This window comes from Callorhinchus milii, unplaced genomic scaffold, assembly GCF_018977255.1.
Source record: "Callorhinchus milii isolate IMCB2004 unplaced genomic scaffold, IMCB_Cmil_1.0 Scaffold8, whole genome shotgun sequence".
Lineage (NCBI taxonomy): Eukaryota > Metazoa > Chordata > Chondrichthyes > Chimaeriformes > Callorhinchidae > Callorhinchus > Callorhinchus milii.
Window position 1 is genome coordinate 4,263,752 of NW_024704749.1, and position 285,388 is coordinate 4,549,139.

The 285,388-nt window shown below is 43.3% G+C and overlaps 6 protein-coding genes across 15 annotated transcripts in view; 4 read left to right on the top strand and 2 right to left on the bottom strand.

Moving 5' to 3' along the window:
* Positions 1-13,161, top strand: part of cabp1a (calcium binding protein 1a) — a 24,513-nt gene extending 11,352 nt beyond the window's left edge. The window contains exons 1-7 of one of the 3 annotated variants that reach the window (XM_042337573.1): positions 1,124-1,306; positions 2,267-2,512; positions 8,275-8,305; positions 10,208-10,351; positions 11,622-11,731; positions 12,264-12,411; positions 12,940-13,161. In XM_042337573.1, the coding sequence (XP_042193507.1) occupies positions 1,262-1,306; positions 2,267-2,512; positions 8,275-8,305; positions 10,208-10,351; positions 11,622-11,731; positions 12,264-12,411; positions 12,940-12,965 (750 nt within the window). In that variant the 5' untranslated portion in view covers positions 1,124-1,261 and the 3' untranslated portion in view covers positions 12,966-13,161. Of the gene's footprint in view, positions 1-1,123; positions 1,307-2,266; positions 2,513-8,274; positions 8,306-10,207; positions 10,352-11,621; positions 11,732-12,263; positions 12,412-12,939 lie in introns of those variants that run through there. The other 2 variants (XM_007899083.2, XM_007899084.2) reach the window with 2 other exon arrangements.
* Positions 13,162-31,157: 17,996 nt separating this feature from the next.
* Positions 31,158-56,849, bottom strand: mlec (malectin). 5 transcript variants are annotated; one of them, XM_042337468.1, is made up of 6 exons: positions 56,788-56,849; positions 55,710-55,938; positions 48,464-48,642; positions 39,859-40,038; positions 36,351-36,408; positions 31,158-33,868 (listed from the first exon to the last, which is right to left on the bottom strand). In XM_042337468.1, the coding sequence occupies exons 2-6, from the start codon at positions 55,915-55,917 to the stop codon at positions 33,642-33,644; spliced, it is 852 nt and encodes a 283-aa protein (XP_042193402.1). In that variant the 5' UTR covers positions 55,918-55,938; positions 56,788-56,849; the 3' UTR covers positions 31,158-33,641. The 5 variants fall into 5 exon arrangements, with proteins under 5 accessions (XP_042193402.1, XP_042193403.1, XP_042193404.1 ...); XM_042337469.1 differs by having other exon boundaries at positions 56,783-56,849; XM_042337470.1 differs by lacking the exon at positions 56,788-56,849 and adding an exon at positions 50,673-50,765 and having other exon boundaries at positions 55,710-55,763.
* A 4,722-nt stretch (positions 56,850-61,571) lies between these two features.
* Positions 61,572-78,331, top strand: unc119.1 (unc-119 homolog 1). The gene is made up of 5 exons (XM_042337621.1): positions 61,572-61,977; positions 69,628-69,741; positions 73,194-73,305; positions 74,584-74,756; positions 76,216-78,331. Exons 1-5 carry the CDS (start codon positions 61,629-61,631, stop codon positions 76,326-76,328), a joined length of 861 nt encoding a protein of 286 aa, XP_042193555.1. The 5' UTR covers positions 61,572-61,628; the 3' UTR covers positions 76,329-78,331.
* Positions 78,332-80,471: 2,140 nt separating this feature from the next.
* On the top strand, positions 80,472-127,940 carry acads (acyl-CoA dehydrogenase short chain). The gene is made up of 10 exons (XM_042337438.1): positions 80,472-80,572; positions 83,705-83,868; positions 86,312-86,461; positions 87,087-87,198; positions 89,071-89,222; positions 98,403-98,573; positions 118,652-118,789; positions 119,983-120,078; positions 124,178-124,234; positions 126,937-127,940. Exons 1-10 carry the CDS (start codon positions 80,536-80,538, stop codon positions 127,087-127,089), a joined length of 1,230 nt encoding a protein of 409 aa, XP_042193372.1. The 5' UTR covers positions 80,472-80,535; the 3' UTR covers positions 127,090-127,940.
* Positions 127,941-134,796: 6,856 nt separating this feature from the next.
* On the bottom strand, positions 134,797-207,190 carry sppl3 (signal peptide peptidase 3). The gene is made up of 11 exons (XM_042337299.1): positions 207,113-207,190; positions 176,358-176,435; positions 163,183-163,271; positions 161,686-161,805; positions 158,502-158,580; positions 154,398-154,510; positions 143,640-143,746; positions 140,277-140,440; positions 139,432-139,619; positions 138,922-139,031; positions 134,797-136,437 (listed from the first exon to the last, which is right to left on the bottom strand). The coding sequence occupies exons 1-11, from the start codon at positions 207,133-207,135 to the stop codon at positions 136,366-136,368; spliced, it is 1,143 nt and encodes a 380-aa protein (XP_042193233.1). The 5' UTR covers positions 207,136-207,190; the 3' UTR covers positions 134,797-136,365.
* Positions 207,191-230,266: 23,076 nt separating this feature from the next.
* LOC103182180 (HNF1 homeobox a) lies at positions 230,267-269,670 on the top strand. Of its 4 annotated transcripts, none has more exons than XM_007899073.2 (11): positions 230,267-230,671; positions 239,665-239,864; positions 242,146-242,398; positions 247,413-247,648; positions 250,535-250,692; positions 251,558-251,620; positions 255,724-255,925; positions 257,242-257,430; positions 262,595-262,713; positions 266,338-266,479; positions 269,447-269,670. In XM_007899073.2, the coding sequence occupies exons 1-11, from the start codon at positions 230,322-230,324 to the stop codon at positions 269,572-269,574; spliced, it is 2,040 nt and encodes a 679-aa protein (XP_007897264.1). In that variant the 5' UTR covers positions 230,267-230,321; the 3' UTR covers positions 269,575-269,670. The 4 variants fall into 4 exon arrangements, with proteins under 4 accessions (XP_007897264.1, XP_007897266.1, XP_007897265.1 ...); XM_007899075.2 differs by having other exon boundaries at positions 242,218-242,398; XM_007899074.2 differs by lacking the exon at positions 251,558-251,620.
* The last annotated feature ends 15,718 nt before the right edge of the window (positions 269,671-285,388 follow it).

Here is a 285,388-nt window from a genome sequence, read left to right on the forward strand (position 1 = left end):
CATATGAGTAAACAAAATATGAAACAAGTTTTTTAAAAAAATGAGTGACCAAAATAAGGCCGTTAGGAACTCTAAAACGTTGAGTATTCTGTGTTTAATTTGCGGATGGTCGCTGTTTGATAAACACTCAACTCAGAGTCTTGTTGGCTGTGAGGACGTCTGGGAAACAACAATAACAACTTGCATTTATATAGCAGCCTTCAGACAGGGCAGCGTCTCAGAGCGCTTGTGTGATAGTATAAACAGAGTTGGAAACAAACCCAGATTTTATATATTGGCACAAATATACTGAACCAGACGCTTAATAATTCTTGCATGAAACCTCTGATCATTTCAATCTGATCTGGTTCTTGCCTAGAACTTTGTTTTGCTGGTCCAAAATTATCAAAGGCTCCAAATCAAATGGTAATAGCGCAAAGATTACTTTTGATGGTTGTTAAGTGTATCAGTGTATGTGAGTGAGTTGGTGGGGGTTGGAGGAGAGTGTGTGCGTGTGTGTGTATGTGTGTAAAATTAAATATTGTATAACAGTCTGGAGACAGAGAGAGAAATAGAGAGAGAGTGTGTGTGTAAAACTAAATACTGTAAAGCAGTCAGACAGACAGAGAGAGGGAGAGAGAGTGTGTGTAAAGCTAAATACTGTAAAGCAGTCTGGAGACAGAGAAATAGAGAGAGAGTGTGTGTAACACTAAATACTGTAAGACAGTCTGTCAGGCTGGAGACAGAGAGAAATAGAGAGAGAGAATGTGCAAAGCTAAATACTGTAAAGCAGTCAGTGGAGACAGACAGACAGACAGAGAGAGAGAGAGACAGAGAGAGAGAGTGTGTGTGTGAGAGAGAGTGTGTGAGTGCAAACAGCCAGAATCCTTTTGAACGGTCCTTTAAAGAAAGGCACTTCATTCCCACTTTATAAATCCTGCTCAAAATCCTTCCTTCGTCACCACCACGACGATAAGTCATTAGTTTGCCTGGTGGGAGCTTTAATGCTGGGTGGATTAAGACATATTCAGTGTCTCAATCTCCATCCTCTCTCTCCATCCATCCCTCCCTCCACTCCCAAACCCCCCCCCCACAACATCAGGAGCCACACATTCCCCATCTTCTCTCTCCTGGACATGATTTCAACAACGTCTCGCTTTGCCTTTGGAGGAAAATAGATTTGATTTGATTTGATTTGATTTGATCTGATCTGAGGACCGGTTTGCAAAAGAAGAAATAAATAGACCCTGTTTTCTGCTTGTCACTGAGGACAGAGGAGAATATGGGAAACTGTGTGAAGTCACCTCTCAGGAATCTTTCCAAAAAGGTAGGTTTATTGGGGGGGGAATGGATTTACCCCTTTTACCAGAATTGTAGGTGTGTTGTAGGTGGCAGTGATTTGTAAGAGTAAATGCGAACGTTACTGTGTCTGTGTGTGTCTGTGTGTGTGTGTGAGAGTTTAACAAGGAGGGGGAGAGGATGGAAGGAAGGAAAGGTATTTAAAGACTGTGGGAAGATTTGCAACTTAACGCAGAGTGGGGAAAAAAAAACCCGAAATGCAGTGGATGCGTTCATTTCAGCGCAAACTGCTTAAAACTTAGCGAATAACGAAAACCCTGGGGTGCAAACTGGATTGATTGCGCCTGGTGCATGTTTTTTTGTGGGGTGGGGTGGGGGGGTTGCAAATTTGCGATTTGCATGCGTTAAATTGGCAGCAATTGATTAAATATATAACATATAATATATAATATATACATGGTGTGTGTGTGTGTGTGTGTGTGTATAAGGTTGGAACCTACCTGATATAGTTGGCTTTTGTACATGTTTGAGTCAGGTGCAAAGTGCATGGAAAAAAAGAGTGTGAAAATAGGGGGGGGGGCAGAAAAATAAAAGAGTCTTTATTATTATTTTTGCATGCGAGAAGTTTGGGTTAGCTTAATAATTCCCCCTCCCACCAGCCAAAAAAAAAAAGCTTTGAAGTTTTCCACCTCTTGTCTGGCGTTCAAATCAAACAACTGATTGTTGCAAAGAGGAATGGAAAGGGGTTCAAACCCAACGCTTTTTTTTTTAACCCTCTTCCCCCCCCCCCCCCCCCCCCACACCCCCCACCAATAAAAAGGGGGGGGGAGAAAGAGAGAGGGGGAGAAGGAGGGGAAGGAAGGAAGGAAATAAAAGAGAGAGAAAGAAAGAAAGAAAAGGGGAAAAAAAAGAAAGAAAAGAAAAGAAGACAAGTGAAAGCAAGGCAGGGCTGGATTCTAATGTGTTGTTTGTGTGCTGGTGGTTTTGGGTGGAAAAGATCCGAAATGAGGAGAAAAACACCTACAAAATAGTGAGGACCAGCGAGGATACAGTGGGAGCAGCATCAGCATCAGCATCAGCATCAGCATCATCAGCAGCAGCAGCGCCTCCTGCAGGCGGCGGCGGGGAGTTTCAAGACCCCCTCTTAGCCCTGGCTCACAACTGCGCTCTCATGCACAACCTCCTGGGGCCAGCCTGCATATTCCTCAGGAAAGGATTCGCTGAGAGGCAGGCTGTAAGTAAGTCTTTCACTGGGACATTGTGCACCCATTCAGAGGGAGAGAGGTGGGGAGGGATGGAGGGAGGGATGGAGGGAGGGATGGAGGGATGGAGGGATGGTGGGAGGGATGGTGGGATGGTGGGATGGAGGGATGGTGGGATGGTGGGATGGAGGGATGGTGGGATGGAGGGAGGGATGGTGGGATGGAGGGATGGTGGGATGGTGGTGGGAAGAGACATGAGAAATGAAAATCCATCTCTCCATCTCTTGTTTTTTTTTTCAACACACACCATTCATCTATTTTGCTCTCATCCTTTGTCATATCTGTCTCTCTCTCTCTCTGTCTCTCTCTCTTGGCTGCCAGGTTAAGGTCATAAGAACATTTTCCCCGGTGGGTGGGGGTTGGTGGGGTGGGGGTGGGGGTGGTGGTGGGGTGGGTGATAATCCCTTCCAAAGAAATGATTAAATTGAATTCAAAAATGTGTTTGGTCGCTCAATCCACCGCTGTTTTGTGGGCACAGCGCTGTGCCCAATTGGTTGCCGCCTTCCGCCCATGAAATACGCAGTCCATCCGCTTTACGGCGTGTTCTGTGAAGCGCTTTGAGACGTCTCGAAGACGTGATCAGGCGCTGTATCAAACGCAGGGATTATTATTATTGTTATTATTATTATTATTTATTATTATAAGAATTTGCTAGAAAAAAGAAGACTTTTTTCAAGGTCCATCGACTTCACCTTCCACCGTCCTGGCAGTCGCATGACGTGTCGTGTCCCAAACTATATGCCGTATTGTATCCCGAGATATTATTTCTGAACAGAAACCTATCTAGTTTGTTCTTGCTCTCACCGTTTGCCGAGGGCGCTTGTTCCATACGTTTACTACTCGCTGACTGACTTCGCACCAGATGCTGATTCGAGGAAGGCAGCAGTCGTATCTTTTTTTATTGCTTTTGGCGAATCTGTAATGCTAAATAATAATAATAATAATCCTTGCATTTGACATAACGCCTTATCACGACGTTGAGACGTCTTCCAAGAACATATTGTGAAGTGGATTGACTGTGTGTTTTTGAGGGCGAAACGGGGCAGCCAATCGCGCACAGCAGCGTCCCACAAGCAGTCATGGATTGAGCGACCGAATTATTATTGTTCATTTATTTAATGAAGGGATTCTTACCCCCAGAAAGCGATCCACCAATCGGCTAACAACCAGGTCATATTTACTGCTAGGTAAACAGAGGTGTGTGGAGTAAATTCATGAAATTAAGAAATCTTTCAGAGTCGTCCTTCCGTGTGAAGACGCTATATAAATGTAATTTGTTGTTGTTAATTCCCCTGTATCCCCATATTCCAATGGAGACATCACTTTTTTGCACCTATCCTCCCCATAAGACAGTAGATAAGGCTCTTTGCCTGCTGCCTGCAGTATTATCACTCTTCAAATAATCTTTCTTTTCTCTCTCCGGCTTTTAAGTATCACCGAATTAACTGCATCTTGTCCCTCAGGGGAGAAATCACCTCTGAAGGATGCAACCAATTAAACTTATAAACAAACACCCAGACTGAGAATAAAAGCCAAACAGACAAAAACCCAGACAGGTTTTGTAAGCAGATCATTATATTTTATATCTTTATTGGTATCAAACCTGCTCGTCTTAGGGTTAAGGAACAATAATCCTTGCGTTTTGTGCAGAAAATACAGTCGATTCACTTTGCAGTGTGAAGCGCTTTGAGACGTCTCAATGACTTGATGAGACTCTGTATCAAACGCAAGGATTATTATTATTACTATTATTTGATATTGTTATTAAGGAATAAGCAGTTGAAAGATTAGTGTGTGTTGCGACTGCAGTGAGTCCCTGGCCCTTTATGTCCATCTGTATTTTCTTCTGATAACCCTCCTCTCTTTAGCACCGCTTTGCCCTCGGTCTTGCCAAATGTGTGACAAAATTCATCCTCAGTCCGATGTGGATTCCTCCCGGGGGACTTGCTCGCTGCTCTCATCTCTTCTCCCTGGTCTTAAATTTCACTCCGACGTCTTTAAGCTTCACTGATCCCTGTAGGCGCATTTAATCTCTCTTGCATTCTCACAGTCAGTTCATGTGTTGCCAGCTGCGCTGTAAAGATAAGGGGAGATGAGAAATCGGACCCAAACTGTAAGACAATAACCTGGGCATGTCCATCCATCACCCATCCAACCATCCATCCACCTGTCTGTTGTTTTACCCCCACATTCACCCTCCTCCACCACCTGCTCATCCACTCTCCCCCCTCCCCTCCTCTCCCCCCGGCCATGTGAGTGACTCCGGATGAGATGAGATACTTTTTACATTGCATGTGTGTTTCTATCTTGGCCTCTCCTCCTACGCCCCTCTCGTTTCCAATGCAGTTCAAACGCAGGGCCTTGGTTCGGACGTCCTCCCAACGTGAGAGGTGCTCTACAAATACAGTTAGTTGTTGTTGTTGTCTCTTATGCTGTACTGTGACTCCTAAAAAAAACACAACACCGATTTAGGACATTATTTCTCAAGGCAAATGATACATATCAATAACCTCTCTGTCTGTACAAAGGTATTCCAGATGTGAGCAGGAATAGCGATGGATTCAATACGTTCCTATTCAGTTCTCGGGCCAGAATTTTATTGGCGTCAGACAGGTGCTTATTTGGAGCCCAGATGTTTTTACGCATTGGGACAAAGCCTTGCATTCGATCTAACACCTTATCATGTTCTTGAGTCATCTCAAAGCGCTTCACAGGGCCTTCTGCCAGACTGCACTGGCTGCCTGTCCCAGAGAGGCTTGATTTCAAAGTCCTCACTCTTGTCTTCAAATCCCTCCACTTCTCTGCACCTCCCGACCTCTCTGACCTCCTCTCTCCTCACAACAGTGCCCATTGCCTTCACTCCACCGGGTCTGGCCTCCTCCTTGTCCCCCGAATCCTCCGCTCCACCATCGGCGGCCGTGCCTTCAGTCACTGCTTCCTGAGGCTCTGGAACTCCCTTCCTCACTCCCTTCACCTCGCCCCCTCTCTTCCTATTTTCAGGTCTCGGCTGAAGACCTTTTCGACCGCGCCTTTGGTCACCTTCCTCCCCCTCCCCCCGGCTCAGCCCCGGGATCCGTTACCGTGAAGCGCCCTGAGACGCCGTCCGGCGTGGAGGGCGCTATATAAATCCAAGTTGTTGTTGTTGTTCTATAAAGCGATGTGGCTGAGCGTATTTTGTGAGCAAATATGCACAGACCAATGCCCCACAAACAGCCATGGTATGAGTGTCCAAAATAAACATTTTATTTGGGGGATCGCTCCCTCCTGCTCTATGTTTTTGGTGTAAACACACCTAACAATAATAATAATGATAATAATAATAATAATGATAATAATTTCTGCATTTGATATTAAAGGATTGTAGTAAAGAACATGCAAGTACTTATTTAAAAACTGTAGTTCTTTATAAATGACCTGAATGCCAGTTACTTCGCTGTAGGTGTGGCGTTAGCAAGTTTGCTTTTCAAGTACTGGTTAAACGTCACTTGATGCACATATCACAAGGATTTCTCAGCCACGTTCTGAGGTGCAAATTACCGCAGGGGTTTTGCCCAGACCAAAAAAAAAACAGTCTGGAGCCTGCCAGGCATTTGAGACCGGTTTGAGCGAACCAAAGAAGATGGAACGGATTCTCTCGCGCGGTTCGTCCCTGGGGACCGGCTGTCGCGGCGCTCGGTGCTGTATGGCCTGTTCCCGGGCCATCATAAACTCGGTTAAGGAGGCCCTTTGGCCACTCCCGAAACCAGGTGTTCTTCTGGCAGAACGAAAGGGGGGGACGGTGAGGGCCTGCCTCAGGCTCGGGCAGGCTAGGATCAGGGACCATACACTGAGGGACAAGCTGAAGCTCGGCTCAACTCAGGAGCCGCTCCAGCACAACCCGCTCAGGGGCAGCCCCTCGAGTGCACCCGAAACTGACTGAAATAAGGGTACAGAAGGACCCTTGAGATGTAACCAAAGAGCGCCCCCGGAAACTATGTAGGGTAAACATGTGCGCGGACGCTGCACATCGGGGTGCCTTTCCCTAAAGCGGCGAGCGCACCTTATCGGGGTGTGCGCGGACGCACGCGTGGGTGTGGTGCACGCAGGGACGAGTGACTCCCTACGGTATTAAAGGGAGCGTCTCTCCCCTCCCCTCTCAAAAAAAACGTGTGCACAGCCTGCGTGCGGGGAAGGAACGAACCGTAAACACCCGGGGGGGTTTTTTGTATCGGGAGAAAAAGGGAAAAAATTGTAACAGAAGATGTTGTGTTTGTCTTTGGATTTCTGTCGTGCTAAATATTGTATTGATAAATAAATGTATATTTTTCCCAAAACCAAGCAAATTACTTGCGGTACTTGCGTGCTTACGTGTTAGTCGTATAAACTCCGACCTCCACGTAACTTCGCACAAGTCACACATGGAAGTTTGCCATCACTCATACTTTGCGTAAGTCGTATTAAATGTTGCGCTCCCAATTGATACAACTTATACTGCGCTTTCCTCAAGTGCACAGTGTCGATCCAAAGCACTTTCTAATTCGAGAACAATACGCAAAGATGCCGCAAACTCCATTTAGTCTCTGAGTCACTTCTTCACACCTGCTACGCACAGGCTTGGCTACGACAGCTCTTGAAAAGGCCAGCTTGTATCTGCTAACTCTGGGCGCGCTCGCAACCACTCACCTGCCGTCCGTGAAGCGTCAAACATTTGCAAAACTTAGTGACTGTTCGTTCGTTGTCTGTGGATGTGCAGTGGGCGGGGGTGGCCAGGCTATAATTCTCTGGTATCCAGCACATCCTCCTCACGCGATAGGCGCTGTTTACAATTGTACTTTCTTGGTGGTTGTTCTTTCCTGATAAACATTTAATCTTGGATTTGCTGTTGTAATAAAATCCACTCGACTCAAGCAAGGCCGATGTCTGTACCGACGGGCAAGGGATGGCCAATGTGGTTTACAACAAGCACGCTGCAATCCGCCTTAACGCTAACTTAGACCACACGGGGAGATGTGTCGACAGACGTCACCTGAAAGCTTCACTGATCACCTTCTGGTTTAGTTGCTGCGAGGCCTTTTCTGACATACAAAATGCTGGGGAAAATCCCCACCCGCCCCTAGGAATCGCCCAGCAGTCACGTCAAAACTCCACACCAGTAAACTGCCCTTCCATAATAATAATAATAATAATAATAAATAATGTTCATGGCGATTTCGTCAGCAGACTCTAAGCGGTCACTGTTTAGGCAGTTTTTGCAGAATTCTAGATAGATTTTACAGAATGTTATTTGATAATGAAAGACGTTGTATGATTACTACTTATGAGGTTCCTGCTTTCATGGTATTGTCAACGTTCCTAAATCATTTGAAACAAACACATAAAGAATTTGCTGCTTCTGTAGAAATCTGTTTTTTAATATTTCTGGACGTGGGATAAAAGTTCTCACCAGTGACAATTCCTTAAAAAAATGACCTTGGCTGTTAGCTCCACTTGAAGGTGAATATATTGGAAACTTTTCAAGAGAAGTGATCAGAGAGAAATTGTCTTGGACCCTGGTAATAAAAGGAAGAGTGAATTAAGAAGGAAAGCCCATTTTGCTTGTCTTGTCTTGTCCCATCATGTCTCTAACGATAATTGAATGTGACTTTGAGTCACCATCCTCTCTTTGGACTTGAATTGTTGTTCCTTGATATTGAGGCAAATGTGCAAACAATAATACCATAATAAAACTCTAATACCAACCTGTGTTTATCACTAGGACAGAGAACTGAGACCAGAAGAAATTGAAGGTAAACTGCCACGTCTCCTGTTTATTGTTTGCTTGTACTGTATGTCTTGTCGACGTATTTGACTTGAAGGTTTCACTAAATATTTGATCAAAATTCGAGCCCAGAAACTGTAGATATCTCCGCTCCCCTCTTACATACTCACAGACACACACGCGCACACCTACATAAATGCACACACAGACATACACACACACCTACACAAATATACATGCAACACACAAACACATACATAAACATTGCATCCGGACACACGCACATACACACACTTGCATTTGTACAAACACATATACTGTATCGACACAGACAAACACAAACATTGACACAGACACAAACAGACACATACACATCCACACACACCACCACCACATAGACAGACAGACAGATAGAGAAAGAGAGACACACACACACGTTTAGTGGGATTTTTCTGAATGTTTTAGGCTCTATGCCACAAGACCTTTTTTGGTCGAATTGTGCCTTCATTTCGTAATATTTCTGTTAATTCACTGCCCACCCTAACGCAGACCCAGAATGTCCCAGGTCCAAAGCCTGGTGGTACAACTGTTACTGTGACTCCAGAGTGACACGTGCCTAACCCAGTAACTTCTGGTGCAAAATATATGTGTGTATGTGGTGGAGTAAACCTAGAAAGTATTAATGTTTGGTTAGCAGATCTCTAACTGACAGTAATTGGACTCCCTGGGGTTAGGATGAATCTTGTAGTCTGGGTCTGCTCACACAGCACAGACATTGGTGTGGCGGATAGGGTGGGGGTAAGGAAGCAGACATTGGTGTGGCGGATAGGGTGGGGGTAAGGAAGCAGAATGGTTGAAAGCTCGCCCACCATTGGTGTGGCGGATAGGGTGGGGGTAAGGAAGCAGGCCAGTGTCTGCTGAGCGAAGGGCGTGAAGCCCGCTGAATATAACCGCATGGAACTTCACAAGTGCAGAAACGGACATTACGCCTACACAAGCTCACAGTCGCACTGTCAGTGTGGCTCAGATCGCCAGTGCTCTCACATCTGGATCAGAAGGATGTGAGTTCACGTCGCTCACCAGGGACTTGGGTTCCTACTCAGGAACATAGGAACAGGAGGAGGCCATTCGGCCCCTCGAGCCTGTTCCACCATTCTGTTAGATCACGGCTGATCTGTACCTCAACTCCAATTACCCCCCTTTGCCCATATCCCTTGATAACCTGACCTCACAAAGGCATAGCCTTACTCTAAACTCCAGTGCAGCACTGAGAGAGAGCTGGATTGTTGGAAGCCTTGCTTTGTTGGGTGAGGTGTTGAAGGCCGACCTCACCTGAGTGTTCCGGTGGTTCAGATGGACATTAAAACTTCTAATGTGGCTTCTGTTTTGTAGACGATCAGGGAGTTCCAATGTTGTTTTGGCCAAGATTTCTCCCTTATTTCAGTTTACCCAAATTCCTGATTTAAACGTGATTATACGTCGCATTACTGTTCGGGGGAGTTTGCTGCCGCAGATTAGGTGCTGACGTAAAATGGTCGCTACACTTGAAAGCAACTCGTTGTTTGGAGCTCTCCGTATTCATTTCGACACGTTAAGACGCTGCTTCAAACACGAGTATTATTTACTGACCTCGATAATTCTCTTCCGCCGTGCGAAGCCCATTTTCGTAAGCGTAGAAAGTTCTCTAAAAAGCGTTCAAAGCCATGTATCTTCCCACCAAATGATGCAATTAGTCACGTTTGACTGGAATTCATACTTCTCTTAAGACATGCAGTGTGAAATGATCCTGACTGATACAAGTTGTACAAGTTTTACTGCATTGGGAAGTTCATTTCAACCACGGACTATTTACCCATTCTCACGATTGTGCAAACAACGGGAACTTGCTCTATTTGTTTCGAGGCTCTGACGAGTTATTCTTTCTCGGCAGAACTGAGGGAAGCATTTAAAGAGTTTGACAAGGACAGGGATGGCTTCATCAGCTGCAAGGATCTGGGGAACTGCATGCGAACAATGGGCTACATGCCAACGGAGATGGAGCTGATCGAACTCTCACAGCAAATCAACATGAACTGTAAGTCAAAGAGCGATGCAAAGCCTGTCCCCACCCAGGTAGTGGAGCCCTGTGGCGTAGTGGTCAGAGCACTCGCCTCGCAAGCGAGAGGACCTGGGTTCAATTGCCAGGTAAGTAGGAACCCGGTTGTTAGTCGATTGGTGCACCGTTTTTCCAGGAGAATTAATAATAATCCCTTCAAAAAAAAATTCATTAAGAAAAAAATAAGAATTTGGTCACTTCAATCCACGACTGTTTGCGGGGACTCTGCTGTGCGCAATTGGCTGCCGCGTTTCGCCCACAAAATATACAGTCAATTCCTTTACAATGTATTCTGTGAAGCGCTTTGAGACGTCTTGAAACGTGATAAGGCGCTGTATCAAATTCAGGGATAATTATTATTATATCAAATACAAAGATTATTATTATTATTATTGCTCAGTCGCATTGAACCCAGATATAATCTGATAAGGCATCTTAACGTGGCTCGGTGTTAGCGTTGGTCAATTGGTAGCTCTCTCTTCTGAGTCAGAAAATTGTGGATTCAAGCCCCACGTCAGGACCTTGAACTTCACAAAAAAAACTGCACTATGGTGCTGGGGTTAATTGCATGGTCAGAGAAAATAAGTGGGGTCTCCTTGGAGTTGAGTTGGATTCAAGGTGACCTGCTCGGCAATGGAAGTTTAGAATCGAATCAACCTTCTGCGGTGGGCTCGGTAGTCCGGTTCCAGGGCACTGCTGAAAATAACAGCCCAACCCAGCCTGGCTCATCGGTAGGACATGGAAGGGCAGGGCAGTCACTGGGGGCAAGGATTCTTAGCTCCTGTTAACCGTCCAACCCAAAGCCCTAACAGGTAGGGTGGTCCTAGGCTGACAAGCAGTGGGAAACCTGCCAAGGTGAAAGCCCCGGTAGCCACTATACATGTGTAAAGTGACACATGTAAAGAAAGCAGCAGGACACACGCGCGCAAGCCGGCAGTGAATGAAAAGTGCTGGGAGGGAAGATGAGTGAGCATTGCGAGTTATGTAAATGGCTTTGGGGAAGGACACATACTCAGAGATAGTTGGTTAAACTAAGAACCACGGGTACAGGAACATGTAACCCATGGAGTCCTGTAGCTCAGTGGTTAGAGCACCCGCCTCGCAAGCGAGAGACCTGGGTTTGATTCCCGGCGGGTCAGTGCGAAACGTTGGTACAGGCTGACACACTTCTTTAAAAGCAATCACAAAGTCACAGCATTTATGTTTTATTCGTCCACTTATTGGGCTTGGCTTTGCTTGCTTCCCGCAGTGGGCGGACACGTTGACTTCGATGACTTTGTGGAGCTCATGGGGCCGAAGCTCCTGGCAGAAACAGCAGACATGATCGGTGTCAAAGAGCTTCGAGACGCTTTCAAAGAGGTGAGCGGTTTTTAGTGACTGTAAAATACTTAGAAGAACATGGGAACAGGAGTAGGCCATTCAGCCCCTCGAGCCTGTTCCACCATTCTATTAGATCATGTTTGATCTGTACCTCAGATCCATTTACCCGCCATCCATTTGCTGCATATCCCTTGATACCCTGACCTACCAAAAATCTATCCACCTCAGTCTTGAATAATTCAATTGATCCAGCATCCACAGCCTTTTGGGGGAGAGAGTTCCAGATTTCCGCTACTCTTATCTAACAAAAATGTGTATCGACCTCAGTCTCGAAAATTTTAATTGTCTAGGAATCAAACCCAGGTCCTCTCGCTTACTCTAACCAACACGCCACAAGACTGCAAACTCCACTTGTTCTCTCTACTGGAATATTCCAGCCTTGATCTGTTACCGGCAGCGAAACCGTATTTCTCAATACTCGAGGGTATTGCTCGAGTTTCGTGAACAGACGTGTAATGTGTGTCCTAGACCGAGACCAGATGTTTATTTTTTTTTGCTCAAATACACACAGTTTGACACAAACGGAGATGGTGAAATCAGCACATCAGAACTTCGGGAAGCCATGAAGAAGCTACTCGGTCAACAGGTTGGGCACAGAGACATTGAAGAAATACTAAAAGATGTTGACTTGAATGGGGACGGTCGGGTTGACTTTGAAGGTAAAATGCTTCTTATCTCTTCTCAGCAGGAATGATACGATTCACACTTATATAGCCGTCTTTCACATCTGGCCATCATAAATTTTAAGACCGTTGTTTTAAGACACCGGGAGAAACCATCTTCTCTTTTGTCGTGGGATTTTTAACGTCCAACTGAACAGGCAGATAGGACCTTGGTTTAACGTCTCGTATAACCCCCCCCCCCTCCTCTGCCCACCGTCTTTGCTGAGTTAACGCCCTCCCAACCATCCCTGCCACCATCAGCGGCTGTGCCTTCAGCCACCATATGCCTAATATATTGGAACTCCCTGCCTCGATCGCTCCGCCTTCGCTTCTTCTTTAACTATCGTTAAATCCCACTTTTAAGACTTACATCTTCAACCACGCCTATGGTCGCCTCACCTCCTTCTTGCTCGGCGACCAAACCAGCCATTGCTCAGCGCTCCCCCCGAGACGCCATCTTGCTTGAAGGGCGCTGTCTAAATGCAAGTTGCTGCTGTTAACACTCGTTTCATCTCCACGTTGCAGAATTTGTCAGGATGATGTCTCGGTGAGCGTTCGCGAAGCGAGGAGTAAGTCCGCCGCTGGCAAAGACGTCAGATATCCACCAACTGGTCGCGACACTTTACCACCGCTCCCGAGACTTTATTTAACGGTTCGTAAAGCAAAGCCTCGTTCTATTTAGCTGTTCAAGAACATCCGAGTTTCCGAGCAAGGACCTGGGGCTTTGTGCTACGCCAGTTAAACGAACTGAAACAAAGGACCTGTATTTCCCGCTGTCTTACGCCTCCAGTAAATATCATGCCAGAATATGCATGATCTGCTGCTCCGAAGACTCAAGTATATCTTGTACATATGAGATGCGTCTATCTTCAAATGTGCCGTGTTCAAAATAAACTGATCCAAATCGAGGTTTGAGTGAGACGTTCCTCCTGCTGTTTCGGTCATTTTTATTCGTGCTGCTCCCACCCACCAGTACGTTCTCTATTGTACTGTTCATCATGAGACCCGTAGTGTAGTGGTTAGAGCGCTCGCCTCACAAGCGAGAGGACCCGGGTTTGATTCCCGAGCAGGGCGAAACCTCAAGCCAGTTTCATTACTCCACACGCCTGTTTATCCGGGAGGAAGTAAGGGCTCTGTTGCTCAACATGTTGCTGTGACGGCAGTAGAGACATAGCTTTCTAGGGGTAATAAATGCCTTCAAAATAAATAAATAAATAAAATAAAATAATAATAATAATCATTTTGTTGCTCAATCCACACCTGTTTGTGGGACGCCGCTGTGCGCAATTGGCTGCCGTGTTTCGCCCGCAAAATATACAGTCAAGTTACATTACAGTATATCCTGTGAAGCGCTTTGAGACGTCTCAAAAATAAGGGTGATAAGGCGCCATGTCAAATGCGAGGACTATGATTATGTTATTATATTATAACTTATTCACATTTCAAAGCAGATTTTTTGTTGTAACTTCAAACGCAGTGTCATGTCTCCTCGCTCTATAAAGCCCAGTAGAAAACACTGCTGTGATTAATTTCGACGCTGGTTCTGTGATTGCCTGAAGTGTAAATGTAATAACTTGACGAAATCCGCTTTTGCTTTTATGTCTCCGTGTGCTTTTGCCCTGCGAGGTCCCCGTCCACACTGTGTTCGAATGAATCATTCCAGTCCTGGCTACGAGGTGCCAGAAACATTCTGCTCTGAGTCAGTCTATTATATTCGCCCCCCCCCCCCACCTCCAACTCCTACCCCCTGCGGATGATGAACAAATAAGCCTGCTTTCACATACACTTCCAACACACACTCCATTGAAAATAAGAACAAAGCTGGCAGTTTTATGACAGACAAAGCCAATTGCGCACATCTGTAGAACATTTGCGTAGCTCAACATGTTGCTGTGACGACAGCAGAGACGTGTGACGGTAAGGGATGGAAGTTCAGGCTCCTGCTCGCTGATGCTGAATTGTCAGGTCGCTTTTTTTAAAAAGAAGGTGCAGTGTTTCCTCTTGACGTGAGTTGGCAGGAGGTGGGGTGGGAAGGGGCGCTTACTTCGACCTCAATGTACCGATTCCCCGGGCAGAAGAAACTAAACGGCTTTAGGGCTTGTTCAGCGAGGCTGTTCTTCACGAGTAAAATGTTGCTTTCGTGATATCGGTCTGTTCATCCCCGCTTACCTACTGGTTGACATTTTCCAGTGGATTGATGTATCTATTGTTTCTGTAAGGATTATTATATATTATTATTAATTCCAAATACCTCCCGCTAACTAACCTTGGTTAACTAACCTTTGACTTAAAAAATAAATGAAATGTCCTCGCCTAGTTTACTTCAATGAATTAACATCCATCTTGTGTTCCCTCTGTTCCACTGAATCGTCATTACGCACCTCTCCGGCTCCAACCAGGGAATCAATGAATAAAGTGGAACAGCAGTTAAAGATAATGGGAAGCCGCCAATACTATTTTGCACGAGGTGTGCGTCCAGTGGGATGTTTCTTGCTGCTTGAGATTTATTGACTGGGTTCATGAATAACCTATATTGGCTCAACACTGAGTGCTGTTAACTGTGCGTGCCTCCTTCGAGACCCGTCTCGAGACCCTCCACTTTGACCGTGTTTTCAGTCTCCTTCCTTCGCCCCCCCAACCCCCCCACCGCCCTCCACCCTCCCCGATCCTGCCCCCCAGCTCAAAACACTGATTGTCCAGTGCCTTGGGACGTCCTCCCGACGTGAAAGGCGCTATACACGTGTAATTTTGTTGTTGTTGATATGCCTGTGGCTTTGTCCTGCCCTAGAGATGCCTGTTCAACTTATAAAGAGCTTTTCTGGTCCTACCTCTGTCTCTGCTCTTTGTTATATTAAACGTCACCTCTTGCATTTTTTTATGTGTGAACCTCTCCCTAAGCTCGTTTAGAGCTACAAGTCTGTTCACAAGGCTCTGGGACACAACAAGAACAACTTGCATTTACAGAACGCCCTTCACGCAAGATAAAGCTTTACAAAGATGGTGTCAGACACTGAGAAAGGGAAAGGGAGAGGGGAAAGTGAGGTGCGGTTGAAGAGGTAGGTCGGGAGGATGTCCCAAACCGATGTGAAAGGCGCTCTACAAATGTAATTTTGTTGTATTTTGTTGTAGGTTTTAAGGTGAGATTTAAAGATAAATGGTGGGGGGAGGGGATGAGGTGGAGGGATAAAGGGAGGGAGCACCAGAGGTTAGGAACTTAGAGGCATCTGAAGGCTTGGCTACAAAAGGTGGCTCGTAGAACGGGGGAGGATGTGGGGCTGGGGAGGACCTTGCACAAGTTTCCTTACTCCACACGCCTCTGTTTACCCAGCAGTAAGTAGGAACCCGGTTGTTAGTCGATTGGTGGATCGCTTTCCAGGACTTAATAATCCCTCCCAAAAACATTTGTTCACTCAATCCATGACTGGATTGACTGGACTTTTTTCCCCCTTCCTCGCTCCCTCCCTTCCCTCCCCTCACCCTGACCATTTCCCCCCTGCTCGGGTCATGACCCAACTGTGCAGCGCCTTGGGACGTCCTCCTGACGTGAAAGGCGCTTTATAAATGGAATCTTGTTGTTGTTGTTGACTGTTTGCGAGATACCGCTGTGCACGATTGTCTGCCATGTTTCGCCCGCAAATGCACAGTCAATTCACTTTACAGTATATCCTGTGAAGCGCTTTGAGACGTCTCGAAGACGAGCTAAGGCGCTACTCCAAATGCAAGGATTATTATAGTATATTATTATTATTATATGATAAGGCCCTTTATCACCACCAACAACAATAGCATTATTATTGTCGTTATTCTATTATTATTATTATTAGACGTTTTACTAGTTTGTTTCATTTACAACGCACACCCAGACACAGTAACATAATTTCCCAATGACAGTCCGATCTCACGACCAAACTCTCCAGGAGATAGTGGATCCAGGCCCTGTGTGTGATTGCTTAGGGCACGGCTGAATGGAAAATGAATCTGATAAAAATCAAACACCCTGCCCTTGTTGCCTTCTGGAATAGAAATAGCCAATAATGATTTTTACTTGCTATCGCGGAACTCAGACCTCAAACTCCCCCTGAACCAGGCCCTGACCACATGTTCGTCGACTGTATAATTGCTTTCACCCTCTCTCTGTTCTCAAATTCGCTCAGTGCGAGAGAGAGAGAGAGAGAAATAACACCACCAGAGACAGAATGCTCTTAGATAATATCTTGGTTCAAGATTGTCTCGGTCTCCTCAAACCTTTAAACAAAGCGTTTAAAAAGAAGAAAAATCCCCTCCCCCCGCCCCCCCCACCCTCTCCCCCAGACCTAATCTCAAAAAATCTGAGAGCTGTTTTTTGATGTGCCCTATTAAATCGACCTCTGGCAAAAGTACACAGCAAAGTAAGATGCAGAGAGATTGAAACAAATTATTTTACTGATGATACAAGCAAGCCGTTGTTGCTTGGGACTGAACAGGGACGAATAATAATAATCCTTTCATTTGATCCAGCGCCAGTCACATCAGGAGCACATCTCAGAGCTGTTCGTACGATCTACTCGGACTTTGGAATGAGACCAGGACTTCGGGAGAAACTTCCTTCTCTTTTTGAGTACTGTTGTGGGATCTTTAACATCCGCCCGAACAGGCAGACGGGACCTCGGTTTAACGTTTCACCTACACAGCACCTTCAACAGTTCCGGCACTGAATTGGAAAATCAGCCGAGATAGTGTGAGATCAAAGTCCTGACGTGGAACTTGCACCCAGCACCTTCTGACTCAGAGACTCAGAGACGAGAGCGCTCCTGACTGAAGCAGGCTGACACCCGAGAAATGATTTATAATAATTATAACGATATTACGTATACTTGTATTTCGTAATCTGCATTTGCATAAAACCTTTCACGTCAAATAAACGTCTCGCATCGTTCGCTAATAAAAAAAAATTGATTAGAAATGCGAGATGGATTTTGCTCTAATCTGTGCCTATAAATAACATCGAGACGAACAGAAATTTATGTGGAATCCAGGAATAAAATTTGAATGAGGTTTTCATGGCTACCCAGAGCAGTGCTGATAGTTGAACGTGTTATTCTTAGTCTTGCTCGAAGCAGACAGGGCAAAAATACCAACCAGAATTAACAGGGCTATTAAAATAACGGATAGAGACCTGCCACCATAGCTGCTTTTCTGATAATTAAGGATTATTGGTTCCAGGCATTTGAATTCATTGCTCTGGTAAGATATCTGCACAGACTCTGCACAGATATCACAGCTAAACCCATTTACTCTTATGTCCCATCTGAACTTCAAATTTGCGTTCAAATCAACTGTCTCGGTGTTTGAATTGAGACTTATTCGACTCTCGATAAATTTAATTTCCTCTCTCCCCACGTCTGATTTTCTTCCTCCTTCCCTCGCCTAACAAGTGTCGGAGAGGACCCAGGTTCGATTCCCGGGCAGGACAAAACGTTAGGCAAGTTTCCTTACTCCACACGCCTCTGTTTACCTAGCAGTAAGTAGGAACTCGGTTGTTAGTTGACTGGTGGATCACTTTCCGGGGTAATAATCCCTTCAAAAAAACGATCACTTAATCCATGACTGTTTGTGGGCACAACAACAACAACCACAACAACACTGCTGTACGCAATTGGCTGCCATGTTTCACCCACAAAATACACAGTCAATTGACCTTACAATAAATTCTGTCCGATCCAAGGAGCTGACTGTAACTGAGGGATCCTTAACCAAACACGTTCAGTGCAAAAATGAACAGGAAAGTAGGCAATGCTTTGGGTCCTATGAGTTCTAAGGCTTACTGGCTTTCTGCATCCCATCTAAGGCAATCCTGCACCAGTGGACAGGTTTGCTAGAAAAATACCTTAGAAAAGACACACCAGCCCAGTGTAGATTCACCAAAATGATACCTGGATTGACGAGGCCTAGTTATGAGGACAGAATAATATAATGATAATAATAATTTGATACAGCTCCTTTCACTTCAGAAAAGGACGTCTCAAAGTGCTTCACTACGAACTCATGTAGTTTAAGCTGCATGTTCATGTGGACGTGAACTAAATTCCATGGAGCAACTCGAAAACAGAAGGGAGTTTCTCCCAAATAATAACGCAATCTTCCCCAAATAAAAATGGTCAATCACTTCATGGCGGTTTGTCGGTCATTGCTGTGAGCAAATTGATATTTACCTACAAATTCAGACGCTATACTTCACAGCAATATCTCGTGAAGCGCTTCAAAGGCATTTCGTTGACGTGATAAGGCACTATATCCGATGCAAGGATCGTTAATAAGGAAATAAGGACAAACTGTTACCGTGACAAATACTTCTGAAGACGACTATAAGGAAGGGTAAAGAGTTAGGATTTGTGAAATGAGCTACTTTGAGTATGTAGGCCAACAGGATTACAGCATGAATTTCTTGGGGGTTTATCTCTAAACCATCCTGGCAGTATTTCCTGTCCATTGTGGAAATAATGAGGTTTTTTTTGTGTGTGTGTGTGGAAAAGCTCAGATGGAATATCAGGGACGTCTTTGGATGGATTGACGCTGGCAATTCACAGCCAAACTAACGCCAGAGACCAGCCCGTTTAATAGAAGATGCAAAAAAGAGGCAGTCAAAATCCCTTTGGCAAATCCCACAAAGAATTGGTGACCTCAATTTAAAGGGGGTATCAGTGTGTTATCCTCCGGAGTGTTTAATTTTCTAATATGCACTTTTCATCGTTTGCAGACTTTGATCATCCTGGATTTACAGAACTCAGTGGTAAGTAATTATTCAACGAACTAATAATTCTTCCGCTGGCACTTTAATCCCTTGACTGTACGTTTTGAACTAACCTTGTTGCGCACTTTGGAACTTTCCTCTTGCTTGAACACCACAGGGTATACAGCACCGCTACCGTCCCGTAGCTCAAGTGGTTAGAGCACTCGCCTCGCAAGTGAGAGCCCTCAGGTTCGATTCCCAGACAAGGGAGAAAACCTTAGGCAACTTTCCTTACTCCACACGTCTCTGTTTACCAAGCAGTAAGTAAGAACCCGGTTGTCAGTCGATTGGCGGATTATTTTCCGGGAATAATATTCCCTCCCCCAAAAAATCTAGTCATTCAGTCTACGACTGTTTGTGGGACACTGCTGTGCGCAATTGGCTGCCACATTTTGCCCGCAAAATATACAGTCAAAACCACTTTACAGTATATCCTGTGAAGCGCTTTGAGACGTCTCAATGACGTGATAAGGCACTGTATCAAATGCAAGGATTATTATGATTATATGAAAAGTAGGGATTGTTATTATTATATCAAATGCAAGGATTATTATTACAACTGATCTGCATCAACGTAGATCAAACCACCAGGCTTAACATTTCACCTCCAGCTAATTTAATTTGGCTCGAGTGCACAATGATCATTTCTGTTACAATCTGTGTTTCTCCGCAGAAATAGTAACTGTTGAAAATGAACGTAAAATCTTCCACCCGTCACAGTTGGTGTGTAGACCGAGTATAAATCACGGCTAATCTCACAGTGCAGCTGCAGAGTATGTGACCTATACAACGAGACAGATTTTTTTTTTTTACAGAAGACTTTTTATAAATGCTTGTAATCTGTTGGGTAATGTGGGGATGAAATGTTAATGACCAATTTATTCTTGAGCTGCTGCAGTCTTATTTTTCTTCTGCATTCAACTTGATTGAACCTGATTTCAGTTTTCACTTCTGGAGCCTGATCTCCCACCCAGTCTTCATAGCCTTATAACACCAACGCCCCCCTTTGCCTTCAGACTTGAGAGGGTAGGGAATTGTGGCAAAAAATTGTCGTTTCTGTCCCTAATTCTGTTTTCCCGCAGTCCTTGAAAAAGGGACGACTTCCAAATTAAGGCTGAGATTAAGATCTCTTTTTTCTTCGTCGTTGGGCACGACACTGCACAGGCTTTACATTTCGGGACCAAATGGAGCCTGGCTGATCAGGACCCTGGCCCACCGAGACCACCGTGGCCGGTTGATTTGACGCCAACACTCTGTTGGGAGCTGAGCTCGAATGATCTTCTCGCAAATTCTTGTGAGGCGCCACTTAGCCACTTACATCTCGCCCACAAATACACAGTCAATTCACTTCGCAGTCTATTCTGTGAAGCGCTTTGAGACGTCGAGAAGACGTGAAAAGCGCTATCTCAAATGCAAGGATTGTTATTATTATTATTATTATTATTATTACCTCCACCCCAAGTCACTCAACCACTCACTCACTCACACGTTGGTCATTTTATACCAGCCAAGGATGGATTTGAGTCCTCACTGGGTGAGCAGCAGGACAGCCCTGTCTTGTCATTGTACCTCTGGTAAAATCATCAGCTTGGCGTTGATGCCCAGAGCTCTGCAAATCCGTGTGTTTGGTAATTTGTGTAATTCGATTGCGCTGATGAGAATTAATAGCTTGATGCGCCGCGTGGCTCTGCTCTGCGCTTGCTAAATCTGTCTGCTCACCAGTCCATCCCGGATGTCGTATTAATGTAATTAATTTATCCCAACTGCAATTTTTCAAATTAATTGTGTTGAAACCGAAACTGCATCGGCTTGCCGAGTCTTCCAATTTATCCTTTCGTTGGACACCTCTCTTTCGTCCTCTGCTCTTATCGCCCTCGCTCTCTACCCTGTTTCTCTTCTTCCTCGCTCTCACCTCCCTCACTCACTCCCTCGCGCTCCCCCCTCACTCTCTCCCCTCACATACTTTCCCCTCACTCTCACTCCCTCGCTCTCTCCCCACACTCTCACTCCCTCACTCTTTGCCCTCACTCCACTCCCTCATTATCTCCCCTAACTCTCAACTTACCCCCCAACCCCCAAACCTTACCATGGTCCTTCTCCCTGCTACAAACTCTCACCCCACCTCGCTCTCTCCGCGCTCACTCTCTCCGCGCTCACTCTCTCTGCACCTGCTCTTCCTTCCACAATGGACAGCGTTAACATTTTACACTGAGTGGTGCCCCCTGTAATCCGAAGAAAAGAAAATGCAAAGGAGAACTCTGAACGGTAGCTGGAGGACGTTCATTGAAACAATGCAACCTCAGTAATCTTTTAAGCTCTCCCACCCCAGCCTCCGGAACAGATAGAACAAGCAAACTGTCAGTCAGATGTCACCCCTGAAGAAATCAATAGCAATAAAACCAATCCCAATCCAGTCACGGCAACACAGCTATTTGCTGCCGGATCTTGTCAATTTAGGTCTTCTTCCAGCGATTCCAACTCAATGTTCTTTTCATTTGATAGAGGCTCTTATCACATCGTCAAAACAACAGCAACAACTTGCATTTACAAGTCAGACGCCCTTGGGTATGGTCTAAACAATGGTGCAGTTTGATGCAGAGCTGGAAAGAGAGGGGAGGTCACCAGTTGACGAGGAAAGTCTTCAGGTGTGATTTGAAGACAGGCAAAGGGGGAGGTGGGGATTGTGGGGAAAGATGGCAGGATTGAGGTGAGATGTCTCAAAGAGCTTCACAGGATTTAGCTGTATACAGTTATACGTCTTTGTGATAAGGAACAGCCGTTCGCCAATCGACTCACAACCGGGTTCCTACTTACTGCAGAGTAAGGCATGTAAACAGAGGAAGGAAACTGCCCAGGAATTGTACCCAGCTCCCCTCGCTTGTGAGGCGAATGCTCTAACAACTAATCTACAGGACTCCACTAACCTGGTGGGTTAGTTACGCAGTGGCAGGCAGCTCTAGCTGTAATGCTTTTTTTCTCTCTCTCTCTCTCTCTCTTTCACTCTCTGGAGATGGTTCCGCCCCATTTGCTTCAGGAAGGCAGCTTGTGGATTTGCTCTTTCTCCTTATCGATCATTAACTCCTGTAAAAGTGTCGGCTGCTTCTAAATAACTTGCGTCATTCAATTTTAGATTCTAAAGGTTGGTGCGGCACGAGTGGGTTCATTGATAGCTTATCGCTTGATTGCTTCTATTAATGCGTTATCTCCCTCTGTGTTCGGCTGTGATGAGGTCCTCAAACTTTCATATCTTTGCCTTTTAAGTTAGTCTTTTAAGTTCATTTTAAGTTTCGCCCACAAGATACAGTCAATTCACTTCACAGTATGTTCTGTGAAGCTCATTGAGATGTCTAGTAGATGTGTTAAGAAGCTATATCAAATGCAAGGATTATTATTATTATTGTTGTTGTTGTCTTGTACTGCACTGTAGAGCCAGAGGAGGGCCTGCGAACAAGGGCGGGTAAATTCAGAATAAATCTACGGAAACACTACTTCAGGGAGCGAGTAGTAAACATATGGAACAGGTTCCCTAGAAGCAGAAAGTGTAGATTCTTTCGAGAACAAATCAGATCAGATTTCTTTTAGGAAATAATATCTCGGGGACACGATGCAGCATAGCCTTCGGGACACGACATGTCAGGCGAATGCCAGGACGGTGGAAGGCGAACTGCATAGACCTGGGTGTCCTTTGGCCGAGAGAAGTCTTACGTTCTTATGCTCTCAAGAAATAAAATAAGGAATAAAGGAGTTTATTTTCAGTCCAAGAGTCTTTCCAGGGGATTGACACAGCACCGCCCTCCGGTGGTAGACTCTATATTATCACCTAAACTTCAGAGCCAGGCATTTGGGGCTGAAAGCCACCGCTGTGATAATGATCGTCTTTGTACCTGATACAGCACATCGTGACATCTTAAGGCTTTTCGCAGGCTCTTACTGTAAAGTGCAGTGACTGCGTATTTTGCAGGCGAAGGTTGGGCCATTTTGTGCGCTCTGATGTCCTACAAAACAGCTACGAAGTGAGTGGAGCGATTTTACTGGGAGACTGGGGAGGACAGCGTTGGCCAGGACAGTGATGGTGGTTAACTCCCGGGGAAATCTATTTTGGCGCTCTCCCTCTGTACCGCCTCGAGGACCTGTGAAGCTCCCTTGTGTCATGATGACCTGGAAAATACCCACTACTCCAGCTGTGACCCGCGAGGTCTTAATAATAATCCTTGCATTTCAACCTCAACTGATTTGGCAACGTAACAAAGGATTTTTCGTTGCTTGTTTATTGCAGTCCCACACGATTTGGATCTGGGAAGCAAAGAGGCAGCCTTCACCCCTACGTGAAGCTTATCCCACTGGCAGGTTATTAATCATATTAATAATAATAATAATAATAATCCTTGCATTTGATGTAGCACCTTATCACCGTGTTGAAAATGCTCATCCACAGGTTAGGTTCCAGCGTGGGACAAGCTAACTTCTCGTTAGTTTTCTCTTTCTCTCTCTCTCTTTTTCTTTCTTTCTTTCTTTCTTTCTCTCTCTTTCCCTCTTTACCAGCGGCCGGTGAATGGAATGACAGCTGCCGCCAACAGCAGCCATATCCAATTGTTTGTAACGTGTTGTGTGCTGCCTACTGGTTAGATGGTGCAACTGCAGGTGACACACCTGTGCCGTTTAAAAAGTTGTCCAGGGTTTCTTGGGCCTGCAAATGCATTTATTTTAATATATATTTTTTTAAAAAATCATTGTTTGAGCCATAATCTTGGAAGCACATCCCTAGGAGCCGGTATATATTTTGGAATTCCCTGTCTCTGGCTGTTTTTCTTTTGGTCAGGGGTGTCTGCCGCATGTGGAAACACATCAATCACCGTTGCTTAAGAGTCTCCAAACTCATCTGAGAATTCCACGCGTCCCACCTAAACATGAAAATTCCCGAGATAGATTGTCGAAATGGAATGCGCACTCTCTCTTTCTTTCTCTCTCTCTTTCTCCCTGGAGGGACGCTTCCTGCGCACCTAATTCCGGAAAGTATTAGGCGCAGGTTGGCAAGAGCCAAGGTTTTGGTGACCCCAGAGTGTGCGTTGGGATAACTGCTGGAGTCTTAACCAGCTAAAACTGTACAGCTGTGGAAAAGGAATGTGCGGAGAGGCTACAGAACCCTGCACACACCAGATTAAAACCCTACACAGAGCCCCTCCCTGGTCAAAATAGGATTATAATAATCCTTGCATTTTATAAAGCACCTTATCACGTCGTTGAGATGTCACAGGGTATACTGTAAAATGGATTGACTGTGTATTTTGTGGGCAAATTCATCACAGACCACCTCGGCTTTGCCTAGCCCCGGCCTCGCTCCTTGTTCTTACTGGCTTTGAGAGGGTGAAGGGTTCAGAGCGAGGTTTGAAGTGCTTTTGAGACTTCTCAACAACGTTATAAGGCGCTATATCAAATGCAAGGATTATTATTATTATTTTTATTGTCTTGTCACAAGGAAAATTAGATCGTAAGAGTGGCATGCTTCTGTTTGGAAAACAGCCAATGCCCTGCTCTAATTCATGTACAAGCCATGTTAACATAGTTTTAACACCTCAACTTTCCAGTTAATTGACCAAAATCCCATTTTCTAATTACCCTGAACTGGATATGTAAATGAGAACCCAACGAGGAGTCTGAAATAAGGTAACACCTCTCCTAAATCAGCTTTTCTGCTTCAAGCATAAGGAAAATTACAATTAAAATTAAACATATTGCATTGCTAATTCAGGTCTGCTTGGAATAAATTATGTATGTTATTAGGGTAGAACAATTAAGGCCACTGTTGAAGGAATTCTCCAGGTCACTGCAGGGCTGAGCATTAGAGAATCAGGGTGACTCCACAATAACTCAATGACACTGATCCATAGAGGGCAGGAAGGTCACAGGTACATCGCTGGCTCTGCGCTCAGTTATAATCATCATAAACAATTCACGACCATTTGTGGGACACTGCCGTGCGTAATTGAGAGTGATGTCGTTTTCCACTACACAGCATAATCCTGTGAAGCGCTTTGAGACGTCTCGCCAACGCGATGAGGCGCTGTATCCAATACAATGAGACGTGAAAAGCGCTATAATCATATGTTAAGACGTCTCAAAGCTCGTCACAGGATAAAGTGAATTGACTGTGTATTTTGTGGATGAAACGCAGCAGCCAATTGCGCACAGCAGTGTCCCACAAACAGTCATGGATTGAGTGATCAAATTATTATTATTTTTGTGGGGAAGGGATTATTACCCCTGGAAAACGATCCGCCAATCAACTAGCAACCGGGTTCCTACTTACTACTGGTAAACAGAGGCGTGTGGAGTAAGGAAACCCGCCTAAGATTTTGCCGCACCCAGGAATCAAATCTCAGATCCTCCTCTTGCTTGTGAATCAAGTGCTCTAACCACTATGCTACAGGACTCCACAATCTGGTACAGGCGTGTGGAGTAAGGAAACTTGCCTAAGGTTTCGCCCTGTTTTAATTTAAAATCAAATTAAGGTTTCAATTCGAGAGAAAATTATTTGAATTGGCTAGGAATCACAAGAGTGTTAATCCTGCTGGTTTCTCCACCCCCCCCGCCCCACACCCCACATCTATACTCTATCGTTCGTGGCGTGTTGAGTTGAACTTTAATGCCCTCCTCCCTTACAAACTACTGCCTTAGTTCGGATCACTGACTCACCACAACCCTGCGGTCGAACCTGCTGTCAACTGTGAAGGAAACCACCAGCAGATGGCACTTGTGTTTTCAGGACAGACAACACCACTGTCCACCCTCATGTTATTTCAACCCAGGGACATCACAGCAAGGGTTTTTGGGGGTGGGGGGGTGGGTCTGTCACTGGATAGAAATTTGAAACTCTTTCCCCCAAAAGGGTGCGAGTGCTGGATCCATTCATATTGGCTCCTGGGTTTTGCCCACAAAACATACTTTGCAATATATTCTTTAAGACAGTCTTGAAGACGTGACAAGGCGCTGGATCAAATGCAGGGATTATTATTATGTGCTGTTATTAAATTTTCAAGACTGAGGTGGATAGCTATTTGTTAGGTCAGGTGCAAGGCCGGGTAATTGGACTTGAGCTACAGATCAGCCATGATCGTATAGAATGGCGGAACAGGCTCGAGGGGCTGTTCCTATGTTCCTATGATTAAGAGCAGGAACGCTTACTAATTTCTCCCTTCCCTGCACAAAATGCAGTCACTGCACTTTACAGTATACGCTGTGAATCACCTACTTTCTCCTGGTGTCCTGGCCAACAATAAAATTGGTCACGCACTCCACGGCTGTTTATGGAACACTGCTGTGTGAAACTGGCTGCCGCGTTTCATCCCACAATAGCACAGTCAATCCACTTTACACTACATGGGGAGGACAGGTGTGCAGGGCTATGGGGAGAGTGTGGGGAGAGGGATTGATCTGGACAGCTCTTTTCAAAGAGCGGGCACAGACACAATGGGCCGAATGGCCTCCTTCCGTGCTGCATGATTCAATGATATCAGAAGCCAGGGTACCAGCACTGGGCCAGGCTGGCACAAGACAAGATAGAAAGGGACGAGACAAAGTGCCATCAATCGCTGGGACGATCAGACTTGCCTGCAACTTGTGCAACCGAGCAACAGAACGGATTGAAGCTCAGTGGGTTCGTTCGTTCCATCACAGAATGGTCAAACCAACCCTCTGTTCGGTCCTAAAGCTCTCACTCTCTCTATCTCCTGCTGTGACTATTTTTTTTTCAGGTCTGTGGAATAATTCGAGCGCTCTCCAGATGCAAAGCAGAGAATGTGTGGCTGTTGCTGATTCCCACAACGGACTAAGCAGCTGCAAGTTGGCCTGAGAGAAGCCGGGGAGAAAGAAATTCGCAAACAGCCAGCGCTCCTTGGCAGGATGTTGGCTGAAGGCATCGCTGAGCTGCAGCACTACACGAGTTTGCGGTCTGGGTTTGTGATCAGTGCCGCGCTGCGAAACGAGATGACTCAGGACTCCTTTCCCCCATAGAAATGGGGGACAAACATGGGGCAACTCTCAGCTCGCAGTCCAGCTTCAGCAACGCCGAGTTGTCAGAAGTGCCGGCCTTCGGAGGAGACGTTTACACCAAGGTTGTGTCTGTCTGCCTGCCCGACCTTAATAAAAGATCCCATGGCACTACTTGAAAAGAGAAGAGAGTTTCTCTCTCCTGATCGTCTGGTCAAACAATCCCCCCAAAATAAAATTGATTGTTCGTTTCACGGCTGTTTGCGAGGATGTCGCCGTGTGCAATTGGGCAGCCGGGCTTGCCTACAAACATACGAGACACTGCACTTTGCATTCAAATCCTGTGAAGCACTTCAGGACGTCCTGTTGATTTAAAAGCTGCTACACCAAACACAAGGATTGATTTTAAGGACCGTATACTGTGAACCCTTCCCACTCCCGCGACTCCTCCTTGCCCTCCACCCCTCCCCTGCTCAGATCAAAAAAAAATCCCTGACTGTCCAGTGCCTTGGGACGTCCTCCCGATGTGAAAGGCGCTTTACAAATGTAATTTGTTGCTGTTGAAGAGGCTGACTCCTGTGGGAGAATGATTTCACGTGTCTCCATTATATGAGACCGGGCGGTGAACATTGGCAGGTCTTAAGGAAAAGAGGGATGTGGGAGACAATAAGTTACATTGCTATACTCGCTCAATATCCAACCACACCCATTTGAGGTGGGTTTGGCTGAATGAGTCACTGGATAGTCATTGCCAGGAAAAACTAAATCCTGTCTGATCCGTTTTCCCTTCCCTGGCTTAAGATACACTGAGCCTTGATACAGGATCACCCTTGGCCGCAGCTGAGATCAGCAAAAAGCAGCGCAAACGGGAGATATGGCTGTTAAAATAGCTATTAGTCACAAATAGCCTGGCTCACTCTCGCCTCAGAGCCTGAAAGAAGGTTGTGGGTTCAGGCCCCATATTGGTCACCGTTTGCGGGGACGCTGCTGTACACGTTTGGCTGCCGTGTTTCACCCACACAATACACAGTCAAAACCACTTTACAGCAGATCCTGTGAAACGCTTTGAGACGTCTCGAAGACGTGATAAGGCGCTGTATCAAATGCAAGGAACATTTTTATTATTATTATTATTAAACTTTAACCCCCCACCCTCCCTGAACAAAAAAAATCGCCTCTTTTAAAATTGATTTAAAAACATGCCAGAAAATCCCATTGTCCCCGATTATAATTAGTGTCCAAGTCTGGTGTGTTTGTTTCACATTAACTCCCCACCACATAAATTACCTGGACTTAATAAACGACCCGTCTCGTTGCCTTTCTCCAGTGTTGTTCCTCTTCCTGGCCGCTGATCAAGTACAGCAGCTGCTGTGTGCAGATTAGAACCAGGGCCATTTAATATCCATTATCAGTTCAGCTGCAACATTCGTCAAATTTATGACCACTGAAACCTGATTTCTACCATCCCTCTTTCCCCCCCCCCCTCCAGGCACCAGAAACGCCCATTAATCTCAATGCTTGGCTTCATAGAGACTTTGCCACACTGTTTATTGTGACAATTACTGTCTCGGAGCAAGCCTTTAGCATTTATGTGATCGGAAGCCTGTAACTGATGCACAATACTCTGCTCGTCTCTCTCCGGAGTTGCTTGGACGACTCAAACAGGTCTCAGCCCGGCTCGGTTGGTAGCACTCTCGCATCTCGAGTCAGAAGGCTGTTGGGTTCAAGCTCCACCTTGGGACTTTCAATTCATTTCAGCGTTTGTTTACAAAGTCCTGTTACCCACCCCCATCACCCGCCAATTTTTGTTCCTACAATGGATTGTTATTTTCTGTTGCAGATGAGTCGAGTGTAAGTAACAATGCCCGATCCCAGTAACTTCCTCGTCACCAACTCCATCTATGTTACAAGAAGATGTCACACATGGCGATGGATCATTATCTGCTACGAAGATGACGGCGTGTGCACAAACACACACACCCCCATCGTCTGGTCGTCTAAATACAGTTAAATGCTTGCACTGAATACAATTGAGTGCTTCGAAATACAATGATCATCATTCTTCCACAAGTTTCAGTTGTTTGCTCAGTGCACTGTAGAAAAGAACACGGGGGTAAGAGGACTTTGTGAACACTCCTGTGCTGGGGACGTGCTCCATTTGAAGAGGTTCTAATCCTGGGCTGAGATGTTACACCAAGATCATCCTGGGACACCTACCTGGGCAGGTGGAGATTAAAGACCCCATGGCACTGTTCATAAAAGAGAAGGGAGTTTCTTTCTCCCGGTGACCTGGCCGACAATCTCCACCCCCCCACCCCCGATGAAATTGGGTCATTTGTTTCATGATTGTTTGTGGGCCATTGCTGTGTGCAAATTGGCTCCAGCATTCCACCTACAAAATACTCATTAAACTTCACCGTAAATCGTGCGATTTCAAATCAATATTTGAGACGTCCTCCTGAGACGAAAGGCGCTGTATCAAATGCAAGTTATTATCACAGTAATAAGTTGGTGGTGGTTCCGTTCAGACTCTGGGCATCAGAAGCGAAGCCAGGAAATTGACAGTGCTGTCAACCTACCTACGTGAACCTACAAGAAAATGAAGTACTCGTTTAGCAGGTGCATCCAAAATGTTTCAATAAATTTATTTTCAAACTGCAGAAAAAGTAATGGCAATAGAGTGGAATTCATTGCTATTTGGTGAGTGTCAAGGTTTTCAGACATTTCGTAACAGTTGCTCTAAAGCAGGTGGATTCAATACAATGCGTTCTCTGTGCAACAACCTTCAGCAGACATCGTACAAAGGAGAGGTTCATAGATCTCAATGAGTTCTGCGAAGAGCAATTCATTAACAGACATGAGGCCTTACCAGTAGGCCTAGACTTTATCAGTTCCAGGAGATAACACTGCCCTTCACCTCCCCGGCTCACGGCTAGTCAGTCACCTTCCACAAACAGGGTTAGTTGGAAGGCAGGATGGGATGGGATTTGATGGGGCCAGAAAGTTAAGGCTGATTGCATTGAATGTCAAACCGTACGTTCTGTTCTTACAATGAGAGGATTGTGGCTTGAGGAGTTAAACGCACTGATTTTTTTTTAACCAAACAAAAATAGCAAGGGAGTAAAACTTGGCTGAGTTTGAATCAGTTTATGCACATGTGGACACTGAGCTGGAAGGCATTGTTTGTCCAGCAATAAGCAAGACCTTGCCTATTCTGGAGCTCCACGTCTCCCTGTTAAAACCCACCCTCAATTCTCCATCGATGCGTGAAATAACGAAACGCGTCAACGGTGAAATTACTGATCGTGTCGACAGAATATTTCCAACCATACTGAATTTTTTTTTAATATACACACACCCTGAAGGTTTTTATCCCAGTAAACCTAACCAACCTCCTGGAAGCATAGCTGCACCCAGAGCTCGAGGCGAAGGGAGGCTGATCTAGCCACAAAATACAGTCACTACACTTTACAGTGTATCCTGTGAAGCACTTTGAGACGTCCTCCCAACCTGAAAGTTGCTCTATCGAATGCAAGGATTATTTATCTTTGTTTCTCCCTCTCCCTCCCTCCTTCACCACCACCACCAATCCTACTGGTAAGTCAATGCCAGGGACCATTGTTCCCACCTTTATAGTTTGCGTAGTAGAGATAAGTTTATCTGGTGAAGTTGGCAACTTGGTTGCTTGCTGCATTGGCACAAATACAGTTTGATCACAAAAAAACAGGAAGTTCGAATGTATGAGAGAGAAATTAAATCACACTGAAGTTGGTGCACAGCACACAAATATTTCTGACCAGAGGCAGAAAACCCTGCTTTGAAGGTTAAGTACTATATATGTACTGATATCCAGTGCAGTCCTTGCACACATCTGAATACACGCAACATAAAAATAGTTTCCTTCTTGTTCTAAAACCACCAGAGAGTGCAAATCAATACAAACATACCCTCAACCCAAGTTCCTGAGAGCTCAAATAAAAAGCCATGCTACAAATAAAAAGAAAATTTATACAAAAGGAAACAAAAAAAAATCAAGATTACACACCACAAGCAAAGTTCCTTACACCTTTTCGGATTCAAGTCAGCCCTCCTTCCCCTCTCCCACAAAACCCCCTGAATCCACAGAGAATCTCCAAAATTTTAAACAGCGGATTTCTGTTTGGGAAAAACAATTCCAAACTCTTTTCATGCCCCTCACCCCCCCCCCCCCACCTCTCTCACCCATCCTTTCCCTGGCTCCCAACCAAAAAGCTAGAATGGAAATATACAAAGCCCCTTTGTGAATGTACAAGGTCCACCCAGGTGCGAGCTAAGCAAGATGCTTGCAATAATTTAGGAAGAAATTCGGCATTTTTCATAGTTTAATTGTTATTCCAACTGACAAGGTCCAGCTTACGCTGCACTCTACCGTTCCATCCAATACTATGCATGGACATTGAATGCTATTTCGGAGTTCTTAGCTTTTTACACACTTTAAAAGGAACTTTTTGCAACTGCTCACAAACCAAAATGTTTTCTATTTATAGAAGGTACCACAGAACTCTATTTTAAAAAAATATTTGAAATGTAAAATATCAATAGTATCCCTCTTTTTTTTTTGAGTCTATCTGAAATGTAACCTAAACTTCTCGAAGCGGTGAAATGCATACAGCTTGGCAGATATAGCTGGTGTCCCTTTCATGTTAGGGACATGACATGTCAAGTGACTGCCAGGATGGTCGAAGGTGAACTGGATTGACCTTGGTCTTCTTTTGGTTAGCATGTTCCCCTGTTCTTACAGCTAGTCGGTTACAAACTTTAATTAATTCCCGAGAGGCACGTAGCTTGAAACTAGAATGATGAGCGAATGATTGCCCTGAGCCAACTAAAAGTGGATGGCAATATTGGTGGGAAAAGCAAAACAAAAGGAACAAGGAAAACTTTTTTTTGAAAAAACCGTATTTTGTAAATTATCCTCTTCTCCGGTCCACCTGGCCTGACACTTCTTCCGTAGCCAAGAGATGGACAATTCTCCCCACCCCCCCCACTCCTCCTGGCACGACCCTCTTGTAACTAGCTTGCAGAACAGTCCCACGTAAAGAGAAAGCTACTGCAGCCTTCACTCAGCAGAGAACAGATTGGGAACTAAGTTTGGAATTAAACTCAATTTCGCTCTGTTGGGTGACTCTTGAGCATTAGTGCTTTGATTCTCAGTGCTGCTTAGCCCGTGCAGGTGGACCTGGACACTAACTGCTTTGAGTGCACTCATCGATCCAAATATTTAGCTACAGCCGAGAGCAAGTAACACAAGTACCCCAGAGTTTTACTGCAGCAACGCCACCAGTACAGATGTGCAAAAGCAATGGGAGCTTTCTGTGTCCACCTGGTCACACAGCCATCGGCAATCTATCACTTACAGATGCCTTAGTGAAGCTACCGTGGTTTAATTAAAGTCAGGGTGAGTGGGTGGAATGAGCTCGGATAAACCTTTACAGCTTTTATCAGACAGGCAATTATGAATTCTTTTTAACTTAAGAAAGTTGGACATTTGCTGTTGTAATCCATTGGACCAACAAAAGGAATAAAGCAGTTTTTAAACCAGTGCAGACCTTGTAAACAGGAACAAATCACTGTAGCACCTTTTCTCCCTCCTCCTTAGAACATTGTATCACTGGGTGAAAACCTGACGACTCCTGTGAAACAAACATTGCTTCCCCCCACCCCGCTTCACAAAACCTTGAGCCCCTCCGCTGTTTAAACAGCCAAGTGCACACCAGCTCCATCCAATTTGTTTCAATACACCGCCTGTTCATTAATCCCCCTAAAAAAAATCATTCATATCAATGCCTAAGCGTAGACATGGCACAACAAAGGAAGGGCATGTTAGAAAGTAAGAGAGTATGTGGGTGAATCACCATTAATCTGCCTATAGTACCATTTTCGTTTAAGATTCTCCATTCAAGTTTTACCAGTGGACTCGTGGGCTTTCTAAAACACTGTTAATGGTAAACCATTAGCTACCATTTGTGTAGACTTCACATCGAGGCTGTTTTTGTTTGTCTTCCTCCCTCTACCCCTTTCCCTCCCTCCTCTTATCATCAAATAATTCTTCAAAGCATCCCTTAACCTGGGCTAAAAGGCAACAGAAACCACCTATATTTCTTTCAGCTGATGGCTTCGGGCTGTCAGCTACGTGGGCATTTGATTCTGTACGTCAGAATTATTGCAGGAGTTCTTTTTTAAAAAAAAGGAAACGTGCATCTTATTAACAAAAAAATCTTATTGCAATTTAAGCCTTTAAACTTCGGTAACCATTTCTCTTCCTTTCTGTTTTTTTTAATATACCCTCATCTCTCCCCCACCCCCCCTTCCCTCCCCCCCCCCCCATTTGTGAGAACACGGGGACCAGAAACAGACTGGTTTTGAACAGATCGCCCTCCATGCTGTGACATAGCTCCTCATCCACAAGCACTATACGTACAAAGTGTATCTCTCATAATCGACAGAGACAAAACAAGGTGGGAATGAAAACCCCAAAGGCAACTAAAATTGGAAACATTAGGCTGCTGTTGTCGGAAGCGTAAGGGTCTGGCGTGCGAGGTCCTGACTTCACCTTCTTTTTGCTGGGTGGCTTCTTCTCGCTACCTTCTTCATAATCCTCCTCTTCCTCTTCTTCCTCTTTTTTCTCTAGACCCGGGTGAGGCAGAAGTTTGGGAAACTCTGAAAGCAAATAACACAATTCCCCCGGATAAACGTGGGTCGTTCGCTTGATGTTGTGTGCAAATTCACTGCCGCGGCTCCTATAAAAATAGTCACTACACTTCACAGAGAAAATACTGTGAGATATTTCGACAGAGTGATAAGGGCTACATCAAATGCAACGATTATTTACTGTGAGATGCCCTCCTGACACAAAAGGCGCTATATCAAATGCAAGAATTTGGAGATTAGTAACAATAACGATCCAAGGCGAGGTAATCATTACCAGATAACTGGTTGCGATAGGAAATGTTTGTAACCTGCTATGTTAAAGACTTGGCTTCCACAGCGTTTATGGTGCTTTCATTTCCTCTGGGTCGGTCTGCAAAATGACATTTTAATCTAGGGGAATCCCGGATTTGAGACATCTCTCAGTTAAAATGCCAGCAATAGTTTTTGACACGGTCCATTAAAAAAATCCTAACCTTCTGCATGTGGGCTTGGTTCTCTAGTCCTTTTGTCCATACCGTTTTTACTAGTGCAGCGTTGAGTCAATGAAAAACAGGTGCAGTGCAACCCATTTCCATAAAGCTGCTAAGCATAAAGGGCACTCCTAATTATTACCAGTTGCTTGCATAACACTCACTGTTCCCAAACCATTATTTAGCTCTATCTCTCCCGAGTTTCTAGACGCCAACTCATTGAACCCAGCATTTTTGAATTGAACACTGAGGATATATTCCTCACCCACTTACAGGACTCTGCTAAAGTTCCTGTACCTCAGTGAATGATCATTGACCCTACACAATATGACTGAATGCACAAGCCAAACTGGAATTTACATCCATAAATCTTATGGATGGTGGGACAGCAGGTGGTCTAAGCTGTGAAGAAAGCTGGATTTTATAATACAATATAAAATTACATTTGTATAACGCCCTTCATGTCGGGAGGACAGACCCAAGGCACTGGATAGTCAGGGATTTGGACCCGAGGGTGTTTGGGATAGTGGGGGTTGGGATAAGGGAAAGTGGGGGGCAGGGAGGGTAGCCGAAGGCACAGTCGAAGAGGAGGGTCTCGAGATAAGTAGGAGCATGGAATATAAAACCAAAGAGGTGATGCAGAACTTAAGTTAAAGTATTTGTTAGACCTCAGTTACACCACTGTCAAGTTTTGGAAAGGATGGCAGGGCCATAGAGAGTATAGAGGAGATTAACTAGGATGACACCAGGGATGAGTGTGTTAGTTCACCCCTGAGTAAAGATGACAGGAAGAAGGTTGATAGAGATTCTTTAAAATAATGAGGGATCTTGAAAGAGTCGACGGGGAGAAATTATTTCACTGGTGGGCGAGTTGGTGACTAGAGGGCATCAATTTAAGATAATTAGCAAAGCACCAAAAGGGGGAACAGGATAGTGAGTAGGAGGAATAACTTGGATAAGCTTTTGCCGAACCTTTTAAAAATAACTTTTTTTTAAAATGGGAGACTTTAGGAAACCCGATTCGCCTTAAAACACCATCATTTTCCAAAAGGGCACTAAAGGCTTTAAAGCGTTAAAGCTTTTGCTCTGTTTAGTCTCTGACTAGATGCATACGTCAAGTCACCGCTCACGATATTGAGGAGGGAAGAAACACATCCGGCTTACAAAGCCAGTAGGCTGGAAACTTCTGGTGCAGAGAGCATCTGGACAATGAATTACTTGGGACTCGTCTATTACCACACAAAATTTGACTAGCTCCCAACCAGCTTCCTGTACGGCAATACACGAACAATACGACACTGGGGGAAAAAAAAGTTATACATGCCGGCTGAGCGGTCATAAGGGAGTGTTTATCCGAGCTCTAACCGTTTATGAGAATTTCACTGAATAATCCATTTGACTGGCGAAGGAGCCAGTTGCAAGTTTGAGACTCTGCCAACATACACAAAGGAAGCAGTTGAGTTTCAATGCCCCTCGGGATCACAAATAAGACTGTCGTTTTGGTTCATTGTGAAATGCAACCACTGAGCAGTTGTAATATTTAAGGCTTAGAAATCTGAACCATTTCTTCAAGATTGGGTTTCAGGAGATCAGAGGGTAATGAATGTAAATGAGGACCTCAGCTACTGTCTACTCAGCTACTAACAGTGAACTCCTCCACATCAAGTAAGTGACCTTGAGTCTAGCTTAAAAAAACGGTAAAGTAACTAGATTACCTGCCAGATAAAACTATGTTCTAGTGCAAAGTCTATGTCCAGTATTGCAAGGGATGGGTTATTTAATTATTAGCTAAACTTCTAGTATATCTCTTAACTGTAGCACAACAATCAATAATAAATGTGCCCCCAAGTAAGTAAATTAAGTGTAATGGATATTTGCTACCATTTCATTAAACATTGTCTCCTGACTGTGGTGTTAACGATCCAATATAATATTTCATCAGGCAGGTCCAATTGAAAATCTAATGTACATTATTAACAAAATGTGCCAACAAGTGGCATCGTTTCAAACAGTTAACTTACCATCCACTAATCCCTTCATGATGCACACAGCGCAGACTTTAGGGTTGTCATAGTAACCCTAGAAAGCAGAGAAACAAAGAGGAAAATGTTTAGTGTTTCAGATTGTCAATAAAACCTATTTGATTCCATCCCCCTATCTCGCTCATTTCTATTCCAAACCATTACTACATGACCAAGACAGAAAGGTAAATCATCTTGTTTGGAAATTACTCTAGGGAAGCCTTTCAAAATTTATACAACTTAGTTCCTGTATGATAATAATCCTTACATTTGATATAGCGCCTTTTCACATTGGGAGAACGTCCCACAGAATAAAGTGCTGTATTTTTTCTGTAGGCGAATGCAGCAGCCAATCTGCAGAATCCTGTCCCACAAACTGTCATGAAGTCAACCACTTTTTTTAAAAAAACTGGGGATCGATTGGCCAGGACCCAGAAGAATCACTCACTTCTCTTTTCGAACAGTGCCGCGACATCTTTAATATCTACCTGAACAAACAGGCAGGACCTCAGTTCAATATCTCATCTGAAGGACGACACCTCCCCGGTACTGCATTGGAATGTTGGCCTAGAATATGAGCTCGACATGAGGCTTAAACCCACAAGCTTCTGACTCAGAGCCAGGCTGACGACCAGGCCAGTTGACACGCGATACTTTGCGAATGCGATGGGTTTCCATATGCACCAGATACCCAGCTGACCCTTCCAAAAAAAACCTAATAATTTACAGTAGATCGTAAAGTACTCACTACTGGATCATAAACTATTACAGATGACATTAAAGTATATTATGCAGGGTATCTTTGCAAGTGCAATAATATTTAACGGAAGCTTTATTACCCAGCAATGTCTATTTAACCTTCAAAACGTGTACAAGACTTTGTCCTTTGGGCAGGTTTATCTTAACTCTATACAGATCAATTTTGTTACTCAATCCACGACTGTTTGTGGGACACCACTGTGTGCAATTGGCTGCTGCTTTTCGCCCACGAAATCTAAATAACTTTACAGTTTATTCTGTGAAACGCTTTGAGACGTCTCGACGACATGATAAGGCACTATATCAAATGCAGGGATTATTATTATGCCCATAAGGTTGGAGGTTCAATTAATTAAGCTCTTAAACTACCAAGTTCTCCGAGCAACAGAAAAATCAAGGACTGATACTCATACGGCAGTTCCGGATGTAACCGGCGATCTAAGTGGGGTCAGCATCATGGTCCTGAGAAAATAAGCAGCAGCCAGAAGGCACATGAGATGTAATCCGTTGGTAACATGGGGAAGTAGAGCTGCTGGATGCAGCTGGTTTTACATTAAAGCCAGTGTTTTGAGAAATATTAATTAATATTGCATTATTTTTAACCTAGTGACTGGTCGTGGGAATAGCAGTGATCCAAACAGAAGTGTTCGGAGTAGATTAATATAATAATAATAATGATTGCATATCGTCTTATCACGTCGTTCAGATGTCTCAAATTGCTTCACAGTATATACTGTAAAGTTGATTGACTGCGTATTTTGTTGGCGAACGTGGGAACCAAGTTTTGCGCACAGCCACGTTCCACAAAGAGGCATGGAATAAGTCACCAATTTTATTTTCCCCATAAAGTCACCAATTTTATTAGGGGAAAATAAAATTGGTGATAAACAGCGAAAGCTAAGAGACACTTAGGCTGAGAGAAATCCAGTGTATGGCACAGAGGCAGAGAATGGCGTAAAGGGCAGAACAGTCCAAACAACGGGAAAGCTTGCCAGGCAGTGATATCAATGGCAAGACTCCAGCAGTTACCCCAACCTACACTCTGGGGTCCCCAAGTCTTGGCCTTTGCCAACTTGCACCTAAATACTTTCCAGAATTAGGTAAGCAGGATGTATCTCTTCAGGGAGAGTGTGTGCATCCCATTTTCCAACAATCTATCTCTGAAATTTCCATATGTAGGTGGGATGCATGGAATTCTCAGTTTGGTTTGGAGACTCTTAAGCACGATGATGGGTTTCCTCATGTGTCAGACACCCGGATGACCAAAAATAAATAGTATCAGCGACACATGGAATAAAAAAAAATCCTAATCCATTTCAATAACAGAAGTTTATCATACATGATATGAATATTACGGGCAACATTAGTGACTTTGACCGAGAAGCTAATATGTTTTCTTAACAGTATAAAGGCCAAGTGTACGGAGTACTATTATTAATAAGTTACGAGGGCGAGGTGAATAAACAAGGTGCACGATCAAAAAACAAAAAACTTTGTTTTATAGTTAAAAAGATTCTGAAATATAACCAGTTTCCCTCCCCTCCCTTCCTGCCTGTCTCTGTCGTTGCCAGACATCAAAATGACCCACTATGCGTAAGATGCCAAATAACTATCAGCACCTGTGACACTGAATGCTAGGATGATTCACTCTGCTGTAGGGCGGGGAGGGGGGGTGGACAGTTAGAGTGTCGAAAGAAGGGGAACAGAGCAGAGCTAACGAGATTCCACAAACAAGTGTTGTGTAGCCCTCCTTTGAATTTACGGCAGTAAATCTCCGCATTTATTTTGCCAACTTAAAACAAATGCCATTTCGCTGAGGTACACAAGCCTATTTGTATCTCAAGTTCAAAGCAGTGTCAAAAATAACCACACTGTAATGAAAGGTCTATCTATGGCGAGAGCTGTTTACAGTATCGTGTTCACACGGAGCAGCTGGCCTTCGGTGAAAAAAAGCAAAAGGCTGGGAATACACAGAGCGAAAGCTATCTTCAAAGTCTCATCTCAGGGTTGGAATAAATGTTATAGGATCAAGGAGGTCAAGTGAGGCAGAAAACTAGATCTTAAGTTAGACCTTGAAATCCACTGACCCTTCCTGCAATACCGAGCTCTGGCTTATGAACAGATGGGCAGCTAGAAAGAAGATAATCCTAACTTGCCACTTCAACTCTTCCTCACTCTCCCACTTTTATCTTTACAGTGCAAGCTCAGCGCAAACAGAATATCTCATCTCCCTCACTATTTATCGCACTGGCTGGAACACTGAACATTTCGCCCACAAAATTGGGTCAATCCACTTTATAATGCATTCTGCGAAGCGCTTTGAGACGTCTCATAGGCCTGAAAAGGCACTATATCAAATGCTGGGATTATTATTATTAACTACTTCGAACCTTAGCTCTCTCACCTATTTCCCGCCCCAGGTTCATAAAGCAATTCTTTTTATACCCAAGGTAAATTTTAACGAGATTTGCATGCACTTTCTGCTCCCCTTCTCACTGCCTTAAAGCTTTAATTACCAACACCTGCATATCTAACCCAATCCATCCAGCAATCTATCGGAGTGACAGCCTCGACCATATGGGTTTAAATTCCCGACGTGGGGCTTGAACCCACAACCTTCCGACTCAGAATCGAGAGTGCAATGGACAGAGCCAGGCAGACACCAAATTTAGACCTGGTCCAAATAAAGAAGAGATCTTTACTGATCTGGCGGTCTGAAAGAATTCACTCAATTGTGAGGTCCGCTTACTTTGACAAATTCTACGAGTAGTTTCCCATTAAACGTCGACACTTCTCCTTGGACGCTCAGCTTCCCTTTTCTGACGATGAAGGGTACAAGTTCATCATGTGCTGTGCTGTGCCCCACTTTCTCAAAAATATCCAGATCTTTCACTACTACGTGCTGCCCGTTCAGTCTCACATCGAAGACCTAAGAGGAGGATGAGAGAGAGAGAGAAAAAAAAAAAGAGAAAAATATTAACCTGCACAGAACCAAAACCTCATTTCGAGTTACAACAACAATATCCATTTATTTCGCCCACAAAATGTACAGTTCAATTCACTTTACAGTCTATTCTGTGAAGCGCTTTGAGACGTCTCGAAGACGTGATAAGGTGTTATATCAAATGCAAGGATTATTATTATTATATAGCCCTCTTAATGCAGGCCAGCCTCTCGGAGCACTTAGCAGTCGCCTGAACCGAGCGGGGGGAGGTGACTATAAACCCGGTCGAAGGGAGAAAGGTGATCGTGGATCAATTAAACGGCAGATTTGCAACAGCGAGTAACTACAAAGTTCTTATTTGACAACAGTTTTGGCTGTGGACTCCTAGAATGGTAAGACTATAAAGCTGTTGGGGCTTTTGCTTAGCTTAACAATGTGGTTCTTTTGGGAGGAAGCAGATCAAGACTGGGCTCAGAGGATTCAGCTGGGGTCTCACTCCTTATCTGTACAGCACTTATGATTAAGATTCAGCTGCACAGCAACAAATAAATAAACGCATAAAACCCAATTTTACAGCTTGTCACACACCCATAAAAATTGGGCTGCTTCACATTGTGGTTGGAATCGACAGAAATGAAAATGTTAGACTTGGGTTAAGAATCGTAGCAGTTTACAGCGCAGAGGGAGGCTATTCGGCCCATTGAGTCTGCACTGACTCTCAGAGCAAGGTCAAACCCACTGCCAAATCCCATACCTCTTCAAGCCTCTATCTTTCATATTCCTGTCTACAACAACTTATATTAGTAAAACTCACATAAGTCTTATCTTTAGAAATCGTATAATCGCCTAAATGGTACATGTAGCCGAGTCTCATTCAGTTTCCTATCAAAACCACTTAGAGTTCCTTGCACTACTCGTATTAATAATCTCCTAACTTGTAACACCGCTTCCCTACCCTCCATTACTCTGCCACTTACCGGCTGCATTCATTCACGGAAACGTAGTCTTGACCCATCTCTGCATGCACACTTACCGGCTGCCTTGAATTACGCATGCGCAGTGTAGATTATTGTTTAAATCGGATTTTATATGAGTTACGCAAGTTTGCCTGCAACTCAGACTTTGCGTCAGTCATATTAAATGTTATTGTCCCAAGTGATACAACTTATGTGAGTTTTACTTACTTCCCTTTTAAAACCTCTGCCTTGCCACGTTACTTGCCAGGGAGTTCCATGTCCCAACAACTCTCTGTGTGTAAAGAATTTCTCCTGAACTCTCCTTCTAGTGACTATTTTATAATCTACGCCCTCTAATCACCAACAGCGGAAATAGCTTCTACTATTTACTCTATCAAAACCCCTCCTAATTGCGTACACTGTTTAAATGTTAACTGCCCATCAAATATCGTTATCTAACAAACTGTACTTTATGTATAGAGATTTATCACATGCACACACGCATACCAGTTAGTTTCCCCCAAAACTAGATAACTTGACATAAATTTATAGATTTCATCTTATCCAAACTAAATCTCCTTAATACCAGTGCTATCACTGGTATTATCAAATGCAAGGATTATTATTATCACTGGTTAGCAAATCTGTTATTTTTTTAATCACTATCATGTATGTAGAGTGTTAGGTCAAACCTCTTTTAAACCCTCGGATGCATACTCTTTTGGAACAAGATACATTCAACTGCATCTTAACAACTGTGTTCCATTCCAGATCTAGAAGCAGTTGTACCTCAGGGGCTCAGTTAGAGGAAGCTGTTTGGAAATGGTTGTGTATATTTATAGGATTACTGGGAGTTAGTCCGCTAGAACCAGCGGAGTTGCGAGTTTGTTTTTAAAGTTGGACTGACATTTTGAACCATTTTATTCCGATTACTTGATACTTGGAAGTGCCTGTTGAATGCAGACACAGTTGTGGTGTGGAAGTGAGCCACAGTTTGTGCTGAGTTGGTGGGTTTTCAGACGGGCTAGCAGCTGAGGCATTAGTATTGGCCTCCATTTCGCTGTACTGGGAGATTCAGGGCTCAGCCGCTACACCCCAAAACTCTGGAACACTCTTCCTCTATCCCTCTACCTTGCCCCTTCCTTCCCCATCTTCAGGTCATGCCTGAAGACCTTCCTATTCAGCTGTGCCTATGGTCACCAGCCCCCACTCCTCCTGGCTTGGTTTTGTGCTCCGCCACCATCAAGCCCTCTGGGACGCTGCCCTGCGAGAGTGGCGCTATATAAATGCAAGTTGTCGTTGCTATGTGGGGAAGAGGAAATCGGGATTTGAACCAGGCTCCAGCTCTATTCACACCACCATCAGGGCCTCCCTAATTTTGTCTCAGTATTGCTGAAGAGTTGGAGTGCAACCATCTTGTGATCATATGGAAAAAGCTGCAGCAAAACTGGATTGTCTGCTGCATGTCAACAGTCCGTTCAATTCTGAAGCTGACTTCAACAGGGCTCAGAATAGAATCAATACAATCGAAATTAGATAATAATAAGCCTTGCATTTGTGCATTTGATATGCGCCTTATCTTGTCTTCAAGATGTCTCAAAGCGCTTCTCAGAATATACTGTAAGGTGAATTGATTGTATACTTTGTGGGTAAAACGCGGCAGCCAATTGTGTACAGCAGTGTCCCACAAACAGTCATAATAATAATAATAATAATCCTGGCATTTGATATAGCGCTTTTCACGTCGGGAGGACGTCCCAAAGCGCTTCACAGAACACACTGTAAAGTGAATTGACTGTATATTTGTGGGCGAACGCGGCAGCCAATTGCGCACAGCAATGTCCCACAAACAGTCGTAGATTGAAAATGACCAATTTAATTATTGTTTTTGGTTTTTTGGAGGGATTATTATTAGGCTCTGTGTGGAGTAAGGAAACTTGCCCAAGGTTTCGCCCTCTGCCTGGAATTGAACTCAGGTCTCTCACTTGCAAAGCGAGTGCTCTAACCACTGAGCTACAGGACTCCAGCATATTTGGAACATATATTAGTTAGGACAATTTTTTGTACAGTATTTCTTGAGATTGATTGTAAAACGCAGATCAATGGAATATCTAGCGTTCTCAATCTATTATGTAGGTTTACACTCACTTAAAGAGATACAAAAATCGACTTCTCTGATGAACAATATCACTGGAGACTTTCACAAACCACGGATCATTTATTTGAAGATTCTTGGACTATTGGATAACCTAATATGAAATAGATACGATTGTAGTTTGGAAGCGAAACACTAGGAAATTCAGTGCTAATTATGTAGCAGCAATCAACATTGATAAAGTGTTTTTCAATGTATGGAGATCCATAGTTGAGGTTGATGTATAATATTATATTTTTAAGAGGTTATGAGGAGCAATCAGCATCCACTGATGTTGACTGGTAACATAACAGGCATTCAGCTCCTGGAAGGGAAGCATGCAATATATATTGAATACTGAAATAGACAAATGGAATCAATGGCGCAAAAAACAGGGCAGTGCATACAGCCTCATCATGTCGTCGAGACGTCTCAAAGTACTTCACAGGATGTATTTTAAAGTGCATGGACCGTGTAATTTTGTGATTTGAGCACAGCAATGTCCCACAAACAGCCATGGGAGTGAATGACCAATTTTATTTGGAGGATTTGTTGGCCAATATCACAGAATTCACTGTAAAGTGACTTGACTGTATATTTTCTGGGCAAGACAAAATTACACTAGATCATTTAGATGGGTGGGTTAAGTTTATAAAAATGTAGATATTTTAGTAAAATCTAACCATGATTGTGTTTTTTTTAAAACAAAGGTAGGTAGGGACATAATAATAATAATAATCCTTGCATTTGATATAGCGCTTTTCACGTCGGGAGGACGTCCCAAAGCGTTTCACAGAACACACTGTAAAGTGAATTGACTGTATATTTGTGGGCGAACGCGGCAGCCAATTGCGCACAACAATGTCCCACAAACAGCCGTAGATTGAAAATGACCAATTTATTATTGTTTTGGGTTTTGGAGGGATTATTATTAGGCTCTGTGTGGAGTAAGGAAACTTGCCCAAGGTTTCGCCCTCTGCCTGGAATTGAACTCAGGTCTCTCACTTGCAAAGCGAGTGCTCTAACCACTGAGCTACAGGACTCCACAACTCCAGGACACCAGGACATGTGAAAAGGGGAGGGCAAAATACATCTGAAAACGGGGGTAATAATCCCTCCTCCTCCAAAAACATTTTTTTGGTCACTCAATCCACGACTGTATGTGGCTGCTGCATTTCGCCCACAAAATAGTCAATCCAATTTACAGTATATTTGCTTTGAGACCACAACAATGTGATCAAGTGAAATCCAAAAACACAAGGTTTATTATTATGATTATTATCTCAAACCCCAAAGAACATTGGCGAAAAAAAAAGCAGGGCAGTGCAATGACACTGTGGAGGAGCCTCGATGTGCTAAAAAGAAAATTGGCGCTGAAAAAGAATGGATGCAGAGGAGCATTCTCAAATCGACTTAATAGACAAATCAATCTAAGAGCTAAAAATCCTAAGAATCCACAAAACAAAAAACAGGCAGATTGCATTCTAAATCCAGTAACAGCATTAATAAATGCAACATTCTGCTTGGCTTAACCACTCTGTCTTTTTTTAAAACTTCAAACCGCTCTAATTTTCCCCTGGTACAGTGCAGAGGGGGAGCTGCCCACGGTTGCTTAACTGCACCTCAATCATACACAGTGAATCAATATTTATTTAACATTGGACTTTGGGATCACACTGGAATATGTGAGACATCAACATTGAAAAATAGAGGTTTATTGTGCTCCTTTGATACTGTAGTGAACAATTAATTTGCACAAACACAACACATATAGTTACTGTACAAGGTGTGCATTCTATTCTTTAGCATCAGTGCACCTTTTGTATTATGACAATTTGCCGCCCAATTCCAATTTGAGGCAATTAGACACAGTTTCAGAAGGTAGGGGCTAGTAACTGTTTTCCAAGCTTTATTTTGAAAGTCACTGGAGGTATTACATAAAGTGGCAATGTCCTGATGGGCAAAGACCTCATGTTGGGCTGTTTAGGGGGAAACGGTTTGTAAAATTGAGCAAACGTGCAAAAGTGGAAACAGAAAGGACCCAGTTTTGTGCTCTTCTCTTACAAACTGCCTGCAAGGAATTAGCTCAGCATTTGTAAAAACATCTCCAAAATATCCCTCGCTTTCTCCTCAAACCTACAATTTGCAGTACAAACAGTGCAAGAACATCAGCCCTTGGGCTGCTTGCAGTCTCTGGACACATCTGTGTACTGCTAATAAACAAGAGGTTCCTGCAGAATTCTCTCATCAGTGCCTTTGCTGTCTGGGAAACACAAAGACATCCGCTATTTGTCCTACAGCCGACAGACTGCTTTAGACTGCAGAAATAGGAAAGGTTGGGGATGATTTCTCGCGCCTTGCGTAAGATACAGAACTGATAAGGGGAAGTAAAGTCAAGAGGAAGTAATTTTTGTTGAAAGTACTCCCCCATTTTATTTTACTACTCTTAATATTCTGAGCAAAACTCACTGTTGTGCACAATTGGCTGCTGCGTTTCACCCACAAAATATACGGTCAATTCAATTTACAATAATGTATATTGCGTGAAGAGCTTGGAGTCGTCTCAACGACATAAGGAGCTAAATTATATAATATTATTATTATTGTGAGATTTTATTAAAATGGTTATGTTTATATCACGGCTCTGCTTCCCGCTAGTCCACACTTGTGACAAGAATTAGATCTGTGACTTCCTGTGGAAAAATAACACTTTTAAAGGGATGAATTAAACACCAAATTATATTTGTATAGCACCTTTCACGTTGGGAGGACGTCCGGAGGTGTTGGAACAGTCAGGTACTTGGACCCGAGCTGTGGGTTGGGATCAGGAGGGGTGGAGGGCAGAGAGGATAGGGGTAGGAGGGGGACTGAAGGTGCAGTCGAAGAGGAGGGTCTTGAGACAGTTAGTCAAATTCATTAATGAATTACATGACTACCTGCTCTACTGTATCAAAAACAGATATCGCTGGGAACACTCAGCAGGTCAGGCAGTATCTATGGAGAAAGGAACGTTTCAGGTCGATGACTAATCTCAGAACATTTCAGGCCATCCACCCGAACTCACTTTCCTCGCTCCATAGATATTGCCTGACCTGCCAAGTGTTCCCAGCGACATCTGTTTTTATTTCAGATTTCCAGCATCTGCAGTATTTTGCCTTTTGCTTTACTGTATCGTTTATTCCAATCCAAGCCAAATCATAATCTACACAACGATTACCTGACCGCTAAGGTTAAAAATTCCAGGATGTTTACTCCCAGCTTCAAAATCTCTAACTGGATGCAGATTTGAATTTGGCTAAACCATTAATTACAGACCAAAACCCAAAGGAACAAACAAATCTTCAGCTACAACACAGGGTTCTTCTATATGGAAGTTTAACTTTGATTATGATACATTGGAAAACTAAGCCAAACTGACATTTCAAGTGACAGTATGTGTCAGCGATGCACTGTCTTTATTTTTAAGAGTTCACTTTTCCTTCCTGTTTGTTGTCGTCGGTTAGCATGTGAAAGCTACTTGACGCGAGCAAAATGTTTGCACTGACCATTCAATAGAGGAAATGTCAGTTGCTAAACAAAGAATTATTACAAGCCACAAGAAATCGTTGTGCAAAAAGGCATAAACACAAGTGTGAATAGATTTTTCAACATTACAATTGGTATACAGATAGCGCCTTTTACGGGTGGGATGGGGGGGGGGGGGGGGGCGAGATTACCGAAAGCACAGTCAAAGAGGCAAGTCTCGAGGTAGACTTTGAAAGTGGAGAGGGAGGCAGTACGGAGAGGCTCCGAGATAGAAGCAGCAGGGACAGAATGGCTGAAAGCTCACCCGCCAATGGTGAGGTGTATGGGGTAGTTTGGGGAAACATGAAGCAGGTTAGCGTTCGCTGAGCAAAGATACAGTTGGATTGATAGTACTGTAGAAGTCACAGAGGTAGGGCAGGGGCCATATGGTGAAGGGCTTTGAATGCAAGAACCAAGATTTTGCATTCAATCAACTGAGGGGCTGGAAGCCAGTGAAGCTGAACATGGATCAACTGAGGGGGAGGAAGCCAATGAAGCTGAACATGGATGGTTTTAGATTTGTAGATTGCAGATAGGTAGATTTTTGGAGTTGACTTTTAAGCAATGAGTCAAATGTACAATAGGGCTCAGCAGACAAAATGCTCTAAAAATGGCACGAAAGATGGTCAAAGATGCATCATAATATAAAGTTAGCCTTTTATCTACTTCGACAGTTACAATACACTTTGCCTTCTCCTAAATAGTTATAAAATACAGAGCTGTAATAAATAATAATAACCCTTGCATTTGATATAGCATCTTATCGCATCATCGAGAAGTCTCAAAGCACTTCACAATATTAATAATACTGTATTATATGTATATACTGTAGAACCATTGTGCGAAATAAAGTATCTTAAAAATATTCTAGTCTATATTCAGTAATGGAGCCTTAAAACGAGGCCCTTGGTGTCTCAGACAGTTTCTGTTCCTTCTTGCTAGTGTGTGCTGCTTTATTGGGCAACATGGTCAACGCATGTCACAAGCTAGTCTTTCACTCAAAGCATGAACGTCCACAAAAGGAAACTCCCACACGATAATAATAATAATCCTTGCATTTGATATAGCGCTTTTCACATTTTCTAGACATCTCAAAGCGTGGTATCAGTGACATATCCAAATTCCAGAGTGGGTGAGAAGTGATTTGGATTTCATGAAGTCCCATAGTGTAGTGGTTAGTGTGCTCGACTCGCAAGCGAGAGGACCCGTGTTTAATTCCTGGGTGGGATAAAACCTTAGGCAAGCTTGCTTACTCCACAAACCTCTGTTTACCTAGCAGTAAGTAGGAACCATCTTGTAAGTGGATTGGGGGATCGCTTTCTGGGGGTAATAATCTCAAAAAAAAATGAGTCAAGTCAATCCACAACTTCTCATTCTTAAAATGCAGCAATGGCCAGGGAATTGGAATGCTACTACTCATCTTCATACTCGTTTAAAAAATAGACAGTTTTCCACAGCCGGCAGACTCCCTCCCTATATAATCCTTACATTTGATATAGATCCTTATCACACCTTCGAGACGTCTGAAATTGCCTCACAAAATATATTATAAAGTGAATTGACTGTATATTTTGTGGGCGAAACACGGCAGCCAATTGCACACAGGTGTGTCCCATGAACAGTTGTGGATTGAGTGACCAAATTTTGCTTTTTTAAGGGATTATAAATATATATATATGTATCTATAATCCCTTACAAACGCAAAAATCTATGTATATAGACATAGGTAATCATTTATATAATACAGACAAACTACCTTCTGTTGAGATTGGGCAAAATATACTTCAGCAAACTTCAGAACCAGCACATAGTCGCCCTCTTCTTTGATTTGAACTTCGTATCCAAACGATTCTTCATTGTAGCGCTCTGTTTGATATAGAATTTGATCTTCTGGTGCTGATCGAAGGATGGGCAGCCTCATTCCATAGTCGGATGCTTGAGAAAGAAAAAGAAGCATAGAGGGTTAGATTCAGGTCAAATATTGGTCAGGCTTTCGATTGCTACCTGCTAACCAGCTGCTCCCAGTATATCTTTTCTTTCAGAACTATTTTCTAGCTCCCAACTAAATAATTATGAAGTTGTGATAGGAATAACACTATAAAGCCAAGTCTCCTCTCTCTCCCAACCCCCCACCCCTCAAAACACCAACAGCTAAATTACAGAGGCTTCCATCCCAGTCAAGATGAAACTACCAGCCACATTGCCGGGGGAAGATTACCTATCGCAGATGTGGTCTCGCAGTTACACCACTGGGTAAAACAGGAAGCAGCCACTAAGTTATCAAGTAAAATGAGTGCAACTTTTCCTTCTTTCAGTTTAAGAAAGAGGAAGGAAATTCAGAGTTTCAGAGAGAAAAACAAAGAGCTCCTGTGGTTAAATTAGCAGGTGACAGGGAGTAAGTAAAACCCTCTATGATTTACTTTCTCAAGTGCTGAGGGGCAGTAGACGTCAAAGCCCCCAGTTTCTGTGTGATGCACCAGAACAGTCCTTTACACAGTGAGGAACACACTTTTTGAAAGTCTTCAATATTATAAAAATGTGGGTTAACGCAGGAAGTAAAAGAGAGAACAAGCTAGGATGTGAAAGTTTTTTTCACATGTGGCGATATGTTCACATGTCATAGATTTCCTGCTCTATCGTATTCCAAACAGAATAGTTACGGGTGAAAATGTCACCAAGCACGAACAATAGCACAAATGCCATATACTTGAGGGCACTAAACTACGGTGCAAGTTCAAGAATATGACAATGGTAAGGAATATCGCAGGTAACCAGACATCTGATCATACACAGTTGAAATCAAAAACTTGTTCCAAAAACATCCACTGTACAACATCCCATACTCTGGAACCTTCCACTGCAAACTTCAGCCTTAAACTCTCAATCCAGACTCTTACAAAAGACCGTGTAATCAATACAGTGATGCAATCAGACCAAAAAGCGAAAAATAATCTAGTTTCTCCCCAATGCAATACACAACTGGTAAGAACCGAAGCATTAGAGACGAGCCTTTGGGCTATGGCGCTGGGTGTATACATGTGACAAAGACAACTAGGGCTCTGTTTCTCAATACCCAATGCACAAGTCTGTAACTGCAAATGGATGAAGCTAAGCTGTGATGCCCCTCCCCTCTCTGTCGCTTGCTGCTGCTCACTATCTCTGCTGCACACAATGAACTATTAATGCTTGTAATTACCATAACACTTTATTAAACCAAAGACCTCAAAGCATTCACCCAACGAGTTACTTTGCAATGTACTGAATGTCAAAATGTATATAAATCAAACATGGCGATGTCCCGCAAACAGCAATAAGAATGAACGAAAAAAATTTCGAGGAGCAAATTTGGATGAGGAAGGAATATTGGCTGGACATTGCGAGAACTATTTGCTCTTCAAAACAGTATTACAGGATCTCTAACATCTACCTCAACGGACTGAGGTTATTTCAGTTTTTCACTCGAAGAGCAACATCATGAGCAATACAGCGCTCTTTCATTCCTGCTCTGGAGTGTCAGCCTAGATTAGGAGCTCAAGTCCCAAAATAGGGTTTGGACCCATGTCCTACTGACCCAGAGCTGCGAGTCCTACTGATAATAATAATAATAATCCCTGCATTTGATATAGTGCCTTATCACGTCTTTGAAACATCTCAAAGCGCTTCACAGAATATATTGTAAAGTCAATTGACTGTATATTTTGTGGGCCAAACGGAGTCAAAATGATGCACCTGGCCAGCAAAGACTCAATGACTCCATAAGGCGGGAGAGAATTGGGGGGGTGGGAAAGAAACAAAAATACACAGCGTTTTCAGCCTACTGTAATCCACACAAAGCAGAGCGAGGGTTACAACACTAACACCCACTAGCCGTCTACATGTGTACAGTACATGGTACATAAACAGAATACACATTGGGGACAAGGTGGTTTACGGAACATAAACCACTCGTGTCTCAGCCGTCATACCTCAGTTGTGCCTGTGTAACCGGCGCCACTCGACTCTCCATAAAGCACTGGTCCCTGATGTGTATCCTCTATAGAATTTATATGGAGACGAGTCTGGATCAAAGCCAAGAGACAAAATATTCAGAGGCAATGTTATTTAAATACGGCCCGACACCAATGAATATTTGAAAAGTCAAATATTCATTGCAGCCCAAGTGAGAGACGCGACTGCAGCAATTAAAAAAGAAAGGAATAGCGTTTTTCTCACAAAAGGCAAACTGCACAATCGACCTCTTGAGAGTTTAAAAAATAGTATTGATCTGTACTCGCTCCACGATAACCCGAGTTTTGCTCTACTCGGCCTGGATTCTCGGTGCGCAAACGTACCAATATATACATTTTGTGTTAGTGGACGGCTTTTTTTTCCCCCCCCACCACAACACTCGGGGGTGTCCCAAGACACATCCGAAGTGCAATTGAAAGTGAATTTGTGGATATAGTTTGGAAGTTGCTTGCAACTACAAAAGAAGCCTTGTCTGGTACAGTCATGACATGTGTTTGCCGAGATCCAGGACTACATGTTAGAACAAACAAAAATGGAATTCTCTCTTGAGCAATGATCCGTCTCCTTGGAAGGGTTTTTATTACCAAAACTCTGCAGCTCGTGTACTCTCACGCACCAGGCTCCGTGACCCCATCACTCCCACCCTCGCCCGACTCCACTGGCTCCCCATCTCCCAGAGGATCGAGTTCAAGATCCTCGTCCTCACCTTTAAGGCCATCCATGGCCTTGCCCCCTCCTACCGCTCTGACCTGCTGACTCCCTACCAACCTGCCCGCTCCCTGTGTTCAGCGGGCTACGGCCTGCTCCATGTCTCCCGCCCGACCAGCTCTACTATCAGTGGCCGGGCTTTCAGCCTCTCTGCCCCCACACTAACTCCATCCCATGGTCCCTTCACCTCGCTTCCTCCCTTATATCCTTCAAGGCCGGTCTCAAGACCCTTCTCTTCGACTGTGCCTTTGGTCTCCCTCCCATCTCTCTGCCTTCCCTCAACCCCTCCCCCATGCTCAGGCCCCGACAGCTGACTGTTCATCGCTTTGGGACGTCCTCCCGATGTGAAAGGCGCTCTATAAATGTCATTTTGTTGTTGTTATATTAACCCTTTGAGAGTTGCCATGTCCAAAGTAATTTTGAGATCCAGCGCCTTGGGACGTCCTCACGACGTGAAAAGGCACAACACATATGTAATTTGTTGTTGAGATGTCACACAAGAATAAAAACTTACTGGAACTGCATTGTGGAAATCTACTTCTGTCGTTAAATAATAATAATAGTGTTTGATATAGCTCCTTATGCTATCAATGTTGTCTCTGAACATTTCACAGGATTTTTCTGTGAAGTGCAGCGACTGTATATTTTGTAGACAACTTGGCAGCCAATTTATGCACACAAATCTCCCATAAGCAGCCATGTAGTGAACAGAAAATTTTATCTAGGGGAGATTGTTGGTCAGTGCAAAGGCAGATACTCACTTCCCTTTTGAAACGGTAGCAATGGGAACTTTAAAGTCCACCTGAACAGGCAGTTAGGACCTTGGTTTAATGTTTTATCTGAAGGAAGGTAGAGGCAAGAGTGCTACGAACTGAGTCAGGCTGACAATTTCGGAGAGGGAGAGAAAAAAAACTAAACCTGCTTTAGTGCCTCAGGACTTCAGATTAATTTTGAACTGCATAACACATACAAACTTGTGGAGCAGGTTTTTAAGTCATTGTTGAGTAGATCCCAAACCAGACACCAGGAAGAATCTATTATGAAATTACCTTCTATTGTTTAATATGTGGTTTTAAGAAACTACATGGAAGAATGGAACATTTCCTTGTTCTGCAAATAAACAGCATGGCAGAATTAAACTGCAGTGCAGGCAGGTAACACACCAAACTGTGCCCCCTTATCAGATGATCAAGTTGAAGCACAAAACGGGTTTGACGAGTTACAGAGATATCTTGATAATGAAAGATTGCCTCAGCAATAGCACTCCTCATCGTGCTTAAAAGCAAAGAATGTGGCATTGTTAAGTGCTCGGAACTTTTACAGTATTTTCCACGTGTGATTTTATTATATTGATGTTAAGGTTGAAGTACTATATATTTCCCATTGAAGAGGCACAACCATTTTGGATATTTCCAAATTAATCGTGGGGATTATAATTTTTCTTGCGCAAAAGGTCAATTGAGGCCAAGTGACAAAGCAGTGTAACATATTCCATGGCCCCAATGGAAATGTACCTGCAGAATATTAACTTCAGGCTAAGCAGGCAATGTACAAACGGCTTTATATCAATTTACACATATAGTAGTATATGGAGGGAGAAGTATGAACCAGTGGATCCCCGCCTCACACACACACACCGCACATTATTTGACCTCGCCTTGGATTGATTAGGATTTACTTTATACTGTTAATTGCATAATTCTAATAACACCTTTGTTGCTTCACAAATTTAAGAAAAACGATCATCTTCATCAGAAATTACTTTCGCCAGAGATCGGATTTAAAACTTGCCAAAACCGCAGTATGAACAGATGTGATTGTTAATTACCCATCCTTTCCTTTTCACCTCAGCAAATGAAAAGACAATCAGTTATTCTCTCCGGAGGAGTTGTTTTCTTTTTTGCTGCGTGTTAGAACGCCGACAGAAAATAGCGTTCAATTTATAATCAGAAATGCTGCTACCAAAAGCAAATATCCTATTAACATTCTAACAGCGCAGTCTGAAACACAGCCCGTCTTTCCAGTACGGTCTCACCTCTGCACATTCCCTCCTCCTGGTACTCCTACTAAGACACGCTACAGTAACAGTAGATGTCTTGTTTTATGCATTGAATATGACTGAATTTACCAACCAGCTACATATGCACCAGAAATAGCTGAGGCTCTCATGCTATTTTCTTTTATGGGCTGTACTCTCTATAAATAATAATATAATCCTTGCATTTGACATAGCGCTTTTCAGGTCTTCTAGACGTCTCAAAGCGCTTCACAGAATATACTGTAAAGTGAATTGCCTGTATATTTGTGAGCGAAACGCGGCAGCCAATTGCACACAACAGTGTCCCACAAACAGTCATGGATCGAAGTGACTCAATTTATAATTTTTTTCCTGAGAGATTATTATCAGGTGCGTGAAGTAAGGAAACTGGCCCAAGGTTTTGCCCTACTGGGAATCAAACCCAGGTCTCTCGATGGCAAGGTGCATGATCTAACCACTCAGCTACATGACTCCACGACTCCTCTATATGTGTAGATTGCTGACACGTGTAACTTATTAACGTATCTTTACAGACATGAGCATCTTCTTGCGTTGACATACTTCCAAATTTCAAGATCAAACTCAACTAAGCAGATACGTCTATCGAACAAAACTGTAGATGTTCATCAATGTATGAACACTCTGTGAAGCAGTGCCACCCACAGGGCAAGTCCCCAATCATCTGCCCAAAGGAGATGCCAGTTCCCCACAGGGAGAAAGGGGTGGGGGAAAGAAAACAAAGTGGTTCCAAATTCCGCTCCTCAAACACACCTTTTAACAGACGGTGAGAAAGTGCTGGAAGGTCTGCAAGCTTGTCACACGTACGCATTTCACAAAGAGTGAAAAAAAGAGGAAATATAACCAGCAAGTTCCAGGAGTCTCCCAGACTTGATTCAAAACAAATGAACTTAGTGAGGCTCAACTTTAATGGCGGTTATACGTTTGATCATTAGCAGCTGTACTTGATAAGACTTTTTAGAAATGTGTGCACGTGGAACACATCTGCACTCCATGACAGCACCAAGCACTTCCAGGTCAGCAATAATACAGGTCAGAGGCAATCTTACGTTCCCTCTATATCACACGGACAACTAGTAGAACAGTACAAAGTGTCCATTCACATCGAACGTAGAAAGTCACACAGCACCTGAGCCGTTTAGAGTAGCTTTCCTCTCCCTCTTCTCGACCCTCCACATCACTTTGCAACTAGTGAACGTTACCTGCACTCAATGATGGGCAGGGTTTGCTAATGCATCCAGATCAATGTGACATTTCAGAAGCCCGTTCCCTTTTCCCCCCCAGACTACGTTAAACCAGTGAATTTCCAAAAATAAAAAACACGGTCCATGTCGACATCTCTTATTTTGACAGGGCACAAATAAACAGGTCCAACAATCTCTTCCACTCCCCTCCCAAATTGCCTCTCCCACACTCATCTAGCTACCAGACTTGTAGTTTCTCTTCTTTTCAGTGCACAATAATAAAACTGCACATAAATTAAACATGGATTTAAATGCTAATTACACATGTACCCTTTTCCCTACCTCTGAGAGCTTGCCACGTGTGGTTTTGGACCTTACCCCTTCTTCCCACTCCTCCACCTTCTCCCTCTCTTCTGACACTTCCCAAAGTTTCTGATCTCCTCTCCCCCCACTCCACTACCTCCGCTCAGCTGGCTCTGGCCTCCTGCTGGTTCCTCGTCCCCTTTGCTCCACCATCGGCAGGCATGCTTCCAGCTACTACGCCCCGAAGCTTCGAAACTCTCCGCACCAATCCCTCCACTTTTCCCTCTTTCAGATCAAGACCGAACACCTTCCCCTTCAACCATGCTTACGGTCACCTCCCTCCCTCCCTCCCTCCCTCCCCACGGCTCGGCGTCAGGCTCCGGCAGCGTTAAGCGCTCCAGGAAGCCACCCTGCACGAAGGGCGCTATGCAAATGCAAGCTGTTGCTGTTCTCCTTCCGCCCATCACCGCCCCCCATGCCATGCCATGCCCACCACCAACCCCCCCCCCAACCCCCAACCCCCTCGTCTTGGCGTCAGGCAGTGTTAAGCGCTCCGAGACGCTGCCCTACGTGAAAAGGGGTGCTATATAAATACAAGTCGCTGTTGTCCTCTTCTTCTCCTCCTCCTCCTCCTCCTCCTACACACCTCCACCCCCCTCCAATCTCGTTCTCCCCCCCCCCCCCACACACATACCCACCCAAAATACCCTCCTCATGCCCCCCCCTCCTCCTCCTCCTCTTACCTCTGCCGACCTTCCCCTCCAGCGGGTCCCTCCTGAAGTAGACGCCGTGGATGTCGGTGTGAGCCTCCCCGCCCGCGTTGATGGCCCATATCACTTTGTCGGCCAGGCCGGAGGCGCAGCACCAGCGCGCCGTCGCCAAGGCCGCCGCCAGTAGCAACCACAGGCTGTGCGCGCTCCGTGTGCGGGGGGGATGGCACCCTCTGCTCATCTCACACTAAAGGGGGTCCGACTGTGAGGGGAGGATGGGGGGGAGGGAGGGAGAGGGGAGGGGAGAGGGATGGAGGGGGGGGAGGAGAGGGGGGAGAGGGAGGGAGGAGAGAGGGGGGGAGAGGGAGGGGGAGAGGGGGGGAGAGGGAGGAAGGAGGCGGTGGGGAGAGGGATGGAGGAGAGGGGAGGAGGAGAGGGGGGGAGAGGGAGGGAGGAGAGGGGGGGAGTGGGAGGGAGGGAGAGGGAGGGACGGAAGGAGAAGGAGGAAGAGGAATGGAGGGAGAGGGAGGGAGGGAGAGGGGGGGAGGAGAGGGGGGGGAGAGGGAGGGAGGGAGAGGAGAGGGGGGGGAGAGGGAGGGAGGGAGGAGAGGGGTGGGAGGGAGATGGATGGAGGAGAGGGGGAGAGAGGGGGTGAGTGTGAGGGGAGGAGGGAAGGAGGGAAAAGAAGGGGAAATAAATATATATAGAGAGAGAGAGAGAAAGAGAGAGAGGGAGAAAGAGAGAAAGAGAGATGGCCTCGAATCTGACAAACCATCCAAACCGAAGCGAAAAAAAAATAAAATAACACGGAATGAAATAAAAAAAATAATAACACAATACAATCCACTGGTGGTGGTTTGAGGAGAGAGGGAGAAAGAGAGAGAGAGAGGGAGAGAGCAGTGAAACCCTCTCACAGTCCCCAGTGTCAGTGTCAGTGCCGGTGAGGGGGTTGAGGGGGAAAAATAAAACCCCGACACACACACACAAAAAAAAATCCCCCTCTTTCCTCCTCCTCCTCCTCTCTGTTGCACGTTAGAGGAGAAGAAGAAGAAGAAGAAAAAGAAGAGAGAGAGAGAGAGAGAGCGAGAGATAGAGAGGGTCACAACCTAACCTGACGCCCGGCGTCGTCGCCCGTCCGTCCCAGTCCCGTCCCGTCCGTCTGTCGTCGTCGTCGTGGCCGTGACGCGACTCCCGCTGCTGCTGCCGCTGCGGCGGGGGCGGGCTTCCGACTGACTGACTTGACTGACAACCGTCTGGACCAATCGGATCGCCGGCATCCGGTAGGCGTCGCCTGTCATTGACCCGGAGCCGACCAATCATCGCGTCTCTAAGGGGTGGGACTCCTGCTCCTCTCTCCCCCACCACCCGGACTGGTCGCGTTCGGTTGAGCGGCAGAGCGAGCGCCAAAGCGAGTGCGGAAGTGAAATGGGCGGAACAGTCCAACTCCGCCGGGTAGGTGGGGGGGGAGGGGGGAGTCTAACTTTTTACCGGGTTTTCCCCCGCCACCCGTTTGCTTCTCCGTTGCATCGAGATCGGTTGCCAGACAAGGAGAAAATCCCACGCGCGTGTCCGGCCACTCGGAGCCATCGAGCAAAATTCTTGGCCCCTTATGTCTCTTTGCTGAGGATTCTCCTCCCCCCCCTCCCTCCCCCCCCGCGCGCAGGCGCGCGCGCGCGGTCATGTAAAGTCGGCGGCGACTGACCAATCGGAGCGGTCCAGCGCACACTTGTCGCGGTGCAGTGTGGGAGAGGCTGAGTGAGTGAGTGAGTGAATGAATGAATGAATGAAACGTAACGTTACGTCACGCTCTGGTCTGAAAGCGTGGAGTAGTAGTGTCTGGTGTGCAAATGTGTGCCCCTCTCTTTGCAAAGCAGCCGGGGAGGGTGGTCACTGCTGGAGAGGTGTGTGTGTGTGTGTGTGCAAATGATGATGGATGATAGTGGGGGCAGTTTTGCAAATACTGTTTTTTTTTGTTCTGCGTTTCTTTCTTTCGGATTTCCAGCATCTATATAATAATAATAATAATAATCCTCGCATTTGATATAGCGCTTTTCACGTCGGGAGGACGTCCCAAAGCGCTTCACAGAACACATTGTAAAGTGAATTGACTGTATATTTGTGGGCGAACGCGGCGGCCAATTGCGCACAGCAATGTCCCACAAACAGTCGTAGATTGAAAATGACCAATTTATTATTGTTGTTTTTATCTGCAGTGTTTCGACTTTTTTGTTGTTGTTGCACAATTGCTGTACTTTCTGGTCCAAAGCAAAGCAAAGCAGTGCAGTGCAATGCATCGGATTGGATGCCGTTGCAGTCGTGGGCGGGCGCCCTTTGCTCACAAAACGGCTACAGGCGCCAGATGTAAATAAGGTGAAATATGCAGGGATGGGGCTGGAGGCTGGTGGTAAACCTGTCGGTTTTCGACGATGGTGGTTCAGAATTTCTCTGCTCATTCAGAATTCATCTGCATGCCCGAAGAGTTAAGGATCCTAACCAGGACTTGAGAATGGGTCCCAGTTCAAACAGGTGTAGGTGGATCTGTGGTTGTATCATTACTTGCAATCGTTTGCTGAAGAGAAATCTGAATGGAGGAGTCTCCCCAGTGTCAGGAGGGACTACCTAATATAAGGTACTACTGGCTTCTGATTGATTGGCAACCAATTAGGCCAACAAATGCAAGAAGATGTGAAGCAAGGGATGTGCTGTGTGTTTGGGAGTTGGTAGAGGAGGGTGCGCTTTGAACGGTCTGTAAAAGGCTTTGATAAACTAAAAGGCTTTATTATGCTTTTACCTTGCAATGAACATACTGGATTAAATCGTTGTGGATAGGTAGTATTACTTCAAGACTTAGATTCTATGCCCTACACTCCTTGGGTCTTCTCATTTCTTCCCCTCCCTCGTCTTAAATCTGTGTGCAAATTGGTTGCCTCGTGCACCAAGTACACAGATAATCCACTTCCCAGTAAATCCTATGAAGCGCTTCGAAACGTTCTCCCGATGTGAAAGGGTTATACGAAATGAAAGAATTAATATTAAATTACAAGCTTGGAGTCAACTAGCAAATTTGACTTCACAGGGTGTACTGAAAGTGTAGTGACTGTATTTCGTAGGCAGTGAGTTCAAAGTGCCAATGTGGGGCTTGAACCCACATACTTGCGAACTCAGAAGGGAGGGGTCTACTGAGCTAAGTCAGGCTGACGCACACTTTGAACACATATTGTCTGGGCTGATGCTCTGCATTGTTGGAGGTGCCATCATTCAGTTGAGATGTTCAACCAAGGTCCTGTCTGCCTTACGTTAAAGAAGTAACAAGATTTTGTTTTACCTTGGAACCATACTCTTATCAAGAACCAATGGATTGGGAGGTGAAAATTGCCTAAACAAAAATTAAGTAAGGAAGTGAAAAATGTTGCTAATTTCCACAATCACTTCATCACATCGATTTGCATAATTGAACCCAGAACAAAAGCTTCCGCCTGGTTCCTTTTAGTTCTTTTATTCTGCTTAAACAGTCTGACTACACAGAGAATGATGACGACTTTACAAAAAAGGGTGATTTGACTGCACCATCAAAAAGCAATTATTGTTTCAACGCACCCATTGATTACTGCCAAACTTCTGCACATTGTGAACCACCAACTGTGCACTTCCAGTGAGAAAGAGATTCTATGCTGTCTCTAATGGAAAACATTGTTTTAAGTCTTTTTATAGAAAATCTTAAACTTGTAAAAATTTCAGGAAATTCCTGTACAGTACTTTGACTTTCTCTTAATAAAAAAGCGATATATCAAATGCAAGTATAATAACTTCTGAAATAATTGTTAATTGAGACTGGAATGATGACATCTTCAAGAGAATCCTCTTCCTTGATAAGATAACAATACATATAACATATTAATTATCATTTTTTAAAAATCTTTGGTCAATTGGATGTCTTGACACATGTGCAAATCCATCACCATGCTTAGGAATATCCAAACTAAACTGAAAGTTCCATGAATCCCACCTGCACATGGAAATTCCTTGCCGTTGAGACCACTATCTCTCAAGCTTTCCCTTTGCTTATCCATGTAGGACCACCCTACCCATTAGGGCTTTGGCTTGCAGGATTAACAGGAGCTGAGCAGGAAGAATCCATGCACCTTGCACCCAGTGACTGGTCTGCCCTTCTGACTTGCCGATGAGCCAGCTTGGATGTGCTGTCATCAGCAGTGCCCTGGAGAATTGCGGACCCACCTGACTCAGGAACTGGCCTACTGGACCGCCACAGAGAGTGGGCTTGATTCCGACATTCTGTGTCACCTTGGAGCCAATTCAGCTCCAAGGACATCCCGCTTACCTCCCCTCCGGAAGATTGTCAGTGTATAATCAGAACTACTGCACAAATTGTGAGCGGACAGGGTGTTCAGCTGATATCCTGGATCCAGAGCCTCCATATCATTAGCATTTTATCAATGGATCAATCACTCTAGGTTGTTTGCCCCTTATTAGTTGTGTTCACAAGGAAATTATATTTACAGAATGTAACAATTGTGCAACAATTGTGAAAGATCAAAGTCTTCCAATAGTACAAAGCTGCTGGAAGAGTACAATGCTTGCAGAGAGCTCCCATGTACACAAATTAACTCAAGTAATTGAACATCAGGGTATTTATAGTTTTAATGGGTCAATTGTTAAAGATCTTCTATTTATGCACAGCAAACACTATATTTGTAATTCCCTGGAAACGTGACTTTGTTGGTAATATCCTTAGAGTGGCACGTCCAATTAATAACATTGACAGAAAGCTTCTGATTGAAGAGCTTCTGGCACATGGCTCCGCTTCGTAAGCAATAATACTTTTGGCACTGCTGTTGGAGGAGATGCCATGGGAACGGGGCCGTCACTGAAGCAGCTGATGTAGCTTCCAGCTATTTTCAAGTCAATGCACATAACCTGATTATCTCCAAATGGGATAAGAATAATAATCCTTACATTCGATAAAGCGCCTTATCACGTCGTCGAGCTTCACAGACAATACTGTAAAACAGGTCGACTGTGTACTTGGCCGCTCACATTTGGTCTCCGGGTCTCGCCCACAAAATTGCAGTCAATTCACAATTTACAATATAATTCTGCGAAGCTCCTTGGGACATCCTCCTGACCTGAAAGGCGCTATGCAAATGTGACTTATCGTGGTTGTCGTTCGCTATCGTCTCAATGACGTGATAAGGCGCTCTATCAAGTGCAAGGATGATTTACTATTATTATTATTATTATTATTGTCGCTCAGTGCATTGTGCGCGTGCGCGTGTGTGTAAAAACAAAACAAAACAAAAAAAAGCCTGAGGGTAACAGGACTTTGTAACCTCCCCCCACCCACCCTGCGTATTGTGCAACAACAACAACAACAACAACAAAAAAGCGCCCAATCGGGGCGTGAAACCCGCCCGATCAGGGGCGGCGGGGCGGCGGCGGGGGCGTGAAACCCGCCCAATCGGGGCGTGAAACCCGCCCGATGGGGGGGGGGCAGGGGGGGAGGATCGGGAGCGTGAAGCCCGCCCAATTGGGGCGTGAAACCCGCCCCGATCGGGCTACATTGGGCGGGCGGGCGGCGCGGGCTGACCCGCCCCCTTCCCCTCCCCCTTCGGCCTTCTCCATAGATACCGAGAGAGTTGGGAGCCGCGGGGCGGCCCGGGCGCCATTTTGAAACCGGTGGCTGCCTTCACCAGCGTTTGGGCCGGAGAGCGCGCGACTGACAGAGAGGGAGAGAGAGAGAGAGAGAGAGGGAGGGAGCAAGAAGAAAAAAAAGGAGGGATAAAGTGGCTTAAAAGCTTTAAAGAGTTGCAGGAGAAGAAGAGGGGGAGAGAAAGAGAGAGAGAGAGAAAGAGAAAGATAGCGGTTTTTTTTAAAAAAAAGTCTTTCAAAACGTCCCCCCTCCCCCCCCCAATCCCTGTCCCCTCACCGAAAAGGATGAGCAGCTCCAACAACAGGGCGTCCGGCCTCGACTCCAAGGACAACAACACCAAGAAGAAGAAGAAGACGTCGTCGTCGTCGTCGACCTCCTCCTCCTCCTCCTCCATTACCACCAGCACCACCACCACCACGAAGAAGATGATGGTGTTGGCGGGGTCGACGACGAAGGTGACCACCACCACCACCGTGGCCACCGCCACCTCGGGCTGCGCGCTGAACCGGCTGAAGAGCAGGAGGAACCCGGAGCCCCAGAAGGACGAGCTGCGGTTGACCACCGAGGAGGAGCTGCTCCAGAGGGACTTCATCACCCCGGTCAATGTCCTGGGCCTGCAGAGGGTCACCGAGAGTAAGCAACCGGCCTCCCCCCCCCCCCCCAACACCCCCAACCCTCTCTCTCTCCTCCCTCTCGGGTTTGGGGATGATGGGGGTGGGGGGGGGGGGGGGTGGAGAGGGGAAGACGTGGCTCTTTAGGTACTTGAGTCTGAGGCAGGATGGAGAGGGTTTTGGAAGGATGGAGACGAAAGGGGGGGGGGTGGGGGGAGAGGGGCGAGAGGAGAGGAAGGGGGAAAAGAGGGGCGAGAGGAAGGGGGAAAAGAGGGGGAGGAGGGAGAAGAGAAAGAGGGGAGGTGGGAGAGAGAAAGGGGGGAGGAGGGAGAGAGAAAGAGGGGAGGAAGAGAAGAGAGGAGGAGGGAGGGGAGAGAAAGAGGGGAGGAGGAGAGAGGAGGAGGGAGGGAGAGAGAAAGAGGGGAGGAGGGAGGGAGAGAGAAAGAGGGGAGGAGAAAAGAGGAGGAGGAGGGAGGGAGAAAGAGGGGAGGAGGAGAAGAGAGAGGAGGAGGGAGGGAGAGAGAAAGAGGGGAGGAGGAGAAAAGAGGAGGAGGGGAGGAGGAGAAGAGAGAGGAGGAGGGAAGGAGAGAGAAAGAGGGGAGAAGAGAGGAGGGAGAGAGAAAGAGGGGAGAAGAGGGAGGGGAAGAGAATAAGAATAATAATACTTGCATCTGATACAGCGCCTTACCACGTCTTCAAAGCGTCTGAAAGCGCTTCACAAGATATACTGTAAAGTGGATGGACTGTATTGTGTGGGTGAAACGCGGCTGCCAATTGAAGTGAGGAGAGAAGATGAAGAGGGGGAAGAGGAGAACAACAATAACAACTTGTGTGTGTGTGTGTGTGTAGCACCTTTCAGTGTCTCTCTCGGTACGCTTAACCGTGGCGGAGCCAGACCCTAAGGCAGGGGGAGGTCAGAGGTGACCGTAAACGCGGTCAAAGAGGGGGCAAGATCGGGTGAGGGAGTTCCAAAGATTATATCCCCATCCATCCCTTCCCCATCTCTTTCCCCACTAATACTTATGATGTTAAAGAGCTAAAGGCTTTCTCTCTCTCCTCTCACCCATTTCCATGCCAATTTTTGTTCTCTTTATTAACTTCCACTTTTAATGATATTCAGACCCAGAAGAAAGAAAGGGAAAGCACTTTGCTCAATTTATTCTGGGAGTCCTCGATTTAGACCATGACTGTGAAAGTAGTTGTTGATCAGAAAGGTTCAGCAGTGTCTTCAGTGGCTCCTCCCCCCCCCTCCCCCCCCCCCCCCCCCCCCCCCCCCCCCCCCCCCCCGTCCTTAAAAAGAATTGCTAAATCTCCAATTTTGGTAGATCCATCTTCTTGTACTTTGCTAAAAGTCCCACTGTGCATAAAATAACTTGTGGGAAATGGCTAGCGTGTGAAACGATAACCTTATCGCTTCAAGCTATTGATAAAACCAAGCCGTGTGGTCTTTGCAAGTCTATGTATTTGGAGGCCATTGCTTTGTGCTGTGGGCAGGAATGGAGATTAATGCTGTCCGAGCAAGACGTCAGCAAGCTAAATTGCTTGTAACCTTCCTTAATGGAAGTCTTAAAACATGTTGGTTAACCACATTTCCATTTGCATTGCTACATATATATATATAATGTATTATTAACTTGCACGGAGTAGTCTGAAATCTGCTTTGCAAACGGTGGGTGGTGGTTTAATAATAAAGGATCTTACCGTTGGGTGGATAGAATCTCTGTGTAGAAACAAAGCTCGCATTTATGAAGCTCGTTACTACTGCCACCCCATACACTTGAATAGATTAAAGGTCTAAAAGGCTATTGTTTATAGGGAATGATGAACACTACTGATATGCTATATTTGTGTGGGATAAAAACTTTTTCAACAAATGCCCTAATTTAACAAGTGCCTTGTTGAAGAGGATGCAATTTACTGTACTGTAGCTTGCTGCCACTTACTGTAGTTAGCACAAGCTTCAGGTAATTTGTAAAATCTGTGTGCCCTCTAAATGTTTAAGTATTTGTTTTTTTTCAAATCTATGTGAACCTTTATTTCTCTTGTTTCCACGACTATTCTAGTAGAAAGTTCTTGCTTGCCTCGCCAGGATCAAGCTTGTTTGTAGTGTCTCAAATGGCAACCCTGCAGACACGCCTTGTCTAGGTTTGCATCTGAAGGATGGCCAAGTGGGTGATGCTGCCAGTACTGAACAAACTGCACCCTAGCATGAATATCTTAAACCAAGGAAAGAAATGTTGTTAAACTGACAGTATCCCAAAGCTGAAGGGCACACCTTTTGTATTATTGCTAAATTTAGTTGGCGATTTCTGCTTGGTGTTCCCCTGGTGCTGAATAATCTAGATGAGCTCTTAGCTTGCTATTTTTATTCCTAAACTTGGAGTCTTGCTAACCTATGATGAGGAGCTATCTGGAGATAACTTTCTGTGTTAATCCTATGGTAATGGAGTATTTCACTGGTTGCCCTCTCCAGTATTAGCTCACTTTGGTTGGTTGGGGGTGGAGAGTGAGGCGCTAGCTCCCTAGATCCTAGCAATGCACAATGGAAAGACCAGTTATGAAGGATGGTTTGGATGGAATTTAAGCAATTGGCTCAAATAAAAACAAATTGTTGGGAATACTCAGCAGGTCAGGGAGCATCTATGGAGAGAGGGAAGTGAGTTAACATTTCAGGTCGATGATCTTTCGTCAGGAACTCTGTCTGTGCTAAAAACTGGGTCAACAACATGCGTGCTCAATGTCAGATTCAGCAGGGAGAAGCATTTTATCCCATCAGTCTAGGGTTAGGGTTAGAACCCCAGTCTGGACTAGGGAGTGGGAAGTCCAGAAGTGAAAGCGCAGCATGTTATCCACTGTAATAATACTAATCCTTGCATTTGATATAGCTCCTTATCACGTCTTCAAGACGTCTCAAAGCGCTTCACTCCAAAATGGAGTGACTGTGTATTTTGTGGGCAAAACATACTGTACCACCCATCGCACAAACAGATGTACAGTATAAGTACACGGCCACTTTTATAAGCAACTGTAAGCACTCTTGAATCACAAGTATACAAAGGCTTGCAGCAAATCATGATCACCACCGTGAAACTTGAGCGGTAGCATTCTAAACGATTGCATTGTAAACTTGCTTTTCACTTAGATATAATCAATGTTGATGATGACATTTGTATAGGGTTATGGTTGCACACCTTAGGTTAAGTTAAGTGATCAGTTCTGGGCAACTCTGCAATGTAACTTCATGGCAAACAAAGTACAATATTTTATAAACCAAAAAGAACACAAACTTTTTTTGCAAAATGTCTGTTTAAGAATATTTATATACAAATATAGCCTCATTTGTGTACTATTTTATGTTTTTCTTCAAAAAAAATTTAAGCTGAGGAATTTGACTTGCCCCTGTTCACTTTGTTTCGGGGAGTAATGCCTATCACCATATTCATTGTATTACGGTGGTCAGCCTGTCTCAGTTGGTAGCACTCTCACCTCTGAGTCAATCGATTGTGGGTTCAAACTGCATGTAGGCACATAGAACTTGCATAATCTAGTCTGATACTCCAATGTAGTGTTGGGGGTGTGCATTGTTAGACGTGCCGTTCTACGGATTAGATGTTAAATAAAGGTCCCGTCTGCCTGTTCAGGTGGTCGCTAACGATCCCATAGAGCTTTTTGAAAAATTGAAAGGGAGTTTCTCCTGATATCCTGGCCAACAATCCCCCAAATAATAATCAATAAAAGTAATTTACGTCCATGGCTGTTTGTGGACATTGCTGTGTGCAAATTGGCAGCAGAGCTTGACCTCCAAATACAGTCACTACACTTAACAGTAAATCCTACAAAGCACTTTGAGATACCTTCCTGACGTGAAAGGTGCTTTATTGAATGGATTTTTTATTTTCCTGCTATTGACTACTGGAGGAAGAGGTTCATTTGGAACATTGCTTACCACCTCTTTTAACGATCAGAGCAATTTGTGTTTCTCATAGGTTGGCATGAATGTGAATCAGCCTGGAATTCAAACGCTGCTCTCCCAGCTGAGTTCCTTCAGTTTATTAAATCAATTTGCTTTGTTTGTAAACAAGTGTTGCCCACAATAGGTTTGAAATGAATGTTGGACTGAAACCAATACATTTAACAATGTAACCAGTGACTGGAGAGTATGAGTGGTCCAATTGACAATTGGCACTGCATTTCACCCTGGAAAAAAACCCCCTAAAGTATTTTATAAACAGTATTTTTAGTGTTCAAGTAAATATTTAACCATTTCCCAATAACTTGCTTATGTGATTTACTGTGCTTTGCAGTTTAGCTGAGAATTGACTGAAAGTTATCGAAAGAGAATATTTTGTTTAAATTTGAGGCTGAGATTTAAACTTCTGTCCTGGCTTCAGAGTACCATTGTGCTACTTGAGCTGCCTTCATAGATCCACGTAGTAAATAACAACTTAATGAATCATCGCATTTGCAAACATTAATTCAGTGCTGAACTCTTGAAGGTTTTAAAAATGGAAATTTCCCTCAACCGTTGCATCACGGTGCATTAATAATAATAATAGATGTAGCATCAATGTGCAGAATTTAAAGCTGCTCACCTGAAGTATATAGAATTTTCAGACACATGAGAGCATTGGGCAACTGGTTAATTTGGATATTTTTTCTCCCTTCTATTTTTAATGGTTCTGCTTGTCTAATTGCCTCTGGGTGAAAATTTTTAAAAATATTATTGGTGAATATTCTTAAACATTCTCTGTAAATTAAATTGCTGTTATTGTAGAATGTAGAAGTTGTTCATATTGATTCGAAAGAACCATTGTGTGTTCAAGAACAAGTACTGTGTAAAGTGATTGTTTACTTAGAAACTGAGAGCGTTGATTCTAATCACAGCTTTATGAACCAATATTTTGATACTCGGGTTGCTCTGATCTTGTTCTTTAAAGCTTACCTTTTGTGAGTGATTGTAGCACATGGAAAGGTGCCGCTAATTTTTCAGGATGTTTTCATGAATGTTTGAAGTACCTGTTGGCGCCAAATACACATTTGTACCAGCCAGAACACATTGCACCATGATTACTATTGATCTGTCCCCAAATAAAGTAAACTTTAGCTTCAGGTTAGGCTTCTTGTCTGCCAAACTCATCCATTAAAGTGAAATTTAGCCTCGTGGGTTCCATTCTGTCGGCATATAAACTGGGAAAGAGAATGAACGGAAGCCTAATGTATTGCAGGTCCCAACTATGTAACTTGGCCCAACAATCTCCTTTGTGCAAATTAAAGCAGTGATTTTATTTAGACTAACGTAACACTGCTTTGTATTTTTTTTGATGTGAAGAAAGAAACTCCATTTCCCTTCCATATAAAGTGAATTGAAGGGCAGTAAGAGTGTTGCATGCTTCTTTGACAAACAGAAATCAGTGGTGCTACAATTAAATTGACTTCATGCACATGTATGTTTTTCAGGTCGTTAGTGTTTTCAAAAGCCACCTGCCACTTATAAGCCGAGAAAGGTTTTCTATAACAGTAAAAATTGTGTTTGAGCTCCTACAGTGAGCTGTTCTGAAAACACTTGGGTGCAAGTCTATCATAAAATATTTCATTTTAATGAGTAGAACTAAAATGAATGGTGCAGTTATATCTGGAAGAATATGTTGGGAACATCTTGAGGGTGATTATCCAGCAGTTGGCAAATGTACTGATTATGATGGGGTTGAGTGAGTCTGATTCTCTGCTGTTTCAGGCAATCCCATTACTTACCCAAAGCTGCCAAAGTTGGTAAATTTGCAAACGAGCTTAAAAATCTTCACTCCCGAATGATCTTTTAAAGAGGTTCTTTTTAATCGGTCTACATTGATTTCACTTTCAAGCTGTCCGCACCTCTTGAGAGGGTGAGGATACAGGCACTGTATAATATGACTCAGTGTTATTTCTGTTGGGTTCTTTATATCACATCATTGCATATAAATTGTGTTGTGTAAATGAGCTTTTCCTTTGGTTTTGGGCAAGAGCAAGAGAGAGAGCCAAATAGATATTAATTGTTTGGAGTTTTGATGCAGAAAATTCCTTTTTTGTTAACCCTGGTCTTAATTTTTAAGGTTTCTGCGAAATTTTAAAAGAAAACCTGTGAACAGTTGTTAAATATGCCTCCTGAGTGTAACTGAACTATGCTATTAGCCTATGTTGGCCAGCGTGATGGTAAGGGTGGATACAATTGGTTGATGCTTAGGGTAGGGGAAACCAGTCTGGAATTGCTGTTTACATCTAAGCAACATCTTTTAAGTATCCATGAATTGAAAACCACTGTCAGTTTCTGACTTCAGGCCTTGTGTGTTGCAGAACTGATGCACAATTGCCACACTCAGCTGATAAAAGTCAGGAATAGTTTTGTTGAATCTGCTAAATAAATGGTGTATATTTGTTCACAATATCATTGGACTGAACCTGCATAATAATGTTACCCGATGGAAAAATCAATTGAAGTACCCGCTACTTCTTTTTGTTATTACAGATAAGCCTGCTGTTGATTTTCTTTTGTTTGCAACCTGCTGTTGATTTTCTTTTCTTTACATAAAATGTTCCCAAGTATGCAAGGAGTGCGTACTGTTGTTTCCAGCTGCCTGAATTAGTTTTACACTTGACTATACTCCCTTTTCAGCAGAGTTTGTTGATGGGATTCCTAGCACTAACAGCAACTCTATAAAACACAGTAACTATCTACTGTGCTATATATTTTAAAAGATGGCTTCTAAGTTTTGTGTTAGAATATGAGGTCAGGTCAAATGTGGTTTTAGCTGGTTAAGTTCCAGCAGTATTCGAAAGTCCCAAAGCCTTGGCTCTCCTCTCGCCATCTTGCATCTAGTAATCTCTGGAATTAGGTAAACAGGATGCGTACCTCCAGGGAGAGAGTGCACATTCCATTCCAATGCACTGGAATTTCCATGTGTAGGTGGAATGAATAAAACTCTGTCTGGTTTGAATACTCTTTAAGCCTGGTAATGGGTTTCTGCATCTGTCAAACACCTGGCTGAGCCCCCCCCCCCCCAAATTGTAATTTTTCAGCTACCATTTTCTAGTCTCTGATAATTAATTAGTAACTTTAAAAAAAAAGAGCATTTATTGAACCTAATCTGAGGGTAGGACGAGAAAGTGAGCATGGCTCCAAAAAAAACAACGTGAGAAGAAAGTCAAGTGGAAATAACTGTTTTTGGAAACCTTACCTAGTTTGTAGCCTTCTATATCAAGACAGTTAATAATGATTCTTACGTTTGATATAGTGCCATCACCGGATTTATTGTGAAGTGAATTTATCTAATAGGTCAACATTGCAGCCAATTTGCACACCACAATGTCCCACAAACAGAATGACCAATTTTATCTGGGGGATTGTACGTAAGACACTGGGAGAAGTATCCTTGATACAAAATGATTTTTCTGATGTTTGTAATTCAATCAATTGTAGTTGTGCAATGTGGCTTCGTCTGAATTTTCATCGTGCACATAAATGTTTTTTTTAAGAAAAAGGGATTCTGTTTTGATACATTTGAAAATATTTTGCGTTTCACCCTCAAGTATACAGTCACTCCACTTTACAATATATTCTCGTCTCAACGACCCGATAAGGCGCTATATCAATTGCAAGTATTATTAGAACATACTTCTAATATACTCTTTCTTTCAGACTATTTGTGCAGACCTGAAGACAATGTTTTTGACATTGATTTTATAAGATTTAAGATTCGAGATATGGAAACGGGGACTGTTTTGTTCGAGATTGCCAAGCCATCATCCTCAGGTATGTAAAATATGAACAGGAAGAGTATACGCCTGAGAATCCAATTTGTGATTCTAAGGCAGATTCTTTAAATAAGGCACTAGGTCTAACTTTTTTCAAAGTGGAAATATCAGATTGTAATACCCATTTTACAATGTGTGCTCTCTCTTTCTCTCTGTCTGTCTCACATATGCGCACAAATTGAAGTTTTGTGATAGATTAGGAAATGTATCTAGGTAGTGGAACCGAGACATCTGATCTTATTTTGTCCTCAAATCCTATTCCTCATTTGAAAATCAGCAAGTATACATCACATGCACACCGCAAACTCTTTGTTCAGAATATGTGTAATAAATAATTCATTATCTGCCCAAGAGCCCTGATGTGCTACAAGCTAAAATTGTGTAATGATTTTGTGGACAGAAAGATAAGTTTCAATGCACTTTTATATTAATCACTACTTTGAACCCCCTATTGGCTCAGGTAATAAAACACCCAGCTTGAATGAAAATTTACTGTAAAGACGAAAGGTTTCAGGTTTGTTCTCTGTCCGTGCTGTTAGATAATCAGAGTGGGAGTAGGATGACAACAGTTTGCCTTAGTGCCTTGGGCTAGGATGGGGAAAATCAGCTACAATTCCTATGCCTGAGGGAATTCCTTCTGAAAAGTGCTCTTATGTGGATAATGGGCAAAGGCAAGATCAATGTTGTTTTGATAGTTTGCTGACAGTTTGCTTGAAATTCAGGAGCAAAGGTACCAGCACCTTGGGATGTCCTCCTGATGTGAAAGGTGCTACACAAATGTAATTTGTTGTTGTTGACACTTGGTGTTTGGGCTTGCACAAATGGCCATTTGGATTTTGAGGTCCTAATGAGGAAGAGAGAGAGAGAAGGATTGCTTGGGAAACCGACAATCCTCTGAGATTGCAAACAGTCTGTACTAAAGAAGAAAATCTGAGCAGTGGCAGTCAGTTGCAGGGCAGTAATTCAGCTGAACACCTCTGCTGACATTTTAAACCACAAGATCATGGCTGGTGCAATTTATGAACTTCAACTGACTCTGAAATTGGCAGAGGGTTTAATAATAATTAATGGGCTAGTCACACGGTAGGGAGTGTTATCAGACTGGTACCTGGAGAAGAGTGGTGCAAGCAGACACGATACATTTATGGCAACGCTGCTGGAGCAAGAGAGAGCAGTATTTACATAGTTAACCGGTCTCTGAATGAATGTTTGATTTTCAGGGTTAGTTAAGAATGGATGTTATTCCTGGCTTGTTGGGAAAAAAAGGCACTCACGGAGACTAGGAAAAGTTTTTTAAGTTGATTCTGTGGAACTGTAGTTTTGTTATAACCAGTAGTTGAAACGAGCTCCTTCAGAATGATCCTGCATTGCTCCTATTAAACTGAATAGTTTTGTAAAGCTGGACTTGTGTTGCAGATTTTGCGTCAATTTGATATGAAAATTCTGTCAAATTGTCACAAAATCTGTCGTATAACTGGTCTGTAATTGCAGGATTTGATGTGCCTTGTGAGAGTGTGAAATTGACACAAGAAAATAAAATGCATACTGTGTATTATGGAAACATTTACGCAGTTATGAAACTATCCAACCAAAGGCAAATTAACGTATTTGGTTCCAGAGAGGAGGAATGTATGATCTGGTTATCGAAACTTCAGTTGTATGCCTCAGTTTTGTTATGTTAATCAGGTAGTTGTCTTAAAATCTGTGGTTGAAAAATGTAAATGTTGCTGGAGGTCTTTTGGGAGTTTTCCTGGGACTGGTACCCACAGGCAGTGTTGTCAAACTAGTACCTGCCACAGAATGATGCAAGCTCACAGTGTAAACTTAAAACAAGCTTTCAGACAGAGTTAGCCACATGAACACTGCACTGTCTTGTTCAAGCAGAACTGCCTGTCTGAATTTATGTTGTCTGCTTCTACCACTCATTAAACAGTAACAACAATAACATTACATTTATAGAGCGGCTTTCACGTCGGGAGGACGTCCAAAGGCGTTGGACAGTCAGGGGTCAGGACCCGAGCGTGGGGGAGGGGTGGGGTGAGGGAAGGCAGAGAGGTGGGAGAGTGACCAAAGGCACGATTGAAGAGGAGGGTCTTGAGACTGGCCTTGATGGAGGCAAGGGAGGAAGCGAGGCGAAGGGACTGTGGGATGGAGTTCCAGAGCGTGGAGGCAGAGAGGCTGAAAGCCCGGCCACTGATGGTAGAGTGGGTCGGGCAGGAGACTTGGAGCAGGCCGGAACCCGCTGAACGGAGGGAGCGGGTCAGAGAGGTAGGAGGGGGCAAGGCCATAGATGGCCTTGAAAGTGAGGACGAGGATCTTGAATTCGATCCTCTGAGGGATGGGGAGCCAATGGAGTCGGGCGAGGGTGGGAGTGATGGGGTCAAGGAGCCTGGTGAGTGAGACACGAGCTGCAGAGTTGTGGATGATCTGCAGCTTGCGAAGGGAAGAGTTGGGAAGGCCGATAAGGAGGGAATTTCCATAATCAAGCCTTGATGTGACGAATGCGTGGGTGAGGATTTCAACAGCCTGAGGGGTGAAGCAGTGGCGGAGTCTGGCAATGTTGCGGAGGTGTTGGTAGGCAGTGCCAGTCATGGAATGGATGTGGGGGAGAAAGGACAGTTCAAGGTCAAGCACAACACCCAGTTCCTGACTGGCTTAGTGAGATTGAGTGTGCAGCCGTGAATGCTGATTACACCTCAGAGGTGCATTGTTAAGGTGTTTGAAAGTTGCTTTAGTATGTTAGTTATTCACATGCCTTTGGATTTTTTTAGAAGTTGAAATCTTATCCAACAGTACCTTGCATTTATATAGCACCCTTCATGCGGGGGAGCACATAAAAGTCGCAGAGCTTGATTCTGAACCAGTTAGAGAGGGAAGGTGACCCTAGGCATGGAGGAAGAGAAAGATCTTCAGGTATCATCTGAAGATGGACAAGGAGGGGTAAGGCGGAGGAATAGAGGCCGAGAGTTCCAGAGTCTTGGGACTCCACAGGCTCTCGATATATACAATAAAGCAGAATGAAAGTGTGCGAGCAAAATAATATCTTAAAACTGCTGACCATTATCCTGGTTTAAATGTGAAGGAATGGGCAGTACTTCTGAATGAGGCAGTACTTCCGCACTGAGTTAAGGAAAAACTTCTTCACTGAGAGGGTAGTGAATTTATGGAATTCTTTACCCCAAAGGGCTGTAGATGCTCAGTCCTTGAACATATTCAAGACTGAGATTGATAGATTTCTTGTAGATAAAGGGATTAAGAGATATGGGAATAAGGCCGGTAGGTGGAGTTAGAATTGATCAGCCATGATCTTATTGAATGGTGGGGCAGGCTAGAGGGGCCGAATGGCCTACTCCTGCTCCTAATTCTTATGTTCTTATGCTACAATGTGGTTGTAGTGCATGTTAAATTCCTGTTTCTGAAGCCTGCGTTTCCACCTTTGTAATGTTTCAGAAACTGAAGAGCAGGACGAGGAGGAGAATGGAGAGGTGGATTCCAGTGCTGGGCGTTTTGTTCGTTATCAGTTCACTCCTGCCTTTTTGAAGCTAAGAACAGTCGGTGCAACGTGAGTTTTATATTTTTTGCAAAAACGGTATTTGTAAAAATTCATTGTGTATTGTATGCAACATTGCTGAAATACTCAACTCGAGAAGGTAAGTGCCCCCATACCCACCAAAAAAATGTGTAAAGAAATCTAGTGGCAGTGATTTGACTGGCCATAATTTTGAACAACAAAACACAATTTCTACGGTTGATTAGAAGCAGTTGAAGTCTTCCTACTTGCAAGATCTGAGCAAAGCAATCTTGTGATTATACTCGGATAATGTGAATTTGTGTGTTTTGTTTCTATAAAATAATTAGTGGGATTTATTTTTTTCCAGAAACATGCACACACGCCCTTTCCTGGTATATTCTTCAAAACCTTGCAAACTTGCCAAAACTAATCGCGTCTCCTGTTTCTTTTTTTAAAAAAAACAATCGTATTCTGACACAATAATGGTTCTGGTGCGTGAAAGTATCTTGAACGGAAGTTGTCTTGAACGGAACCTGTTCTGACTATATCTTTCTCGTGCTGACACTTTTATTGAATCATAGACGAGTGTAGAGCATCTTGTGCTTTACCGAATGTTCTTTCATTTGCCATACGTACAAAAATAATCGTCACATACCACTTTATTTCAGAGAACTTTCTTTTGTTTAAAATTTAAGTGAGTCTGTTTATTTTCAGTCGTCTTGCTCCCCCATTGGCATGCGCTCTCTAATCATCGTTTGGTCTCCTCTTGCCTGGGTTCCAGTTCCATGGGCACTGGCTGCCCTCTGGTAACCCTCTGGTCTAAATAGCCGTTGTTCAGACATGAGCCTTGGCAGTCAGTGTCAGCAGGTCACTCGACGCGAGAGGATGTCACAGCTGAGCCTGACATCTGCCCACCTGGCTGTCAAACACATGAACAACAACCACTAGAGGGTGCAGGAATCCTAGCTGTTTTCCATAATTCTGGAAAAGCCAAATACAATTTATCCTCCCCAGGCAACCTTGACTGAGACTAGCGAGGACTGAGATTCTAGCCATCAAGCTGACTTGAGAGCAGTTGGCATACACCTAGTTATGAAGTGTATAAATGTTTTTGTTTCCAATTTGGCATGAAACTTGAATAATTAAAGTAGCAGAGGTTGAGTCTCAAATATTTCTGGTGGATGGAAAGTAGCGGTAATGTTTATTCGTTACTCCTATAAATGTAACCTCCCGGAAACCTTTTTTTTAAATCAAAATACATTCACTCTTCTGAAGCAGCCTACTATCTTTTTCTTTTACCGCATTGAATACGTCCTCCTTTTTCCACAGGGTAGAATTTACAGTGGGAGAAAAGCCTATAAATAACTTCCGGATGATTGAACGACATTACTTCAGAGAACAGTTGCTGAAAAGCTTCGATTTTGACTTTGGATTTTGTATTCCGAACAGCAAGAACACATGTGAACATATATACGAATTCCCTCAGCTTTCAGAAGATACTAGTATGTACTTCCAGCTTTTGTATTCTGGAACGCTGCAGTTTGTACAGTTGCATTTACCAGTCTTTGAATTTTAAGAATGGATCTTTCTTTAGAGAATGCATGGGATTTTTATCATACTCCAGGGTATTCATTCCTGTTGCTAGAAGCAGGAACATTTGGGTGTTCAAAATTGAACGGCGCAATAAATTGAGCCAGATTTTTAACTAAACTTTATCAACAACTAACCTTCAAGTATCATTCCTTCAGCAGACCTTCCTTACATTGTGCTTGCTACCCATAGGTCCTGTCTTTAAAAGGTCATGTTGCCCCAGCAATAATAATAATAATCCTTGCATTAGGTACAGCGTCTTTCATGTGGGGAGGACATCCCAAAGTGCTTCACAGGATATATTATAAAGTTCAGTGACCGTTTGTTTTGTGGACGAGGTGAGGATAGGGTAAACATTTCCAAATGGTACAGGACTTCATGATCTGTTTTTTTTAGAAATTTGGAAAATGACTGCATTTGTTGTACCTTAAACTTTGTACCAGTTGTGAAATGTTAGTAGATATTGCAACAGTTTACCATGGGAATCTCTTAGTTCATCTACTAACGGGTCATCTCTGGGGAAGGAACAGAGTGCAACACCTTTAGAGAACTGTCCTTTTTAACAATGTTTGTGCCATCCTGTACTACGTCTTGAATTCTACTATTGGGTGGAGTCCTGTAGCTTCGTGGTTAGAGCATTTGCCTCACAAGCGAGAGACCTGGGTTTGATTCCTGGACAGGGCGAAACGTTGGGCAAGTTTCCTACTTCACTCACTTCCGTTTACCAAGCAGTAAGTAGGAACCCAGTTGTTAGTCGTTTGGTGGATTGCTTTTCCAGGGGTAATAATCCCTTCAAAATAAATAAATAAATAAATAAATTGGTCACTCAATCCATGACTGTTTGTGGTACACTTCTGTGCGCAGTTGGCTGGCGTGTTTCACCCACAAAATATATAGTCAATTCGCTTTACAGTTTATTCTGTGAAGCGCTTTGAGACTTCTCGAAGTCGTGATAAGGCCGTATATCAAATGCAAGGATTATTATTGCTTTATTCTCATTTACACCAATTCTCTTCTGGTATCAACAGAAATTATATATCGACGTTAAGGAATTAATTTATTTTCCCCAAGCTTGTTTCAGCTCCACCGTAACCTATATCACTGCTTTGTAACAGGAGGGAGTAAGAGAACTTTGTGGCCAACTTGTACTTTACTATCTCAACACCAACAAGTGGCACGTAACTAACTTTGTTTATTAAGTGGGACTCTGCCAAAGAACAGTTCTTTTCTTGTTAGGGATCATGATGGTCTGACTGAGAGAATGAACAGAGAGGGCTTGTTTCAAATTAAAATAATTAATGATTTATCCTAATTCAAAACGTTGGTTTCAAATTATAATACCCTGTATTTTTCTCTTGTTTTTTCGTTCAGTCACCGAGATGGTGGAGACTCCGTACGACACACGATCAGATAGTTTTTACTTTGTGGACAACAAGCTGATCATGCACAACAAGGCGGATTATGCATACAATGGAGGACAGTAACGCAACTGTGTTGTGACGTGTATATTCCCAACCATCAGCACTGTCACTTGTCTAAGCCTGCTGTTAACGAGGAGAAGAGTAGCCACCTGACTGTGAATTCATTGTTTTTTTTATCACTTCAGTGCATTCTGCATTCGATTCCAAGTACCAGTGACCGAGACAATTGGGTGGGGGAAGGGGGGCGGGCAGGGGCTCAATTCGACTCGTGTATTTCATTCGCATACTGAATGTAACCATTAATTATACCCAAGACGAATGCGTAGCTGTGATGAAAGATTAATTAGAAATGGGACCTAAGTTTCCATGTACAGGAAGATTCACATGGCTGTGGATGAATGTGGCCTTGCACTATGTTCTCTATTCTAATATGTGAGGGTGGCACAGGTGGTTATTGATTAGAGGACCAAATTATTCAACGTTCTAAAGACTTCCTTTCAACAAAAAAGGGCGCAAAGTTCACATTTTTGTTACAGTAGACTTCAGTTTACTCGGTGACCATACTGAAGTGCTTAAAATCTGCTCTTTCAGCAGAATGAAGAAATGGATCTGAATCCCAAGACTTGAACTTGGTGGGGGGGGGGAAAGAAAAAAAAAATGCTTCTTGACTGTTACACTTGTATGCTGATTAACAGCTTTACTAGGTCAGCCCAGTGGAGGCGATGTAAGGTGTTTTTATTTAAACGGTTTAAAAAATATTGTTGGGGGGGGCGGGGGGGAAAAACACAGGTCTGTTTTTGTACTTCAGTCTCAGGCTTCACACTGACCAGCTGAATGCTTCATTTTGAACAGGATCCTGTAGTAACCAGGTGCGTTTTTTCATGGTACAAATCTGAAGCTGCACAGGACAAATTACCCCATAGAATTTATGGAAGAACTTAGTTTTGGCATACTTTTAACGGTTAGAGTCTAACCCATTGTGTAGAAAGTTCCATTATATTGAGAGCTTGTTCTTGCCTTGCTACTGATCTTGACCTGCAAATAAACTGCAATACTTCTGAGTTGTCATTTAAATGTAGATGTCTAAACTAAAAAAAACTTAGAATTTATTTCGCATCACAACCCCCTTAGGAAGTAGTATTTATTAACTCTTTGTTTGTACTTTACCTGACAAAATCCTTCTGTTTAATCACAAGAGATGATGCAGCAGTGTTTACAAGCCAGAAGCTTAACATAAGGGGACACACAACACTCCTGCCAGGAAATTGGTCTGAGATTGCAAAAGCTGACATTGTATTTTTGGTCTGCAATTTGAATGTGATTGACACTGTGTGACATTGACATGATTGAATGTATTTGCCAATGTCATAAACTGATTAGGTTTTTGTTTCTGGTAGGAAATGTACTGCTTTCCTTCTGTTAAACATACCATTAGGTCAAACATGTAATTCTGGGTTTCTCTGGCTCTTCCTGCTTCACCTGGGGAAAAAATGCAAAGCATTTAATTAACGCACCCTTGTATGATTATCTCCCTATCATATCTGGTGTTCACTTATGCCTAAAACTTAACATTGCAAGCGTTGAACATTTCTTTTCTCTGCAGTGTCAGCATAGATTGCTCTCCATTGCTCTTAAGAGCTTAACTTGGCTTGGCGAGCTTGTTATGGGTTTTAACAGACTGGTGATTAGACTTTTGCAGCGTTTGTGCTTTTGAGAAGAGGATTGCACATTGAAACACCAATCACTAAATATTTAAGATCCACAAGCATGTTGCACTGATGGTATTCCTAAACACTGGGTTGATAGCAGAATCTGCCTTGTAAAGCAATTCATTAATCAATCAATCAAAAGCCACTGCTTTGGGTCGAGTATAAAGCCAGAGTCTGATGATGTGAACTGCCTTTTTATATTGCAAATTACCTACATTAGTTCCAGGTCAAAGATGACTTGTTGGATTAGTATTCTTAGAGTATATGATTTGGTACTTAGCAAACTTTTTTTAAAAAATAAAATCTTGGAGCATATTGATGAAGCAATTCTATATTAATGCTTGTTCCTGGATCTCATTCATTCTCCAAAAGACTGACTTTTTTTTAAGTGCACTTTTACAATAGGTGTTTTTTTCAATAAATAACTGAAAGATTAATAGGTGGATAGAAGTTAATTTTTTTTTAGGAATATCGTTTGAATGGAGCAATTGGACACTGAATTCATTGAGTTTCTCTGTTTGAATGTTTAAGCTGATGGTCAATAACTAGTGAGTGACCTTAACATCAGCTGTATTTCTCTCCCAGTTTCAGACCCTATTGCCCCCAATAATGGAATCCTGCAGCTCAGCGGTTAGAGCACTTGCCTCGTAAGCAAGAGACCTGGGTTTGATACCTGACAGTGTGAAACGTTGAGCAAGTTTCCTTACTCCACAGGCCTGTTCACCGAGCAGTAAGTAGGAACCCGGTCGTTAGTTGATTAGCGGATCGCTTTTCTGTGGGTAATAATTCCTTTTTTGAAAATAAAGTAATAAATTGGTCACTCAATCCACCACTGTTTGTTGGACACTGCTGTGTGCAATTGGCTGCCGAGTTTCGCCCGCAAAATATCAGTCAATTCCCTTTACGGTATATTCTAATACGCTGTTTTGAGACGTCTTGAAGACGTGATAAGGTGCTATGTCAAATGCAATGATTATATTACCCAAATTACCTCCAAGCATACAGTGAAAATAATTGCTTTATGCCCATCTACTTTCATCTGACAGTCATTTCCAATTGAAAATGAAGATAAATTGGTAGTTTGATCATCGCAAATTATCCCAGTCAGTACTGAAATCCAAGAGACTCCAATGTGAAGCGTTGCCTCTGTACTGGTAAGCAATCAATGAATTTGTTCTTTGTACTTCATGATAACCTGTCTAGCAGGAAAACCTGTGGTGTCTGGCTTTTGAGGTTCAACTTCCTTTCTTTCTCACTCACCTCCCTTTCCAGACTGAAGAGTATTCACTTTCTTGTAAGACTAAATGGTGTATCCTATTGATAATGTCCAACTGGGTTTGGTAGGTTCACGTAGACTTTGTGTTTCTGGAAAGCAGTACATCACGGTTACACTTTTTATATTCTAGATGATTCATGCAATTCAGCTCTTGTGACTTAAAGATGACTTTTCTGGCCTACAATTTGGTCCTATAACGTGAAACTAGATCGGGTTGTTGAAAAATGGTCACTTTCAGAGAAGGGAGAGGTTCAACTTTGTTACATGAAGGTGAGAGGTGGTGAAGGACATGTGCAAGATGAATCCAATTGAAAAGTTACGGTGGGAGAACTGTGCGATTATAGTGTAGCTTCTAATCATGTTCACAGCCCATTTCTCGGCTTGACCAGTCCGCTTGTTCCGCAAGTTGAAACTGAAATGTTGCCTACGGTTTCTTTTTGTTTCGTTGCTGTTCTCAAACTGTATAGTTTGTTTCCATTATTCACACCAGTTTGAGTCGGTCCAAAGTGCTTTAAGAAGGACAATAAATGTAACTGAGTAAATTGTTATATTTTTGAACTTGATAAAATGTTTATTTTCACAGGCTACGTGTAAGGTGCATCGATTCACATTTGCGACTTCGATGCTTTGTAATTGCATTAGTATCCGATTGTATTTTGTAACCGCCCGTCTTCAGATTTTTCACGTTTTAAAAGTGATTAGATGCCTTGTTTGTACAAAATGTTTATACTTTGGCGCAAAAGGGGGCAGTAAATAAAGATGTTAAATTTTCATCTTTTTTTAAACCCAAAAAAAAGGTCTGCACACACGATGGCAACTCCCAACCATTAAATTCACATTAATTCACATAAATTCAGAATAGGCTTTGGGCAAAGGGAGGGGGTGGGGGTGGGGAGAGGGGGAGAGAGAGGCAGGTGACAATTTTAAATGTCCAATAAAGGGAATTAAAATTAACCTTTGTAGCCCAGAGCCAAAGAGTAGCCCAAAAGTAGTCCAACATGTGTGGCCAAGCTTCACTGTACAGGTAGCAGAAATGGTTTGGGAAACTGGAAGAAAGGCTCTTAAAAGAGAGAGGGGACACACACACACACTCACACACACATATATATATATTTTTTTGCAGGTATCCATTAAAAAAAAATTAAGCAGCGGCTCCAAAGCCCAAACATAAACTAAAACGCGCCCAAAGCCGCCCAATCTGACAACGTTGCGGAACGGGAGAGCCGCGGACTGTGCGGTCCGGGGGAAGGGAGAGCGGGAGGGACCCGGGACCCGGACAGCGGGAATGGCGGCACTGCTGCGGAGAGTCGCCGGAACTGCGAGTGAGTGTCAGTTCCCGCGGGCAGGAGGTGGGGGAACCCCCCCGAGACTCCCCCCCCCCTCCCCCCCCCCCGAGACTCCCCCCCTCTCCCGAGACCCCCCCTCCCCCCGAGACTCCCCCCCCCCCCTTCCCCCCCCCGAGACTCCCCCCCCCCCCCCCCTCCCCCCCCCGAGACTCCCCCCCCTCTCCCCCCCCCGAGACCCCCCCCCCTCCCGAGACTCCCCCCTCCCCCGAGACTCCACTCCCCCCTCCCCCCCCCGAGACTCCCCCCTCCCCGAGACTCCACTCCCACCCACTCCCCCCCCCCGAGACCCCCCCCTCCCCCCGAGACTCCCCCCTCCCCCGAGACTCCACTCCCCCCCCCCCCCCCCCGAGACTCCCCCCCCCCCCCCCCCCCCGAGACTCCCCCCCGCCCCCCCCCCCCCCCCCCCCCCCGAGACTCCCCCCCCCTCCCCGAGACTCCCCCCTCCCGAGACTCCCCCCCCCCCCCCCGAGACTCCACTCGCCCGAGACTCCCCCCCCCCCCCCCCAGACTCCCCCAGACACTCCCACCTCCGTCCTGGGCACTCGACTTGTCACCCACTTTCTGGTCTCAGCACCTTCTGCCCCCCCCCCCCCCCACTCTCTCTCCTCACAGGTGGGGGTGGGGGGGAGTGGAGTCCGACCCTCTCCAGACTTACTGAAGCGGTGGAGTCCTGTAGCTCAGCGGCCGGAGCCCTCGGCCGGCAAGCGAGAGAGACCCGGGGATTGATTCCCGGGGGTGGGGTGGGGGGGTGCACTACCCAACCCTGGGCAAGTCTCCCCGCTCCACGCGCCTCTGTTTACCCGGCGGTGAGCTGGAACCCGGTTGTTAGTCGGTTGGCGGATTGTTTTCCGGGGGGTAATAATCCCTCCAAACAAAAATAATAATAATAAATTGGTCATTTCGATCCACGGCTGTTTGCGGGGACGTCGCTGTGCGCCACCGGTTCGCCGCGTTTCGCCCACAAAATACGCAGTCAATTCCACTCTACGACGTATCCCTTTACGAAGCGTTTTGAGACGTCTCGAAGACGTGATAAGGCGCTGTGTCAAATGCGAGGATTATTATTATTATTGTTATGAGCTCCCTCTAAACTTTCTCAACGCCTTTCAAATAAATAATGGGGTAATGCGTTCCTTTCAAAATAAACAAATAAATAAAAATAACAATCAATTGGTCATCACTCAATCCACGTTTGTGGGGCACTGCTGTGCGCAGCCGTGGACTGCTGTGTTTCGCCCACGATTCTGTGAAGCGCTTTGAGACGTCTCAAAGACGTGATGAGGCGTTATATCAAATGCGAGGATTATTATTTTTATTATTTGCTCTCTTAAACTTAACTGCTGTTGCTTTTTCCCTTCCCCATCAAAAGCAAATCGGAGAGTCCTTCAGTGTGAAGCAACCAAATTGCAAATTAACTGTACATTTTTAAAAAATCTTAAGTACAGTATTGGAGTGGGAATATGAGAGAGAGAGAGAGAGAGAGAGAGGGGACTAGAGGGGCGTAATTGAGGGAATAGTATGGGTTGTGGAGGCTTCTGTCAATAATAAACACTGATGCAGTGAATGGCTTATGTCCAGCGTGTGATGATGAAGATAATAATAATAATAATCCTTGCATTTGATATAGCGCTTTTCACGTCGGGAGGACGTCCCAAAGCGCTTCACAGAACACACTGTATAGTGAATTGACTGTATATTTGTGGGCGAACGCGGCAGCCAATTGCGCACAGCAATGTCCCACAAACAGTCGTGGATTGAAAATGACCAATTTATTATTGTTTTTGGTTTGGAAGGGATTATTATTAGGCTCTGTGTGGAGTAAGGAAACTTGCCCAAGGTTTCGCCCTCTGCCTGGAATTGAACTCAGGTCTCTCACTTGCAAAGCGAGTGCTCTAACCACTGACCTTTTGCCTCATTTAAACACAGTCACTTTAAACACACTTTACAATATATCCTGCAAAGCGCTTTGGGGCGTCCACCTGACCTGAGAGGCGTTATGCCAAATGTAAGGAATTATTAATTGATCTCGTCCTTCCAAAGCACCCACCTTACCGTCCTCCCATTTTGGCATTAAGTGATTTCTTAAAGAGTCTTAAGTGGCAAATACTTAATTGATAAATACAGCTGCCACAGGGCTGCTGCGTGTCCCCAGACGCCTCAGTGTCACCGTCGGTGCCTTCAGCCACTACCCTCCTACCCACTGGAATCCCCTGCCTCGATCCCTCTGCATCACCCTCTTCATTATCTTTAAATCCCACCTGAAGACCTACCTCTTTGACTGCTCCTATGATCACCTCCCTCTGCCCCTCCTCTTCTTGCCCAGCATCCAAATCTGCCACTGTACAGCACTTCAGGTGTGAAAGGTGCTGCATGAATGTAAGCTGTTGATGATAAGTTTGTAATCACAGAGCTACAAGGGTTTGATTAAAAATTGACAGCTCCGATGGTGCAGTGAATAGAGTTCCAGCTTACTGATTTGAATCCCAGTCCGTATCTAGTTGCTGGGCTGTGGTCACGTTTGGGAACGAAAGTGGCCCCAATCTTCAAATGGGAGAGGTCAGGCTTGCCTGTGAAATCCTATTCAATTAAATGGCCTGTTGCCACTCACTGTCAAGGCTCACACATGGATGATGATCATTTTGGCAGCAGTGGGGGCTGGTCCCATAGGGTAATGTGCATGTCATAAGAGCAGAAGAATTTGTTAGGTGAAAGAAGACCAAGGTCCATTTAGTTTGCCTTCTACCAGGGTGTCATTACCTGCTCAGCGCCTTGGGACGTCCTCCCGACGTGAAAGGCACTATACAAATGTAACCTTGTTGTTGTTGTTGCTCAGTCGTTTGACTGACGCCCCATCAAGCTGTTTATTGAGTTCAGCATCCTGGCCTCCATCATGAGGGGTGTAAGAAGCAGGTGGTATCACAACATAAAGCGCTCCTGAAATACTGTTGGGACTCTAACCCACTTGCCTTCAGCACGGAGATCATCATCTTGGTTGGAACGGGTTTCCTTCTGTTCCTAGAATTGATCAAGATGCTACTCTGGAGGGTTAAAACAGAACTGGGAGCGAGTACAGTGGTTTCTGATTGTTTGTGCTTTTCTCTTGTTTAGCCTTGAGGTCAGGATGTCTGCGTAAACTCCACTCAGTGTATCAGACAGCCGAGCTTCCTGACACCCATCAGCTCTTACGGGACACGTGCAGAGCTTTTGCAGAGAAGGAGCTGGCTCCGATTGCGGCTCAATTAGACAGAGAGCACAAATTCCCCGCTGAGCAGGTAATGACACCCTTTGTGGTAATCTTTCTAACTCCATGTCAATCGAATACTTGCCAAATGTGGCTTCATAACTGCAAGATATCATACAGAAATCCAGCTTCTAAATGACGGTGATAATAATCCTTGCATTTGACATAGCCTCTTATCACCTTATTGAGACGTCTCAAAGTGCTTCACAGAATATATTGTAAAGTGGATTGACTGCGTATTGTGTGGGCGGAATGAAGAGTAGAGCCCTGTTATAACGTGATTCGTTTATATTGCGTTACGGATCCCGACATGTACTCCAAAGTGCGGGCAGAACGCTGGCCAGCTCGCTTCAAAATGGGTCATCGTGGGAAGACGTCTTTTGAGACACAACAAGGCGAGAAACGAAATGTGTTTTGAGTCGCAATCAAAACGTGAGACTGCGCTCCATGACATAGACGGGAATGGGCGGCTCTCTGAACGCCTGCACTAGTGTAAACGGGGCAAATCCACTGGGTAAATAAATGGAACTCGTTCTGTAATCTTTTGGGATGTAAACATTGCATTCGTCTTCCGGTGAGGGACACCCAGATTGTTCACTCTGCCTGGTCCCTTTGCCCAGTTGCAACTGATTGAATCACCTGCCGTGCTGTTCTACCCGCTGTTTCTCTTCTGTCTCCTCCCAAGTGCCTTTGACCCCAGAGACGCAAATCACTTTCTGACTGATGTTGTTCCTCTTGTTTTCATGATTGCCGTCAATCAATGTGTTTCCACCTCCCACGGGCCCTTCTCTAAGATGTCGAAGTCCTTGTCTTAGCTCCGACGCAAATCTTTTACTTTCTCTTGTTCACGAGCCACTTCACATCTGATCAACTCATCACTTAACCTATCGCTCTATTGATTCAACATTACTTTGAATTGCCCTGCTTATCATCCACGCTTAAGTTAAGAAATTTCTCCGCCTTTACCCCCTCCCCCCCACAACTTCCCGATGAGAGTGACATAATTAAATTTATTGACTTATTTAGTACAGGACAACATTGTTACAAGGTGATCCTCTGGGTCCAATCTCTCAGTAGTATTAAAAAAAGCCTGACTTCGGAGTAAAATGGCTGACGTCTGAATCGTCAGGTCGCTGCTGATATAATTTCCTGTTTGCTGTTTGCCGATGCTGTTGACCACATTGTCAAGGTGTCCTGTTTTGTGGCGACATATTCACTAGAACAGTAGTTCTAGTGGTTATGGATCCTGCTGTACCTTTGCAGAAACCAATAGCTATATACTAGAACAAATGTAAATACTGTCGTGGTCGAGAAAGCGATTTAGTCACACAGCAAGCAGAGCAAAGAGCAGGTGCTTCCTTATGGGGAGGGAAAATCCGAGAGCAAACTGACTGAGCCTTTGTCTGTAAATCTCCTAGCATTTGGCTGCAGAGTTATTGGTGAAAGGGGATTTGAGAGCAAGTCAGAGGAGTGTGGTGGGGAAGGGAAATAAAAATAATTTTAAAAGTTAACAGTGGTAATAAATAATGCTCCTTGCACAGTGGTATTTCTCTGTGCTTTCATTGCACATGCGTAGCATTGCATGACTGCCTCTGTGATAATTAGGCACTATGAGTTCACTCATTGTGAAAAGAAAAATATGGGATCACACAAGAAGCCCCTCGGGTATTTGGCCATAACACTGAAAGCCTTTGAGCTTTACTCACGTGAAGTTTGCAAGAGCAAAGCACTGACTTACTGAAAGTTGCCAAAACAGGGTCTGACTGCTAGTGTCTGTTGTGAAAGTGCTTCATAGGATTTACTGTAAAGTGTAGTAGTAACCTGTGTAATTGTAGGCCACAGATTGTATGCCACAAACAGCCAAGAAGTGAGTGACTAATTTTATCATAGAATCTTACAGCACAGAAGAAGGTCATTCGGCCCATTGTGCCTCATTGAAAGAGCTAACCAAGTAGTCCTCCTCCCCCGCTCTCACCCCATTGCCCTGCAATATTTCAAGTACCCATTCAGTATAGAGTTGCCGTAACCATCCAATATAGGGGGGGGGGGTGGGATTGTTGGCTAGGACACCAGGAGAAACTTGCTTTCTCTTTTCGAATAGTGCTATGGCATCTTTAATGTTCACCTGAGCAAGCAGACAGGACCTGGGGGTCAACATCTCATCTGAAGGTCGGCAATCCATAAGGTCGGGAGTATCAGCCCAGACTGTATGAGTTCAAAGTTCCGATGTGGGGTTTGAACCCACAGCCTTCTGACTCGGAGGTGAGAGAGCTACCACCTAAACCAGGCTGACACCTAGAAAAAGGCAAGCAGCCTCAGTGAATGAAGCTGTTCCTCTTGCTGTAATTGAACATGATGTGCTCCCTATGTGTTGCACAGTATATATGGGCTGCAGGTATAATTATTTCGACATTTTAGGTGTGCGTTTGTACAGTTCACCTTGTAATGATACATTTCCTCAATCTCATTCCCAGGTAAAGAAAATGGGGGAACTCGGACTTTTAGCAATCGATGTGCCTGAAAAGTATGGAGGAACTGGCTTAGACTATCTGGCTTATGTCATTGCTATCGAGGAGATCAGCCGGGGCTGTGCTTCCTCAGGCGTCATTTTGAGTGTGAACAATGTAAGTCTGCGTCGGGATTATTAATGCCTAATCAAGTGAAACGCTTCCACCTTGCTGTTAAATGTGAAATAAGTCATTTGTTCAATCCTAGAACATATTAGGCGAAAGGTTGGTGAGAGCCAAGGCTTGGGGACCCCAGAGCATGCATTTGGGTAACTGCTGGAGTCTAACCAGCTAAAACCGCACAACTTGCTAGTGAGAGCATTGTCCGGCAAGCTTCCTGCTGTGTATCCAGCTGGGACCATCCTCCCTGTTAGGGCTTTGGTTAACTGGACGTGAGTGGGAAGAATCCCAACTCCCAGGCCAAGTCCTGCTGACGAGTCAGGCTGGCTGCTCTGTCCTCAGCAGTGCCTTTGGGGAGTGCTCACCCGCCCGGCTCAGAAACTAGAATGCCAAGTCTGCCAAAGAGGGTTAAGGTGATTCATTTGACTTGTTAATCTTCGACCGTCGTGGCTGCGGTCACCTCCTCCCTCCCACGGGCTGGTTGGGTGGTGGGGGGGGGTTGTGCTCCGCCACTGGCAAGCGCTCCGGTATGCTATCCTGTGCGAGGGGCGTCGTGCAAACGCAAGTCGAAGCTGTTATTAATACGAAATAATCTCGCAAATAAAATACCCTCTTTTTCCAGTCTTTATATTTAGGTCCAATTTTGAAATTTGGCTCGGAAGAACAGAAGCAGAAGTGGATAACCCCGTTCACAAATGGAACTAAAATTGGGTGTTTTGCTCTGAGTGAACCAGGTAACCAAGTCCCTTCCCTGCAAGTGCACTTTCTCTTTCAATTAAAGAGAGAACTCTCGACAACCCCATTATAATGAATTGTTGCTTGTGGCCCTTTTCTGTGTTTGTTGGTAACACGACGGTTACCAACGAACAGTTGGGAACAAAGCCTGTTGTTAGAGCCCTGGAGCCATTGACCTATGAATTTGAACCGTACTGCGTGTCTGTATTGATGGTCGCTACTTGGCGAGCTCCTAATTTTATCCTGGATGCCCCACCTAAGGTGGAGGTGAAAAAAAAATCTTTAACCAGAGTGCTTCTTCAGTGTAATAGAGCTGCTTCATTTCCAGTGTGGATGTTCGATTAGCCTCGTTTCCTAATAGCTTTCATTTACTCTCTCTTCTTTGATAGAGCATTGAATCGCACCTCTGAGAGCATCTCACAGTTGAGAGGAATGAGAAGGGAGTTCCGTGTGGCAGTGGGGCCTAGTAAATATCCATTTTCTAGACCCTTAGTGTGTTAGAGTAGCGATATGTATACAAAGTAAAACAATCCCAAAATTTGGTCACTCAACACACGACTGTTTGTGAGACACTGCTGTGCGCAATTGGCTGCTGTGTTTCACCCACAAGATGCACAGTCACTCTACTTTACAAGATATTCTGTGAAGCGCTTTGAGATGGCTCAATGACGTGATAAAGTCCCATATCAAATGCAAGGATTATTATATATATATATAAATATATATATATATAACTGCTTATAGTGTGCTCTAATGATAATAATAATCCTTGCATTTGATATAGCACACACGTCTCAAAGCGCTTCACAGGATATAATGTAAAGTGAATAGACTGTATATTTTGTGGGTGAAACGAGGCACCCAATTGCGCCCAGCAGATATAGTGAGATATATATAATATATAAGGTTTATTTCCAGTGCTGCAGAGTGTATACAGTATTTGAGAATTTATAATTGTTAAATCAGTTTAAATTCACTCCTAGAGTAATATATTCTTCCTCCTCCCCCTCACCACCGTGAACACCCTGTGTTTGCATTAGCGTGCTTCACATGGGGGAGGGGAGTAAGAGTGTCGGAGCAAGTAGAGGCAGCACAACGCAAATGCAATTTAAAAAAAAAATATATATATAGTTTCAAGTGGATTGTGCTGTGTGTCGGTGAGAAGGAGCTGTGTTTGAGATTGTGGATAACATGGATCGCTGACATTAGCTATCCCGAGAAAAAGCATTTGTGTTGCACGGGGCACGCGGTCTCCCATTATCTCAAACAGCAAGTGGTTGTCAGAGTAAACGGTATCTGTGAGGAGAAACCAGTGAAATGGTAAAGCATTTACAGATCACCTGTCTCGCTGCTGTATTCATCGCTCCAAAGAGCTTCTGCATCCTGTTGATATACCCCCAACTGCATCCCCATAATAGTACAGAGGAGCGTCACAACAAATCATTTTAATTACGTTGCCTGCTGGAAAACAATTACGTCACTCGACGCTTCATGCTTAGTGCCACAAAGGTATGTTTAGGGCGTTTCAGGTTTACTGATGAACATGAGGGAACAGAAAAAAGACGAAAGCTGGTGACGTTATCATTCTCTCGCTCGCTTGCTCCTCACGCTCAAACAATAATCCTTTTAACTTGTCACAGTGTAATTCTTGCCTATATTTTGCCCCACAAAATAGACAGTCAATCCACTTCACGATGCATTGTGAAGCATTTTGAGATGTATCAATGACGTGACCCGGCGCAATATCATTATTATTATGATTATTATTATTACTGTGTTGTGTGTTTGAAGTTAATTTGGCTTTCGTGAAGGCTCCTCGTTGTATAACTTTCCTGGCGCGTTGCTTAATTTGGTACCACTGCATCCTGCAGGGAATGGAAGTGATGCTGGTGCAGCCTCCACCACAGCCAGGCTAGATGGCGATCACTGGATTTTAAACGGCACGAAGGCCTGGATCACTAACAGTTGGGATGCTTGTGCTGCAATTGTTTTTGCCACCACCGACAAGTCGCTCAAGCATAAGGTGAGCGCAAGTTACCGCCAATTCTCGTCCAATTTACCGTCCCATTGGCGTTGTGAGTTGTCATTGAAATAAACTTATTTCCAATACAGGGATTAACAAATGTCTTGTGGATAGCAATAGGTCCATAGAGTCCTGTAGTGTATTGGTGAGAACACTCTCTTCGCAAACGAGAGGACCCGGGTTTGATTCCCGGGCAGGGTGAAACCTTAGGCAAGTTTCCTAACTCGGCTTGCCTCTGTTTACCCAGCAGTAAGTAGGAACCCAGTTGTTAGTCGATTGGTTGATCTCTTTTCCGGGGGGAATAATCACACCAAATAAGTTTTAAAAAATAATAATGTGGTCACTCAATCCGCGACTGTTTGTTGAACGTCGCTGTGTCCAATTAGCTCCCGCATTTCGCCCACAAAACACGCAGTCAATTCACTTTACAGTATATTCTGTGAAGCGCTGGACGATGTGATAAGGCGCTATATCAAGTGCAAGGATTATTATTTTTACAGTTACACTATAAATCAGGTTTGGGGGACATTGCTTTGGTTCCAGGTACTGTTCCTAAAAGCCACCCTTGAGGTATTAAATCGATGCACCAACTTCAGCCGAGAAAGAATTAAACCCCATTTGTGTCCGTTCCAGTGACATTTTGGCAGTGGCTCAGTGATCTGCCTCAAGCAACAAAAAAAATTGCAATAGTGCCTTCTGCGTAGGAGAACATCTCAAAGCGCTTTCGATGTGCTGTGCAGCGTAAAGTGTTTCTTCACTGCACTTCGCATCAACCGTGAGCTGATTTGCAACAACAAGACCAGCAGGTGGTGCACCATGACAGTTGGTTTGATTCCCGGTGATAAAGCTGATGAATTCAGAGCTGTATTAGCAAAGTAGCAGAACACTCTCTTTAATGATCCAAGCTGCCTCATGCCACATGCGCCATGCTGAGCTGGAACCTGGATATATATCACTTCCAGTAATAGAGCGATGCAGAGCGGGAAGCCTGATATCAACGGCACAGAAGGAGGCCATTTCCCTCGTCGTGCCTGTGCTGGTTTATTTGGAAGAGCTAATCCCAACTAGTCCCACTCCCCCGCTCTTACCCCAGAGCCCTGCAAATGTTTCCTCTTCAAATACCTCTCCGATTCCCCTTTGAAAGCCATTATCGAATCTGTTTCCACCCCCTCTTTCAGGCAGTTTCCAGATTGTAACAACTTCCTGGGTTTAAAAAAAATCCCTCATAATTTTGAACCTCTCAATAAAGGGAGAGGTTTCGCTTTGCTTATCAGGTTGGCCTGGTGTCGGGGTGGTGGAGTGGGTGGCTGATAAGATTGAGGTTGATATCTGAGTTCCGCACAAGCACACACACATTCGCTTTGGCAGAATTTAACTGATTCTGGGTCAGGTTTTGAAAGCATTTGGAACAATGGCTTTTTACAAGTTTTCGAGTGGCCCAAAAAGCTTTTAAAAAGGCATTTGGCAGTGGAACCGGAATCGCACACCTGCTGATTTTAAATGCCACTGTGCACATTAAAGCTGTTATTGAAAGTGCCTCTTAAAGGTGGTCTCCGCAGCAGGTTTCAAACCTACTTGACGCTGCACAGAAATCATTTTTATCTTATACTTTGTAGATGATGGTCGGCTTTTGGACGAGGGAATGAAAGGCTTACAGTTGACCAGGTCCTTTATTAACAGGTGATTTTTACTCTCTTAGATGAAGCTTTGGAACTCTCTCCCACAATCCCTCCATCTTGCCACCTCTTCACCTCCAAGACTCTGTCCCCCGTGAAGGCCGCTGTATAAATACAAGCTGTTGCTGAAGTCTAGACTCTGTTAGATCGTCCAGAGGCAGGAATGCTAGCACCACTGTTAAATGACTCAAGTGGCTGCAACATGCAGTTTATTTATAGTGGAATAGAAAGGCAGAACAGCTTGTATTACAGTGGAGAAAATTGTCTGTAGTTATGCCTCTGCAAAAAGACATTACAAATCTGACATTTTTTAAAAGGTTAACATTTTTTATCCCCACCCCCAAAAAAGAGACAATTTAAAAGAATGCCCACATCCGGGGCACAGTGTCTTCTCGCTAAAACTAATTAGATTTTATTTTAATCTCATTAAATATAGAATCACTTTAAGCATTGCCCAGTGCCACTAATCAATTTATGATTTCAGCATGCTCAAACTGCCAGTGACTGTAAACAAGAACTACTCTGTTTGTTCTAAATTGACCAGAGGCTGTGCCGTGTATACCCAGCATTGTGGTCTAATCATAAAACCTAGATTTTATTTTTACTATCAGAAACAGGCCATGCAGCCCATCGGGGCTGCTCTGTGAATCACCCAATTTAATCGTGCTCTCCTGCTCGCATCCCATACCCTTTAATACTCCTCTTTTCCAACACCCATCCATTTTGCCCACGTAATTTACACCACAAGTCAAACGTTTTGCAATGTCTCAATGACATTATAAGGTGCTATGTTGATACCAGGAGAGAATTGGTGCAAATGAGAATAAACAACAACAAGAAGATTACATTGTATAGCGCCTTTCACGTCGGGAGGACGTCCCAAGGCACTGGACAGAGTGCATCATTTCAGACCCAAGCTGGGGTTGGGGAGGTAAGGGAGGGGAGGGGAAGGGGGGTGGCCGTTGGCATGGTTGAAAAGGAGGGTCTTGGGGCGGGACTTGAAGGAGGCTTAGGAGGGGGCAAGGCGGAGTGACTGGGGGGTGGAATGGTGGGGCGGGTGGGTCGGGGGACGTGGACCGGGCCAGAGCCGGCTGAGCGGAGGGAACGGGCGGGTTGGTAGAGGGTTAGGAGGTCGCAGAGGTAGGGTGGGGTGAGGCCATGGAGGACTTTGTATGTGAGGACCAGGATCTTGAACTGGATCCTCTGAAGGATTGGGAGCCAGTGGAGTCGGGCGAGAGTGGGGGAGATGGGGTCATGGAGGTTGGTGCGGGAGAGGATACGGGCTGCAGAGTTCTGGATTATCTGCAGCCTGTGGAGGGAGGAGTTGGGAAGGCCGACACGCAGGGCGTTTGCATAGTCGAGCCTGGAGGTGATGAAGGCATGAACAAGAGTTTCAGTGGCCTGAGGTAGTGGCGGAGTCGGGCAATGTTACGGAGTTGAGGGAAGGCAGAGCGGGTCATGGCTTGAATGTGGGGGAGAAAAGACAGTTGAGGGTCGAACAAGACACTTCGGTTCCTGACTGGCTGGTGAGCTGTAGTATGTAACCGTGGAGGTTGATGCTGCCAGAGCCTGAGGTGCAGAGGCGCTGGCGCGAGCAATCAGGAGGGCCTCAGTCCTGTTCACATTCAACTGAAGGAAACTTGCCCTCATCCAGGACCTGATGTCCGACAGACAGTCTGTCAGGACAGCAGTGGTCCTGGAGTTGAGGGTGGAGGCAGAAAGAGAAGAGTTGGGTGTCATCCGCATACATGTGGAAGTTGACCCCATGTCTGTGGATGATGTCACCAAGAGGGAGCATGTAGATATTATAGAGGAGACGAGAACAGCGGCCTGGGGGACGCCAGATGTGACAGTGCAGGGGCTGGAGGGGAAACCGTTAGAGTCAACGAAGAATAAAGCAATAATAATCCTTACATCTGATATAGCAGCTTATCACATCATTGAGACGTCTCAAAGCGCTTCACAGAATATACTGTAAAGTGAATTATATTGTGGGCGAAACAAGGCAGCCAATTGTACACAGCATTTTTTCATTTTCAACACAAATGTTTTTTATTACTCGAGTTGTATTTTTATCACTAAACTGGAAGCTGCTATTTTTGTAAAATTTGTTTAGAAATTCTGCCTGGAAAATAGAAATGTGTAGGTGAAGCTCAGGATACTGATAACTTTGAAGTACTTTGCTGGGTACATAAAATGCTCAGTAAAATCATGCTGGGGTGGCAAGGAGCCAGAGTGTAATAGACTTCTGATGTCCCTCAATAATTCTAGCTAAATCAGGAATGGCTTCAAATGCTCTTGAATCTCTGGGTAATGGGAATAAAGTTCCCGTCAACAGTCAATGTCTGGGGAGAAGTTCTGTTGTTGGCAACAGAAATTAAGTTAATTAGAAAAAATGAACTACTTTTGTGCGACACACAGGTGGGTCATTTGTACTTAGCTTTGCACTAGATTTCCTGATTAAAGTTATAAGAATATTACTACTTCTGGTATTATAATAATAATCCTTACATTTGGTACTGCACCTTTCACATTGTTTCAAAGCGCTCACAAAATAAACCGTAAAGTCTAGCGACTGTGTGTTTTGCGGGTGAATTTTTTTTCTATTAAGAAAGGTTAAAGATTTAAAGCTATGGTTATTGCCAGTATTTCTTGGCAATGTGAAATCCTGACATTTTGTTTGCATAATTTGGATCGCATCTATCACCCCTGTGGCCATAAGGTCACAGATTAAATCTTAACTGAATTAGTAGAAGATTTTTCATGAAGCGTTTGTGAGTGATGATCTCATGGTGAGTGATCTGGTCAGAAGTAATTGTTGCGAAACATTTAAGGTCATGTTAGACTTCTTGTTATTTGGTCTTGTGTTATTGGAATACAATCCCTTTTTCTAAACAAAATATGTCAATGGATTGTCAGTCTATTACAGTAACATGAACAGTTTATTATATTACATCTCGCCCACTGTAATACACAGTCAATCCACTTTGCAATATATTCTGCGAAGAGCTTTGAGACGTCTCAACAACGTGATAAGGCGCTATATCAAATGCAAGGATTATTATTACTATGAAGTATGGGATGGGGAGATGCTGAACTCCTCTGCATCCGGGCTATGAGATGGCTTGCTGACTGATGCCTTTTCATTGCACATTGCCTTTTCAAACGAGAGGCCTCCTCGTCTGCCGTTTCAATGGGAAGTGAAATAAATGAAGGGCCTGTTGCTTAAATCAAAAAGTGTTGCAGCTCATTTTGAATGCATTGTTGTTGTATATTCAGATGTGTTGAACTTCGGAACATTTCAGACATTGTAAATAGGGTATGCTAGCCTGGTCTGCAGTGGTCCTCCAGCAGGAACTGTGGTTGCTCCTGAGTGCTGCAAGCGGTGTTGCTGTTCCTCCGAATATCTTCATGGTTTTTTAAAAAAAATGCAGTTACTCAATCCACGATTGTTTGTGGGACACTGCTGTGTGCAATTAATTGGCTGCCGCATTTCGCCCATAAAATACGCAGGCAATCCACCATAGAATACATTCCGCGAAGTGCTTTCAGACGTCTCGATGACGTGATAAGGCGCTATATCAAATGCGAGGATTCTTATTATTTTATTATTCTTGTGGAAGACAAATCTACTGTATTTTTATGGAGGCTGACAGTAGGTAAGTGTTAAAAGACTGCGAGTGCACTGTTCCCTCTTTCTGTTTTGAAATATTGATTTTGGAAGGTACAGTATTTCTTTCTCTTGTGAAGCCAAGACTCTGGAGAGGAGGAATATTCATGGGAAAGTGCCCGTGAATTTGTGAGAAAGTTTAGATGCGGATTAAAAAGTGCGTCAGTCTTTTTTTAAAAAAAACATGAATTTTTTTTTTAAAAAATCCCTTTTTCTCGGCGCGATCTCTCTCTGAAGGCAATTTCTCACGCTGGGATTTGATTTCACTGCTGCAAATAAATTACGAATGCTGCACATGAAAGCGTGAATGCGGAAGCAGGTTACCGCAAGGCCTGATTCTCGGGCTGAAGTGCAGCAACAACAACAACTTGCATTTATGTAGTACCCTTCGCACCGGGTAGCGTCCTGAAGCACTTAACAATGGCGGAGTCTGACCCCAAGTCAGGGGGAGAGGGAAGTGGGGAGGTGACCGTAAGTACGATCAAAAAGGAAGGACTTTAGGACGGGATTTGAAAGTTCGGAGGGAGGGGGCAAGGCGGAGGGTTTGGGGGAGAGAGTTACAGAGATTCGGGGTGTTGTGATGGTGGAGCAGATGGGGCAAAGTGCTCTTCCTAAAGATAATTATCAAGGTTGCTCTGTACTAAACGAAAGTTGCTTGCAGGGTGGACATTATTTGACAGGGCTGCCTCTGAAGACAATAGCAACTTACATTTGTGTAGTGCCTTTCACGCCGGGAGGACTTCCCAAGGTACTGGACCGTCAGGGATTTGGACCCGAGTTGTGGGTTGGGATCAGGAGGGGTTGAGGGTAGGGGTAGGAGGGTAACCGAAGGCGCGGTCAAAGAGGAGGGTCTTGAGATGTGCCTTGAAGGAGGCAAGGGAGGTAGTGAGGTGAAGGGACTGTGCGGTGGTATTCCAAAGGTTGGGGGGCGCGAGACTGAAGACAAGACCGCTGATGGTTAGGGGGGACGTGGAGCAGGCCGGAACCCACTGAGCAGATCAACGCTTCCTTTCCTGTCCTCTGTACTTTGAGGCAGTGCACTACCCTTTGCGATTCATGTGACTGAACTGACACCTGGGCTTGGAGAGTTTTTGCGAGCATCCAGTTAGGCTTCTACACAAATAGCACCTTGTTCCAAAGAAGAACAAATCAGGAGTGTGTATTAAGGGCTTTGGACATTTTTTGGCATGTTTGCAGAATCACTGGCAAAGCTGTCTATGGACTGTCAGCTATGATGTTATTCCAGCTATGGCTATTATACCATGTGAATGGCTGTGCTTTGACATTTTGTTTTTTTGCATGAATGCCCGCAATTTAGAGGATGATGAAAAGGAGCTGTCTTTGTTGCCAAACGCAGATTCAAATGCAAGGGACAAATTTCCTTTTTTTTTAAGCCATCAACGAACTGTGTCAGTCCTCTGCCTGACTGTCAGCTGCAATTTCCAAACAAAACACAGTTTCGATTAGCTTGCGAGACTTGCCTTCCGTGACCGCCTGCCCGTGCACCTTAACCACTCCACTGAGCTATGCAAGAATTTACATGTTTTTAATCCTATATTTAGAAAGTTTCACTTTTTTTTCTCAGACTCCCCTACTGGCTACAGGGTTGAAGCCTTGTTCATTTTTTTTATCCCCCATTCGTCTGTGCAAAACAATATTTCGCCCACAAAACAGACAGTCAATCCACTCGACGGTATATTCTGTGAAGCGCTTTGATATGCCCCGAAGACGTGAGAAGGGGCTATAATCAAATGCAAGGGTTATTATGATGATTATTAATAGCAGCAAAGCATCTGGACAGATTTGAACCAACGGTTGTTTTTAGGGAGAAGTCGTAGAGGATAAGCTTCTTTACTTTTGAGCTGGGTTTGGCTCAAGACTTGAGATTGGAGGAAACTTGGTTCAGAATGTCTGAAATCTCAGCCACCGACGTTGGGGCAGATTGGGCAGGAGACATGCCGCAGTCCGATAGTAGCCAAGCAGAGGCTGTAGCCTTCAGCTCCCCTCTCGACTCTCTTCCCCCTCCTCGCTCCCTCCCTTCCCTCCCCTCACCCTGACCATTTCCCCCCTGCTCGGGTCATGACCCAACTGTGCAGCGCCTTGGGACGTCCTCCTGACGTGAAAGGCGCTTTATAAATGGAATCTTGTTGTTGTTGTGGTGGTGGTGTTCTCACGCTTGAAGTTTTTCCTCTGATTTATCTGTTGTTCTCTGCAGAATGCTATTATAATAATAATAATAATCCTTGCAATTGATGTACAGTAACACCTTATCACGTCATTGAGACGTCTCAAAGCGCTTCACACGATTTATTGTAAAGTGGATTGACCGTGTATTTTGCGAGTGAAACGTGGCAGTCAATTGCGCAAAACATTGTCCCACAAACAGTCGTGCATTGAGTTGTTTTTTTTGAGTGATTATAAGCGATCTGCCAATAGCCTATCAACCGAGTTCCTTCTCATTACTAGGTAAACAGAGCCGTGTGTGTGTGTAGTGTAAGGAAACTTGCGTACGGTTTCGGCCCCCAGGAATCGAAACCGGGTCCTCTTGCTTGCAAGACAAACGTGCTAACCACTCTGCTGTGGGATTCCCGGATCATTTACCTGCCCTGTTATTGTGTCAGCTGTTTTTCTTTTGCTTTTGTGCCTCTTGAATTCCTGTGTTCTGAATCTTCAGTTTTGGCCGTCAACGTTTCTCCTTATTGAGATTTATTTTTCTTTGAGTTTTGGCAGACATGCTGAACATTGAGTACAGTATCTTGTTACTGTTTGTTTCAGTGTGGAGCTGGAATATTGGTCTCCCAACTAGGAGATCAGTGTTAACTTATAATAATAATAATCCTTACATTTGATATAGTGCTTTTCACGTCGGGAGGACGTCCCAAAGCGCTTCACAGAACACACTGTAAAGTGAATTGACTGTATATTTGTGGGCGAACGCGGCAGCCAATTGCGCACAGCAATGTCCCACAAACAGTCGTAGATTGAAAACGACCAATTTATTATTGTTTGGGGTTTTTGGAGGGATTATTATTAGGCTCTGTGTGGAGTAAGGAAACTTGCCCAAGGTTTCGCCCTCTGCCTGGAATTGAACTCAGGTCTCTCACTTGCAAAGCGAGTGCTCTAACCACTGAGCTACAGGACTCCACATGACCCATGTCTTGAAAAAATGTTCTGTGGTGGGGAGTAGAGGGGGAGAAGTTGGGAAGGCATTTACCAATCAAACTGAGCAAGTTTCCAGCGCCATTGCCAAAAAATTGTTGTTCATTGACTCCCGTGGGATTTGAATTTAAGGAGCTTCGCAGACATAGGAGAAGAGGAGTGAGAGATATGAACCTAGGGAAGAAGGGAATATATGTTATTATAATAATAATAATCCTTGCATTTGATATAGGACCTTATCACGTAGTTGATACGTCTCTAAGCGCTTCACTGAATGTACTTAATATGAATTGACTGTACATTTTGTGGGAGTAAAACACCGCAGCCAATTGCGCACAGTTTGTTGTGTCCCACAAACAGTTATGGATTGAGTGAATAAATTATTATTTATTTATTTTTTGAAGGGTTTATTACCCCTGGAAAGTGATCCGCTAATAGCCTAACAACCGGGTTCCTACTTACTGCTAGGTAAACAGAGGCGTGTGGAGTAAGGAAACTTGCCTAAGATTTCATCCCACCCGGTTTCAATCAAACCCGGGTCCTCTCATTTGCAAGGCGAGCGCTCTAACCAATACACTGCAGGACTCCAGTCTAGGTGAATTCATGTGAATTTTAAATGTCACAATACATATTTCCATATTTCAGTTGACGTGGTCAATGTGTTTTTGCTTACAGGGAATAAGTGCGTTCTTGGTTCCGATGCCTACCCCAGGGCTATCCCTCGGGAAGAAAGAAGATAAATTGGGAATTAGAGCATCATCCACTGCAAACCTCATCTTCGATGACTGCAGAATCCCAAAGGAAAACATACTGGGCAATCCAGGCTTAGGCTTTAAAATAGCCATGGTATGTGAGTACCCTATCATATCTGTAATCTATATCGGAATGAGCATGATGCATTAGTACCTTTATAATCTACATTTTTTTGTTAAGAAAAATAGACACACCTCTGTTAAGAGCTAAATAAACCGACAACACACTACCGATCGAACACACTTACCTAGATTCATATGAATGTTTGGGGGTAGGGGGCTGCTTCTTGATGGCCCTGTGGGGCTATACTGCACTAAGCACTGCAAAGGTACATGCATAATTCCATGACTGTCTGATGTCGAGCCATTTTAAATAATAATCAATCTGCCTCTCGTCATGCTCGGAGAAGCACGACAGCGATTTCTCAAGTTACTACAAATTGATTGAGAGCGTTGGAATCTGTCGGTTAGCAATTTATCTGGACCTTGAACAAACATGAGCAGCATCAATCATGATATGCTGCTTTAAAAGGCTCAGTTCAGTACCGTTAGCCATTAGTACACAATCCCTGCTGTTGGTTCTCCTCAGGTTTTACAAACCTTCTCATTACTCAGATAGCTATCAGGTGCAACCGAGGTTTCTCACACGAGTGCAGTCAGTGTTGAGTTTTGTGGACGTTACAGACTGCTGTCCACTTTTATCCAGTGAATGCTCTTGCATCAGTGTGTGGTTTGCCATTGACCACCTGATCTCTGCTGTGTCGCTGTAGGAAGCTGTTCAGTGGAGCCTGGGCGCCTTTCCTTAAAGAGAGTGATGTACAATTCAGAATGTGATCGACAACTTAAATGAATGTCATGGCATTGGAAGAAGCGTGTGTGGGGACGGGGGGGTGGGGGTGTTCTCCCTTTCTCTCTCTCGTCCTTTTGGAAAAAGGCAAAGCGTGCAAGGTAGCGCTTTGAGATGTCCTCCAGATGTGAAAGGCGCTATACCAAATTCAAGGCTTATTATTAGGGGAATATTGTGCCATTTTAAGGGTTTCTCAAAGCATTCATTTGAGTTCTCTCTGTACCCGAGGGGCTGTCATATAGCATAGTGGTAGAGGAGAAGCCAGTAAGAATTGGAGTGAATAATAATAATAATAATCATCCTTGAATTTGATATAGCGTCTTATTACGTCCTCGAGACGTCTCAAAGCTCTTCACAGAGTATACTGTAAAGTGAATCGACTGTATATTTTGTGTAATGAAAAGCGGCAGCCAATTGCTTCAGATATGACCAACGCACAGCTTATATTAATAGGAAATCCCCTCTTGATTGCGTCACCTGCTTCTGTATGAGTGTGTGTGTGACCTTTAAGAATCAGCTACAGAGGATGGGGAAAAAGGCAGGTTAGGGGGACTGAAAGGATTGCTCTTGAGGGAGTCGATACAGACGCGATGGACTGGATGGTCGTCTGCGCTGTAAATTTCTCACGTTCTGTGGTCCTGTGGAATGCAGCTGACATGGAGGCTTTAAAGCTTTATAATTGATGAAATGGCAAAATAGTTTTGTCATTTTCTCCCATTAACTTTACCGTCTTTGCACATTTCTGTTTCAATTTTGTCTTCCAATTTAGTTTTCTGTTACTGTTCCACTTACGGTCATACGTTTTATTAAATTCTCTCACTTTTCCCCCATTCACGTCTACGTAGCGAGGCATCTGTCAAGGGAGAAGTAATGGTTCCCAATTATGAAAGGAACAAAGAGAAGCTAGTATTTAAAAAAATAACATGGAAAATGCACTGAATGGGTCATTTGTGAGTCAGTAAATGAGCTTGAACAACCTGTCAGACCTGGGTAATGAGTGCTTAAAAGAGGGAGAGAAAGTGACTTTGGAATAACAAAGATCTGGCCGTAAAGAGAATGAAAATCACTCGGACCCAACACTGAAAGCGGGGACGTCAACTCCAACGCTAAAAACAACAACAACAACAACAACAAGATTCCATTTATAGAGCGCCTTTCACGTCAGGAGGACGTCCCAAGGCGCTGCACAGTTGGGTCATGACCCGAGCAGGGGGGAAATGGTCAGGGTGAGGGGAGGGAAGGGAGGGAGAGAGGAGGGGGGAAATGGTCAGGGTGAGGGAGGGAAGGGAGGGAGCGAGGAGGGGGAAATGGTCAGGGTGAGGGGAGGGAAGGGAGGGAGCGAGGAGGAGGAAGAGAGTCGAGAGGGGAGCTGAAGGCACGGTCAAAGAGAAAGGTTTTGAGACCGGCCTTGAAGGAGGAAAGGGAGGAAGCAAGGCGAAGGCACTGGGGGATGGAGTTCCAGAGCCTCGGGGCTGAGAGGCTGAAGGCCCGACCACCGATAGTAGGGCGGTTGGGGCGGGGGACGTGGAGCAGACCGGAGCCAGAGGAACGGAGGGTACGGGCAGGTAGGTAGGGGGATAGTAGGTTGGAGAGGTAGGAGGGAGCAAGGCCGTGAATGGCCTTGTAGGTGAGGATGAGGATCTTGAAATCAATCCTCTGGGGATGGGGAGCCAGTGGAGGCGAGCGAGGGTAGGAGTGATGTGGTCCCGAAGCCTGGTGCGGGACAGTACACGAGCTGCAGAGTTCTGAATGACCTGCAGCTTGTGGAGGGAGGTGGCGGGAAGGCCGGCGAGGAGAGAGTTCCCATAGTCCAGCCTTGAGGTGACAAAGGCGTGAACCAGGGTTTCAGCAGCGTGAGGGGTGAGGTAGTGCCGTAATCTGGCGATATTCCGGAGGTGATGGAAGGCGGTGCCAGTTGTGGTGCGGATGTGAGGGAGAAAGGACAGCTCAGGGTCGAACAAAACGCCGAGGTTCCTGACTGGCTTTGAGAGGTGGAGAGTGCAGCCTTGGATGCTGATGGTGTCAGCGCCTGAGGTGCGGAGGCGCTGACGTGAGCCAATCAGGAGGGCCTCGGTTTTTCGCACGTTGAGCTGAAGAAAGTTGTCTCTCGTCCAGGACTCGATGTCGGACAGGCAGGCTGTCAGGACATCGGTGGTCGTGGAGTTGAGAGTAGAGGAGGAAAGGTAGAGTTGGGTGTCATCCGCATACATGTGGAAGTTAACCCCATGTTTGCGGATGATGTCACCGAGGGGGAGCATATAGAGGGTGAAGAGGAGGGGACCGAGGACAGAGCCCTGAGGGACACCACATGAGACAGTACGGGGGGTGGAGGAGAAGCCATTCGTTGAGACGAAGTGAAGACGGTGGGAAAGGTAAGAGCTAAACCATTCAAGGACAGTGCCTTGAAGGTTGAGGTGGGAGGACAAGCGGTGGAGTAGGATAGCGTGGTCGACCGTATCGAATGCTGCCGATAGGTCGAGGAGGACGAGGAGACAGAGGGAGCCCTGGTCACAGATAGTCAGGATATCATTGGTGACCTTGACCAGGGCAGTTTCTGTGCTATGAGCAGCACGGAAACCTGACTGAAGGGGTTCAAAAAGAGAATGGGTGGAGAGGAAAGAGCGCAGTTGGGAGGCGACAACTCTTTCCAAGACCTTGGAGAGAAAGGGGAGGTTGGAGATGGGCCGGTAGCTTGATAGCTGCGACGCATCAAGGGAGGGTTTTTTCAGGGTGGGCGTGATGATGGCAGTTTTTAATGGAATGGGGACAGAGCCAGAGGAGAGGGACAGGTTTATGATGTCAGTGATGTGTGGGGCAAGAAAATGGAGCTGGGAGATAAGGAGTGGAGTGGGGATGGGGTCAAGGGAGCAGGTGGTTGGTTTTAGGGATAGGATGAGTTCAGTGACAGAGGGTGGGGAAACGGGTACGAAGGTGTGTAGGGGAGGATGGGTAGGAGTCGGAGTGTGGGAGGGAAGGGGTGGGTGGTGGGTGGAAGTTGGAGGGGAAGTGACCGCGGAGCGGATTCCCTTGATCTTGGATTCAAGGAAATCCAGCATCTCCTCGCAGTGAAGGTTGGAGGAGATGACCTGCGCGGGGTGGCGGGGGGGACGGAGGAGTCGGGATGTGGTGGAAAACAGTAGCCTGGGGTTGTTCTTCGCCTCCAGGATTATCCTGGAGTAGAAGGACGACTTGGCCGAGGCTAGAGTGGAGCGGTAAATTTTGAGGAGGTCCAGCCAGATTTGTCGGTGGACCGTTAGGCCAGATTTGACACAGGTGCGTTCAGCAGCCCGCACCTGGCATTTCAGTGAGCGGAGGTGGGTGGTGTACCAGGGGGAGGAGCGGGAGTAGGAGACAGTGCGGGAAGTGATGGGGGCAAGAGTATCGAGTGTGGAGGAGAGGATATTGTGGAGGAGGGAGAGAGGAGAAGAGGGGTCGGTGAGGGTTGAAGGCCAGAGGGAGAGGAGTTCAGAGGACTCCAAGGCATCGGTTAGGGATTGTGGGGGTAACTTCTTCCAAGGGCGGTAGAAGATGGTGGTGGGTCTGGTGGAGGTGGGGAGGGGGGTGGAGGTGGTGAAGGAGATGAAGTAGTGGTCAGAGATGGCCTTGTCGGTAATAGTGACATCCGAGACACTGAGGCCCCGGGTGATCACCAAATCGAGTGGGTGGCCGTGACTGTGAGTGGGGGAGTTTATGTGTAGGGAAAGGTTGAGTGAGGAGAGCAGGGAAGAGAAGTCTGTGGAGATGGAGCAGGAGGGGGTGAAGTGTAGGTTAAAGTCGCCCAGGATGATGAGGCGATCAGAGGAGAGGCAAAGAGATGTGAGGAGTGTTGAAATGTCAGAGATGAAGGTGGGAGAGGTTTTAGGGGGCCGGTAGAGGAGGAGGATTTTAAGGGAGAGGAATGAGGGGTGGGAGAGGGTGAGGTGCTCGAAGGAGGGGAAAGAGCCAGAGGAGTAGGGGGATAGGGCAAGTGGTGTCCTTGAGATAAGGGCAACACCACCGCCACGGCGGTTGGGGCGGGGGATGTGGTGGGAGGTGTAGCCGGGTGGCGTGGCCTCCGTGAGGGGGAAGGTGTCGCCTGGGGTGAGCCACGTTTCTGTCAAGGCCATGATATCAACGTTCTCATCAAGGATGAGATCGTTGATGACCAGGGCCTTGTTGCAGAGGGAGCGGACATTTTGCAGTCCGATGTGGAGGGAGCGGTTGACAGAAGGGTGTGTGGGAGGGGAGGGGGGTCCAGGTTGTGAGGCAGGGGTGGGGGAGATGGGGATGAGGGAGGAGAGGTTGACTCCCCGGGTCTGTGTCCGGGGTGGCTGGCGAGTGTGGTGGGGAATGGGGCAGTCGGTGTGGCTGCTGCTGGACAGCCAACGCCGAGTGCCGCGGTGAGCCCGGCGGAGGATTCCCAGACTGGAACAGAGGGAGGTTGTGGGAGGGTCAAGTGGGGATAGAAGACGAGAGGGACGGAGAGAGAGGAGGAGAGAGCGGGAGAGATGGAGAGGGGGGAGGGTTTGGGGGGAGAAAGGAGGGGGGCGGGAGGGAGGGGGTGAGGGGGCTCGGGTCAAAGCGGCAGCCATAGTGCGCACGCGGGGACCGGGAGCGAGCGGTCAGGTGGATGGCATTATCCCGGAGATTGGGGCATCGAACCCAACAGGACCATAGTGGGCTCTGATGTGAGCCCTGGGTGGGGGGGGGGGGGGCGCAGAGGGTTTTTTTTTAAAAGATTGTAGATTCAGGCCGCGTATCAGGCCTTTGGGCTGGTAGTCTGGGCTGACGCTCCATTGCATTGCTGAGAAGCCGCTGCATTGTCAGAGGTGCTGTGCTTCCGACGAAACTTTGAACCAAGGTCCCGTCTGCCTGCCAGGTGGATGTTACGATTCCCGTGACACTATTCAGAAAGAGAAAGCAGTTTTCTCCCGGTGTCCTGGCCAACAATTCTTCAGATATTATTGGTTGTTTACTTCATGGCTCTTTGTGGAATATTGCTGTGTGCAAGATTGTTCGCCCACAAATATACAATTGCTGCACCTTACAGTAAATTCCCATGAAGCACTTTGAGATGTTTTGATGACATGATCTGGTGCTATATTGTTATTATAACCACACCAAGACCCTGCCCCACCTGAAGGGCCCAATGTAAATGCAAGTTGTTGTTGTTGTAATCAACAGCATGGAAGAGTTAACCAAACACGAAGGCAAAAGATCCCAGTAAATTATATAAACCCTTAAACACCAGTTGCTTCCGCGAACGCATAGCCATACACAAAGAATGTACCGCATTGCTGATTGCTATTTTCTTCTTCACACGGATGCAATTCATTACCTTTGTTCAATCACTAATGAAGTATGCAGGAAGGTCGAAGGGAGCATTTCGTGCTTATTTAAAATCCTGCTCAATTTTGCTGTATTGTTTTAATTGTACAGCAAAACATTTACATACCGCCCTTCACACAGGGCAGCGCCTCAGAACGCTTAACAATGGCATAGTTTGAGGGCGAGCCGGGGAGAAAAGGGATGTGACTGTGTAGGCACAGTTGAAGAGGAAGGTCTTCATGTGCGATCTGAGTGGGGGCCAAGTCGGGGGGGGGGTGGGGATTGAGGCAGGAAGTACCACAAGGTCTGGGCGTATTCTACAGACATAAATAACAAAAGAAAAATAGGAATAGGGCCACTAAGGGATGGACTAGATAAGCTCACAGGCTGCGACAGTGAAATGGCAGAAATATTAAATTATTACTTTGCTTCAGTATTCACCAGGGAGACGGTTCAGGTGGACATGACAGTAGAAGAAGAGATTAAAAATAATATAAATACATTTAAGATACAAAGGGGAGATATAATCGAAAAACTAAGAGAGAATAAAATCCCTGGTCCAGATGGATTATATCCACGTATATTAAAAGAATCAAGGGAAGAGACAGCAGAGGCACTATTACACATATATAATAACTCATTAGAAAAGGGAGTAGTGCCAGGGGACTGGAGGACAGCTAATATTATACCTATATTTAAAAAGGGAGATAGAAGAAGCCCAGGGAACTGTAGACCTGTCAGCTTAACATCGGTGGTAAGAAAGATAATGGAATTCTTACTGAAGGAGGTAAAAGAAAAACACCTATAAACGGAAAACATAATAAAGAATAGTCAGCACAGATTTCAAAAAGGAAGGTCATGCTTGAGCAACCTCATTGAATTCTTTGAAGGGGTAACAGAAAGAGTAGACAAGGGTAAGGCGGTAGATGTAATATATTTAGGTTTCCAAAAGGCGTTCGATAAGGTACCTCATAATAGACTAATGAATAAGGACAGAGCATGTGGAGTCAGGGGCAAAAAGCAGAATGGATAGTAAGCTGGCTACAAAACAGACAACAGAGTAGGGGTAAAGGGTAGCTATTCATACTGGCAGGGGGTGGGCAATGGTGTTCCACAATATACATTAATTTGGACTCGGGAATCAGCAATTTCAGAATTTGCAGACGACACCAAATTGGGGGGAGTAGTTAATACAGAGGAGCACTGCAATAAATTACAGCAAGACATTAATAAGCTTGCTGAATGGGCATTTAAATGGCAAATGGTACGTTTTGGTAGAAGGAATAAGGAAGTCATGTACATCCTGGAAAATAAAAACCTAAATGGGGTAGAAGAGCAAAAGGGATCTAGGGGTACACATAAACAATTCACTAATAGTAGCAACGCAAATTAATAAGGCCATAAAAAAGGCAAACCAGGCATTAGGGTTCATTTCTAGAGGGATAGAAATGAAAAGCAAAGAAGTTATGGTAAACTTCTGTAGAACCTTGGTTAGACCACACTTAGAATACTGTGTGCAGTTCTGGTCCCCACATTATAGAAGGGATGTAGAGGCACTGGAGAGAGTGCAAAGGAGATTCACGAGGATGATCCCAGAACTGAGAGGTTATACCTACCAGGAAAGGTTGAACATACTTGGACTCTTCTCTTGAAAAGAGGTGACCTGATAGAGGTCTTTAAAATGATGAAAGGTTTTGATAGGGTAAACACAGAGAAGATGTTTCCACTTGTGGGAGAGACCAAAACCAGGGGCCATTAATATAAAATAGTCACAAATAGATCAAATAGGGAAGTTAGAAGAAATTTCTTCACACAGAGAGTAGTGGGAATGTGGAACGTGCTACCACAAGGAGTTGTTGAGGCAAATAGCATAGATGTATTTAAGGGGAAGCTAAATAGGTACATGAGGGAGAAATGAATAGAAGGTTATGTTTAAAGGCTTAGTTAAGGAAGGACAGGAAGAGGCTCATATGGAGCATAAACCCCGGTGTAGACCAGTTGGGCCGAATGGCCTGTTTCTGTGCTGTATATTCTAATGTATTGGCTGACAGCACAGCCACCGATGATGGAGCGAGGGCCTGGAGAATGTACAGGCCGCTGAGCACAGAGGGGTGGGTGGAGAAGTGGGGTGTGAGCAGGTAAGACAAAGCAGGTCGTAAAAGGGTTTCCGTGAGCTGAAATGTTTCTGGCTCTAGAAAATGCTTTCCTTTCGCCTGCTATATCAAATGCAAGGGTTATTATTATTATTATTATTGTTATTACAGAATCAATGGGAATGTCGTTAGCAAGTAAAGGTACCAGTTTAAAAGTGCAGTCTGTCTCTGCTTCACATTTATTTTTCCCCAAATGGAGTTCATTATCTCTGACAATATAAAAAGATGTATTTATCAGACACCCGGCTGACCCCAAAAAAACACTCTATGATAAGCTGCAGGCCACCGATAAATACGATTAGTTTGTGGGAACGAGACATCTCTTTGGATTTTATTGAGCAGAATGTGTTCGCCTCAAACTATGAGACTTTATTCTACTAATAATAAAATGGGGGAATCAGTCACAAAAGAGACTTTCTTTGAAAATGTTTTGACATTGTATTGATTTACCATTTCCAGGGTCATGTATCGATTTGTTAGTTTTAACAGTGCCTTATTAAACACAGGAAACTGTTTATGCGCTTAGGATAATTAAGAAGAAAGAGCTTAAATTTTTTACAGCTTTTATCACAATCGCAACATCTCAAAGGGCGGAATTCACAAGTGGTTACCAACAAGTCCAGTAACATTTTGCAGGCAAAGGTGGCAAGCGTTTGCACCATTAAAAATAATACTAATCACTGCGTTTGAAATAGCACCTTATCATATCGTTGAAACATTTCAAAGCGTTTCACAGAATATATTGTAAAGTCGATTGACTGTATATTTTGTGAGCGAAACGCGGCAGCCAATTGCACACAGATGTGTCCCACAAACAGTGGAAAGTGATCAGCCAATCGACTGACAACCGGATTCTTACTTACTGATAGGTAAACAACTCTACAGAATTGAACCCCGTAAACTAACACAGAATTCGCCACGTCCAAGGTTAGCCAAATCCGAAGCTAATTTACTGTCAGTACCAAATGCCTTGTATTGAAGCCCTGTCTACAGGAAAAACATGATGCTCAAAAAACGATATATCCATCATTCCAGACTAACGCATTTCCTTAATGCAAGAATTTTGACGCCCTGCTTTATCCTACCTGTTCGTTGGAAATAAATGAACGCAGTTAATAAATTTACCCGTAGCAATGCCTTACGATGAATGATTTGCTTTATTCAAGGTTCGTAAGTTAACTCGTAACTTAATTATTGAGGCTTTTTTTTTTAAAAAAAGCAGCTGAGTTGAGCATTTACACTAATGCATTATTTTGCTTCATCTCGAGATGCTTTTGATATTATTTCAATGCCCTGAATAGAAAAAAGCACAAATAGCATTTAATATTGATAGAAATCTTACACTTAGTCTACAGGGTCAAGCTGCAATATTACCTGTTAAAGTAATTTAACTTTATTCCTCAAGATCCCTTGTTATGATCACCTCCCCTTTCCCCCCCCCATCTCCCCTCCCCACATCTCAGAGTCTGTCCACCACCACTGTAAAGCATTTTGAGATGTTATCCTGTGTGAAAGGCGCTGTACAAAATGCAAGTTGTTGTTGCTCAATTAGTAGACAGTGAGGAACTGAGTCACTCAGCTCAGGAAGGTCCTATCTGGAGCCCTTGTCTATCTGAAATTTGAAAAGTGACAGCAACAACAATAAATTGCATTTAAACAGCGCCTTTCACGTCAGGAGGACGTCCCAAAGCTCTGGACAGTCAAGGATCAGCACCCGAGCTGGTGGTTGGGATCAGGAGGGTTGGAGGACGGGGAGAGTAGGGGTAGGTGGGTGACTGAAGGCACGGTCGAAGAGGAGAGTTTTGAGATGGGTCTTGATGGAGGCAAGGGAGGGGGCAATATTCCATCTCTACAGATTGGAATATCTCTAGAGCAGTAGAGATATTCCACTTTGCTGAGTGCGTTAGGGAGAGATGTACAGAGTGCGTGCACAGAGTCCAAGCAACAGCTTCAGAGGAGGAGGGAGTAAGAGAATAAAATTATTCCCTAAAAGTATTCAAATTAAAAGAAAAATTAAAACCCATCTGTGAAGGAAGGAGGATAACGAGTAATTGTGCCGTGTTTCTGGTTGACAAAGTGAAAAGCGGTAATTAAAAAAAAACACAGCATTTTTCTGAAAATGCCAGCCCCATGCGCAAAACAGAGACAATTTGTACTTTCTGAAGAACAGCCAGGCTTCGAAAATCAAAACCTCACGAAACTTCAGTGACAAGGCCAACAATGCAATATTGTCCCAAGGATTTGCCAGCCTTCAATCAAAGCAATCTCTCTGTACTCCCGCCAAGCTCGTTTTGCTAATCTATCCCTTATTGTGGAAAATAAGCCTCATCTGCCCGTACATTTACTCTGGCTCACAGATCAGGATTGACGAAGCCTCTTGTCGGCTTCTGCATAATGAGCATTTGTGAGAAATGTTCTTAAGTTGTTGCTATTTCCGTTTTGTACCAGTGATTTACTTGGTTTTTGTTCATGGATCCTGGGGGCAGCAAATGGTGAAGGTGTTAGATAATCTTTGTTATTCAGGGTACTGGATTTCCATGTCTCGTTTTGATATTGTGGAGCTGCTCTCTATATTTTTTTTTAATTTTCCTTAACGTGGGGTATTGTTCCGTGCAAATGGGCTGCCAGATTTGCCTACAAATGCACAGCTTTGGGACTTCCTCCTGAAGCAAAAGACGCTATACCAAACGCAAGGATTATTGTTATCATTATTAATAATATTAATAAGATGACTAGGGGTTGAGGTGTGATGATTGTCCATAACAATCCCTGCATTTGATATAGCTCCTTTCATAATTTTAGATAATTATTTGGGGAGGACAAGTTGGCAGGGCTATGGGGACAGAGCGGGGGAGTGGGATTGATTTGGAAGCTCTTTTCAAAGAGCTGGTGCAGACACGATGGGCCGAATGGCCTCCTTCTGTGCTGTATGATTCTATGTCAGGAGAACAGTTCAAAGCATTTCACAGGAATATACTGTGATGCACAGTCACTTGTGATTTTTTTTNGACGCAAGTGTAGGTATAAAACAAATGATTTCGCTGCGTTGATGTACAAGTTAGAGGTTAGTGTGAGTAATAAAACTGCCAGAATGTAGTGATCCCAGACCACAAGTTCTGTATAATGCTCCAACACAACTAGAGACCATCACCGCAGACTTTATTTTATTTTCCTGTCCACTTTTACTCCCTCATGAAGGTGCTAACTTATGTTGAGGTTTGGGAAGTGGAATGTAAAATGTAAAGCCAATGGCAAGCTATGCGGTTTTAGCTGGTCAGACTCCAGCAGTTACCCCAACCCACACTATGGGGTCCCCAAGTCTTGGTTCTTGCCAATACTTGCTGGAATTGGATAAGCAGACTGCGTCCCTCCAGGGAGAGAGAGCGCATTCCATTCCAACCATCTCCCTCTGGGATTCCCATGTGTAGCTGGGATGCATGGAATTCTCAGCTTGGCTTGGATACTCTTAAGCAACGGTGATGGGTTTCCACATGTGAAACCCCCCCAAAAAAATGTACATAACTGAGTTTTGGGGACATTCCCAATATCAGATGAACAAGTGTCAACAACAATCACAACTACTGAGGTACTGATTCCCACTGACACCAGTCTGTGTGGATTATAATTCATTTATAATTCATTGTGTTGCCTTGTTTTGGAAGGGTATCGAAGGAAAAGGTAGGTAGGAAAACTTGAATGTTAAGTACTTTCCGCTCAAAATTCCTGCAGTTTGTTTATACTTGTTGATGTAAGCGGCGAGCTTGAAAGAAGCAGCATTGATATAGCTCCCGTTCACGCAAGTGAGCCACCCAAAGCTGGAGAAGGAAGAGGGATGGAGGGAGAATGTTCCTGAGAGTGTAGTGGCAGAAATCGCAGGGAACCAGGTCAGGCTGGATAGCAATTACAGGAAGTGGACAAGCACGAAACGGATCCTCTTAAGCACTGTAACTGGCCTGGATCCACGGCACTATTTTAGCCAACGCAAGATAATCAACTCCTCGAGTTTCTGTGAGACTTTGAGACTTCCTTCTGACGTGAAAGCCGCAATATCAAGTGCAAAGGAATATTTATACGAATGGGAAGATGCCTCCCGTCTGCCCTAGTCGTGCTCCCTTCGGTTTCAGCGCCTTGGAACGTCCTCCCGGCGTGAAAGGCGCCGTGTAAATGTAAATTTGTGTAATTGTAAGCGCTTGTAAAGTTTCCGGGGGGGAGGGGTGGGGGGCGGAGAAAACATCTTACTTTGCAGTTCATGATGGCAAGGAAGCAAGTACAAATTGGTGCAAATTCTAACCGTGGCCTTTCTGAATACATTAGTTTCCTCCTCCACCCCCCCACCCCCCTGGTTGTAATCTCATGACAACAACAACAACAACTTGGATTTATATAACGCCCTCCGCGCCAGTTCACAGTAATGGATCCCGGGACTGGGGGAGGGGGAGGAAGGTGACCAAAGGCGCGGTCGAAAAGAAAGGTCTTCAGCAGAGACCTGAAAATGGGGAGGAAGCGAGACGAAGGGAGTGAGGAAGGCAGTTCCAGAGCCTCGGGGCATAGTGGCTGAAGGCACGGCCGCCGAGGCTGGAGCGGAGGACTCGGGGGACGAGGAGGAGGCCAGACCCAGAAGAACAAAGGCAACGGGTACTGTTTTGAGGAGAGGAGGTCAGAGAGATCGGGGGGTGCAGATAAGTGCAGGGACTTGAATAACAAGAGTGAGGATCTTGAAATCGATCCTCTCTGGGACAGGCAGCCAGTGCAGTCTGGCGAGGACTGGGGTGATCGGGGAGCGGGGAGCGGAGTTTGGCGCAGGTGAGAATGCGGGCGGCAGAGTTTTGATTGATTTGGATTTTATGAATGGTAGCGGATGGGAGACCGACGAGGAGGACGTTAGAGTAGTCCAGCCGAGAGGTGACAAATGCATGGACAAGGGTCATGAGGGTGTGTGGAATAATTTTCCTTTTTCTCCTAACACAGTGCAGCACTGATAAGATGGTGAGGAAGTGGCTACTGGAGATGTAGGGCAGCTGTAACTGATACTGCAGAGAGAGAGAGAGAGGGAGAGAGAATAAGATATTTTCTATTGAGAAAGATAAGAGGGAATTAATTCTATTCCCTCGTCGGTTCCCAGGCCTCATGATAATAATCATAATAATAACAATAAAAATAATAATAATCATTGCATTTGGTGTAGCTCCTTTCGTGTCTGTCTCAAAGCGCTTCACAGGATTGTACTGGGGAGTGGAGTGACTGTCTGTGTGTATTCTAGACTAATGAGGCCCCTTTGTGCACAGCAACATCCCAACAAATAGCCATGAAGTCAATGACCGAGTGGTGCCACGGGATTTTACCATCCACCAGAACAGGCAGAGGTCGGGACCTCAGTTTAACGTTTCAGCCAAAGGACGGTCTCTCTGACATTGCAACACACCGTGTGAGTTCAAAGTCCTGGCCTGAGACTCGAACCCACAACCTTCTGACTCAGAAGAGAGTGCTATGAACTGAGGCAGTCTGACATCCTAAATAAAACCTGGGCTTATGGGCGGGAGGTCTGGGGGTGGAACATCCTCGTGACTGGACGAAAAGCCTGTGAAGTTGTTTGATTGAAAACATGAGAAGACGTGAATGAGAAAATGAAACAAATTACGAAGCCACAAACGCTGAACACAACAGACTGGCCGGTGTGCAAGAATATGCTGCTAGATTAATGGATGTGACCTTTATTCTCGTCGTCGAGTCATCGAGCCTGCTTTCAATTTAGCAAGACTGCAGTCTCTTGTCATGTATCCATTATTATTTGTCAGCTTAATTACTCTGGGGAAGAAAAAGCTAAATTAGATTTCCATTAATAAATGCTTGCACAGTGATCACAGCAAGGTTTTGTGTTTTTCGAAGGGTTGCCCATCACTTTTCTTGTTACTCATCTGAGGAATAATATCTTGTTTTGAAGGAACTTTTCAAAAAATAAAGTTTCCTTACTCCACACGCCTCTGTTTACCTAGTGGTAAGGAGGAATCTGGTTGTTGGCAGATCGCTTTCCGGGAGTAATAATCCCTTTTTTAAAAAAAAATACAATAATTTGGAGACTTAATCCACGACTGTTTGTGGGACACTGCTGTGTGCAATTGGCTGCCACGTTTCACCCACAAAATACACAATCTAGTCACTTTACAGTATATTCTGTGAACCGCTTTGAGCGACATGATAAGGTGTTGTATCTAACACAAGGATTATTATTAAACTGGATTATTATACATCTCGGTTTCAAAATATTTTCTCAAAGCAGAAGATATATTTCATTGTTCTGGTCCCCAGTGTCATGTCCTCTCACTTGCTTTTCGAGTGCTTTGATTCACAGTTCGCTGATATATCTCTAAGAGGCTGTTAAAATACCTTGTAATGCGCATTTATTTTTCATGTGTTGTGTCTGCACCAAGTAAAAGCTGTGCTTGACTTGAGGGGAAAATCAACCAGATACTTAGGCTCATCTTTTCTTACAATCTGCCCATTCTTCCTCCCACCCCCCTCCCCGTAAGAACTCAGAATGGTTCCCTGTTCAATAATCCTTGATATAAAAATCCTTGCATTTGACATACCGCCGTATTAAGTTGTTGCGGTGTCTCAAAGCGTTTTATGGGAATTGTTTTCCAGCGTGAAGTGTGGTGACTGTTTTATAGACAAATGCGGCAGCCAGTTTGGGTACAGCAATTTCCCTCAGGAAGCGAATAAACCAATTTTGTCTGAACCATTTTGTTGGCCAGGGCATCGGGAGAAACTCCCTTCTCCATAAATGATAACCATTTATGAGTGATTTAATCCCAAATATACTTAACACTTTAACCATCAAGTCCAGTGTTTTTTTAAAAAAAATCTGTTTTCAAAGCATGTGAAAATGTACGTAATGTTTCACTTGATGATGGAAGCTGAGGCTGGTGTTGGAGGTAGAGATGGTTAATGTTCATGGATCACAGAGGAAAGCCTTAAGAGGCAGTGTGTCAGCCTTGCAGAGTGGTAGCGCTCTCACCTCTCGAGTCAGAAGATTGTGGGTTCAATCCCCACGTCGGGACTTGGAATTGCATAGTCTAAGCCGACACTCCATTGCAGTGCTGGGGGTGTGCTGCATTGTCGGAAGTGCCGTCCTTCAGATGAGACATTAAGCCAAAGTCCCTATTCAGGTGGACGTTAAAGTTCCCGAGACACTATAATAATAATCCTTGCATTTGATATAGCGCTTTTCACGTCGGGAGGACGTCCCAAAGCGCTTCACAGAACATACTGCAAAGTGAATTGACTGTATATTTGTGGGCGAACGCGGCAGCCAATTGCGCACAGCAATGTCCCACAAACAGTCGTAGATTGAAAATGACCAATTAATTATTGTTTTTGGTTTTTGAAGGGATTATTATTAGGCTCTGTGTGGAGTAAGGAAACTTGCCCAAGGTTTCGCCCTCTGCCTGGAATTGAACTCAGGTCTCTCACTTGCAAAGCGAGTGCTCTAACCACTGAGCTACAGGACTCCACACTATTCGAAAAGAGAAAGCAGGTTCTCTCTCCCGATGTTCTGGCCAACAAATTCCCCAAATAAAATTGGTCACTCACTCCGCGGCAGTTTGTGGGACATTTCTGTGTGCAACTGGCTGCCGCGTTTCACCCACAAAGTACCCAGTCACTCCACTTTACAGTATATCCTGGAAGCACTTTGAGACATCTCAATGATGTGATCAGGTGCAGTGTCAAATGCAAGGATTATTATTAAGAGAAGTGGTCAAGAAATATAGAAACTGAATCGAGATGGATTGACAGGAGTGTGGTTTACAGGATGCTCAGTTTCAGTATAATTTGGCTTTGTTCTTCTACCAATATACCCTTGGGTAAAAATTATTCCGCTCGTTGACCACTCTATCCTCATCCACCGCCTCCTCTCCTCAACCTTCACGGCTCTGTCCTTGACTGGTTCAGATCGTACCTCTCACTCCGCCTCCACTTCATCTCCACAAATGGTTTCTCCTCTAGCCCCGCACCGTCTCGTGCGGCGTTCCTCAGGGCTCTGTCCTTGGTCCCCTCCTCTTCAATATCTATACGCTCCCTCTTTCAGCCTCTCTGCCCCCACACTTTGGAACTCCGTCCCTTCGCCTCGCTTCCTCCCTCGCATCCTTCAAGGCCGGTCTCAAGACCCTTCTCTTCGACCGTGCCTTTGGTCTCCCTCCCACCCCTCTGCCTTCCCTTACCCCTACACCACCCCTCCCTCCGGCACCTGACTGTTCAGAGCTTTAGGATGTCCTCCCGACGCGGAAGGCGCTCTATAAATGTCATTTTGTTGTTGTTGTTGTTGGTGACATCATCCGCAGACTTGGGGTCAACTTCCACAGGCTTTCGATCACACTGCTTCCCCCCCACTGCCCTCCACCCTCCCCAATCCTGACCCCCAACTCGGGTCTGAAACACTGACTGTCCAGCGCCTTGGGACATCCTCCCGATGTGAAAAGTGCAATACAAATGTAATTTTGTTGTTGTTGTATTCAGTGTCCGAGCGATTTTGCCTGTGCCTTAGAGGTATTCCAGAATAAATTTGTTCATGCAGTTGAAGAAATTAACCAAATTATAGGTTATATATCTGTGCTCAGTAGCGCTCTTGCCTCTAAGTCAGAAGATCATGGGTTTAAGTCCTGCGCTGGGACTAGGAACCCACATAAATAAAACCATAGCAATTTACAGCACAGACCAAAGAAGACCACGATAAAGCCCCATGAAACCAGGATTTGATCCCACAACCTTCTGACTCTTAACACTTACCAGGTCTCGGTAATAACTTTTACACAAGTTTACTGGGTTAAATGCAGAGTACGTGTTGGCTGACATATTAGCCAACCTGCAACACATCAGCCAACGTTTACTGAGACCTGAGAAAATGTGTAAAAGTTATTATTTTCAATATATAAAATTGACCGGAGTGGGTGGGGGGGATCATGATCTCCGGGTATGGATCAACAACAACGCATGTTAAGAACTCCATAGAAGAGATTATGTTTCAAAGTCTCTCCTGACGTACTTAATTTTCGACAACTCTGCTCTTCAGACATAAAGTGGCTGTTTTGTTTGCCTCTGTGCTGGGTCCTTGTTGTGTTTACATCGGCTGCTGGCAGCTTCGGAACAGGCTGTCAGTATAGCTCGAGGGTTATCGAGGGAATGTTATGTAGCACAGATGTAGAGCACTTTCCCATTCAGGTGTCTGGAAGGGTTAATAAATATTGTGTAAAGCAGTTACTTTCAGCTCACTCCATAAGTGGCTTCATTGTTTGCAGTCAAATAGCGCTGGCTTACTTTATCTCACGCATTGCTATTTGACTGTATGTAACCACAGACCCAGCATGAAAAGAGTATTATAGGCACTGTGAAGCAATAAAAAGAGTACATTTTTGTTATTATGAAAGAGATCTATTCAGAAATGCTCAATTCACCTACCCGTAGCCTGCATTTTTGTACAGTTACACCATAGTAACCCTTAGCACAGAAAGCTGGATTCCTCTTGCACTGTGTTTGCTCACTGTTCAGCGTTCAGTTCGTTTACTGCTTTTAAAGTAGACCACAGGGGAAATTTTATATATGGAGTCCCGTAGTGTAGTTGTTAGCAGCTCGCCTCGCAAGCGAGAGGACCGGGTTCAATCCCCCCCCCGGTGGGGAGAAACCTTAGGCAAGTTTCTTTACTCCACACGTAAGTAGGAACCCGGTTGTTAGTCGATCAGTGGATCACTTTCCAGGGGCTAATAATCCCTCAAAAAAAATATGGTCAATCAACCCACGACTGTTTGTGGGACACTGCTGTGCGCAATTGGCTGCCGCGTTTCACCCACAAAATGCACACTCAATCCACTTCACAGTATATTCTGTGAAGCGCTTTGAGACTTCTCGAAGACGTGATCAGGATCTGTATCAAATGCAAGGATTATTATCCTAAACTTCCTTTGGAGAACCTTGGTAATGAATGGAAGGTTTCCGTCCCCTTATCTTGCATTTTGTTCCCAATGTGAAGCTTGACCCACACCGGTTTTTGATTCAACACCCAGTGATCACCTTGCTAAGTGCAACTTTGTGACGTACACACAAAGCCCAGAGAATGATTAATGGTTGGGAACCATCACCCTCTTCGTGGCACCAGCCTAGGCTCGATGACCTCAACCTGATTTCCCCTGTTGCTGCAGATTCCACGATTCCACGTGTGCTTTCATTAACTTTCCCAGCTTTAGCAATGATGTGAACTCCTGCACCAAAGGAAACGTCACATTTCCTACAATTCATTTCATTTTTGCACAGAGCCTTATCCTGTCAAAAGAATGCCACTTCGTTTTCAGCCAAGTGAAGTGACTGTGCATTTGTAGGCGGACGTTACAGGCAATTTACGAGTGGCAAATGTCCCACAAACAGCCGTGATTGAATGATCGTTTTAAAAAAAAAATCTAGTCTGTTGACCCGGACACCAGGAAGAACTCGCTTCATCCTCTGTGCTACAAACTGAGCCAGGCTGACATGTAGATTTATAATAGCACTGTGGTACCACTAGCAAATAAATATCACGCCTTTAATACATCCAAAAATATTTATATAGTGGCTTTCATGTCAGAAGGCTGTCTCAGTGTCTCAAAACGCTTTACAGGATTTACAAGCGCTCCGGGACACTACCCCAAGTTAAGGGCACCAAATAAAATGCAAGTTATTGTTGTACTCTGTATAGTGTATTGACTGTGTATCTGTAGCCGATGCAGATCAACAGTTTATATCCGATCAGTAGAACAACTTGCATTCATCGACTGTCCTTCATACAGAATAAATGGCTCCAAGCGGTTTACAGATGAATTAGCGCAGTGAATTTAATAGTAATAATAATAATCCTTGCATTTGATATAGAGCTTTTCACCTCTTCTAGATGTCTCAAAGCGTTTCACAGAATAGACTGTAAGGTGAATTGACTGCATATTTGTGGGCGAAACGCGGCAGCCCATTATAATAATATAAAAATAAAGTTGTGTCGCCAAATTAAACCGCTCGAGAACAATTCTGGAGAAGAGTCATCGTACCTGTGTGAGGTGCCAATGATGTTCACTCACGGAGAGTGATTCTGCACCGCGTTCCTGTGTATTTAGTTATTTAGCATCCAGCTGGCTTGGGTAAAGGTGAAATCTGGAAAGTTAACAAGCTCTTTAGCAATGACACATCTGCAAACGAGCAGCCAAGACTGTGTTGTGCTGTAGGCAGCTGGAGTAAGCAATTAAAAAAAAGCATTTAGTTCATGGCTGTTTGAGGGGTATTGCTGTGTGCAATTTGGTTGCGTATTTTATTTCCAAATATAGAGTCACTACACTACAGTAAATCCTGTAAAGTCCTTTGAGGGAGGTGTTTTGATGACGTGATCGGGCATCATATGTAGTATTTGAAAGGACTTATTATTATTAATAAGGAAAGGAGTCCTTTAAAGGGTTACTCTCTCAGCTCATTCAATGTCCATCTCAAGACCTACCTCTATGACTACTTTTGGTCACCACCCACTTTGGTTCCCATTCCCCCAGCACAGACGCCAAGCCAGTATTATTGAGCACCTTGGGACGTTCTCCTGACCTGAAAGCCGCTGTGTAAATGTCCATTTGGGTTGTGTTGTACTTTCTACGTTCAGTTCGTCTCTGCAGTCTGCTTGCTAACGCTGCAATTTCCAACATATCTTTTCCTGGAGAGAATTCAGCAGATGTGGTGTAAAAGTACGCGGAGGGTGATGTCGTGGGTCGGGTAAAACTAACCCAGTGTGTGGTTTAACACGCTGCCAGCTGCTTGTTGACAAACGGGTCTTGCTGGCTAAAAAATAACTTTTCCCAACTTATCTTTCAGCAAACCCTGGACTCGGGTCGGTTAGGTGTAGCGTCTCAGGCTCTGGGGATTTCACAGGCTGCCCTGGACTGTGCTGTGGATTATGCTCAGAAACGGATGGCATTTGGCTCTCCTATAATCCAACTTCAGGCCATACAGGTAAACGTTAGGCGCAAAGTCAAACCTTTAAGACCACATCGAACCACATTGAGATTCCAGGGTCCTGTCGCTCCGTCCACTATTGCAAATGTTTCGCTTGTTTTGCTGAAAACTTGACCGCAATTCTACATCTAGCAGTGAGCTTTCACACAAAACAATTGGGGGACTTACCGATTGTCTCAATGGCTGAGATAACATCAACACGGTTTAACGCCCGACCCGTGTTCCAGCCCGAACTTAAATCCTAACTGCATGAACTGTTGCGCTTCCGCTGGGCAATCCCTGTCTTGGTCCACACCTGCAGTGAGTACTCTGTACAGTTCTGGTCGCCTCAGCATAAACATTAGGTTCCAGTTACGCTGCAGAGAAAGGCAACTTGGTTGATCCCCTGAGAGGGAATAACAATAAGATCGATTGTTCAGATAGGTATATGTTAGGTCAGGGTATTAAGGGATATGGAGCAAAGGCAGGTAACTGGACTGGAGTTACAGATCAGCCCCACGATCTTATAAAATGGCGGAACAGGCTGAATAGCCTACTCCTGTTTCTATAAGAAATAACTAGATAACATAGGGCTCTGCTGCCTTTAAAGAAACCCCAAAGGAGACCTCATAGAGGTCATTTATCCCTTCCTATCAGGACTAATTGTCGGGCCCCCTGCTGCTTTCATGACTGAGACAAACGTCAGAGTTGAGGAACAGATCAGCCATGATCTTACATAGAGGCTTGAGGGGCTGAATAGCTTACTCCTCCTGTTCCTGTTTTCTCATCTCCCCCCCCCCCCCCCACCCCCGTCTCCACACAACCAGAAACCAAATCCAAGACCTTTCCGACTTCCCGTGTAGCGCGGAATTCACGGGATAGACCCGTCGAACCATTGGGGAACCCGAGCGATGTGTGGCTTTGACGATAATGTTAGCACAGTCCCTCCACCTCACACCCCTCCCTCGCCTCCTTCAAGATCCGCCTCAAGACCGTCCTCTTCGACCGTGTCTTTGGTCGTCCCTCCCACCCCTACCCTCCCCGTCCTCCACCCCCCTTATCCCAACCACCAGCTTGGGTGCGGATCCCTGACTGCCCAATGCTTTGGGACATCCCTCCTGACGTGAAAGGCGCTGAGTAAATGTAATTTGTTGCTGCTGTTGCCGAAGCCGTCTGTGGTGAGCACGTTACTCGGGTCTGTCTGTTCACAGTTCAAGTTGGCTGACATGGACCTGGCTCTGGAGAGTGCCCGCCTGCTGACCTGGCAAGGAGCCATGCTGAAAGACAATGGCAAACCGTACACAAAGGTAACAGCACTCGGCTGTTCAAATCAAATCCAATCTAATCGAACACAAATCTAGCGGTCGTTGTAGATTTGGTTCCTGTAGCCGTGTGTTCTCAACCACATTTCACTGCTGTGCAGTTGGAAGTAATAATATAATAATAATCATCATAATAATCCTGTGAAGTCAATTGACTGTGTATTTTGCGAGAGAAATGCGGCAGCCAATTGCGCACAGCAGCGTCCCCACAAACAGCCATGGATTGAGTGACCCAATTTTTTTTAAAAGGGGATTTTTTTTATATAAGTCCAGCAAAAGCTTTTCAGGTAATTATTCGGGGAGGACGAGTTTGCAGGGCTACCGAGAGAGAGCGGGGTGTTGGGGGGAGGGGGAGTGGGCTTGAATTGGATAGCTCTTTCCAAAGATCTGGCTCAGACACGATGGGCCGAATGGCCTCCTTCTGTGCTGTGTGGGATTTGTCTCTGCTGGGACGTACTGTGCCTTTGCTGATTTGGTCAGTTGGGTCCCCGAGCCATTCTCTCAGCCTCAGCAGGTCAGATTCCGCCACTGTTAAGCGCTCCGGGACGCTATCTGGCATGAAGCGCGCTATATATAAATGCAAGTCGTCGTCGTTGATGTAAGGCCGTTGCGTTTAGGAACCATTATTATTTTTATTATTAACGTTTGTTTCTCCAGAGTTTAGATTAATCACACTCGCAGCGCAGAGCAGTGCAGTCGTTAGCGCTGTGTGCTGTCAGCTTCCCTGCTGCTGTTTCCCAGTCATTACCACTGTTATCGCCATTCCCCCTTGTGAGCAAACACAGGATTCAGTAACCCATTTAACAACAGCCACAGTGAAGGTGTGTGCATAATAAATAAATAATAATCCTTGCATTTGATATAGCGCTTTTCACGTCTTCTAGATGTCTCAAAGCGCTTCACAGAATAGACTGTATATTTGTGGGTGAAATGCGGCAGCTAATTGCGCACGGAAGTATCCCATAAGCAGTCGTGGATTGAGTGACCAAATTATTATTTTATTTATATCTTTTTTTGAGGGATTATTATCAGGCGTGTGGAGTAAGGAAACTCGCCCAAGGTTTCATCCTGCCGGGAATCGAACCCAGGTCTCTCGCTTGCGAGGCGAGTGCCCTAACCACTGAGCTACAGGACTCCACATATCTGTATATACGTATAAGAAAAATTCCAAGATCCATCTTCTGTTGGCGGCTTTTTTTTCCCCGAAGATAGAACTTTGAGCAAACATCTGCTCTGGCTGCCTGCCTGCCCGCGTTAAACAAACAGCTGTATGCACGATGCCCACCTCCCCCCCTCCCCACCACCAAACGCACACAGTACTGCTGCTTTCCCAGCTCCAGCTGTGAGCTCCACAGGCAGCTGCACTGTGAATGACTCTCTGGCTGACACCTGCTCTTGTTTCAGTTACGAGAGACACTGCCCCGGTTGTTACCCACCTCCCTACCTGTACCGCATTTAGAACCTGTCAAAACTCGCCGGTCATTTAACAGTCTGACTCATCGATGCTTCCACTGTAAGACATCTCTTGAGTCAGCGCAGCCACCCACCCAGTCTATAGTGCTTTGTCTAGCTCTTCCCCGTGTACTCTTGTGCATTGCACAAAACTGCCTTTGTCCCCCCAGCGGTTGACTCCATACCAGAACGCGCTGTAGCAAATAGAAAATGGCATTACATCCATCCATCCGCCCACTAGATATGGCAATGGTGACACGACTTGCAAGAAGCTTCACTCGGTAGCAGTGAAGACCCCAAAGTTACAAAGGGTAAAGCTGGCCACCTGATACCCTGCTGTGACTCAATTTGGCTGCCGAGTTTCGCCCAGAAAATACACAGTCAATTCACTTTACAGCGTATCCTGTGAAGCGCTTTGAGACGTGTCGAAAACATGATAAGGTGCTATATTAAATGCAAATATTATTATTATTATTATCATTATTGTCGCCCTTGCTCTCCTCCTCCTCTGCCATTCGCTCTGAAAGACAGCAGCAAGGGCCATACTTGAGCACAGGAAGAACCAAGCCAGGCCACACGCTGTCCTGCCCATATTGTTATTTACATAGCGCTTTCTTCCGTTCAAAGGCTTTCAAAAGACAACTAGATAAATACTGTAACAAAGGAGTCGACTGCAGGGTTACGGGGGAAGGGCAGGTAAATGGGACTGAAAGGTTTGCTCTTAAAAAGTTGCCGTCACAGACACGATGGGCCGAATAATAATGATAATCCTTGCATTTGATATGGCGCCTCATCACGTCGTTGAGGTGTCTCACTGTATTGCAAAGAGGATTGACTGTGTGTTGTGGGCGAAAACGGGACAGCCAATTGCGCACAGCAGTCCCTCGCAAACAGTCGCGGGTTGAGTGACCCAATCATTTTTTTTCCCCCTGTGCCACGCACGGTTTTCTGCTGGAGTGGTTTTGGGTCCCATTTCCCGGATTCCAGGTTGACATTTCCCTGAGTCAGAAGCAGTTGTGATTCCCGTCACGATCGTTTTATTTCTAGCGTCCCCTTTCATACTTTCTGAACACCATCGGAGCAGAGATCCATGTCGCCTTTCCCTTCCGCAAGTCGATGAATAAGAATCTCCTTTGCCAGTTTTTTTTTCCCCTCTCTCACCAACCGCGGTGTTTAATAACAAGGGCACGGAGCCCACAGGAAATCCGGTGCTGGGGGAAAAATAGTTGATGTAAGGGCCCGATTCAAGCCTGGGTTTTTCCTGGCTCCTTTGTCTGCATTTGATCTGGAATGAAACAAACTCATTTAGCAGATCGCACGGGGAGACAAGACACTGAAAGCCGTGAATGTCCTTCATTTTAAAAAAAAAGGTGGAATTCTACGACCATTTACAATCAATACACGACAGATACAGACTGCTGTTTGTTATACCGGTTTGGGCCAACAAAAGCCGTGGGGGTGGGGGGGGTGGCGGGGACACTGCTATGTGCATTTTGCCCTCTTCCCACCCAAAGAGACAGTCGATCCACTTTACAATATATTCTGTGAAGCGCTTTGAGATGTCTCACGATGCGCTAAGGTGCTGTATCAAATGCAAGGGTTATTATTATTAATAATATTATTTCTCTGCTGGCTAAGGAAAGCATGAGACACAGTTTAAGCTCTGCTTTCATATTCAAATGGGTGGATTGCAGTCTCTTCAGGCCTCATTTTCCTCACTGTAGAGGTGAGGGAGCCCTCCCTGGCCTTTTATTTGCTGTTGTTATTGTTTTCAATAAATGCAAAGGACAGATAAATCTGATCCACTGAGCCAGCGGAGAGAGACGTGTGCAAAGCACAAGCAATACTGTATCGCCAAATGTTGTTGTAATAATAATAATAATTATAATCCTTGCATTTGAAAAAAGCTCCTTATCAAGTCGTTGAGACGCCTCAAAGCGCTTCCCAAGATAGACTGTAAAGCGAATGGACTGTGTACTTTGCGGGCGAAACGCGGCAGCTAATTGCGCACAGCAGTGTCCCCACAAACAGTCGTTTGCACCTGGGTTGAAAGGCTGGCAGTCTCTTATCTATAAACTTAACTCTCTTGACATTGAAGCGTTCAGCTCCTGCTACTGTTACTTTGCTTTTACCTGATCAAGGAAAGCAATGCTGTCTCTTTTCACCAATCCTTTTGAATGCTGTGACCTGGATTCGGCCTTCTCGATCCTGAGCTAACTTAACTGGTGAAAACGGTTGAATGTGAACGATTAGGTTATCAGCCCTGGCTCGGTTGGTGGCACGTCCGCCCCTCTGAGTCAGAGAAGGCCGGGGGTTAAGCCCCACGTCAGGATCTTTAACGTCCACCTGAACAGCAGAACCTCGGTTCAACGTCTCATCTGAAGGTCAGCACCTCCGACACCTCAGCTCAACCCCCCACCCACCCCTCCCCCCAGCACTGCACTGGAGCGTCAGCTTAGACTTTGTGTTCCATGTCCCGATGTGGGTTCAAGCCCCTGCACTTTCTGACTCAAGAGGTGAGAGCGTTACCAACTGAGCCAGGCTGACATACACAGTTCTAGGCCATATAAAAGTATATAACTCTGTTCATTGTATCTGGCTCACAATTCCCTCCCTTCCTTTTGCTTTACAGGAAGCTGCCATGGCCAAACTTGCTGCGTCTGAGGCTGCAACATCGATATCTCACCAAGTAAGCATTGTTTGTTCCTTGGCTGTTTGGATTGTAAAAGGGCAGCGCAGTGTGTCAGTCTGCCCAGCAATAAATGACGTGGAGAGATTGGAGATTGGGCAAACACTCAGCCCAGCCTGGCCTTGCTGTACAGAGGTGCTTTGCCCACAAGGCTGATAGGAAGCTTTCTGGTGGGGGTGGGGGGGTGGAGTGTGTGAGCAGGTTCCCTGCCCTCTTCTCTCTCCTGGCCGACGATGGCACAGAGGTTTAGGCAAACCTAAAACGAGAAGAAAATGAATGAATTTTTAAAAAACACACACGGGAAAAAAAAGTTAATCTTGTTAGTTACAGCTTTTCTATTAACTCAGAAATACAAACTGTCCCTCGGTCAGATATATAACACTGCACGGATGTGCGTTAATGCAGGAAAATTCAGACGACGATTTTTTTTCTTGCCAATATTCTGCTCCAATTCCCCTCTTCTCTACCACTCCCTCCCACGCCCTCTCCCCATATGTGCAAACTCTATTGTACTTCTCATCGGTTTGTAGAGAAAATGCTGCAAGGCTGGAACAACTGTTTACACCCGTGAAATTATATGAATGTGATTTACAATTGCTTTAGGTGTGTTCACATTCTAGTGTAGGATTGAGGGGAACAGTGGAAAGAGGGCTCATATTGCGTGTAGGACAGTGTGACATGAGACAAGGGCCATTGACGGTAACCCGTCTAAACCCTGGCCTCTGATGAAAAAACAAATAATGTCACTTCGCTTCCGAAGAGAAGACGCAATTCATTTGAAGTCATCGAAAGACACTCAGATTCGTCTCGAGGTAAAAACAACACCCGGAGCAACCCCAGTGGGTGCAGCAATCTAGTTTAGCCGGTTACATCGAATGAAAAGTTAAAGGTAAATTGGAAATACAATGGCATCAAAATGCAATTAGTAGACCTGTCTGTTCATTACTTGTGAAAGATTAATTTCTGCCATTAGACTAAGCTTCACGATGAATAGGTCACAGCCTCCACCTCCCACCTGATGTCTTGATTTTCAGGACAAATCTTCGCACTAAATTGTACAGAAGTCACGTTTAATCTATTTTGCCTGGTAAGTGTTTACTTTGTCGGTACAACTGGTAATTTCACCAGGTTGATAACTTCATGCACGTTTAAGCTTCTAATTTGACTCGAATGAGCTGCGTCTTCTCAGCCTCGAGATGAGACTTCTCGGGAGGAGACCTCACAGAACTAGATCCGATGATCAATGGGATGAGAAAACAATCCTTGAACAGTACCGTCAGATACACCAGGACATGAGGGCACAGGTTTTACAGGTGGTGAAGGGAGATTTGGGGTACAGACACCAGGAAGTATTTACACCAAAGGTTAATTCACAACTGGATGAATAGCAGTACTCTGAGCCATTTAACAAACAGCTGGATGTAGTTGGACGCAGTCATTGTGACTTGGCTGATTGGCTTGTTAGCGGTGATAAAAGGGGAGATTCCACCCGGCTCGAGGTTGATTCTATTTGTGTTTCAGAGCAGTCAGAATTGAGGATATTCTTAAACAGTCTCCATTTCGAAGCCCGTTTCCTGTAAGTTTATTTTTCCCTAAGAACGACTGTGCCGACAAAACAGCCTGAACGCTGAGGTTGAATTCAAGAATTGGCCAAATTTGGCACGCCCTGAAATGATCAGAAAATAAGAGTAAATCGAGACCCTGATGGAATCCATCTCATTTGTTCTTAAAACAAACCACTCTCTCTGCGTCCACCATCTCCCTCGAGAGCCTGTTTCACACGTTTACCACTCGCTAAGTAGCGTTTCCGTAAAATTTCAAGATAGTGGTTCTGATGTGGGAGACTGAGGGAAAACAGTGGAGGCAGCTCTCTGCTTTTTAGAGGAGACTTAGGATTCCTGTAGCAAATAGTCAAAATGATATTATCTGAGATTGGGGATCTGCTTACTTTGTATTTGTTTTATAGATTTAAGTTTCCTCCTCATTTTGCCCACAAAATATACAGTCATTTCAATTTACAGTATAATCTGTAAAGCGCTTTGAGACGCCTCGAAGACGTGATAAGGCGCTGTATCAAATGCAAGGTTTATTATGATTTATTATTACCCTTATTCTGTCTAAAAGCCTGCCCTACTGCCTGGAGGGTGTGACAGCCAAACCTGCGCCCAGCAGCTGCCCTGTAAACTGCCACCAGGAGGCATCAGAGGAATTCTCTCCCTTGGCATTTTGTGTCGCTGCAGCGCAATGCAAAAAGCACAACTTCCTATTCAACACAGCTCAAGCCTGTGTCTCCACCAAGCTCTGTGGCTCTGGCCCCTGCTTTGCTTTCCTTAGCCACCCCACCCCGCCCCCCCCACCCCACTTTTCTTTCTGATCTTTTCCTCTGTTGAGCTAAAGAGGTTCCCCTCTTATTATTCTTTCTTCCACAAGAGCATTTCTGCATTCACGGCATATTTACGTCAGTTATTTTCACACGCCAGAAGTGGTTTTGGGTGGTGGTGAGGGAGGGGGGTGGTGGGGAAAGGAAATTGTTGTGTGCAGTTTTTTGGTTTCCTATGTTAGGCTTTGCAAGTGCAATGTGCCGTCCAGTTTCTAAATTCACTGCTTTGCCTGACTCAAGCTCCGAGACGCCATCTGGGGTGAAGGACGCTATATAAATGCAAGTTGTTGTTGTTGCCTGACCCTTGTTCTCCGTTGTTCAGGCTATACAGATCCTGGGAGGAATGGGGTATGTCACTGATATGCCAGCAGAGAGGCACTATCGAGATGCCCGGATCACTGAGATCTACGAGGGAACCAGTGAAATCCAGCGATTGGTCATAGCCAACCAACTGTTAAAAAGATATAAAGGTTGAGAGAGAGACAGACACCTGTGATAATCCCTGACTGGGACAATCCTTTTAACGATTAAGACTGTCCAATACAACCAAAATGGAAATTGTAATCCAGTTAAATTAATCTGTGATATGACTGTAATACCTCAAATCAGATTTTGTTTACAGCCCGTTTGTTAGATTGTCAAGCAACCGAATTGTTGCATGAAAATGCTCTTCAGGAAAAATCGAACTGGTGTAGAAACGAAGGAACCAGAAGCTTTTTAATCTTATATGCAGATATTGTGATGAAGGTTGATTTACAGTGAAAAAATGTGCCTGTCTCATTGATCCTTTCTTATGTGCTGGGCAATACAGAGGGCTCTGTTCCCGTCGCTCTGGACTGCAATAATAGGGAGCTCAATTGGTTAGTTAGTTGGAGCTTATCCTGGGTGCAGAATATTAAGGGTTCTAATCTACAAGAACCACTTCACTTTTTTTGCGGTTGTTAAGACTGTAGACTCCAGAGTGGGAAGTACACAAGGGGGTAAGAGCTGGCTTTGAGAAATACCTAGAGAGGACAGGGAGGGCTGCAGTCCATCAAAGCGTTTCAGATGAGCCTGTCTGGAGAGGCAGATAAGTTGTAAAGTCCAGCCCTTGTGCCTAGAGCTTCAGTAAAGTTTGTAGTTACCATTGATATTTCTTTCTAAAACCTGCCACAGTCACAGTCTAGACCACTACTCGCAATGGAACAAATAATGTTTCCTCCTCACAATTAGTGTTAAATTGCTCTGGAGTAATTACCTGTTGCTCAAATCCTATCTATTAGCATGCGATGTATTCAGATCTTTGCTTTCTACTTTTATTAATATAAAATTTATGCTCCGTGAAAAGTCTTGTTTTTTTTTGCTCCCTTTAACAATGACCATTCAGTCCAGTGAAGGCCAGAATTTTGGTAAATTTACTCAGAAACTGAATTATTCATCATTTGTCTTGTGATTCCACCTCAAACAGAAAATGGAAATAATACTATACAGTATTGAATTAGTTGGGAAGACCAGCTTTAAAAAACTTCAAAGGTTACATGGGCTATTTGTTTTTGAAAGGATAAGTGGCGGAAATTCTGATTGTACAAAGTATCAAAACTGCTTAAGAGGCTGTGAACAGACTCTGTGGAATATGGGGGCAAAGGAATTGGAACAACTTACATTTAGAAAGCAATCATATAGAGGAACATTTCTAAGCACTTTACAGGAGGGGACTATATTCACAATTCAATAGGTCGGTCTTAATAATAAGCCTTGCAATTGATATAGCGCCTTATCACGTCTTCGAGACGTCTCAAAATGCTTAAGGCAAGGCTTGAAGACATCTTGACAGGAGGTAGTTCCAGATTTTGGGAGGCGGGTGGGGGGTAGAATTGACATTATACTGCCTCTAATGTATTCCTAGGTATTTGGGAATAGTTGGAGGCAGGTTTATTTTCACACCATCATGATGTTGATGATTTCAGCGATGACAACAGCAGTGGTAACTATTTGTACCCAGGTTTAGCTTGATGCTAGGAGCACAACTGCAGTAATAGCCAGTGGGATGGTCAGCAATAGAGAGAAGGAAAGCTTTTACCTCTGGAGCCAAGCAGTGACACACTGGATGCTCGTGATTACATCTCTACCACCCTGTGGCACGGTTCCTGGATGCACATTAGTTCTTTCATGAGGAATACAAAGGTACCAGCACTAGGCAGAGCACTGGGAAAGGATGGCAAAGCATTAATTTGCAATTTTATCACTAATTTCTTGCTACAAACACACCCTGTACACGTACTGAAAGGGAATGCGTACAGAGCACGCATTCTGTCTGCTGAGAATATTGACGTATAAAGCTGGAAGAATCTATACATTGTAATTACTACAGCTGCATGTCATTATATTGCAAACAGCAACAGAAGGGCAAAGCATCTGTTTACATTGTTAATGATTCAGTTCTGAGAGTATGGAATTACGGAACTTTAGTCAATTGCTCGTCCACATTAAAGCGACTAAGTAAACTACAAGCTCTGGATGGTTAAGGCCGGTGGTGTTTACTTGGTCGTCTTTTACACCTAGTTCACTTATCACACTTTAAACACAACATTCACCAGATACGTTTATAAGGACAAATGCATCAAGATGTCAGCTTGGCTCGGAAGGCTGTGAATTCAACTCCCAACGTCAGGCCCTGCCTTTGAACTTGTGTTTTCAGGCCGACACTTCTGTGCAACGCTGAGGGAACACTGCGCGGGTTGGAGGTGCCAAGCTTCAGGTGAGTTGTTAAACCAAGGTCTCGTCTACGTACAACAACAACAACAACAAGATTTCATTTATAGAGCGCCTTTCACGTCGGGACGTAAGTTGGAGGTTAAAGAACCCATGACACTTCAGGAACAGTGATGGGAGTTTCTCCCTGTGTTCTGGCCACCAAATCCTCCAGCTAAATTGATCATTCGTTTCATGGCTGTTTGTGGGATTAGGGTTAATGCTGTGTGCAAAATTAGCTGCCTACAATTATACAGCGACCAACATTGAACAGTAATTCCCACCAAGTGCTTCAAAACTTTTTGATGTAAAACAGCACTGTATCAAATGCAAAGATTATTATTTACATCCTCCTTGTGCAACTATAATAACATAATAATCCTTCCATTTGACATAGCGCCTTAACACATCTTCGAGGCGTCTCAAAGCGCTTCACAGAAAACTGATTACTTAGGATGTGGAACCCTCAGTGCGAGATTTCAGCGATTTCTACTGTGATGTACAGTAAACTCCTGATAACTCAATGCCGTCTTAATTTGTCAACTCCACTTAAATCATCACGCTGTCACTATCCCGGCCACGGTTATTTATGTATTTATAGATGTGCCTAACCCGTCACAGAGCCCTTTACCCCTAAGAGCGACGAGTTTTAAGGAGTTGACTGTCCTTCAGCAGCAGTTTGGAACAAACAGGTGATCTTGAACATAAGTTTAGGAAACGAGAATGCAGCAATTCGAAACGTCAAGCTGCGGGTTGGGAACGTACCTTGGTTAGAAACAGCAGCAAACTGAGCTCTACACTATTATAGCATTTGCCCAATGGGCAAAGAAACCATTTTAGCAATCTGTGTTTCAACGACATTTTTTTGGGGGGGAAATTGGAAACATTTTCGAGGATACAATATAAATTAAGCAAATGTACGAAAACTGAAGCCCACTTCGATGAATACATAAATGATCCGTTTACTCTTTGCGCACACAAGTTGTTCAATTTGCTGTATAGATTTTTCACAAACCATCATTACCCTGTAAACCACAACTCCCCAGCGAGGAACTGGGATCAATGGCCAGGAGCAAAGCCCAATGACTTGCCATTGCTAGTTATGTACCATTGCTGACAAGGAACGGTTTGAAGACAAATATAAAGACAGATGTGAACGACTGCAAGACAAATGGGTTTTTGTTTCATTTGTGCTGGATAACTGTTGGCTTAGAGCATTTCGATCGGTCCATTCACTCCAGTGACATCCGCTGCATGAATAGCTTAATGAATACTGGAAATGCTACACGATGCATTTCTCTGCAATAAATCAATCACATTATACACATAGAACTGAGGAACGAGAAATGTTAAAGCTCGGAGCTGAGTAAAACCTGTTGGTGCACGATTTCTCTTCTTGTTCCCCCACCTCTTATACACACACACACAGCCAACAATGGTTGTGTGTGACAAACTGTACCAACATAGCCCGTACACCAACTTTCACTGATAATATTGCTGCAAAAAACTACATGACATTTATCAAGTAACTAATATATATATACCTATATATATGGAAAACAAAACAAAATTCACTCCCTAACAGAAAAAGGAGAAATATATCCTGCCCCTTATAATTGTTTATATGCACTAATTAAAGTTCTACATTAAACCTCACAAACTTTGTATCAGTGGGGACCTTACATTTAATAAGACTTATGCAAGGTATGAGTTATGTCAAACCTGCATAGAATATAAACTCTTGAATGGAATTGGGGCAGATGTATGACTTGGGCGATTATAAAATTGATACAGAGAGGATTTATGCTGAGAATTAGACGAGGGTCCAATGAAGAAGTTGCTTTGGCCCCCTTTCATCTCATCTCTTCCTTACAGAATAATAATCCTCCCATTTGCAGCGTCAAGTGGTTTACGAACATATGGAATGTTTGATCAGGCGCAGTTTTACATCGTAAAGATGTTTGTCTCACATTTAAAACGACAGAAAGACATCCCAGCTGGCATTTGACTGAAGGGCTGCTTTTGTGGGGGAGGATGAGAGATCCCTTTCTTTAAAAATAATTTTGCATTCCTGATTTCTTTTCATTTAGTCAGTCTGACACATGCGGAATCTGACACAATGCAGGAACCCATCACCACGCTCAGAAGTACCCAAACCGCACAGTTCCATGCATCCCACATACACATGGGAGATTCCCGTGTTTGGAATGAAGTGCGCTCTCGCTCCCTGGAGGACTGCATCCGGCTTACCTGATGGAAAGTATTAGGCGCAGATTGGCAAGAGCCAAGGCTTGGGGATCACAAGAGTGTAACTGCTGGACTCTAACCAGCTAAGCCTGTGCAGCTTGCCATTAAAGGTACTGTCTGGCAAGTATCTTACTGCTTATCCAGCTAGGACCACCTAGCCATGCGGGCTTTGGCTTGCAGGGTTTACAGGAACCAAGTGGGAGGAATCCCTACCCTCAGTGAATACTAACAGTACGTACTAAAGGGAGATTCAGATTAGATTAATTAGAAAAATGCCAGGATACATTCAGGATGCTCTCAGTAAACCTCAAAGTAAATGCTGCATTTTCAATTCTCACTGTAATTAATTACCAGTTTCACCAAAACGACAGCAATTTATGAGAACTGCTTACCACACAGTCGTTTGATTTCCTTACATTCCTGTTAGGATATAAAGAATCATTCTGTAAACACATTTGAACTAAAAATAACCAAGAAAAACATTGCCCTGGCAGAAGATTACAAAGCAACGATCAACCTTTACTCATTCTTCAGTCAGTCCCTCCCCTCAAGCTGATAATCTCCTGTCTCACCCTCTTCAGTCATCGCTCACCTGATGTGGAGATTGACAACTCGTTAAGGCCAAACTCCAAGACATAGTTGGTGGACGGGCAGTGACGTCAGATGTGGACACCAGTTTGCTTCAACCACACCTTGCAGTCACAAGAGTATCACACAGACCAGGAAGTGGTTTATCTGCTGGGGAATGTCAACATTTCTAGTTGAGATTTCTAAGTAAAGATAAAAAGGTGAATGGGGGGCTAAACCCCAAACTAGGCAGGTGCGTTCCTGTACGTTAATATCTTCATCAAGTGCAGACGCACGTTTTGTACAATGTGGGGCCCTTGTAACCTTTGTCCACTTGAACGCTGGTGGTTCAAGACAATGTCCTTTGCCTTGTCCCTCTCCCACAAAGACTAGACTTTACAGTAGGTCCTGTAAATCTCTTTGGGATGTTCTCCCTACGTGAAAGGCGTCGTACATGCAACAATCATTTGACACCGGATCACTCAATCCTCCTCCACCGCCTCTCCTCCCACCTCAACCTTCAAGGTTCTGTCTTTGACTGGTTCAGGTCCTACCTTTCAGACCGCCTCCACTTCGTCACGGCAAACGGCTTCTCCTCCATCCCCCGCACCGTCTTGTGCGGTGTTCCTCAGGGCTCTGTCCTCGGTCCCCTCCTCTTCACCCTCTGCACGCTCCCCCTTGGTGACATCATCCGCAGACATGAGGTAAATTTCCACAGGTATGCGGATGACACCCAACTCTCTCTGCCTCCATCCTGAACTCCAGGGCTACTGGCGTCCTGCCCGACTGCCTGTCCGACATCAAGTCCTGGACGAGGGCCAACTTTCTCCAACTCAACGTCAGCAAGACCGAGGCCCTTCTGATTGGCTCATGCCAGCGCCTCCGACCTCAGACGCTGGCAGCATCAGCATCCACAGCTGCACACTCAATCTCACTCAGTCAGTCAGGAACCTGGGTATCTTGTTTGACCCTGAACTGTCCTTTCCCCCCACATCCGCGCCATGACCGGCACTGCCTACCACCTCCTCCACAATATTGCCAGACTCCGCCACTGCCTCACCCTGTAGGCTGCTGAAACCCTCACCCACGCATTCGTCACCTCAAGGCTCGATTATGGGAACTCCCTCCTCATCGGCCTTCCCAACTCTTCCCTTCACAAACTGCAGATCATCCACAACTCTGTAGCTTGTGTACTCTCGCGCACCAGGCTCCGTGACCCCACCACTCCCACCCTCGCCCAACTCCACTGGCTCCCCATCCCCCAGAGGATCGAGTTCAAGATCCTTGTCCTCACCTTTAAGGCCATCCATGGCATTGCCCCTCTTACCTCTCTGACCTGCTGACTCCCTACCAACCTGCCCTCTCCCTCCGTTCATCAGACTCCGGGCTGCTCCACGTCTCCCGCCCAACCATCGGTGGCCGGGCTTTCAGCCTCTCTGCCCCCACACTCTGGAACTCCATCCCACGGTCCCTTCGCCTCGCTTCCTCCCTTACCTCCTTCAAGGTCGGCCTCAAGACCCTTCTCTTCGACCGTGCCTTTGGTTTCCCTCCCACCTCTCTGCCTTCCCTCACCCCTACACCACCCCTCCCCCATGCTCGGGCCCCGACACATGACTGTTCAGTGCTTTGGGACGTCCTCCTGACGTGAAAGGCGCTCTATAAATGTCATTTTGTTATTATTATTATACAATCAATTACATTGAGATACTGAATGCCTTTTAGTGGACACTTGTGAAACAATCCTCTCATATGTTCGCACTGCTGTCAGCTGTAGCACTTTGCTGAAGAGTGCCTGATAACAAGATGTCTATTTTTACTGCAGGGATACGCACCATTCGATCGATCTCTGGCAATTCTTACACTTTCCGGAGAACACACATAAGTAACTTGTGGTCAGGAGCGAGCTCTTTAAACCTGTAATATAGACTGAATACCAAGTAAATATAGAGTCAAGACCAAAAAGAAAATCCGAAATAATCTGATTGCCTCGAAGATGGCTATTTTATACTTCTAAAGTAAATTCTCAACAACAGTATAATAATAATAATCCTTGCATTAGCAATTGGCAGCCAATTGTGCACAGCAACCAGTCGTGGATCGAGTGACCAGATTATTATCATTTAAAAACATTTTTTTTTAAAAAGGGGATTATTACCCCCGGAAAGCATCCCGTCAATCGACTAATAACCGCGTTCCTACTTACTGCTAAGTGAACAGAGGCGTGTGGAGTAAGGAAACTTGCGTAGAGTTTTGCCCTGCCCAGGAATTGAACCCTGCTCCTCTCTCTTGCGAGGCAAGTGCTCTAACCACACTATAGTATTTGAGTCAGGGGCAACTTGGGGGCGGGGGGTGTGGGGGGAGGAGAGAGGAAACACAATCAACAGTGTCTGCGAATTTCAAGTTTGCTATTTGTGAGGTTGCTGAACAGAAGGGTTCAGGGATTTCACTGTAAGTACCATTACTAGCATTCATCCAACTGATTCGTCAGGCCTTAGACATATCCAGCCATCTTCCTCTCTTTTATCCCACACACTGAAAAGATTTTCTATTCTGATCAATCCCCTGAGAAATAACACAATCTGCTTCTTCAGAGGCCCATGGTAAGCAGACAGCCACGCTGTAAAATAAACCACACAAATGCACTTGAACTTTTAATTTTATTTACAAAGGAGTCTGACTGCTGATGTTATATAGAGATGAAAGGTATTGTTCATTTCCAGGGCCAAAATACACTACTTTGTGTACAGAGGATTGTACAGTATCCATTCAGTCCATCTGATTGCTTCAAGCTCCCCAAAGCCACGTCTATAAAATGGCTTTGGCGACTTGTCTATTCTACAGCACAAAAACATTACACTCCGTGAATTCAAAAAAAAAATTATTCTTCCAAAATGTCGAGGGCTTCACATTTTCTCTGGTGGGGGGGATTGGCCAGGTGGGGGGGAAGAACCTGAAACACTGTTTAAAGTTAGTTATTTTATACGAAATGCACTTCCAGGCACCTGCAATTTATGACACAATCTCTATGTTGCGAGACTGTAGGTGTCTTGTTCACCCAAAAATCAATGAAGATGGGAAGTCTACAGACACACTGGGCTTTTTGTGTCACTGTAATATTAAAGGCTGCTAACATCAGCAGCGTAAGTCAATGCTTATCGGAAGGAAGAAAAAAAATTCTGTGAACCTAATACAAACCCAAGTTACAAAACAGATACTGCTTGTAAACCTGGGACCAGATTACACTCATCAACAGGTAGATAGAGGAAACGTTACACATTTAAACAAATGTATACAAAAAAAATATTTACAAGGAATAAAGCACTACAATCAAATAACAAGTACTGCTATCATACATGCATTAGCAAAATTAACCAAACCAAAAGAAAAAAAAGATAACTAAAAGGGGAAACCATAAAAAAGTTAAGCCTTTTTTTTTGCTACACCAATCATAATTGTGCAAGATCAACTGGGGGGTAATTAACACAGGTACAAGTGCAAACTACATTTACATTTCTAAATCACGTTATTATGGTGGTGGGGTGGGAGGGGCGGGGAGGGGAGGGGAGCATTTTGGAAAAGGGTCTTATACAGAAGCAATATTTAATGCTATACATGCTAAAATTTACAACAGGCCACTTCAGTACACAACATGATTCATCTTGATGTCGTTACCTCTCTGGATCACTGCAACAATACATCGGGTGTAAAGTTAATTACAGCACAGAGCTTACCGCATACTCACTCACGGCTGTGGAAAAAAATGTTGTCACCTCACAAGAACAGCAATAATTATCGAGTCTCAAAAGATATGTCGGACGCCTTGTCTTCTCGTTCGAGCCAAAGTTCAAGACAATCTAAATAGCGGCCGATTTAGGTGCTGGTTCCTTAATACGGGTTTATTCAAAGATGCGTCTTCTACGTTCACAGATCTATGTACAAGATTAGCCCTGACGTCTTGCTGTTTAAAAGAGGCGTCTGTTTTATAATATACACGGCCGGCAAGAGTCTGCTGCTAATCGCCAAAACCGTTGGTGGGTTGAATTAATTGTACAGGGTCTGTGTTCCATAAAAAGGAAATAATTCCCCCACTGCCTTTCGCTACCTCTTTAAGCACCTTTCGTGCTTGATGAGAAGAATGAAACCACAAGACACAAAACACCTGGTGCCCAGCAGGTTATCATCCCGACCTCAGCAGCACTTTGTCCCATCATACCTCCAGGAACCTGGAACTGCTTGCCTTGGGGTGAAAAGGTTCCGACCACATACGTCGCAGGTCACCCTGGGAGGAGGGGGAAAGAGAAGCAAAAAGGTAATTGCACAAACCTTCCTGGTAAAGAATCATATTTTTTTTTAAAAATCATACAATCCAAAATTACGTTTCTATAGCGCCTTTCACGTCGCAAGGACAACCCAAGTCACTGGATAGTCAGGGATTTGGACCCGAGTTGGGGGTCGGGATAAGGGAGGGTAGAGGGCAGGGAGAGTGGCCGAAGACGATATAATGTAAAAAAAAAGAGGAAAAATATAAATAAGCGTTTTATTTCGACCCTCGTCTCATCGCAGCTTCCTTTTAAGAATTATTCAACAGTCAAATGTCTAAAGATAAACCCTGAGATTTATCTTGAGCAGTTTTTAATTACTAAAGTACTTTATATAACCTCAGAACGAGCGAGTAACCCACTGACTGTCTTTGTATTAATTTTTCAAATTAAGTCCTGCCTTGTCGACTGTGAATAATGAACTGCCCGTATCTGGCAATCTCCACTGGGAACAGTTTTCATGACCTCTGCTCTTTTAACATTTTGAAACTGAAACAAAACCAAAATACAGCCTCTAAGAAATAATTAGCAAAATCAGTCTGCATCAGGGCCTACAGTGAGAGAAAGGGCAAATAATAATAATAAAGGGCACTTACATTATAAATGTGTGAATGAAATTGTTTTTGAGACTGGATATTTCACATTTGGGCAGAATCTCTGCTACTTGTAAAGACGGAGTTAATATACTAATTATCCAGGGGTAATAATTCCTTCAAATTTTTAAAAAATAATAATAAATTGGTCACTCAATCCACGACTGTTTGTGGGACACGACTGTGTGCAATTGACTGCAGAGTTTCATTCACAATTATACAGTCAATTCACTTTACAGTATATTCTGTGAAGCGCTTTGAGACATCTCCATGACGTGATAAGGCGCTATATCAAATGCACGGATTATTATTATTAATACTAACTGATTAATGCGATCCTAACAAACCTTTCTCTAACACTACACTGATAGCAATATGCAGTCAGGTTTAGTTTTGTTCTCTGCAAAGCAAGGCACTTTTGAAGGATGGGCTGCATTCTCTGTAACGTCCTTTTGTTATCAGTCTTTGTAATAGACTGGGAAGCTGGAACCACTAGAAATCAAATGATTTACCATGTGTCAACCATTTGTCTGTGCAAAGTGAAGATTGGTGGTCAGGACATAATGGCTGGGAGAGGCTTACAGAGACACCAGGAAAAACATTGTTGGAGAAATAATAATAATAATAATCCTTGCATTCGATATAGCGCCTTATCACGTCTTTGAGACGCCTCAAAGCGTTTCACAGAATATACTGTAGAGTGAATTGACTGTGTATTTTTGCATTTCGATGCATTTAAGAGGAAGCTGGATATACACAAGGGAAAAGGGAATGGAAGGATATAGGAGGGAGTAAGCAGTGGATGGAAACTCATGAGAAGTATAAGCACCAGTATGGATTTATGGGCTAAATGACCAGAAATGGTCTGTTTATGAGTGCTGTACATTCCATGCAAACATATGACATACATGATCGCAGATACCATCACTGGGAAAGAACTGCTTTACGCAGAATAAGAGTTTTGCATCAATACACTTTCCTTTGAGGACACATTCAAGGCTGATAAACATTTTGTGAGAGAGACGTTTTTCAATTAACTAACAGGGTTTTGCAGGATTATTAATTGGGCTGCAGTTAGGAGGCTGCTACAAGTGTTTGTATAAGAACATAAAAACATAAGAAATAGGAGGAGAACATAAGTAATAGGCCCTTCGAGCCTGCCCCGCCATTTAATAAGACCATGGCTGATCTTCTAACTTAATTCCATTTACCAGCCCTATCCCCATATCCCTTAATCGCTTTAGATTTTAAAAATCTATTGATCTCAGTTGGGATGACCATGACCGTGTGAAAGCGAGAGAGCTCGAATTGACAAATCTTGGGAGCCATGCTATGCAAATTGGCCTGACAATAATCAGGGTTTCATATCAAAGTGAAAAAAGCACAGAAAACAAAGCGTGACACAAACATCAAACAGCACTTTGCTCCCCCATAGTCTAGAGCTTTGGACAGAAACAAGATACCTTCCGCATCTCCTGAGGTGAGAGCTTGCCAGTGTTGAATATCTTAAGTGCTCTGAGACACCATCCCACGTGAAGGACGCTATATCAATGCAAGTTGCTGTGGTCGTCAATATTCAAAGAAGAATTAAGGCCTCCTGGGAGGACACCGGCACCCAAGTGAAAGCAACAACAACTTGCATTTATATTCACATATCGGGGAGGACAAGTTTTCAGGACGATCAAAACGTTAAGAATTCTCAAAGCTCTTCATAGAACGTACCGCAAAGTGGATTAACTGCATTTTGAGGGCGAAATGTGCACAGCAGTGTCCCACAAACAGTTGTGGATTGAGTGGCCAAATTCGACTGATTTACTTGGAGGGATGATTAGGTTTTGCTGCTTTGCTCACCTTTAAATATGCCATGGTAAGCAGTGGTAGCAGTGTGAACGGAACAAGGTACAGAAGTGCAGGCTGGGCGGCCCGGTGAATTCTTGATGCTACAGTGGCAGTCAAAAGGCCTAGATTAAAGCAGAACAATGTTAGCTGACGGGAAAAAACACATCTAGAATAGAGGCAGATTACTTTGCAAGGATAAAATTAAAATACAATTGTATACAAGACCACCCTATCAGGGTGATCTAGAGAAGTAAAAGTTCGGGGGCTATTTAAATAAAAGGCTACAGTAACCATCAGATGTTTAAGAATCTAGGGAAAAGCAGAGGACGCCAATGTGAGTTTTTGGTGTTTTTTTTAAAAACAAATCCTAACATCTAATTTAGCAACATGTATTTAGATTCACACAGACCGCTGAGGGTGTTGCGATGTGTTAAAGCCTGCAGGCCAATCCCAATCTGCTGTGAAAGCTTCTGGGTTCAGTGCAGGGTTTCTGATCGCTGTGTTTGAATTATTCCCACTCACCTATAAAGTAGCCAATTAAGGTGCAGTGGAAGTATGACACCTTCTGCATGCGGCCCAGGATGATGGGAGGGATGGCCTCGCTGTTTGCCTGCTTCTTGTAGTTGTCATAACGAAGCACAAAGCACAGCAGGAGCCCTGGCATGACGATGTCCCCAATACCGAGCATAGAAAAATGGCTGCCTGTGGAACTGCACAAAACAAGAGTGTTGCTTTGACGTCGTTGAGATGCCTCAAAGCGCTTCCCAGAATATACTGTAAAGTGTAGCGACTGTGTATTTTGTGGGCACACTATCTCTCTCTCTCAGTCTCTCACACACTCTCTCTCTCTCTCAGTCTCTAGGGCAAGTCTGTTTTGCAAGCTGCAAAGAAAAGGCTATCTCTGCAGTCCTAAGTCACTACATTTTTTTTAAAAAATTCTTCACAGATAAGGATGCCGCATTAACTGTGCCTCGATATAGAGAATGTGTTTAAAAAGGCTCGTTTTAGTGCTTCTGCATAAAACTGCATACTAGGACTTTAACAGACCACAGAAAATAATGCTGGGGTGTCACTTGGGCACGTATGACAGTGACAAAGGGATTTCTTTATTGGGAAATCTTTATTCCCAGGTGGGGGCCCAATTATAAGGTGTGTGAAGGTTGCGGAGAAGAAAGAATCACAGAATTAGATTCGGAGATCAGTGTTGTGGAAACGCACGCATTGACTTGATCTTGATCAACAGAACGCTTAACTTGTGTTCATACAGCGCCCTTTATGTAGAATCAGTCTCGGATCGCTTTGCAGTGGTGGGGTTTGGATGACACAAAAAAATACAATCCACTAACTAATCAGCAACCGATGATTACCTTGGAAACACCAGCTTCCCTGGGAGTGACAAACGAGGAACATCCCGTCCTACATTGGGTCCCAAGTGAAGTTTCCTCGACAGCACATCTAAAGGATTGTCAGCAGGCTGAGTGGCCACCTTCACCATTACGTTGCTGTTGAAGATGTAGGCAGAGAAGAACACCTGCAAAGAGAGAGGAAGGGAGAGTGGGCATGAAAATAGAATTAAAACAGTCACACAAACCACAGTGTTGATCCCCTGAAGACGCGGAGTATATGTACAGGAGGTGGGGGAAAGAGGAGAGAGAGGTGTTAAGTGTTTGTGGGTCACCGCTGTGCACAATTGTTCCGCCCACAAAACAACCACTTTACAGTGTATTCTGCGAAGTGCTTTGAGACGTCTCGAAGAGACGTCTCGAAGAATATACTATGCCTTCAGCTGTTTCAGTCAACTGAAATGCTCAAAGCAAGAGATAAACTAGAAGGTACATACCTAAAATAATTTGAAACACTGATCATTTTTATTTAAAAAATATAAACTAAATGTAAATAAGCTCAATTATTATTATTATAACTGCACTGAATGTGCAGACAGTCAGGCAAATCCAGGCAAAACAGCAGCTTTTACATCAAACTCTGTTTGAAATAAAGAGAGATGTGTGAAATCGAAAGCATATATTTGCATGTCTTATCAACCCTGCACCAACTGTTCTGCAGGTGTAAGGGGTTTTAAGTGTGTAATGACATTTCTGAGCTGCGTCAAGTCTAAACTTGTTGCTGAGGACTGATCATTGTGAAACTACTTTGGGGATTCTGAAGTTGAGGGCACAACGCAAGTGTTGCAATGAATCAATCTACTCGGTTGAAAAAGAGTTTTTTTAAAAAAAACAAATGCAGCTAGAGGCGGTGCTCACAAAATGGTTAACCAAAGTAAAATAAAGTTACAATGGCCAGAAAAACAGCAAGTCATTTGTGAAGATCTTTATCAAAGTTTTAAGCGGTGCAAATTTAAATATGCGCTGTTCAAGTCATTTGAAGCAACTTATAAAGTGTTGCATAGTTAGTATGTTAGTTATTAACTGCTTGTTGGTCAATTGGGGAATTGCTTTTCCAGGGATAATAATCCCTTAAAACTGTTCGTGAGGTGTTGCTGTGAGAAATTGGCTGCCGCGTTTCGCCTACAAAATGCAGTCAATTCACTTTACAGTATATTCTGTGAAGCGCTTTGAGACGTCTCGAAGACGTGATAAGGCGCTATATAAAATGCACGGATTATTAGTATTACTACAAATTAAAAAGCAGGACCTAATGATGTTGAAAACAGTAATTACTCACAACGAAAAATTATTTCTGAAAAGCACAGGTGATGCATGTATTGGGATCACTGAGCAAGTGCACCAAAAACCAATATTCAGTGAAGGAGTTAAATCAGCGTAGTAAATTATAATACCAAAGGAGGCTTTGTTCAAGCATTCTTTACAGATTCAGGTTCCTTTTGAAACTAACAGATCATTTGTTAACCATTCACCAAACTGCTTTACAACAGCCTACTTCAAGGTTGGTTAAATTGGTTAACGAAAGCTCTTCCAAAACGATTCAGTGGAGAAATGCCCTGAGAAGTGTGGTAATGAGCCATACAGAATATAGAGATCTTGTGTTTAATCTCTGGTACGTGTGGAGGAAGCTAATCTTGGCCAGGGAGAGTGTTGTTGGCTGGGGAAACACATTCCAGAATATTTCAATGATAATAATAATCCTTGCATTTTGATATAGCGCTTTTCACGTCTTCTAGACGTCTCAAAGTGCTTCACAGAATATATTGTAAAGTGAATTGACTGTATATTTGTGGGCGAAACGCCGCAGCCAATTGCGCACAGCAGCGTCCCACAAACAGTCGTGGATTGAAGTGACCAATTTATTATTGTTTTTTTTCTTGAGAGATTATTATTTTACATCAATCTGTGGGCAGGGGTCTGGGGTGGCTCCTTTGGCTCCAAATTAGACTCAAAATTAGTCACTGACAAAACTCCCATGCACACACGTGTGGATGGACACACACACACACATGCAGGCTTTGTTCTGTGAGTTATTAGATCAAATACAACCATGGAAAGCAAATAGAAAATAGAAATGATGATTGAAGGTTTCCAAATCAGTTAACACACTTGGGTATATATATATATAGTGTGCCTGCAGTTAATTGCTTACATGTACTACCCGAAAGGCATTACAATATTCTATTTTTCTGACTGAGGGAAGCTTAAAAAGAAATACATGCTGGGAAAAGGATTGAGTAGTTATATTTAAACAGTTAAACTACATTGTTAAGAAAAAACACAAATTAGACCACTGAAATCTAATTCACAGGTGAAGAAAGTAGCTGATAAAGCAAATGGGATTCTGGCATTTATTACAAGAGGGTTGGAATATAAAAACACTGTCTTTGGAGGCGTTCAGCGATGCTGCACTGCAGTAATTCATGAGCTGAAGAGGTTTAAGTTATGATGAGAAGCTTTGTAGACTGAAGTTATATTCCTCAGCAGGGGAAATTAAAGGGTGAATTGATTTAACTTATTTCAAATAATGAAAGGAATTGACAGATTAGATAATGGATGATTCTTCCCTTTGGTAGAGGGATTCCATTACAATGGGGGCATTAGCCTTAAAATGAGAGCCAAGACAGTTATAACCGAGATCAGGAAGCGCTTCTTCACACAGAGTATTATAAAGGTGTGGAAAGCTCTGAGTATCTGAGTAATGTACTACACATTTGAGTGCTGTGTGCAGTTCTGGTCGCCATATTACAGAAAGGCTGTTGTAGGATTCAGACATTAGTGTAGATTTACAAGGATGTTACCAGGGATGAGGAGATAAAGCTACCGAGATTGGACCTCACGAGAGTAGCAGATGTAGAAGAGAGTTAAGAGGAACCTCTTCCAACAGAGGTTAGTAACAATGAGGAACTCACTATGTGAAGCTGTGGCTGAAGCAAAAAACATCAATGCATTTAAGAGGAGATTTGATGCATACACGAGGGAAAGGGGAATAGAAGGGGCAAAGGCTCATATGAATCATAAACACCAGCAAGGACTGGTTTGGCTGAAGGGTCTGTTCCCACGCCTGGCTCCACCATTATTAAGCGCTCTAAGAAGCTGCCCTGCGTGGAGAGCACTATATAAGTGCAAGTTGTTGTTGTATATGCAATAAACTGGTTGGAACAAGCTCGATGGGATGAATGGCCTCCTGCAATTCCTGTTTACCTATTTTCATATGAAGATTAGAACCTGCAAATAATGCTGAGTATTTATGCAGTTTAATTAATCTACATAATAATAATAATAATGATCCGGCAAATCTGCACATAATGTTTGGGTGCTACTTACCCAGAAGACGTCATAAATGAGGAGTCCAGAGAGCAACAAGCAGGAAACTTTAAGACTTGGTAATCGCACAAAGGCAATCATGGCTACACAAAGCCCCATTGCCAGAGCTGGAGGAGAGAAGAGGAAAAAGGCATTGGCAAACCGACAATAAGTCCAGCCAAATATTAATTCATTGCACTAAATAAAGCTGCAAATCTAGTTTTGATATTACAGATGCTTCCAAAAATAGAATAATTTGGCAACGAATTACAAACCAAACACTGGAAAAAAAAAGTTTCAGGATTTGTGGCTCAATTTGAAAAATCCATCGACAAACTTTAAACGGGGGTTACAGTGGAACCATGTTAGAATGTGCTTCATTACAAAGCGGGTTTGTTTATTGGGGTGTGAATCCCAACATCTATTTATCAAAAAGGGCGCAAGAAGTTGACCAGTTCACTTCAAGACACCCTCCGGCTTCTTGTGCGTTAATAAAAAAATATATATTTTGTCACTCAATCCACGACTGTTTGTGGGACGCTGCTGTGCGCAATTGGCTGCTGCGTTTCGTCCACAAAATATACAGTCAATCCACTTCACAGTACATTCTGTGAAGCGCTTTGAGACATCTCAATGATGTGATGAGGCGCTATATCAAATCCAAGTGTTGTTAATATTTATCAATAAAGTGGTCAAACACAGCCCCCAGGACTGGACATCAGCAGTGAACCGATGACCAAACATAGACCACGTTTTTAGTGCAGGAAGCCAGCCAGCGTGCACAATGATACAGAAGTCCTAACCGGCTTATCCCACCTAATTTAGGACATTGGTTGCGATTTTATGGATCCTGACCACTGTGTTACAATCGGCTTACACTGTATTTTGGGGTCAATTCATAGCTTATTCACTCCCTTCTTTTTATGCTGCAATGGTAGAGGGTGGGAAACTGCAGTAATCATTTTGCATTCTAAAATATTTACTACCCGGTGGTTGCCATATAGTGTGGCCACAATCTCGGAAGTCACAAGAGGGTCTTATAGAGAGTAGTGTCTCGATATACTGGCCATTCGCCCACAACATACAGTCAATTTACTTTGCAATGTATTCCATAAAGGCTTTAAGATATCTCAAAGACGTGCTAAGGCACTATATCAAATGCAAGGATTATTATTATATATTCACAAGTAGATCTGACAAAACATCACTTTCACTGATTATCCAGCTTTCTGTTAATCGCCAATTCTCTATCCAACCCCTTCTCGTGCAGGCAGCAACTCAAGCTGGAGTTTGGTTCCACAGGTTCCACTCATCTTCTTCCAAATGGCCATTCTTCAGATCTGGGACTGAACAATGAATGTTGACTGGCTATTCAAGCACAGGGAATTTTATTTTGGTCGGCCACGTGTCTGACAGATGTGGAAACCCATCATCGTGTTTAAGAGGAAGGGTGGTGGAAAGAAGATCGGGCTTGGCTCTGACATTCCTCACAGTCACACTCCAGCAAAACTCCGATACACACTCTAGATTTGGGGGGATTTGTACCGATTATTTGCCAAACTATGACAATTTTGGCACTTGGGACAGAAACAGACACAAAATCGATATCCTTAATAATCATTTATCGCCTACATAAAAGAGCATGCTTTAGACAAGCTTTGGTAAGTCAATCTGACTGCAAGTTCACCATTTCTAGACTTCTACCCTTGTTCATCTTTGACCGCATTATACACCAATTCTATTAGACACAAAATAAGAGATAAGAGAGTCCGAGCAACAGAGAGCATCAGAGAGAACAAGTGAGAGAAAGAGAGAGAGAGAGAAAAACAGACCAAAAATTCCTGTGAAATATATACGATACATGCACATGCTTGTTTTTTGTGTGGAAAAACTGTCACAGAATTGCAGTAAAAGTTCTTTCACTTCCCGCCCCCCTTCCAACCGTCTAAATCTCTCTGACCCTATCCCGCATGAAGGATGAATACTAGTAACTGTTGTAAAACCTGCCTACATCTGAAATTCATGTGGACTTGATTACGTTCTATTGTAGTGAAGAGCACAGAAGCGAGGAACAATGCAAACCAAGTTCTGTAATGAATGTTAATGCTCATTCCATACCAGAGCAATAGCAGTCAGCTGCAGTAAGCTGCAAAATGTGCAGACGGGGGAAATAAAATAAGAACCCACTGCTGCTATCTGTTCCTCCTTGAGTATTGCAGTTATGACAGATTTTCCTAACGTTGTAAACTTCCACTGGCTTTTAAAAAGGAACTAACTGTAACTGGAGCATGTGATATGAGCAAAACATGATTACAACTGCAATTTACCACAGCTTTTATGGCAATGCTGCTGAACGCACAATTCAAAAAAAACCTGTTATCTTTATTTTAGGCATTAATTCTACAGCAATGGATCATCTCACATTGAACTTTTGTCAACAGACAGTTTCATATTGGACGAGTTTGGAAAACTGCAGAGAGTACGGAGTGTGTAGTTAACCTCGCAATCTCTGATGGACACATTCAGTGACTTTTATTTAACAGCAGAAGAATTTTGAATCACAGAAGTGGAGATGGAAAATGTCCTTCGGCCCATTTGAGCTTATCCTTCCACAAAGAAGAGCCACCCTACTGCCTTGCTTTTACAGTGTCAAGCAGTTTCTGAATCAAGTCCAGTGCCCTAACCTCCAACACACTCCCTGCTAAACTCATTGGAGATAACAGCCTCGAGTGTAAAGATGTACTTTCTGGTCTGGGTCCAAAAATTACTCTTCATAAACCTGAACTCGGACTCTTGTCTGGTTGCCTTGGTGTATCTGAAACTGTTCTGGGTTTACTCTCTCTATTCCATTCAGCACCTTCTATAAGATCCCTTCTGAGGCATCTCTTTTGAAAGACTCATCTCATCTCGCTGTTAGCACACAGCTCAGCACTGTGTTGACTGAGAACATTGCTTTCCTCTGTCCTGCCTCGAGAGCCTGGGTAATGTGTTGCTTTATGTTGCAGTGACCAGAATTTGTGCAGTGCTCGAGATAAAAATAACAATAACCCTTGCATTTGATATAGCGCCTTATCACGTCTTTGAGACGTCCAAAGCGATTCACAGAAAATACTGAGGTGAATGGTCTGTATATTTTACACATATATGTATATTTTGCCCACAAATATATGGTCAATTCACTTTGCAGTCTATTCTGTGAAGCGCTTTGAGACGTGGAGAAGACGTGAAAAGTGCTATTTCAAAATGCAAGTATTATTATTATTATTTTGTGGGCAAAACGCGGCAGCCAATTGCGCACAGCAGCGTCCCACAAACAGTCGTGCGTTGAGTGTGGCCTAACTGGAGCACTGTTCAGCTCATGCATACCGCCTGGCAATCTTTACTCAAATAATTTGGCGAAATCACCCAGGATTCTTTTATCTTGTTTGGATATGTTGTGCAATGAGTCATCTACTGTGTGTACACACAAAGTGATGTTGATAGAGACGGATATTTTTAGTGATCTGGAAGTCAAAATGGCTGACTTCTGGGTCGTTCGGCATCAATCTGGTTCAATTGGTAGCAGGTGACTCAATCATAAGGTTTTTAGGTTTAAGATCCACCTCTGGACTTTGGCGCTCACAGTCAAAGCTGACAATCCAGTGCAGTGCCTGTTCAGGTGGACATTAAAGATCCCAATAATGATGCCACCTATAGCCTATATGTAAGAAACCTAAGAGGCGTGGCTGGGCAAAGAGATCTGGGGAATCAGATCCACAAATCTCCGAAAGTAACAAAATAGGTAGATTAAGGCCCAAAATAATGCCACTGGGATCCTGGGCTTTAAATCCAGAGGAATAAGTGAGAAGGCAATGTGAATTTATATAAAGCCTGGGTTAGAACACATTTTGCGTCTAATTCTGGTTGCCACACTAAAAAAAAATGTAGCAGAGCAATGGAAAGAGTAGGGAGGAGGTAAGGAGTGGGTTGACTCATGCATAGTATAAACACCTTCACAGACTGGTTGAGCAGAATGATCTCTTTCCATGCTGTACAGTCTATGTAAATCTATGTAAATTCCATGGCATTATTTGGAAAGAAAAGACAGTTGATCCCTGTATCCTGACTAACAATCCCCACACGTAGTCATTCACTTCAAGGCTGTATGTAGGACATTGCTGTGTGCAAATTGGCTGCCATTTCTTCCATTCCAAAGTAAAACAAAAGCATAAGCAACTGTGTCTCATAACCCTTATATTGATTTATTCCACGAACAGCTACCTAATTGCCTTTTGAATTTGCTTAAACTTCAATAACCAATGATAATAATAAGTAATCCTAGCATTTGATACAGCGCCTTATCACATCATTGAGATGTCTCAAAGCACGTCACAGAATATACTGTAAAGTGAATTGACTGTATACTTTGTGGGCGTATATTGATGATTCAGTTTGAAATTGGTTTGCATTATTGATGTCTCTACAGTGTAAAACATTATTTATTTCATGCTTGAAGTACCAGTTTCACTTGTGGCTATTCTCACAGACTATTAATATGCTGCAGGAAAGTCTACAGCAGTGTAGTGTGCAAGGTCTGTTGAAAGGATGTGGCCTGCCAAAGTGCCATGCTTTTCATTCTATTGGGCAATTCTGGCAGACATGACGATATCAAATTAAACCCAATCAACCCAAGTGAGACAACTTACCTTAATATAAAAATGTATTATCGTACATAATTTCAACACTGCAATTCATTAGATGTACAATTACCTGTGTTATGGGGTGGGGTGGGGAGGGCCGTGGGGGAGGGGGAGGTGGGGAAGGGAAATTGATATCTCATGTAATCAGATTATAAAATCTTAACTCAATGCTGCAGTTCATTATTCTTCATGTAGGTCTATTTTTAACTCCCTTTGAAAATATACTGCATTTAACACCCGACTCTAATTGGTGATGATTAACGCTGGTGAGGCAGTCCATGGATGAATAGAAGCACAAAAATAAAGGCAACCACTGGAGCTGTTTAGAATTTGTTCTTCCAGATTGAAATGCATTCTAATAACAAACAGGGATCACTTGCAACTACAATCCACTGACGTAGGTAGCTAGCACAGGAATAAGAGGCTTGGAAAACAGCCTGGCACAAATTCAAGGATGAAGAACAGATGTCAGCAATATGATCACATAAAGTTGTTGAAATTTGCTTCTGCCACAAAATATTAAGTTATTTTCCTAACCGGGGAAACCTGCTGGTAAAGCACATCTGTACATACTGAGCTGTGCCTGGGTACAAAATGGCATCACCCCTGTGAGTGATTCACTGGAGTGGGATCCTGATCTGATCAGGCACAGCTAGGGTTCGTGCTAAAGTGGAGGGGAAGAATTTTCCTTTGGAAAGGAAGTCCACTTTCATATCAAACTGCATGGTTATTGGTTCCCAAGAAACGACCTGCTCTTTATATGGCTTTCACATTCAGAATTACAGAGACTGATATATCCATATTTGAACTTGGCTTTGCGTCACCTCCACAGCATCCCCCGCCTTCACCACTACCTCTCCCCCAGGCTACCGTGACCTTCATCCATACCCTGTCACATTCAGGCTAAATTACTTCAAAGTCTTGCTTGTCGGACTCCCCAGCTTCTCCCTACACAAAATGCAGATCATTCAGAACTCTGCAGTCCCGTGTCTCTTTGCACCAATACCATTACCATAAGACCATAAGATATAGGAGCAGGAGTAGGCCGTTCGGCCCCTCGAGCCTGCCCCGGCATTTAATAAGATCATGGCTGATCTTCTAACCTAATTCCATTTACCCGCCCTATCCCCATATCACTTAATCCCTATCCTTTAGAATTACCTCCATTCACACTCAACTCCACTGGCTCCCCAATGCCTCAAATTCAAGAACCTCACTTCTCATTTCAAATGCCTCCTTGGCTTCACTTCATCCCACAAATGTGATCTTTTGATTTACCCAATAATTGAGAAAAACACTTGGAAGAAAACATTAGAAAACAGGTTTTACCTTCTTTGGGGTTTCATTCTATGCTATGTTCCGGGATCTTCGGTCAAAACTAAGTGGCTTTTACTTCTCTTAAGATAAAATAATCTAAACCACATCCTCTGGTGCATTAAAAATCATAGGGTCCAACATGTCTGTGTTGCAATACCTTGGAATGGATATTGTTCTGCTTTACAATTCAACTCTGTTTAGAGCACAATGATGAGGGATTTCAACATCCCAAACTTTCCTAGTCAAATATGTGAGAAAAACTAAGTAGCGTATGTTTATATAGAGGCAATGAACGGTTGCTTCCTTCTTACTTTGTCAAACAGCCAAGACAGTCAGAGGCAATTCTGCATCTACTCTTCAGCAATGACCTAGTTACACCATAAACAGTTGAGCATCTGGTATAAAGTGATAAGGACAACCACACAAAATTATTGGACTTCAAGAGCAGACATTGAGGAAATACAAAGGTAATTACATAGAATTTTGGAGCACAGAAACCGACCATTCGTCCTAACTCGGCTGTCCCAGGGATTATACTCCACATGAACCTCCATCTCTCACAATCCCCTCTCCCTCTTGTATTCATTAAGTTTCCTCTTAAACAGCTTTTTGCTTCAATCACAGCTTCCAAAATCAATTTACATATTCTCACCGACCTCTGTGTAAAGAAATTCCTACTAAACTCCCCACTGGCTCTAATATTTTTACCTACTTGTTTGTGGAAACATCTTACTAATGTCTACTTTATTGAATCCTTTCATAAACATCTCTGTCAGGTCCCCACTTAATCATCTTATCTCCAGAGAGAAAAGCCATCCAATCTTTCTTGATAGCTATATCCAGTCATCCCTCGTTAATACCAGTTAATGTACACTGCTCTCTCTAATAGTACAATATCCTTCTTGTAGTATGGTGACCAGAACTGTCCAAATGTGGAACACAATAACGGTTGAGATCTGTGGTTGAAACAAGGGAAGGATTTAAAGAACTCCTGGTGCTGCTATAATCTAAATTCAATTATTTCTGGCCAAATAAAACAATATTGAAGGGAAATGTGGCTTGGAAGGGTCTCTCTCACACACACAACTGCAAATAAAAATACAGAGTATTCCACAAATGTATGATTTCTGTTCATTTAATATGGAGGGACAGACTCTGCTTACCTAATTCCCGAGAGTTTTAGGTGCAAGTTGGCAACAGCAAAGGTTTTGAGACCTCAAAGCATTCTGGGGGTACTGCTCGAGTTTAACCAGCAAAAAGGAAGTTGTGCTGCTTGTCGAATTAGGCTCACCGTACCCATTAGGCTTGCAGGTAGCTTCATCTCAGACATGCTCATAGCCAAACTGCCAACGGAAGCACTTTCCTTCAGTGCAATTGCAATTTCCAAATTCTTATCACAGAAGTGCAGAGATTTTAATTTCGCCATCTACCTAAATGGAATAAGCTATAGTGGAACTTCACTTATCCACCGTAGCATCGCAGGTGATTGAAATTGCCAACTAATCTAAGGCCACCAAAACAAATGACAAATTGATCTTTACCTTCACGCTTCAGAGACAAAAACAAAGCTTGGAATGAGTTCTGTGAGAGTCTGCGTCTGTCTCAGATAACCTGGAGCGGCAGTTTAATCATTCCTCAGTAACGGTTCAGTAAGATCAGGATGTGTTTATTATTACTACTGCTAATTCACCCAAGAACGAGTTTATTACTGGTAAACACTTAACTGGTCCTTTCACTTAAAAAAGGTGGCTTACAAGACAGAAAATTATGGCAGATATTCAAGAATGAGAATAACCATGTAGTGCATATCTGAAGTTTCACCTTATGCAGGAAAGCTCAAACCAGATGCAAAAGAGAGAGACTGGATATACATAAGTAAGAGCATTAATTTTTTTGTGTTAAGCATAGCCACTAAGAAAACATTAGACGCTACCAGAAGTCTACTGTTCTATCAATATCTTTTTGCTACTTAGTACAAATGCAACAGACTTCAATTTATTGAGAAATGACAAAGTCGTTGAACTGACTTTATTCACATTTACAGAAGCTACAGTGTTTGACTGAGGAAAGCTAGGCACTCGAGTAGAGGACAAAGAGCTGATTAAAATATAAGGCGGTGGCAATGAGCTTTAATGAGCTCAAAGTTCCATTTCAGAGTGAGGCCAAAACAGTCAGTGAATGGTTCTGGGCTATAAGAATACAGTAATACACTACAAATTTACATTTATATACCATATTTCATGTTGGGAGGTCACCCCAAGATGCTTATGGCAGGTTAAATAAAAGAGGATAGTTTCTTCCCTCCCTTTCCTTTCATCTGTTCTACCTATTATTGAACTCAGTTATGCAATCATGCAAAGAGAAATATAATTTGTGTTTTGTGGGCAAGACACTACCGAATAACAATAATAATCCTTAATAATAATCCTTGCATTTGATATAGCGCTTTTCACGTCTTCTAGACGTCTCAAAGTGCTTCACAGAATAGACTGTAAAGTGAATTGACTGTATATTTTGTGGGGGAAACACAGCAGCCAATTGCGCACAGCAGCGTTCCACAAACAGTCATGGATTGTGTGACCAAATTATTATTATTATTTTTTTCTTGAGGGATTATTATCAGGAGTGTGGAGTAAGGAAACTTGCCCATGGTTTCACCCTGCCGGGAATCGAACCCAGGTCTCTCGCTTGCAAAGCGAGTGCTCTAACCACTGAGCTACAGGATAACACTGGAACATGATACCAACTTGGCAATTATGCTATATGAACTTGATGCCAGCCAGCTGTATAATTTCTTACTGGCTCTACTAATGAAATTGCAATGAACATTTGATCTTTTATAACGACCACTGCAATACACAAAAGTCAGATTTATGCCATCATCCAACTGCTCTCATTATCTTTTCTAACACTAACTGAATTCCAAAGCCATCTGCACTGTAAGACCACTCATGGTTTCATCAAAGGTTGCCTCTTCAAGCACATGGTTTCCTGCAAGTACAAGGTTCCACAAAATGCACACCTCAAGCGCTGTATGAGCTTAAAGTATCAAACAACTGGTGGATAAAATTAAAGCACACTGTATGTATGTACTCAGTGGCTCTTGCCAACCGATGCCTAATACTTTCCAGAGTTAGGTAAGCAGGATACGTCCCTCCAGGGACAGAGTTGCAACTCATAGGTTGCATTCCATTCCAAATCTCTCTCTGGGATTTCCAAGTGCAGGTGGGATGCATGGAATTCTCAGCCTGGTTTGTAGATTCTTAAGCATAGTGACTGGTTTTCGCATATGCCAGACACATGACTGACCCAAGAAATACTCAGAAGCTTTTTTTCCTTTTAGCCAATACCAAAGATTTGCAAAAGGGTATATTTCATGGTCAGAATGGCATTGGAACATACAAACAGCAGTTTGCACTGAGATGTGCAGAATACTGTAATTTCCAATGTTTTTTTAATCAAATACTAGAATTATTTATTTCTTTGAAGCAAAAGTATAGAACTATAAACTAGATTCAATGCAAATATACTCTTGTGCACATGGCAAATCGATCATTAATCTCAAATGATAATCTAGAAATGTCTTCTCCATTGTTGTTATAGCTCTCAATAACAATTCTCACACAACGCTCAATCCCAATAGGAATGGCAGAACAGAAATAGATTCCTAACCATTGGAAATGTAATGGGTTAAATACAATTTTATATCTCCAAATAATTCCCAATTGGTTTTTCAATTTCCTTTTTCAGTCGAAATAAAAAGTCGCTTCTCACTGCCAGCACATAGAACAGAGGCTGTTAAACCTCAACCAGCAAGAAACATCTTTTGATAAATGACTCAACGGGTATTGTACATGTTAAAATAAAATCTATGGGAGTGAATTGCATCACATCTCCATCAAGGGAATCAGCCGAGAACAAATGACTTTTTGTCAGTAGAGGGAATAAATGCATTTTTGGAATTAACAATAGTTTAAAAGGCAAGAATAATATTTTATGTACCACAGATAATTTAACCCTAACATAGTTGCAACCCGTAGGTTGCATTCTCATAAAATATGAAGGGTTTCCCACAAAACCAAATACCGTGCGTAATGAATGTGTGTAGGTTAGAACCAAGGTCCACAGGAAAGTAGCCATTGTCCTGGCCAACAATCACTGAGATAAAATTAGTCATTTACTTCATGACTGTTTGTACAACGTTGGTTGGTGCAAATTGACTGCTGTGTTCACCTGCAAAATACACAGTAGCCACACTTTGAGATGTCTTCCCGAAGTGAAAAGTGTTTTTTTTTATCAAATACTAGGATTACTTATTTCTTTGAAGTAAAAGTATAGAACTATAAACTAGATTCAATGCAAATATACTCTTGTGCACATGGCAAGTCAATCATTAATCTCATTGATAATCTAGAAATTAGAATAATTTTTCAATGAAGTCAGTGGTCAAAACAGTGGCCAAATTACGTGTACAAATGGTGTAAACAATTCAACAATTTTGTTTTTTGCCCGAGACTGCAAACGTGCATGTGGGTACAGAAACTGGTCCCAGATTCTAATACCTGAAGAACTTTAGACAAGTCCCTTTCTATTTCACCTTGTGTAACATATTCCTGTAAAATATATATTTTTAAAAATCTAGCAAATAAAGAAATGTTTTGTAGATTCCCTTTTGCTCCCCCACCACCCACCCCAATGATGAACCGCACTGAACGTCACTGTCGAAGGATTCAGCTCTCAGTTGTCAATAGGGAAATATTAACCCACACGTCGTTTTACTCACCATCCATCAGTAGCCAGTGCCCCGTTAATACCCAAATAAGTACAAGCAAGACGGAGAGGGAAAAGGACAGCAGTTCGGCAACGGTGAATCGCCCACAGCAGCCAAAGGAAATTCTGAAACAAGAACAATACCGGAATTATGATTAGTTTGTTTTTCCTTCCAGCCAGAGAAGTCACACAGATCAACATCCTGCTGCTGGGAATTGGCATGTATGAAGTGGAAGTTTGGTATTGTACGGCAATAATAGATTCATTCCACAGTGAACAGACTGGAGGCTTTTTGCTATAACCCATGAGGGAACCAGTTGAGAGGACACAAATCAAGGTCTTATTCGCTTTTTTAAAGTTTTCAATTTCAAAAACAACCCTCCGCCTCTCCCTAAGGTTTCATGCTCAATTGTGTGCGAAATAAGTATTTACTCCTAGAAACATTCTTTCATGTATGTTATCCCACGTCCTAGAAAAAGAGAAAATGGCTGCACAGTTTTACAGTTCTGAAGATTCCTTTACATTGATTTGATGAGAGTGTGTGTGTGTGTGTGAGGGGGGGGGGGGGGGGGGTGGAAGAAAGAGAAAGCAAAAAGCACTTGTAGATATTTAATGGGCTAGTCAAAACTTTCTTTCATCGTGATCAGAAGCAGAAGTAAAACAATTCACAATAAGGGAACAAAGCTTGCTTTCCCAAGTTCTGCTACTGACAATAACAATCGTGGCACGCTCCACATAGCGTTGACCTAAAACTCCTTGAGCAAGATTCCAGCTGGGATTAGACTTGTCGAATTTTCCTCATCTTCAAAGGAATCACCTCTCTCTCTCTCTCTCTCTCTCTCTCTGTCTCACAAGGTGCGTTCCTGGATTACAGTCAAATTTCTACAGGATCAGTTAAGGATATTTATGGTGCATTGGCGATTCAGTGCTGTTGGTGGCGCTGTTCATAACGCAGACAATAGGTGTTAAAATGAAATATTTACACACCAATTGCGCTGCGATGCATCGGGACTTCAGGCTTTCAAATATGGGGTTGTGAGATTTGTAACCAGTGAATCCAATAAAAAGGCCAATAAGAAAAATAACACCGCAAACATTTTGGACTTTAGTAGCTTGTGATTTATGATCCCCTTACGCCCACAAAATATACTGTCAATTCACTTTACAATATATCCTATGAAGAACTTTGAGACGTCTCAAAGACAAGATAAGGCGCTGTGTCAAATGCAAGGATTTTATACTATTGGTCGACATAGCACTGGAGTACAGTGGGTACAGCCAGATAAACATACAAGCTCAAACAAAATGGATTAGAATTACTTTCGGAGTATTATTTGAAAATGAAGTTTGGACCATGCTCTAGAAGTACTTTGCACCCTGATGAACCTGTGAAGTGTTCGGAGACTTCCTCCTGAGGTGAAAGGTGCTGTATAAAAGGTAAAATTGTTGTCGTCTTCTTGATAGATATTTGCAAACGTATTATCTTTTGCACTGCTTGACATTTTTGTTTTTCGTGATTGGTGTTTATAATGGCCACTTCAGTGCTGGATTATGTTTTGTGTTGAGGTCATGTGTAATGATAGGAACCGAGTTGCGCCAAAATCATCTGTCTATTTTCATTCAACCTGGTTTCGGATTCATTTCACCTAGAACTTTTACAGCCAACAAGACACCTGCAAACCCTTTAGTTTGGCTGGATTTAAACCCAGGTCCCAGAGCTGAAAGGCCAATGAGCTAACATACAGTAAAATGCCATGCTGAAGATTAAGCATATTTAAGAGCCTTTTTTTTGCAAGATTGTACTTACGAAACATTGACTGAGAAGATTTGAAATTTCCCCCCTTATCTAGCATTTGATATTTTAACGTAGAAACTGGAGACACATTCCTGCAGCTTTACAAACTATAAAGAGCGCAATTTGCTCTTCCCAGATTAAAATGTACTGTACACCACAATCAGTCTCCTCAAATTAATTTCATGAATAATTTTACGTGTCTAATGTAAAACTGTAGAATGAATAGAGTAATCAGCACTTGATTTGCTGTAACATCATTTCAATTGACTGAAAGGCTTAGAATTAAAATGTGTGGCAAGGGGTCGATGAATCTGCAGTAAAGTTGGTGAAATCATTTTGTTGTCCTTCAATTTATTGTTATGCTTTAAGCGATGCACATTACTACACAATTCTAACCAGTGGGCATTGAGCCCGTTTGGGCCTGAAAGATGGAGTGTGTAATTATCAAAGCTCACATTATCACATTACCATTTCTTCCACTCATGCCAGACAACATATTGCATTAACATTTTGCGTAACATTAACCTCAAAACCTGAAAAGGCGTTTTAAATTCGGCCCAGGTTCTGCAATGTATGTTAATGTGACGGCAAGTCTATGGGTTGGTTAGCACTATTAAAAATATTCTTCCTGGCTACAGGGAAAAAAAAGCTACAACATTTCAGGCTTTCATCCTCTTGCCCCCACCCTTTGTAACTCCATCACACAGTCCCTTCACATCGCCCCCTTTCTTGCTTTCGTCAAGGCCCGTCTCAAGACCCTTCTCTTCAACCGCACCTTCAATCACCCTCCTACCCCTACCCTTCCTGCCCTCCACCTCTCCTGATCCCAGCCACCAGCTCGAGTCCAAATCCCTGACTGACCAGCGCCTTGGGACATCCTCCCGACGTGAAAGGCGCAGTGTAGAGCTAACCACAAACTGGAAGTCATGATCATGTTCTGCATTTTGACCGAGAGAGAGGGCTGGAATGCCCCGTGTGCATCTTGGATCGGTTCCAATGGGGATGGGCCCTTCTGACCTGCTCCTTCAGGCCAATATCAAGCTGCCAAAAAGCCGGGGAAAGCCAGAATGCAGTAATTTACAATTGGTACTAGGCTTCTCTCATGGTTCGGTAGGTAGTTTGGGATGGGCCTTTCAGGAACTGAATTGAAGGAATCAATGAGGAATCATATTTCAGATTTCAAACATGTTTGTCTTAGTAAATAAGTACATTCCAAAAGTAGAAATAAGAGTATAGTGGTTACCAATTCAGGTTTCATACTTGGCAAGAAAGAGTAGTAAAGAATGTACCATCAACTAACCTCAGTTACTCCTATCAACTAAAATCAGTTATAGGGCAGTTTCACAACTGACATCAGTTGATCATGCATTTTTTTTAAACTTTGAATTTAATTACAAGGACTTTTGGTAAATTATAGAAAAGGGTGCTTATGACACGTGAAGTTAGCATTATGCCAATATGTAGGATGCATAAAATGAGAATTTTTCAATCAGAGTGGGAGATAGAGCCTGGGAGGGAGGGAACTGAAGGTTCAATCAAAGCAGGAGGTTTTTAAAAGAGGTTGTGAAGGCAGAAAAGGAGGGAGTGAGGTCGAAGGATTTGGGAAAAGTGTTCCAGAGAATGGGGGCAAAGAGGCTGAAAGCATCAAGTTTCTGCTTTGATACCTTGTTGCTTGCTTTTTGCTTTAACTACAGCTTCCAGCAATGAGTTCCAATTCTCACCACCCTCAGTAGTGAAGTTCTTCCTAAACTCCCCATTAGATCTACTAAAATTGTTGTTGTAGATCTGCTACTGGCTGTTATATTTATGCCCTCGATTTGCACTCAACACCACCACCACAAAACAGCCTATCAACCAGCATCCACCTTATCCAACATCAACAATAAGTAAGTAAGGCCCTCTAGTTCCTCTCTCAATCGCCTCATCTCCAAAGAGAAAAAATCTAACCTGTCGAATCTTTTTTGATAACAGTATTAACTCAACCTTGGTAACATCCTTGTAAATCTACATTGCAATCTCGAGTGATACAATATCCTTCCTGTAGTATGGTGACCAGAACTTCACCCAGTATTCCAAAGGTGGGCCAACCAAGGTTTGATATAACATCTAAATGGTACTACATAATTTTGTAAGAAGAAAAAATCTGCAAGTACAAACGCTGGATATAAACATGAACATGAAAATACATGCACAGAAAGGGGCATTCCTTTCCCATCCTTGGCTTATAGTAAAAGGGGTCAATTACAGTCAGCGATTGAGGAATACAACATCCATTATTAATGTTCACTGTACGTATTAACAGGGAGGATTATAAATTCTTACTTGTTCTGAGGTGAGCAGGGTCTTGTTAAATACTGGCACATTGGGAGCAGCAGAAAGGCAAAGGCTATTGTAGCGAGAACTGAAAGAAAAGACACGACTGTGAGCCACAACCAATGCATTCAGAACCACGAGATACGGCAAACTTTCCCGATAATGATTCGATTTGTATGCTCCTGTTATTATGGAAATATTATGGAAATAGTCAACTTGCACCTTTAAAGGATAATTATCGAGGGACTTATTGCACTGCAAACTACAAAAGAAAATTAAACGGTGAGGAAAATTAGAAGCAGGCGTTACACATTTCTCTCAGGTAGCAAGAGCATCTCTGGCAGTAAGTATGCATCAACACTAACAAGGTCAATTGTAGCCAGCCGAAAGGTTGAAAATACTAAATGGGAATGCTAAATTGTAATGCAGTGAATTATTTTTATTATTATGCAATGTTCAAATACATAATTCTGTCACAAGAGAAAGCCCCGTTTCTCATTCTACTTCAATGTAAATACTGTACACCCATAGGCAGCAAGTGATCAGAAATGTTCAAAGTTAGACACTAATTACTAATCAAACTCACCGACTACAAGGGCTGTGTAGGCTACAGGGGTTGCCTACAGTATATAGACATTGCTTTAGATCTACTTAATCTACATTATTTTCTCCTATTCCAAACAAATGAGCTCTTGGGCTATGATCCTATGAGGCAAACCAGTTGTTATCCATTTGGCTACGAAGAGAATAATTTGTTCTATACAGTGCTGCTATTTTAAAAACAGTCGCCAGCAGGTTATTCAAAATCACATGTCATTCAAAGTGCAGTGCGGTGGTGAGAGTTGGGGGTGGGTTCTGCACTGTCAGGGGTGCTGTTCTTCAGATGCTCCCGTTAAACCAAGATTCGCAAAGATCCCGTCTGCCAGTTCAGGTAGACGTTAACACTGTGCACTGTTCAGACAGAGAAGGGAGTTTCTCCAAATATCCTGGCCAACAATCCTCCAGATCATTCTCTCTATAGCTGTATGTTGTATATCAGTGTGTGTGAAATTGGCTGCCATGGCTGCCTACAAAATACACAGTAATTACAGTAAATACGTCAATGTGTTTTGAGATTTGACGATGTGATAAGGCCCCAAACCAAATGCAAGGATTATTTTATGTATTATTATGAACAAAACGTCACCAATCCCAAGCTGTGTCCTGATTCCTTCACCATGCGCTCACACGTGGCTCGGTATTTATTTGAAATCAGAACTTAGATGGAAGTGCCTCCACTATAAGGTTTCATAGATAATTTTTCTAGGGAATGGGGGATTTTACAAGAAAGAGGAGTTTACAATTATGCACTGGAGAGAAGTACTATTAAAAAAGGCCTCTCTTCGGGTGCCATATGGTACAATAATTGAGGAGGTTATACCCATTGCTGTCTAAGAGATTGTGAGCCGGGAGGAAGCTAGCAAAATACATGTGGCACTTAACACAAAAACAACCTTCAACACAAGCAGATTTTTCTGATCTTGTTCCATTTCTCAAGTATTTTAGCCCAGCAACAGGTTGCGGACAGCTGGTGTGGAAAGCTTGCTTTTTCTTTTTTTTCAAAAAAAGTTCAATAAAAATCAGAAGGATGAGGGAGGGGAGAAGAGGTGCTGCTCAGTGGAAAATAATTCATCTAGTGGAAGGGAAAGGTTAAAAAAAATTGGGAAAAGTTCATCCGAGGCTATTTGGAGATTCGTTATTGTGCTGAAAACATCCACCCTTTTTCCTCTGCTCTGGACTCATCCACTACACCAGTGTTACGCAACATGGTGCCAGGGATAAAAAAATGCACTGTTCTCAGCTTCAGAATTATGGCTTGTTTACTTTTTCCCCCTTCCCTCATCTTCTCCTGCTTTGAACTATATTATTTTACACTTTACAGTATATGTGAAGGAGTTTGAGCTATCTCGATAGCGTGATAAGGCATTATAACAAATGCAAGGATTATTATATTATCTTTCTTCTAAAGAAATCAAAACACAAATACCATTCTGTGCAAGTTTAAAAAGGTCAAGCCCACACTTATGCAGATTTTTTCCGGGGGGGGGGGGGAGAGGAAGAGGGTCATTTAGGTTGGGTTGTTTATTTAAGACTGAAAAGAAAGGTCTATTCTGTAATCTTGTGTTTAATTGGGATGGGGTTGTCGAAAAACTCAAAACAAGCCAGTCAAAGTAGAACGACAGGTCTAAAAGAAAGCAAAACAACCTGCTTTTAAAGCACATCGGCACATCAAAAATGTCTAAAAGCACTTTACAGGTAATTACTGTCAAATCCGATGGATTCTTTTTGTAGGCAAACGTAGCAGCAATTTGTGCCAACAAATTACCACAAACAGCTATGAGGTGAATGATTAATCAGGAGGATTGTTTTAATGTGATCCCCCCACCCACCCCCACATTCCCTTGAAGATTGGTTTTTTTTTAAAAAAAGGTGTCGTTCTGGCTCAATTGCAGCCTTCTTGCCTCTAAATCAGAAGTTTCTAAGCTCCGTTTAGTTTTATAAAAACATAAGAATTGTTAGAAGAAAGAAGATCAAGGTCCATCCAGTTTGCCTTCCACCCTCCTGGCAGTCGCATGTACATGTCATGTCCCAAACTGTATACTCTATCCCAAGACATTATTTCCGAAAATAAATCTAACTAATTTGCTTTTTGAAAGTATCAACACTTTCTGCTTCCACACTCTCCCTAGGGAGCTGTTCCATACATTTACTACTCGCTCACTGAAATATAAATAAACTTACATTTGTATAGTGCCCTTCACGTCGAAGACGTGCCAGGGCGCTGGACAATCAGGGGTTTTGGACCCAAGCTGGGAGTTGGGGTCAGAAGAGGAGGAGGGGGTCAGAAGAGGAGGAGAGTTGAGGGGGTGGGAGGGTGGCCGAAGGCATGATCGAAGAGGAAGTTCTTCAGACGGGACTTGAAGGAGACAAGAGAGTGGGCATGAGTCGGAGGGATTCCGGGATAGAGTTCCAGAGTGTTGGGGTAGAGATGCTGAATATCCGACCACCAATTAATTGTAGGGCAGGGGACCTGAAGCAGGCAGAGCAGAGGGAGTGGACAGGCTGATATGGGGTTATGAGGTCGGAGAGGTAGGGGGGAGCAGGACCTTGAAGGTAAGAATGAGGGTTTTGTACTCAAAAGTGTAATATATACCTGCAGTGCAAATTGTGAACACCACTTGAACCGAATCGAAGAAGAAGAACATCACTAAGAGCGACACCGAAGCTCCTATTGGAAGAAACAGAGCTTGTGTAGAATCTATAGTCTGGATGCCTATAAAACATAGAAATGCCAATTTAATAGGACAGGTTAGATAAAAGTAAAATGTCATCACTTGTAAAGCACAACATGGTACAGTTGGTTAAGTACATTAGTTTTTTTTNAACTTCTGTAATCTGGATTCTAATGAAGCCCAGATTGAAAGCTTTTAAACCTCATGTGATAGGAGTTTGAGCCAACCCTTAACTCAGAATTGAATTAGCAATCTCAGTTACAGGCTACATGAGCTTGGGGTGGGAAGTAGAAAATATTACAGAGGTAGAACAGAGTTTGCTCTTGCAATGTCCTGGGATAAGTCGATAGGGCAGAGTAGAGGGTGCATTTCTCTACATGCCTGATTGTATCCAATTATATTTTTTCCATATGAATGTTATTCTAACCTGGAGATAGAAAAAGTCCAAAACAAAGGATCCCCAACATATAACTCAAGCATCCCCTTTACATAACTTTAAAAACCTCTTGCATTTATTTTAGAAAGTGGGCTGTTGATGTGAATGATAATTGCAAAGGTGAGCAAAGAAATACTGGAGTCAAATACAGTAAAACTCGCACAAGTCTGATCTGTGTAATAGACTATATAATTGCCCAAGTTGTTACATATACCCAAGTCCCGTAACTAGAGTGTTTATGTTCTATGCAGGTTTGACATAAATCATAATTTGCAAAAGTCATATTAAATGAATGGGGCTAATTGACAATACCTCAGTGAGGTTTAATGTATACATGCCTGAAGACACTGACAATTAGTCAAAAGTATTATACTGGTTGGAATACACCCAGTGGAAGTTAGGTTCAGCCCTCTTAAACATTGAAATGCAGTGAACAAGAGATAGTCTTATACACATACTATAAAAATATCACATTTTAAATCACTTAGCCCAAATATTTGGAAGAGGCCATTTAAAGTGGCTCCACCCACTTGACCGCATTACGAGCCATTATTTTTGACTAGATAACCAGAAAAATCATTGCAATTTCAGTTAAATGTTAATTGCAACATTTACTGTATCCAATAGTTTTTCCTTAAGTGATTGTTTTAATTAGAGCTAAAAAGGTTGTATTTCTGAAAAGGAGTGGGGGGGGGGGGGGACAATTTATTTTCTCAAGACACCCCAAACACACTGGGGCATTGCAATTGCTAGCTCTCGTGTCATTTGAGAGGCCCAGTGGCTGGAATCCTCGCTCTAACCTGCAGAGAATCAGCTCAACCCCATGATATCCTAGAGTGGACCTCCATACACACCAGCACCTTGCCAATCTTTGCGCTTCCCAAGTTTATAACATTCAAGATTACGGGTAAGAAAGAAATCCTCCACTATATGCAATGAAACAAAGACGAAACGCCGTCGCTGATTCGTGTAACACGCTTACTATTGTTTGTATTGTTTCCATTGAAAGTACCAGGTGAACCCGTCCCATCTTTCTCTTTGTCTTGGTTCTCAAAGTCCATATTGAGAGACCTTGAAGAAAAACAGTACAATGAAAATTTGATGAGATCACACAGGTCAGATAAGAGTGAAACGGCACAAGTTTTGTTCTTTGACTGTACAGCAGATTATGAACTGAAGCTTCCATTTTATGAATCCTCCACCCCCACCCACTTTCTCAAATACGCTGCCCGCTTGGAGGGACCCATACACAGACTTTTGTCTGCCCTTTGGGAAGTGCGCTTCACCAACAAATATAGTCACTCCACTTCACAGTAAAATCCTGTGAAAGGGATTATCCCAAACCCAAGGATTATTATTATTACTGTAGAGTGTAGCGAATATATACTATGTAGGCGTATGTGATAGTCGATTTGCACACAGCAATCTCCCACAAGCAGCCACGATAGGATGTAAAGAACTTTTATTCATCTGAGAATTGATGTCAGGACACCCAGAAAAAAAAGTGTCATGGAATCTTTCGTGTCAATCTGAACAGGCATGCGGGACCTCAGTTTAACCTCTCATCCGAAGGACGGCACCTAATGCAAGATAATGCAGGCTCCCCCAGCACTGGACTGGAGGGTCAGCTAAGACTCTGAACTCAAAAGTCCTGATGCGATTGCTTATAAACACTCCGGGACGCTATCCTACGTGAAGGGCTCTATATAAATACAAGTTGTTGTTGTTAACCCATAATCTCTGACTTGACAAGGGAGATGACAAGGTACCAATTGAGCCAGGCTGACATCTAAATTAACCCGAACCCCGAATATAGGGAGCTAAAAAGCCATTTAATAAAAAACACTATCAGAGGGTTTTGGAAGGCACATAGATGTAAAGCAAATATGCAGATGTTGGATAAGGAGAGAATCACTTTTGGCTGTGTTGCCTTCCGTGGTCAAATAGCTTCCGAAAATTCAGTCCGGTTGACAGCTAAATTGTGCATAAAACAAAGCACAAGAAAGCATTGGCTGCATCTCAGTAAATTAGATGATTTTAAAAAAAAATCAGTGTACACTCTAGAATGCTTATTAAAAAAACGTAATTTGGTCACTCAATCCATGACTCTTTGTGAGACACCACTGTGCGCAATTGGCTGCCACGTTTCGCCCACAAAATACAGTCAACCCACTTTCTTGAAGCGCTTCGAGACGTCTTAACAATGTGTTAAGGCGTTATATCAAATGCAAGGATTATTATTATGATGACTGCAAATCAGGTAAAAGCCAAGAGCAGAACCAGTGAGTTTGATATAATTGCATTCACGTTTTTCCACACTTAAGATCAAAACTCATTATCACTTTTCTGTTTCTTCTACTCACACCCCATTAATTTGAATCCGACTGACAAAAAAGTTGTTCTAATAAATTACCAGTGATCAGGAGACAGGAGTATGACCTAGATTTATCAACGGAACAATCAGATCGCACCGGAAATTATTTTTGATTTACTTTCACAAGTGCGAACCACCTAACAAGATAACTGAAAACTCGGGAGTGGAACTATTAACAACCTACATTTATCTAAGGCCCTTTTTCACACAAGCAAAATTTTGCGAAGCACTTTACAGAACGAGATTAGAAACAAAGAAAATGTTGATTTGCCGATGAATACAGCAGCTAATTTGCTGCCAGCTGATTAAATGGGTAATTTAATCAAAACAAATCACCTTCACAATAAAAAAATTACAAAATAAAGATGTACATGGGTGCCCTTCAGAAGAAAGGATGCTTAGAGCAAGGATGGAGCTTCTTCTAGGATGTCTTCAGCAGATATGTAATTAACAGTATTGGACGACGCATGCAAACTTAAAAACACTTATATGCTATACACCCAATTCATTCTATCTTAATGACCTTACATATTATGTATGTTCCGTAACAGGGTGCACTGGAAGCAACCAATGAACCATATCAACAACAAACTGCATTTATATAGCGCCTCTCATGTTGGGAGGACGTCCCAAGGCGCTGGACAGTTTAGGCTTTGCACCCGAGCCAGGCATTGGATTCGGGAAGGATGTGGGGTTGGAGGTGGGCGGTGGGGTAATTGGTTGAAGGCGCTGAACAGCAGACGTCTAGCCAGTTTGACCCCGGTGATTGCGTGGAGCACAGGATTAATTGAAGAACTTGCATCGAGTTAACAAAGGATAAGTCATAAATTTGTGGCAAGCCTACTCATGCTCCAGTCACCCTGGCTGAACAAGTGACAATTAATTACTTTTGAATTTCTGCATAAAGATTCCTGGCAACAGGGCTGTCTAGAAAATAATTCCATAAAACTGCATTGCTAAAAACTTTGCTGCTAATAATCTGTGTAGATTATTTAAACTGATAAACCATTTTTAAAACGCAGCTGAAGCAACTCTCTTGTAAGAGGAGGTTTCACTCAAATTTTAGCAACTCCTGTAGTGTTGCACTAGTTATGTTGTGTACAAATATAACAGCTTTGCCTCCTCTTTCTAATGCTGGAAAAGCTCCGCTGTGGCACACGCAGTAGGCCATTTTCATCAAATTAACGGCTCTTTATGGTTGTGGACTGTATGGTGTCCGAAAGCAGTAGGTGGTATTTCTCTGGCGCCTATCAAACAAGGCTGAGCATCAGACAAGGATGATGTTTTCTTGAGAATTTGTACTATCTCAATTTTTTCAGTCGACCTTGTCAGTTGTTTTCCCAGCATACATGAAACACAATTATAATTACAAAGTAGCTGTGCGGTTATTACTGGAGAGTTTCCAGGACTTGGTTGAGGTGGGTGAACAATATCACGTTTGAACTCTCAACTGAGTCATTTTTAATCAACAACTTGCCCGTACGTAGCGCCTTTCATGTGGCAAAATGCCTCGGTGGTTTTCAGAGATGAAGCGGGAGCTGGAGCGAGATGGGAGATAGGACAGTAGGGAGGTGGCCGAAGACACGGTCAAAGAAACAGATTTTTAGGTTGGGCTTGAAAACAGAGAGGAAGAAGAGGGAGTGTATGAAAAGGAGGGAATTAGGAAGAGAGTTCCAGAGAGCAGGGGTAAAATGGGTGAAAACTCGGCCACCAATGATGGAGCAAAAGGACACGCACACACACACACACACACACACACCGCCCACACAAACAAAGCAGTCCCAAGTCCCCCAAGCGATGTACTTTGCACATTCAAAAATCTGAAATTTCCCCTTTTCCCATTAGAGCCCCATTTATACTTCACATGTAGTATTATTGCAATGCAATTTTCACCTTTGATATAGTGATAAAAATGCAGTATAATATGGGATTTACGGATCTGAACTTCGCTATCCCAAACCACCAAGAGGTAGCATTGAAAATCGAATCAGTTGCCATCAGCTGCAACATAAATTAAGATTATATCGCAGCTGATAAAACACAATTTTTTTTGTTCAACAAAAGGCTCTCAAGGAGTCAAATTTTGGACTGCCCTTAAAGATTGTAATGCTATTAGGGAGCTGGCTATACTCCTGGTCCCTCGGTAATGTAAAATACTAAACCAGCATTCATCTTTGATAGGATGACCTCGGGTAAAGTCTGAGAACTATCCAACTGCAGCCAAATTAAATGAGGCGGTGGCCAAACAGTGCCGAAAGCTTGCTGAACTGCCAGGTTGAAAACAACACTATTAACAAAGCAGGTTTTTCAGGGTAACAATACGAACTCAAAAGACCCAAAGTGAGGAAGCATCGACTCAGAAAGAATTAAGTTGACGTTCCAGGATAAAACAAGAGGATTGATTCAACTCAAAAACCAGGAATGTCCTCAAGCAAACCAGAAGGAAGAATATCCTGGATAGCTGCACACATTTCATTTGGAGACGGATTGCAACGTAGTGAATGAAGGTGCCAAAAGGAGATTCCAAAAACTAAGGGCACACTGCACGCCAAAAGCCTGATTTGTTCAGAGGGGAGCTGTAGACAAACCTCAGCTGCCTAAATCCGAAAGCTTCCATTTGTGGCTCTCAAGGAAGCTTTCCTTAGCGCAGGTAAAGCGTTCATCTACAACCAATGAAGGGAGTCCCTGTTATGATATCCGAAGGTCCGTTCAATAGCATGCGGTCAAGTGGAAATTCGCCAGGTCTGGGTAAAGTATTTTCCTGTGCACCACAAGATGGGCAGCACTATTACAACTCTAAGGAGGAGAACAACAGTCTCTTAGACCAATATGGCAATACCAAAATTGCCATCACCTGCTTCTGCTCAAAATGCCTCAATAACTCAGGAACCAGTGGAAAATCTAGGAGGATATATTGAAGCATATGCCAGCCCCCTAAAGGCTATTCCCATCATCAATAACTCAATAATTTTGTCTAGTGTACCAGACAGAATCTTAATACATTAACTGTTTTATTAAGTCAAGACAGACCGTTTGAGCATTCAGACTTTCCTTGGGGTGAAAAGATTTGCTTAGCACTGTGGGTTTGGAAAGCAAATGGTATAAGAAAGAAATCAAATTTTACACAATACCATAATAAAGCATAATCTTTGTGAAGCATATAGATTGTATTGGGAGGGTGAACTTTCTAAAAACATATCTTTGATCACAATTCAGGAAAGAATGGGTTGGTTTGTTGCCAGCAGCTATTTTCCTGTGCTTATGAGAATGGACATATTGAAATACTTAAAAGTTGGTAGCAGTGGTATTCAGGTGTTTTTATATTTATGTATCGCATTATCTTGCCAGACAGCAGTTAATGAAAAGAGAAACCTAAAACTGCTTCAAACTGCTGCAAACATTTAAATGGCTGGACTCTTACTTTGCTGAAGAAATAAATGCCGTGGGCTAGGCAGTGATGAGAGCTCAAAATGAGAGCTCAAAATGACAGCCCATCGGCACTACACCAGTCCTTTAATTGGGAATAGATGGCATTTGAAACCGACCGACTGGGCTATGTAATATTTGAAAAGTAAACAATAACAGCAGTGTGGGCACCCAGTAACAATTAGTGACCCACCAATAAATTCTTACTGCCCATCTATAAATTCTCTGCAAGTGCTCTGACTTAAACTCAGGACTCAAAACCCCTCGATTTACAAAATACATTTTTGCATCTAGCTAATTTTAAAAAAATGGGAGGGATGGAGGTTCATGGGGAGTATAAACAGTGGCACCTACTACTAGTTGGGTCGAAAGGTCTGCTTCCCTGATGTATACTCTATGCAAACTTTGTTTTAGTTTTTCCCAAAACCCTAGAGGTTTCCAAAATAAACTTTTACACACTTCAGTTACACACACATCTGGCTGTACTTTGCTAAGCTCACGTAGAAAGAGAGCCACTGCCAAAAGAAAGACACTAACTACCATGGAGCATTTGGAAAGCAGAAATAGGAAACATAATAATAATAATCCTTGCATTTGATATAGCGTTTCATCACTTCTTCAAGACACCTCAAAGCGCTTCACAGAATATACTGTAAACCAGACAGAATCTTAATATTGAATTGACTGGTTATTTTGTGGGCGAAACGTGGCAGTCAATTGCGCACAGCAGTGTCCCACAAACAGTCGTGGATTGAAGTGACCAATTTTTATTTTTGATTTTGAAGGGATTATTACCCCTGGAAAAATCGACTAACAACCGGGTTCCTACTTACTGTTAAGTAAAGGGAAACGTGTGGAGTAAGGAAACTTGCCCAACATTTTGACCTCCGGAAATTGAACCCAGGTTTCTCGTTTGCGAGGACCACTGAGCTGCAGGACTCCCGTTCAAAATAGAAAGGTGAGCAGGCCTCACCAAAATATGTGCATGTCGGGCAATGGCAAGCAAACAACAGTGAAAATCTAACAACTTTAATAGTTAAAATCTAAAAGACAACTAGAAAAAAAACTAATTACCAAATATTAATAAGCACTCCTAGACATTAGCCTGCGCGAAGAGCGCTATAGAAATGCAAGGTGTTGACAAAGTTAAAATTTGCAAATTGGTCCACATTCCATTCTTAACATTTCACACGGCCAATGCAAATGTTTCTAAAAAAAGAGGGAGGGAAACATCTTTATATTTTAAATACATTTATCAGATCACTGGCATTGGGCACAGTATAGTAGTTAATAATTTGCTTGGATTTTAAACTCAGTTCGTTTTGAACAGCGTTCAAAATGACCCTTTGGTAGTTTGCTATGATTACTTTGGGAGAATTTGGAAATCTGTGAAATAGGTCACCATTGGATCTCAATTTAACATAGAGAATAAGATATCTGGATTGCAAATGTATTATTTATCACCATTATCATAAAGCCTTGGCATTAGCAACCTAAAGCAGAGTGGGATTAATCTTTTACACTTGGGCCAAATAATTAAAAGTTATTCAGACAAAACCATTTTATTATTAAGCTCTCATTAATTAAAAATGTAATCAATGACAATAGGTTGCTCCCAGCAAATGCTATTGCGTCTACACTGTTCACCAGCTCAAATAAGCAGAATATATATTTTTAATAACTTTAGTAGATATACTAAGGTTCATTTCTGAAAATAATTCATTTTGATACAGTCACCTTTTCACATAAAAAGGTCTCAAAATGCTTAATAGAATGAGTTGTATACAGAAGGTCATTGTGTCTCTGCTGGTGCTAACTTTACGAACTGAAGCTGATGACTTTAATCCTACCCTCCTGCTCTATCTGTATAGTTTAATAATTCCTTCTCAAATATCTAAATTTGAACTGTAGTGGCTTATAAATAGAACGTATCTTGTGACAGGTCTTGAAATGCCGATTTTACAGAAAAAGTCATGGTATAGGATTAATTCAGTTGCAGTCTGTGGTGCTTTGGTTTCTTGTTGACATCAGTGGTAACCTGAAGGCTTTAAGCACTTAAAAGCATAGTATAATAATAATGATAATAATCCTTGCATTTGATATAATGCCTTATCACATCGGTGACACATCTCAAAGCGCTTCACAGAATATATTGTAAAATGGAGTGTCTGTGTACTTTGTGAGCGAAATGCGACAGCCAACAGCAGTGTCCCAAAACGGTCGTAGATTGAGCGACCGCATTTTTTTGGAGGGATTATTACCTCTGGGAAGCGATAGTAGTATTCTGCTGTGCGCAATTGGCTGCCGAGCTTCACCCACAAAATATACAGTCAATTCACTTTACAGTATATTGTGAAGCGTTTCAGATGTCTCAAAGACGTGATAAGGCGCTATATCAAATGCAAGGACTATTAATTATTTTCCTAATGAGAAAGCAGCCTTGTCAGTCTCTCAGCAGCACAAAAACATGCCAATGTATGTGGCAAGTCAGTATTTTGCTGGCTCTCATCAGGTTGAGCTGGAGATGGCATCCTTCCCAGTCCTGGATACCAATCCCAGCACTCCAATGCAATTAAAAAGTTTAATACTTTCCACTTTTTAGACCGACACAAACATGCAGCAGTTTTGGGAGGAGTGGAGAAGAAACACATCAGATTCAAGGTAGACCATTCGCTTGTATATCCATTTATAAGTCCTAAACTTACCATCCTTTAGTGGTTGTTAAACACTTACTTGATGTGGAAAGAGCAAACCAGAATACTGTCACTGAAATACTTTTCCAAACTATAGTAAGTATCTAATCTTTCAAACAGTTGGTTTTACATTGAGTAAAACGTGCAATCAACAACCACCACCATCACTGTTTATATAGACTTCACATAGAACATCTTGGAGGACTATAGAATGGTGGAGCAAAGGCCGAGCCTGGAGTGAGGGAGGGGAGTGAAAATAGGTTCAGTTTGAGAGGTAGGTTTTGAGGCAGGACTTGAAGACACGGGTGAGATCGAGGAGTTGAGGGAGGGAGTTCCAGAGGGTAGGAGCGTAGAATTGGAAAGTTTGGCCAACAATGGTGGTGCAGGTAGGGTGGGGGGCCAAGCAGCAAGCCCGATCCAGCCAATTGGAGGGAGCAAGCAGAGGAGTGGGATAGGAGGACTTCAACACCAGTCAAATAACAGGTATTCTCAAACAATGTTTTGACTGTGCAATGTCTACTAATTTGGAAAAAAAGACTATTATTAGAACTGCACTTGTCTCATTTACCACCGTCACTGCTTCTTAGAAACGTCAGGTGACCATACCGTACAAAATTCAACTGCATGATCGATTCTGTTCAAATTAAACCCACCAGCTTTCAACAAAAAGGATTTTTTTTGAGGCTTAACGTGCCTCAGCGGCCAAATCACTATCAATAATGTGAGACAGCAATGAAAGCAAACAGGATGCTGGGCTGCATTGCCATATCAGTTTGAAAATCTCCAAAGGTTGTGATCAAGCTGTGCAGTCCTCCAACCCTCTTGACCCCAACTCGGATCCAAAACCCCCCGACTATCCAGTGCCCTGGATGTGAAGGGTGCTATACAAGTGTAATTTGCTGTTGTTGTCATACCCACACCTGGAGCAGCTCTGGTGGTAGCAACATAATAGGGACATCCAGTGGAGAGCAGCGAGCGTGATCTCTAGTGTAAGAGGGATGAGCGATGATGAGAAAGAAGTAAACAAAGACCCTGCAGTTTTGAAAAGGAAGTTCTCTGAGGTCATTTTAAAGAAGTATACAGGATGATTAAAGGGACAGAAGAAAAAACCTGAGAATGACAGCTGTAGATATGCCAAGTCAACTGGACAAGAGAGTACAGTTTCAGGGTTGTAAAGGGAAATTTTAAGCTAGACAGCAGGAGGAATTTTTTATACAGAGGGTAATCAATTGCTGAAACAGGTTATTTGTCAACAGGCTAACATTCAGCTGCTCCACTTCCAGTGAAGAAGGTTAAGGTCATTTTTACTTGCCATGTGTCTACAGTGCAATGCCAGAGACTCACACAACTTTGTTTTTTTTTAAAAATAAAGAAAATGCCAAAAGTCACATCAAGGGGTTCAGTTGTCTGGTAATGCAAACTAGAATCCTGGCAAAAGATGTGCAGACAATGTTTTTATTGAAGAAACCCAATATTCACCCACAAAGTGTTTTGAGACGACGCCATATCAAATGCAAGTATTATCATTATTCTTATAAAACAGGAGTTGCTGGCTAAGTAACGTGCTCCTCTTATCGTACAATATCAGAAGGAAATGGAGTAGACTTTTATTCTGAGAATATGTTAAACTACCTTAAGTCTGAAGGGACATCTATCTTAACAGGCGTCAAAATTAAAGGGACAAGTTATATCATTGTGAGTACACAGTATGTGCCAATTTGTTCCAACAATGTCAGTTACAAAACAAATCTTAAGATGTAGGGACAGGTGAGAAAAGGTGCCAGTACAGAGAGCAAAATATGCAACAGACTTTTGCTATTGCTTGCTCCAAATCAGGAGTCACCACAACAGGAAATGTTATAGACTGAAACTACTCAGCACTCCTATTCAGACAGTGGTTGGAATCACTCAGATTAGGTTCTTAATTTGGTTTAGTCATAATAAATAGGTGTGTCACCTTGGCTCAATGGTAACACTTCTTCCTCTCGAGTCAAAAGGTATGGTTTCAAATCCCATTTTGGGAGTTGAACTCACATAGTCTAAGATGACGCTGGGCATTATCGGAGGTATCGTAAAACTTTCTTCAGTATAACAATGGACTAGATTTTTAATCTGATAATGTGTTCAACTACCTTAATTTAGAAGGGATATCAATCTTATAATGTATGAGGCGTAAAACTGAGGTCCTGTGTACCTGTTCTAGTGGACGTTAAAGATCCCATGCCGCTATTCGAAAGAGAAGGGAGTTTCTTCCAGTGTCTTGGTCAACAATTCCCCCAAATAAAAAAATTGCACATTCATTTCATGGCTGCTTGTGGGACAATGCTGGGCGCAATTGTGCTACCGAGTTTACCTACAAATCAGTCACTCCATTCCAGTGATTCCTGCGAAGCGCTTCTTGTGAAGGATATAGTGCCTTATCATCTGAGATGTCTTTCTGAGGTGATGAGGCACTATATCAAATGAAAGGATTCTTATAACAAGGCCTAAGCTTGCCAACTGCAAAATGGAAGTTTCATGAGAATACATTATTAAAAAAAACCAATTTTACTAAACTAAATTCAACCAACAGGTTGGAACAGTTCGTCACATAATATATAGAAATAACAGTACATAAAACTCATAGCCTTTTCTCATTCTAAAGATTTGTAATGTTATAATTCCCTTGATTTATCCCGAGCAAGCACGTGTGCACTTATGTCCTAATTATCAAAGAAACACATGTTCAGTTTTGTACATAAGTGTAAAATAACTCTGTTTAAGTCTATCCCCAATGACCAATTAAGGGATTCTGTTCTTTACATTCTGTAACTGCTGCAATCATAATACACTAACAAAATTAAGTGATTTACCAGGAAAGAGGTTCTTTTAAACCCAAAGGCAAGAAAACTGTAGCGGTATGCGTTTGTGACTGTCAATGCTGCAGCTGAGCTAATCAGAAGTGCGTCCAAAGTAAGTGATTAAACCAAACCTCTATAGATTTTTCAAAAAAACGAATGTCAGAACACTTTAAATAACTAATTGTTATAGATAAAGTTAAGGTTTTATAGCCATCTTATAGCGAGGTAAACAACAAGAACAACTACAACAAATTACATTTGTATAGGCCTTTCACGGCGGGAGGACGTCCCAAGGCGCTGGACAGAATTACGGACTAAATTTGCTTTAGTTCATTCCTAGTGAGATGGACTACTTGGAACAAAACATGATCGGTCTATTTTGACTGTCTTTAATGATTAAACAGAGGCATATGGAGCAAAGAAACTTGCCGAAGGTTCCCTGTCCAGTAAGTAAACCCAGATCCTCTCGATTGCGAGGAGAATGCTCTAAACAATAAGCTAACAGACTCCATGTCCGAATCATGCTCAGAAACGTGGACATGGGATTATGAGACTCTTGCAATTAAATCTAGTTGTGTGCAGACATTTGCGTGCAAGCCTACAAGGTTACTGGGGAGGCAATCTAACTGTGCCACACATGCCTACTAACCTTGTGTATAACCGGATTTATTTTGGACGATATCTCAAATACAAGTGTTTATACAAGGGTACTTATTTTTGGATACTGTACGGTGAGAGAGGATGAAGAGACAAGAAACAGACAGAAAAAGAAAAGGACAGAAAGAGAGAAGAGAGAGAGGACAAACGCAAGACAAAGGCCGAGTAAGAGAGAATGGTAGAGACAGAAAAGGACATGGTACAGCATGATAGAATACTGATAGATAACTCCTGATGGAACAGATTTTTAGTTAGTATTGCAGTAATTTTGCTTACTGGACCAATTATCTGCACTATTTGCCTATCCACAATGAGGTTGGTCCCAAAAGAGTGTGGATCAATGTCGCTGGGCTACTCAACCATTGCGAAGACCAATTCTGTCGTCAGCCAGCAAGCACACAAGTACACCTTTAATAGCTCCTTCCCATAACATATCACTGGAGTGGCCTTGTGCACAAAGGTGACAAGTTCTATGGTAAAGCTATAGCGAAAGCATTGAAAAATTTGCTTTAGTTCATTCCTAATGGGGTGGACTATTTTGAACAAAACATGATCCTTTTATTTTGACTGTCTTAAATGATTAATAATAATAATGCTTACATTTGATACAGTGTGTTATCACGTCCTTGAGCGGTCTCAAAACGCTTCGCAGAATATATTGCAAAGTGAATTGACTGTATTTTGTGGGTGAAAAAACGTTTTAAGAACACAAAGGTGCCAAATGAAAGCAAAATGTTTTTTTCTCATCCACACGCCTGTGGTAGTAAGTTAGCAGTAAGTAGGAATCCAGGTGTTAGTCGACTGGCGGATCGCGGGGATAATAATCCCTAAAAGAAAATTAATAATTTGGTCACTCAATCCATGATTGTTTGTGGGACGCTCCTGTGCACAATTGGCTGCCGCGTTTCGCCCACAAATATACAACCAATTCACTTTACAGTATATTCTGTGAAGCGCTTTGAGATGTCTTGAAGACGTGAAAAGAGCTATATCAAATGCAAGGATTATTATAATATTATTATTAAATAAGGTGGATTCCAAGCACTGGATGTACGAACATATGTTCACAAATTCAGACTCCAGGTAACGCCTTCCAGCAGCTGTCTGCCCAAGCTTCAGAGTTTCCTTATCAGCTATCTAGGCGGGCATCTGCATACAAGTGAATAGTTTACAGCTTCTTTGTTTCAATATTTACTATTAATGATGTTTCATATCCAGCGCTGTCTTTCGCAGCATTATGCAACATTAGGCCTCAATTACATAGAGACTTAAAGTCTTCTTCCCACCCCCCGAGGCAACAGCAGAGAGAAATGCAAACTCCACCTCCCTTGCAGGTTGTACATGTAGTCATACGAATGGAATGAATTGTCAAAACACCCATATAGGACATAGTGCTATTTTTTTATTATTTTTATTTTTACTATTTTTAGTTGGCAAACAAATAGGAGCGGTCTGATTACTCATGTTCAATTTGGCCCCGCAATCTAATCAAAGTTAAGAATTCTTCTTTCCATTGACTCAGATGGGCTTATCATCAACAACAACAACTTGCATTTATAATAGCACCCTTCAGACAAGACTGGTGCACAGCTGTGGTTTGGTCACCGAGAAAGGGAGGAGGTGCCCATAGGCGCGGTCGCCTGTTTTAAAGAAAGAGGAGTGGGGAAGGATATTCCAGAGATTAGGGAAGTAGTGGTTGAAGGAGTAGCTCCTATATACAGTATAGCTCTGTTTTAATGTGTTTCTTCACAACACAAATTTATTATTACAAATGTAGCTTCTATTCATGTGGCTCCGTGCATGCCTGCTCACTCCCTGTGCCCTGTTCATTTTCATACTAAACTTTTATTTTAGCTTTTGGGTCATAAGTTAATCTCGCTATACGCGTGAGCATAGATGATAAGTAAAAGTGACATTGGCAAAAACCTGATGCAGTCGTCTTTCTTAAAAGAAAACAGCATGGGAAGCAGCCAGAGAGGGAATGAGTCAGCCTGCAGTGTGCAGTGAAACTGACTATTGCATCTCACTACTTTATGGATCCCAACCACGTCCCAAAGAAACAAGGCTCCACTGTACAACACAACCTGTTGCAGAAACTCCTTTGAAGCCCTGCCTCAGAATAAAATGCGCTCGCTCAACTCTGCAAAGGAAGCATTAGAATACATACCTGAAGCTTCCATAGACGATAAGTAGAATGGAGATAAGAAAAGTAGAGACTTGACTGGAATCCACAAGGGAATAGGCCCTGTCGGGAGAAAAGGAAACACTGTTCAAATTAACCATTTCAAATTCCGCATGAATCATCAAGCACATCTTAAAAATGATTGGCCCCCAAAACAAAATCCCCCATTTCACCCACAAAATACAATTGTTCCACTTTACAGTACATTCTATGAAGCTTTTTGAGACAACAATGACGTAACAATGACGTATCAAATACAAGGATTATTATTATTAAATAGTTTGTTCAAAATTCTGTTGCAGCTTTCTAAATATTCTATTTTCCAAAACCATTATTTTCTTCAAGAATATAAAATGCCGAGATTTCATCAGTTCATTTGGAGATTAGATGTACTCAAGTAAACGTTACTGCTCCTTCCCAAGTCTTAAACTCAAATTTTCAAAGAAAATCACTGCAACATAATGGCTCACTCAATATTTTGAAGAAATTTTTACTTAATACTGTACTGCTTAAAATCAACACTGAATCAATATTAACATGTAACCTAATCTTTCTCTGACTGCATTAGTGTTTTAATTAAATCTCTAACTGTATAATGATGTTGACTGCTTTAATTATTTCTCCTGTGCCAAAGCGCTGAGTGTTCGATTTCACATTTAAGCTTGTTACTTTTACCACACAAAATAAATTCTGAGCATTTACAGGGGTAAGGATATATTCTTGCCTTCATGTACTACTTATAAAAGAAAATCACAAAGAAACAATGAATTATTTCAAGTGTTGTAATGTTCCCATATATTTAAGTTTTAAAGCTGAAGCATTAAGAGCCTTCAGCCATCATCACTCACATCCTCTGAAATAAGACTTGAGGAATATTTTTAGGCACCAAAGTCTGTATTAGTCTGTGGGGAGACTTATGTGACAGTCCTGAATGTACAGATTAGTGAGACAACAGAGGTTAAACAGTACTGTGTGTATATATATACACAAAAGGATAATAGTGCAAAGACATTTAAAGTTCTATTGTGTACACTGCATTTTGGAGAATAGGATGCTGAGAAACAACAAGGATGAAAATCAACAACAACTTGCAGTTATATAACACCCTTCATGCGGGGTAGTGTCCCAGATCGCTCAAACAATTTGCTTTTACCACTGTTCCCCCATCCTTCCTGAAATGTTTCTGCTTGAATTTATCTGTCCTTCTTGGCTGCCTTAATAATAATAATAATAATAATAATCCTTGCATTTGATATGACGCTTTTCACGTCTTCTAGATTCTGAATGAGACTCTGTCCAACAGTTATATGAATTTTTCCTCATCCATATTTCTGATATTAATGTTCTCCAAATGCCTTCATAACTTGATTATTACTGATCTCTGGCCTGCTATTAAATCAGGGCACCACAGTTGAAATATAACGGGCTGGGATCAACTTTCTATTTGAAAATGAATCAAAATCAACTTCACATGCTATGGATAAAGTGCAACAAACATGCATAAAGTGAAACAAAATAATTCCCTCTAATTGATAATCCCAGATTAATGCATTGTAACCCAACTAGGTTTATAGTGAATACATTCCCTATAGGTGACAATAATGCATAATTTGTCCATTACATTTCCCCAGCCTGACAAATTGAGGAGGGCAGAAGAATGAAAAAGAAAATGGTAATCTTTTCCGGTTGGTTTAAGCAGGTGTTCTGACAGAGTTGACAAGGGGCACCGTTGATAACATTTATGATCTTTTCTGGATTATCCCACTCATGAAAAGGTGTGAGGTGTGGACTTTTTTTATTATGTTTGTGTGTATTGAGCGGGGGGGGGGGGGAAACAAAAAAGCAGTTTGAAAGATGAACTATTCAAGTTTTAAAGTAGGCCTATAAAGAAGACTGAATACTGTTTACTTAACAACACTACCACGTATTACTAACTACCTTAACAAAATCTACAACTTGCATTTATGTAGCGCCCTTCACGTGGGTAGCGTCTCAAGAGTACTTGAGACACAAGACACATTTCTTGTTCAGTGTGGTGAAATCAGAAATGTTGGAACCTTAATGTAAAGATTTGCGAGTCCGATTCCCTCCCCACCCTTAGCTACTGTTTACTAGCCGTAAGGATAACCAGAGGCATATGGATTAATTAAATCTTCATGTTTTAAGAATGATGTTTAAAAAAAAATCTGCTCTATACAAATCTGCTCTATACAAATCTGCTTTACAAATGTGATTTTGTATTGTACTGTATGTTCACAAAGCGTAGATTGAGAGGCAATATGATTGGTGTCTTTAAGACTCTAAAAGGGGATCATCAATTTAGATCATGACAGGCTACTGTCACACTAGTCCACAATAGTAAAACCAGAGGACATGGCCTGCGATTGAAGACGAGTAAATTCAGATCGAATCTACGGAAACACTATTTCAGTGAACGAATAGTAAACTTGTAGATCAGGCTTCCTAGGAAGACGGTTGAAGCAGGAAATGTTGATTCCTTCAAACACAGATTAAATAGTATTCTTTTAGGAAATAACATTATGGGATTATAGTACATAGGTAGTTCGGGACATATGTGACTGCCAGGAAGATGAAAGGCGAACCAGAAGGACCTCAATCTTTTTTTCGTCTAGCATTTCTTATGTTCTTATGTAAAAGAGAGGGGTGGGGAGAGAGAAGAGCGCTAAGAATTCATACCAGAGATTGCACAATCTGGTCATTGTTGATTTACGTTTAAAACTAAATCCATCACTGGTATTAATCTGTTATGTTTAAGAAAATGCCTTAAAGAGAAACCACATATTTCAGTCAATAAACCATGCTCACCCGCCGCGAGTGAAATTCCATACCTATGACGGGTGTAGTTCAAGGAAATTTAGTAATAGTCTCCCTTTTCTTGTAATCTCGACTCCTTTTTCCATCTATTTTATGGTTTGTTGAATGCCGACCTTGTACCTCGCCCAAGTGATAATTAGTCATGTGTGACACCCAAGTGAGTATTAGAAAGCTATTTGAGCATCATAACCAAAAGTGATCCTGTCCTTTACTAACCTATACATACTTATCTTACATCTATACATCTTCTAAAGTCCTCTGGTTAGCTAAGCACAACTGCAAATTTAGGTGTCAGTATGGATCAGCTGGTAGCACTTTTGCCTCCGAGTCAGACTCTGCCACTGTCAAGCACTCCAGACACTATCCCGCTATATAATGGAGTCCTGTAGCTCAGTGGTTAGAGCACTCGCTTTGCAAGTGAGAGACCTGAGTTCAATTCCAGGCAGAGGGTGAAACCTTGGGCAAGTTTCCTTACTCCACACAGAGCCTAATAATAATCCCTTCAAAACCAAAAACAATAATAAATTGGTCATTTTCAATCTACGACTGTTTGTGGGACATTGCTGTGCGCAGTTGGCTGCCGCGTTCGCTCACAAATATACAGTTAATTCACTTTACAGTGTGTTCTGTGAAGCGCTTTGGGACGTCCTTGCATCAAATGCAAGGATTATTATTATTATTATTAAATGCAAGTTGTTGTTGTTCTTATGGGTTCAAGCAACACATGCCTTTGAGCTCACAGTCTAGGACTCCATTTCACTGTCTGATGGACGTTGATAAATAGTTGTTAGGTCAAGGTATTAAGGGATATGGAGCAAGGCCGGGTAACTGGACTTGAGGTACAGATCAGCCATGATCTTATAAAATGGCAGAACAAGGGGCTGAATAGCCTACTCCTGTTTCAATGATTGTTGGTCACTGCTGTGTGACAAATGGATGTGCATGCACCTACTCATACCAGGTGGTGTTTTTAGCGCATAATAAAATAATAACCACTGCATTTGATATAGTACTTTTCACATCAGAAGGACATCTCAAAGCTCTTCACAGGATTTACTGTGAAGTGCAGTGATTATTTTTATAGAACATGGGTGCTAATTTGTGCACAGCAATGTCCCACAAACAGCTGTAAAATGAATCGTGAATGACTAATTTTAATTAGGAGATTGTTGGCCAAAACACTGGGGAGGAACTCCCTTCTCATTTTGAATAATCCTTTAATGTACACCTCAACACGACAGGATCTTGTTTAGCCGCTCCAACATTGCAGCATGCCCCTAACATAGCATTGGAGCGTCACTTTAGACCAGGCGTGGGCAATTATTTTGGGCCACTTCATGAGTTTTGGTAAGCTTCGCAGGCCACAACTTAACATAGATGCAAATGCTTAATAATAGCTCAAAATCAAGACTTACACTTACTTACACTTGTACATGCATAAAATAAAGTCTATATAATTGACATTCATTAAAATTAGGTTAAATAAAAACTCATTGAGCAGACATTTATTCGATATTTATTAATTTATTCACATATTGATGAGAATGTGAGAAGCTCACTCCATGGGAAGAATGAAAGTGCTGATGCGGGTTAACCAGACAACTGAAGTCAGGCATCGTCTCCGTTGTTGCAATGCGGAGTACTGCTGCAAGGTGGTCATCAGTCATCGCAGATCTATGTTTTGATTTATTGAATTTCATCACAGAAAATTCTCCTCGCATATGTATGTTGATCCAAACAGCACAAGCATCCTCCGGGCATGAGCCTTTATTTTCTGAAAGGTTTACTCATTAAGAGAGGCATAAAAACTGGGAAGCATCACTGATTTGAATTGCTCCGTAAGCAATGGATCAAATTACAGGTCAATAGGCTCGAGTTGGAGGTCAAATGGGGCTTTGTCAACATCAAATGAGAAAGGTGAAGAGACCCAAGGCAGGTCATTTTCAATCAAATTGAAATCGGCCAGAAAATTCGGAATGTAAGGCAAGTAGTGACGAAGTATACTTTTTAAGGCTTTGATTGCAAACAGTTGGAAAGTGAACAAACTGCCTGTTTCCTATCTGATGCAATAAAATAAATAATTTTGTTATAAATGACTTGAGACTGCAATACAAACTGTGCACAAAGGCCCCCTTCCATTGCTGTTTTGAATTCAGTTCATTCATGTGGTCCATGATATCAACGGCAAATGCAAAATCGGAGAGCCAATTCGCATCATTCAGCTGTGGGAAATACAAATCTTTTTGTTTCACGTCCAAAAATAAATCAACCTCTGTTCTCAGTTCCCACACTCTTTTCAAGACCTTTCCTATACTAAGCTATCTTACATTCGTGTGATACAGAACATCCATGTGCTTGGATTCCAATTCCTCAAGCAGAGTTACAAATTGCCTGTGGTTTAATCCTTTTGCTCGAATGCAGTTCACCACTTTTGTAACTGTGCCCACGACATTGCTTAGTTTTAGAACAATCTTACAGAGGACCTCTTGGTGGATAATGCAGTGTAGAAAAACAATATTCTGTTCTGGATTTGTTTCTTTGACTTGATCTTGAATTCTTTTCAGTAACTCAACATTTTTGCCTGTCAGATTTGGGCTTCCATTGGTGGTCACATTCACCAATTTTTTCCACTCCACTCCTAATTTTAAGATACACTTATTTACTGCCTCCAAAAAGTCTTCTCCAGTTGTCCTATCGTTCATTGACTGCATTGATGCCAATTCTTCTGCGAGCTCAAAATGTTTGGTGATGCTTCGAATAAAAATTATCAACTGGGCTGTGTCTTTGACATCACAACTCTCATCGAGTGCCAGTGAAAAACATGCAAAATTGCTTACTTTATTTTTTAACTGCAGATACAGCTTCTCAGAGATATCCTCAACACGTCTCACAACAATTCTCCTTGACAAGCTAATGCTCTCGAATTGGTTTTTCTTGTCTGGGTGTAAAATTGAGGCAGAGTCAACCATACATTCCTTTATAAATTCTCCTTCAGAGAATGGTTTGCTGTTCTTGGCAATTTTTTTGTGCAATCACATAACTCACTCTTGTAATCTCATCCTGGGACACAAATTGTTCTGTGAAAATGCTTTGCTCTTTTAGCATTCGAACAACCATCTCATCAGTTTTCTTTCCTCCTTCTTCGGCAGAAACGTTCTTGCATTAGCAAACATGTTTGGTCTCAAAATGGCGAATCAAGTTGTAGTCTTTGAGCACTGCCACACTTTCCTTGCAAATTAAGCACACAGCTTTTCCACCCACACTGGTAAAAAAGTATTTAGAAATCCATTCTTTGTTGAATATTCGGCCTTCAGGATCCACTTTCCACTTCTTTGATAAACTCATTTTGAACTAACGTCCTTTAGTGAAAAATATTGCTGCGGTTGCCGTGCATGCATTTGAAAACTTGCCGATCCATACATTTCTGACCTCGGCCTGATTCAACACTTAAGGGAGCGTGCGCACAACTAAGCAGTGTGATTGGCTGATGTTCCCGGTCAGATTCAAATATGAAATTTGTGGACAAAAAAAACTAACGATTTTAGCAATTAAAAATCAATGCTGTGACAAAAGTAAGAAATGTAAGGGACGCATTTAAAACTGATCGTTTCTGGGACTGAACGAACTATAATTTTTTCTATCGCTGGACACAATGACGGGCTGGATAGAATCGTCGGGCCGGATATGGCCCGTGGGCCGTATTTGCCTACCCCTGCGTTAGACTGTAAGTTCAAAGTTCCATGTGGGGCTTCAGTCCATAACTTTCTAACTCAGAGGCGAGAGTGCTACCAACTGAGCCAGGCTCACGTTCAGGCAAGGAAAGGAGGAAAGCTCAGAATTTATTACGTTTTTTTAAACAAAATTATGATCTTACAACTTCATATCAAATCCAGTTACTCCAACAAAACATTTCACACGTAATAAGGCTCAATAGGAGCTCATATGCTTGAAAAAAAACACAACGAAGATCCCATCAAGATTACAATCTCTTTACCTTATCCCTATCAACCCCTGAAATGGCAACGCTGAAATAGTTACTGCTGGTTTAACTGACTCTGCATTAATATGCATAGCTTTGAAGCCCAGACAAAAAAATTCTAAAGTGCTTAAGTCAGCTCTCAGCTCTATTTTCTTCAGAAATCAGGAAAATGCTCAACACAGTAACCAAACTGTCCATACATTGCAAGGTTGCTATCGACCTTTTCTGAGCTTCATTGAAGAAAAGTTGCCTCCTAAAACTATAAGGAGAAAAGAGCAAGTTCAAAAAATTCCGTTCTTAATTTTTTTCCAACAAGAATGATGTCACCACGTCGCTATGCCTCTTCACTGTGCATCTCCAAACCAGTCTTAACTAGACAGACTGAACAATGTGTACTTGTTCCTAAATGCCATAAAAGCAGTTGAAGAATTTCTCTCTAATGCATTCAAGTTTAAATGAGAGAGTCACGTTTTTGAAAAATGCCACTTTTTAAACCACTGGGACGCTTCAAGAAAAAAGGAACGTTCGAAAATGAGTTTTTCTTCTTTCCCCTCTGTGTTATCTTGCTTTCATTGACTGCAGTACCTAAAATCTCTTCCTTTACATTGATGATTAAATGAACCAGGGTAGCAATGCAGCTTACTCTGCTGAATGGAAGAGACGTTTTAAAAAAACAAACAAAAAAGTAACTGAAATGTGGGCAATGGACCTCAAAACCAATTTTTTTTTGCTACATTGGATGACGGCCTGTAAACTTGAGCTTTAGGTTTTCAAGTTTTAACACAATATTTTAAACTGAGCCATGAGTAATTGCGATGAATTGATGCGACTAATGTAGCATTTAAATTCAGCATGCACCAACCATTCACTGCACGTGTACACACCATAAATTGGATTTGAAATCAGTGACTTTGTTTCTGAAATTAGGGCTGCAACTGTTAATTAATTCTGTACATTTACAATTACAGTGAAACTCACACAAGTCTTATCTTTATAAATTGTGTGATCGCCTTAACCTATATAACCCTTAACTATTCTTTCTCCCTCACATCAGTGCCATGACCTACTCTGCCATCCCCCACCTCCGTAACATTGCCCGACTCCACCACTGCCTCATCCTGCAGGCCGCCGAAACCCTCATACATGCCTACATTACATCCAAGCTCGACTATGCCAACGCCCTGCTTGTCAACCTTCCCAACTCTTTCCTCCACAAGTTGCAGGTCATCCAGAACTCTATATTGCATGTCTTCTCCCGCACCAGGCTCCCTGACCCATCACACCCACCATCGCCTGGTTCCACTGGCTCCCCATCCCTCAGATGATCGAGTTCAAATCCTCGTCCTTAGCTTCAAGGCCCACAATGGCCTTAACCCCTCCTACCTCTCCGACCTTATCAATCTGTCCGCCCCCTCCGCTCAGCAGCCCTGGCCTGCTCCATGTCTCCCAACCCCCGCTCGGGTCTTAATCCCTGAGTGTTCAGCGCCCTGGGACGTCCTCCCGAGGTGAAAGGGGCTTTACAAATGTAACTTTGTATTGTATACTCACCGAGTTCCCATTGTATATTCCCATTGTGCTGTATATTCCCATTCAGTTTCCTATCAAAAACACTTAGATTCCTTTGCATTTCTCATGTTAATCACCGCCTAACGCGTAACGCAGCTCCCCTACCCTCTATTACTCCCACACTTACTGACTGCATTGAATCGCGAAAAATTATGTACTAACCCATTGACGCAAGCGCACTTACTGACCTGTCGCATTGAATTGCAGGAAATGTAGTTTTGATCCATCAACGCATATGCAGAAGAACTTATTTTCCTGTGATTCAATGTGATTCCCACTCTTGCTGGTAAGTGTGGATGCGCCGACGGATCAAGGCATGTTGACTCATAAGGAAAAGTAGTCTTGACCCGTCACCACATGTGCACTTATTGGCTGCAGTAATGACCTACAGCATGCACACTTATCGGCTGCATCGAATTACGCATGCACAGTGGAGATTATTAATTAAATCGGATTTTCTGCGACTTAAAAGTTTGCCTGCAACTCAGACTTCACGCAAGTCAAGTTGAATGTTATGGTCCCGATTTTGGCGAGTTTTACTGTACTACAATTTGTACATGAAATATAGCGGTAATTTAAAAAAAAAACATATTTAACAGTAGATAACTATGTAAAGCTCAGTGCAACATTAATAGTTTTAGAATCCATTTTATCTTAATTGAATTTATATTTTCATATAAAATATTTCAAAATAATGGCAACGAATGAAAACAATGAAGTCATCAGACATTAAGTAACGTTCAAATACATCACAGCCTGACAGTAAATAATTTCACAATGTAATACTATGATACAATTAGCACTTAATCTCTTGCTTTTATGAATATTTAATCCTTCAATTATCCTGAAGCCAATTTTCTATCATATTGGACTTTTTAATTTGCACCTGTAGCAAAGTACTGCAGTAGTGCATGGGTGGTGAATGTGACAGGGATTGTGAATAAGAAATACAAATTCTTTATAAATTTCTTTAGGCGCACCAATAATATAGTTGATGAATTTCCCTTACTAGTGACTTAAGTGTCGGGAAGCTCAAGCTTGGTAAATTTGTGTCCTGACATCTGTGCAGCTGAAGCAGGTGGTATGATATTGTTGAGGGCTCAGTGTTTATGAAGACTGGTTTGTGTAGTGTCTGTTAATTTTACAGTATATTCTGTGAAGCGCTTTGAGATGTCTCAACGACACGATAAGGCATATGCAAGAATTATTGTTTTTTAACTAGTGTTCAAAACAAGTCGTGTGTGTGTTGTGGACGGGAGGAAGTAATGGGAGTTTTGGGAAACACATGTTCTCTTAATTAAAGCAAGGCAGAAAAACATCCATTGAAACAGTCACACAGTATTCCCAGGCCACATTTTCAGTAGGTGTTTAAAAATTGCACCATCTATACTAAACACCACATAAACGTTTCTTTACACACAATGAAAATTCATGTTCCATGTACCTTTTAATTTTAAAACTTTCCTAGTCACAATGTACTGCAAAGTTTGGCAGCTTTAAGCTAAAATAAAGATGCAAAGTGGATTAATTTGAGAACAGAAACTAGGTATTGTCTACCTGCTCCTTCTCTCCAGGGGCTCAGTATAATTCTGCACATGGGGGAATTAAGTGTGACAGGCTCTAAAAATATAACAGACCTTAAGTTGAAGGTTGTTCGGAATCGCTTACAGTAACACCAGACTTATACTGCAGCAGTCAACATCAATCCGATTTGCAAAGCCTCCTCCTAGCTCTGGATTAGGGAGCTGGACTCAAAACTGAATAGATACCCCAAATAGATCAATCAGGATTTGGGACCCATGAAGCAAGCCATTACTGTCCAACTACTGAGATACAACATCTGGTCCTTAAAACACAGTAAACTTAACATTTGATATGACTTATGCAAAATATGAGTTATACATAGAGTATAAATTCTTGAACGGGACTTGGGCAGATGTAGGACTTAAGACGATTATACGATTTATACAGTTCAGATTTATGCAAGTTTTACTGCAGTCAAAGGTATAGAAATAGCCTCTCTGATCAATCAAAATCACATGGCAATTAGCTACAAAGTACAATGTAAAATTACACTTTATGGATATTCAATCTATGAACCTACTTAGCGTTTATACCAACTTAGATTTTTTAATTTAAAAGGACATTGCATCAACTTTATATTAAAGGAACATCATTGTTGGTGCTAGTATTTTGCCTGTAAATTCATCCTAACTACCTGGAGAATTACAACTTGCATTTATATAGTGCCCCTCACAATGTCCCAGCGTGCTTATCAAATGCAAGGATTATTATTACACCTATAATTCACTTTCCCTTCACCCCCACCCACACAGAATGACTGATTAGTAAATTTCTCATGCGAACTATGTCAATGGATTAGGAGATCTGGATGTATCTAGGCAAGAACTTGCAGATTATATGTGTATTCAGGCCACAAATATGCAAAAATGAAGCCCCAGGAGAAAAGTGTGAATGAAAATTATGGTGTATTTATTTAGCAGATCGCCAAAGGTTGAATTACAATATTAATATTAATTAATCCATCAATCCCATTTCTGTCACTGCAGACAACCAAATAAACCTTAGATTTAATCTAAGACTAAAACACAATTAATATTGAAGGGATACTGAAGTGCTGTTTTTGTTTTGCACTATGCTCCTTAATATGCTTGGTCTTGCAGTACTCTGCTCTGGATGCTCACACCCCTCTGGAATAGGGTGTAAACCAATACTGATTTCATCAGGCCATTAAAATGTAGGAGGCATCACAGTCAAGCTCACTCTTGTTCTCAGTTCTCCATTTGCCCACATATTACAGCAAAATGAGACATTCAGGAAAACTCCCCCCCCCCCCCCACATAAACACACGCACACACAAACAGCGGTGCATATGTAGCACGCACTCTCAAGAAAAGCAGACAATGCTGTCTTGATTAACTCCTTCAAAAAGGAGCAGAATTAATATCCATTTGGGAAGCATATTTGGAAAATAGTAGAAATGGCATATTGATCAAATATTGATGGGTCTGGGATGGAAATATTGTCTGCAGAGGGGACACACCGAGCCACAGTTCAAAAGTGAAAACAAATATGCAGTTTTTAATTTTTTTACTCGATTACCTTGGGAAACCAGGAAATATTTATGAAATGTTTGGAAATTGGATAATCAGATTTTGGTAAAGCTTATCGGGAGATTCAATGAGTGAGGTTGATTCCACGACTGAGACGTAGGCTGTACGTGATCTGTGGAAGTAGCAAGATTAAAGGACCATATTGTTTCCTTTTCATACATGAGGGGAAGAAAAATAGGATGGGTTGAGCTCCTTTCCACATAAACACCGGCATAAACACTGGCACAAACTAATGGGGCGGAATGACTTGTTTTGATGCAGTAGATTCTCAGTAGATCTAATTTTCCATTCTTGAATTTTATAATATTTTCTAAAAATGACCAAATACAGTAGTTACTTATTCACATCATAATACAACAAAATTACATTTGTAAAGCGCCTGTTCCCACCCCATTAAAAACTGTCGTCATCACTCCTATCTTTAAAAAAACACTCCCTAGACTCAACTCTACTTCCAAACTACTGCCCCATATCCAACCTCCCTTTCCTTTCCAAGGTCCTGGAGCGAGTTGTTGCTTCCCAGCTTTGCTCCTTCCTCTCCCGCCACTCCCTTCTTAAATCCCTCCACTCGGGTTTCCGTGTCGGCCACAGCCTAGAAACAGCCCTGGTCAAAATGACAAATGACATTCTGCCCAAGGCTCTCCCTGCCTCCTCATCCGCCTTGACCTCTCTGCTGCCTTCGACACTGTCGACGACTTTATCCTCATCCACCGCCTCTCCTCAACCTTCACGGCTCTGTCCTTGACTGGTTCAGATTGTACCTCTCACACCTCCTCCACATCATCTCCACAAATGGTTTCTCCTCTAGCCCCCGCACCGTCTCAGGTGGCGTTACTCAGAGCTCTGTCCTTGGTCCCCTCCTCTTCAATATCTATATGCTCCCTCTTGCTGATATCATGCACAGACATGGGGTCAACTTCCACATGTATGCGGATGAGACCCAACTCTACCTCTCTGCCTCCAACCTTGACTCCAGGACCACTGCTGTCCTGACAGAATGTCTGTCAGACATCAAGTCCTGAATGAGAGCTAATTTTCTTCAGTTGAACGTCAACAAAACTGAGGTTCTCCTGATTGGCTCCCGTCAGCGCCTCCTCACCTCTGGCGCTGACAGCATCGCCATCTATGGTTGCACACTCCACCTCGCTAAGCCAGTCCGGAACCTTGGTGTCTTGTTTGACCTTCAACTATCCTTTCTACCCCACATCTGCACCATGACCCTCTCTGCCTTCCCTCACTTCCGCAACGTCGCCCGGCTCCGCCATTGTCTCACACCGCAGGCCTCCAAAACCCCCATACATACTTTCATTACATCGAGGCTTGAGTATGTAAACTCATTGCTTGTTGGCCTCCCTAACTCCTCCCTCCACAGGCTGCAGATCATCCAGAACTCTATAACCCACGTCCTCTCCCGTACCAGGCTTTGTGACCCTATCACCTCCATCCTCAACCGACTCCACTGGCTTCCAATCACAGAGGATACAGCTCAAGATCCTGGTCTTCACCTTCGCCCTCCATGGTCTTGCTCCCCCCTATCTCTGCGACCTCCTAACTCCCTACCATCCTGCTCGCTCCCTCCGCTCAGCGGGCTCCAGCCTGCTTCACGTCCCCCGCCTCACTCGCCCCACTATTGGCAGGCGGGCCTTCTGCCACTCTGCCCCCACCCTCTGGAACTCCATCCCGCAGTCCCTCCACCTCGCCCCCTCCCTCGGCTGCTTCAAGAGCCATCTCAAGACCCTCCTCTTTGACTGTGGTTTTGATCTCCCTGCTTCCCCCACTACTCTCTACCCTCCCTGACCCCCAGCTTGGGTCCGAAACTCTACCTTGGGACGTCCTCCCAGCATGAAAGGTACTATACAAATAAAATGTTGTTGCTGTCAGGGATCAGTACCCGAGCATGGGGGGCAGGGTTAGGATGAGGAACGAAGTAGGAGTGCGGCTGAATGCGCGGTCAAAATACTTTTAAATACAAACAAAGCAGAAGTGAGGCAATGCAAGTTTGCAATTTAGTTTCAGGATTATGAAAACATTCGTAAACCGCGTAAGCTTCACTCTTGTATTTTATCAGATCTTCACTGCTCAATTAGATCCTCGGCCTGTAATCACTCCTTCCCATCTATTTTTCTAAATGGTCAACTATAGTGTTCCGGAAATCTACTGATGTTTATGGTATGTTACACGTTTACATGACAAGCACGCTGAAAGAAGTTGACTGATGTGATTCAAGAATTTTAAAGGCTACTACAAAACTGCTGCAGTAATTTCACATGAATGTACTCAATATATCAGGTGTTAAGCTCTTATATTGATGCCACACATCAATTCCACTAACTCCATTCTACACATGCATCAGAAGAGTGCTGCAGAATACCAAATCAGAACATTAGGTACTTCATCCTTAATAGGATGATTGCTCAGCTATACCATATTTACAATTCCACAACTACTCCAATTCCAAACAGGGTGCATTTCACAGTAAATGGCTCTCAACAAGCTCTCGACAGTCAGTGGCATACAGAAATCCAATCTTGAGAGTATAGCTGATGAAAAAAGCACAAGAGCTACATCACTTCAGATATTCACCTGGATTACTGTTGAGCAAAACAATGTCAGCCGTACAGAAACAACCCATTCACTTCTACTCAACAATTTAATAAGGCGAACAAAATTAAGTACAATACACCAAGGCCAATCACCGGGCCGACCGAGTGACATACTACTTAATCCATGATCATGCAGACCTCAGTCTACAGTTGTGACCATGAATCAATCCTCACCAGTTACAATCATCAATTTAGAAGTAACGACATGCCAGGCGATGAATGTGCAACAGGATAGAACATCAGTCCAGTGAATACAATCCTTTTATCTTTGAAAAGGATTGAATTCACACCAATGAGTGTGCTGATAGTTAAGGATCATAAGCGATACTAGCATGGACAATTCCAGATAAGAGAGTCGACTTTCCATAATCTGTCACTGATCAATAAACTGCTAGTAAAGCTCCTTTGGGGCAAGCCCCCACCATAATCTTACAGTTTGCAGAGGATATTGACAATGAAGACAGATGGCCAGTGTTAATTGAGTATGACAGGTTCAGGACAGTGAAAAGAGCACGTTAATCTGCTTCTAACCTTAAGTGCATACATTGACAGCCTGATCACTAAACCTCCTTGCCTTTCCTATTTCAGAAGATAAAGATGCCACTTTCGAAAAAAGAGAAACGAGGTTCCCCTTGTATCCTCACTAATAATCCTCCACCCCATTTTTCATTTACCTAAAGGCTATTGTACCTGATGAATATTGCTCTCACTTCCGTTTACAAAGAACAATCACATTTATTTTTGGGCCGCAAGGATATGTCTGACATCTAGATACAGATACAATTCAAAAATTAAGAGAGGTGTGCCCTTTATATAATAATAATACTTGCCTTTGCTATAGCGCTTTTCACGTTTTATAGACGCCTCAAAGCGCTTCACAGAATATACTATAAAGTGAATTTACTGTATATTTGTGGGTGAAACGCAGCAGCTAATTGTGCACAGCAGTGTTCCACAAACAGTCGTGGATTAAGTGACCAAAATTATTCATTTATTTATTTATTTAGAAGGAATTATTGCCCCCGGAAAAGGGATCCGCTAATTGACTAACAACCAAGTTCCTGCTTACTGCTAGGTAAACAGAGATGTGTGGAGTAAGGAAACTTGCCCAATGTTGCGCTCTGCCAGGAATCGAACCCAGGTCTAACTTGTAAGGCAAGCGCTCTAACCACTGAGCTACAGGATGTTGGGAGCTGGAATACACATGACAAATAATTACTTGAGAAATACTTGGGAGACTTTTCAACATAATAATGCACTCCTCCAAGCTTTGTTATAATCACGTGCTTCCCCGAACTCTGTACCCCCAATCACACTAGTTCTTGCCAGGCTCCACTGGCTCCCTATCACCAAACAGATCGATTTCAAGATCCTCTCACTCATCTTCAAATCCCTTCATGCCCTGGCACCTCTCTGACCTGCTTTCTCCCCAACCCACTTCCCGTTGCCTCCACTCGACTGGCTCCAGCCTCCTGCATTTCCCTTGTACCCTCCCCTCCACCATTGGTGACCGCGCTTTCAGCCACTAGGCCTCAAAACTCTGGAACACTCTTCCTCTATCCCTTCACCTTGCCACTTCCTTCTCCATCTTCAGCTCGCGCCTGAAGATCTTCCTTTTTGACTGCGTCTATGGTCACCCCCACTCTCACCGGCTCTGGGATGCTACCTTGGGTGAGGGGCACCCAATGCAAATTGCTGTTGTTCCCCCATTCAGAAACTAACGTCTTAGAAATCCATGTAACTAGAAATGTGAAATTCATCCAACTTCCAAAAGGCAATTCCATTTCACATACAGAATACGTGTGGAAAAGCCCTTTCCCTTTCTGGTGCAGAATTATCACTTACGAAATTTAAAAAAAAACTTAAATAAGTGGAAAATACAAAAGCAATCTCTGTTTTTAAAAAAAACATCATTGAGAATCTGTGTAACTTTACATGTCAGAACACAAGACCAGGCAAGAACAGATGCCTTCATTGGCAGTAGCATAACTATTAACGTTGCTCTTTACACATATGGATGCCTGCTGAAAGTTTCAGGGCTGCGACTTCGGTTTTGACAAAGTATCTGCTCTCGATCACCACAGGAATGTTTTCTGGCAAGAGTTGAAGAAATTATGCTTTAATAACAACCTGCCAAGTTCCAGTGAAGTAACTTGCACTGTAGTGTATATAACTCGAACGGTAGAAAATTAGCTGAGAAAACTGATAGACCATTACAAGGTTTGATGGCACCCATTCCCCTTCTTACTGTGTAAATACTAGCCAAGATTTCTGCGGGGGTGGGGAGGTGGAGAAATGACAAGAAACAAAGAACCTCCCTTGAAAACTGCACCCTTCATATAAGCTAAATTTGCTGTATTAGACAAGAACTTGTACTTCTATTTCTTATATCACGTTTCAGTGTTTTGGAACGTCCTCCCGACATGAAAGGCGTTATACAAATGTAAATTTGGTGTTATACAGCATCAGTCCCGCAGGCACTTTTGACCACTTAAATAAAAGGAATGGACTAAGAACAGGGTGGAAAGAGGGTAGGAGGAAGGTAACTTGAGAAGGGTTTTGACGTCGAATTTTAGAAGGGTTTTGAAAGCAGAGATTTAGGGTGTATGAGTCCTGGAGAACAGATGCAAAATAGCTGAAAGCACAACCGGGAATGGTGGGTGGATGCTGTAAAAAGGTCCTGAGGTGGAGAGAGTCTGCAGATAAAGACTGCAGGAGATTATGGAGATAAGATGGGGCAAGGGTAATGACAAGTTCAGAGAATCTATGGTAAATAGAAAACGTTATGCTTTGATGAAAAGTCTACCTGCAACAGGAAGCGGTAATGTTTTAGTCTGTTGAACATATGTTGTGGAGTCATGTAGCTCAGTGGTTAGAGCGCTCGCCTTGCAAGCGAGAGACCTGGGTTTGATTCCCAGCAGGGCAAAACCTTGGGCAAGTTTCCTTACTCCACACACATAATAATAATCCCTCAAGAAAAACAAACAATAAAATTGGTCACTTCAATCCACGACTGTTTGTGGGACGCTGCTGTGCTTAATTGGCTGCAATTTACAGTCAATACATTTTCAGTATATTCTGTGAGGCGGTTTGAGACGTCTAGAAGACGTGAAAAGTGCTATATCAAATGCAAGGATTATTATTAATTATTATGTTCTTTACTTGTTGACAGATACATTATACACCCTTCAAACAACAACTACAACAAGATTACATTTGTATAGCGCCTTTCACGTCGGGAGGACGTCCCAAGACGCTGGACAGTGAGCAGCATTTCAGACCCGAGCTGGGGTCGGGGGGGGGGGGAAGAAGGGGATGGCCGATAGCATGGTTGAAGAGAAGGGTCTTGAGGCAGGACTTGAAGGAGGCTAAGGAGGGGGCGAGTTTGAGTTACACAAAAACATCAAAGGTTATGGTACAAGTGTAAGGGTTATTTTGTAATAATAATCCTTGCATTTGATATAGCGCCGGATCATGTCTTCGAGACGTCTCAAAGTGCTTCACAGAATATACTGTAAACTGAATTGACTATATATTTTGTGGGTGAAAAGCGGCAGCCAATTGCGCACAGCAGCGTCCAATAACAGTTGTGGATTCAATGATCCTTTTTTTTGAGAGATTTACTACCGTGCATGAAGGGTGCCATATAAATGCAAATTGCTAATGTATTGTACATGCCACTGCTGACATATTTCATCTCAAAATTTCCCCCTCCCCCAAAGTTTTCCCTCTGCAATTACTGGCTAGATGTGGTAAAAGTTTCAGAGCACAACAGGAGAAAAACAGAAAATGCAAACAATCTGAATCAGTGAGCAGATTCACAGAAACAAGATGCTTTACAAGAAGATAGTGAATAACAGAGTATTCGCAATTCAAGTTCATCGGATTGTTCAAACAACGAACGCATTGAGAATTTGGGATCAAAAGGAGCAGTTTGTGGAAGAACGGCTTCCACAATCAGAAGTGCCACTGAAATAGCCACTTCACTTCGCTCTTAATGCTAATGTTTCAGATAACACGAGTACATTTTCTGGGTATAAAATAGAATGGCAATACTATCTGCATGAAACAATACTAGAGCCTTCTTTTCTATGGAAACTGATAGTAATCACCTGCTGAAGTCTGAGTCTCCTGATTCAGGAGTTCAAGTCAAGGAATTGTAAAACCTATATGATTGCTTTCCCAATGCCAGGTAATTCTGCAATCCAACAGATTTGTTTCCACACTGCATTGGAATGACTGCACTGATACAACACTTCAGCATATTGTATGGCTGTGATGCATGCTGTATTGTAAACGGTCGGGGCAGTTTACAAGATTGCTTTTTTATAGAAGTGTAACAAACATATTTTCTAACAAACGAGAGAGAGAGAAAAGATTTTAAATGTTTCAGAACATTTATTCTTCCATCTGAACTGTGACCATACATGAATAATGGTTCCTGCAAAATGCAGAAGTGGGATTATTTAGAGACCGATATTTTTCTAACAGAAACCATTGAGTAGAAATTCACATCAGGTTATATAAATTCATACTTTGATTGCAATTTCACCCACAAAATACACAGTCAATGCTCTTTACAGTAAATCCTGTTAAACTCTTCGAGACGTCTTAACGACGTGATAAGGCGCTATATCAAATGCAATGATTATTATTATTAATTAATCTCAAAGAGTGTCATTTTCAGTCACCTATATATAAAAAGCAGTGCATACACATACTGCTGTGCCAGAAAGCATGAAGAAAATCATTCACTGATCATAATAACTTTTAAAAGAAGTAGATAAATACTTGGGGAGGGCAAGTTTGCAGGGCTATGCGGAGAGCGGGGGAGTGGGATTGATTTGGATAGCTCTTTTCAAAGAGCTGGCAGACACGATGAGCCAAATGGCCTCCTGTGCTGTATGATAATAATTCTATAATAATCCTTGTATTTGGTAAAGTGCCTTATCACATCTTCGAGATGTCTCAAAGTGCTTCACAGAATATACTGTAAAGTGAATTGATTGCATATTTTGTTGGCAAAAAATGTGATCAGGAGAGCAAGTAACAGTATTTTCAGTAATTGTGCATGTTCACCTCCAGCATTTCTCTGGAGAAACACGATTTGGAGTGGACAGGATGTGGTAATGCTACCCATTCCAAATTGCTCTCACTTGAACCTCTTTACAGATCAGATAAATTTAGATGGCCAGCTCTCCAGTAACATTAGAAGCTTAAGGGAGATTCAATACACCGTCCAGCAAGTCCCTCTAAAACTAATTTAAAACTAATTCCTAGAGTATAAACCAACCAAATCAATCCTGCAGAATACGACACTGTTAGGCTCCAACTCAATACCAGTAGCCCTTGATTAAATCATCAATTATTTTTTAAAAACTATTAGTTACATATCTCACTTTTCTTGTCCGCCCATAATCTATCAAGTCAAGACTAACACTCCACTGCAGTGCTGTATTGGAACTGCTGGAATTAGTACTATTGTCAGCCTGGCTCAGTCGGCAGCACTCTCACCTCAAGAGTCAGAAGGTTGTGGGTTCAAGTTTTGAGTTCATAGACTAAGCTGACACTAACTACACTGCAGTGCTGGGGGATTATCAGAGATCCTGCGGAAGAGGCGTTAAACAAAGGTCCCGTCTGCCTGTTCAGACGAACATAAAAGAGAAGGGAGTTTCTTGCAGTGTCCTAGCCAATAATCTCCCAAATAAATGATCATTCACTAAACAGCTGTTTGTTGGACACTGATGAGCGCAAATTGGCTGACACATTAGCCTACAAATACATGCTAATTTACCATAAATCCTTTGAAGTGCATCGACTTTAAATAATGTGATAAGGTTCTACATCAAAGGCAAATATTAATATACATTTTTAAAGCTGACTCTTACCACAATCAACATTATGCAACACAGCTCTACACAAAAGTCCACACTTTCAAACTCTAGCAATGAAAAGAATGATTCGAGCAACAGATGTTGCAGGAAGTCTGACTTTGTTTTGTAAAGAGATGAATATTCCCATCAGTTGCTCATTCGGTTTGTTTACCATACTACACAAGCCAACTTAGAGGAAGACACCTCCTCTTTACAGAGCATTTCAATAGCCCACCCAAAACAGCCACAAACTGTACTTTAAATCATAATCAACTAGCTTAATTACTCAAAGTATGCAATCCTTTGCATAAGGATTTGATATATTACTGCATTCTTTCAAGTAAAGACGTTCTCAACTATTTGCCTCATTGCAAATAGTACAGCTCAATTTACATCCAGAAAATGAAGATGATTGCAAATTCACACAATATACTGTAAAGTGAACTGGCTGCGTATTTTGTGGGCGAAACCCGCATATATATAATATATATATTCTGTTGGTTAAAGACATAACCAAACATTATTCAGTAAAAGTGGTTTTGTGGTTGAAATGTTGCAGAGCAGTAGGCCTTTGTCTTTAGACTGGAGAGAGCCTGGTCAACAATCCCCCGCAAATAAAAGTGGTCATTCACTTTGTGGCTGTTGTGCGACATTGCTATGCTGCCTAGAAATGCATCTGGAAATGCTTCGAAACGCACGCAGCCAGATGCTTTTCGAAGGCAGTGCGTGTGTTAATTGCATGAATTAGTTATTGAAGAGTTGATTGCGAGAACAGCTCTTCAAATATGAAAATGTTACACTGAAGATTCTCAGCTGCTTTCTGAATAGATTTCCAGAAGAGCAAGCCTGATACGATTCAAACCCCTACTGCTCTGCAACAGTTCAGCCACAACACCACTTTTACTGCATTATTTTTTTGTTATGTCTTCAACCAACAGAATGTGTGCGTGCGTATATATATATATGGGTTTCACCCACAAAATACACAGTCAATAAACCTGTGTTCATATTGTGCAGGTGTAAATTGCAAAACTCCTATAATGCTCTTCCGGGTATGCCATTCCAACAATTGTGTAGATTGCTGCCAAACCCCAGCACTGGAGAGAAGAAAATAATAAAAATAATAACTTGGTCACTCAAAATACAACTGTTTGTGAGACACTACTGTGCGCAATTGGCTGCCACGTTTCGCCTACAAAATACACAATCAATTCACTTTACACTATATTCTGTGAAGCGCTTTGAAACATCTCAAAGACAATACATTTGAAAAAGCCACTGTAAATTTAAAAATTTCATGGAAATACTTCATTTACATTAGGACTGTATTCTTATCACATTTCAAATGCAAGGATTATTATTATTACCTCACTATGGGCCATCTGTTTTTGGCATGTATGTAATTTTATTAATGACTGGACAATAGAATATAACGCATTTTACTACTAGAAAGGATTTCTCCTTTTGGAACATCTCATCAGCAAAATCTCTGATAATTTCAAAATGTAGGCAGTGTCCATCATCAGTTTCACTTCATCCAATGCTTACGTGAAACCGCACATGCTGGGTTACAAAAATGGTTCAAACAAACAGTTCACTCGTCCCTTAGTGAATCTGCTTATTACATCATGACAGTTTTGCACCCAGTTTTGAAATTCATAGGCCATGAATTGCTTCCTTGTGTACAAAAGGCTCTAAAGCACACGGTATAAAAGGAACTTTGAATAGGCTTACAAGAAACTATTTTTGGTATGTGCGCTGCGTATTGGAATATGTAAACAGTAAATGATGGTGACATCATTGGGATAATTGCCGTGGAAGCAGTGGGTATCAGCTGAATCCTGATCTGTAGCAGTAATTAACCTTTATTTCCCGCAATTCAACTGCTGCTACGCTTCGTCCACAAAATACAGTCAATTCACTTTGCAGTATATTCTGTGAAGCACTTTGAGACGTCTTGAAGATGCGATAAGGCACTCTATCAAATGCAAGGATTATTATATTATTATAATTGGCACCCATATTTAAATGGGTGCTTTTTCAATACAAATCCGTATTCCAACAGTCCTGTTAAAGTAATCGTATTTGCATTACAAATAGTTTTTAAAAAGCAGCTGAGAATGGCAGGTGATGTAAATACACAAGGATCCTGTCAGTTTAATTGGCTAAACCGCTTCAACTCACCTCTGCAAAGATAGGAAACAAAATTGGTTGGGAGGGGGAGAAATTAAGGAATAAAAAGTATTTAAGAAATAAAGCATTTTGTTTTCAATTGTGTTTCATTCTTTTCATAAGCAATACATTTAAAAAAAAGCCACTGTGAATTTAAACATCATGGAAATGCTTCATTTGCATTAGGACTCTATTCTTATCACTTTTCGCCCACAAAATACTGTCTGATAAGGCTATATCAAATGCAAGAATTATTATTTACTACTCCTTCCCACAACAGATCTACTAGGCGTTAGGAAGTAAGGTTTGAGAATACAGTCTCAAAGGGCTAAGACCTAAGTAGTGATCTAACATACACCATTTGTAAACACATATGGTCCAACAGGTGCCCTTGACTGTATTTACCCAATGAAATAATACACCAACTAATGAAAACGATTGGTTAATTGCACAATTAAGTTGTATTATTGGGTTGTTAACTGAGTAATTAAGGAAACATGAAATGTCGTCTATGCACGTTGCATAATATGACTTAATACAATGCTCACACACAATTTACATATGGCGCATAACAGACCTCAATGAGCCGTGACAAGTCACAAGAAACCCAACAAATGATTCTAAATGTGAAAGTGCTGTGGTTTTTCAAACAGTAATAGTCAAATAAAAACAATTGTAACTGAAATATTACTGGAAACTGAAAATATTTAATTCCAAACCATAAGAGTCAAACAGTAAATATCAATTTATCACTCTTACACACTCTGCCATTCACCTCTGCAAGATTCACTTCATTTTAAATTTCAAATCGTTCTGATTTTCCAAAGTCATTTAAGATGCTCTGTTGTTACGCGCTCTTTAAATGCAAATTGCAACGATTGTCACACGTGCAAATTAACTACTTCTTAATTAATATTAGAAATCACACATCTTCATAGCTGAAAACAATCTGCCCTTATTGTTTATAGGCCCTCTCTTCAGTACAAACTCACTGCAAACACACTTTCAAAGTGAACAAAAAGTTTGATGGGAGAAGGTCATCTATCAAGTGAAAAGTGGTCTTGAAATAGAGGAGACAAGTTAATGCTCATGGGCAAATATATAGCTGGAGGTCATTAAATAACTATCTCAGCCTCTCATATCAGAAGTGACAGGTGAAAATATTATTAAGGTAGCCAACAAAATTTAAACTTTGCATACAAAAAGAATTTTACATAAATACGCAATTGGGCTTCTTCATTCCTTATCAAAACATATCTGTCTGTGCATGTTATTCAGATGCTAAGAATGATTCAAATATTTCGGAATTTGCATCAAACTAATTGGTGGCTATGATAGCATCTCTATATAATTTCAACAGACGCCACTCCCAATTTTCAGACAAAAGGAATCCAAACAACCATATTCAGCCTAGTTGTTAAAGGAATTCGACCAATTTGAAAAACATGTGCAATGGAAATTGAAAGCAACTCCAAAAGAACTCTGGTCAAACAAAGACCTTCCTGATCAATCCCACACTTTGGATCAGTCCCAAAGGCAGTCATTCGTAATAATAATACTTGCGTTTGATATAGCACCTTATCGCTTTGCCAAGCTGTCTCAAAACGTTGGCTCCAATGTGACATGTTTGGCAATGGAATGTCAGAAATCAAGCCAATCTCTGTGGCGTCTTGGTAATCCCATTCCTGAGCCAGGAGGGCTCCTTGTGGTCCTATCTGGATAAGCTGTGGGCAAGTGCTATCAATGGCCATCGATGGTTTTAGCTGGTTAAGACTCCTGAAATACCCCATCACACCTCTGGGGATCCCCAAACCTTTGGTCTTGCCACACTGCCTGATACTCTCTGGAATTAGGTAAGCTAGGTAAGCGGGAGACATCCTTCCAGGGAGAGAGTGCACACTGCATTCCAAAAAAACATCATTGGAATTTCCATGTATGTGTCGGATACCATGAAACTCAGTTTGGTTTGGGTACGCTTAAGCATGGTGATGGGTTTCTGAGTGTGTCAAGACATCTGGCTGACCAAAAACAAACACTACACAGAATATACTGTAAAGTGGTGATTGAGTATTGGGCCATTGGGGGCATTTATTGTCGGTAACAAACAGCTGTGGAGTGAGTGATCAATTTTATTTGGGTGATTATTGTCCAGGACACCAGGAAAAACTCCCTTCAGTTTGCAAATTGTGTCATGGGATCACCTGGACTTGGTTCAGCATTTCATTCGAAGTGCCGCACCTCCAAGGTACAGTATGAACCAGGTAGATGTTAAAAGACCCCATTGGAACTGTTCAAAAGAAGAGTTTCTCCCAAAATTTGGGCCAACAATAAATAAAATGAATCATTCACTTCATGGCTGTTTGTAGGACATTGCTATTGACAAATTGGCTGCCAAGATTACCTATAATTCAAAGTCACTTGACTTTACTTAAAACATTGCCTGAAATGGAGGTATATAAGATGCAAATTATTATGAAAATAGCGTGCTCAAGATCCCCAGCCTTGGGAACATCAACTCTCAATTAAGTTTCAGATGGCACTGTTACAATCTTCTTAGGAAGATTTAAAACACCAAGAATTTGTTTTGAATTTGGAGAAAACAGTCTAATAAGAAACATAGGAATATACATCAGAACCTCTCATGGATTTCCACTGTCGTGCAAGTTGAAGTGTACTGTAAACTGTACTAAGGTAGTGATAGTGAGTTACATAAAAATTAATCAAAATAATTATTATACACTGAAAGAGTAAATAAGGTGCTATTCTAATGTATCACTTCAATTCAAAGTTCACCACTAATTCAAATTTACAATTTTTTTGCAACGTTACCACAAGGGTTTCTGTATATCCAGAATCCCCAAATCACTCATTAAATACAGTACTACCATTCTTTCTTGTTGGGATAGTTCATATTTGCCTTCCAGTAATTTGCTCAAATGGTCACTAATCATGTGCAAACCTTGACATCTTTGACCACCACAGGAACTGAGGTTAACTACGGCACCCAGACTGCTGTTCCAGCTGAAATAAGCAGATTCAGCACAAAGAAGGATTTGAACCTGAATCCTTCTCATCTGTAACGACTCTCTGCTACACCAGGTGGTGATTTTAACTTCTAGGCCATCAGGGAGCTATAAACTCACTTAATCAGCAAAATGCAAATTTCCCCCATTATTTGCACTTCTAACTATTGTGCATCATTTGGAATTGAATTGCTGCAACGAAAACAACAGCTTTACATGAGAAGTCAACAGTTGAATACTAAAAAGAACATTTTTATGACAATAATGGGGAACATCTAAATTCCTGAGCAGATTTTATTTCTACTATGGGAATACAGGCATGGTAAATGGTGCAGAAGAATATTCCCTTTGCGTGTCACAAAATACAGTCAATCCACTTTACAGTATATTCTGTGAAGCGCTTTGAGACATCTCAACAACGTGAATAACAACAACTGCACTTATATAGCACCCTCCACGCAGGGTAGAGTCTCAGAGCGCTTAATACACTGTACAGAATACACTGTACTGTGCATTGACTGTGTATTTTGTGGGTGAATAAGGTGTTATATCAAATGCAAGGATTATTATTATTATGGAATTAGGATTTAGAAGGATCAACCAATCGGGAAAATGAAAAAGAAAGTTTACTTCATTTGCAGAAAAAGCTCGAGTCAGTAGCAATTCTCTCCTTTACTAAAAATATACTCAGACTCTCTACAGAGTCTGCTGGACACCTGGATGGATGCAGACATACCAAAAATTACAGATGGCTCACATATTGCATCAAATACAAGGTGCCTGCTACAAGATAAAGCCTCCAGATTCCAGTTACTCTGATTATGTTCGGATCGTTTCTGAAAAATTAAAAATGGTTACAACTGACACCTGAACACTACAAGTCATATGGCAAATTGCTACCATCAATATTCAAGTTTTGCTCATTAAAATCAAGAACCAATAATATATTTCTTGATATGGGAGAGGTGGAGGCGATTGAGAAGAGAAAAGAAAATTGTTGGTAGTTACAGTAATATACTGATAGAAGGTCTATTTAAAAACAATTAGTCCTTCAGCCTGAGAAATTAGTTGCGTATCTTAGTGAAATCTAGAGTAAAGCAAATACTGAGAAGCTTATTTTAGAATGTACTATAGGGACAAATTGTGCAAGTTATCAGATTCTGAAGAACATTTGCCATCACAAGAAATCTGGTAAAACATTAATCACAAAATGCTGGAACTTTTCCAACTGAACTGCACCTCCAAACAGCAACAGGAAAATAGAAATTCACCCATTAATATTATAGATTCAAAGCAATACTGTACTTCTATTTGATTACATCTAGAATTCAGAATCAAAAATCTTTTAGATCGGTACCCAAAAAGCCAACAAATTTTTCAAAACACATTCTCTCTTTCTCCCCATTGGAATGATTCAATGAGAATTTTCCTAATATGCACTCCATCAACTTCAGTAAATTAGGACCTTGTATACCAATAAACAAATCCCAATGAAACTAGAATACTGATAAAAATTATCGATGACCAAATGTTTAAAAAAATGTGCTAACTTACAGGAAATGTCATACTTAACTTATGATTCGCTTACAGTTTACAGTAAACCCTGTGAAACACTTTGAGATATCCTCCCGACATGAAAGGTGCTAAATGCAAAGATTATTATTTTTGTTGTAAAACTTAAAAAAAACGAGTGTTAACACCACAGAACATTTAACATTCTGCGGTAAGATTCAATGTACACACACAGCCATTTTTTGAAATGTGTAAGTGAAGCTGGGCAGTGGATGACTGTTTTTGATGTATGAAACAAAACTCTGAATCAATTGATAGTTCAGTCCTGGGTGAAGATTTCGGGATCGCAATTCTACAATATAATGTGACAGATTGGAAATAAAACGGTGTTTGTCAGATTAGAAATAAAATACATTTATCTCAGTTCAATTGTAACACTTATATCTATCTAGTTTTGGATACGAAATTGGAACTGAATATGCAACTATTTTTTCTTTAAAAACAGGATCCTCAGATTTAGCAATAGAAATCGTCTGACAGCACCTGCATACACGCTTACTGGACTGGAGTGGATAACAAGGCAGTAATGCAACTGAGAGGCTCAAAAACAACCAAACAGCGTAAAAATTGAGTATCTTATCATTAACCCTAAAACGTAATGACTTCCTATCATCCTTCGCCACCCATTATATGTATTTTCTCTAAACTGTGTTCCAACATATAATTTCACAGAATATCGGACAATTTCGGATCATGAATCACAAACATATTCAGCATCTTCCATAGAATTCAGTACATACTCTTACTAGAATAGCACAAAGACTATCTGCCACCGTAACAAAAAAAATACTAAGCAGATACTAATCTCATTTTATAAATAAAATCTCTCTTCTCTTCCTCTATGACGAAACACTTAGTGGCAAGTCTGGACACTATGAGATACTCTGTCAATACCTTCTTTTACCTCTTCCATCCAGCCTGCACTCAACAACACAGCTAAGGCCAACAATTCACAATCCAGAGGATGCCATACTGCAGATATTCAGATGCTGAAAACTGGCCTTTTGGCTAAGCGATCTGGGATGTTATTTTACACAAAGTGCTATATTAAGAGTATATTATTATTATATTATTATTACAAAGTGCTATATAAATGCGAGTTCTTTCGTTGTTGCCCATAGGATTCCCATAATCATGTGATGCGGGCACAGCCTTACCATTAACATATTCTCAAAACAAGAACCCTCTCCTGTCAAACTGGTTCTCAACTTTTTTTTAAAAAGATAAACAAAAATAAGCACGAGTTCCACCCACTCAATTTATTATATCCCCTATTATTATATATTATGTTATTTATTATAAAACCTTCTTATATCCCCAAATCGTGCAATTTTCAGAGATTTCAGATTTCTGTAAACAAGACAGTCAGCTCCAGTGTTGCAGAATTAAAGGGTTGAGCTGCCCGAGTTTCTCCTGAAATTTAAGAATGTGTTGCAGTTCATTGTAATCAGCAGTGTTTGCATAATGCCAGTGTACTGCTTCCAGTTAAGTGTCAATTATCAAGAACAGATTTTCAATTTCTGTGAAATAAATAACAATATATTTAATATGTTTGATGTCATGCTGCACCAACGACAAATGTGTAGCGTAACTGGAGCTGCAAACTGTTCATTTTGTAGAGATTAGTGTAAATTAACTGGACACACACCTGCAGGTTAGCTTCAGCAATAATCGAACAATGAAACAAAAATCCTTTCACTGAAACCCTTTTCCTTCCTAAAAGGATTATGGCAATTTTAATTTTTGATCTTACATAATTCTCTTCCGTCCTCAAAATTCCTCGCTCGTTGCTGCCAGGTCAAGCTAAAACATCCAGTTGCCAGTTCTAGAGCCTATCTTATTTAAATCTAAGCTCTATTTGTTGTAGCAGAAAAATACAGAAGTTGTGGGTTCTCTACCTCTTTTCCCCCTACAAAACAAAGAAATAATTTCTTTAAAACCCACCTACCCGAATCCTAAATACCTTCACCAATAATACTCCATGTGCTGCCACAGAATACCTGGAGATTAATTTAGTGCAGCATTAAGATTTCTTATTAAAATATATAAACCTGGTGAATAGAAAGGTCAGACGCCGCCTGAAGCAGGCCACGTACCAGAAATTAAACGTATTCAGATACAGCTATGCTCTTTGCATAACAATTGCACCTTAAAATGGTAGCACACCATCCGTTTACTGTACTACAATTCAACCACAGATTTATATTTTGACATTTAATACTACCTCTTTTTTCAATTTATTACTAACAGTATGTACAGATCTGCGTTCACAAGTCTGGGCTGTGGTGTCCTTATTTGTGAAACCAAAAAACAGAGTCCATTAAAATAAGCAAAAACAGAGTCCATTAAAAGTCAACAAAAAAATTTGTGTGCTTGTGTGGGTGTGTGTCTTAATTTTTTTTAATATATAAAAATGAGACAAACAGTCAACAACAACCCCCCAAGAAGACTGAGCTGAGTTGATGTGAGTCAAAATGGGGAGATCAGTAGATATGCTGATTATAGGGTCATCCCTCTCTCTTAGTTTTGCATTTGACAACTTAATAAAGAAGTAAATAATAAATAAGGCGGCTGACATCTCCTTTGTGTCATGAAAAATATTACGTTTCCCCCAAAATGGAACGTTAAATAGATAAAATAAAGGCGATGGGGTAGAAAGGGAACGAGATTGTGTGATGAAACGTGTGTATAGATATATATAATAGATATATATAGATATAATATATATTATTATATATAGATATACCGACGCTCTCTCTTAGTTTTGCATTTGACAACTCAATAAAGAAGTAAATAATAAACAAGGCGGCTGACATCTGCCTTGTGTCATGAAACATATTAAGACGTTTCCCCCAAAATGAAACGTTAAATAGATAAAATAAAGGCGATGGGGTAGAAAGGGAACGGGATTGTGTGATGAGACATGTGTGCATAGATATATAATATAGATATACAATCTATATTGTATAGATATAATATATATTATATAGATATACCTAATGTGTTATATTGTTATATAGATATATAGTATATATTATCATATAGACATATAATGCATTGTATTATATAGCGATATATTGATATAATATATATTATATAGATATACCTAATGTATTATTGTCATATAGATATATAGTATATATTATTATATACACATATAATGCATTGTATTATATAGAGATATATGGATATAATATATATGCACATATATGTATAGAATATATAATTACATACATAATATAATGACATATATGTGTATACAAGATACGTACGATGTATATATATCAAAAATGAAACGTTAAATGAAGGCGACGGGGAGAGGGGGATAGAGGGAGAGAGGGAGGGAAGGAAGGGAAGAAAAAGGGAGTCCAGTGTCGCAGCGCCCTCCAGCCGTCAGCCCGAGCCCTGCACAGGCTCGTCCTCGCCCCTCCTCCGGCCCTTACCCCCCCCCCACCCCCTCACCCCTCACCGGGCTCCTTTCAAACTGCGAGGCCGAGGCTCGGTCGCGGCCTAGTCTGACAAACCACCGTGAAACCAAACACAGCCACAAGACAAGGCAGGTACACACACACACACACACACACACACAATATATATAGATATATAGCTATACTGTACACGTCTCTCTCCTCTCTCTCTCTCGCTCAATAATAATAATAATAATAATCCTCGCATTTGATATAGCGCTTTTCACGTTCTTCCAGATGTCCCAAACCGCTGCACAGAACACACTGCAAAGTGAATTGGACCGTATATTTGTGGGCGAACGCGGCGGCGGAGCCGATTGCGCACAGCGGCGTCCCACAGGCAGCCGTGGACTGGACACGGCCAATTTATCATCGTTTGGGGGGTTTGTTTTTTTTTGGGGGGGGGGGGGGGGAGGGATTCTTATTGTAATATATATATCTATTATATAGATATAGATAGATAGACACACACACAGACACACACACACGTCAAAATTAATAACAATAATAACTTACCACGAATACGCCTGCTCGGCCATGACGCTCCTTCTCTGCAGAGAAAGGTCGGTGGTGGAGGGAGGGGGAAGAAGGGGGGGGGGGGGGGGGGGAGAGAACAACAAACGTCCCCCACACCCACACCGACTTATCGAGATAAGAGAGATATAGATATAATTGATATCGATAATAGTTTTTTTGTTTTTTAAAAAAAAAGGCCGGCGGCGGCGGCCTCTCCCGCACCTTCCCTCCTCCTCTTCCTCCTCCTCCTCCTCCTCCTGGGAAGTGGGGAGAGAGAGAGGGAGAGAGAGAGAGAGAGACGGGGAGGTGAGGGGAGGGGGAGGGGGGTCACCTCAGGAGGGAAAGAGAGTGGGGGAGGGGGTGTGAGGGGGGAATTACCTCAGGAGAGAGGGAGAGAAGAGGGGGGGAGTTACCTCAGGAAAGAGAGAGAGAGGGAGAGAGAAGAGGGGAGTTACCTCAGGAGGGAAAGAGAGTGGGGGAGGGGGTGTGAGGGGAATTACCTCAGGAGAGAGGGAGAGAAGAGGGGGAGTTACCTCAGGGGAGAGAGAGAGAGGGAGAGAAGAGGGGGAGTTACCTCAGGAGAGAGAGAGAGAGGGAGAGAAGAGGGGGAGTTACCTCAGGAGGGAAAGAGAGTGAGAGGGGGTCACCTCAGGAGGGAAAGAGTGTGAGAGGGGGGTGTGAGGGGGTGGGGGGGATTACCTCAGGAGAGAGAGAGAGAGGGAAGAGGGGGGAGTTACCTCAGGAGGGAGGGGGGAAAAAAATCACCTCAGGAGAGAGAGGGGGAAATTACCTCAGGAGAGGAGGTAAAAATTACCTCAAGAGGGAGGGAGGGAAATATTACCTCAGGGGGGAGGGGGGGGGGGGGGAGATATTTTTTTTTGTCTTTATATATATTTAAACACAATTATATTCTTGCCACCGAAGGGGACAAGTGGGGGGGAGGGAGGGAGGGAGGGATGAGGAAAGAAGGGGAGGAAAGAGGGGGGGGTGGAGGGTGGAGGAAAGAGAGACAGAGAGAGAGAGAGTGAAAGACGTCGAGAGGTCGAAAAAACCCAAACAAATTGAAATAGAATAAGAATAAGAAAGAGTAATAATAATAATAATAATAGTAGTAGTAAAGGGTATTTTTTCCCCCTCTCTCTCTCTCTCTCTCTCTCTCACACACACACACACACCCCCCCCCCCACCCCCCCCAAAAAAAAATATACGAGGTTGAAAGACGCGAACGAAAGAAAAGAAAAAAGAAGAAAAAAAGGAAAGAAAAAGAAAGTAAGTCAATCAAGTCAGTCAGTCAGTCAATCCCTGACCATCACTGTAACATGGCGGCCGGGAGCCTGCATTGTGGACCTCACTCCCTCCCTCCCTCCCTCCCTCACTCCACCACACACACACACACACAACAAGAAAAAAAAGGGGGGGGGGAGAAGAAGGAGAGAAAAGAGAAGAAAATTCTCTCTTTCCTTCTTTCTTTCTCTCGCTCACTCGCTCACTCACTCACTCACTCACTCGCACTCTGTCTCTCTCTCTCGTCGCTCCCTACAAGAGAAGGACAGACAGAACAAGAGAGGAACCCCCACAGACAGACAGACAGAGAGAGAGAGAGAGAGAGAAAAAAAAGGGGAAGGAAACAGGAGAGAGAGAGAGAGAGAGAGAAAGAAAGGGGGGTGGGGGTGGGGGGAAAAGAGAATTTTTCTCTCTTACTTACTCACTCACTCACTCACTCACTCTACACACTCCTCTCTCTCTCTCTCCCCCTCTCCCTCCCCCCTCCCTCCTGGTCGCCTCCCCAACAGGAGAGATGAGAGAGAAAAAGAAAAAGAGAGAGAGAGAGAGAGGAGGAGGTGGTGGTGGTGGTGGTTTTGGGGGTGAAGGAGGGAAGGAAGGAAAGAAAAGGAAAGGGAAGGGAAAACACAACAACGATCCTCTCTTCTCCTTTTCCTCCTTCAGCCAAGAACAACAACAATAATAATAATAATAATAATAAAACGCAGGGCGTAAACACACCAACAAATATATCTATATCTCTTTCTCTCTCTCTCTATATATATATGTATAATATATAGGGATTAGTTCTCCACCGAAAGAAAGGCTTCCCTCCTTTTTTTTGCTTTTTCACCTTCTCTTCTCTTCTCTCCTTTCTTCTTCTCCTCCTCTTTCTTTCCTTCTTTCTCTTCCCCAACCCCCCCCCCCCCACCCCCCTCTTTTTCTCTCTTAAAAACAAATCAAAACCCTTCTTCCACACACCCACGCACAGAAATAGTATATATTAAAAAAAAAGGAAGAGAGAGAGAGAGAGAGAGCGGTTTTTTTCAAAAAAAAATAAGATTTTTTTTAAAAAAAAGCTCTCCCAACCTCCCCCCTCAAAAAAAATAGAATAATGATAATAATAATAATAATAATAATAATCCCGAGGTGAATTTGTACAAGTCCAGCTCCACGTCAATGCAGGGTTTATCTTTTTGTTTGGAAAGGAAGGATGTCTTCTCTCTCTCTCTCTCTTTTCTTTCTTTCTTTCTCTCTCTCTTCACCAAGCCATGGCCTCCAGTCTCTGTTGAGTCTCTGCAGTGGGGAGTGTTATCTGCTGCTCCTCCTCCTCCTCTCTCTCCTTCCTTCCTTCCTTCCTTCTTTCTTTCTCGCCTCCTTCTTTGCTTCCTTCCTTCCTTCCTTCCTTCTCTCTCTCTCTCTCTTCCTCCACACCCACCACGATGGAGAGAAAAATCAAGATCCTTTTCCTCCTCTCCTCCCTCCCAGCTGCATATATATATATAAAAAAAATTGCTCTGGTCACCGCCTTCTCTGAGCTGCCAAAAACCAGCCTCCAAACCCAACCTCTTGCCTGTTTGTCCCTCCTGCACACAAGGCACAAGCCAAGCCAAACATTAAGCAAACAGCCCGACCCGCTCTCCTCTTCCATTAAAATCCAAGGCCAGTTTTCCAGGGGGTAATAATTCCTTCCCACCCATCACCGCCACCCCCCCACCCCCACCCAAAAAAAATGAATCATAATAAATCGGTCGCTTCAATCCACGGCTGTTTTGCGAGACGCTGCTGCGTGCAATTGGCTGCCGTGTTTCGCCCGTAAAATATACGACGACGACAAAATTACGATTGCAAAAGGGCTTTTCACGTCGGGAGGACATCCCAGGGCGCTGGGCAGACAGAGTTATGGACCCGAGCTGGGGGTCGGGGTCGGGGAGGGTGGAGGGCAGTGGGGGAAAGCAGGGAGATCGAAAGCACGGTCAAAGAGGAGGGTCTTGAGATGGGTCTTGAAGGTGGCAAGGGAGGGGTCGAGGCGGAGGGACTGTGAGATGGAGTCCTAGAGGGTGGGGTTAGAGTGGCGGAAGGCCTGCCCACGAATAGTGGGGCGAGCGAGGCTGGGGACGTGAAGCAGGCTGGAGCCCGCTGAACAGAAGGAGCTAGCAGGATGGTAGGGGGTTAGGAGGTCGGAGAGGTAGGGGGGAGCAAGACCATAGAGGGCTTTGAAAGTGAGGACCAGGATCTTGAACTATATCCTCTGTGTGATGGGCAGCCAGTGGAGTTGGGCAAGGCTGGGGGTGATAGGGTCGCAGAGCTTACTGCGGGAGTGGACAGGGGCTGCAGAGTTCTGAATGATACAGTACAGTCAATTCACTTGACAGTATATAATAATAATAACCCTTGCATTTGACATAGCGTCTTATCACGTCTTCAAGACATCTCAAAGCGCTTCACAGGATATATGGTAAAGTGAATTGCGCCCAGTAGTATTCCACAAACAATCGTAGATTAAGTGATTTTTTTAAAAGTATTTATTACCCCTGGAAAAGCAATCCCCTAATCGACTAACAACCAGGTTCCTACTTACTGCTAGGTAAGCAGAGGCGTGTGGAGTAAGGAAACTTGCCCAACATTTTGCCCAATGTTTCACCCGGCCGGGAATCAAACTCAGGTCTCTCACTTGCGAGGCGAGTGCTCTAACCCCTGAGCTACAGGACTCCACTATAGGATGAGAGCGGGATAGTGGGATTAGTTGGATAGCTCTTTCAAAGAGCTGGCACAGGCACGATGGGCTGTATGGCCTCTTTCTGTGCTGTGCTGTAATGATTTTAGCTTTGCCATAGATTTTAAAATCTATGATTCTAAAAGCCTGGCAAAGCTTAAAGCATTTTAGTCACTCATGAGTCAACCCATCTGCAGCATTTTTTGTGGTGTCATGACATTTACAAGGCATGAACAACATGAACAACACTTTTTTAGGGACCAATATTCTCTCCTCCATTCCTGAAAGCATTGATGCTTACTGGCGTGCACTTCCAAACGGGCATTCTTCATGTCTGAGCCTAGATGATGAATGTGGGCAGGCTATTAGAAACATAGAAACAGGAGTAGGCTACTCAGCCCCTCGAGCCTGTGCCACCATTTTATAAGATCTTAGCTGATCTGAACCTCAAGTCCAGTTACCTGCCCTTGCCCCGCATCCCTTAATACCCTCACCTAACAAATATCTTTTTATCTCCATCTTGAAAATGTGAATGGATCTAGCATCCACAGCCTTTTGGGGGCAAGAGAGTTCCAAATTTTCACTGCCCTTTGGATGAAAAACTGCCTCTTAATTTCACTCCTAAATAGCCTAGCTCTAATTTTAAGATTATGCCGCCCTTGTTCTGGATTTCCCCCACCAGAGGAAATAGAATTCCATTCGACTATAGAATTAGGGTGTTTTCGTAGACAAGCCTGATTTCAGCTGATGTCTAGATACATGTTATACTATGGGGATCATTGTAAAGCCACCAGGAACAAGAATCTATTGATGATGATAATAATAATCCTTGCATTTGATATAGCGCTTTTCACGTCTTCTAGACGTCTGCGCACTGCGCACAGCAGTGTCCCACAAACAGTCGTAGATCGAAAATGACCAATTTATTATTGTTTTGTTTTGGAGGGATTATTATTAGGCTCTGTGTGGAGTAAGGAAACTTGCCCAAGGTTTTGCCCTGTGCCTGGAATTGAACTCAGGTCTCTTGCTTGCAAAGCAAGTGCTCTAACCGCTGAGCTACAGGACTCCACCCCTCCTTACCCCAGTAAAAAATTATTATGATAATTATAATATTAATCCTTGCATTTGACATTGCGCCGTATCATGTCTTCGAGACCTCTCAAGGGGTTCACAGAATATACTGTAAAGTGAATTGACTGTATATTTTGGGGGTGAAACTATTACTACTACCAAATACAGATAGATTAATGCAGCGAAGATTGGGAATTAAACCTCCAACCCTTTGGTCAGTAATGGCTTGGTGCTACAGTAGATGAGGTCTTTGCCTTCCAGCCTGTTGGAAAACTTGCAAACCAACCTATTTCCTCCAGTGCTGAGCCAAAAAGACACACTAAAGATTTTCCAATGGTGTTGGTGTCTTTAATTGACAACTCTATTCAGTCCCCAAATTTGTCCTTTCTTGACACTACCACACGTTATCAGGATAATTCCAATCCCGGTCTTGTTCTTGAGTCCTCATTGCCGTGCTGTCTGATTTTCACAGTTGTCCATTCAAAGTATTAATTTACTCATTCATAAAATAGCCTCACTCCCTAAGTGAAATAGATACTTTCCAATTCACCTGCACAGTATTACTGCTGACCCCACTGTTCTTCCATAATCCCTTCACCAGAAAGGTTCTACCCCACATCTCGTCACACCTGGTCACCCCATACTGATCCAGATCATGAGAAAACAAGTGTTTTGCCAGTAAGAGTTTCATTCCAGTTGAGCACTTCCAAGAATTCTACCTACTGTTGCCAGCTGTTGGAAAGCATCTTGTTTTTCTGAGCCCTTGTGCTGTTGTATTAACCATCCATTAGGTGGCCTACTTTTTCTGTCAGGAGAGTGGGGGAGGGGGGTAGGAAAGTGGGGGTGGGGGGGAGAAAGGGGAGCGAGGGGGGGAGAAAGGTTGGAGGAGGGGGGAAGGAGCTGCGGGGAGGACGTGAGGGGGAGGGGGGAGGGAGGTTGTGGGGAGAGACTGCTTCCACCAACATGAACTTTCACTTTGATATCCTACATCGAGTTACCTTTGAGTGTTCCTCAAAGTCTTATCTTATTTCTTTGTTATTTTGATTATTGACAACATGATCATAACACACCCAGCAATATTCAAAGCTAAAAAACGTTAAGTTCCCCCCCCACCACCCCACCCCACTCCACCCCATTCTCACAACTCGATAGGAAATAAGAGGTTGAATATAAAATTGGATTTTAACAGTCCGTTTTGTGTAAAAATAAAAATATTCCATGCGTGGCTTCCATTAGGTGGTACCTTAGACTGGTTTGGAAACTCTTAAGCATGGTGATAGGTTTCCACATGGGTCAGACACATATCTGCTGACCCCCCACCCNAAAAGTTCAATCTTAGATGGTGTCAGCGTAAACAAGTGTGCCATATTTTCAAAGAGAACGGGGCCGAGGAGAAAGGGAGTGGGAATGAGAATCGGTGGAGACAGTAGTGGCGGAACCGTGGGGGCTAGGGCCCCTAAAAACGTTGAGAGGGGGCAAGTATATCTACCCTCCCCGCTCCCCCCTGCCTCCTCCACCATGTAAAAAACTTCTGCTGCCAAGGATGGTGAGGATAGATTTGTCAAAGGTGCCACCACGCGTGTTGAAAATGAGAATGTTCCTCTCGCCCCTGCCCTTCTTGCCAAGTCCAGCCTGTAGGTGATGGTGGCTGCTGTTAGCTTGTTGATGATGCTGAGGATGTCAAGCGGCCTGGCGATCCATCTGTCATCTCCTGTATCTGGCATTGGGTACCGTTGAGTGCTCTGGGACGCTACAAACTATATAAATGGGCACTATATAAACGCAAGTTGTTGTTAATGTAAGGCTTGCGGTCAATTTCACCCCCCACCCGACCTCAGGCTTCAACCCCCCTCATTGTAAAATGCTTCTTGCACCTATGGGTGGAGGCTTATAATATACTAATCCCTGAGTTTGATATAGCGCCTTATCAAATCTTCGAGACGTCTCAAAATTCAACAGGAATATACACACTGGCATCAAAAAATTTCCACGCCATATTGCTCTACGTAATTCCATGTGTTTGTCAGGATGAGGGATGTTAACTCTAGGAAATGTTATAGTTTTCCCATTTTGGGCACGTAGTGTCAGCATGAAGCAGTTACAAGAACGCAATACAAGTGAAATGTAGAGTGAAACTTGTACGCCTCAAGTGACAATTAGCACCCCTTATTGACCAATGTATCATTCCCATTTCCCATACCAGCCAGCAAACTGCTTCAATATACACAACTGCAATGAAATTATCAGATTTAATACACACCTGGAAATGTCTTAGTGTTTCACACAATGAATTACTTTGAATTGTGACGTTGTTAGTCAGCGCCAGCAACTTCCCTCAAATAGCAATAACAATAAATAATAATAATCGTTGCATTTGATATAGCGGTTTTCACGTCTTCTGGACGTCTCAAAGCGCTTCACAGAATATACTGTAAAGCTACGTTTGGTGCATTTGAATGAGGGATACTCGCCAGGACACTGGGAAAATTCCCTGGTCTTCTTCAACATAGTCCGTGGCATCTTTAACATTTATGTTAACCTTCGGAGCAGCACTTGAGTGGCGAACGATGAACTCAGGTCTTGGTTTGGGGATTTAACACACAACAGAACACTCTGAGCCAGAGGTGAGAGTACCACCAAGTGATCCCCGAACAACAATGCTAAATTACAGGCATTTTGATCCATATCCACTTGGAGCTGGGTTGAGAATGCCTTAACCAATCCACATAATAATAATAATCCTTGCATTTGATATAGCGCCGTATCGCATCTTCGTGACGTCTCAAAGTGCTTCACAGAATATACTGTAAAGTGAATTGTGGGTGATCCGTACAGCACATCAGGCAACAGGTTTGAGTTGCATTTAAACACAAGTCCCTGAGGTGAAAGGATAGGGCTTTAACCTAATATACCAAGCAGTTCCAGATATATATCAGATAGACCCAGTGGAAAATTAGTATAGCACTTGTTTGTGGCAATTTCTGTCACCAATGTTTTTGTGATAGGCCTAAATTCTAAGTTTCACCTGCTCCAATTTTCCCAATTTGTTTCAGACTTTTCTCTCTCGTTTAAATCTCTAAATTCTACACATTGCATTTCACACCACATAGTTGATGTGACAGCCGTGTATGTAATGACATTTTTTTCCATTTGTTTTGCTGTCAAGCAAAATAGCCTTTAATCTTTTCTAACAAGACAACTCCAGGGGTGGGCGTTTTGCATTGACTTCAAAGTCACGTATGCCTATTTGCACCTTGGTGGGTCCCCATGAAATTGTCATCGCGCATTATGAATGTAACCGCTGACCTCAGTGTCAGAAATTGCAGCATTGGGAAGCAAAATATTTGGTGGTATCCACCTAACTAGTGGGAGATGACTTGAAGTTTTCAAGTGCCGTCCTTTCGGGTGCAAGTTTAGTCAGGAAGTTGATTTTGGTACTTCTGCAAAACAATGTGTTGCAACAAATTGGGTTTCATACATACATTTCCTGTTGATAGTGAGGTACCATTGAATCTGAAACCAGCAAGATCTGCACTACATAGCATACTCAGCAATTGGGCTGCTATAAACTAGCTAAGAACATAGGAACAGAAGTAGGCCATTCAGACGCTCATAGCCTGTTCCGCCATTCTATTAGATCGTGGCTAATCTGTACCTCAATTGGAAATACGCGCCTTTGCCCCAGTATAATCACTAAGTGAGCAGAGATGGAATTGCTAGGGACACAGGAATGAAGCCTTTATGCATTGACATCTCAAGTAGTTGATGGATTATCATTATTAATTATAATCATCAGTTCCCCAAAGTGAGCAATGCTCACCCAGCTACAAGATGGCTTTGCTGATCTCGGCCAGACTAGCTGTAGAAGGGTGCTGGGCACACTGAGCTTGTCAGGGGAAAATCAACCTTCGGATTTTGATCGCCGTCGAGTGAATCCCCCTGGAGGTAACATAAGACAATTACACCCATGTATCCGTATACCCCATAAAAGGAGAGTCAAATACATTTACGCAGCACCTTTCATGATGGGAGGACGTCCCAAGACGCTTAACAGTCCTGGATTGGCACACGAGTTGGGGGTGAGAGCCGAGGGGTGTGGGGACGGGAAAGATGACAGAACACGTGGTCAAAGAGGTAGGTCTTGAGTGGTTCTTGAAAGAGGTGAGGGAGGGAGTGAGTTGGAGGGACTCTGGGATGGAGTTCCAGAGAATGGGGGCACCTTGGCTGCCGATGGTAGGTCAGTTAGGGCAGGGGACATGAAGCAGGCCGGTGCCCACTGTGCAAAGGGAGCAGCTAGGTCAGTACGATTTGAGGAGGTGCCAGAGGTAAGATGTGGCAAGACCATGGTAGGGTTCCATCCTTTAGGAAAGAAAATTGGTGGCAGAAAAAAAACAATGGGGTCTAATTTGGGGTTTTTTCATTACATAATGTGACAACAATGACAACTTGCATTGTTATATAGCACCCTTCATGCAGGATAGCGTCCCAGAGCGCTAAAGCAGTTATTGTTTCATTTTGCAAACCTTTGACCGTCCAGCTCCCATGGGACATCCTTCCGACATGAAAGGCGCTGTATAAATACAATTTGTTGTGTTGTTGTTTTTGACTCAACGGTCCCCCAGTTCATTTCATGAACAGGCTCTTGTGCTCTATGATCCAGACTGCTCTTGTTCATTGCTAGGCTGACTCAGATGGATCGTGACACAGGCGAACAACAGATCTGTGTCTTACTGGAAGCAACTCTCAACACAACACCAAATCTTTCAATCGTCAGATATTACGGCGTAGACTAGCAGATTGTACAGCGGAATAAATTCTAGTTTTATTTACAGCCAATTCTATTAGAAGACACAGTTTTGTAAATGGCAGATGTGAACTTCAGAAATAGAGCAGAATCTCAATCCAGGACTGTTTGTGGGTCGCTGCTGTGCACAATTGGTTGCCATGTTTCACCCACAAAATATACATTCAATTCACTTAATAGTATATTCTATGAAGCGCTTTGTGATGTCTCGAAGATGTGATAAGGCGCTATATCAAATGCAAGGAGTATTATTATTATAGAATTAAGACATGATCTTAAATAGCCTCCCAACACTCATTTGTCAAGGTTCACTCATCAGCAATGCTCATCAATTACCCTCAAAGGGAAATGGCAAATTTTAAGAACGTGAAATTTGGAGTACTTGCAAATGTGCAATACAATAGAATGCAACTTATACTTACAGAAGTGCCTTTTACGTCAGGAGGGTGTCTCAAAGTGCAGTTAAAGTTAAACCCTTGTTGGTTAAATAACAAAATTTAAAATGACCTTCAAGAAAATTTACAGAGTTTGGAAATAAATAACGAAATGTGGGCGGGTGACTGACTGAAAAATGTAATAATAGTAATCCTTGCATTTGGTATTACACCTTATCACATTGGAAGGGCTTTTCAAAGCGGGTCAATGGATTTACTGTGAAGTGAAGTGACTGTGGGCAAACACGGTAGCACAATTGCGCACAGCAATGCCCCATAAACATCCATTAAACAAAAGCAAATTAAAACTTACTAGAAAGGTAATCCAGGACAAAAAGCACAAATTGGAATTAAGGTTGCCAATGATGTTTGGGTCAATAAAATATTCTTATTAATGTTCAGACAAATCAAAGTATTAAGGAACAAAGTGGCAGGGAGTGTGTGGGTAGAAAGCTTTGGAGGTGAGTTAATGGGACATTATTAGTAGTTATGTCCTTTCTGATCATGGAGGAGATCAGTTGTAAAGTGTTCATTAAAAAAATGTGTTTGAATATTCATGAGGAGCAGAAGGAATGCATGCAAGAACAAGTGAGGAAATGATGGTGGAAGTTAGCGGCTCATTAAATACAAGGGACTATCAGGAGGTTGAAAATACCACAGCTAATGTTAATCCAATTTTGAAATAACAGATGATTCTGAGAGTTGTAGGTTTCTTATCTTTGGAGACTTATAATAATTATAATGATCCTTGCATTTGATGTCGCGCTTTATCACGTCATCGAGATATCTCAAAGCGCTTCACAGAATATACTGTATAGTGAATTGACTGTATATTTTGTGGGCGAAACGAAGCAGCCAATTGCGCACAGCAGCGTCCCACAAACAGTGACCAAATTATTATTTTCTTTGAGGGATTATAAGCCCAGAAAGTGATCCACTAATCAACCAACAACTAGGTCTTACTGACGGCTAGGTAAACAGAAGTGTGTGGAATAAGGAAACGTACCTAAGGTTTTGCGATGACCGGGAATCAAACCCATTTCCTCTTATGACCCAGGTTATGTGGGAATTCACGTTAAATGAGAGGTAAAATAATTTCAAACCAGCGTAAAATTAGACTCTAATAGAATTGGTTGATTTTATTGCATGTGGTGCATGTTCTTGGTTGATAAACAGCCTTGCAATGAATCTCTGCCTAAAGTAGAAGGGATACAGGGGAGGAAATAATAAGTTTTACATTGAGAACTGCAAGGAGATGTTCGTTGTAAGAAAAGTTAATGATGATTTGAGGTAAGGTGAGACAGGTCAAAACTTTGGGCGTTATATGTGAGTAAACATTGGAAATGCAGGCAGGCAATTACACAGACAAATCTAATATTGGTAGATATAAGTACAGCCAAGGCACGCAAGTCAGAATAAATGACATTGACACTCTTCCATTAGTGAGACTACAGTACCTTCTCTATATGTGTGGTCGCCACTGTACTTACGAAGCAATATAGTGAAAAGAAAGATTATTAGAGAATGATAACAGATTTGATTCTAAGTTTTAGATCAGTGAATTTTGAAGACAAGCTAAATATATTCTGTTGAGTTGAAATAAGATTAAAGGGAGTAACTTGATCAGAGCATCTGCAAATGATCAAAAGAAATTGATCTGGTGGATAGAGAGACAGTTTGTACAAAACTAGGATAAAGGAACCAGTGGACGTGATTATAATCTGAAGAAGCAAGAAGATAAAAATGGCCATAATAATGCTTGCATTTGATCCTCCACGGCCTTGCACCTCCCTACGTCTGTGACCTCCTAATCCCATACCAACCTGTCGACGTCCCCCGCCTTGCCTGCCGCACTGTTGGCAGGTGGGCCTTCAGCCTTTCTGCCCCCACCCTCTGGAACTCCATCCCAGTCCCTCTGCCTTGCCTCCTCCCTTGTCTCCTTCCAGACCCGTCAGAGGACTCTTCTCTTCGACCGTGTCTTTGGTCACTCTCCTACCCCTATCCTCCCCGACATCCACTCCTCCTGATCTTGAGCCTTGGGACGTCCTCCTGACGTGAAAGGCGCTGTGTAAGTGTAATTTGTTATTGTTGTTGTTGTTACCCCTTTCACATCGGGCGGACATCTCAATGTGCTTCACAGGATTCATTGTAAAAGTGTATTGATTGTATATTGTGGAGCCAAATTCAGCAGCTAATTTGCCCAATGTCCCACAAACAGGCAAGTGACCAATGGTATCTGGGGAAATGATGACTGGGATACCAGGAGGAACTCCATTCTCTTTTCGAATAATACCATGGGATCTTAAGCATCCACTTGACCAGGCAAATGGAACCTTGGTTTAACGTATCATCCGAAGGACGGTGCCTCCATCAATGCAGCACTCCCTAGCCTCCTTCCCTCCTCCCAATCTAGATTGGTGGCCGCGCTTTCAGCTACTATGCCCCAAAACCCTGGAAACTCTTCCTCTATCCCTCCGCCTTGCCCCTTCCTTCCCCATCTTCAGGTCACGCCTGAAGGCTTTGCTATTCGACCGTGCCTACGGTCACCTCCTCCTCCCCCTGTCTCCGCCGCTGTCAAGCGCTCTGATACGCTACCCTGCGTGAGGGGCACTACATATGAATACAAGTTGTTGTTGTGGTAGGGATTTCTCCCTGTGCCAGATTCAAAAAATGGTCGTTCACTTTATGACTGTTTGTAGGACATCACTGTGTGCAAATTAGCTACTGTGTCCAAACTGGAAGCACAGTCACAACTTCACAGAAAAACCTTGTGGAGTGACTTGAGATGTTTTGGCGTGATAAGCTGGTATGTCAAATGCAAAGTATTATTTTCACATCAGTGATCTCTTCTGCGGCTTCAACCTCGCAAACAGTAATTGAAATCCTAAAGTGAACTGGCTAAGCCCTAAAGTGAATGAGAAACTTTTAATATTGTCACAGATTTATTGCGTGGGGTTTCACTATGCATGAGCTCAGAAATTATACTTCTCCTACACTATACGACTCCCTGATCCTGTTAAACCTGTGACTCCCTCGATACACTACACATCATCCCTGTCTAAAGACAACCTCCTCTTGCTGCCTCACTCTGTGCTGTTCTCTGATCTTTCTCTGGGTTGCACACACGCTGTTTGTTCCTCCCTTCCTGCAGGGAAGTGACTGCCTGGCCTTCACTCATTACACTGTCCTGTATTGGTTAGAGCACTCGCATCGCAAGCGAGAGTTCTGGATTTGATTCCCGGGCAGGGCAATACCTTAGGCACGTTTCCTTACTCCACACGGCTCTGTTTACCTAGCAGTAAGTAGGAACACGGCTGTTAGTCGATTGATGGATCACTTTTCCGGGGTTATAATAATAATAATCCTTGCATTTGATATAGTGCTTTTCACATCTTTGAGATGTCTCAAAGCGCTTCACAGAATATACTGTAAAGAGAATTGACTGTATATTTGTGGGTGAAACGCGGCAGCCAATTGCGCAAAATCCCTTAAACATGGTACTGCCATGTTTGCCAATAGGTACACAACCATTGTACTTTGCAGTACACCCGGTGAAGCGCTTTGAGACGTCCTCCTGACGTGAAAGACGCTGTACCAAACGCAAGGATCACTGCTAAGATAATTATTCGAACTAGAGCCACGAGGGAAAAATCCCTGCCCCAGGAACTAACTGGCCTGAAACCCACACGTTACAGTTATGGATTTGTACCCTCACGACACAGATACTTTTAAAGCTAATCATGCGAGGAACATGCCTTTAAGCAGCCTTGCTTCTGCACAAAAAAATGATCATCTGGCAATGCAGCTTTGAGGAGTTCAAGCAAAGCACAATGCAATACCAAACTACACCATTAAAATAACTGTACAAGGGGACTGATGGAGATGGAACCTATTTTTCCATTACTAAGCTAACTTTTGTAAGTGGCGAATTCCATTAAATTATATTTTTGTGTTAAAAAAAGTGTTTAATTTAGTAACAGTGCCCCGGCTACATGCTGTGAAGTGTTAAATTGGATACTTCAATCCGAACAAATAACAGATCGGAATCTGCACAAATGAGAATGGAGTGTCGCTAACCAGTATAGTGGATGGTCTCCCAAATCTACTCTTTCCATTGCTCTCATTCTTATGCACCTAATGAAACAGGCTGGCTACACGCTCAATAGCAAGCACTGTATTGGGGTTTGGAAAATATGATCGGGTTTACGTTTCACATTTGAAAAGTGAAATTCTGGGGTTCCCAAGTCTGGACTCTTGCAAATCTGTGCCTAATATTTTCCAGTATTAGGTGAGCAGGGGGTGTTAACCTCTTTTGTTAGCCAGTTGTTAGTCGACTGACGGATCGCATTTCCAGGTGGAATAATTCCTTCAAAAAAAAATCAACTGGTCACTCAATTCACGACTATTTGTGGGACGCTGCTGTGCGCAATTGGTTGCTGCGTTTCGCCCACAAAATATACAGTCAGTTCACTTTGCAGTATATTCTGTGAAGCACTTTGAGACGTCTCAAAGTCGGGATACGGCACTATATCAAATGCAAGGATTATTATTATTTATAATTTTTGTTAACACGGCTAGTTAATTTAAAACTGCCGCATTTTGAAAAGACATCTATCTTCTGGGCAATTTGGTTTACACTCTGGGTCAGATTTATTCATGCTCAATTTGGTGGAGTCCTATAGCGTATTGGTCAGAGCACTCGATTCCCAGGCAGAGCAAAATGTTAGGCAACTTTCCTTACTCCACACGACTCTATTTACCTAGCAGGAAGTAGAAACCTGGTTGTTAGTTGACTGGTGGATCGCTTTTCCGGGGGTAGTAATCCCTTCAAATAAAAAAAAATAAAACAAAGAAATTTGATCACTCAATCCACGATTGTTTGTGGGACACTGCTGTGCACAATTAGCTGCTGCGTTTCGCCCACAAAATATACAGTCTTTACAGTATATTCATGATGAGGCGCTCTTATCAAATGCAAGGATTATTATTATTATTATTTTCCTCTTGCTGTGGTGGATAAATCTCCTCTCCAGTCTGCAGTAGCATAATCCTACCAAGGATAAGATTAGGTGCAATGCAAACTAATCCTAATATTAAAAGATTCACATTAGGTATGAATGCAAAGTGGAATTCATCCCACAAGTGAGCAAACACCCAATACTCCAGGAGCCTAAGAGATTTTGCTCCAAAATGACTCTTTGCAGCATGAAATTGTTTTTTTTTCTAATTGATCTGCCAACCCCGTCAACAGGATTTAAATTTTAAATTAGCAAAACATTTTCTGATTTTCAATTTTTTTGAAAAAAAAGGAAAGAAAATGTGCAAGAAATTCACAATCCCGACATTTTAATTTCGATCAATTTTTCAGATTATTTTCTTATAATGACTTCTCCTATTAATCAAATGGATGCTTACTGTGGGTATTTAGAGGATATCATTCCCCTTCCTCTCAATCCACTGAATTAGTCCCACAGAATGTTCGGATTTCGTAAGACCCTTTAAGACTACATAAAATACAGTGAGCTTGCTTTCCAATTTGGATTTGACTGCAGAACACACTTGAATAACATTGGACAGAATAATACTTAAGTGTCACTGGCCCAGATGGTAGCACTCTTTCCTCTGAGTCAGAACATCGGGACTTTGAACTAACAGTGTAGGCTGACACTCCAATGCAAAGCTCGGTGAATTCTGCATTGATGCAACAACAAGATTACATTTGCATAGTGCCTTTCACGTCGGGAGGACGTCCCAAGTCACTGTCCTTGCATTTGATATATTTTGCGTTTTCTAGACGTCTCAAAGCGCTTCACAGAATAGACTGTGAAGTGAATTGACGGTATATTTGTGGGCAAAACGCGGCAGCCAATTGCACACAGCAGGGTCCCACAAACAGTTGTGGATTGAAGTGACCAATTTTGTTATTGCTTTTTTTTCTTTAGGGATTATTATTAGGCGTGTGGAGTAAGGAAACTTGCCCAAGGTTTTGCCCTGCTGGGAATCGAACCCAGGTCTCTCGCTTGACTTTCGGATGTGACATTAAACTGAGCTCTTGTCTGCTTGTTCAGGTGGACAATAAACATACCACAGCACTTATTCAAAAAGAAAAGGGAGTTAATCCTGGTGTCCTGGCCAATAACCCCTAAATACAATTGCTCATTCTATTTGTGGGACATCACTGTGCTGCAAATTAGCTGCCGTGTTTGCCTACAGCACTTTGTGACATCCTCCAGACATTGAAAGACACTTTATCAAATATAAGTATTATTCTTATCATAGGCCAGCAAGACTATTTTATTTAAGATTGCACGCATTTGTGGAAAATACTTAAGTTCAGTTCTTTTTGTAGACCTATGGAGAACTGAATTCAAAATTAAAACTGAATTGAAAGACATTTTGCACAATTCTGGGCAATCTCAAGCTTTGTGACAAAGTGGGCTTAAAGGGTAAACCTCTCTAACCCTCTCAAACCTCTGTCATCAAATGGAAAGTTTGAGACATCTCAAGGACGTGATAAGGCGCTATATCAAATGCAAGGATTATTATTATTTTAATCACCCACTTGGCAATAATGTTCTCAAAAGATTCATCGCATTTTCTTGTCCTGCTTGGTGTACTCATGGGAATATTATTCCTTGGGTGCACTTAACAGTGGAATTGACACATTGTCCACTAGAGGGTATTTCTCTATTTAATTGTTAGCACAGATTAGTGGGAGCTTTTCCAACCCTGTGCACTTACCCTATGCTACTGTATACCTAACCTGAACTTGTATTGCTTAATGTTCCCAAAAGACAGGATACACCCAACATCTAAATTCTCAAGGACTAGATAAATTGGATGCATCCCTTTGGGAAAAGTGTGTGCGTTCAATGCCAGCCAAATGGAAACTACATATGAGGAACTCTTAGTGGAGTCCTGTAGCTCAGTGGTTAGAGCAAGCGAGAGACCTGGGTTCGATTCCCAGGCAGGGCAAAATGTTGGGCAAGTTTTCTTACTCCACACGCCTCTGTTGAGCTAGCAGTAAGTAGGAATACGGTTGTTAGTCAATTTGCGGATCGCGTTTCCGGGGGTAACACTTCCTTACAAAAAAAATAATAATAAATTGGTCACTCAATCCACGACTGTTTGTGGGACACTACTGTGCGCAATTGGCTGCCATTTTTCACCCACAAAATATACAGTCAATTCACTTTATGGTATATTCTGTGAAGCGCTTTGGTACATCTCGAAGATGTGATAAGGCGCTAGATCAAATGCAAGGATTATTATTAGCAGTAGTAGCTTGATTGGAGATGCTAAGCATGCTGATGTGTTTTCACATGTCATGTGTCAGATATCTGGCTGGCCAAATAAACTCATTAAGGTGAGGTATGGGAAGGGCCCACACAGCTGACCCAATCAAGGAGTCAACCGCTCAGGCGAGAAATATTGACAAGGGACAAGGTAGTCTCTCCCAGTGTCCTGGCCAACAATCCTCCAGATAACAATCCCCCAGGAGTTTCCCCTACAAATACACAGTCACTCCACTTTACAATATATTCTGTGAAGCGCTTTAAGACATCTGAACCACGTGAAAAGGCGCTATTGTTGTGGGACAATGCAGGACATTGCTGTGCGTAAATCAGCTCCCACAAAACACACAGTCACTATGCTGAACAGTAAATCCTGTGAAGTGCTTTGAGATGTGAAAGGCTCTATACCAAATGTACCATTATTATTATTATTATTATTATTTTATGACATCAATATTCTTAGCACACTTACCCTGAAACGAAAGTGGATCTGCATGTCGGATTCTATGCAAATGCAAGAATAATAATAGCAGGTTGCATTGTAACGTGCCATTCCAAAGCACCGTGGATTTGGAAAAGCTTGTGTAAGCTGTATAGGTGATGACAGGCTGAGCATGAAAAATAACGCAGAAGAGACGCTTCTCATCTCACACAGCTGCTCGACCACTACAGAGATTCTGTAGCAAGTCGTACCAATTCCTGTGGGATATTAATACCACTACAAGGAAAATGACACAAGGGAACAGGGTTCCTGACTGCCATCTGTTTAATGATAATAATAAAATAATAAGTCTTGTGCCAAAAACTAATAATAAACATTGAATCAGAATTTCTGTCTAATTAGCAACTCGACATTCTGGCTTCCCCCAGGTAATTTAATTCATGTTCTTGTGCAGAATGTGACTGACACTTTTTAACAATAACCTTCTCTTGTTTAGATTTCTTCTATTATTGGGATTAATGGCAACTGACTCACAACTGGGCCCCAGTGACCTTTCCCTCAAATCCTTACACGTCTCCTCATTTCATTCCTGTCAGTGTTTCTTAGCTCTTTAGAAATAAATAATGAATGATCCTTGCATCTGATACACATACTATAATGTCTCAAAGCACTTTACAGTAATTAAGTGTGAGGCATAATAGCCAATTTGTGCACAGCAACGTCCCACAAACAGTCAGGAGGTGAATGACCAATTTATCTGTTGGCAAGGACATGGGAGAATCTTTTCAAATCGTGTCATTGCTTCTTTAACCTGAGTAGATGATGAACAGACAAATTAACAAGGTGGGTATGTGTGAATGACAAGAGATCACAGGTTTAAAAACATTTCGCCCACAAAATACACAGCCAATCCACTTTACAATATATTCTGCGAAGCGCTTTGAGACGTCTCAACGACATGATAAGGAGATACATCATAAGGATCATCATTATTATTATTGTTATTATTAGGAGAGAACTGAAAAACATTGATAGGAATGGAATAAAGGACAAAAATCACAAGTTCACAAGATCACACGATTGGTTTTGATGAAGCAGGTTCTTTGTCCCACTTGATCTCATCCTTCCAGAACATCCATTATACTGTCCTCCCATCACAGCGTCAAGTTGATTAGAAAATAAATCCATCATCCTGGCCTCAACCATCCTTCCTAGCAAACTGTTCCAGTTGTTAATTATAATACTAATAATAATCCTTGCATTTGATATAGCGCCTTATCACATCATACAGCTGTCTCAAAGCCCTTCACAGCAATATCCCTCTGGGCAAATATTTCCTGATATTTGTCCTGAAATTACCCTTTTGCCACTCTAAACCCATGTCTTCTGGTCCTACTGTCTCGGTGCATCGGAAAATATAGTTCTGGGTTTATTTTTTCAATCCCATTTAAAATGTAATATTCCTTTATAAGGTCCAATCTGAGATACCTCATTTCAAGACTGAAAAGCCCGAGCTACAACAACAACAACTTGCATTTATATAGCGTTCTTCACACGGGGCAGTGTCTCGGAACGCTTGAGCTCAGGGAGAAATTGAGCGGAAGGGGTGGCTTAGTCACTGGGGCTCAATGATTGCTAACTTCTATACATGGTTAAGCATTATTTATTATTAATCATTTTGCTCACAAAAATACACAGTCACTCCACTTTACAGTATATTCTATGAAGCGCTTTGAGGCGTCATGTTGACGTGATAAGGCTCTATATCAAATTCAAGGATTATTATTACTATTATGGTAAGCAGTACATTTGCAGGTGGCAAAGCAGACAGATATGGAAGAGAGAAATGTTCATTTTGTTCTTTCCTGATGTGTGTGGTTGTTGTTTACTAAATGTTAAAAAAAAACACAGCTTGAAACTGTGCTAATTACCGTTTCAAATCATCTGCGGTACAATTTAAAATCGTTTGCAGCCTATAAATACTGTTGATTTCCTCCAGATCGCTGTGCATAACTAGTCTTCTTAACGACCTTGTGAACACGTGATCACAGTATCTCCAAGACTCATAGAATCCTGCAGCACAGGAAGGAGGCCATTCGGCCCATCATGTCTGTACTGGCTCTTTGAAAGAGCTACCCACTCCCCCGCTCTTTCCCCATAATCTTGCCAATTTTTCCTTTTCAAGTACTGTATACATCCAATTCCCTTCGGAAGGTTACTATTGTAATCAAGTATTCCCCAAAAATTACACAAAAACACAGAATCCACTGGCATGTGCACTAATGTCTCTGTCTGGAGATCCACACAATTTCCTGGGTAACTATTAGTGGTAACTGAGTAACAGCTGATTATTAGTGGAGTCCTCTAGCTCTGTGATTAGAGCACTCGCCTCGCAAGCAAGAAGACCCACGTTCGATTCCCGGGTGGGACGAAACGTTAGGCAAGTTTCCTTACTCCACACACCTCTGTTTACCTAGCAGTAAGTGGGAACCCATTTTCTAGTCGAATGGCAAATCGCTTTCTGGGAATAATAACCACTTTAAAAAAAATTAATCATTTGTTCATTCTATCTACCACTGTTTATCGGACATTTTTATGCGCCGACAACATATACAGTCAATTCATTTTACAGAATATTCTGTGAAGCGCTTTGAGATGTCCTGGTGATGTGATAAGGTGCTATATCAAATGCAAAGATTATTATTATTATTATTATCGTTATTATTAGACCAAGTTGTTACACACGTTCCTCAACGATTTCAGTGCCTGGGGAGGAATGGAGAGAGAAATTGCTGCTCATGTGTAGGCTGCTTGCTCGAGATTTCTGTGACACCAAAATGGCAGCTGAGTGTCTAAATGTTGACTGAGCCAAAGAGATAAGGTAGGACTCCCTGCCTGATCGCAGTCTCCATTTGAGTCTGTAAGTTGGGCAAATGATTTGCAGTGACATCTAGGCAGACTAGGAGGACTGGCTAGCTCAATAGCAGACCAGCTCATCAAATTTGGCCTAGACCCTTTGGGCAACCAGAATATCACAGAAAGTAACTAAATCAGTGAGGGGTTGCTGTTGGTTTTTTTTGACCAGCCGGGTGTCTGACACGTGCGGAAGCCCATCACCATTCTTAAGAGCACCCAAACCAAGCTGAGAATTCCATGCATCCCACCTACACGTGGAAATCCCAGAGATAGATTGTTGGAATGGAATGAGCTCTCTCTCTCTCTCGCTTTCTCTCCCTGGAGGGACGCAGCCTGCTTACCTAATTCCTGAAAGTATTGGGCGCAGGTTGTTTCTGAAACCAATGTTCTGCTCCTTGAGAAAACACGGTCCTGTGTGCAGATGGCTGTCACAGATTGTGAGCCTCTCGTGTCTGGATCCAGGACTTCAGAAAATGCTACAGTTTATCACCAAAGACAATCATTTACATTCTGAATAGCTTTTGAGGCATCTTGCTGAGGTGAAAGGTGCTGTATAAATGTAAATGTCACTGTAAGTAAAAGAATGCTGATCGGACTACAGTTCTGTTTGGTTCCATTCAACTGCACGGATCCTCGTAGGGTATTCCATACCTAAAATTGGAGGAGTCCAGTAGGGTATTGGTTAGAGCACTCGCCTTGTAAGTGAGAGGACCCGGGTTCGATTCCCGGGCGGGGCGAAACCTTATGCAAGTTTCCTCACTCAACCCGCCTCTGTTTACTGAGCAGTAAGTAGGAACCCGGTTGTTAGTCGATTGGTGGATCACCTTCCAGGGGTAATAATCCCTCCAGAAAAAAATGTGGTCACTCATCCACAACTGTTTGTGGGAAACTGTTGTGCGCAAAGCGAAATTCGGATTAAACCGATGTCCCGTCTGTCTATTCAGGTGGATGTTAAAGATCCCACGGCATTATTCGAAAAAGAGAAGGGAGTTTTTCTCTCCCGGTGTCCTGGCCAACAATCTCCCCAAAATAAAATTGGTCACTCACTCCATGGCTGCGTGTGGAACATTGCTGTGCGCATTTCGCCCACAAAACAGAAGCACTTTGAGATGGACATCCCAACTCCGTGATAAGGCGCTATATCAAATGCAACGGTTATTATTATTATTACTTAACGCCCCTCTGCTGAAGCCGCAAATCAAGCCTTTATTGTCCATCCATTCAGAGCCTCGGGAAGAAACCAACCCATAATAATTCACACTCCAGTAGGTTGGTTATAGCTTCTTGGTAGCAATGGAAAGAGCTTTAAGCACAGTGTGTTCCAGGAACAGAGACTGAGCGAAAAGTCCCTGAAAAGAGTAACGATGCCTTTTTTTCCCCCAAAAGTACAACTCGCACCTTATTAGTAGTCAATACAGATTCCAAGGCTTTATAGGGGGGGGCAAGGTAGGGAGGCACACAATAGAATAAAACTGAAAATGACTTGTATATATGTGAGCGTTGGAGTGGCGTAAAGCCTTGTGCAAAGTCGTTAGCAAAGCATGAATCAATACCGAGCAACAGTTGCAAATAAAAGAACGATTAGAGCTGGGAGGTTTCGTGTGTGAACTTTTTCCTTTTTTTTAATGGAGGAAAAACAAACTTTGGTTATTTCACTTCAGTAGCAGCGACATATACTTTCTTTTTCTCCACCCCCCCCCCCCCCCCACACAGACACACACACACACACTCCCCATTTGTTTGTGCCAGGTAGTGTTTTAGTGTTTAACATATTCCTTGCACTTTGAACAACACCAGAATATTGGGTCCAAAGTTCATCTTAAGTGGAGGTGCGGATGGATAAATGTGAACCCAGGAAAGCCAGCTGAAATGTAAACAGATAAGGGAGGTTAGCTTTTTACCCTGACCAAAAATCAGTCCACTTTTAGTTCAGAAAATAGTGGTTTTGGGCATTTTATGGAGAGAGAGAGTGTGTTTGTTTGCGTTTTGTTTTTTTTTGGAAAAAAAATACTGAGTGGGGTCACTGCAGAGTGATTAATATTTACTGTGTATCTTACCAAGTGATAAATAACAATAATAGCAAGAGCGTTCAATGAGTTGGGGTTGAGACAAAAATCTTGTGTGGGACAGAGGGGAGGGAAGGGGGGGGGGGAGGTTGGGGGGGGTAGGGAAGTTTGGGGAAAACTTTTTTTTTGGGTGGGTGGTGGGGGGGGGGGAGAGAAAGGGGGGACAACAACAACAAATAACTAAACCCTTCCGAAAAAAAAAATGGGAAGCAAGTTGACACCTTTGCAACAAGAGCTGGTGAAGGCACTGATAGGTTCTGGGATGAGCAAACAGACCCTGGTCGAAGCTTTGGGCGAACTGGAAGAGTATGAGCCGGCTGGGAGCTCAGCTGAGGAAGGGGTGACGCTCACCATCCTCCCCGCCGATGGGAGCTCCAAAGACGGGCTGCAGAACGGCCATCACCCGCTGCCCCCGGCCAGGCTGTCAGGGGAGGAGAGCTCAGAAGAAGATGGTGATGATGACTATGACACTCCGGCTATTCTGAAAGAACTGGACAACCTCAGCCCAGAAGAAGCTGCTCAACAGAGAACTATAGTGGAGCAACTCTTACAGTAAGACAACTTTTTTTTAAAAAGAAAGCAAAGCCACAAACTTTTTTTGTGTGTGTGTCTCTGTGCGTGTGTGAGTGAGAGAGAGAGAGAGAGAGAGAGAGACAGACATAGGGGGAGCAGAGAGAAAAAAATAAGGATTGCCCCCCAAAAAATAAAAATACAAAAAGAAATTCCCCCCACCCAAATGATTGGAAAAAAATATATAGAAATTTCCCCACCTTTCCCCAAGTCGTCCAAAGTGAGCAGTTTTTTTTTATAAATGACTCTAAAACTTTTTTTTTTGCGGGGTGGCTCAGAGAGAGGAAAAAAAGATTGCAATATATACATATATATATCAGAAGAAATCCTCCTCAAACCCCCACGACACCTCCTCCCCACTCCCCCCCCAAAAAAAACAGTGGTTCAAACTTTTCTTTTTAATCCTTTTTCTTGATCTCCCTCAGATCTGGTCAGAGAGGAAAAAAGATTACAAAACAATATCTAAGAATAAATCCCCCAAAACGATTGCAAAAAAAAAAATATTTCCTCCCCCTCCCACCCCCACACACATAACCAAATCCCTTCTCCAAAAAGTGGTACAAACTTTTCTTTGAATTCCCTTTTCTTGATGTCCTCAGCTGTGGGCTGCCAATTCTCTGTGTAGTTGACAATTTGCAATCTGTCTCGCTCTCTGTCTGTCTGTCTCTTTCTCTTTCTCTCTCTTGCATTGTGCCTAGGCATGCCACAGCTAGTTACTAATTATCTAATAGATTGTTATTTCATCTCTTTTGCAAAATATAAAGTAAAATGGTTTAGCCGATCCTTTTGGTTTAACATTTGATCATTAACTACTGGTTATACATTGGGGCCGCACGCCTATCTTGACATACAACAGATACCAAGAGCCTGGCCTAGATTACTTTTTATTTAAATCTGTTATTAATTAATTGGAAGTTGCGTTTGCCCCTCTTCGATTCGGACACGATTGCTTTCCCGACAAATTCTCAATTCTCTAAACAGAGCAGACATCAAAAATGTTCGACTGCATTGTTGTCACCACAATATCCTATGAATGAGATTGTCTTTGAAGTGGACAAGAGCAGCTTTGTACATACATAGAAAATTTCAGCACATCATGTCTGCCAGTCTTTTTTTTATATTAATCCCACTCTCCACTTCTTTCCCCCCCTAATCCTTTGAGGTGTTTCCTGCCTCTCAGTTACTCATCCTGCTCCTATTTTTGCCGTTTCGCCCAAAAAATACGCAGTCAATTCACTTTACAATATATTCAGTGAAGCTCTTTGAGAAGACTCAATGGCGCTATATCAAATGTAAGGATTTTTATTATTATTATAATTCCAACCAACTTAGTTGGATAAAGTTGAATTGTTTCAACTTTTCAGAAGCTTCTCAGAAGCAACTAAGCACTTTGCAATTTCAACTTATAAGTTAATTAAACTTCAAAGTGTACAGTTTATCAGCACGTTTTTCAATTGGATTCCTACTGGGGTGGCTGGCTAAAGTTACTGAATAAATGCTAACATAAATTGGTGTCTTATAGCAACATTTGTTAATATAAAACACAATTGACTTGTTCCCCCAACTTACTTCTTTTTATTCAACATTTGGGATTTTCGTATTATTGTATTATTGATATTCGCATGATTGATATCTGATTAAACTGACTCAAGTTTACAAGCAAAATTTAACAAGATTTAACATAGAACATAATATTGGATTGTTTTTAGGTCAGTGGGTGTCTGACACCTGCAAAAACCTATCACCACGCTTAAACAATATCCAACGCCAACCGAGAGTTTCACATGTAAATGTCACCTAACATTTGCAAAATGTTTAAACTTTTATACTTAAAAACCTGTCTTTTACCTTTTTCATGGTGATTTGGAAACTGATGCCTTGCTGGAATCATAATATGAAACAATCCCAAATTGCAAACAATTTCCAACACACACACACAGACAAAAAAAAACCTGGAATGAATCTGAAACACAACGTTTCAAAGATTAAAACTACTGTACATTGTGAAGAAGTCAACAACATCCAAATAGTTTCTTGATTGTATTTGGTTTACAGTTGCACTGAACTAAATATGTATTGACAGAAATTGGGACAGATGAGTGACCAAAGTTGTGGAAAGATTAGATTTTCTTTATTTCATATTCAAAGGAAAGTGAGTATCATGGCGTCCCGAGCCCTTAAATACAAGTTGTATGTTAATTGGCTGTGTCAAATTGTTTACTTAGACTTTACATTAATATAGCGCTATAAATAATCAACCCAGCTCTCCTTTAAAACCGATGAGAATCAGGTTTATGTCTAACCAAGTGTGGTTATTGAATACCAAGGAGACGAGAGAGGGGACGACCCAAAGGAAAAAATATCACCGAGTTGGGAATGAAAGCAGGAGGATTGCGAGGAGAGAGAAAATGGAGTTTCCTAAACCCTCCAAAATAGGTGGAAAGGAGCACTTGTTTGTTCCGAAGGCACCTGGACTTTGCTCCGTGTGGAAGTTTTTATCACTTTAACCTGTTGCTCAACCCCCAAAGCGTTCAATAAAAAAGTAGTTCGGGATGAACTCAGTTTCGTCTGAGCGAAACAGTTTTCATTTTTTTTTTAAAAAAGTGAAATGCTTGGAAAATTGCAGTCCGATTCCGACAGTTTGCCTTTTGTGAAAGCCGACAAAATATTTATTCACTTCGACAGAAATGCCGGTTGATTTGGATAATCCATGGTGAAGTTCCCAGATCGTCAAAGAAACTGACCTTAAAAACTCTGTGCCTGTTGACTTTTCTTGCAAACAGGAAAGTAAATGTACTAAAGTCTCAATTATGGGCCATTTCAATGCTTTTAACCCCATCTCTCCACTTAGCTATAGGAGACGCACGGGAGATTTTAAATTTGGGCTTGAGAGCTGGTGAATAAGATCCTAAAATGGCAAACAAGGACATGGCGCTTATGTCTTGGGAGGTGTATTGATGTGGCAGTGCGGGGAGCAGGGGTGGTTTATTTGCTCGCCCATGTAATTACATTGTGAAACACCAGTTCGAAGCGGCAATAAAAAGAAAGCCATTGAAGATTAGATTGTGAAAGGAAAGGTTCGAACCACGTGGGTGAAGATTACCTATGAAGCAGAAATGCGTCGATCTCTTATAGTTGGGATGAGAGGACAATAGGGTTGGTATTATTATAATAATAATGATAATAATCCTTGCATTTGATATAGCGCCTTATCACGTCTTCGAGACTGTCTCAAAGCGCTTCACAGAATATACTGTAAAGTAAATTGACTGTATATTTTGTGGACGAAATGTGGCAGTCAATGGCGCATAGCAGTGTCCCCACAAACAGTCATGGGTTGAGTGACCAAATTATCATTTATTTATTTTTGAAGGGTTTATTACCCCCGGAAAAGCGATCCGCCAACTTGCATTTATATAACGCCCTTCACGCGGGGTAGGGTCTCGGAGCGCTTGACAGTGGTAGAGTCTGACAACGAGCCACGCGGAGAGGGAGGGGGTGAGGTGACCGAAAGCACGACCACACAGGAAGGTCTTTAGGCAGGAATTGATGGTGGGGAGAGAGGAGACAAGGCGGAGGGATTGAGGGAGAGTGTTCCAGAGTTTCGAGGTGTAGTGACTGATGACACGGCCACCAATGGTAGAACGGAGGTGGCGAGGGATAAACAGGAGGCCGGAGCCAGTCGAGCAGAGGCAGCGGGTGGTGGGAGGTAAGCAGGTCGGAGAAGTAGGGAGGTGCGAGGGCATGAAGTGGTTTGAATGCTTTGCATGAGTCATATTAAATGTGTGGTCCTAACTGATACGACTTATGTGAGATTTACTGCAAACTGTAGCAACCAAAGTAAGTCATCTTACTTTGGTGGAATCATCCTTAAAGCCTGCTTTCAAATTATGGTGAGTGTCGTGGCAGCGATGTCCCATCGACGACAAGGAAATGTTGCTTTAAATAATTCATACGAGAGATGAATTATTCAAAGCATTGAGATGCCAAGTGAAAGGAGAAGGCAGCGTCTATATCTGCCAGAGGATATGCAGTGGCTAAAGTAGAGGAATATCTTTTCCCAGGTGTCACTATTCAATGTGTGAGTATTGACATTGACTGTCGGGAGGCTATTCAACCATCTGGGAGTTAGTGGGTGGTAATACTCTGGTCCAATCATAACCACATATTTCAGTGGGGGGTAAGGGGTAATAAGGGTCAGGTCGATAGCAATCAGTTATTGGAACTGGCTGTTTTTTTTCCCATTGCTAACCTAGTTACTAAAATAAACACTTCCACTGTGAATCAATGCAGTGGTTCCCAATTCAAAAGGCAATCAAACAAATTGGCCAACTCCACCTTGCCACCAGTGAAACATTGTGAAGGGCAACTTCACCTTTCTGCTGCCTACAAATCAAGCTGGCAAAATATACAGTCAATTCACTTTACAGTGTATTCTGTGAAGCGCTTTGAGACGTCTCGAAGACGTGATAAGGCGCTACGTCAAATGCCGGGATTATTATTGTTATTATTATGGGTCAGGGGCTTTGTGGGTTCGAGCCACACACCAGGACTTCAACTCATATGATTTGGGCTGAATCTCTGGTGCAGAGCTGGGGTGTGTGTGCATTAATGGAGGTGCTGTCCTTCAGGTGAGACGTTAAACAGAGGCCCAGCCTGCCTGCTCCGGTGGATGTTAAAGATCCCGCAGGGCTATTGGAAAGAGAAGGGAGTTTTGCCCGGTGTCCTGGCCAACATTTCCCCCCCAAAATAAAACAGGTGATTCACTTCAAGGCTTTGTGGGATTTTGCTGTGTGCAAATTAGCTGCCACATTCGCCTACCAATACACAGCCATTAAAAGATACAGTATATCCTGTGAAGCACTTTGGGACGTCCCCATGACGTGAAAGACACTGTACCAAATGTAAGGATTATTATTATTACTCGATCTCACCCAACCACAATACCAGTCCTGTTGTCTTACAGCTGTTTCTTAACAAGTCCAATATCCTGGCCCCTTGACTATCCTTCCCAGTAATGTATTGAGTCCATTCTTACAACAACAACAACAAGATTCCATTTATAGAGCGCCTTTCACGTAGGGAGGACGTCCTCCCTATTCTAATGAGGAACAATGTACAGTATGAACCCATGTAAACCTGGAAGCATAATTCTAGTAAAATGTTCAGCTGCTGGGTCTGTGGGTTTGTTACGTACAATATTATTTGCTTGAAGCTTCGCTAGTATTGAACCTGCTCTGAGAATGTCATGTGCATCATCAAATGTATCTGTGCACGTGCATTATTTATCATCTTACCAAAGCTAAGTGAGTGCTTACACAGCAGGGGACTGAGGGAAACTGGAGTTCACATGAAGGGAACTGGGATAGTCTGAGACAACATTAACCAGTAATATTGTAACCCTCACGTGAGGTATCAATATCCATTTAATAACAACAATAATAATCAATCCACTTTACAATATATTCTGTGAAGCGCTTTGAGATGTCTCGATGTCCTTGGGCAACAATCACCCCAAATAAAGGATTGGACACTCATGCTGTGGCTGGTTGTGGGATTGAATATACAATCACTCCACTCAAATCATATCGAAGATCTCAAATCTAAACATGTACATAAACGAAACGTACAAAAATCATGTCTCTTTCATCCAAATGAGACGTTAGGGTCTAACATAAGCTGACTGCTAAAACGAGCATATCTTTTCTGCTAATTCTTTATGTGTGGAAACCCGTTTGAGTTTATTAAATCCCATTATATTCATGTCTTTACGATTTTAATACAGTGATCATTTTATGTAGCTCGAGGTAACCATTAACCACATTTACACTGGTTTGAATGATATAATTAACAGCAACAATGTGTTTTGCTGCAGGAAAAAAAGATAATTAACAATTTGCCCTCCCTCCACCCCACCCAAAAAAAGACTATTGCAGTGTGGTCTCATTTTCAGAAATCATCTCTCCCCCTAATAATAATAATAATAATAATCCTTGCATTTGATATAGCGCCTTATCACTTTGTTGAGACGTTCAAAGCGCTTCGCAGAATATACTGTAAAGTGAATTTACTGTATATTTTGCGGCTGAAACGTAGGTGAAACTCATCTCACATATTTGCACTCACTGCCATTTTACTGTGCACCTCCTGACTTATTGTTTGGTCAAGACATCACTCCTGAAACACGTCCTCTGTCAGTATTGATAGAGAATGTGTTATGTCTCTGTCAGATTGCATGGAGCTACTGACAGATACCTAGAGGTATGTAGAGCTACATGGAGTTACATAGAGAGGTAAGGCATAGAAACAGTCTATTCGACCCAACAAGTCAATTCCGGTGTTTATATTACTTAAGTACATTGATGCATTTTGCTTCACCCATAGGATTCTAATACCTCTGTCCTGAAACAGTAATAAAGTGTCCCGTTGTATTTAAACACTGTATTGCAGATTTAGCAAACATAGCGCACCTTCACAGACTCATACAATAGACCTTGGAAGCTGGCAGAGCTTTGCATGATGACTATTTTAGTTGGGAAATGTTTCCAACCCAAGCAGCACTGGTTTTCCCAGGGACGTCCTCGCAATGTGAAAAGCGCTTTACAAATGTCATTTTGTATCATGTTGTGGTTGTCAACTCGGCAAACATTTCACACATCGGTTGAGGTTATAAAAGTGTTGGCTGGGTGTCCACCCAGCTGACTGTAAAACTTCACAACAGACGTCTAAAAATCCATTGGTATTCCCCTCGCAAGGTTCCTCCCTGCCTCAATCCCTCCAGTGCAGTCTTCGGATGTAGGACATTGCCGTGCGCAAATTGGATGCTGCGTTCACCCACAAAATATACCTCACAGTGTGTTCCTTTGAAGCGCCTTAAGATGTCCTCCCAACGTGAAAGGTGCTATATTAAATGTAAGGGTTACAGGAATTTTTTATTAAGGATACAGTGGAGGAAGCTTTACCCTGTAGCTGACAGTTCTATTCCTGATCTGGGTATGCTTATAGTAATAATAATCCTTACGTTTGATACAGGGTCATTGAGGTGTCTCACAGGATACACTGTAAAGTGGAGTGACTGTGTATTATCACGTCATTCAGATGTCTCACAAGATACACTGTAAGGTGGAGTGACTGTCTATTTTGTGGAGGAATCTCGGCAGCCAGTTACACACAGCAGCGTCCCACAAACAGTCGTGAATTGAGTGACCAATTTTATTTGGGGGATTGTTGGCCAGGACACCAGGAGAGAGAAACTCCCTTCTCTTTTCAAATAAGTGCCATGGGATCTTTAACGTCCACCTGAACAGGCAGACGGGACCTCGGTTCAACGTCTCCTGCGGATATTGAATACAAACAAACTCTCTTGTTCTCCACGCTAATAACGCACTAACAAATCCCTGCAAATATTTCCTGAAAAAGAACCGTTTCTCAAGTACTTTATGGCCTCAGTCATATCTTGCTTGGTGTGCACCAACTTCAGACTGAGACACTCTCCCTGGGCTGAGATCTGAAGTACATCCAGGGAGATTAAGCACTTTAACCAACCGTAGCACTTAGTCTTATCATTGAGGTCGCCGTGCGGAACTGCAGTTTCAGGAATATTTAATGTCTCCAGGGAGGAGAAAGAGAAGTCTCCGTCTGGTTGCCCCGAATCATCGAGACACAATTACAGACCAGATTTATAAAAATCCAAACGTCAGCTGAACTATTGCCCGGGCCAAAGATTTTAATTGTTCAAGTTAATTGCATGCAAGCGCAGAAATTCAGCAAAGCTTTCCCTTTTCCCTAATGGTGCCTTTCTTTAATGGGCTTTATTATACGCTGTGCCTATCACAGCATAGAGATATTATGAAAAGCCCCAGAGAGCCAATGTGCAAAGCTATAGGTGGCTATCTTCACAGTGGAGATGTTAACAGCTGGTTTTATTACTCGTGACATCTCAATCGAGAGCAACTGTATCTATTGGTAAAAAGGAAGGCTGAAGAGCAATGATTCTTCCCAGAAATATTTTTTCTTGACAGCTGACCATACCCAGAAATAAGAATAATAATAATATAATAATAATCCTTGCAATTCATATAGCCCTCATCACGTCATCAACAAGTCTCAAAGCGCGTAACGGGATATACTGTAAAGTGAATTGACTGCATATTTTGCATTGTGATCTTTAACAGGTCTCGCTGGGACTTTGGTTTCACCTCACATTCGAAGGATGGCACCTCTGATAATGCAACGCTTCCCCCCAGCAATGTATTAGAGTGTCATCTTAGACTATTTCTCCCATATAATACACAGTCACTACACTACATGATGTGATAAGGTGCTATATCAAATGCAAGGATTATTATTATTGTACAAGTTCACAGTCGTGATGTGGGACTTGAACCCATAAAATCTTCTGACTTAGAACTTTGCACATTCAAAAGGACGAGAGGAATGAGCGATACAACTGCGTCATTGTTGAATCCAATTGAAACAAAATATTTCATGCCTCACTAATTAAAAATGTAAACATTATTGTTTAAACTGCAGTAAATATCGCTGATTCCTCTTGTTTTTATTATTTTACCTTTTTTATAGTCAGATCACATCCAGCAGAGCGAAAAGGTGGTGTAAGCTTGCCATTCATTCCCACTGGAACTGTATACCTCAAAATAAATTGCAATGAATAAATAAATAAGTAATTAATTTGGTCACGGCAGTTTGTGGGACACTGCTGTGCGCAATTGGCTGCCCTGTTTCGCCCGGAAAACATACAGTCAATTCACTTGAGAGAATATTCTGTGAGGTGCTTTCAACGACATGCTAAGGCGCTATATCAAATGCGCGGATTATTATTATTATTATTTATTTTACGTTTGGAAATGTTTCGAACCCAAACAGCGCTTTGAGCTGTCTCGAAGACATGATAAGGCGCTCTATCAAACGCAAGGATTATTATTAGTATTATTATCTCTAACCTGATGTCTTCACAGAGAAGATCCATGGAGAGCGGCCAAGATGATAAAGTGCTACATGCAACAGCACAATATTCCCCAACGGGAGGTGGTAGACACCACAGGTCTCAACCAGTCTCACCTCTCCCAGCATCTCAACAAGGGCACACCTATGAAGAACCAGAAACGAGCTGCTCTGTACACCTGGTACGTCCGGAAACAGAGAGAAATAGTACAGCGTAAGTATCTAAGTTATAATTTATATAAATTGTTGGTTGATTGGCGGATCACTTTTTCAGGGGTAATGTTCCCTTCAAAAAAAATGAATAAAAATAATTTGCTCGCTCAATCCACGATTGTTTGTGGGACACTACTGCGCGCAATTAGCTGCTTCGTTTCACCCAGAAAATATACAGTCAATTCGCTTTACGGTGTATTCCGTGAAGCACTTTGAGACGTCTCATCGACGTGATAAGGCGCTATATCAAATGCAAGGATCATTATTATTAGGATTTCAGTCAACCACAGTTCCTTAAACCTCTTTTCAGAGCTTTGTCACGTTCTCCCGATGTGAAAGGAGTTATCTAAACAGAATTTGTTGTTGTTGTTGTTGTTGTACATCACCAATTGCAGTTCATAATAGTATTACCAAAATCCATTTTAAAGTGCTATATATCCAAGGCAAACAGGATTTGACTTAAGAAAAATGGATCCGCTGTATTCAATCACAAATATAATATTTTTCAGAGTGGATTACACAGCAAATCCCGGTCAGATTAATCTCAGTCGTAAACCCTGCTGTTTTGTGAATGTTCCCTTGAGTGAGCGAAATGACATTGCGTAATTCACGTGTACATCTTAAAATCCTCTGATCCCTATAAAACGTGGAATGCATTGAAGGGGGGTAAATTCAGAACGAATCTATGCAAACATTATTTCAGGGAGCGAATAGTGAACCTGTGGAACAGGCTCCCTAGGGAGACGATGGAAGCAGGAAGTGTTGATTACTTCAAACACAGATTAGACAGTTTTCTTTTAGGAAATAATATTACGGGATATAGTACATAGGAAGTTTGGGACATGCGTGCATGCGACCACCAGGAAGGTGGAAGGCAAACCAAATGGACCTTGGTCTTTTCTTGTTTACAAATGTAATTTTGTTGTTGTTGTCTAGCATTTCTTATGGTCTCATGTTCTTATGTTCATGAAAGCAAATGGCCTGCGTTACCTTGGTAATATATTTTCAATTGGACTTGGAGTTGAGCTACAAATCAGCCATGATCTAAAGGAATGGCGGAACAGGCTCGAGGGGCTGAATGGCCCACTCCTGTCCCTAAGTTCACAACCACATGAGCATGGAATTGAAACCCGTGACTGCAATCTCTTATGACCAACCGGTCGACCTTTAAGGCAGTCTCACTAGGGTTTTGGGACACCAAAGTCATTGTCTCTCATGATCAGGTCACCCCAGATTTGCTCAATTTAACTTGAGACCAGAAGTGAAGCAACTTGCGAACAGCAACGGTCTTGAAAAATAATTACTGTTAACTTGAGATGGAACAGTGATGGAGATGGTGACTGTCAAAAAAGTAATAAGATACGTTGATAGGAATTCATGTTTGATTCTTTTAGAATGACTTCCAACGCTGTGTAGGAATTCAAAACGAGTCTTTGTAAAAAGGAAGTCCAATAAAATGCACTTCCTTCAGACTCTTTCGTTCGTAGAGAAACTAAATCATCATTGTTAGGACTTGCTGCTCAGCTTGTGGATGTCTTTCAGCGACAACCATAACCTGTATTAACATAGCGCCCTTTCAAGGAGTGATATACCCTCAGAGTGCTTCACGATGATGGGGTCAGGTTCCAAACAAGGGGAGAAGGGAGAGGGAAGAGGTGACTGTAGGCGCAGTTGAAGAGGTACAACAAAGACACCAATAAATTGTGTTTATAAAGCACCTTTCACATTGGGAGGACATCCAAAGGTGCTGGACAATGAGAGGTTTGCACTCGAGCTGCGGGTTGGGATCGGGGTGCAGGGCAAGGTGGGGTGGGGGGGTGGGGGTGAAAAGATGGCCGAGAGCACCATCTAAAAGGAGTGGGGGGGGGGTGCTGGGTGGGGGGTGGAGGGTGGGGACAGTAGAAAGGATGGAATTCCAGAGGTTAGGAGGACAGTAACTGTGACGGTCACTGTCTTGACGACAAGAGAGTCCTGAGTTTCTAGTCATATGTGCAATGGTCCAGTGCATTCATGACATGACTGCCTATATGATACGTTCCTCATCCTGACTGTGTCGGTGACGAGATGATTGCTGGCTGCTGCTTTCAACCCGAACTAAATACTATCTTCTCCAAACGGATAGGCAGGTTATCTATCTACAGTGGGTTAAGATAAAAATGGTGACCATTTTAACCCAATGCAATGCAACATCCGTTTTCACCAGCTAACTTCACTTCCCTGATAATCGCCTGTTCATTTTTAGTTTGAACCTATTCTTTTTGTATCTTACATTTTTTTTGCAGAATTCAGCCAACCATCGCAGAAAGCAGGGCAAACTGTGCCAGAAAACAGACAGCAGCTATTTCTCTTTGCAGATTTCAACAGCACGAGCCAGGGAGCTTCAGGGGAGGAAGCGGAGGAGCCGACCAACAAGAAGATGAGGCGAAACAGGTTCAAATGGGGGCCGGCCTCGCAGCAAATCTTATTTCAGGCTTACGAGCGGCAGAAGAATCCGAGCAAGGAAGAGCGAGAGGCATTGGTGGAAGAGTGCAACAGGTCAGTCAACTGGGCGTCAGGAGAACAAACGTTGTGAAATAATAATAACGATCCTTGCGCTTGATATTAGCGCCTTATCACATCTTCGAGACATCTCAAAGCACTTCACAGGAATGTACTGTAAAGTGAATTGACAACAGAGCCCCGTCTAACAATAACAAGTCCTGTGGCGTATTGATCTGTAGCGTATTAGTTAGAGCGCTCACCTCGCAAGCAAGAGGACCCGGTTTCGATTCCCGGGCGGGGCGAAACCTTAGGCAAGTAATAATAATAATAATATTAGGCAAGTTTCCTTACTCAAAACCACTCTGTTTACAACCTAGCAGTAAATAGGAACCCGGTTTTTAGTCGACTGATGGATCACTTTTCGGGGATAATGATCCCTTCAAAAAAACATTGGCTGCAAATATTTGTGGGACACTGCTGTGCATAATAGACTGCCACGTTTGGTCCACAAATACACAGTCAATCCACTTTACAATATATTATCTGAAGCGCTTTGAGGTGTTTTCAACAGCAGCGTCCAACAAACAGTCGTGGATTGAGCGGCCAAATTGTTATAATTTTTTTTTGGGAAGCGATTATTACCGCCAATCGACTAACAACCGGGTTCCTACTTACTGCTAGGCAAACACCAGGCTTGAAGACTCTTTGGATGGATTACTTTTGAACCTTTGTCATTTTAGTATCTTTCAAATTAATTGGGAAATGAATCCTCTGGATAAAGTGTGTCATAGATACTGAGAGCTATCACGCCTTGTGAAAGTAAAGCACTGATCAATAATGCCTCCTTTAGGTTCTATTCATAACTCAGGCTTGGCTGGATGGTGAATTTGCCTGTTAAAATCCGTCAGCGAATCAAAAATGACCAGGTAGTGACCATTGAAGTATACAACAACAACAACAAGAACAACTTGCATTTACATAGCACCCTTCACAAGGGGTAGAGTCCCGGAGCGCCTTAAGTATGAGCCCCTCATCAGATTGGGTTGAGGCTTATGGCAGGGCGCATGAATCTACTTTGAGAATAACCCGAAACCATACTCTCCCTCCCCCTCTCTCTCCAAAAATGTGCTGTAAGCAATTTTCTGTTACCCATTGCTCCATGTGACACGACGTGAATGGTTGGGATGTGTGCAGCACACACTATGGTTATTGGAGATGGAAGGATTCAGATGATGTTTGCTAAGCAGAGGTAGCACACTGCAGGGAATGCCTTTGATATCCTTAACATGCGGTGGTGTTTGCCAGTGTAACAAGCAGCGTTCATGAGGGAGAAGGGAAAAGAAGGGGAATAAGGGGAATAGGAGGGCTGGAGGCTCGTGTCTATATAAACACAGGGATGGACTGGTCGGGCCAAATGGCTTGCTTCCGTGCTGTGTCGCACACCATGTAACTCTATGTAAGTAAGACTTAGTCCTACCATAACAACAACAGTTTATATCTCTTACAACGCCTTTCTTGTCGGGAAGAACAGCTGACTAGGGGTTGGGGGTAAATGAGGCGGGTGGGGGAAAGCGAGGTCGAAAAAAAAGGTCTTAAGGTGGCCTTTGAAGGTGTGGAGTGAGGGGGCGAGGCAGAAAATCACTGGGATGGAGGGTCAGAGTCAGAGGACACGGGAGAGCCAGAGGACACGGCCTGCGATTGAAGGGAGGTAAATTCGGAACAAACCTGTGGATACGCTACTTCAGTTGGCGAGCGGTAAACTTACGGAACAGGCTCCCTAGGGAGTCAGTGGAAGCAGAAATCGTTGTTTGTTTCAAGAACAAATTAGATAGATTTCTGCTAGAAAATAATATCTTGGGATACAGTGTATAGTTTGTCAACACGACATGTCAAATGACTGCCAGGATGGTGGAAGGCAAACTACTAGTACTTCTTTTCGCCGAGCAAAATCTTACATGTTCTTATGAGAGGGAGGACAGAGTGGCTGATTGCCCCAACGATGCAGGGGCAGATTGAGAGAGGACATTAAATGCCGGGGTTTGCTACGTGAAGGGAATGGTTGGGGCAGGAAGGTTGCAGGAAAGTCAGGGAGGAGATAAGGTAAGGTGAGGCTGGGGCGGTGATCCTAGCTGGAAGAGACAGCAGTTACTGTATTTACTCAGGATCCCTTGATTAAATCATATTAAAATTGCTGATTGTGACAAGGGACATCTCATAAAAATAACAATAATAACCTTTGCATTTGATACAGCGCCTTATCACATCTTCGAGACATCTCAAAGCATTTCACAGAATCTACTGTAGAGTGAATTGTCCGTGTATATTTTGTGGGTGAAATGCGGCAGCCAATTTCGGTACAAACAGTCGTGGATTGACGTGACATAAATTATTATCATGCTGCACTGTGTAACATGAGTCCCTTTATTTTAATAGTTAAACATCCTATTAAGCCTGTCCTTCACCTGAACTCTGATTTCCGCCTCCCCCCTCCCCTCCTCCCCCTGAGGATACATACAGCAGGAACATTATAAATAATGGATGGAGGACCAGATTATACAGGAAGCATTCCTCGAAAAATAAATCTAATTATTAAAAATTGCAGAGTTTCTTAATGTACCGTCTCTTAATATTCTCTGCACAGTGTGTTAGGGAGCCCAAGTGATCCTGGGCATTCCAGATACGATCACCGGTCTTGCTGAGCAGCCAGGGCAGCAATAGGGTCTTATGTTTGTCCTCAGTGTCCCTGGGCTAGGGCAAGAGGGAAATCAGCAAGGTTTTTGTTTCCCGACTAGTATTCAGTGACTCCCCCACCCTTGCTGGGAAGTGCGTGAGCGTGGATGATGTGGGGGGTGGTGGGGAGGGGGAAGGAGACAGGATAAGGTTCGACTCTGATGCTCTAACTCCAGCAGTTACCCTAACGCACACTCTTGGGTCCCCAACCTGCGCCTAATACTCTCCGGAATTAGGTAAGCGGGATGCGTCCTTCCAGGGAGAGAGAGAGAGAGAGTGCGCATTCCATTCCAACAATCTACCTCTGGAATTTCCATGTGTAGGTGTAGTGGGATGCATGGAATTCTTGGTTTGGTTTGGTTTGGATGCTCTTAATAATAATAATAATAATACTTGCATTTAATATAGCTCTTTTCATGTCTTCTAGACGTCTCAAAGCGCTTCACAGAATATACTGTAACGTGAATTGACTGTACGTTTGTGGGCAAAATGCGGCAGCCAATTGCGCACAGCAGCGTCCCACAAACAGTCGTGGATTGAAATGACCAATTTATTATTTTTTTTAAGCACAATGATGGGTTTCCGTGTGTGTCAGATACCCGGCTGACCAACAAAAAAAAAAGCACTAAACTCAATGTCCTGACTCTCACACTTGGAGTCTATCAGAGGAGAGTCAGAATTTATGAGACCAAACCCCAGCTTGAGTCAATAACTTGAGAAGAAGAGCAAAGTGGGAGTGCACAATTAAATCAAATTTTCTGCCAGTTATCATGCCTGAATTAATGCATTGGGGTGACATTGTTTTTTCTCATTTGGTTGGTTGCTTAGAGTAGCAATCTTTTCATAATGGACTTTAACCCATTTGGAACATATTTTTCCATTATAATAATGGTAATGATAATAATAATAATAATAATACTCACATTTGATATAGCGCCTTTCACATCTGCAGGATGCCTCAAAGCGTTCGCAGGATATACTGTAAAGGGCAGTAACTAAGTAGTTTCACCCACAAAATATACAGTTAATTCACTTTACAGTATTCCAGGCAGGGCGAAACCTTGGGCAAGTTTCCTTACTCCACACAGAGCCTAATAATAATCCCTCCAAAAAAACAAAAAACAATGATAAAATTGGTCATTTTCAATCCTCTGAAGCGCTTTGAGATGCCTCGAAAACGTGATAAAGCGCGATATCTAATGCAAGGATTATTATTATTATTATATGAAGGATTGCAGACCAGGAGAACACAGGAATCTTCCTTCTTTTCCCAACTGGTGTCAAGCGTTCACCTGAACAGGACACATTGGGAGCCCTTCGGGATCATTATAGTTACCATAGAGTCCCTTGGCTCTGGAACTCTATCCCCCAGTACCTTCGCCTTGCCTCCTCCCTTTCCTCCGTCAAGGCCGGTCTCAAGACCTTTCTCTTTGACCGTGCCTTCACCTGACCCAACTGTACAGTGCCTTGGGACGTCCTCCCGATGTGAAAGGCGCTCAATAAATGGAATCTTGTTATTGTTGTTGTTGTAGCGCACACAAAGCAAAAAACCACGCTCCCCCTATCTGATGAAATAATGCATGAGATTCCATCTAACGCACTGGCGAATACATTCAGCGTCTCGATCTAAAATAACTAATGATTTGAGAAACTCTTCATTCACTGGCCAACCCATCATCCAATGTGTAGCGGTGCATTGGCCAACACAATGACCTCTGCTGTCCAAATCTACTGCATAACACATTTGAAATCCTCCAGTCAATGGACAGAGATCTATTGTCTAATGGCTAATGTTGTCTGCCCATGGAGCTCCAAGATTGAGACCTGCTAGGTCGGTGTGGATCTGGACTAGAATCGTAAGAAATAAGAATCGCTGGACGAAAGCAGAACAAGGTCGCTTTCCACAATATGTCAGTCGCATGCCATGTCCCAATCTATACACTGTATCCCAAGAAAACGTTTCCTAAAAGAAAATCGAACTGATTTGCTTTCGAAAGAATCAACATTTTTATCAACACCAATGAGCTCCTGAAAACAAATACCACTAATAATAATTTGGTCACTTCAATCCACAACTGTTTTTGAGACGCTGCTGTGCGCAATTGGCTGCCGCATTTTGCCCGCGAGATACGCAGACGATTCACTTTACAGTATATTGTGTGAAGCGCTTTGAAACGTCTCGAAGACATAATGAGCTGCTATATCGAAACAAGGATTACTATTATTGTTATTCTAATAAACAGCAGCTTTATCTACTACACCATCTGGGCTGCCCCGGTTGATGGCTTTTGATAGATGCTCTGCCTTACCCACTGCGTTCATCTCTTATCCATCACAGAGCCGAGTGCCTGCAGCGTGGCGTCTCTCCATCACAAGCTCACGGTCTGGGCTCCAACCTGGTCACCGAGGTGCGAGTCTACAACTGGTTTGCGAACCGAAGGAAGGAAGAGGCGTTCCGTCACAAGCTGGCGATGGACGCGTACGGCACCCCACAGCCCCACACGGTGACCGCCATCACACCTCACAGCAGCTTGCCCCTGCAGCCCAGCGTTCTGTCACCCAACAAAATACACGGTAAGGTGCACGCCAGTCATCGCTTCGAATGCTGACCCGAAGGGCTCCCAACGTGTCCTGTTCAGGTGAACGCTTTGACACTAGGAAAGGAGATTCCCGTGTTCTCCTGGTCTGCAATCCTCCATATGATAATAATAATAATAATCCTTGCATTGGATACAGCGCCTTATCACGTCTTCAAGACGTCTCAAGGCGCTTCGCGGAATATACTGTAAAGTGAATTGACTGTGTATTTTTCTGGGTGAAACTCGGCAGCCAATTGCGCACAGCAGCGTCCCACAAACAGTCGTGGAAGGAGTTACCAAATTATTATTATTGGTTGCTCGTTCACTTTGTGGCAGTCTGTAGGAGTCTTGTAGCACATTGGTTAGAGCACTCGCCTCGCAAGCGAAAACCCGTGTTCGATTTTCGGGCAGGGTGAAACCTTAGGCAAGTTTCTTAACTCCACACGTCTCTGTTTAGCTAGCAGTAAGTATTAGCCTGGTTGTTAGTCGATTGGCGAATCGCTTTCTAGGGGTCCCTTCAAAACAAAATTAAAAATTTCCACTCAATCTACGTCTGTTTGTGGGACTCTGCTGTGTCTAATTGGCTGCCATGTTGCACCCACAAAATCCACAGTCAATCCACTTAACAATATATTCTGTGAAGCGCTTTGAGACGTCTCAACGATGTGACAAGGTGCAATATCAAATGCAAGGATTAAAGAAAAGGCAGCAGGTGTTAGAATGACAGAATATCATCTTATCCAGCATATGATCTGAATAAACGAAAGGTCTTTTTTTTAATTTAAAAATAATTTTTATTTTATTTCTTTTTATTTTGGACACAAAAGTTTCTTGGAGCCTTGCTTATTGTTTGTTACCTTATGGATGGAGACCCAAGGTGGATTGGTGGGAGTTTGCAGGGAGAGGTGGGGTGGGAAATCAATCTTTTTCCTCTGCTCAGTCCCATCACTCTATTCACTTCCCTGTTAATCATTTGATGATTGAATGAAGTGGAGGTTACGGCAACAGAGATTGTGCATGAGGCTTTCGTCACAGTTTCCATCTCTTCCTGACTGGCTCATTCCTCACTCCCTGGAGGCTGTGTTCAATCCTGCTATTGACAATGGAAAACGACCCTCTAAATTCACCCAGCATCTGTTCCTCTCTCTCTCTCTTTCTTCTCTCTCTCTCTCTCTCTCGGCACTTGCAGTCTCATTCTGCCCTTTAATTAGTCCTAAATCCGACAATGTTTATCGATTCCTTGGGCAAAAAAAATTATCCCATCTCCTGACACGGAGCACGGTATTCAGTGGATGGTGACGCCATGTGGGATTACAATTCAATTTCAGAGCAATATCAGGGCCAAAACCTGCAAAACGGCTGATCTCATTTCAATCACACGCTCAGATATTTAGATGATGCAGTGGAAATTGTCAGAGGCGCCGTCCTTCAGATTAGATGTTAAACCGAGGTTCCATCTGTCTAGTCCAGGTGGATGTTAAAGATCCCATGGCGCTATTCTAAAAGAGAAGTTCTCCTGGAGTCCTGGCCAACAATCCCCCAAGTAAAATAAAATTGAATTGGTCACTCACTCACTCACTCCTCGCTTGTGAGTCGAGTGCTCTAACCACTAAGCTGTAGGACTCCACTAGTAAGCGCTACTAACTGAGCCAGGCCTACACAGAAAATCATTGGGGATGTGTCGAGGAAGATAATTAGAGAAGAGAAAAAGGCTATTGTCTAAGATGTGGAAAGGCAAGATGCTGAACAAAGTGCACTCTTCAGACGTCGAAACAACAAAAGGATTCTGAGTGGAGAGGGAGGTTTAAAACCTAACGATAAGTGAGCTCAGGCCAGGAAACGTGAAGAGATCGATTGTCTGATCATTATTTAACTCGAGAGGGTGAAAGGTGGTGTCAGGGAAATGGATTGGAGAAGCCTGAATTAGCGTGATGAAAAAGAGAGAGGTGTTGAGAGACTGAGGAACAGAAAGGATGTGCTGGACTGGTAAGGTGTCAAATAGTTATGAGGGAGAATTGGCGGTGCTGATGGATCGAGCCTTCTGAAGACTCACTCAATCAGAGAGATTATAAAAGGGGTGAAAGAGCGAAGACGTGCGAAGAATCGTGTCAAGAGAAGATTATCCCAGAGAGAACAAAGGGAAAATTGGAAGACTGAAATAGGATCTGAGAAAAAAGGGCAAATAAAACAAGTTAAACGGGAGAGGCTGAGAGCTTTGTGTGCCTGCTCCCTTTGGCTCAAGGATCTAACGAGGAGTTTAGAAGACGGAGCTTCTTGACGCTGCTGTGTGGGTGTGAGAGCGTGGAAGCAGAAAGCATCCACGTGAGCGCTGAACAGTGGCTGAGTTTGACACTGAGCTGGGCAGAAAGGCAAGGTTGACGAGGAAAGTCTTCAGGTGTGATTTGAATAATCCTTGCATTCGATATAGCGCCTTGACATGTCACATGGTCGAGGCGGCTCAAAGCGCTTCACAGAATATACTGTAACGTGAACTGACTGTGCATTTTGTGGGCGAAACGCGGCAGCCAATTGCGCACAGCAGCGTCCCCGCAAACAGCCGTGGATCGAGTGACCAAATCGTTATTTTCCGGGAGGGGGATTATTACCCACGGAAAAGCGATCCGCCAATTGACTAACTCACTAACTAACCAACGACGACGACAAAATCACATTTGTATAACAACCTGGTTTCTACGTCCTGCGAGGTAAACAGAGCCGTGTGCAAGAAGGAGACTTGCCTAAGGTTTCGCCCTGCCCGGGAATCGAACCCGGGGTCCCCTCGCTTGCGAGGCGAGGGCTCTAACTCCACAAATGCGCCTTCTGCACCCGAATCTCTCTTGTGACCTTGTGATTGCTCCTTGCTTCTCTTCCCGTGTGACAGGGTTGAGATACACCCAGCAAGCCACCAACGAGGTGGTGTCTCCCGCCGTCAGTCACCACGGCAACAGCACCATGGTGACAACCCACACCATCCTACAGCCGGTCTCCCCACCCGGCCTGGAGCCGAGCCACAGTTTGCTGACGACCGACACGAAGCTGGTGAGTAGCACGGCAAGAGCTGGGTGGGGGGGTGGGGGTGGGTGCGTGTGTGCGTGTGTGTAGGGTGCGGGAGGGTCTCGCTCGACCAGATCGGCGACCGTTTCCAATGAAATAAAAAAATTCCTTAAAATAAATAATCATAATGATAATTTGGTCACTCAATCCACGACTGTTTGTGGGACGCTGCTGTGCGCAATTGGCTGCCGCGTTTCGCCCACAAAACGTACCATCGATTCGCTTTACAGGATATCCTGTGAAGCGCTTTGAGACGTCTCGAAGGCGTGATACGGCGCGATATCAAGTGCAAGGATTATTATTAACTACAGAGTAATAACGTGAATATCGGCGACTGTCACACACTGGCGTTAACCACCCAAATCCCATCTACCCAGCATTAATTGTGTAAGCGTAGTGGTAAGAGCTCTCGCCTCGCAAGCGAGAGGACACAGGTTCGATTCCCAGGCAGGTCGAAACCTTAGGCAAGTTTCCTTACTCCACACGCCTCCGTTTAACTAGCAGTGAGTAGGAACCCGGTTGTTAGTCGATTGGCGGATCGCTCTCTGGGGGTAATAATCCCTTTTGAAAAAAATAATTTCTTCACTAAATCCACTGGGGCATTGCTGTGCGCATTCGGCTGCCATGTCTCGCCCATAAATACACAGTCAATTCACTTTACAGTATATTTCCTGAAGCGCTTTGAGACGTCTCGACGACGAAATAAGGCACTCTATCAACCCAGGGATTATTGTATTATTATAACTCTTCGCAAACACCATCCTCACAGGTGAACTTGTTTTGTTGCGGGCGCTGGCTTAACGACAATAAGAAAAATATGATTTTCAACCCCTCATTTCTCCTCTGTTAGATCTGCCGTCACCCACCACTGCACTTCCTGCACCAACCAGGGGGGCAGGAAACAGGCCTGTCTGTGAGTCATTTTCCTTTCAGTCCTGGCTGTAGTTCCTATGTGCATTCCAGGCCTTTTAGAATTGTTCCTGTAAATTCGGCGATGAGCCAAGATAACATGCAACACTTTTGGTGGTGGAGGGAGTGGGGGAGGGCCACTTTCCAAACTGGGACCTTTAATAAGAATTTCGAGTTGCGCTAACGGGGAAGTGGGTCAAGGAAACGTCTGTGGTTCTGAATCCAGTTAACAAGAACAAAAGCTTTATGTAGTATCCCTCACAAGCAGGGTGGAGTCCCACAGTGCTTGATGGGCATGGAGCATGGTTAAGAAAGGTCGCACGTCATAAACAGGAACAAGCTTTGATCCTGATCATAGTTGACATTCCAGGACCTATTTCAGATTCACTTGCAACACCGCATGAGACATCACGGACCAGGGATTCGAACCGGTGAGCTCCTGGCCTGTAAGCTACAACTCTATCCACTGCCCAGGGAGGTTCAAAACGCCCACAGAAGCATAACACAACATAACATTTACGGGTTATGGGGGGAGCGGGTGGGCCAGAAGAGATGGAGGAAGGGAGGAGGGGGTGGGGGGGGCCGAATCCGGCCCGCGGGCCACCACTTGGACCAACCCTACCATCGGGGCTGCCCCTCACTACTTGTGTGGCAGTTAGCACCCGATAAAAGGGGATTGAAAAAATCTGAGGAGAAAATAGCAATCCGTAGGAATAAATGGATTCTAAATAATCATTTGAAGTCTGGAATAAAGGTAGTTGAAAACCTTTATGTAACGAGTTCATTAAGGTTCTGAACAGAACTTATCAAGCCCTTGAACAGTTTCCAAAGCTCCATGAAGGCGTCCAAGTCTTCTTAATGCTATCTTCGTTTGCTTATTTGCTACCAGCGTTCCAGTGGCATTAATTTTTTATGTGCAAAGCTCTGAGAAAGGAGGCCGAGGAGAAAAGGAGCAGTGATTACCATAAGATCTGAGGAGAAGCCAGCAGCGACAAAGAAAATCATAATTTGGAAACCGACATTTAATCCACCGAAGAGAGCATTTGAATGAACTAATCTTTTTTTTCAAACGCTTTTCTCCAACCGAGATTCAAGATAGAGATTGAATTGAATAGACATAGAGAAGATCCAAAGATCCAATCTCGCTCTTTCTCGGAAGCAATATGACTAGGACCGTGGCTCGTCTGTAATGAATCAACACGGATAAGACGGAAGCCATCTTTCTTGGCTCCCCCAACCAACTCCTCATTCTGGCTTTAACAATTCGCAGACAGCAAAGTCCCACAAAGTGAGGATGTTGCTGGACTGAAGTGTCAGCCTAGACTGTGAAGTCACGAGGGCCACACAGGAACTGTTCCCTACTTCCAACAGAAGTTAAATAAATGGGAAAAATAAAAGTATTGCAAAGCACTGCATTGTTGCAAAGGGTGTAACGGTGTGCAATTGCAGCAGGTAACCAGGTCACCTTCAAGAACAGTGCGTTCAGGAGGCGAGATTGCTTCAAAGCTCCTCAGTGTGACCACAGCAACCTCTGAAAGACACCCTGATCCTTTAGAAACGTACCTGCACAAATAGCTCAGGTATTACAAGAGGCGGCACATGCAAACGGTCTCCTCACCCAGTTTCTATTAGTAAACGCTTCCCTTCAACCAGACTCAATTGCAAGACAATCGCATCCGCTTGACTCACTCACAGAACAGTGTGAAGCTCAGTGTGAGCCCAGCACAAAGGTGCCGTTGGTAGAGGCAATTACAAGGCATCACGTAAAAGATGCTCTCAGACGATCAGCTATTTGAATGAAGGAATGAGGACAGCTGAATCCAACGCATGTTCCAAATGTCAGCCTGGGGTCGTTTGCTGTGCGCAATTGGTTGCTGCGTTTCGCCCGCGAAATACACCATCAATTCGTTTTACGGTATATTCTGTGAAGTGCTTTGAGACGTCTCAAGGAGGCGATAAGGCGCTGTGGCAAACGCAAGGATTATTATTACCATTATTATTATCATTTGCTAGCGCTCTCGGCATCAGGACGTTCAGGCTTCAAGCCTCCCACCGTCTTTGAGCTCACCTAGCCCGATACTGAGGTGCTGCAAGCAACGCTCCACTGTCGGAGGTGCCGTGCTTCCGATCAAATGTTAATAACCTGATAAGGCTCTGTATCAAATGCCTTCACTCAAGGTCTACCAGGCTATGAATTATCCGGGGTTAAACTGCTCCTTGCATAATACAATAGGTGGCAATGCCTTCTTCGAATCCTTACAATTAAGATCTTTTGTCACTGTGACTCATGATGCCTTTATACTGTTTGACATAGTGTTCGTCCTTCCTATGTCACTGAATGAACTCAACAATAGAGACATACAGGAGCATGTACAAAATGCCAACTCTTGCTGTTCACTTTGACTACTGGAAGCTCCAGGGAAATACCAGTCTCTTTGGACTGACTGATTTTATAGGCTTACAGAATTACCAATATTCTAGCAATAGCAATCGTAATATCGGTAACAGAAACACGGACAGCATGAATGTGATTCCCCCTCTTAGCTGCGCACAATATGCAACTTAGTTTTCTTTTTTAAAGAGAAAATTAAAGGCAACCAGACTGAGGAAGTCGTACAGTGGGGTCCTGTAGCGTAGTGGTTAAGGACTTGCCTTGCAAGCGAGAAGACCCGGGTTCGATTCCCAGACAGGGCGAAACCATCGCTTACTCCACACGTCTCTGTTTACCTAGCAGAAACACGGTTGTTAGTCGATTGGAGGAATGCTTTCCTGGGTAATAATCCCTTCAAAATAAATAATATAATAATGTGGTCACTCAATCCAAGACTGTTTGTGGGACACTGCTGTGTGCAATTGGCTGCTACATTTTGCCCTCAAAATATATAGTCAATTCGCTTTACAATGTATTCTGTGAAGCGCTTTGAGACGTCAACAACGTGATAAGGCACGATATCAAATGCAAGGATTATTATTATTCCGATAAGTACATCCTCTGATATGAACAGGCACAAAGGTTTTTACATAGAACGACACAGAACCTCAGCACATTGAATCAGGCCATTTGGCCCATTAGGGCTTTGGCTTGCAGTGTTAACTGGAGCTGAGTTGGATGACTCCCTGCCCCCAATGACTGGCCTGCCCTTCCTGATCCTGCCGATGAGCCAGGCTGGGCTGTGCTGTCATCAGCAGTGCCCTGGAAACGCAGAGTACACAAAGCAGGAGAACACGGTGGAATCATAAACCACCAATTACCCAGGAGAGCTTTCATTAGGGCAGAACAATTCCTGTTGAGCAGCTATCTCCCAGGGCGTGTGGGCAATTGCCGTGCCTGAGTGAAAATGCTTTGAAAGCATTTTTCTAATATTATTTGATTCATTGACTGCAAGGCTTTCATCAATTGCTTTTACACATCATGAAACTTATCTCCTAAAATAAAAGACCTATTAGGTTAAGTAGAAAGCTGTTTTCCTTCATCGCCTATTTAAATTTAAACTTTGTGACAAGCTCCATTAAAATAAAACCTTGTTGTTCTTAATATTACATCCGGCATGATTTGCCTATTAGCTCCCCCCATCCCCCCCCCACCACCACACCTGCTTTGTGTGTAAGTCTGGTTCAGTTGGTTGCACTCTCGCCTCTCGGTCAGATGGTTGTGGGTTCAAGCCCCACATTGGGACTTAGAGCATACAGTCTATGGACTTGAGTTCGATTCCCAGGTAGGGCGAAACCTCAGGCAATTTCTGTACTCCACACACCTCTATTTACCCAGCAGCAAGTAGGAACCCGGATGTTAGCCGATTAGCGGATCGCTTTCCAGGGTAATAATACCTTCAAGAGAAATTTTTAAAATAATAATAATTTGGTAACTCAGTCTATGACAGTTTGTAGGACACTGTTTTCTGTGTGGGACAATTGCGCACAGCAGTATCCTACAAGCAGTCAATTGACTTTACAGTATATTCACTTTACAGTATACGGTAAACACGGCAGACAATTGCGCACAGCAGTGTCCCACAAACAGTTGTGGATTGAAGTGACCAAATTAATCATTGGGTTTGTGGGATATCAATCAAACTACGTCTCCTTCACGGTGTATGTTCTTCACAGATCTCTACCACAGGAGGCACGCTACCCCCTGTCAGCACCCTGACTGCTCTCCACAGCTTACAGCATAACCCGCAGGCCATCACTCAACAGACGCAAAACCTCATCATGGCTTCCTTACCCAGTGTCATGGCGATCGGGCCAAGTGAGTCCTCCACACTGGGGCAGAACCTTACCAACGCGGGAGCTTCTGCACTAGTGATCGGTAAGTGACCAAGTGTTTGGTCACGAGCGAATCGTTAAGACAAGCTCGTTAGCAGATGATTGCTGCTAATGCATTGGTGTCTGCTCTAATATGGGGTCCTGTGGCGTAGTGGTTAGAGCGCCCGCCTCGCGTGCGAGAGGATCCGGGTTCGATTCCCGGGCAGGGAGAAACCTTAGGGAAGTTTCCTTGCTCCACACGCCTCTGTTTACCTAGCAGTGAGTAGGAACCCGGTTGTTGCTCGATTGGCGGATCGCTTTGCAGGGGATAATAACACCTTCAAAAAAGTAAACAAAAACATTTTTTGCCCACTCAATCCATGACTGTTTGTGGAGACGCCGCTGTGCGCAATTGGCTGCTGCGTTTCGCCCACAAAACACACACTCACTCCACTTTACAGTATATTCTGTGAAGCGCTTTGAGACGCCTCAACGAAGTGACAAGGCGTCATATCAAATACAAGGATTATTATTATTATTTATTATTATCCTAATAAATTTCTCTCTGACTGAGAAGAAAGCAGAGGCATCAAGGTTTTGGAACTGCGTCCCTGACAGGTGGTATACATTGCAGTGGTTCTGCAGACCAGAGGCTTTATCTCGGTCACTCATTGCCACTCGAGTTCTCTCGGGTTTGTTTGAGCTGAAACGTTAATGATCTGGATTAGTGCATGAGAGAGCAGGAGGGCTTGTCTTATCCAGTGGAACCCAGGAGGCCCCCACTGTGCAATGGAAGAAATTGGGCGCTCCACAGCTTTGGGGAACAGATGCTCAGGCACGTGTAATGAGAACAGTTCAGCCTCGCGAGCTCAGTGAGGCCAGTGTTATTATAATCATAATAATAATCCTTGCGTTTAACACAGCGCCTTATCACATTGTGGGAACGTCTCAAAGCGCTTCACAGAATATACTGTAAAGTGGAGTGACTGTATGTTTTGTGGGCGAAACACCGGCAGCCAGGTGAGCACCGCAGCGTCCCACAAACAGGAGGGATTATTACCCCCTGGAAAGCGATCCGCCAATCGAGTAATGACCGGGTTCCTACTTACTGCGAAGTAAACAGAGGCATGTGGAGTAAGGAAACTTACCTAAGGTTTTTCCCAGCCCGGGAATCCGACCTGGTTCCTCTCGCCGTATCCTGCGAAGCCCCTTGAGATGTCTGACGAGGCGCTAGACCGAATGCGAGCGAGGGTTGTTGCGAGGTGTCGAACGACGGCTTTGCGTTGCGTTTCCTTTGATGGAAAGTCTCGAGTGGAGAACATTTGCTCATGTGTTTTTCCTTTTGTTTTGTTTTTGTGCCTTCGGCGGCTTCTCTCTCAGGTCTGGCTACGACGCAAGGCCAGAACGTGCCGGTGATCAACAGCATGGGCAGCAGCCTGACCACCTTACAGCCCGTCCAGTTCCCGCAGCAGCTTCACGCTCCTCACCAGCAGGTCATGCAACAGGTCCAGGGTCATATGACTCCGAGTTCGTTCATGGCGACCATGGCTCAGTTTCAGAACCCGCACGGTGAGACCCTCACTCACCACCCAGGGGGTCCCGCGAGGCTGCTCGGATGGGAAGGGGGGTGGGGTGGGGTTGGGGGGAAGTCAGGTTGGGGGCTATTTTCACCCACCAAATATACAGTCAATTCACTTTACAGCATATTCTGTGAAGAGCTTTGAGACGTCTCGAAGACATGATTAAGACGCTGTATCAAATGCAAGGATTATTATTATTATTATAACCGGGTTCGGCTGTTTCAAAGAACGAACGTGCGTTTTGATTTGTATCCCTTACACCGTAAAACCCGCATGTCGTATCGTTATCAGTCGGGACCATCAAAAAGCTCTTGAAACAAAAGCTTTTCATCCGCTTATTCGCATCCCAGCTGTTGCTCCCCCGTCCCTCTCGGCTCCCAGGCATCTGGGAATAGCGGATGGCCACTCAGGGCCTGTGGGCCTTTTCGTGCTGTGGCGCTCACTGCTGTTTGACATATAGTGCCTTTCCTGGACAAGCGGCAGAAAAGCTCACCGCACAGCGATGTCAATGGCAAGCCAAGCTGTGCGGTTTTAGCTGGTTAGACTCCAGCAGTTACCCCCAACGCCCACTCTGGGTTCCCCCCCCCCCAAGCCTTGGCTCTTACCAATCTGTGCCTAATCCTTTCCAGAATTAGGTAAGCAGGCGGCGTCCTCCAGGGAGAGAGAGAGAGAGAGAGAGAGCGCATTCCATTCCAACACTCTATCTCTGGGATTTCCATGTGTCGGTGGGATGCGTGGCATTCCCAGTTGGGTTTGGAGATTCGTAAACGCGGTGATGAGTTTCTGCACTGTCAGACACCCGGCTGACCCCCCAACGCCACCCCATCTCTCCAAAATAGTTGACGTCATGCTCCACCTAGTGGCTTGCCCGAGAATTGACACAACTCGGTCCTGTGGAGTCCTGTAGCTCAGTGGTTAGAGCACTCGCTTTGCGAGCGAGAGACCTGAGTTCAATTCCAGGCAGAGGGCGAAACCTTGGGCAAGTTTCCTTACTCCACACAGAGCCTAATAATAATCCCTCCCAAACCAAAAACAATGATAAATTGGTCATTTTCAATCTACGACTGTTTGTGGGACATTGCTGTGCGCAATTGGCTGCCGCGTTCGCCCACAAACATACAGTCAATTCACTTTACAGTATATTCTGTGAAGCGCTTTGGGACGTCCTCCCGACGTGAAAAGCGCTATATCAAATGCAAGGATTATTATTATTATAATAATACCGTAATCAATCAATAACACCTTTGATATAGCGCCTTTGATTTCAGGAGGACGGCTCAAACTTCCTCATACCGTGAAGTGTAGTGACTGTGTGTTGTAGGCAAACACAACATGTGCCCAACGACGGCCCACAAATTGTCATGGAGTGAATGATCAATTTTATCTGAGGGTTTGTTGGCCAGGACTGTAGTGAGAGAGAGAGAAATGCCATGGGGGCCTTTAACGTCCATCTGAACAGACAAACATGACCTCTGTTTAATGCCTCACCCAAATGAAGACATCCTGTCTGCCTGCTCAAGTGGACATTAAAGATGCCATAACCTTAGTCGAAAAGAGAAGGAAGTTTCTCCCTGTGTCCTGGCCAACAGATTAAAAGAAATTGGTCATTCACTTCATGGCTGTTTGTGGAAAATTGTTGTGTGCAAATTGGCTGCCAAGTTCGCCTCCAAAGTAGTAAATCCCGTGAAGTGCTTGGAAACTTCCTCTCGATGTGAAAGGCGCTGTATCAAAAGCGAGGATTAATATTATTATTGTACGATTCACTGATCACAAGCTTTTATAGGATTCATAATTTGGTTTTAAAAAAAGGTTTTAAAACGCACTGTAAAGTGTTGCCGTGAGGCACTCACTATTTGGAGGAAGAAATACTTGTCACGGTAAATAAATCTCACGCATGTTATAGCAGGTTATTCGATTTACGGAAGAGTATGTGTGTGGAGTGGACAGGAACAGAATCTCTCTTCATTTGATGTCTACACATCAACACAGTCCAGCAGGGGTTGGGTTGCAGAGTGAATGGTAGCTGACTGATTTATTCCTCTCACTAACCCAGGAGTGTTGAGTCTGGTTGTTACCCCAACCACTGCCTTGCTTTGAAATACCCAGTCCTGTAGTGATGTGGTTATCGCACTCGCCTTGCAAGCGAGAGGATCCGGGTTCGATTCCGGGCGGGCAGGGCAAAACCTTAGGCAAGTTTCCTTACTCCACACGCCAGTTTACCTAACAGTAAGTAGGAACCCGGTTGTTAGTCGATTGGCAAATTGCTTTTCCAGGGGTAATAATAATAATAATAATAATAATAATAATTAGGTCACTCAATCCACGACTGTTTGTGGGATGCTGTGCGCAATTGGCTGCCACTTTTCGTCCACAAAATATACAGTCAATTCACTTTACGGTATATTCTGTGAATCGCTTTGAGGGTGCCACAAAGTGGCTAACCCAAATCCAAAGGGTTTCATTCCAGATTTAAACGATTTGTCAGTGATGCCCTTTACTTGAAATCTGAATTCGCTGGCGTTTAAATCAAAAGAGTAGCGATTTCCGATTAGCCTAAGTCACTGCTGTTATTAAAATAATAATCATAATAATCGTTGGGTTTCATGTCAGGAGGACGTCTCAAAGTGCTTCGCGGGATTTTTAGAACAACTTGCATTTATGTAGCACCCCTCGCACAGGGTAGCGTCCCAGAGCGCTTGACAGTGGTGGAGCCGGGGAGAGAGGGGGAGGTGACTATAAGCATGGTTGAGGAGGAAAATCTTTAGGGGTGCCCTGAAGATGGGGAATGAGACGACAAGGTTGAGGGATTGAGCGTTCCAGAGTTTTGGGGGCGTCTGTGAAGTGGAGTGACTGCGCATTTGTAGGCAAAACTTGTAGGTGACAATTTGTAAGGTGTTGTCATCAAGCAACAACACCTGGCCTGAGTTACGTTGTCTGGGCTGTACCTCTCCTATCTCTGAATGTACTAGTCATTATTTGATAGAAATCTCATTTTTCAAGATCAAGCCCCCAAACTGGAGATCCAAAACAATTGGTTTGTAAAGAAGTTTAGGAAGAGTGGGCGGCTGGTAGCCGGAATAAATCCTTTTAGATTGCTTATTACCGTCTTCTTAACCTTGAGTTAACGCTGTCTTTCACTGTGGTGTGTGATCATTGGGAAAGTCAGCAAAGTAGACAAGGGACTGACTGACTCAGACAGACCCGCCAGACTCCTCACTTCTAAGCAAACTGCTTCCATTGTTAGCTTTTAATAATGCTGTGGTTATTTATTCAAAGATTTCCAAAGTAGACATTGAAGTCTCCTGGGAGTGGGGGGAGGTAGAGGGGAATTACGATGCTATTAGTTTGTGCACTGAAGAGCTGTCATCAGGCCATTGCAAGATTTCATTAATTCACTTGCTTTATATGTTCGATTTCACCTACTCACACATTGGAATCCCACAGTGTAGTGGTTAGAGCACTCGCCTCGCAAGCGAGAGGACCCGGGTTCGATTCCCGGGAGGGATGAAACCTTAGGCAAGTTTCCTTACTTCACACGCCTCTGTTTACCTCGCATTAAGTAGGAACCCAGTTGTCAATCGATTGGTGGATCGCTTTCCGGGGGTTAATAATCCCTCCAAAACAAATGCACTAGCTTTGGAGATCTGAAAATACAGATTTGTTGGTTTTGCTGTGATTCTGCATACACTTGCTGCCTCATCGCAAAACCCTGTCGTTTGGCTGAGAGGTTAAACCGAGGTCCCGTCTGCCTGTTCAGGTGGACGTTATAGATCCCATGGCATTGTTCGAAAAGAGAAGGGAGTTTCTCTCTCCTGGTGTCCTGGCCGACAATCCCCCCAAATAAAATCGGTCACTCACTCCATGACTGTTCGCGGGACATTGCTGTGCAAAACTGGCTGCCACATTTCTCCACCAAAATACTGTAAACAGTCACTGCACTATACAGTACATCCTGCAAAGCGCTTTGAGGTGTTTAGACGAAGTGATAAAGCGCTATATCAAATGTAAGAATTATTATTATTATTATTATAAAAGGCTTTTATATGTTGAGGATTTTTAGCTTTCATTTAAATGATTGTTGTGGTTCCAAAATCAAAAAGGGAACCAATCTTATTGCTACATTCCCTTCCCTTCTTGGGAATCATTTTGCTAGTCATTTTAAGATCAGATGAGGGTGGTATTAATGACTCATTGCTTAACTGTACTTGCATTTAAGTCAGGTTTGTATTTAAGACTATTTCTATCCATCTGAGCCTTGTTAGATGTGACAGCTGCTGATAAGGGACACATAGAATCTCCTTTTGGAACTGTTTTTGCCTCCGGCCCTGTGTATAGTGTTCCGTGGATATTAATTTTAATTTAATAACGCAATCCCTGCCTTTGCTCGAAGCCCCCTTCTTTCCGTGGCAATATGCCCGAGTGCTTTTCTTCCTGCGCCTGTAGGTTTGCGATCTGAACAGACTGCACACTTTAGCACCCGATTAATAACACGTACTCCTGCCCTTCCTAATTGCTAATCAATGCGTTGTTCAGCCAAACAGAAACGATTACAGTTCATTATTCATCACATGATGCAGTTCCTTCTGGCCAGTGGGAGCCTCACCATTGCTGGGTTTTAGTGCCTGCAGGTAGCACAGTCTACTCCTTGTCTGGCGAAAGGTCAAACCACACTACAGGCTGTTTAGCTTGCTTCCGGCTGGTGATGGGTTGATCTTTCATTCCCCCTTCAGTGTTGTTATAATAATATTAATCCTTGCATTTGATAAAGCGCCTTATCACGTCTTCGAGACGTCTCAAATCGTTCCGCAGGCTATACCGTAAAGTGAATTAACTGTGTATTTTGTGGGTGAAACGTGACAGCCAATTGCACACAGCAGCGACCCACAAACAGTCGTGGATTGAGTGACTAGCAACCGGGTTCCTACTTACTGCTGGGTAAACAGAGGCGTGTGGAATAAGGAAACTCGCCTGGGGTTTTGCCCCGCCCGGAAATCAAACCCGGGTCCTCTTGGTTGCGAGGCGAGGGCTTAGTGTTTAGCCACTACGCTACACGACTTCAGGACGTGAGTCTACAGGAGATGAGTTGGAGAGTAAAGTACCCTCTGCAATACCAGTGCAACTGTTTTATCTAAAAGGTCTTTCTTTCCGCACAGCTGTCTACAGTCACAAGCCAGACCTGTCCCAGTACCACACCAGCCTGTTCCCTCAGACAATGGTCTTCACTGATGCCAGCAACATTAGCACATTGGCCAGCCTGCCCATGGCCAAACAGGTAACCGCAGCCCATAAACTTTATTTACGGCAGCTCCCTCTCTTTGAAAATTAAAACGTATCTTTCTTTTGAACACGGACACTCTCCAGGTGTCAGACTCTGCGATCCTTACTGCCGTATTATAATAATAATGATCCTGCCATTTGATACAGCACCTTATCACGTCGTTGAGATGTCTCGAAGCACTTTACAGATTATACCGTACAGTGAAATAACTGTATATTCTGTGGGCGAAACAAAATAATCATATTGCTGGGGTATTGGACAAGAGGGAGAAGGTTTATGGAGCGGAGGGTCCATATAGACATATCTGCTCCCTCCGCTCAGCAGGCTCTGGCCTACTCCATGAACCCAACCTGGTCCATTCCACCATCGGCAGTCAGGCCTTTAGTCTCTCTGCCCCCACCCTTTGGAACTCCATTCCACAGTCCTTTCACCTCACTCCCTCCCTTGCCTCCTTCAAGGTTCATCTCAAGACCCCCCTCTTCGACCGCACCTTTGGTCACCTTCCTACCCCTACACTCCTTTGGCCTCTACCGTTCCTGATCCCAACCCCCAGCTCGGGTCCCAAATCCTAGACTGTCCAGCGCCTTGGGAAGTCCTCCCGACGTGAAAGGCGCTGTGCGAATGTAATTTGTTGTCGTTGTTGTTGGAAAATATCGGAGCTGGCACCAAAAAAAGAAAGTTTGGGAATAATTATCTATAGATTTTGAGCTCCTGGTAAATTGCCTTGTTTCAGAGCATTAATTACACGCCCGTGTCCTGTTAGCTTTCACACACTGCGCTGAATGTACTAAAAGAGTCTCCTGCAAGCCATGACCAGAGGCGTCCCTGATGGGTGAAAAATTATACAGAGAAATCACCCGTCCTCCCTGCGGCCTGTAGCAGCGAAGTAACACCGATAAAGGCCGATAAACTTAGCCGAATTCGAGTCACATTTCCCGAGGGATTTTTGCCAGCTGTCGGCGGCTAAACAGCATACAAAAAAATAGACTCATAGCCTTGCCCAGGGACTGAGCTGAAATTCGGTGGGTGATGAATGGCTCCAAGTCAAGTCTCCACTGGAGTACGCTCCACCGAACAGATGCTCACGGTCACCTCATCAATTCCGAAGGCATTTAACTGCAGCCAAAGCTACTGCATCGCATCCACTCAGTAACACAGCATTTGTGACCCGAAGCATCACCTACAGTAGTACAGTATATTGCTTCGGATGCAAGACCTCCTTCCCCTTCCCTCTCCTCTCCTCCCTCACCCCCCCACCCGCCACCACCACCAACCCCCCCCACCCCATCAGAAAATGCTTTACTACAGAATTTTATCTTATTCCACTGACAAATTATTTAATTCCCAGACGATAACCCGATTGGCGGATTATTTTTCCGGGTGTATTAATCCCCTCCTCCCACCCCCAAAAAAAAAATTTGGTCACTCAATCCACGACTGTTTGTGGGACGCTGCTGTGTGCCATTGGCTGCTGTGTTTCGCCCACAAAATATACAGTCAATTCACTTTACACGATATTCTGTGAAGCGCTTTGAGACCTTTCAATGACATGATAAGGCGCAGTATCAAATGCAAGGATTATTATTATTAAAACTGCGAATGTATAAGTGTATATTGTTAAAGCCCTGTTATCTGTTCATTTAGACTATCCTGGTCAACAATCCCCAAATAGAATAATAATGGGTCATTCACTTCATGGCTTTATGTGGGGAATCGATGCATGCAAATTACCTGCTGTATTTGCCTGCAAAATACACAGTTATATACGCATATGCAAAATGCATTCCACATTACCATATATTCTGTGAAGCACTTTGAGGTGTTCTCATGTGAAAGTTCCTATGTCAAATGTAAATGTTATTTATTATTTATTTCAGTCCCTTTAAACAGGATAGACTTTACCCTAACTTGTCATTTCTTCATGGGTATAAATCCAGTGGTTTAATGCACGTGTTTAACAACTTATAAATGAATATTCCCTACTGCCACCACATGGATATATTTTACTGTAACCCGCGGGTTTATCCCATCTAACTTCCTCGTTGAGTCAGAGAACTAAACCGTCAGAGGAACTGAAGTCTCCTTGTTATGTGAATACTTCTTCAGTTTGGGTTGAGTCACAGTTCTGATAATAATAATAATCCTTGCATTTGGTATAGCACCTTTCATGTCAGAAGGACGTCTCAATGCGTTTTCACGGGATTTACTGTAAAGTATAGTGACTGTGTATTTTGCAAGTGAACATGGCAGCCGATTTGCACAGTGATGTCCCACAAGTGAACGATCGAGTTTATAATAATAATAATCCATGCAATTGATATAGTGCCTTGTCACGACGTTGAGAAGTGTCAAAGCTTTTAAAAATTATTTAAAATTTAATTAAAAATTATTTTAAAATACCCAGGTACTGAGACAACCCTGCTGATAAAATTGGTTATGTCACTTTGTGCAAATTGGCTGCCACATTCGCCTGCAGAGCACAAAGTCACTACACTTTACAGTAAATCCCGTGAACCGCTTTAAGACATCCCCCTGACGTCTCAAAGGATTTGAAATTAAATATTTTCCAGTAAAGGTAGGAAGAGAAGCTGCAGTTTGTTGCAGTTTGTTTTGACTCGTAAATGGTTAACGTTGACCTTTAAAGTTTAATGACATGTTCCAAAGGTGTAATTATTTGAAAACTCCACAGTTCAACGAGGAAACTGGGTGGCACTGATTTCGGCTTCTGCTGTCTGCACATGAGACACAGGCTCTAATCTGTGCCAACATTGTCACATTCAGTCACACTCAGCCACAGGATAATCATTCAGAAAGACTTTTATTCTATTTCAAGCAGTTTCCAGCTCAAGGTCAGGATTTTCGGCAATGTATTTCAGGAATACTGTCTGCTTGTTGGTTTTATTTCACAAGTGCACTCAGATTTCTCAGTACTCTGCTGCTCATTTCCTCTTCAGCTCGGTCTTGAAATCTTGTGGACACGGTTGCCCACAACACACACAGTCACTCCACTTTACAGTAAATCCTGCGAAGCGCTTTGAGGCATCTTCCCGACGTGCAAGGCGCTGTACAAAGTAAGGATTATCAACAATAATAATTCTTATAATAATCATCATTGATATAGCGACTTACAAATATGTCGTCGAGACGCCTCAAACCCTTCACAGGATATATTGTAAAGTGGATTGACTGTGTATTTAGTGAGCGAAACGCGACAGCAAAATGCGTACAGCACTGTCCCACAAACAGTCGTGGATTGAGTGACCAAATTATTATTATTTTGGGGGAAGGGATTTTTTGGGGGGAATGTGGGTTGACCAGGATATACTGTAAAGCGCTTCCCAGGATATACTGTAAAGTGGGTTGACTAGATTTTTGTGGGCGAAACGGAGCAGCCAGAACACAACAATGTGCACAACAGTGTCCCACAAAGATTTAGATATATATATATAAATATTTTAATATATCAAACGGAAGGAACATTATTATTATCATTGTTGTAAGCCGGAATCTCGAAATGATCTTTCCACCCCTGACTGCAACGGAGGGAAGCAGGTAGTGATTGGAAAATAAGCGATGAAGCAGAGTATCTCTTAACGCCCGCTGTTTGTTCCATTCCAGGTTCTGCTGGCTAATGCAGAAAATCAGTCAGAAAGCCAGATCCACACGTCAGTGCAGCAGGCTCCGTTACAGATACAGGATGGCTCCCTGCAACACGTCCAGAGTACCCACAGGGTCTCCTCCAGTCCAGCTGTTACCACAGGTAGAGCCTGAGAGATGGTCAAATGAGACTTCATCATTCTGCATAGATATGGAGTCCTGTAGCATAGTGGTTGCAGCATTCGCCTCACAAGCGAGGGGACCCGGGTTCGATTCCCGGCCGGGGCGAAAGGTTTGGCAAGTTTCATTACTCAACGCGCCTCTGCTTACCTAGCAGATCGCTTTTCTGGAGGTAATAATCCCTTTTTTTTAAAAAAAAATGAATTTGGTCACTCAATCCACGACTGTTTGTGGGACGCCTCTGTGCGCAATTGGCTGCCGCCTTTCACACACAATATATCCAGTCAATTCACTTTACAGTGCATTCTGTGAAGCATTTTGAGACGTCAGGAAGACATGATAAGGCGCTATATCAAATGCCGGGATTATTATTATTACAATGAGGAAATATCTGGTCTGGTCTGTATGTAACAATGAGGAACCTTAGTTAAAGAATAAAACGACAAAAACTTTCACTTATTTAAAATGCGGCAGGTCTTAAGGGAATAGCGCTAACAGCTTATAACGTGGGTCATATAAAGAGTAATTATTAGGATTCCCACTTTCCCTTATGCTTCTGCGGCTGGAATGTCAGCCTGTGCCTCAAAATGCACAACCCTCTGTCCTGGGGAGAGAGGGCTTTCCTTAAAGAAATGTAAGGAGAAAAATTCCGGTGAGCAATACGTGCATTGGCTTTGGCCAATCAATTGAGCGATGGTTCCACCAGTTGGAAGTGTGAAGGTTCAACAGCATCTGCTTAGCTCTTAGCAAACCAATGAAGAGATAAGATACCGAGCGCTGGATATCTGGGCGTGTGTCCATGAATCCAGGCCCAAGATAAAGACAGCAACAGTTGCCCACAAGGAAGGGTGATTGAGTGGCCATTGGGCTTGCTCTTGTGCACCCCCTAGAGGCTAGTGTTTAAAATACATTGCCAGTGGCTTGTGGGCCAGGGTTCAAAGACCACTGTGTCTCCGCACTGAGGAGGGTGTGTTACCTTCTTAAGGGAAATGTTTGGTATTGTGATGTGAACAGAGCAGCCCTTAATTATTACAATACAGCCTCGAAAGTGCACGGCAACGTGATGAGGAGGTACAGAGTTGACGTCTACCCAAGGCTTTCATCTGTTGTCGGCACAAGGCATGTTAGGTTGAGTGACGCAGGAACAAAAGCGTCTGCAGTCACGCGACTCCCGGAGATTGCTGACTCAGGCGTTTTTCAGGCTTTGTTTCTTCTGACGGTTCCCCTTAGCGCATTTTATGACTGGCAACATCACCAACACAGCTGCCCAGTACATAACATAATAATAATAATCCTTGTGTTTGATATCGCGCTTCATCACGTCTTCGAGACGTCTCAGAGCTCTTCACAGAATAGACTGTAAAGTGAATTGACTGGATATATTTTGTGGGCGAAACACGGCAGCCAATTGCGCACAGTTTGTGGAGTGAGTGACCCATTATTATTTTTTTTGAAGGGATTATTACCCCCGGAGAAGCGATCCACCAATCGTAAGTTCTTACTTACCGGTAGGTAAACAGAGGCGTGCGTGTGGAGTAAGGAATCTTGGCTTAGGTTTCGCCCCGGCCGGGAATCGAACCCGGGTTCTCTCGCTTGCGAGGCGAACCCTCTAACCGCTGAGCTACAGGACACCACAGTACACGGGGAGCACGGGGCACAGCCACAGCCACATCCAGAGCCAACTGAGAGGCTGGGAGCCCGAGGATGATGTTCTTTGTCACTTCTCTTTAATCTTCAAACGCAAATCTGCAGCCAGGGCTGTCAGGAGCCATTTCCATCGCCTGCCTGCTCAGGATTGTTCAAAGCCCGCACCACGGGGAGGCTTTTGTAGAAGGGGAAATCTTTTTTCCAAACGCTGACAGGGGTGGGAGCAACTGGGCTCGCAAGATGGATGTCAAAATTTGCTCCGTGTATAAGCAGCGTAACACACACTAATAATAAAATCCATCACCATTCATGTAAGGAAAAAACAACGGGGTGTATTACACGCAGACTAGTGTCGCCACAGAGCTGGTGATTTAGGTTGCTGCGAGCGTCAGTGCCTGTACTTACTGATAATCATGTACTCTACCTGTCAATAGGCCTTCCTTCCATTGGTGAGAATACCCTACAGCGAAATGCTCTCAGTCCTTTGATGTCCACATTGCATCCGCAAAGAAAAAAAAACCTCAAGTGGAGAGGTCCTTAGGTTCACGTTCATTACCCCACCTGCCCCACCATCGTCACTTAGGCTTTAATAATAATAATAATAATCCTTGCATTTGATATAGCGACTTATCACGTCGTTGAGACGTCTCAAAGCGCTTCGCAGGATATACTGTAAAGTGGAGTGACTGCATTTTTTGGGGCGACGTAAAACGGAAGGTTCTTTTATAGTGAGCCATAAGAAGGAAAATTGTGTGTGTTTTTTGAGAGAGGGAGAGAGAGAGAGAGAAAACAATTATTTCACAGGTTCAGATGCTGTCACCAGGCTCCACTTTCAATCATTTCTGAGAGCCAAGGGGCAGTGAGTTGCCCTCAGCATTGGCATGAGCGCCAAGGTGGACAGAAGTAGTGAAAGCACGGGCGCTGGCATTTGAATTGGAAGTTAAATGAGGTGAAGGCTTCAAATGTGTTTCAGTGTGATGACAGTTCTCCTTTTTCTCTCCCACCCAACTCCTCTTCAATCCCTCGATCCCTCTCCTCCCACCCTCCCTCCCTGCCTCGATCCCTCCCTCCCTCTCCATCTCTTCCTCCCTCTCACCCTCCCTCTCACCCACCCTCCCTCTCACCCTCCCTCCCTCTCCATCTCTCCCTCCCTCTCACTCTCCCTCTCTCCCTCCCTCTCCATCTCTCCCTCCCTCTCACCCTCCCTCTCTCCCTCCCTCTCTCCCTCCCTCTCACGCTCCCTCTCTCCCTCCCTCTCCATCTCTCGATCCCTCTCTCCCACCCTCCCCTTCTTTGTATACAGTCGCTTCAGGCAGTCTGATCATGTATCAAAACACACAGTCAACAGACACGCACAGCCACCTGCTGTCACCCAGTCACAGCACCGTCGAAACCTTCATCCCACAGCAGATGGCCTCCGCGGCGCCGTAACCAAGGCAACCAAAGCAGACTGTCTCGTAACGTGCTTCCGGCCTGGATCAAGACGTCCCATTTTACCCACCTCCGCACACCCCACCCCCACCCTCACCCACCCACCCACCCACTCACCCCACCCTCTCTCTCGCTCTCCCTCCCACGGAAAAAAAAAATAAATGTTGAGAGGCGAGATGTTGAAAGATGTTCTCTGTTACACCCTATGGAAGAGACGGCCATGAAGCTCGTGGGAAAATAGTACTTATCATAGAATATTGCAGAATATTACAGCACAGAAGGAGGCCATTCGGCCCATCGTGCCCTTACCTGCAATTTCTTTTTTTATTATTATCCAAAACTAATTTCATCTCAGCAGAGAGGTGAGAGATGGTCACGTGCCGGAGGTTTGATGAAGATCCTCATATTATGCGTCTTAATTGAAGATCAATAATAATAATAATCCTTGCATTTAATACAGCGCCTTATCACGTCGTTGAGACATCTCAAGGCGCTTCACAAGAAGTACTGTAAAATGAATTGACTGTATATTTTGTGGCAGAAACTATTATAGGGGGCGGTGGGAAGGGGGAACAAATCTACAAGCTTGAAACAGATAATTTTGTACATCCTTGTTTCCTACCTCCCCTCAAAGTTTGTGCCACACCATAATCACTTCATGTAAATTAATTTCTTGTCATCAAATCTAACCTTCGATTCTTAAAATCCTTTTGTAAAAAAATGCATCAAAACCGGCATATGGTTCCTTAGTTTTTTTTTTGGGGGGGGGGGCATTTCTTGTCCTTTCCTCCCTCTCTCGCCACCCTCGGGTTTCAGAGTTGTTGCAGTTCATTTTGGAAGCTCTGTGTAATTCAGGGTCACTTAGAAGCCGCCTCACATACAGTATTAAACACAGCAGGTTCAGATGGTGTTCACGCCTTGGTTTTTCTCTCTCTTTCGATCCAAGTCTTTTCCTGTTAAATGTCAGGGTTAAACGAACAAGTGGTAGTACAGTAAAACTCGCATAAGTCTGATCTGTATAAATTGTATAATCACCTAAGTTGTGAGGTCAGGGTATCAAGGGATATGGGCCAAAGGCGGGTAATTGGGGTTGAGGTACAGATCAGCCACGATCTAATAGAATGGCGGAACAGGCTCGAGGGACTGAATGGCCTCCTCCTGTTACTATCTGCCCACGTCCCATTCAACATTTTATATTCTATGCAAGTTTGACATTATTCTATGCAAGTTTGACATAACTCATACTTTGCATCAGTCATATTAAACGTATGGCCCCAACTGATACGACTTATGTGAGGCTCACAGTAATTGCAGTGTGCTGTGATGTCTGGTCTCTCGTTTGCAAAGACAAAGAGATCTTTGCATTTTTATCAGGTCCTTATCAGCTCGAACCCTCTCCAAGCGCTTCATGAGCAATCACTGCCAAATGTAGTGACTGTTTTTTTGTGGGCAAACACAGCAGCCATTTGAGCCAGTGAGGTCCCGCAAACAGCCTGTTCACACTTGTTGGGGACTCTGTAAACAGAGGACACACTGTGAGGTAGTGATTAGAGGATCTAAAAGAGAATTTAGGAGGAACTTCATGCAGAGAGTAGTGAGAATGTGGAACTCGTTGCCTGAAGAGGTGGTGGACGCAGATAGTGTAGATATATTTATGAGGAAACTGGACCTTAACTTGAGGGAGAGGGGAATAGAAGAGTTTATAAGAGCGTGTAAAGAGTTGGTGGAGACTCATTTGGAGGCTCCCCCAACACTGCACAGACTGGTTGGCCGAATGACCCGTTTCCATGCTGCACATTCTTTGTAAATCGATGTAAATCTAGGTAAACAGCTACAAAATGAATAACCAATAAATATGGTGGTACTTTAGAGGTTGGGTGTATACTATGTATGCCAAGGGGATGAAGTTTCATTCTCTGTCTCAGTCATAGACGGAGCCTGTTCTTGTATTGTATCCCACTTTCACTGTGCAGCTGGACATCCTACTATAAACTATACGTCTATGAGGTGCCAAAGAGGTTGAGTAAGCAGTAGAAGCATTGTACTTCCAACCTCCACACAGGATCATAATAATAATAATAACCCTTGCATTTGATACAGTGCCTTAACACTTCATCAAGATGTTTCGAAGCGTTCGACAGGATATACTGTAAAGTGGTGTGACCGTCTATTTTGTTAGCAAACTGGAGGCTATGAGGATCAAATGCTCTGAATTCTGAATAACTACAGCTTCAGCTGATGGTAAACACAGAGAACAACAGGTTGCAATTAGTGCCCTTCATATAGAGTAACATCTCGGAGTACTTAACAGGGACGGGTTGGACGTCAATGGGTGGGGGGAGGGGTGGAGCAGGAGAAGGGTGGGGTGGAGTGATAGACGGCCATAGGCACGTTCCTAAAAACAGAAAGAGAGGGAGGCGAGATAGAGTGGTTAGGGGGAGGGACATTAAGAGAAGTGGTCCTGCAGAGAGAGAGAGAGAGAGAAAGAGAGAGGAAAGGGGTGTAGAGCACATGAGAGAAAATAATTGCCCGCGCCTGCTGTATCTGTGAGGTCAGGCGCCCTTAGAGAACCACAACTGTTTTGCCGTGGGAGCCTCATTCAACCAGACTGAGAGACTGAAAGGGAATTGTCATTTGTCACCGGCAATGAACACTCATCAAAGGGATCTATGAGCAGCGCTCACTGTAAAGGACATCTGATCAATGCGAACACACCAGTGTCGAATGGGAAGATAGCTTCACACTCAATCAAACACCAAGGTCAACAAGGAAGGCTTGACTGGTCCTTTGCATCTGTTGGAGGTGCGATTGGAGGAACTTTTTTGTTTGAAAAGGTTTTTGTCTCCCTCTCTCTCTCAGACAGACTGACTCTTAATACATATGTGACCTTAATCTCCGCGTTTTAATGATTGGTTTTGTCAAACAGCAATTTCCTGACTGTGTGGAACAGGTTACCTCTTGGACTGGAACTCAGTCCTGAATCTCACAATCTGGGCTGCTTGTAAAAATTAAACGTTGGGAATAAAAAATTATTTTCCTTTTTTTGGTCCTTTTATTACCTCCAGGACCATCGCTAAGCTTTACTGCTCGAATTAGCAAGCATCAAAGGAGACAGTAAGTATAACTGGGTATTGTACTTCCAACAGATTGCCATTTCCCTCTCATATACGTCAAGTGTGTATGTGTAGGGATCAGCCTGGCTCAGTCAGTAGCTCTCTCGCATCTGAGTCAGAAGACTGTGGGTTCAAGCCCCCACATCATTTAAACTCAAGCAGTCTAGGCTGACATTCGAATGTGATGCTAGGGATAAGCTGCCTTGTTGGAGGAGCCGTCCTTTCGATGAGACGTGAAATCGTGCTTCTGTTGGCCTGTTCAGGTGAACAGTAAAGATCTCATGGAGCTAATCGGGAAGAGAAGGAATTTTCTCCTGATGTCTTGGTCAACAATCCCCCCAAATAGCATTCATCCTTCATTTCATGGCCATTTGTGGGATGTTGCTTTGCCTGTGTTTCCCTACAAAATACAGTCACTGCACTTTATTGCAAAGTCCAGTGAAATGCTTTGAGATGTCCTCCTGAACTGAAAGGCGTTATAACAAATGCAAAAACAAAATTACATGTGCATAGAGCCTTTTATGTTGGGAGGACATCCCAAGGTCAGTGTTTCAGACCTGAGCTGGGGGTTCCGGATTGGGGAGGGTGGATGGCAGGGGGGGAACAGGGTGATCGAAAGCACGGTCGAAGAGGAGGGTCTTGAAGAACGCAATGGAGGGGGCGAGGGACTGGGATGTAGTTCCAGAGGTTGGGGGCAGGGTGTCTGAAGGCCTGCCTGCCAACTGTATCCTCTGTGTGATGGGAAGCCAGTGGAGTCGGGTGAAGATGGGGGTGATAGGGTCAGGGAGCCTGGTGAGGGAGAGGACACTGGCTGCAGAGTTCTGGATGATCTGCAGCCTGTGGGGGGAGGTGTTGGGGAGGCCGACAAGCAAGGAGTTTGCAAAGTTGAGCCTGCATGTTATGAATGTGTGTATGAGGGTCTCGGTGGCCTGCGGTGTGAGCCGGATGATTGTGCAGAGGTGAGGGAAGGCAGAGCGGGTCATGGTGCAGATGTGGGGTAGAAAGGATAGTTGAGGGTCAAACAAGATGCCAAGGTTCCAGACTGGCTTAGCGAGGTGGAGTGTGCAACCATAGATGGCGATGCTGTCAGCGCCTGAGGTGAGGACGCGCTGACGGGAGCCAATTAAGAGAGCCTCGGTCTTGTTGACGTTCAACTGAAGAAAATTAGCTCTCATTCATTGATGTCTGACAGACATTCTGTCAGGACAGCAGTGGTCCTGGAGTCAAGGTTGGAGGCAGAGAGGTAGAGTTGGGTCTCATCCGCATACATGTGGAAGTTGACCCCATGTCTGTGGATGATATCAGCAAGAGGGAGCATATAGATATTGAAGAGGAGAGGACCAAGGACAGAGCCCTGAGTAACGCCACATGAGACGGTGCGGGGGCTAGAGGAGAAACCATTTGTGGAGATGACAAGTTGTATTGATGTAGCGCCCTTCATGTGGGGTAGCGTTCCGGGATGCAGGGATTATTGTTTATTATAAGTGTGATATGGGGACAGGAATGGGGATAGGCCGAGGCAGTGAGTTAGATAGCACAGCTTACTCTGAGAGTTACTCTGGCCGCTCTTTCAGCTACAATGCCTCAAAGCTCTGGGACATTCTTCCTCTATCCCTCCGCCTTACCCCTCTCTTCCCCATCTTCAGGTCGTGCCTGAACGCCTTCCTCTTTGACCGCTCCGACAATCACCTCCCCCGGCTTGGCCTCGTGTGCTCCGCCCCTGTCAGGCGCTCTGGGACGCTAACCTGATTGCGGAGCAGTATGTAAATACAAGTTGTTGTTGTGTAATTTCTACGGTGTCTTGCTTTACTGCAGGTACTGCCTCCTCCAAGGTAACCTGTGTTTCTCCCTATCACTTCACCATCACTTACAGGTCAAATGAAAATCAATTTCGCAAAGCAACAGAAATAGAACAAAATTGAGGCTGGCAAAGTGGACGTCACTTACTTACAGGGTCTGATTTTGAGAAGCGAGAGTCAAGGACGGGGTGACCCTTGTTTGGAAGAGGGTGGCAAAGTCAAGCCTATTGCTACGGTATTCTACAACAACAACAACAACTTTATACCTCATGCGGGATAGTGTCCAGGAGCGCTGTTCTAAATCCATGAGGGGACAACCAGAGGATGGCAGAACGCACCTGAGCCGTACGTAGAAATACAAGACTACATCACCATGGGGTTTACAGCGGGAAGCACAAAGGGTAGTGGAATTCACGCAAAGGCCGGTGGAAATCTGGAACCCTCCCCCTAAAGAATGGATGCTGAATTAATTCCAATTTTCCAGGCTAAGGCTGATAGATTTTTGTTAGGTCGGGGTGTCTAGGGATATGGAGCAAAGGTGTGTAAATGGATCTAAACTGCGGAAGAGGCTCGATGGGCTGAATGGTTTACTCCTGTACCTGTACATTTGTATAGTGTCTTTCACTTTGGGAGGTGGTCCCAAGGCGCTGGACTGTCGAGATGGTGGTTGGGATCAGGAGGGATGGAGGGCATCGAAGGCGCTATATAAATGTGACTTGTTGTTATTATTGATATTCTATGAAGCGCTTTGAGACATTCTCCCCCGACGTAAAAGCCGCTGTATCAAATGCAAGGATTATTATTATTGTTATTACCAATCATCGCTGTAAGACTGCTTTTTTAAGGCCAAAATATGCCTAATACGTGTTCAGTAGGAACTGCACTGCCTCATCTCACTTAAATCCTCTGCGGAACACTGAAAGGGTTTCTTAGCCCATCATCAGTCAGGATTGGAATCAATTTTGTGTCCTAGAGATGAAGGGTCAGTCTCAATTAACCTTTCATGCCATCCAATCCCTCCAAACTAAATTCAAATAAAAATTCTTTCAAAGTGTAATGATGTTATAACCATATATGGGTGGTTGTTCTCCACCGGCCCCCACCCCCACCCACCCTCTCCATCTCACAAACCTTGTCTTCTGCCCAAGGTTAAATCCCATCTCATCCATTATAGAGCAGATTCAACAAAGTCTAAAATAATAATCCTTGCATTTGATATAGCGCCTTTCACGTCGGAAGGATGACTTTGCACGATTTACCGTAAAGTGGATTGACTGTGTATTTTGTAGGTGAATGTGGCAGCCAGTTTGCACACAGAGATGTCCCACAAACAGCCATGAAGTGAGCAACCAACTTTATCTGGAGGATTGTTGGCCAGAACCCCGGGAGACAGAAACTCCCTTCTATTTTTGTCTAGTGCAATGTAATCTTTAATGCCCACCTGAGCAGACAGACGGGACCTCGATTTAACGTCTCATCCAAAGGACGGCACCTCCAACAAAGCAGAATTTCCTTAGCGTCGCACTAGACTGTGAGTGTAAAATCCCGACGTGGGGGCTTAAACCCACAATGGACTCCTGACTCAGATGCGAGAGTGCTACCAATTGAGCCAAACCGAGATTTAAACTAAGGAAAACAAGTCAATAAAATGAGGAATGTTTGCACAAGACGATCAATTTTGTCATATATTTCTTTCTTTGCATCTTCTGCAGTTATTTATTTTATCCTATATTTATAATAAAGGATATCAAATGAATTGTCATTAAAGACGTCAGACGGAGCTTTAAGATGCTAACTGCTGAGGTGTGCAGAGTACTGAAGGTGCTGTGTATCCACACACGCACATCACACACGCACATCAAAGTCCTGCACTAGATAAACGGCTAATAGGGAAATTGAAATTCCTGGTATTAATCTTTAACCTTGTCTTGATAAGCAGTTTCCTGTTCTGTGGCAATTGGCTGCCGCGTTTCGCCCCCAAAATATACAGTCAATACTCTTCACAGTATATTCTGGGAAGCGCCTTAAGGCGTCTCAACATGTTAAGGCCGCTATTTCGAATGCAAGGATTATCATTATTAATTGTATTTTTGCATCATTGATCACGAGGGCAGATGTAAACATCTGAGGCAAGGCATAAGGCATTTTTTGAGTTCCCAGGACTATTTATTTGAGAATAAATGCCTTTGGAACACGGTTGCAGACATGAGCACTTTGAAGGAATGAGAGTATTTGTAGGCACTTGGAAGACATCCATCTATAGCATTGGACCGTATCCAAAAATAATACAGTCGTGACTTGAATATTGTAGTTCCCTCAGGTAAATCTCTGACTCGATAAACGTTTTGTGAATTCTTAATTAATTGTCCGTTTCCCCATTCTTGCATTTACCCCCCCCCCTCCCCCCAAAAAATGTAAACCCTGAATGGGATTCATACATCGAATGGCGGTAAATTGATGGAGTTTGGTGGATGATACGCACTGGTTGTGTAAATGTAAGGAATGTCACAGAATCGCTCCGTTGGTCATTTATCTATTCCGAATCGGCTTTTTACAAGACAACACAACGACAACAACAGCAGCAGCAACTTGCATTTATATAGCACCCCGGATGTTAGTTGAATTGCCTTCTGGGGATAATAATTCCTCAAAAATAAATTGGTCACTTTTTTGGGGGACACTGTTGCACGCAATTGACTGCCGCATTTCGTCCACAAAATACACGCTCAATCCACTTTACCATGTATCCTATGGACCTCTTTGAGACGTCTCAATGACATGATAAGACGCTATAACAAATGCAAGGGCTATTATTATTATTATCTCAGAGCGCTTCACAAAGAGGCTTCTAAGGCGTTAATATGAGAGTGAGGTACATGTCGAAGACCCAGGGATTTATTTTCCTACCATTTAGGGTGGTTCAGAGGAGAAATTAAGGAAAACGATAACCATCTGGTTGAGCCTGCAAAATTCATTGCAATCACCTTTCGTTCTTTTCCCAAGCTCAGTTAGACTTCTACCTCTCTATGACTTCTTGTTTTCTGCCTTTTTCCTTTCCTTTTCTACCTTGGTGGCGTTGTGTGCTGTGTTGACAACTTTCAACGCAAGTTTATCCAAATAACAACATTTTCCCTTAAAGATGTGACAGGTTTTGTAACGAAATGAAGAATAAACCCCAAAAGTTAAAAGTTTCTATCTTTGCGCCTAACGCCAGGCACAGAAGCACTGAACACCAGCTTCTACTTACAAGTACTTGATTTATTGAATGATAAAGATATTTCTGATGCATTTCATTAAGCCAGACATGACTATAGATCACATTGTTCCCAAGACACCAGCTTCAGTGTGAATGCTGCTACAGATGTTTCTGCGCTATGAAATCAAGCAGAAAGGTAGCACAGTATCTCAGTGTTAAAAGAACCTTACGCGCTTAAGAGTGAATTTTAATGCTGGCATCTGCCATTATATTCCAACTGCTTTCAGCATGAATTAATAACTAAAAACAAGCCTTTTGCTATCCGTCCTTTAAACACCATTCCCCACAGTTGGTGTTTAATCTTATTTATACAGTATTTCACTGATGCCGAATATCACATTGGGCTGTGTTTCTTTGTGAAATCCATATTGAAACAGATAACAGGCTGCTTTGTAATCAAAGGACAACAGCATCACGAAATGTTGGCCTGCGAAAATCACAGGGAAATTAGTATAATAATCCTTGCGTTTGATACAGCACCGTATCATGTTGTTGAAACGCCTCAAACCATTTCACAGGGTTTACTGTAAACTGCAGTGACTGTGTATTGTGTAGGTAATATCAAGCCAATTTGCGCTTGGCAATATCCCGCAAACAACAGGTATTTTTATCGGGGGGATTGTTGGGCAGGACACCAGGAGAGAGAAACTCCCTTCTCTTTTTGAATAGCCCCATGGAAACTTTAACGTCCATCTGAACAGCCGGTTTAACATCTCATCCGAAAGTTAGCACCTCCGACAACTTGGCACTCCCCCAGCCCTTCACTGAGCGTTGGGCCTATACTGGGAGTTCAAAATCTCAACACGGAGTCCTGTTGGGACTGTGGAGTTCTGTAGCTCAGTGGTTAGAGCACTCGCCTCGCAAGCAAGAGATCTGGGTTCGATTCCCAGCAGGGCAAAATGTTGGGCACGTTTTCTTACTCCACAGACCTTTATTTACCTAGCAGTAAGTAGGAACCCGTTGTTAGTTGTTTGATGGATCGCTTTTTCGCGGATAATAATTCCTTCAAGAAAAATAAACTGGTCACTTCAATCCACGACTGTTTGTGGGACGCTGTTTTACTCAGTTGCCTGCTGCGTTTCGCCCGTAAAATATACAGTCAATTGACCTTGCAGAATATCCTGTGAAGCGCTTTGAGACGTCTCGAAGACAAGATAAGACGCTGTATCAAATGCAAGGATTCTTATTGAACCCACAACCTTCTGACTCCGAGACAAGAGTGTTACCAAATAAGATCCCGGGCACTATTTCGAAGAAGGCCTGAATTTTAAACTTTTCTTACGTAAAACCATTTATTTAAAAATTGTAAGAATTGCGAAAAATTCATAGACTCGGGCTTCATTTGGGAGACGGGTCACAAGTACGTCGGAAAACTGAATTGCAAATTGCACGCATTCTCTTACTCTTTGTAGCCAGTCACTGCGACTGGGGAACTACATTTTTGCATGCATAGTTTTTATTTTGCATCTGCTCAGAACAGAAAGAGCATTCCAAGGTCACATATGGCATAGATCAACAGCAGAGACAAAACCCTACCCCACCCCGAGCTCTGTGTTTAGCACTCATGTCCCTGGGGAAATAGAGAATGGAAAAGTCTCAACTAATTTATTTCGAGTTCCTTTTTTTCACAAATCCCACCAGGCTGGTAATGTATATGAACCATCATCAATGGACATAAAAAGGCTCATTCGTTGCTTTTCGTACATAATACCGAGTTGATACTCAAAAAGACAAGCGAGTTTCTGCCAGTGTCCCTGACCGACAATGCTCCAGATAAAATTGGTCGTTCGACTCATGGTTGTTAGCGAGACATTGCTGTGCAGAAATTGATTGCCACCTGTGTGTGTGCTCATTCCACATCACGGAGCTGGTGCAGAACCTTGGTGGCTTGTGGAGTCCCGTAACGTAGTGGTTAGCAAGCAAGAGAAATCAAGATCTTCATCCTCACTTTCAAATCTTTCCTTAGCCTGGCCCCATCCTATCTCTTGGACCTCCTACTACCCTCTATCTCTTGGACCTCCTACTACCCCCTGAACTGAGCTCACAGCGATCTGCTTCATGTCCCCTATTGATAAGCAAGCTTTCAGCCATTCTGTCCCTGCTGTCTGGAACTCCATCCCAGATTGCCTCTCCCTCGTCCCTTCCCTTCTCAGCTCCAAATCCAACTTAAGTCCTGCAGAGTCCTGTAGTTCACTGGTTAGAGCACTCGCTTTGCAAGCGAGAGACCTGAGTTCAATTCCAGGCAGGTTAGGGCGAAACCTTGGGCAAGTTTCCACACACCTAATAATAATCCCTCCAAAACCAAAAACAATAATAAATTGGTTATTTTCAATCTACGACTGTTTGTGGTACATTGCTATGCGCAATTGGCTGCCGCGTTCGCCTATAAATAGTCAATTCACTTTACAGTGTGTTCTGTGAAGCGCTTTGGGACGTCCTCCCGATGTGCAAAGCGCTATATCAAATGCAAGAATTATTATTATTAAGATCTACCTTCTCAATTGTGCTTTCAGCAACCTGCCCCCCCCCCCCCCCCCACACCCCCAAACACTCAGTTCAGGCTTCCAGTCAACTGTGAAAGGGCTTTGAGACTTCATCCTGACAAACAATTTACAATTTACAAATTCCTCTTCTCAGATTTTCTGCAGACTGAAAGTCAAAGTACACGATGCTTGACTAAACAACTGATGCTTAGTTGATTTTTACTTCTGTTATTTTAATGCTGTTATTTCATTTACTTTGCGACAGTTTTCGGGACGTCGCTCTGCACAAATTAGCTGCCGCGTTCGCCTACAAAAATACGCAGTCACTTTGCTTGACGGTGAAACCTATGCAGCGTTTTGAGACGCCCTCCCACGTGAAAGGCGCTGAATCAAATGCAAGGATTATTATTTCCGCGTACTGTAGAGAAAATGATGGAGAGAATCATTTAAGAGAAAGAGAATCATTCTAGGCCATCCTACATAAAGATGTAAAACATCTAGGAAGATTCTTCAACTCAGCTTTGACGTGGCAGCCGATTTAATGCGGTCGTTAAAAAATGTTCAAGACAATGGGGTTATAAGGGTGAGGCAATAAGGCATAAGAACATAAGAAATAGGAGCAGGAGTAGGCCACTCGGCCCCTCGAGTCTGCCCCACCATTTAATAAGATCATAGCTGATCTTCTAACCTCATTCCATTTACCCGCCCCATCCCCATATCCCTTTAGTTATTAAAAATAATATGCCAAGTCACTGCTGTTTCAGAGACTGAAAACAGAAGCAGACCCTTCTTGTCTTGGCTTGCCCTTGGCTCAACAGGTTTCCTTTCAATGTATTTCGTTCAAAATAGTGTTGCAGTTCATTCCATTTGAAGTACGTGTCCATGGGTACAGCACTGTCTTGACACAGTAAGATAACACTCACTCTAGACATTTTTGCTGTTAAATTTTGAGCTGGGATACCCCATTTGCGTCACCAAATTAACCCACCAAAAGTGCCATCTACACAGACACTCAAAGCCCTGAAGGTGCCGTAATTATTTCTTAGGAAATGAAAACGTTGTAATTAACAGAGGATCCCGTGGGAAATTATTTTTTCTTTCTTTTCTGCTAAGTAAGAAATTTGCATTAATTCATCTGCTCTCAGGACAAGGCAGCTATAGGCAGCTAAAAATTGATCTATCGTGGTAATTGCACGTGTAATTCTGCGCCACGCAGCAGCCAATTGCTCATAGCAGTGTCCTGCAAATAGTCGTGGATTGAGTGACCAAATTATAATTTTTTTTTTCAAAGGGATTATTACCCCCAGAAAAGTGATCCAACAAATGACATACAACCGGGTTCCTACCTACTGCTGGATAAACAGAGGCGTGTGGAGCAAGGAAACTTGCCTAAGATTTCGCCTGCCCGGGAATCGAACCCGGGTCCTCTCGCTTTACGAGGCAGCTGCTCTCACCAATACACGACAGGAATCCAGGCACTTGCATTGGTTCCCCAGCCTGCTATCTCATGCATTGATAAGCAATGAATCTGGGTCCACGTTTCCCACATAGGATAAATTCCTGGTCTCACCTGGACCAGGAATCCATACCATTTCTGGGGCCTTTTAATGAAGCATTTGAAACACAGCAGCACTATTGGACTAGAACCTATAGCCTGGTTGGTAAAGTCCTTAATAATGATAATAATCCTTGCATTTGATATTGCGCCTTATCATGTCTTTGAGATGTCTCAGAGCGCTTCAAAGAATATATTGTGAAGTGGGTTGACTGTGTATTTTGTGGCCCTTGATATCACTTTAAAGCTGAAGGTGCTTTCACCCACTTTTCTTTCCCATCTTGCTTATTTTTTTACAGCAGCAAATTCTCTTCACTGCTGTAGTGTATTGAGTCTTTGCTAGTGTTTGATGTGACCCCTATTTGACCATTGGGATATTCACCCAATCTGACACTTACATGTGGATGGACGTCCCGCTAGTGGTGATGGTGGTGGTGGTGGTGGGGGGGGGGGGTGATATTGTCATAGAGTACTGTAGTAACAAATCTTGGTGAATCTTGGCAGATTTTCCCATTTGTTAGACCAGTGGCAAAGCAGATTAATGGCAGGGGTCTAATTAATGCGGAGCAAATAGCTTTTGTGTTGTCGAGGATTTGAGTTCTGACATTGTAGTTCCTTTCCAAAAACTGACAGTGTAGTGTATATCACTGTCATCCCAGGTGGGCGTTGGGGTAACTGCTGGAGTCTGGCCAGTTAAAACTGCATAGCTTGCCAACTGAAAGCACAATCTGGTTAGCTTCCTGCTTCCCGCTGCTTGTCCAGCTAGGAACACCCTACCTGTTGGTGCTTTGGCTTGCAGGGTTAACAGGAGCCGAGTGGGAGGACTCCCTGCCCACCGTGACTGGTCTGCCCCTCCAAGGCCTGCCGATGAGCCAGGCTGTCTGTGCTGCCATCGGCAGTGCCCTAGATTCCTGCATACCCTCCTGGCTTAGGAACGGCACTACCACAGAGGGTGGAAGCGATTCTGACATTCCTTAGCCAAGCATCATGTCACCTTGGATCCAGTTCCATCTCCAAGGAGACCCTGCTTTCCTCCAACCTCCCCCACAGAGAAGATTGACATAATGATATACAGTATTATACAGTAATGACATAATACACTTGAAATAATGAATGCTCCAATTCCCGGTGGAATTTTCTGTCCAAAGTCACATTATGTGTTTCATAATCAATACAACAACATTCTGTTTGCAGGCTTTTAACCATGTACAAAATTATGCACCTAATTCTTTCCGGAATTCCGTGAGCAGGATGCATTCCTCCAGGGAGGGAGTGCGCCTTCAATTGCGACATCTCTGGAATTTCCACGTGTAGGTGGGATGCCTGGAATTCTCAGTTTGGTTTGGTCCTATTTCCTCCCCAACTGCCCCATTCAGGATTTTGTGCCATATCAGATCAGCAACTGAGCACCCCTATAATGATGCCTAATCCTTGCATTTGATACAGGGCCTTATCACGTCAAAGCGCTTCACAGAATATACTGTGAAGTGAATTGACTGTGTATTTCGCGGACGAAATGCAGCAGCAAATTGAACAAAACAGTGCCCCACAAACAGTCGTGGATTGAGTAAGCAATTTTTTTTTTTGGTGAAGACATGATGTAGTTGCTGAGTTGTTTCCAAGATACAGATAGATTATGATTAACAACTGTCAAAACTCGGTTTCTTGTCGATCTGTTAGTAGAATTCCAAGAAACATTGCATCACAGTTATTAATCATCAATTGACCAGTTATTAATCATCAATCATCAAAGCGATCTGCCAATCGACTAACGACCGGGTTCCTACTTACTCGCTAGGTAAACAGAGGCGTGAGGAGAAAACTTGTCTAAGGTTTCGCCCCGCCTGGGGTATCGAACCCGGGTCCTCTCACTTTGCGAGGCAAGAACGCTAACCATGGGACTCCATTGCTATTATCAACCCAGCCTCGAATAGGGGCACGGCAACATGGCAGGCAGTTACTTTGATGCATGTCCATCATTTCCCATTCATGACCTCTGCTTCTAAACGCATACCCTTGATCACACTGTCATTTGATAAGGAAGCAATCTCTTTGTTAGATGGTTAGATTCAAAAGGTTTTGTTTGTGATGTGTTCGGAAGCGAATACAGTTGCCTAGGTGATGTTCGACATCAATGGAATATTTTGACTTTTTTTCCTCTGGTGTAGACAAGATAAAAGGCCAGCGAACATATAACATTTAGAAGGACCCAACACCAAAGGCTCGATTCCTTTACTAATTCATGCTTTAGCAATGCTGAAAGCCGCTGGCATATTGCAACCAATGCCAACATTAAAACTCAGTCAGCTTCGTAAAAATTAGATGCCACCGTAGCTCTCTGCTTGAGTTCACACTGATGAAAGTTCAGCAGCTAACGTCTATGCAAAAACTGGTATCAGGGGAGCAATGGGTTCCACAGTCCTGTTCGCCTAATGAAGTTCATTTGAAAATGACTTTATAATTTTATAGCATCAAATACATAACAAGCATTCGTAAAAGCATGCTGGATTTCACAAGTTGCATCCTGGAAATTGAGGCCTGGCTTTACCACCTGTTTTGCAAGGTGCCACCCAGGATTATGCAAGGATTATTATTATTATTTTGTTGCTTGTTTCAACCACCTTTTCCTTTAAGTGCTCGCTCGACAGTGATCTTGAAACCGTGTGGTCGTAAACCTCCTCACCCTGGGCCCAAGCGTAACAGTATTTGTGATTGGGAACTGGACAATTGGGGTAACAATTTGGATTTATATAGCGCTCTTTGCACAGGGTAGCATCCCAGAGCGCTTGACAGAGGTGGAGCAGGAGGCTGAGCCAGGGGGAGGTGACTGTAAACACACAAGGTCTTTAGGATTGACGTGAATATGGGGAACTAGGGGGCAAGGCGGCGGGATTGAGGGAATGTCCCAGAGTTTCAGGACAACCTTTACATTGTGCTTTGTATGCTGTATAAAATGTACTTCCTTTCCCCCCCCTCTGTCTACTTTAAATATTCCTTCCCCCACACCCTCTATCCCCAGCCAATCCACTTGTATCAACGCTACACAACAGCATCTACAGAAGCGAGATGTTCTCTTCTCCGCAGACAATTCTAAATTAGACTAGATGCTTAAAATTAAACTAAACTATAATAATACTTGCATTTGATATAGCCCCTTAACACGTCGTTGAGTCATCTCACAGATTATACTGTTAAGTGAATTGACTGTATATTTGTGGGCGAAATGCAGCAGAAAATAGCGCACAGTAGTGTCCCACAAATGCCGTGGATTGAAGTGACCAATTTTTTTTTGTTGTGTGGGATTATTATCCCCCCGAAAGCAATCTGCCAATCGACCAACAACCGGGTTCCTACTTACTGCGAGGTAAACAGAGGTGCGTGGAGCAGAGGTTGAGAGCTGAAGGAAGCTGAAAGTTAAAAAAAAAACATTTTGGGTGTCAATGTGACTTGCACAGCAGGTCAAACCAAGCCAATTAACATCTAACCTTCAGCACGTCGACACTACATATTTTAGAGAGTATTGTACTGAACCTTTCACTTTCAGGGACTGTTAATTGTTGTTTTAATTAAAAGACATCTGCCTTCATTTGAAGCAGGCATCACTAAAG

Excerpts from the sequence above, each read along its gene's own strand:
- sppl3 (XM_042337299.1), bottom strand. The coding sequence starts at position 207,135 with ATGGCCGAGCAGGCGTATTCGTG. Across the intron at positions 163,272-176,357 it reads ATCGTCTATGGAAGCTTCAG|GTCTCTCAATATGGACTTTG; the intron begins GTATGTATTCTA and ends TTTTTCTTCAAG. Across the intron at positions 139,620-140,276 it reads GGGAAGCTGGTGTTTCCAAG|TTCCACAGGCAGCCATTTTT; the intron begins GTAATCATCGGT and ends TGTTTTGTGCAG.
- acads (XM_042337438.1), top strand. The coding sequence starts at position 80,536 with ATGGCGGCACTGCTGCGGAGAGTCGCCGGAACTGCGA. Across the intron at positions 80,573-83,704 it reads GAGAGTCGCCGGAACTGCGA|CCTTGAGGTCAGGATGTCTG; the intron begins GTGAGTGTCAGT and ends TCTCTTGTTTAG. Across the intron at positions 87,199-89,070 it reads TTTTGCTCTGAGTGAACCAG|GGAATGGAAGTGATGCTGGT; the intron begins GTAACCAAGTCC and ends TGCATCCTGCAG.
- unc119.1 (XM_042337621.1), top strand. The coding sequence starts at position 61,629 with ATGAGCAGCTCCAACAACAGGGCGTCCGGCCTCGACTCCAAGGACAAC. Across the intron at positions 69,742-73,193 it reads TGCCAAGCCATCATCCTCAG|AAACTGAAGAGCAGGACGAG; the intron begins GTATGTAAAATA and ends GTAATGTTTCAG. Across the intron at positions 74,757-76,215 it reads TCAGCTTTCAGAAGATACTA|TCACCGAGATGGTGGAGACT; the intron begins GTATGTACTTCC and ends TTTTTCGTTCAG.
- mlec (XM_042337468.1), bottom strand. The coding sequence starts at position 55,917 with ATGAGCAGAGGGTGCCATCCCCCCCGCACACGGAGCGCGCACAGCCTG. Across the intron at positions 36,409-39,858 it reads TACTCGTAGAATTTGTCAAA|GGTTACTATGACAACCCTAA; the intron begins GTAAGCGGACCT and ends TCTGCTTTCTAG. Across the intron at positions 33,869-36,350 it reads CATGAAGGGATTAGTGGATG|AGTTTCCCAAACTTCTGCCT; the intron begins GTAAGTTAACTG and ends ATTTGCTTTCAG.
- LOC103182180 (XM_007899073.2), top strand. The coding sequence starts at position 230,322 with ATGGGAAGCAAGTTGACACCTTTGCAACAAGAGCTGGTGAAGGCACTG. Across the intron at positions 262,714-266,337 it reads GCCTGCCCATGGCCAAACAG|GTTCTGCTGGCTAATGCAGA; the intron begins GTAACCGCAGCC and ends GTTCCATTCCAG. Across the intron at positions 266,480-269,446 it reads CAGTCCAGCTGTTACCACAG|TCGCTTCAGGCAGTCTGATC; the intron begins GTAGAGCCTGAG and ends CTTTGTATACAG.